Below are 217,383 nucleotides of genomic sequence, written 5' to 3'. Positions count from 1 at the left end.
AAACTTGAATTTCCCTCAGGATCAATACAGTTACTATCTATCTATCTAACTATCTATCTATCTATCTATCTATTAAAAGAACAATCTACTAATATTGAAAGGGTGTATTGTTTTCACATGTATATTCCTAGCTTTGCATATCAGATAAATGTAAATGTCCATGTTTTTCAAATCTGGCCCTTCTCAAAAAGTAATTGAACAGGCCTGCTCTACAGGGTTATTTGGATGGGAACTTCAATATTTCTAGCAAAATATCTTGGTATTTATCTCTTTTATTATCATTTAGTGGTTGAAGGGGTAGCTTGTGGCTGTGGGGTTTCATCCTTGAGATAAAGTGAGATATAATCATATATATATAAAGCATGTAGCCAGTGTAGTGTGTATGGAGCGAACACACACACACACACACACACACCAGAGTGCTGGAAAGAGCGACTCCAATCACTAGCGCTGTTCCTGGCTGAATTTCCCCTGGCTGACGTCAGCTGGCTGCCTTGGCTCTCCGCTCCTCCGGACACAGCGCCGCGTAAAAATGCTGCTCTCTGTGCCGCCAAGGACAGGATTCAACCCGTACAACAACGGCTACACCGGCAAAAACATCAAGAAGGTAAAATAACAACAACACCACAGCCTACTTCTCTACCCTCTCTCTCTCTATCTCTCTTTCTGCTCTCGATGCTTGGTGTTGTTCGAGCCCTTCAGTTCAAAAAGCTGCTCGGTTGTTTAAGCTGCAGTGTCCTTGAAAGTGGATCACAGGCGACGTTTAAACTTGCTGTTGCGACCTTTGCTGTGGGCTTGTTGATGTTGTTGCAACATTGTTATAAACTAACACATTGGGGCCCGTTACATTGTTGCCTTTAGATTACTACAACAGTTTGCTTTCGTTTTTTTCCTCCCATTACGGTCGCTGTTTCCTTTCCTATATATATGTAGCCTGCACGGTAGAGAACAGCTTAGAATAAACGCGCTGTAGATGCGCGTTTTGGCTGCGATCAAAGCTAATAAAGGCTGATTATATTCGACTTTAATGTAAATTTGTAATGTGCGTAATGTTTTCATTGAATTAAACACAAGTTAGCAAAGTTTTTTTTCCTTTTTTACGCGTACCGATATGCCCCACCCCTTCAGTCCTACTAATGATGACTGAGAGGGTTTTTTGCATGGCACTATGGAAAAGATGAAAGTTACAGAGCCCATGTAATAATGTAGATGTATATGGCTGTATGGGGATGTGCAGATCAGTTACAGAGCGATGACAGCAACATATATAAGATCTAATATCGATTAGCTTGTCTTTTCATATGAATAATTCATGAGGTGACATTGGTCAACCTCCTTTTTCTGCACAGACTATATGGATTTTTTTTTAATTCTGGGAAATTCATTGAATTAACCACAAGTTAGCAAAGTTATTTGTCCTCTTTTACGCGTATCGATATGCCCCACCCCTTCAGTCCTACTAACGATGACTGAGAGGGTTTTTTGCATGGCACTATGGAAAAGATGAAAGTTAAAGAGCCCATGTAATAATGTAGATGTGGCTGTATGTATGGGATGTGCAGATCAGTTACAGAGCAATGACAACAACATATAAGATCTAATATCGATTAGCTTGTCTTTTCATATGAATAATTCATGAGGGGACATTGGTCAACCTCCTTTTTCTGCACAGACTATATGGATTTTTTTTTTTATTCTGGGAAATTGCAGGATTACACAGGACTTGTTTTCAGCTACAGTGTAAACTAATTAGTCAATATTTGAGTGCTGATTCTTGAAGAAGTTGTTTACTACAAAAGGGAAAGGTTTCTACATCGCTGTATGATAAGCAAAAAAACAATATTCATGCTTGAGCCCGAAAACACTAAAGAAGATGGAGACTTATTGTTTTTGTTTCTTTGTTTTACTTTTTTACAAAATACAGTTTGTTAAATTCTTATTTCTTGTTACAAGCTAAAACTACAATTTTAATTTATTTTTATGGTTTGTTTTGGTTTACGTCTCTGTAAACTATTAAGATTCATGCCAAAATGTGTCTCAAGTGAAGTATGTCTGTGACTCTCAGCATTTCTCGAGGAACGTTTTGAACAAAAGCTGAAATCAAATACCTTCCCTCCTTCCCTGTGTTATTCCCTTCCCTGCCTCGGGGCTGGCAGGAATTCAGATTGCTCATTTTAATGACCTGGAATTCCTGGAATCCTGGATTCAAGACAATGTGTGCTCATTTCAAAGAGGGGGATCTACAAAAAGTCAAACCTTTTCTTTGAAAGAAGACATGCACACACTTTTTTTTTTTAAAACACATTTGGGATTGTTGGAGAGCCAAAGTCACTTTATATAGAGGGAAGACTTGTAAATCCCACGTCAAGTGGTAACCCCTGGTCTGTGTCTTTTACTACGGGAAAAAGGGCGGAGAAAAGAAAAAGGATTAAGAGATCCCCCCTCCCTTTCCTCTGCTTTCGATTAACTCCCCCCCTCCCACCAGTCTTTTTTCTTTCTCCTCTGTGTGTTCCACATACCTTGATTTCTTGTCTGTCAGTGGTTCAGTTCACATGGAGAAGAGAGCCTGAGCATTCCTCCTGATAGATGAATCCCTTGTCCCTACGTTCTGCTCTCTCCAGGGTGCATGATACCTGTTGAAAACAGACTCTTTTATGAGACTTTTCTGGCATTTTTTTAATGAAACTGGACTGAGTCAGGAGAAGGAGAGCAGAAGGAGAAGTCTCACCTTTTAGCCACAGGACGCCAAGGATTTTCATCACATTTCTTATCTGGTTCTTCCAACCTTGCAGCTGTTTTTCTTGCAGCTGCAGAAACATAATATATAGAGAGATTTTGTCAGTTACATTATGATTTTTTCCACGGTGCCTTTTCAAGTTTCTTTAGCCAAGCAGGTAGGACTCCACATTTCAGATATTTCTCTCTCATTCAAGAGATACAATATGTAATGTATTTGTAAACATATACTTGTTGCATAGCATGAATAATAACTGTTTTGGAAATATAGAGATTATCACTTTGACAGTTTACTTGTGCATTATTGAAATGCTACTGTATGGCAATGGATAGTACGATTATGTTGATAACAAGCAAAATGCATTTTATTTTGGAGCTAATTCAAATAATGTTTGACACTTTAAAAATGAATATATATTTGTTTTCTCTAGGGTTTTGTAGGCTTATCTTGGGATAAAGCTAATTAAATGAAAGAACGAAATGTGACCTTAAGAAGACTTTGTTAGATTATTCTAACATCGTCATTATCGTCTGCACTAAAGGTTTCTGTTGGCAGAGAGATGAAGCACTCAAGCGTCAGACAATCAGACTCATATCTCTGCTATTACTACAGAATTAGAGGCATACATCCTGCCTCACTCAGCGCTTATTGTTCTCTCTCTCGGATGAAAAAGTCCTTGAGTCACCTGCGCTCCCTATAGGCATCACCTCTGCTCCCTCCAACTGTAATCACCTCATCAGTCTTCAGCTGCAGCCTTGAGCTCACTCCCTAATCTCTGCATCACCCTGTTGGCCAATTTACTGTACTTATGCTTCTTGCACAACTATAATAATAATAAAACAAAGAGGTGATTTATTTTTATTGCAACTATATATGCATCCTCTGTGATAGAGGACTGTATATATGTCCAGCTTCTCTGTACAGACAGTAATAGTAGTAGAGTGGCTAGAATCAACTGAGCATCAATTGTTCATAGGCAGGCAAGGATTATTTTGTTATTATAAACTGTACAAATAATCCATTTAGCATGCCTATTCTAAATTTGTGTATGTTGTATGTACGTAAGAGGATTCCCTGTATTTAGCAGTTCCCACAGAGCTGTGATGCCTCCAGGAATGTAGTTCAATTTAACGATGACAGCTTGAACTCTAGTCTTAAACCAAAACATGTCGCCCACAACCCCTGTCCACTTCAAGGAGAGAAACACAAACATGTGTGTGTTTCAGAGGAATGTAAAGAATGCTCAGAGATGACATTGTGATGCATGTAAGGAACAGTGTAAAAAAGATTATGTGGGTGGCTGTGGACGGAAGAGTGACAAGTAGGAAGGAAATCAGAAACATGCCAAGAGGTCAGGTTTTGGGCATAGACTAACTGAGCGGAGATGCAACCTGAATACGAGCTGGAAAAAAAGAGAATTGGGATCCTGAATCATGCACATTTAAGATTCTTGTCATACTTTCCAAACTTCCCTTTCTAACTACATTTGTGTTCTTCTGAATGCATATTTGCCTGTGTTTGGCATTACCTTACATGGGTGGCAAAACACCTGGAGCTGGCGCTGGGGCAGATGGGGAGTAGGTGTGGATCTGACTCGCTGCCATCTTTTTTTCTCAGAAGGAGCCCAGCAGAGCGGTCTTAATGAGACACTACCTTCTGACTTGAGAGCACATGAGAGGGATTAGTGTTTTCCGCTAACAAGCTCAGATCCTAATTAGACAGGCCTCACTAGCCAGGCTTGGGCCCGGACTCGTACTCCCGTCAGATCATATCTCCCCTGGCCTCTGCAGGTGCATCCCTCCTGATATGCCGTGCGGGCCGCCTACAGTGAAAGGCAAGGGAAAGCACAGGAAGAGGCTGCGATTGTGGAAAAACAAACAGCGTACTATTGATGCTTAAGAAGAGAGGGAGATTAGAGAAAAGGACCGAGATGAATGGGCTCTGTGAGTCTCTGTGATTTTCTCAGCTTGACTTAAAAAGACGGAGTAATTTCTGAAGGCTGATTCCTAGACAGTTTGGAAAACATAAGGCAGCTGGGTGGCGTGGATACAATAAAGCTTGCAAAAGAATCACTAGTGTTGCTACTCATGTCAGTAGTGTCTGAAAGTATGATGCTATATTACTCAGATATATACAAGTAATAAGAGATATCAGCGTACACATTTGTCTTGTATTCAGGGTTTAGTTGTCAGGTAAAAATTGCTTTGTATTAGGGAATATTGCATTCATGTTTCACGCATACATCACATGCTTAAAGGGACTGTTTGTAAGAATCAGAATTGCTTGTTAACAGCGACACCTGTGGCCGTTAAGTCAACGAAAGTCAGCGTCGGGCTCGCGCTTGTGCTCGCTCTAAATACACATGAACGAGCATCGCTCAACACAGTGAGGCGACACACGTCAGCTAAAACCACAATATCACTCTATATTTCACCTGCTTGGCAGTAATGTTAGCTAGTTAGTTAGAAGTTACAAACAGTCCCTTTAAATACATCTATATAATATAATACATCTTTATAATTTTCATTATCAGCTGGCTATAGATCTAGGTTTGATATTCATCTTCTCCATGCATAGGGAACACAATGAAATTACCTCTACCGCTATCAGAAACACAGTAGAACAGTTTCACAAACCCTGAAACGTGATTTTTAAAACGCTTTGTTTGACTGGAGAATTTTAGCTAATTTCCTTCAACGTCTGAAATGGGCTTAAAGTTTTACTTTATGTTGAACAAAGTTTTGAAAAGTGTCAGGAATGTAAACTAACTTGGAAAAACATTTAATTTGTGCATCTGAAATAATATTAAATAACAACAGCTAACGTTATTTCAGCCGAATTTAGCGCTGTTTTGAGCTATGATTATTATCTGTGCACATATATCACTTAAATTATTCAATTTAATTATACTAAACCTCATAATTTCCAGAAAACCATAATTTGACATGCTGCTTCGTTTCCAACAGTCACTCATCTTGTCTGCTATTCGTGCACCGCACTCCTCTCTCTTTCTCTCCTCCTCTCCCTCCTGCTCTGTACCTGCGCGCCGCCCCTCCCTGCTTGATGGTATGATCCTTGTCTGTCATCACCTGATTGGTCGCATGGACGTCATTAACACAATATTCAGTCACAGTCAGTGCATGGAGTGCCCATGGCGCGGAGAAGATCATCATGTCATACTGCCTTGAATTAATTAAAGAAATAAGAAAAGGAAAAAACGTCTCTCGGACGGGAGCCGGCTCTTATCGTTCACTTAAAAGAGCCAGCTCTTTGAACCGGCTCGTTCGCGACGACACATCATTAGTAGCTGTTTGGCTAGAAAGACACAACAACTAACCATAATACCTCTATAACTAAATTTATGCTCAAATTGTCACATGCTCTATTACACAGACTCATGACGGTTATGGAAAGTTAACGTTACATCTCCTCTCGTATAATTCCCCGAGCTTCCTGCTGTGCAACTACTTCTTTTCAGAGTAGCTGTCAATTATGACGTCTCACCCTCTTTTTTATAGCATCAAATAACGAATTAAAAACAGTTTTTTGATCAGTTATCAGAAAAATTAACACTTGAACATACATAAATACCTTAAATGACATAAACCATCTTTGGGAAAAAATTATATTTGATGTGTACTTTGACTTTTTAGTTTGGCCCATCCACTAACATGGAGGGGGCGGGATTTATGACCTATACTTCCGCCAGCCACCAAGGGGCGATCAGACCAGATCTGAATCTGTGCACTCAGTTTTGTAATATTGCAGACACTGCAAACATTGTGAGTATGAAACAAATATTCATATTTAAACTTAAAGGTCCCATATTATAAAAAAGTGAAATTTTCATGTTTTTTTATTTATTATAAAGCAGGCTTAAGTCCTATATAAATACTGTGAAAGTTTTGAAACGCTCAATCCACAGAGAAATACACACAGCCCGTATTCAGAAACTGAGCGTTTGAAACAAGTCGTTAGGATTTCGGTCCATTTGTGATGTCACAAATATACAATATTTAGACCCTTTTCACAGATTTAAATGTAAACATTCTAAATGTCCCAGTTTATTCCTGGTTGCAGTGTATGTGAATGACATCAGCTGACAGGAAGTACACATGGACCCAAGCTGTTGCCTATAAACGCAATTCTGTTGCAATTTCGTCACAATTTCGTCGAAATGCACTAAAACGGAGCGTTTCAGACAGAGGGTAAATACAGGCATATTCAGGCCGACAGTATGAGGAAAATAAAGTTTTTTTCTAACATTACAGCATGTAAACATGTTCTAGTAGAAACACAAAATACAAGTATGAACCTGAAAATGAGCATAATATGGGACCTTTAAAAAAAACTTTGTTTTTAAACGTTCAAATCTTAGTTTTGTGAAATGTGATGTTCCCTCATAGTTTTGTGTTTCTTTACTAGCTGGTTAGAACAGATCCACCACAGAGAGAATATAGATGTCATAATTAGCTTGATTCTAGCAGTCTTTTGACAACTCCATCTCTGCTAATAAGCTGGTGGTCCAGTGCTGACCTTGTGGTGTCCAACAAGCCATCCCATTGTTCCCTAGGGCCGAGACTGCTGACCCTAACTAATCAAACAGTTCCTCCTTCACCAGCTCGGGGAGGGAGGCTTCACCAAGGCCACGCTGGGCTGACATTTTACTTCTATACTAATTAGATTTATTCCATGGTCCATAGTATTAATAGATTTTTTAAAAATGCGAATATTGAAAACATCCGTTGCATAAAATGATGTGTATGCGCACATCTGCACATGCATTTAAGCTTCCTTATCACTGCCTTATACTGTATATAGGTACATTTATGAACATATATCATGCCACAACCAACAAGCTCATTGCATGCATGTATTGATACGAGCTGCTCCTTTCATACCTACACATCCTTGAGCAGTGTACAGTGACATGACTGAACTGCCAGGTAGGTCATGAAAAGCCAGATGTGAAGTTTAGGTACAAGCGCATAAATCACAGCATATATTCGCTTACATTGTTGACATATAGTCATCTGAGAGATTGTGGCAAGGCTATGTGACCGTAACTTCACTCAATAAATCAGTTTATCCAAATCTCAAAAATCCATGGTATGTACAGTATAGCCAGTCAGATAGTTTAGGCTTTGAGATTTTGCCACCATCCCAAGACAATAGTGGTGAATGCAGAATTTGTGTTTTGCTTTTGTAAGCACTGAAACATTTCATTTGAAAAAGCCAATATAAAAGTTTCTTTCCAGAAACAATGTCCTGGTTACTGTTCATAATCCACTGAGACTCCCTGTGAACAGTTTTGGTTGGAGCTGTTTCAAATACTCCCAATGAAAACTGTTCGCAAAAAAAAAAACTTCCAGCTTCAACCCACAACATAAAAGCCTCTCTTGCAGCAGTGTGGAGCTCAGCCACTTTAATTCCAACCAGATTTGATGTTATATGCTTTGGTTTTCCATTTAAATGGGCTCACTTGCCATCACAAGATAGGCAAAGCATAGTTCATGCATGCTGTACATTTTTACTGTTTGTATTTCTGCCAAAATTCGCTGAAGTTTATACTATTCTAAAGTAGGTCAGTTTGACACTTAAGTATATTATAATGAAGGGAAAATGCAACATTTACAGTCAAACTAACAGGTATGCAGTTTCGTCTTCTTCCGCACTGTTTCGTAGACAACCTGTAATAGCCCTCCATGATAATCAGTGTACAATGTAATTGTTCTTGCAAACAAAGAGATATTTTCTGAAATATCTGCTATCTAAGACAAGGAAATAATTAATAACAGCTAATCTATTAGAATATTGACATTCATTTATCTCCTGCCGAAGCGGGGTGTAAACTAAATTGCTGCTGGCTGCTTGTAGACGAGTTTGATTAATTTGAACAGTAAATGTTTGAAGTATCTGTGTAACCCTGTAGCTGGTGATTTTTATGATTCCCATCTCTGCTAAACTGGGGCACAATCAGAGCATGTAGTATATTGTTTACACATCACACCCACATGCAAACTCTTTGTATGAATGATAATATATGTGCATGTTTTTGCACATTCTGCTTACAGTACATGCTGTAATCTCACATATTGTTCTTTCCCATATTTCTCTCTGGGTATATGGATTGCATAATAATATATTATTTCACTTAATTGTACTGTATGAAAATATTTGGTATATTTTCCTTCATGTCCATTTATATTTAATTACATTCATTTATATTTATATCTTCCATCTCAGCCAGCCACTATTGCTCATGTTGTTTTTAATTTTAATGAACTTTCTCCTCCTACCCTTGTGGTTTGAGCAAGTCAGTTAGTAGAACATTAACCAGCTGTTCTTGATTTTTCATTTTTTTTTTTTTTTCATTTTTGCAAAACAGTGTGCCTTTGTATTTTTTTGGTTATTGATTACAAAGATAAGAGTCTAACCTTTCTCTTTTTTTCCATGCCCCTCTATTTGTTCTGCAGCAGACGTATGTGTCCCCCTCAAACCATCAGATGGCTCCTCCAAGCCCCAACAACAACAACAATATCAACACCACCAGCAGCACCTCCATCAGCAATGGCAGCAGCAGCATTGGGGGAGAGCAGCTGAGCAAAACCAACCTGTACATCCGTGGCCTCCACCCGGGAACCACAGACCAGGATCTGGTCAAGCTCTGTCAGCCGTAAGTCACCCAAAAACCAATTGCTCCAACTTCTACATGCACACCCAATAAATCTCTCTGTGGCTGAGCACATGAGCCAGGTTAGAGTTGCAGAGTGATGGGCTCATGGATAGATGGCCGATGGCTGGCTGCTGAATGCGTCATGCAGGATTACATTACTACATTGACTTCCTTACACTTGAAATTACATTACACATTAATGCTAAAGCACACCTTAGCAGGTATTTGTGGAGCGAAGAAGAGGGCCACGTTTTCACATCATTTAGTGGCCTTGTGGAAAAAACAACAATCATTTTGGCAGCAAACTACAAGACCTTTCACTTTGGCACAGCTAAGCACAGACTTTCCAACAACTAAGTACAGAATGTTTAGTCTCCCTCTCTCACGCTAATTCTCTCTGTACGTCTCCTCTTGCTGCTCTTTCATAGACGTTTGACCTACATGAGTTATTGCTCCTCTGTGCTTTTTAGTCTTGCGAATTATCATCAAACAGTATGATGACAATGAGCTATCCTTATTCAAAGTCATGTTCTGCACTATAAATACCACACTGTGTTGCTCATCAGTGTGAGTGTGTGAGTCTTTGAAAACTCTGCTGTGGGCAGCGTGTAGTCACATCAAACAACAGCATCATCCGATCCATCTGATATGTTTGTTAGGCCTTCACTGGAAGACATCAAAACAAGTAGGGCAGAGATGAATGGTCTGGCTTCACTTAATTGAATTCTGGAGCCTGGTGATGAGGACCAGAAGAGCAGAGTGAGAGAAAAGGAGGGAAAAAAGGGGCGAGAGAGAGAGATTGAATAAGGGAGAGAGGGAGGGAGGGAGGGAGAGGCCTGCTATTTTACAGCTGTCTGGAAGATATGGCTCACATGAGGCTGCCCAACCCTACAGGAAACGGCGAGCCCAGGGGAAAGGGAAAGACAAACAAGGGCAATGGCATGAAGGGGGGGTGGATGGAGAGAATCAGAGGGGGGAGGAGTGAATGGAGTTCAGGGTTTGTGTGTCAGGTGGTGTTCTGTGGGGGTGGGTCTCATATTTCTGCTTTTACAGAGCAGATAAAATCACTGCATGAAATTTGCCTTTTAGCAGAACATATTAAGGCCAATGTAATTCTCAGTTAAACTAGACTGAGAGAGGATACTGTATCCAATAATAGTTAATAGTGGAAATGCTTGTAGATGAGGATGTAAAACAGTAGGACGACAAGTCACGGAGGGAATTTAACTTAGTTGACTCAAGTTTGAACAGCAAATGCGCACATAGTATGAGGACACAACACTCCCAAAGCTCCCCTCCCCCACACGGAGAGTTGCACGCTCTGATGTAAATGTAGCCTATACTGTGTGTAGGGAGTGAGGGATGAGAGGACGGGATGGGGGTTGGTTCTCCATCTCCGGCCCCTGCAGTGGTTTCTCCGGGTGCCTCTGGTTCTCTCCCCGGTCCGTTTCTGGTGGTTGACCATGGACGGATTCGGGCCGGCCTACGCTGTCCTCTCTCTCACACATGGCTGAGTCTCCAGCCCCCTCTTTTTTCGCTCTGCATCACAGAGTCCGAGACCTCTGAGCGCATTTCAGTAAACGGGTATCTCAACTGTGTAAGCAAGCAGGAGAGTGCAGCAAGTAGAGCTCACAGCTTAAATACTAGTCATAATAGGAAGTCATAGACTGGTGGGATTGCTGTACTTGAACTTCGATGATAAACTGTATTTTAGGATCAAACTAATGATGGTTTGGTCTTCTTACATTGCTCTGTATTGAAATTGGATAGACACAATTCAAGTAAAATCTGAACATACTGTGTATTCAACATGCAACACGTAGTATAGTGATGTGCAGACCAACTCTTTTCACAGAATCGGTTCCTTCGAGTTGATTCATGTAAATGTCTCAAACCTTTTGATACTTTTTGCAAAATATAGCGTAATTTTCTCTGTGACTCTCCGTTATAGATTGCCATCCGAAGAGCACATGAATGCACCGTTAACCTGCAGTACCGTTTGTCTTGACTCGAGTCCGATTCAATCGGTCCTCGCTCATTCATTCAGTGCCGTTGGTTCTGTGTAAACCACTTCCTATGTTTTGATGTTTTGCACCACCATAACAGGTAGCATGAGCAGTACCCTATGATAACAGCAAGTGGGAAAAGTCAGGTATTCATGATCAATGGGTCTGTTCGACTGGCTGACCCGGTACATAACAGACACTAAGAAGAGTTGTTCAAAAAGAGTTGTCAAAAAGATTTGTTTGTTCATTTTTGCACATCACCATCCATCCATCCATCTGCAACCGCTTATCCCGTTAGGGGTCGCGGGGGGGCTGGAGCCGATCCCAGCCGACATTGGGCGAAGGCAGGGTACACCCTGGACAGGTCGCCAGTCCATCGCAGGGCTGACACATAGAGACATACAACCATTCACGCTCACATTCACACCTACGGGCAATTTTTTTTTAGAGTCCACAATTAACCTAACCTGCATGTCTTTGGACTGTGGGAGGAAACCGGAGTACCCGGAGAAAACCCACGCTAACACGGGGAGAACATGCAAACTCCACACAGAAGGGTCCCAAGCCGGATTCGAACCTGCAACCCTCTAGCTGTGAGGCGCCAGTGCTAACCACTGCACCACCGTGCAGCCCTTTTGCACATCACTAATAGTGTTAATTACTGTTGTAATCCAAATCAATCATTTAGAATTGTTGTATATTCCCGTAAAAACGTAATCATCTTCAAAGGTGACCTTAAGCCACCTTGGTAAAGGAAATAGAGTTGTTCCGATACCAGTATCGGAAATGCGTCCGATACTGCCCAAAATTCGGGATCAGGTATCCATGAGTACGCCAGGCAATGCACCGATCCGATAGCATAATTTATGAACCCAGAAAAAATCAACTTGTTTAATAACAGGATCATTTTAGATTTTAGATTTTTTTTCAATATTATTTATGTTCTTTGTAACTGACAAACTGAATAATAAAAGAGCATTCTATTGCATTCATTCTCTGTAACTATATACTTTTTTATCAAGCTGGTATCAGATCGGTACTCCGTATTGGCCTTTACCCCAAGTTCAGATAGGAATCGGTATCAGGAAGGAAAAAATGGTATCAGAACATCTCTAAAAGGAAGATTTACAGATTTCTTATTATTTTCTGAAGGTAAAGTTAATCCTAAATTAATTTAAAAGAAACAATTTAATTTCCAATTTGGGATAATCCAACAGATTAATGGTCAGATTACAATTTAGCGTATAATCCTTACTAATAGAGTGTATTTTGAAAGTGGCTCTTCTAGCCTGGATGAACTGTGTCAGTGCTGCAGTGTCACTGGATGGGAGCTGGTTTGTGAGAGGCACTAGGACCCATCGGAGGGCAGAGCGCTGCCCAGAGAGAAGCTGGTTAGTAGAATGAGAGTATGGCTGGGAGCCAGCAGTGGACAGGACAGCCAAGGAGAGGCATATCAGATTACACTGCATGCACATGCCTGGAGAGATGGGAACCGATAGACACTCTGCCGCACACAAGCATTTGCCTGAGCCAAGCACTAGTATCCACTATCCTATGCATCTGCAGAGTCAATAGCCGGCCAGCTGGATAGATAAAGCAGGATTTTTGTATTGATAGTGCATTGTGAAGCAATCTAAAAATGCAGCAGGGACATTTATTTTTACCATATTGTCACGTCATGTTGGATTCCCCTTGAGTTATAATCCCTATTGACATCTGTGTGAGAGCAGGAATGAATAAGATATGGGAAATCTATAGCAGGCAGAAACCCACCGGACGTTGTGCTTATTTCATTTAATTTATGTCCCACCACCCCTCTAAAGATTTCCCCATGCACATCATTTATTATCAGATGGTGTAATTGTATTCAGTGTCATTGCACTGAATCTATCAGGTGAATTATAATTCAGTCATCATAGAGCACAATCCCTCAGGGTGCGTTAAGCTGAGAGAGAAACCACATTGCCTCAGCAATGTCGCAATGCTAATATTGAATGTAAACAAGTCATTATTTTCACAGTGCAAGGACGATCCACGAGTTTAAACCTCACTGTTTTTCAGGTACGGGAAAATCGTGTCCACCAAGGCCATCCTGGACAAGACCACCAACAAGTGCAAAGGTGAGGTGTAAAGGCATCTGCTTGTTGAAAGTGACTGAATGAGCAGAGGTCGAAAGGTCAGATCATACAGAGATGGCAAAGCAAGCTCAAACGTATTTCAGCATGTGGCCTTTATGTTGAATTTTAACATGAGCTTCAATGGGGAAAGTTCCCATTGTATGAAAACTAAAATTACAGACTGGCTGTTTGTAACTTCAGGCAGAGTGACCCCAGATTCCCTAAGGTCACTGGAAGATACATTCAAGTGTCACATTTAGTTTGACTGTAAGAGTATTTATACGTAGCAGGGAAAAGTGCTTGCCAAAGTATTATTTAAATTGTTCCTCCATGTTTAAATTAATTTTGTTAAATGAGTATTTGTAAATTAAGTGCCTTCTTGAAGAATGTTCTACGTATGTGAAAGTAATTTATTTTGTACTTCATTCGTATCAGGTGCCATTGTTCTGTTATGATTATGGATGCAACTAACGGTTAATCTGCTGATTATTTTCTTGATTAAGTGATAAATTGTTTGCTATCAAAAATGTCAGAAAACTGTGAAAAATGACAGAAGTTCAGTGGCTTTTTTTTCTGACCAACAGTCCGAAACCCAAAGACATTCAGTTTACTATCATAGAAGACTTAAGAAAAGCAGAAAATATTGACATTTAAAAAGCTGGAACTCTTGAATTTTTACAATTTTTGCTTGAAAAATGACTTAAACATTTAATCGACTATTGAAATAGTTGCACATTGAATTTTTCTGTTTACTGACAAATGGATTAATCAATTAATGTGTCTTGAGTAAATGTGAATCTAAAATATAAAATGTGAAATCCATATTATTTTTACATTACTACTGTATTTTATCCACCTGTATGGCAGCAAGTAAACAGGAACAAATCATAATTTTCCACGGTTGGAGATGCTGTCGATACACCGCTATGTTCTGTTTACTCGGATTAGGCCTGTCTACTTCACAAAGCTCTATAACTTAATGCCCTCAGTAGATAATGTATTCACTAACACATTATCTTGTCAGATGATGATATCTTCACTGCATATCAACAACAAAGAGGTGAAATAACGTCAGCACGACACTAAATAGTTTCTCATCTCTGCTGCAGTTTGAATGCGTGGAATGTTACAGATTGCAGTTACAGCACATTGCTGATGCTTTTGTGTTTACTGTGTGTTAGGATTAACACTTTACCTACATAACAGGGTTGTATTGTGTGATGATATAGGCAGTGCTGTATAACTTTACATCATGTCGTCCATGGAGGAGCACAGTCTAAACCTACTTGGCTGTCTCTTCAGACTACTATGGGAGCTTCATGAGCTCAACTTACATGCCTGTGTCCATAGAGTCCTGCGGTATGCAAAATCTCATTGTCCTAACGAGCATGTCTTGCTTTACGTCTCGGTCCCTGCAGGCTATGGCTTTGTTGACTTTGACAGTCCGTCCTCGGCTCAGAAGGCGGTGACGGCGCTGAAGGCGGGTGGCGTGCAGGCTCAGATGGCCAAGGTAAGAATCCCACTTGAGATGTCAATATCTGGTGGGTTTATTTCTTACGAAACTGGTGTCAGCTTAAATCAAAATTGTTCGTCAGAGTTAAATTTTCAGCACACGAAAACCTTTCAGGCATTTTGACAGTGACTCAGCAAAAAAGTGAATGATGAATTATTAATTACAAAATTAAATGCTGAATTATTAACCTTGCAGCAGAAAGGTTGCTCCTCTGCCTTATCTGCTTCTTAAGAATGTTTCTTTTAAAGCTGTAAAGCTCTTTCTCCATATAGCTCTCTCCTCATGTTTTTTTTGTTGTTGTTATATGAGCCACGGTTCTTGAATATAAGCCAATTAAGCCTCAGTGTGTGTGTGTGTGTGTGAGTGAGTGCGTGCATGTGTGTTTGCAGGGCGGTGCTCTGGGTGCATGCGGAAATCAGTGTATTTATGGGTATTAATGCACTGTAGAATATGTGTGTGCACAAACAAGAGTGCACGCAGGTAGATGTGTGTGCATGATGTGTGTGTGTGTGTTGTGCTTCATAGTGGTGGCGGTGTTGAGGGAGTGTGTCCCAGGGCCTGCTCTCTGAGCTCCATGTACAAAGGGCCTGTCTGTTCTCCCTGGTGGCATCTGACTCAGTGTCTGAGCAGCTCCCCAGTCAGCAGGGCCCTGTGCCCAACCACCCGCCCTGTCAACACACACACACACACACACTTGACAATCACACATGCACTTCAGCAGCCTTGCCTCAACCGGATTATGACACACACTCACAAGCCACGCACACGCACGCCACCAAGCCCCGGGAAAGCTGATCTCTCGGTAAGCTGGATCACTGACATTCATACGGCTCCTCCTCGCTCGCAGAATAACTTGATTTCACTCGCCCCGTTCACTCCGGGTTTACAACCAGGCTTATGTTTGCGTCACATTTCTCTCTGACTCATTTGCGGTTGAAATCCGCAGCAGGTCTTCTCTGCTCGCTCTCTCTTATGGGTTCGAGCTTTGACTCTGCTGTGGAGGAGGAAGAGGAGGAGGAGGGAGGTGAAGGAGAAATCACCTTCACCACAGGTCGCAGCGATTACACATACATTATTCATGGAAATGGAAATTAATTCACACTGCATTTACAGGTTTTTAATCTCATCTGCACTCTGAGATAATGAATATGCGTAATGGCTAGAGGGTGATACAGATTGGTTATCTTACAAGATGCTGTTGGTCAAATTAAATTAGTTTGAGCAGGAGGCAAAGAAAAGAAAACAAAAAGCCTACAAAATAGTTCAAAAGCATAAAATGAGACTGTGGCACTTTAGGAGTTTTTCTAATAATTCTAAATTCACATTGCGAAAAAAGCTGCATAATTTGTCTGATTTATGCGAGCCAACACAGCCGGCCTCTGTGCCTGCATTCAAGGTCGGGATTACCACATAAATATAACTGCTCGAATGCAAGCGACATGTTATTACCATGACCCAGGCAACAGGATGATAATGTTTGCCTTGTGGGGACGATGATAGCACAATGCTTTAGATCAGGGGTGCACACACTTTTTCAGCATGCGAGCTACTTATAAAATGACCAAGTCAAAATGATCTACCTACTATAAAAATGCAAAACATATATTTATTTATAAATATATTGAGTATTCTTTATATGTACAATATATGTTGGTGTACCTTGCATAACTGCATGAACCCATATTGTACAATATAACTGTACATTTTTTGTCATTACCTTACTCTGATGACTTGCACTGAATGGAATCAGCCAGGGATGCATAGTCCGGACAGTAGCTGCTGATAGCCAGCCTCAAGCACACTTCCAAATGATCATCAGTCAAGGTGGAACGGCATTTGGACTTAATAATCTTCATGTGGGAAAAGGCTGACTCGCATAAATAAGTGGAGCCGAATAATGCAGTCAAGGAGGTAGCACATTTCCTCATGTTGAGGTACTTTTCCTCTGTGAGTAAGTTCCAGAACTGTCCATGAGCCCTGGACTTAAGCTGAATGTCAGCTTGTAGTGTCAAAATCTCATCCTCCACTCCAGATGAGTTCAGGTGAAACAGTGTTGCAATTTTTGATGCAAGTGAATCAACCTCAGCATCTTCCCGAAAAGGGTAGCACATGAATGTAGCGACTGGCTCCAGTAAAACAAAGTCTTGAAAGCGTCTGTCAAACTGCTCTGATAGGCTGACGTCTATTTTTTAATTTTTAATTTTTTATTATTTTTTTTTAATGCCATGCGATCTACCCACACTACCTTTGCGATCGACCGGTAGATCGCGATCGACGTATTGGGCACCCCTGCTTTAGATGGTCTTCAGATCATTTCCAAAGGTCTTTTACCCAAAATGTCTCTGCTGTGATTCTCCACAGAGCGAGAGCACGTAATCATTTTAGATCACCCATGGATGGAGAGCCATTTGAAATGTAATTATGCTTTGATATCGCATTACCTGGATCCTGCGCTTTCATCCTCCTAAGAGGCTGGTCTCGCACAATGGGCCTGTCTTCTACCCTTTTTAAGTAACAACGTATACGGGTGATGGAGTATGAGAGAGGAGCGTGAAGAAGAAAAGGAGCGAGCTGGATGAATAAAAGTAGAGGAGACAGAAATAGAGAGTCGGAATGAGAGAGAAATTCAGCTGAAGTCCAGCCAGAATGCTATCTCACCATCTCTGAATATCTCTTTTCTCCTTAGGCCTCATCCATGCAGCTCACGCCAAAATGAAATCCGCCTTTAACTTTCAAACCCCCTAACCTCTCTCTCAGACTGTTTATTTAACTGTCTAGTGTCCTGCACCTCCACATATCTGACACCTCACACACTTCCTGTTAAAAGGTTATATAAATTCCCTCATACTTTGTGTGGCTCTTGGTTTTTGGAGGGCTCCTCCTGGCATCATGATGCAGTTGGGATTGAAGCAAACGAAGAGCTGCGTTCAATAATCCTCTGGTGGCTTCTCTCCGTTCAGCAACAGGAGCAGGACCCCACCAACTTATACATCTCCAATCTGCCAATGTCCATGGACGAGCAGGAGCTGGAGAGCATGCTGAAGCCCTTCAGCCAGGCCATTTCCACTCGCATCCTCCGTGACGCCAACGGGACCAGCCGAGGAGTGGGCTTTGCCAGGTATAAGCTTTGGTTATTTAGTCACACAGTATTATTAGGACAGCTTGTGAAAGTTGATTAGTGATGCTGTAGCCTCATGTGCTTGAAAGAAAATTTCAGTATTACAGTAATCATGGTGAGTGAGCCCTCTGGTGGCCAATTTGAAATGTTAACACAGCATGATATCTTGTAACCTGCTACTGTTAAACACAGTGATACCTTTTCCTATAGGATGGAGTCAACAGAGAAGTGCGAAGCCATCATCCAACATTTCAATGGAAAATATATCAAGACTCCACCTGGAGTTCCAGGTGAGGTTTCACATGACATCTTGTTTGAAAGTAGCATCTTTTTTTTTAAAATATATCTGTTGAAGAAAATACTCTCATCCAAAGAGTTTTACATTTATGATACTGAATACATATATTTTCATATAACATAATATTTTCGTACTGGTCCACTGAATATATATTTGGATATAACATAATATTTTCTTACTAGGCCACTTAATATATATTTGGATATAACATAATTTTTTCTTACTGGTCCATTGAACGTATATTTTCATATAACGTTGTATTTTCTTACTGGTCCACTGAATGTATATTTTTATATAACGTAATATTTTCTTACTGGTCCATTGAATATATATTTTTATATAACATAATATTTTCTTACTGGTCCACTGAATGTATATTTTTATATAACGTAATATTTTCGTACTGGTCCAGTGCCGCCAGAGCCCCTGTTGTGCAAATTTGCTGATGGAGGCCAGAAGAAGCGTCAGAGCCAAGGAAAATATCTGCAGAACGGCCGGCCCTGGATGAGAGATGGGGAGAATGTGAGTTCATTTGTGCCCTAATGACTTCTGTGAAAATGTTCTATTATGTAACATTGCTTGTTATCAGCCTCATAATGACTCAGTCCTTTGTCTCTTGGCTCCAGGGAGGAATGACCCTAACCTATGACCCCAACACAGCCTTACAGAACGGGTCAGTACTACTACTACGATAAATCTCTTGTATGCCCAGAGGGAGTGTGATCATGCTGTGGTGACTAATAACTCTGTGTGTCTCTCTCTGTAGGTTCTACTCCTCTCCATACAGCATCGCCCCAAACCGGATGATGGGGCCAGCCTCCCTCTCCCCGTACATGCATTCACCTGTGTCCACCTACCAGGTAGATTCAGACTCTCAAAGCTGGGGTGTTAGCTAGTTAAGAGGCCAAACTGTGACAGACTGGAGTTTAATCCAGCTCAGGCCTAATGGCCAAAATCCAAAAACAATACCGCTAAATATATGGGGCTTTGCTTGTGTATTTCCTATTTATGTTATGTAATCTTCTGCTGTGTTTTTCTTGTTCCTGCAGGTACACAACCCATCCTGGCTACATCATCAGTCATACATAATGCCGCCCACGGTGAGTGTCTTGAATCTGAAAGCTGTTGGCCCTCCATCCTGTTTCTGCTGCCTTCACATTCTGTCTATCTGACTCTGGCAACTGCTAACACCGCTGTATGTTTTTTTTTTTTTTAATAGGGGGCAGTCCTGACGCCAGGAATGGACCACACCATGTCCATCCAGCCGACCTCCATGATGGGGCCCCTGACGCAGCAGCTCAGCCACCTCTCCATGGGCAGCAGTGGCACAGTCAGTAGAGAGCAGCATATTCAGCATTCAGCTATCATAGAGTGTTGCATGGATGACGTATTTTTGTAGGCCAAAAAGGAAGTTAGAATCGCACGGGTTCCCTCGACAGAAAGCCAATGGGAATTTTCCATTGGGTTTTGGATTATTGCAGAAAATAAGCTCTCCGGCAAACAAACGTTTATGATACTTAAGATAATCTTCGCCAATGAACACCATTTTTAGGATTTTTTAAATGTAAATGCAATCGTCAGAAGTAAAAAGATGACATTAGGCTATAAACAAACTACACCACAGTCGCATGAGCGTGAGTATATACAACGAGGCTGTAAAGGCGGACGAGTCGGCGTGATTCAACTGCCTTTTTTGACACATGTAAAAGCTTCAAAGTGGGATATTTACTGACATTTTAGAACAAAACATTTAAAACTCTTAGGCTTGTGTTAACCACAGACCTTATTTCCGGCATCTAACTAAAAACCCATTCAAAAAACCCACTGATTTCCAGACGTGGGAACTGGAAGTGATAAAAATGCTTACTCATTTCCGGGTTTTTGGACTCATTCCTGCAGGACTCTATCGATGTTTAGCAGTTAAAGATGCACAAGGCAACTTGACCAGTCTTGTGTTATACAATACGGCACCAAGGAAATGAGAGAAGCGATGATCTCATCTTTCCCAGAGTGTTCATCCGATCTTCCGAGTCCTTATGATGGAGATCACTTGACTTTTATTTGGGCGAATTCGATAAATCAGAGTAAGAATCGGATGGGATGTACTTCTTGAGCTGCAGCTCCGCTTTGTTATTTAGGCTGATAAAGATAATCTCACATATAAATCTTGTCTAGTGCAGCTTTATTTGACAGTGTTATTGTAGCTGTCGTGTCTAATGAACGTATCATCTCCGTCCTTCTGCAGTACATGCCTGCAAACACATCTATGCAGGGGACCTACATCCCCCAGTACACCCAAGTGCCTGCTGCCAACATCTCAGTTGAGGTAATGGCCCTTTGTTTTCTCTCTCTCACTAGAACAGTTAAAATGTTATGTGAAACAATCTCTCATGGATTTAATCTTCGCTGCCTCCCTCTCAGGAAAGTGCCGTTCAACCACCCGTTGCCATAGAGACACCCACAGAACACACAACCTACACCTACCAGCATAACAAATGAAGAGGTGGCAGAGGTGGGTTTTGGTCTGCGTTTTGTGTCTCTGTATTTGCATATATTTTTTTCCTTGCTACAATGTTACTGGTGCAGCAGTAGTTCTTGTTTCTAATTTTATTTGTCACCTTGCATCAGATCTTCCTCTGGAGCCGGAGCGACTCTCAAGGGGCCCCAAGTGCTGAAACTCGGCACAGCGACTCTGCACGTAAGGCACCAGACACTCGGGAGGAACATGGACTGTTACACAGAAAGGACAAAAAAAAAAAAAAAGATATTTTCTACAAACTCATATTTTAAAACAAACTCTTGTACTCCAAAACAAACCAAGGCTGGAGGATGGCAGGCAATGGGAAACGGAAGAACGGAACAGGGAGCGTCTATTTTGATAACAGTCACACACAGACACACACTACATACGTTTAAAACGTTTTTTGGACGTTATTTTTTTTCTAATACTACTCCGGGGAGCTAGAATGAAAGCAGGAAAATAACATTTCAACACCATGTTTTATTTTGAGTTATGTTTTCACCGTTTTGTAAGAGATGCTGATTTTACTTCACTTTTTTTTGTCTGATACTTTCAGGCTTTGAACCTGCCTTTTTTTGTACATAATTCTTAGTTTTGGTGTGTTTCTAGCTTCATGTTTCCTAGTTTGATTGATTGGTGCAAATATTTGAATACAGGGCTCAAAAAGAAAAAGAAAAAAGTCATTCAAAAAGCTGTTGACTCATATTGTAGACAGATATGGTGCTGATTTGGATTAGCGTCTCTCGAAGTGGCGGCAAGTTTATCAGGTATTAAACCTACCTGATCGCTTTTTTTTGGCACTTGACTCTAATTTATAGTTCCAACAATCTCGACAAAGCTTCAGACAATCAGAAGATTACAAAGAAAATTTAGAGATGATTTCACGGAGAAGATTTCTTCAAAAGAGCAAAAATAGATTTAAAGCATTCCAGAGATTATTATCAGAACGTTCACGTTGAGCTGCTCCACTTGATGAAACCCAAAGTTGCTTAACAGAGATCACATCTCACACAGAGCTGCCTGTAAATAAGAGATTTAAATGTATTTAGGCTTTCTTTTGATTTCCTGTTATCAGTGTAGTAATGCTTCAGTTATTTTAATAACAATATTATACCAAAATGTCTGAGCATAGCAATATTGCTGTGTTTTCCTCTTGTGATTCCTTTATAGACGGGGAAGCTGAATCTCCACAACATCCCAAAAAAATGTATTTTCCGAAGCAAGAGTTAGATGTTGTTATTAGAGTATGAAGTTGTTATTACATAGACGTGGAGATCAACTGGTAAAGCGTGGCTCTGTCCTGTTATATCTTCAGAAAACACTATCATTATGGATTATTATGGCCAGTACAGAGATGCTTTAATACTGGCCATCGTTGTGTGTTTGCATCTACTTCTGCATTTCTGTTTTTCACCCTCATGTTTTTTTTACATTTCTTATTTAAAGTTTGTTTTTTTTAATTCAGTTTTTAAGATTGATCCTATTTTTCGAAGAAGTTTTGTTTTTATTTTTGATAGTGTGTTGTGTGCTTCAAATAGTGAGAAATAGATGTTTGCAACTTTTTTTGAAATTTGTTTGTATGTTTGCGTACTTTTCTCGTTCTGGTTTCAGTGTTGATGTCAAAGTGGCTTTAATGTTGTTGTGTGTTTTTTTTTACAGATATTTCAGTTCTGTCCGTGTCACAAATGTTGACACTTTGCAAACATGACTCCTGATCGTGGATGAATTATGTGTGCTAGGTTCAGATGCATTGTTACAGAGTTGTGCCCTCAAGCAGTTGGGAACAACGTAAGAGAAATATATGTTCAAAAACCTTGACTTACCTCATCCCGCCAGAGAAATGTAGATTCAGTTTGTGTACAAGGTTCACAGGCAATAACCGACTACAGTAGGTCTCATGGCTGTTCACAGCTGGTACTGTGTCCACATCCTTTAACTCTTCCGTCCAATGTTCGGAAAAAAACACGCCCAAGGTCTGACGATCTATGCAATTAATTTATTATCCTTATAAATGCAATACTACAGATATCCGAGAGACACCTCACATTATGACAATGGATCACCTCACAATATCACTTCTGGCTCACGAAGCTTTCATCTTTCATTATTCATATGTTGAGATTTTGTTTTTGTTTTCTGACTGACACATTCATCTTTGGTTCATTAATTGTTAGTAAAATTGCTGCATTAAAAGGGAACTATTTCATACCAAAATGTAGTTGTTAATTTGAAAATGTAGGAACTCTAAATAAAATATATGGCAGGTGTGCTTTATGTGAATGAAGGCAGGTGTTGCCCACTTGTCTACCCAACTTTTATTTTACATGGACGTCATGTTGATGTAATTCACCATTCCATCCAGCTGCAACTTCTATGTTCTGGTTACATTTTGTGTTTGCGTTCTTGCTGAGTAATTGATGCGGTTTTCTTCTTTTTAAACCATGAAACAGTTCATTTCCAGGAGAAAATTAAACTTCACAGAAATGCCTTAGATTTCACTGAAAGGGATAGTGAAGATTTGGTGGGCTTGTATTTTTTTTTTTTTTTCATGCACTGCTAATGTTGAAAATATTTTTTTTGTTCTATCAAACTACTCTGAAATATTTACATCTTTAAATTTGTGTTCCATCGTCATTCCATCACTTCTAATCCAAAATATTGAAGAAAAGCTGAATGGTGGGTTATTGAGTCTAAAGAACTATTGCTGCTAATGTCGGATCGAGTAGAAATCTTTTAGCTGAAGGTCATTGAATACATCACGTCACGTATGGGGTCAGTTTGTAACTCATGTTCAGAGATGTCTGTGCAGTCTTCTTCTCTAAATGTTTGTCTGTCTGTGCCATGATGCAGGTCTTTGTCTTCTTCATAGAAAAAACAACCCTACAGCTATTAAACTTTTAACTTGGTTTGATTTGGAACTTGTCATTTTTTTCAAAGTGGTTTGTGTGCTTCTTGTTACACAAGGGACCATTTGCAGGTTTGAGATAAAACAAGCCAAGACACGTCCAGGTTCTTTCATGTTTATCAAATTATCAAATGTGGCAGTTTTTTTTTTTTTTTTTATATCAAATCCAATTGATTTTGAGGTATTACACAAAGAACAGTCACAATACATGAGCATGTATTTCTAAAACAGACTTGAATCTAGATAAAAAATAGATACGAAATACGTAAAGAAAAAGTATATTACACTGTTCAAGAGGCTGTATATGTTTTAAGTATGTACAAAGTTGAAAATATATTGAATATGCCCAAAAGTTGCTGTAAAAGAAAGACTCTGAAATACATAAAATAGACTTTGAACCTTAATTTACAATCTTTTATCAAGACTAACACAAGGTTTTAATCCTGCTGTTTTACGGTGTAACTAAGACTTTCAGTACACTTGCAAATATGTGGCAAAGTAAAACTTTCTATTTTCATTTTAAATCATACTCTGAGGCAATATTTCAAGACCTTCGAGCCTTTTAATCAAACAAAATACAAAAATAGTTCTGTTTTAGGTGAAATGTTCATATTATGGAGAAAAAAAACAAGTCTCATCGTCCAAACACAAAGAGACAGATTTTTAAGACAATTCAAATTTCAGTTTTTATGGTAAAGTCCATTTTCTTTTGAACGTACCATGAGTATCAAACATTGATATCGACACCAAAATGTATGACTGTCGTTATAAAACGATGCGGCTCATCTCCCTGTAAGTAAAAAAAATGTAAACTTCGTATGTCTGCATCAGACTGAACATTGCGGCTCAGAGTATGGTTTGTAAGTCAGCACAAGGGCAATACAAAACACGCAGTGTTTCAGCTGCTTTACTCCATGGCTTCACCAAAAAACAACAAAGTGGAGTAGAGGACTGGGAGGCAGTGCGTGGTGCTCCAGCGACGTCCCATCAGCTGAGAGCTTGATTGACGGTAGAGCTGGTTCCTGATCTGATGAGCTGGTGTGCAAGTCTTTCCCAGAACAGGACTACTGGAAGTGGATCCTGCTGTTGAACGTAGCTCAGCCATCGTTACGACTCATATTTCCAACATCGCGAGCCGACTACACAAGTTCACAACCATACTGATATCACAACAGCTTATGGTTCACTATCTCCCAAACCATCCTTCTTCTGAAGTAGGGCATCTGGTTCTGTGAAGAAAAAGAGAGGTCACGTAAGACATTTTTCGGCCACCGTCATGATGCTTACCAGATAAATCTTTGCTTGTGATTACCTGTGTGAATGTGATTGGCTTGTCTTTGGTAATGTAATCTGCATATTTGCATGTGAACATTCCACAGTCGCTACCATTCATCTGCTGTGGGATTTCCTGAGAGCAAAGGAAGAATAAACACGTTATTGGACATTTCACAATGCAAAATGACTATAATTATCTGTATAAGTTGGACAGAATATTTTATAAATAACAATGATTAACTAATTACTATACCAACTGCTACGATTTTTAGAGCTGCAACGATCAATCGTTTAGTCGTCAACTATTAAATCAATCAACAAATATATTTAAATAAAATATATTAAATGTGAATATTTTCTGGTTTCTTTACTCCTCTATGAGAGTAAACTAAAAAATGTTGACTTGTGGACAAAACAAGACATTTGAGGATGTTATCTTGAGCTTTGGGAAGCAGTGATCAACATTTTTTACCATTTTCTGGCATTTCATAGACCAAACAACTCATCGATTTTCTCGAGAAAATAAACAACAGATTAATTGCCATTGAAAATAATTGTTATCTGCAGCCCTAATGATTTTGATCTGAAAATTCACTTTCTACCATGTTTTGACGTCATTTGTTTACCAAGACAAGCATCCAGCATCATGAGACATTTTGTTCTTGACAACGCAATAGCATTATTAATATAATTTACACAATGTATAGTATAGTTTATCTTCATTTGTTATTTCAGATGTATCCCTGCTCCAATGATCTAGCCTCACTTGTGAATGTGCAAAAGAAAAGTCACAGTAAGACAATGCAACACAATAATACTGTTCTTTTTAATGAGAAACAATAAATTACTGAATTCAAGATAAGCCTACAGGCTGGGCTGCTCCTTAAATACAACCAGCAACCAGTGAACTAAGACTATTTCCACAGGTGCATCGCTTTGAAGCTAGTAGACGTGCTGCTTCCCGATATTGACCACTTGATGGATGTGCCAGTGAAACAAAGTAGGCTGTATGCCAGCGGATGATTTATAGGCTTTTCCTTTCTATGTAGTGGTGGAGGGAGGCTTTCCCCTCTTCACAAGCCCCGTTATTTGTCAAACTCACTACTAGCTACCAAGAACTTAGTAACGGCTTTACACAGAACTTGGAGGGGGTTTTACATGTAGCTGATGCAATCTACTCCTGTGAATACTGCATGACTACAAAAGGTGGTGCAAATGAAATAAAGGAAGGTGTCTATTTGCACCCGGGTGTGAATAGTCACACGGCAGCTATTTGGCTATTTACATCCGGCTATAGTAGTAGTGATATAAAGAGTGACAAAGCACATGCAAGGAGTAGGTCTTGCTGGCTGAATGGGTCAAACTCAGAACTTACACCCTGAAGACCAGGATTCAAATCCCCCGAGAAGCCTACTTTTCACTTAGTTGATTTATTTTCTGTTTTTTTTTTAAGTTATTATTTTCTGGTTTAGACAACAAAACTACATGGTTAGGTTTAGGAAAAATATACATACAGTACTTATACACATACAGTATCTAATGTGTGCCGAAGTCTGGCACAAATAGCATTGTTTGCTTGTCTCAGCCATGCTATATACACCTGGGTGTAAGCCACAGTGGCTATTCCGCCCTGGGTGCGAATAGTATTGATGGCTACGGACACCTGGGTGCTAACCATGAGCATGAAATGCCATGAAATAACTGTGAAATGTAAACAAAACCATACCATGAATATTAAGACTGATTAACAATGCTGCTGCAGTCCAGCATGAACCAGAACACGTTTTACAAGGATGCAGCACTACTTGCTACAAGAACTACAACCTGGAACTTTCTGCTGATAATGGAAACCTATCCCGAAATTCCTAAACACATTCCGTTTGATGACACATCATGGCACAACAATGAAAACAGACTACTTAATGCTCTCCACCCTCCTGTGTTTAGGACTTACATGGCGCTTTTTGCTGTGCAGAGTCCAGCCTGAGGTATCCAGTTCTTTGCCCTTCTTGTCCTTACTTTCGTGTCGCAGGTAGTCACTGGGGAAACCAAAATGAATTACTTTCTTTACACTTTCATGGCTCATAAAAGTGTATTTTCAGGAGTTACATTGAGCTCTCCAAATACATATCCCATTCAACAAGCAAACATATCTGAAACTGAAACTTACTACAATATTCTGCATGCTTCATCATTGTTTCCTCCCATGGAATCAAAGTACATTATGGCCTTTTTGCGGAAATCCACCACCTGAGAGAAAGAGTTGCACAATAAGAAAAAATTGCAATATAATTCCCAAGATTGTTACTTCTGGCTTCGCAGTCGTGCTCATTGTGACTTACAGAGAGGCACCAGTGCACCCCCAAGTGGACAGGAACCAGCAGGATGTCTTTAGAAAAGATGTCCATCTTTTTGGTCCAGCGGCGGACAGCAGAGTAGCCGCTGCTTCGCAGCTTGGGGTAGAAAAACGTGTTGAACGTATTGGCTGTTGGCAGTTTGGGGTCCTTGCTGCGCTCCACCAGCAGGTTCATGTAAAAGTTAATCACCTGAGAGATTAAGGAGGGAGAGCTTCAATTAACCCCAGCACAACTGTATGGCTCAGTTGTGCAGCAATTATTGCATGCAGAATATAATCATGTATCTTTTGGAATATTACGATGTATGCATAAACAAATGAAGAGTGTGTCCATCTGGTGTGAAATGAATGCCTGCTGATCATGCACACACAAATCTGACCTTGAGGATAATGTGTACTCACCTCATCATTGAGCCAGTTGAGGTTGCTGAGGGTCTGCAGGTCTTTGCGTGTGAGGCTGAGACCAAAACCTTCACTTAAAACTTCATGGTTACCTCCTCTCAGTGCCCTGTCCACCTCAGCTTCCATTTCCTTAACAGAAAGAGACACCATGTGAAAAAACAGGAAATAAGAAATTCAGAAATACATAATCTTCTAAGTGAGAGCAAGTCTATTGCTGGTTCATCTAAGTAAATTCTAAGCATGGTAAACCCTGCATACTCATTAAGACACAATGACCACACCTTTGTGAGTTCAGGGAATTCTGGTTTCTCTTCCAAAGGCTTTGTTTCTTCTATCACAAGAGTCAAAGGAACCTCCTTCTCCAAAGGAACTCGAACGTGGACCTCCACATCTGGGCTGCGTTGCCCCTCTTCAGACAGGCGCTGGGAACCAGTAACAACATGACACAGGTTAGTGGGATAATAAAAGGTCGGGAAACAGCGGATACGATAAAACTGAATCTGAAAGAAGGCTTCAGTGTTGCACATTCACCTGTCGCAGCAGCTGGGCCGCCAGGGCCTCCTGCTCTTCAATCTGTCTCCGTCTTTCTCTCGCCCGGGAGTCGTACATACTAGTCCTACAGTGACAAAAGATACATGTTTTCCTCTGTTCAAACATAATATCAGTGAATAATGGATCAAGTATATAATTAAATACATTAGAGTGTACTTACAATTCTTTGATCCATAACTCGGCTTGGAAACATGGCACACTGTACAGACAGAGAAATCAGTTATTGTGTATACAAATAAGACACTTGAGTTGACTCGAAGCTTTGATGACACAAGTCATTGTTTTTACTCCAGCAAGTGTCACAGACTTAAAGGGTAACTTCGGTATTTTTCAGCCTGGACCCCATTTTCCCATGTTTTTGTGTTTAACAGACTAATAGGACAAAAAAGCTGTGGAGTACGCACATCCGAAAGGTTTTTTCAGGTGCCGGATCAACACAAGGCAAAAAAATCAGATAACAATCTGAGCCTGTCAGTGGCAAAAACAAGCACTTTTAGTGAACGCAACGCTGCTCACTTGCCGGCTTAGCTCATTTCGAGTCTGCCAGTTACAGCGTTATCCCTCAATACTGGACCAATTTCAAAAATTGTTTGTCTATAAGTCAGTTTGCCACAAAAACATGGGAAAATACGATCCAGGTTGAAAAATACCAAAATTACCCTTTAACCTGGTGTGTCCAAATAATAAATTCAATTTAAATTCAGAATTAAAGTAACAGCATCCAACATGAAAAGTTAAGACGTCTACATCTTTGACCATGCTTGTATTTGTAATGTTTGATCATATTACACATTGCATTACTATTAACTACAGTGAAATGTAGTTTGTGAAGAAACAATGTCAGGAACAAAATAACAACAGTGAGTGAAAACAAATACTAACCTTGAGCCGTCTTTCTTTTTACCCTTTTGCTCATTTACAATAATTACAGAGTCAGTATCATGAGCTGCAAGGAAAGACAAGGAGATTACAACCAAAGAAGAAATACAGGAGTAATTTACTTATGATATCCCATTTCATGATGCCTATATTTCCATTAAGTGCACATACACACAGAAGTGGGGGAGACTTTTTACCTGATGATTGTGTGTCCTGAGAAGAGTTATCCTGCAGAGCGGATGGGGAAGGAACTGATGTGAGAGTAGCTGCTCTGCTGGTGCTGGGGTCCGTGTCCAGGGTCCACGTCTGGATCCCTGGCCTGCTGGAGGCACCCAGTGGGCTGGGGATGTTGCTGGAGCTCTGGCTAGACATGCCCCTGGGGCTGGGGGGGCTGCTGGGTCCCTCTGAAGCCTCTACTGCTGACCCAGTAGGGGAAGAGAACTGTAGCAGTCTGCGGCTGGTGGTCAGGAAGCTGGTGCTGATGAGAAAGTGACAGGGGTAAGCAGATGAGGGAGCAGACACTATGTAGATACAGTCCAGAACAGTCAACGTGATAAAGGATAAACATAGAACTATTAAATGTATTTATTATTATATAAATGTAGGGAGAGTTTGTGACTGCGGTGAAGATGGATACTGACTGGTAGTTGTATTCCTTGCAAGCCAGTTCCAACTACAAAGCACACACGCAACTACCAGTGAGTATCCTTAAATAACTTCCAGGCTACACAGAGTGAGCAACTGACACAAAAACTAGAGTTTTGGATAAAGTACCACTGTTGATCTTATATGCTTTTGGAGCCCCCAACTGGCCTGTGACTGACAGAACTATTTCATCTGTGCTCCCCTACTCTATATTCCTTTACATATTTCTTTAACAGTTTGAATATAGCATTGTCAAAGTCTACTGTATTTGTATGGATACGTACAAATCTCTGTGTGACCTCACGATGGCGTGTGAGCTGCCGTTGTGTAGGAAAGATGACTGACCACCAGAGACCATGGTCAGAAGCTGCCTGTAGGCCTCCTTCTCCTCTTCACAGACAGACTGGACAAACACAGAGGAGAACCATGAGATCAAACGAAAAAAATGCAGCAACTGAGTTAAAAAGAATCAAATTTGTCCTGATGTCTGACCTGCTGTGCTGTGCAGCGGGGCCTGACATTGTGCATGCGCCCGGATGAGGAGCTGTGTGTTGGGCTCTGCACCACTTTGATGGGAAATGTCTTCTCATACATGCTGGTGCAGGAGCTGCTTGCCACTCCACTAAAACTGCAGACACAAAATGACGGTGTGGTAATCAAAACATCATCAACTGACAATACAGATCATACAACAAAAAGCAACTATTGAAATGGGAAAGTTTTTCTCTAGAGGTAAAAACCAAGGAATACCTTGGTGTTCCACACGGTCGGAGGTTTAGGGGCCTGCCTAGCCGTGGAGAGGGGTGCAATTTTGGGGTGATAGAGGGTGGCAAGTTGACTGAGTGCCCATTTGTTTTTGGCAGTTCACGATGTGTAGGACTCATACACACTTGTCGCCTACAGACTTTTGATCCCATAACGGTTTTCTCATTGCGCAACCATTCTAGAGTTGGGAAAAAAAACAGTACAATAATTAACTTCTCTCCAAGAGCTTAAAGCCCACACAAACCTTAGCAACCTTGATGCAAACGCTTACGTGATAATCTTACCTGTTTTGGATGTTTTCCACTCCAAAGTTGTCGAGGGAGCAGCGAACGTCTCATCCAGACAGTTCCTTTCAATAACCTTAAACCAAACACATATATGGCATGTTTGAATAAAGGAAAACAATGTTTTGACATCTCTACAATCAGGCCTCAAACATTCATTCCTTACCGGCATCCCAGCCCAGACTGCTGCTGACGTTGAGGGCTGTGGCGGGGGTTCTCCAGGTGGAGGACCAGGGGAGGCAGGAAGTATATTTCTCAAGGTAGGGGTCACATTGTTCCTCATCCATGTAGCCACACTGGAGCTGTGACTCTTAACCCCTTCAGCTGCAACTTTGACTGTGTCAATAAGATCTCCTAGAGACATTTGAAACAGACAGATAAGATTGTAAGTGACTGAGTAGCTACAGTATATCATCACATATACTTGTCACCATCAACGGCACAGCGGTGGAGAGGGTGGACACCTTTAACATCATATGTGTCAACATCCATATGACCTTGACATGGGCCACCCACACCACCGCTGTAGTCAGGAAGGCCCAGCAGAGCCTGTACTCTCTGAGGCGCTTAAGGACTTTTAGCCTGAAAGGGTGACCCAGTGGTGCCTCAGGAAGTCCCTGAGGGTCATTAAGGACAACACACACCCCCACAACAGCCTATTTTCCCTCATACCCTCTGGTAGAAGACACAGGACCCCCAGGACTCTCACCAGCAGACTGAGGAACGTTTTTTCCCCCAGGCCATCACTTTTAAATAGATAATTCATACGAAACCTTCTCACACAAAAATATATATCTTATACTGTATATACAGTATATGTTCTTAATATGTCCTTGTACAAAGTATTTCCTTTTATAATTGTAATATAACTTATTATTTTAATGGAGCTTCCCAGCAAAAAGCATTTCACACGATTGTACCTGTATAACCGGCGTGACAAACATCTTGAATCATAATATGTAACAAAGTGAGTGACTACTTACCCATTCGAGATTTCTTTATGATTGAGCCATCTTGGTGGATGTTATGTCCATCTTCCAAACTTAAAGGGGAAAAAACACATTGATGCTATACAGTTGATAACATTTCGACAAATTTACAATTTCTTCACACATTGTCTGTAATTAAGAGATGTGCGAAAATATCTGACACAACAAACAATTAAACAAGTAATTCAAGCTTTGGTTTTATCTCATCTGGATTATTGCTCAGCAGTCTGGTCCAATACTTCACTCTGTATCTTTTATATCTCTATTTATTGTTTTTATAATTTTTGTATACCTTTTACCTCTCCTGTGATTCACTCTGTTTGCTGATGTTACTGATTTGACATCTGAATTTCCCTCCAGGGATTAATAAAGGTTCATCTTATCTTATCTTAGTGTGAATGTGTATTTCCATTTTCTTTGTGTTTTTGTTATTTAAGCTTTGTCTGTTGTTTTTGTTTTATTTACAGTTGACGTGTATTACGATGTGTTATGTTAGTGTATGATGAGTAGTATGAGGACTTTAAGAACTTTAAACATGCACTTCTGCAACCATCTTGGACTCTAACCACTGGCGCACTTTACACTTACTTTACACTATACATCCTATATACCACTTTAAAGACTGCACATATGTACATATCACATTTATTTATTGTACATACTACATTTACTTATTTACGGACTGCAAACACTATGTTCACCCATTCACTCTGTATCTTTTATATCTCAATTATTGTTTTTATAATTTTTGTATACCTTTTACTTCTCCTGTGTTTCACTCTGTTTGCTGATGTTGCTGCTTTGACACCTGAATTTCCCTCCAGGGATTAATAAAGGTTCATCTTATCTTATCTTAGTGTGAATGTGTATTTTAGTATTGTCACCATGTAAACTATGTGGACCCCCAGGAAGAATAGCTGCTGCTATGCAAAAGCTAATGGGGATCTTAATAAACAAAAAAACACAAAACAATGTTATAATTATGTTAGTGTATTATGATGAGTAGTGTGAATGTGTATTATTGTATTGTCACCATGTAAACTATGTGGACCCCCAGGAAGAATAGCTGCTGGGGATCTTAATAAACAAACAAAAAAACACATGGTTGAAACGTGAAATAACCCGGTGAGGCAATGAATGAATGGCTCCTTCACAGTAGCGTTACAGACTCATAACAACAACTTCAAAGCACATTGTCTGTAATAAGAGATGTGCAAAATATCTGACACAACAAACAATTAAACAAGTAATTCAAGCTTTGGTTTTATCTCATCTGGATTATTGCTCAGCAGTCTGGTCCAATACTTCACTCTGTATCTTTTATATCTCTATTATTGTTTATATATATTTTGTATACCTTTTACTTCTCCTGTGTTTCACTCTGTTTGCTGATATTGCGGCTTTGACACCTGAATTTCCTATTTTTCCTGATAATATCTTATCTTAGTGTGAATGTGTATTTTAGTATTGTCACCATGTAAACTATGTGGACCCCCAGGAAGAATAGCTGCAGCTATGCAAAAGCTAATGGGGATCTTAATAAACAAAAAAACACAAAACAATGTTATAATTATGTTAGTGTATGATGATTAGTGTGAATGTGTATTATTGTATTGTCACCATGTAAACTATGTGGACCCCCAGGAAGAATAGCTGCAGCTATGCAAAAGCTAATGGGGATCTTAATAAACAAAAAAACACAAAACAATGTTATAATTATGTTAGTGTATGATGATTAGTGTGAATGTGTATTATTGTATTGTCACCATGTAAACTATGTGGACCCCCAGGAAGAATAGCTGCAGCTATGCAAAAGCTAATGGGGATCTTAATAAACAAAAAAACACAAAACAATGTTAGAATTATGTTAGTGTATTATGATGAGTAGTGTGAATGTGTATTATTGTATTGTCACCATGTAAACTATGTGGACCCCCAGGAAGAATAGCTGCTGGGGATCTTAATAAACAAACAAAAAAACACATGGTTGAAACGTGAAATAACCCAGTGAGGCAATGAATGAATGGCTCCTCCACAGTAGCGTTACACAGACTCATAACAACAACTTCAAAGCACATTGTGGGTCGGTCTGTAACTTCTGGTTTACACAAGGGAATAAATGCTTTTAACAGTTTCATACCATTCAATCGGTCTTTTCCTGCTGATCGGACCATCTCCCGCTGCTCGGTGTGCATCCTCCTCCTCCTCCTCCGCAGCTGCAGCAGCTGGTGGTGGTACACCGTTGCGAAGATTGGCAAAGCTTGTTTCTATCCATTCATAGATTTTATTCAACATGGCTCAAAAAGTTTGTAGAAAACAACGCTAGCTGGTTTTTAGAAGATCAAATCGCTGTAAGAAGCTACTTTCAGCTGTCACTATATAGTCAAACCAAATGAAGCGAATGTGCTTCATTCGACTATTCGGCTACTTCAAAGGCTAAACCTCCTCACCTTTATCATGTTACTCTCTCAGGAACCGAGCTAACCGCTAGCTGCTCACCTGAGAATGAGCTAGTTTGTCTTCAGCTAGCACGCTATGCTAACTCCCTTAGCTTGTTGCTAGCTAGCTAACACGAGCTAATTTATGGTTTAAGTGTGTTTAAACTCCCACAAGTCGCAACCAACGCGTTCGGATAAACCGTTATCATGTTGAGTTACACCCTGACTCATTTATATCTCCTTAACGTGACTTTAAATTGCATATAAAACTCGTTGAAGAGTATTATCTCCCGCTTCTTCCTCATTCAAAACCACAACATGGCTGCAGCAGAGGGACGTTCGAACCATCGCTCGTTGTGATTGGCTGACTGGATGCTGTACATTCCAGTGTACTCGATAGCTATTGGTTGATTGCAGACTGTGAGGAGACTATTTAATACTACGTCACACACCCGCCGGGCAGATTGACTTCTTGAACACATGTACTGTCGACCACGCGCACGCGTTTATTTAGCTTTAGTCAGGCCATCTGTCTGCCGATCTGGTCTTCTCTGATTTTATACTTTTAAATTTGAATGAAATAATCCAGTTGTATGCCAAACACATAAGTCACAAAGTGTATTCTCAGATTCATTATCATTAGGTCATTTATAATGCACACACTTTAATAACCGACTATCAAAAAGTAAGCACAACTAGATAGATAGATAGATAGATAGATAGATAGATAGATAGATAGTAACTTTTTATTATTATTATTAATATTATTATTATTATTATTTATTTTTCTTAATTTGATTTCAATTTTGAATGTTGAAGTTGTTTTCTCTAGTGTACTTAATGAGGTTGTCTATAAGCTCATCTACTTAAATTTTTTTTTATAAACTATTGTAATTACGAACTGTAAATTGCATATATGAAAACAACCTTGAAAAAAGGGAAAAAATTAAGTATATAAACAAAATAGATAGATAGATAGATAGATAGATAGTAACTTTTTATTATTATTATTAATATTATTATTATTATTATTTATTTTTCTTAATTTTATTTCAATTTTGAATGTTGAAGTTGTTTTCTCTAGTGTACTTAATAAGTTTGTCTATAAGCTCATCTACTTAAAAATTGGTTTATAAACTTGTAATTACGAACTGTAAATTGCATATATGAAAACAACCTTGAAAAAAGGGAAAAAATTAAGTATATAAACAAAATAGATAGATAGATAGATAGATAGATAGATAGATAGATAGATAGATAGTAACTTCATTGATCCCGAGGGAAATTCAACTTTCCAGCATCACAGTTCCATAGTGCAAAACATGCTAGTAAAAAGGCAGTAAAAAAGTTAGTAGTGCAAAGTACAAAGTACAAAAAAATATACCAGATATAAAAATATAAGGAGATGAAGAAAACTGTTAAAACTGAATATAGTGCAGGGTAACAGCTGTGATACACGACTATTAAAAAAGTGAATATAGTGCAGAAGAGACTGTTAAAAGTGAGTATAGTGCATTATTATCTGTCATGCAGACCATCCTCCTTTGTCCCTCCCCCCCTCCCTAGAGGTGTTGTACAGTTCGATGGCTCGGGGGACAAAGGATTTCCTGAGTCTGTCTGTGGGGCACTGGGCGACTCTATCAAAAAGTGAGCACAACTACAAGCCAAGTATACCTTTCTGTAGGCCTATAAGACAATAATACTCAATTATATGTTTCTTAAGTGTATCTCGATCAAAATATTAAGTACAAGTATACTTCAATTTTTCTGTATACTTGTCAGTATGAGCTAAGTATACTTAGACTTTTCTGTATACTTGTCAGTATAAGCCAAGTACACTTAGACGTTTCTGTATACTTGTCAGTATGAGCCAAGTATACTTAGACTTTTCTGTATACTTGTCAGTATGAGCCAAGTATACTTAGACTTTTCTGTATACTTGTCAGTATGAGCCAAGTACACTTAGACTTTTCTGTATACTTGTCAGTATGAGCCAAGTAGGCCTAACCATAGACTTTTCTGTATACTTAGACTTTTCTGTATAGGCTACTTGTCAGTATGAGCTAAGTATACTTAGACTTTTCTGTATACTTGTCAGTATGAGCCAAGTACACTTAGACTTTTCTGTATACTTGTCAGTATGAGCCAAGTAGGCCTAACCATAGACTTTTCTGTATAGGCTACTTGTCAGTATGAGCTAAGTACACTTAGACTTTTCTGTATACTTGTCAGTACAAGCCAAGTATGCTTAGACTTTTCTGTATACATGTCAGCATGAGCCAAGTAGGCCTAACCATAGACTTTTCTGTATACTTAGACTTTTCTGTATAGGCTACTTGTCAGTATAAGCCAAGTATACTTACACTCTTCTGTATATATGAATTCCTGTCACTCACTATTGACAAATGATGAAGTCGATATGACTTTATGTAGTTCACACTAAATATATCATTAGTTAAGGAATGTTAATTGACAGTTACATCATACATTAATTGATATATGAACTTATTAGATGGTTTCCTCTTTAAGTTTATTTCAAGATTTGATTCCTATATGAGAATTAAATAGTCATAAAGGTATTTTGTATTAAGTATTTGTGTTGTGGTTGAAACTAGTGGAGTGTAGCACAGTTCATGATACATCCTGCATTCATTCATGCATTAAATCATTATGAGTCATGCATTAGTTAAACATTACTTAAGTATATGATTATATGCTTATTATAAAGTGTTATCACAATGAAAGTTATAAAATACAAAACAGAGTAGTATATGGTATAGGTACACTAGGTATGACATGACTTAGTGTCATAGGCTGCATATTGGGGAATGAGTGAGGAGGCCCAGGAAGATCATCAGTTCACTTCTGTATGGGGAATTATTACGCCACCCATGCATCAAAATACAGAACAACGGCTATTACCTGCCCAAGCAGCACTACATGACCTTTACGTCCTCAAATAGGCCTTCCATTATCTACCCTGATTAATTGCGTGGACCAATCAATTGTGTGCAATTATGTGTTCACAAATCAATACACCTACCTACTGAGCTAAACATTAAAATGACCACTAGTTTCAGGGAAATACTTAAAAAATAGAACTATGGCTCCAAAATAAACATAGAGGGACACGTTTATATATAGCTGAAATAATTAGACACCAGACACCTCCACAACATTGAGATGTTTAAGCTGAAAATATAAATCTGAAATTAAGCTCCCTTCAGTCTTATGAAAAGGACTAAAATAATTTCTTGAATTGAGTTTCATGAGTAAAACAGACTAAAAATAAAGGTAATGTGAAGCATTAAAGCCTATTATTAGAGAGACCCAGTGAGTCCATTCATACACATTCACCCTTTAATAAATCAATACAGTAACACCAATGCTTCGGTGAAATGCAGGATGCTCTACAAACAATATACCGCATCAATATCATCAAATAAAGGTAGTCCAAGGCCACTTTAGACAACTTAAGGATTCATTTCAAGGTTCAAACTCACCATTTTATACCACACACTTTCTGAAATATATCACTCTGTCATAAAAAAATAAACTTCAAATGTCATGAAATATAGCATTTAAGCCCTTCCACAAATACAGGCCTTATCAAAAGTTACAGTAAATTCATGCATGTATGGCACAGTCATGTTTATATTCAATTATCATATGTAAACCACGTCACAAAAAGTTTAAATAATATTAAGACCAAAACCTATAATGCCAATAATCAAGGTTTGTCCAAACTAAATGTCTTTCATGTTGTTTTTCAAACCATTTCAGGTTCAAACACACGTTGGACAAATTACATACTAACAATAAACAATACAACAATGTGAGTGCAATGAATGACAGCCTCAGAGTTAAATGGAATAAAACCAACACATAAACCATACAGTATACACAATAAATATGAGTAACAAATCAAGTCATAGATGAGAAACAACATCCCAAATCTAATAAATAACACTTCTAGATTGTCATTCAAAAGCCCCCCCCCAAAAAACATGTCACCTACCCCCCAAAAACAGTAAAGGGGTTTCTTGTAATTCACAGTATTGAGACAACATTGAATATGCTTGAAAACACAGGGAAAGTATATTTTTTTAAGTTCAATTTGTGCTTTCTGTCAGTAAATCAACACCCACAGCAATAGCCCAATGATAGGATGTCTACACTTGGCATATGGGGCTTTTTAAGAGTCATGCATAATGGATTATAGATCACATACCTCTTAAAGAGCACTGACATCTATTGTTTGTTTGTGATATCTAGGCAGGCATGGACATAAAAACACCCATACAGCTTCAGATGAACACTCAGTATGTTTTATCTTAAATGGAGGAAGATCAATGATTGTTTTCTTGCTGGTAAACCTATAGTAAGCTAACCCCATAATGTGGTGTGGGTTCACAACATGCTGGAGAGGAGGGAAAGGTTGTAGACGTTTTGGACATACATCTATGTACATGTATAGCTGTACAATAGATTCACAAAGTGTTTGTGGCCTTATCAGTATCAGGCAAAAATAACGCTGTTACAGGTGGAAGCATTGTCATCACAATCACCAAAAATTGCTCTTATCATGTCTGCCTAAATTTCCATCCCTTGTCTGTAGGTAAGAAAGGTGAGGTGATGGTTTACTCTTGTTTTGTTCCAAAGATTTGGAGGAAGAAGGAGAAGATGTAGATAATATCCAGGTAGATGTTGAGAGTGGCGAAAACGTATTCTTCTGGACTCATGGTGTAGCGCTTGTTCCCCATGAGGAGCTGGGTGTCAAATGCCAAAAACTGCAACAGAAATTTAAACAGCAAGTAAGACATCTTTTTGTTTATTTGTGATTCTGGTAGAAATGGTCATACATGTTGACTATCAGTGATAACAGTATTCTTACCATGGTAAACAGTATGGCTCCCAAGGCAGCGTAGGTGGCATCCAACCAGGGAACCTAAATGGCCAAAATGACTTGATTAGATGCGATGCTAGTGTTTAGATGAGTGGTTCCCAACCTTTTTCCTTAAGGGACCGCTTTCCTATCATTTAGTAAACTTATAACCCCCTGACCAAGTGACATATTTTGTGGATATTTTATATTATATTCAATGCATAACAGTAAGAGTACAGAACAACTGATAATATGAATAGTGAATGCAATAACTGCAGGAAGTTTGTGTAATGCGAACAATTTTGTTGGATTTTGAGCAGATTATTTCTGGTGAATATTGCATCAGAGATGAGATTTCATGCTATTTTTTTTAACTTTTAATACAATTCTCTGTCTGTATTATGTATTTTTAAAATTTTTGACAATCATACATTCTTAATAGTCTTCTTTTTTGAAAAATGTTGTGTTTTCTTCTCCTGGATGCTTGGCTATTGTTCTATCAGCTCTTTGTTTGTTTTAACTGCGTACTTTTCTAATGCAGGACGAGGCTGTTTAACAGAGCGGGAAGGCTCTGTGAATATAACTTGTGTTCAAGTCTTCACCATGCCTTTATTCTGTTTATATCTTAAATAATAATCCAAACTTTAAAAATAATTAAATTTGCTAATTCTCTTCAAAGAAATTAATGAAATGCTGACATATCAGCCAACTGTATCTTTTAAACCACTTAAAATAAAGAGGGCCTCGTGACCCCACGTGAAGCTATGGTGACCCCTAGTGGGTGTTGGGCCCCCAGGTTGGAAACCGGTGGTTTAGATCACCACATGAAAGGTCCATTATGTAACATCTGAATGCATATGATGGTACAATTCTTAAATATGATCTCAATTTAGAGTTGAGTTTGCATTCGTCTCATGTCAAATATTTGTCAGACTTTAAATTGACATAATCCTCCACATTTCAGTCTTACATGGCACACAACTGGTGTATTGCTTATACGTACATATTGAAAAGGAAGGACGAGTGCCAGCACCAGTCCAGAGACGAACATGACCATGCAGAAGACAAAGAGCACGCCTTGGTATGACGTCACATCGAACTGGATGGAAAAAGTGCATGAAATCAAACCGTTAATCCAACTGCATGATTTTCACTCTCAATCATCCATTCAGTTTATCAGATAATATGTAAAGCACAGTAGAGGAAAATGTATTTTTTCTCACCTTAGTTTGGAAGCTGAAGATTGTGACCAGGAGACAGACTGCTGCTGTGATGCCCAGACACATCACCACTGACTTAGTATTATAGAAGCTATTCAAACATGAAACATGCAAACAAAATTTACTGAAAATGTTTCAAGAATTTCAAAACAAAATAAGCAACACAGTTTTATACATGCCTACATCAATGGCTACGCACACAACCTCACATACTGTAAAGAAAATACATTGCTGCCTAATTATATGGATGCAATCATTCTCGGTAAGGAAAGCAGAAAGACACAATCCACAAAACAGTCACATAAAACTGTGAGCAAACAAAAAAACGTGTACCTGGACAACATCCCTGTCATGTAGGAGAGTGAGAGGGTCTGTAAAGGGATATATGATAGTCATGGGAAAATGTCATGACTGCAGGAGAGCATTAACTTTTGTCAAATATATTCATACATTTGTTTTAGGTCATTTTCAACTTGCAATCATTTATGGAGTGAAAGTTACACATTGACAAATATTATTAATCTATGAATGTTACTGCTAATAAAGAACACAAAATTAAGTCTACACATTTATTACACATATATTAAAACCATACTTACAAAGATGCCAAGCAGAATCAGATTCCATGGAAACTGTCTCCTGTAGGAGTGAGTAAAAATTTGGAGTTTCAACCCTGAAGGTGATTTACACAGGTTTGTTTTTTTGATGATAATTTAATTTTGAGAACTTTTAACTTACCTTGGAGCGGAGCAGCAAGATAGGGTCAGATATGTGACAAAGAATACAGCGCTGTGAAACAACAGAAATGTTGTTAGATATGTAAAAGTGTACAGAGTATTACTGTGCATTACTGACTTGAGACCGACTCAACCTGTTACTTACTAAGAGGCCCAGTACCACCCAGGGTTGCTTTGAATGTAGTCCTTCACTGGATCACTGAAAGTAACACAGTTTCAAGTAAGATCACTACACAGAATTACTTATTCAATATTGTGGGATAAAAAAAAAAATTTTAAAAAAAGATTGTACACTCACCAGAATGTGAAAAGAGACACAATCGCGAGAGTCACCAAAAGCTGGATCATCAAGATGGCGTACACCTAAAGGAAAGCAACATAGAATGAAAACATATTGCACAGTTGCTAGTCAGGCCTTTAACAATGTTCTTTTGAGGTAAATTATAAGTGATACATAGTATTCACAACAGAGCTGATATTTATTAGCATTATTGTGCTGATGAAGCTTTTGATACCTTACGGATGAAGACCCTCCTGATGTTGCGATCATCCCAGGTGAACTCTGTGAGCATCTCAACATCGTTGTAGCAAGGAGCACTGGTGCCTATACACAACACATTTATTTAAGACTTTTTGGTGGTGAAGATGTACAATGCATAACAGCCAACATATATACCACTGCAATCCCATCACTACCACACTATCCCAAAACATGATAAACATTATTTGTTAAAAATAATGACACACTAACTTTATGATGAAATATAGGAGGATAAGGTGTGGTCATACCCGCAGTGGCTTCCTCATAGCTGGGAGGAGCTGGTGAAACTAAGGCCTCTCCACTGGTGGATCCATTGGTGGTCTTGGTAGCAAGTGCAAGCTGACACAGTAGCACAAAAGATGACACATTTTAGGTGAGTGTGAATCAATATTTGATGGGGGGGGGGGAGAAGAACTTTAAAAACTGTAAAATGTTTCAGATATTACCAGTGTTGCATTTGCTTTAGGTAGGCTAGGAGTAGGAGTAGGAGTTAGTAAACTAACTAGTGTGATACAACACATAGGCCTACACTCTCCTTGAAAAAAAAAAAGGTAAACATATGTGGTGCAAAGAATCACAATGTATAATGCATACATACTATTCAGGATAATTAGGTCTACAAGTGAGTCATATTAAAACTCTTGAATCTTGAATCTTGAATATTGCCGGAGCTTCTCTATCTTGAAAGTTCAACTTCTTTCAGTGCTTAGGCTACACTTCAACTGATATTTAAAGGTCCCATAATATGCTCATTTTCAGGTCCATACTTGTATTTTGTGTTTCTACTAGAACATGTTTACATGCTGTAATGTTCAAAAAAAACTTTATTTTCCTCACACTGTCAGTCTGAATATGCCTGTAATCACCGTCTGTCTGAAACTCTCCGTTTTAGTGCATTTTGACAGAATTGCAACAGAATTGCAACAGAATTGCGTTGCTAGGCAACAGCTTGGGTTGATGCGTACTTCCTGTCAGCTGATGACATTCACATTCACTGAAACCAGGAAATAAACTGGGACACATTTAGAATGTTTACGTTTAACATTGTGTCAAGGGTCTAAATATTGTATATTCGTGACATCACGAATGGGCAGAAATCCTGACAGCTTGTTTCAAATGCAGAGTTTCTGAATACGGGCTGTGTGTATTTCCCTGTGGATTGAGTGTTTCGATACTTTCACAGTATTTATATAGGACTTAAGCCTACTTTATAATAAATAAAAAAAATGTCACTTTTTTATAATATGGGAAATAACAAATATTGTAACAGGAAATACAAACAAAGGAACCCATTTAGAACATTTATGTTGTCAAGTTTGAAAAAGTGTATTATAGACTGTTACATAATAGTTTTGATTGATAGGTTGACACATATCCTATTGATATATAGGCTACAGTAGTCAGGCTACAGATAGCCTAGACTTGTGACTCATGTAGGTTATTAGCATACATCACAGGGTCACAGAGTTAAGGCTAAAAGATAATTAACAGACGATGTTTGAAAAATCCAGAAGGTCGTATAAAAACACTAAACATTATGTGAACATATAACATTATTATGAGAGGCACAAACTGGGACTATAGGAGACATTAGCGTTAGCCTACTAGAGCTAGAAAGAAACGGGTTGTCATGGTGACGCACGATGGTGAAACAGCCTGTGACGCATTTCATTCACATAAACTCAGGTAACACTCTAACTGCATAGAGTAGCATTAAACACCACAAAACATCTCAAATCAGCATAAAATGACAACAGGATTAAGACACCATTGATAGGTTATAGGTTACTGTAAAAGCGTATCATGCATTACATCTGGTGGTATTCACAGCTGAATAGCCTGCATTTCACAATAGAGAGACTAAAAGAGATGGAGTAGACTGTTGTGTAATAATCTAGGCCCCATACAGATGACCCAATTACAGAACTGTTATATAATATTAACTGAATGACATTAAAGCAAACTCCTACCTTGCCCTTTGTCATGATGCCCGTCTGTCGTCCTGCAGTATAGGTCGTCTTGTTATGTCTGCCAACCAGTCAATGGGGCTCTGGTGTCTCCTTTCTTGATAATGTAGTTCTTGCAGAGTGTAAATCTATAGAGGACTGACAGCTGTGAGAAAAGGACCTCAGATGGATAGTGCTCTTTTGGGCTGCTCAGACTGGATACCCTCTGACGATATAGTGATGTAATCCCCCAAAACTACGCAGTTCAGACTCGTGCAGATACCCCTCCCTCACCCACACAGAGATGTTCTAGCAGCATCCAGGTGAAGCTGCACCATAGAGAAAAGCTGGGACTGTACCACAGCAGCAGGAAAAATGGGGGAGGATGGATGCCTGCATAAGGAGAGAAGTCCAGAGAAATCTGGAAATAGGGTCTGCAGCAAAAAAACTGAGGGGGGAGATTTACAACTTGGCTCAAAAATGTTTTAAGTGAATTTAAAGAAGCCTCTTGCATTTGAAGTACCTGAAACACATTCTGTTGTTTTTTTTCGGTAAAGGTGAACAGCTGTAATTTTAAAATGAATTGCCATTATTATCCATATTTACTTACTTCCTCCAGCTGTCAGACTCCACAACTAGCACCGCTCCCAGTAGACCACTAACACTTACACACCAAAAACTGACAATAACCTGATATTTTCAGGTGGAATTTCATTTCATTCTCACTGTGAAATATCATTTTCCACTTGTGCAATTTTGTTAATAGTCTGTTTATTGTCAATGCTGTATATACTGCTCCTATTTTTATACTTCCTTCTATTTAAATGGTTCATATTTTGTTACACTTCGTTTAGCTCTTTTTTTTTTTTTTTACTGTGTTAGCTGATGCATCTTGTTTTTTGCACTATCCCCTTTGCTGCTGTACACTGCAAATTTCCCCACTGCGGGACTAATAAAGGAATATCTTATCTTATCTTATATTATTGTATTTTATTAATAATTGATGCAGAATGAGACTTAATGCTAAGAAGTTTTGTTAAATTCAAAAGTATATACAATCCACTTGGTCGGCCTTTATGGGAATACATTTCCCTTGAAAAAATGAGGTAAATTAAATATTTGATATTGCACCACTTTGGATTATTTGGAACCCAAACTGATGCAACTGAATAAATATTATAACTCATCAATATGGCACAAAATAGAACGTCCGATTATATCAAACAAATAAATATTCATTATGTACACTTTTATTTAAAAGTGTAAAGAGCACAATACAGAGAAAATATCCTGAATTATGGTGCAGAAAAAGCATTCAAAGTAAAACTGACCAACTGTAGATTTCTCATTTCAATAAAAAATACACAGATGCTGGAGAAAAACAACAACATACAGAAGTACTGCAAGAACTGACATTCAGATACTGTTCTACATGCGAGTCATGATCTTATTTCTTTGTATATTTATTGAGCTTTCTGTAAACTCTCTTCATCATGACTGTTTTTAAACCTGTGATGGAACTACTATTACTGATCCTCATGGGGATACATGGGAAATTAATTATATTCTGTCAAACACATCACCCAATCTCCCTATAGGTGGACACAATGAGGCAATAACATTTTATCTGGCATAGTTTATGGAATGATACAAGAGTTTTGGACAGTTTACTTGATATATGATTGATATGGCCATGTTCCCAAAGCATTTCTTCATAGACATGATCAGTAAAAGTCTCTCCCAAAAAAATAACAAAGAAGTAACAAGGTAACATATTTAAAAACAAAAATAAATTTCAACTGAATTTGAATCTAACAAAACACCCCCTTTGGACTTTGATTTTCTTCACTGATGCATTTGGCAAAATATAAACTATTCCAGTGGAACACACAAGCTCTCTACTTGCAGTCACACAAAACTGGCACATTACATTCGAAACCAGTCGAGCATAAATTAATATGTGGTCCATCTCCTCAGAACATCTCTCCCTCCCCTGAGGTTTCTTCCAGTCTCAGGTCTGTGTCGTTTCTGCCCAGAGTGAACAGACTGACTACAGCCATCAATGCTGCCAGCATCATAACTGCACAGCCTCCGAACATGTGTCTGGTGCCGCTGCCCTCCTCCCCTCCACCTGTTCCTGATATCTCCCCATGAAGCGCCAGCAGCCCTAGGCAGGCCAGCAGGTGCAGAGGCAGTCGGAACCAGGCCATCACACTGGCCCGCTTCTCCTCTGGGATCACCCTGCTCTGGAGAAAACTGACTGCAGGGAAGTAGAGCCCACAGGCCAACTCCAGCAGCAGGAAGGCCAAGAAGGATTCATGAGGTCTCGGTTGGCCTGGGGTAGTGGAGAAGGTCAGCATGAACAGGGAGAAGAAGGCCATCAGCACAGCCAGGCAGAGAACATGGCCAGGCTGTAGCCTGTAGCGTGTGGAGGTGGCGAGGCGGTAGAGCAAGGAGCCGGCCATGCTGGCAGCCATAAGGCAAGAGAACACTATTCCCAAAGGAGGCCCATGAGGGTCCAGTACCGGGGTCCACAGGAAAACAAAAATGTAGAGGACACTTTCAAACAGAGCCTGCACGCCACCTAAGAGCATGACTCTCTTGTCTGACAGCAGGCAGCGCAACCCATCATGGCAGCTGCGTGAGAAACGGGCCCTTGCAGACAAACGGGTCACACCTCCATTTGGGGTACCAAGAGGCAGTTTTTGTTTGTCCCCTTCAGGACCTGCTTCGGCCTCTTCCTTGCCCCAGTCTACTATCACCACCCAGGCACAGCACACCAAGCAGGGGACGGCCAGGAGAAAGGGCGCCACTGGCCCCAGGTGGAGCCACTCAGCCAGCAAGTTAGCCACTAGCCCTGCTCCCACAGCGAGCCCATGATTCCAGGTAGCAGCTTTGGTGAAGGTACTGGGGATCCACTCCTTGGGGAAATCGTGGACGTCTACATGGCGGTGCACGTACCAGGCTTCAAATGTGGTGGTGAGCAGGGATGTGGACAGACCCCCCAGGATGCGGCCCAAAATCAAAACAAAGTAGTCTCTGGACAGCTTGGTGAGACAACAAGCAGAGTAGGACAGGCAGAAGAGAAGACATGTCTGTCTGCGGCCCAAGACTTGAGGGAGCCAGCCTGAAATGGGAGCAAACAGGACACAGGAGGCCAAGCCACACACATATAAGATGGCTATTTGGGATTCCAGGAAACTGTAGTGGCGGTACAGTTTGTAGAGGTAAGGACCCTGGAGCCAGTCTGCCCACAAAGCCAATAGGTATGCTCTGAGGAATATACTCTGGAAGCGACGGAAGACTGGGTTGGCTACAGCAGAGGGAGTAGACTGAGGTGGGGTGAGGCGGCGGGCTGTGAGCTCCAGGCCAACACACAGGGCAAGCAGGACGATGATGGCAAGATATGCTGTCACCAACATAGTGGGATAAACTGCACCCAACTTGAGGTCAAACCTGAGGTCCTGGGGCGTTTTCAACTCTCTTCTTTCTTTCTATTTCTCAGCACCTGTTGGAGAGACAAAGTGAACAGGAAGTAAAGACAGACAGAAAAGCACTGATTAAGTTAGCTAGTAATTAGTAATTCGTAATTAGCTAACTTGGCTAATAAACTTTTAGTTTAAGATAAGATAAGATGAACCTTTATTAATCCCCGGAGGGAAATTCAGGTATCAAAGCAGCAACATCAGCAAACAGAGTGAAACACAGGAGAGGTAAAGGTATACAAAAATTATAAAAACAATAATAGAGATATAATAGTAGTAGTAGTACAATAATAAAGATATAATAGTAGTAGTAGTACAATAATAGAGATATAATAGTAGTAGTAGTAGTAGAATAATAGAGATTTAATAGTAGTAGTGGTACAGTAATAGAAATATAATAGTAGTAGTAGTACAATAATAGAGATATAATAGTAGTAGTAGGAGTAGTACAATAATAAAGATATAATAGTCAATAATAGAGATATAATAGTAGTAGTAGTAGAATAATAGAGATATAATAGTAGTAGTAGTAGAATAATAGATATAATAGTAATAGTAGTACAATAATAAAGATATAATAGTAGTAGTAGTAGAATAATAGATATAATAGTAATAGTAGTACAATAATAGAGCTATAATAGTAGTAGTAGTACAATAATAGATATAATAGTAGTAGTAGTACAATAATAGATATAATAGTAGTAGTAGTACAATAATAGATATAATAGTAGTAGTAGTAGAATAATAGAGATATAATAGTAGTAGTAGTAGTAGAATAATAGAGATATAATAGTAGTAGTGGTACAGTAATAGAAATATAATAGTAGTAGTAGTACAATAATAGAGATATAATAGTAGTAGTAGTAGAATAATAGATATAATAGTAATAGTAGTACAATAATAAAGATATAATAGTAGTAGTAGTACAATAATAGATATAATAGTAGTAGTAGTAGAATAATAGATATAATAGTAATAGTAGTACAATAATAAAGATATAATAGTAGTAGTAGTAGAATAATAGATATAATAGTAATAGTAGTACAATAATAGAGCTATAATAGTAGTAGTAGTACAATAATAGATATAATAGTAGTAGTAGTACAATAATAGATATAATAGTAGTAGTAGTACAATAATAGATATAATAGTAGTAGTAGTAGAATAATAGAGATATAATAGTAGTAGTAGTAGTAGAATAATAGAGATATAATAGTAGTAGTGGTACAGTAATAGAAATATAATAGTAGTAGTAGTACAATAATAGAGATATAATAGTAGTAGTAGTAGAATAATAGATATAATAGTAATAGTAGTACAATAATAAAGATATAATAGTAGTAGTAGTACAATAATAGATATAATAGTAGTAGTAGTACAATAATAGATATATAATAGTAGTAGTAGTACAATAATAGAGATATAATAGTAGTAGTAGGAGTAGTACAATAATAAAGATATAATAGTAGTAGTAGTAGTACAATAATAGATATAATAGTAGTAGTAGTACAATAATAGATATAATAGTAGTAGTAGTACAATAATAGAGATATAATAGTAGTAGTAGTACAATAATAGATATAATAGTAATAGTAGTACAATAATAAAGATATAATAGTAGTAGTAGTAGAATAATAGAGATATAATAGTAGTAATTTAGTTAACTAACTATAAAAACGACATTTGCTAGTGGCAGTAGTGTTAGGTTATCTGCATAAATGACAGTGTGTCAATTCAGTAGTTTACTTAGACAGGTATAAAGGTGAAATGTACTTACATGCTATTGTTGTCAAGCCAACGTTAGCCTACAAGCTAACCTGCTGTCGACGTCAAGATAAAGCCTGTTGTAAACATGCGTCACTATCCTACCATATGTTTCCCCACTATACTGTAAGATAACTATATGATATATCTTACCGTGGCGTTTGACAGCGGTCCCATATTAGTTACACAACGTACACAAATAATAACATTAAACATAACTAGGCTAAGTGATGGTGTATGACATGCTAGTAGTAGCAAACAAACGATTCACTTCCGGGGTCCAGAAGGCATTATTTCACCACGAGGTGGCATCATTACTCTACTCTTTGATTTCCAGGTCATAGGAGAAAGATGTGTTGCAACTTTCTCAGAGGGTCAGTATACTCTTAAGGTTGGATGGGATTCATTTACTAATCATTTTGTTATTTGAAGTAAATAGTTCCTAAAAATATTCTGTAGTTTTTCATGTTTTATGCCTTTTATGTAGGCCTACAACATGCTATAATGATAATGAACTAGGAGGAGTAGGAGAAAGATGTTTCCAGACATCCAACTTTCTCAGAGGGTATGAGTACTTCTTCCACAACTGGTTAGGACTATGGATCTCAGAAATGAGTAGCCTGAAAATGCAACTAAAAGTTGTGCATTTGCTCATCTGAATAAAGTTAGATGCACATTGTCATTATCTTTCTGCACCTCAACACCAGCTATATTAGTAAAATGCTGCTTGCACAATGATGCATCAGTATTGACATCTTATAATAACATAATATATCCGCCACAGAGGACATTTTGCTGCAGAACAAGTAGGCTACTTTTACTTTCGATATTTACTTTAGTTGAGTTTTGCATGTAGAACTTTTACTTGTAATGGATGAGTACTTCTTCCACCACTGGTTAGGACTGTATGGATCTCAGAAAATGAGTAGCCTGAAAATGCAACTAAAAGTGTGCATTTGTTCATCTGAATAAAGTTAATGGCACATTGTCCTTATCTAACACAGCTTTATATACCCTGTGTGTTAGGATGTGTGTTCACTTTAAGAGGGGTGAATGCCTTAGTAGCTAAAAAATCTAGGTCAGACAGTATACAGCAAGGTAGTTCATTATCATTATAGCATGTTGTAGGCCTACACATCTGTAGGCTGTCATAAAACATTTCCAGGGGTAGGAGAAAGATGTTTCCAGACATCCAACTTTCTCAGAGGGTCAGTATATTCTTAAGGTGGGATATGATTCATTCACTAATCATTTTTTTATTTGAAGTAAATAGTTCCTGGGAATATTCTGTAGTTTTTTATGTTTTATGATACAGATGTGTAGGCCTACAACATGCTATATTAATGATAATGAACTACCTTGCTGTATACTATCTGACCTAGATTTTTTTAGCTACGAAGGCATTCGCCCCTCTTAAAGTGAGCACACACCCTGACACACAGGGTATAAAGCTGTGTTAGATAATGACAATGTGCATCTAACTTTATTCAGATGAGCGAATGCACACTTTTAGTTGCATTTTCAGGCTACTCATTTCTGTGATCCATACAGTCCTAACCAGTGGTGGAAGAAGTACTCATCCATTACAAGTAAAAGTTCTACATTCAAAATTCAACTAAAGTAAAAGTAGCCTACTTGTTCTGCAGCAAAATGTCCTCTGTGACGGATATACTATGTTATTAATAGATCTCAATACTGATGCATCATTGTGCAAGCAGCATTTTACTGATGTAGCTGGTGTTGAGGTGCAGAAAGTATAATAACTTATTTATTTATAATACAGGTAGTTAATGCCAGGGGTTCCTAACCTAGGTGTCGCGCCACTCCAAAGGGTTACAAGATAAATCCGAGGGGTCATGAGATGATTCATGGGACAGGAAGGAAGAAAAATCAAAGCTCTGCTACACAAATTAGTAACCTATTTATTTTCTGGACCCTTTTTTCTAATCTTTGATATTTTTTTTGGTGAAATATTTAATAATTTTAAGTTTGAGGGGAAATGTCTCTTTAGTGCTTTTATGTAAGAGGTCAGTGGTTTAATTTAATCTTAACAATGTATTATATTTTATAAGATCATGTGTTTTTAATGTGAAATATTAATCTGCAAAGTAACTAGTAGAAACTATGGCTGTCAAATAAATGTAGAAGAGTAAAAAGTACAATATTTCTCTTTAAAATGTAGTGGAGTAAAGTATAAAGCAGAATAAAAGCAGTAAGTACCTCAAAATACTTATTTACTTTCTACCAGTGGTCCTAACTACATCTTCTTTAGAGCTGCAACAATAAATTGATTAATTCCTTAGTTGTCAACTATTCAATTATTCGTCAACTCTTTAATATCTATTTAATAATCTTCTTTACTGCATTTTGCCTCATTGGACACAAAAGAATGAGACACAATCAGAGTTATACATATTTCAAACTTTATATCATTATATCATTTCTATTTAGGAACAAAGATTTACAAAATGTACAAGATGTGCTCAATCAGCCATAATCAAACAAGCAAACAGTGAGAAGACCAATCAAATAAGATCTCTCACCCAAAAATATCTTTTGTGTTTGTATGACAAACATTGGGGGCATAGGAAGGTTGCATGTGGAGTGAGTGCTGGTGATTTCAGGGATTATGCTGGTTGGTTACATCAACTGATAGCAGGAAGTGCGTCTGAGAATCCCTACTACATATTCTCCTGTGCAAAGCCCCCTTGGCACAGACAAACCCCCACCTATACAGGAAGTTCAGTACATTCTTCTTTACACCGAACTCATCTGTCCGATCCATCACATCAATTCAGTCATTGATTCATGGACAATAGGGTAACATAATATTTACAGCAACGAAAATAAACAAAGGAAGTACAAAATCAAACATGCATGAGGCGTCTCCATCAGTCCAGCTGTCATATATATATAGAGAGACGCAGACATGTTTTTGTGAATATGAAATGCCATTGACTTATAAAGTTGGCATATTTAAACCCAAGGTGTGCCAATCATTTTTTTCTGGAAGATTAGTCAAAAATAGTAAGAGAAAGAATGCATCCTATTGTGTACAAGTGACACATTAAATAAGTGGTCTCATTCCAGTACTAATGCAGATGGTATGTCTGTGAAACAGTGATACACAATTACCTTAATATTTCAGATTTCTCTATGTATTATATACAGGTTCCCTTTCTCTTAAACACAGACTGACATCGTCAATCATCACTAATGGTCCCTACGTAATAACTGTCTTTGTGATGGCCTGTTTATACTGTACGGCTAAAGGAATAAACAGAAGTGAACTGGCTTTTATTCTTAAGTACACTGGATATAATGAGCAAGTGTGCAGAAATGATTCGTCCAAACGGGTAATACTAAATCTACATGATACTTATATTTTTGTTTTCACTGGAACAATGTCTCTCAAGAGGTGTTGTGTGCATACATGAGCTTGTATGTTGTCCCAAAACATAGCATGAAGATCAATAGTGAGTAAAAAATATGTTCTCTACTGCCCTAATTCATCCTTTTGAAAACCAGTCCTCAGATTGCGCAATTCTGCGCAATTCTTCGTTCTTCAGTTTTCTAGAAAGTCCTGTCTTTGGAAGATAATATCTGTGTGTGTTTGTTGTGTTCTGTATATTTTTTGTGAAACAGTCTGTCTCTGTGTGCTCCGTGAAGAAGCGGCCTGCTCAAGGGTCGATGCGAAAGGCCAAAAGTTTGTCGGAGTGCAGATTGTTGAGGGTGCGCAGGTCTGGGAGGCGCAGGAGGAGTTTGGGGAAGAGGGCGGAGTCATCTGGGCGACGGCGAGTGATCAGGGACCGCAGGGCCCGGATCAGACCCTCCTGGAGCTGCTCCACAGCCCGCATGTCCAAGATGCCGGAACGATCTGAGGAGCACAGAGAGATGCTGGTGTGAGTGGTTGACAGACACAGTTACTAGATTATTTGTTCATTAATAAAGTCACTGCTCTGCAGCTTTTGTCAATATTTTCCTTCTCATTAAGCGTCTCTCACCTGCAGAGACCAGCACCACAGCCATAAAGAGGGCCATTTCATCAGGCTCCAGCCCCAGGGAGCCCAACTTCTCACTGAAGTCAAACATTGCATCCAGCAGAGAGCCCATGCCCAAGGCCCGCAGGGTGGACAAGGGGTAAGTTTGGCCATTCAGGAAAGTTACTGTACGCTCCTCGGCATTGAACAAGGTGCAGAACCTCACCATCAGAACCTAAACACACACGAAACAGAGAAAAAAACAAGACAAGTTAGAGACAAATACTTACACCATCAATACATTTGGAATCACAAAGAACACATATTTTAAATAAATCATCTGAAATGTACCTGGAAGGTGCCTGATTTGAGCAGCATGACCTGGTCTTGTTGGCTAAGCTCTTGAAATCCTGGGATGCCCTTGGCAAACTCCACCACTTCCTTGACAGCAGGAGTGAAGCACTGCGAGAAGGATTCCCATATCTCCTGACTCGAGCGATCTGCGCCTGATACAGGCCACGCATTCAGAGGACAAGCCTTCAGGGAAAGACATAGAAAGAATCATTAGTTGTTGGATCAGACAAGATATATCACAAAAAGTCTTGATCTAATTCAGTAAGCTTCCTGCACTTACCAGCACTTTAGCTCCTGAAGCTTGCTTCCATGGGCAGGAGGACTGACTTTGGGTACTTCCTGCATTGTGAAAACTGTTATGATTGGCAGAACTGCCACTTTGAGAGGTCGTACTGTTAAACTGACCATGATTCTGATTTGTTGACACCGAGTAAGTGTAGCGATTGTTGTCCACATTGTGGAATGTAGATTGGTTGTCATTAGGGGCAACTGGGCATCGAGTGGCAGACGTAACAGGGCAAGACTGGTATCTCTGGGCGGAGGTGGGGTGAGAGGAGACTTGGGTAAAGCTGGCATCCTGAGAAAAGGTGTGGGATGTGTTGTTGTTGTTGTTGGTGGTGGTGGTAGTGACATTAGCCGTCTTAGCTGCTCTCTCGTGGTGGTTGTTGCTATTGCTGCTGGTGAAGATGTCATGGTAGGCTCTGGAGATGGCCCCGATGGCCTCTTTTGAGTCGCCATCTTCTGGGCTGCTGGGAGCTTCACTCACTGGCGGCGAGTCCATGTCCATGGCAGCCGACTCATTGAGGCTGTTCATGTAGCTCTGCATCTCATCCAGAAGTCGCTGCTTCTCTCTCTTGGGGATGCGGCCGAAACGCACAGCTAAGGGAGACACAAAAGGGGAGGACAGATGTCAGTCATTGTGACAACATGGACACTTACTCTGGGCATGTTTTGTTTTTTAGCACTCAAATGACACCCAAGACAAATGTATTTCTTATAGGTCAAGAGGCAGGTGCGTCCTACCTATACAGTGGTGCCACTTAGGAAAGACAGGACTGCTACTGTAACATATGCTGGCTATAAATTAAAGCTAAGCATGGTGAAACAGTTACCTATTACACCTCTATATGCACACACATCAAAAGCACGAAACCTCGAACGAAAGTGTTGAACGATTTCAAGGAGAATCACGATAAGTTGCGAGATGAAACTTTCCTCTCCCCCATCCCCCTTCCCACAGTAACCATCAGCTGGAGAGGCTATTTATAGACTCCTTGCTACCATCTGCCTCATCCTCTCCTCTATCCACCCCTCTGTCTCCTTCCTCTCCTGCTCCCTCCTTCCACTTGTAAGTAGGGCAGTGGGGCAACGTCAGCGTGATGTCACCGGCACTGAGATCGTGAGAGGAAGAAGGATGAGAGAGGTGGGCTTGAAATGAGTCACGAAGACAGTAATGGGAACATGAAGAGTACTGACGTGAGAGACAGTGATGCATAGAAAGTGAGAGAGTGTGCGTGCATGCAAGGTGAGTTAGATAAGGCAGAAAAGTTGAGCTTCAAAGACTTTTGCAAGTATCTGAATCTTTTTTTGAACATGTAGCAGAAAATTTGTATAGCAGCAATATTTGTACTGTTATATGTTAAACATAAGCAATTTACATAAAAACATAAAGCCGCAGTAATAGGTACAGTAGACTTCGCTATGTTTATCAAATATACAGTAATCTGTTCATTGCCAGCAGGATCCTTTGATGAGGATGAGGCCAATAATGTGGCTTGAGACTAATCCCTTTCATCATGGTTAAAAAGAGGCAAATGCGGACTTGCGAGCCATGGTGCTCTAAAAATGATGCTCTGGTTAGAAGAAGAAAAGTGTGCCATTATGCTAACGGCGTACTTACTAATGGGCCTATATTGCAGAGCCGAAGTCACACAGCTGCCTGGTGTGACATCAGGGTGTACTATTTATTGTGGGCTGCAGGCAGTTGCGTGCGGTTTTCCTGTTTTCGTAAGGATCGAGGCAGACCAAAAAGGGGTTTCTAGGTTGTGGTCCTTAACGCTTTCGAAAATCTCCTCTAAAAGGGTCGACCTAACTGTTTGATCTCATATCGAGTCGTATTTTGCCACCCCATTTTCTCTGTGCACCAGAAGTGTCAAGCACATGCAGAAATAACACCAACCTGTTTACTAGATTAGACAATGCGGGGTACTGGAGGGTGGAGATAAGCAGAAACCCTACTGAGAGGAAGAAGGCAGGCAAACTGCACCAAGTAGGTCATGAGTATGTATGAGTACACTAAAGGCCCAATTCTGTATTGTTTTTCTAGGTCAGCCCAGCTGTTTTTTTCTTCATCTGCGATGATAGGTGATCAATCAATGTTGAGCTATCAGAACTTAAACGAGGTGATGTGAGCATCACGTCTGATCAAGTGCGTCACAACGGCTGTTTTCTGCATCCCTTGCTTAATTGTTGCCGCATTAATTGCGGTAAGATGTTCTATGGGTGTACACAAGGTAATCAAGTTGACCCTGTTCCAATTTCCTAAAATAATTCCTGTGTTTGCTGCAGTTTTCCAGATGATAGATAGCTTCGGGGATTTCAAGGCTCCTCTTCTCATAAATCATTGTCTGAGAGGGAGACGCAAGAGGGAACATGGTGGGTACATGGAGGGGAGGGGCTGTGCTGAACAAGAGCATAAAGAGTATTGTGGGAGGATGCTGCAAAGGGCATGAGAAAGACACTTAAAAACTTGAGAGAGCGATACGAGGCCAGATGGTAGTCTTTGGCAGTGCAGTGACACAGAAGAAGGGCAACGCAGGTGCAGGTCTGCTGATAAAGTGAGTGACTGAGCTACTGGCACCATGACCTCAAAAGACTTTCCGCATTACATTTTTCACACAGACCTACATATCAGTACCGTGCCTCTTTTGGGGCCGCCCATTTCCCGGCTGCTTTGGCTAATCAGAACACTGTGATATGACCTGCACGAGGGCCCTCTCTCTCTCTCTTGTTAAAAAATGTGTCAGGATGTCTCACCATCTCTTGACATGCCGACAGAGAGGCATTTCTTGAAGCGGCAGTGCTGGCACCGGTTGCGGTTCATGCGCATGATCAGACAGCTCTCGTTCTTCACACACATCTTGTAGTTGATGTTCTGCTGGATGCTGCGGCGGAAGAAACCCTGAAACAATAAAAACAAAAAAATCACGTGAATTGGTGCACCAAAAGCAACGCATTGTTGCATCACTCCAGATGATTTTTTTTCTGATCTGATCAGGGGCTTACCTTGCAACCCTCACATGCATGCACTCCATAGTGGAAACCGGATGCGATGTCCCCACAGACTTTGCAGAGCAGGACCATTCCACCCGTCTCTGAGGAAGGGTAAACAGACAGTTAGATAAGCTGCAAAAAAACTTCTATCAAATCTTTATGCATTATCAACAGTGAGGAAAACACTTACTTGTGAAAGTTCCCGTGAACCCGTAGGGCCTCTTTCCTGCAATGGGATGTGCATAGGTGTTCTGTGGAGTGGCTGCCGCTGCTGGAGGGGCATTGTAGACCTCTGGGAACTGGAATATCAGTTTGGAGGATGGGGTGGTGCACCCAGCTGCCCTGTGTTTCAACGCCCCAATCTCTGTGAAGGTAACCTCCTCTGGAGACGAGGGCTGGGAGTGCATAGAAGGTGACTGTGTCTGGTAGCCACTGGAAGGGCTGCCGGGGCTGCCGGATCTGGGGCTGCAGCTGGAGCTGGAGCTGCCAGAGGAACCCGCATACAGGATAACTCCTGCAGACAAGGAAAAGAACGGAGGACGTTAGAGAATTTTTACTTTTTTATTCTTAAAAAAATAATCGATTATCAAAATAGTTGCTGATTAATTTAATAGTTGATAACTAATCGATTAATCATTGCAGCTCTACAAATATGAATTCAAACTCAGATTGACAAAAAGTAGCATTATTATTTTGTATGCCATAGGCCTATACATGTAATTGTTGGCTGTTGAATTATAAATTGCATCATGAACTAAAGTTGGCCATCCATATCTTTTCTGAATCTTTGGGTGCGATGATGTGAAGTAATGTTGCACAAGTTCTGAGCATGCAGCGAGCAGCTCTGAGAATTTGCTGCGTCGTTGCCTCATCCTGAGTGCAACAGGCGTGATGTTGCGCTCAAGCGGAAAAGTGGGCGCTAAAAATACTGCTGGTAGCACAGCAACAAAGCATACATGGCTTCCAGTAGAAGCAGCAAACGAAAAGTAATACCTTTTTTGTAAAGAATTCCTGCGTCATGCTAATGCGTCATTTATGCACTCATATTGGCACTGCGTAAATACGCAGGAATGTTTTTTTTTTGTCGTTCAGATGTGGTTGTTTCTGAAGTTTCGCTTCCATATCGCATCGCATCGCATCCCCCCCCCTCTCTCTCTCCCTCTCTCTTCCAGTCATGCGTTGTGGATGAGCTGAGACACGGCCTCCTCACGTGTCTGCAGGGTCTGCTGCCTCCTCCTCTCCAATAATAGCCTCGCTCCCCTGGCACCGTGCCCAGCGCGCACAGCAAACAGCACGACACCTGACCACCGCCTCACATGCATGGACTCCTGACACGGTTTACTGCTGCCGGAACCAAATCCGCAGTCTCGTGTTGAACTACGCAGTAATCTCAAAGTCAGATCTGTGTTTACAAACACACGTTGACTGGGAAGCTGGTGGCACCAAGTCTCTGCTGCCACTGCTGTTCATGCGCTACCCAACCAGTTGGAGAATGTGAGTCACGTTTTTGCAAAAGGAAAAGCCTTTCAACTGTATGGACATACTAACAATTCAGTGTGCAGTGGAGTCCAGCAGAAAGACGTTCAGAATGACAAACTCTATGCAAATTAAGGGAAATATATATATAAAATAACCTAAGCAATTATGGGTCCAATTTAAAAGGTTATTCATTATTGACTTGGACATGCACCTGAGACATTTCCAACATTCCTTTCATGTCCAACATTTGTGCCATGGTGCAGTGGTTTAACCAATTCATGCAGCCTTGTATATGGAAATCATGCATAAGTGCAGTATAGGTCTGACCCTGTGTTGCTGCACATGAAGGTATTTGTTTCAGCCTTCTAATATTTTGATAATCCCTCACCCAGCACGTGTTGGCCGTTTGGTGACTCATGCCAGAGACAGGGCAAGCAGACTGCAGGCCTGAGCCTCACCTCTTCCTGTGCTGTACATGCAAGACAGTCATGGCCCCACCCCCACTCCACCCACACACATTGCATGTCCACCTGGAGACTCACATGTACAGTAAGTGTTTATGAATGACCCCTACAGAGCCACTGTGTGCTGTAAACTCTGTCAATTAACAATCCAGGTTTACAGTCTGCTGCTTTCGAGTAGTGTTGGACGGATGCAATAAAACCTACACGTGTCACAGTCAAAAGGTTACCATGGTCAAATACCACATAAGATGTTATCAGTCCTCAGAGGGAAAACATAGCATGATATTGCCATTTTCTATATTTTTAATGCAAATATTGCAGAGCATTTAAGTATCTAAAATAATATGAATAAAAATAGCATTACTGTTTTTATTCTTTGCATTGGCAGCTTGTTGTTTTACATGTATTCAGTTATTTCAAACTGCATGAAATTCCTCCCTCAACGCCCATGTTAAGCTTAGCCTACTCGTGCAAACACTAATCTTTCCTGGGACTGGAGGCAGGGCAGAGAGAAACGTGAGCAGTGAGCACTGAACACAGCAGCTCCTCTCCTCCCTGTTCCGCTCGTGTCCTTTATCTCTTTACTTTCACTCGTTCACCTTATAATGCAGGACATGGAGAGACAGCCACAGGTATAGCTTACAGTGAAGGTGACCATAGTGTTTGTTTGCCCTTGTGGAGTAAAGTTTATAAATATGGCATATGGTTTGCTTCCTATAAGAGCAATGCAGAGATAATTATGCTATGTAGGCTATATGGCCAATAAAGAGTTGTGCTTCTGGCCAATCTGTTACAGCACTACTTGGGCGTTTGCAGTTCATTAACTCAGGCTTGAAATCTGTAGTCTAATAAGCTAGGTTTTATGGTTGTTGTGGCTAAAATGGCTTCATGCCTGGCACTGTTTGCGTGCTTGACTGTCTGGATATTGTAATAGCTAAAAAGTTCAAAAACATTGGCACTATTGCATTACGTCTCTTAAGTTGTGGTTGTTGTTTTTTTAGCAGCATTTTGTTCCTTTGTGGGTTTTTTTTTTGCCAAATGCAAGAAGAGAATATTTAGTTTTTAAGAAGAAGCAAACAACTGAAGGCATTTTCTATTAAGATGCCAAAATCCTACCATACCAAGCAGAGCTGGAACAGTGTTTTACAGACACGTTAAAGACATTACCTGTTATGTTTTACTATTTGTTTTGTTTTTTGTTATATGTATAAATTTATGTCTATCAGTCATGGATTGAAAAACATCTTTTTGCATTTGGATTGTGCAGAGATGCATCCTCTCTCAGTGTTTCTAATCCACTCTCTCTGTTACAGCATCGTTTTGAGAGAGGATGAGAGGAGAGATGTTGTGTTGAATGGGAGATGATGGGAGGGTGGGGGCTTTTCAATACAAGCAAAAAGGGCGCATGTGGCGGCAAAACGTGACGAGAGAAAAACGCGCATGCATGGAATCGCTGACCCACTGACCAAGCTCACCATCATAACCGCAGGCGGCGTCAGCACAGAGAGCGTCCGTGAGAGGGAGCGGAGCGACGGGGAGGCGGGAGGAGGGCGCGGGTATCTCACGCGTCGCACGCGGCTCTGCGAGGGGAGCCACGTGAGGAGGCTTTTTTGACGTAGCGTTCAGTGGGAAGACATGAAGCTGAGCTCCAGCCAGCAGCCAGAGCTTTCTACAGAACAGCCCGCCAGGGGCTTATAATTAAAGAGCCAAATTAAATAGAGCAGCATGTTATGCAGTGTGGTGGTCTGACTGTGCACCAGCAGCAGCACCAGCAGCAGCACCAGCAGCACTGTGTCAAGTATAGGCTATCACTTCATGTGAGGAAATGCACATGATAACATTCCTCTCTGATATCAAATCATTATATATTCTGGTTAATTAGTATGTTTAATATAGGTCTATATTGTTTTCTTAAAATCTCCCTTTATCATATTTATAGAATATGGTTCAGTTGTCCATTCCTTTGCAGAAAACCTCCACCAAGGTGACCATAGTGTTTGTTTGCCCTTGTGGAGTAAAGTTTATAAATATGGCATATGGCTTTGCTCCCTATAAGAGCAATGCAGAGTTTATTATGCTATGTAGGCTATATGGCCAATAAAGAGTTGTGCTCCTGGCCAATCTGTTATAGCACTACTTGGGTGTTTGCAGTTCATTAACTCAGGCTTGTGTGAGGTCAATATCAGGAACTTGATAGATTATATGTACGCGCCTCCAGTATCTCTCCAAACTGATGCTGCATCGCACACTCTGGCTCATGCAGGAACTATATATTACAGTGGATATCCTAGTTATCATTTATAAACACCAAAGTATAGCTTGAAATCAGTAGTCTTATAAGCTGGGTTTTATGGTTGTTGTGGCTAAAAATAGCTTTATGCCTGGCACTGCGCGCTCTGACAATCATGGATTGAGGAAATGAATATGATAACATTCCTCTCTAATATCAAATCACTATATATTCTGGTGAATTAGTATGTTTAATATAGGTCTACAGTTTATATTGTTTTCTTAAAATCTCCCTTTATCATATTTATAGGTGAACGGATTCAGTTTTCCATTGCTTTGCAGAAAACATCCACCAGGGGAGAGTCAGAGGAGGTATACTGTATTGAGTGGGAACATACAGTGCAGGAAGTTATGCAGACAGTGGGGAATTTCAATTTGGCCTAATTTGTATCATTTGACAGCTAAATGTAATCTAGTTATAGGCCTAATGCAACTGAGCAAGTCAATATCTGTGTCATGAAAGACTAAATAGGCTTCTTGTTGCAGCTGACTCCCACATGGAAGTACAGCTGACCCCTTTACATGAGGACAAGGATGTACAAGTTTCATAACTCCCCTATAAATTACATCTATAAGGGGAAGGAATACATAATAGACCAACCGTTATGACAGTACATGTCGGCATATGATGTATTTGGGTCTATTTTGTAGTTATATGGTATATAAGAAATGCAATTGTATGAATGAATCATGACAATGATGTTTGGATGAATTCTGCATTTGCATTGCAACCCCACAACCCAGTCATCTCTGCAGGAGAAATGAGGGCTCTGTGTCAACACACACACCACAAACACACACACACACACACACACAGACACACACACATATACACACAATCTCATTTGATCTAGACTTTATGAGCCTTACAGCTCACCACTGCAGCCATATTTTTTGCCAAGTTATGATGATGTTTATGAGCTTTGTATACGCCGTCCTCCTGAGTGAAATGAAGTCATGTGCATTCCAATAACTTATTGAAACATTAAAGGTCAGGGAAACCAGTTCAAGGCGGTCATTTAGATTTAGATCAGCGAGAGCAAGAAAAAGAAAATGCACTGCCATTTAAATAGAAAATAAGCAATTATATAAACTGTAAAATACAATCAAATAAAAGCCCCACCACGATGCCAAACATCCTTCCAAACATCAAATACTAGCAGAGCAGCCCAGCATGCAGCCTTCATCTTTATTGGCTGACTAATACTACAGCTATTATCTGTGATTACTCATTAAACAAACACTGGCCTATACTTTATCAACATGAACACTAAGTCATAATAACTAGGTGAGAGGGTTTAGTGTTGCTGCCCTCTGACTCCAGTAACTGTGCACACAGGGTGCACCCATCACCTGTGCTGGAACGTGACTGTCTCTGTTGTAAATGATTCACCTTCAATTAGGAGAGAGGAAAGCATTCGCACCTTTGGCTGACCTCGAGAAAGCACTGCCTTAATGCCACTTAATGGATGGAAGTCCTGCGGTTATCAACTTTTTATACTGCAGGCACTTCAGATGGCCTTGATAGTAGAAACAAACACACCCTTTACAACAATGTTTTTTTCCCCCAGTGAGATGATAAAGTGTTTTAGTGTGGGCAGTTAAAGTTCTGGCTCTGAAAGATTGTGATTGCATTGACAGCCAGTATAGCCTACTGTAGCTCCACGTGAGTTTGTTTTCATGGAAAGAAACAGGAAGTGGCCAGCCTCAGTCCTACAACCATTCAGCCCAGGCTCTGCGTTTGCTTAAAGTCTTACTTTGCGTTTTTTATTGAATTTAGGAACAAGCTGATGTGATGATTAAATGCCCAAAGAGTAAAAACTCGTGCATGAGCCCAGTCTTCATAAACCAATAAAATGAACACCTGCATGAAAAATTGTATTTCGTGCACCTATGTTGATGCATGTAAGAACTCAGGTTGCACATACTCGCCAATTATGCATATAAATAAAAACTGAACGTCTAAGTGTTTTGCACAGTCAGATAATATGGAAATGCCACTTTTTTACATTTAAATTAAAGTTCTATTAAAGGTTTAAGTTGAGTCAGCTATATAGTTGTCTCCTATTCCAATCCAAATTCCAAATTTATTTATAAAGCACATTTAAAAGCAAGAAAAGTTGACCAATTGACCTATTAATCATTGGCAACTGAATGAAAACGCTAAACAATGACCCGTTAATCACTCTTATATCTATAAATCAACATTGCAGTTATAATGGTTATAATGTCAAACAGTTAAACTTACCACCACCGGGGCTGTGATCCATATTTCTGCTGCTGATGTCGATCACTTTTACTTGAAGATCCGTGAATGTCACTTAAACTGGAGCAAAAGTCTTTTTTGGAGACAGGTGAGAAAGTCAAAAAACAGCTTTGCGTAAAAACACCTGCTCCATGGAGCGCAAAAAAATAGGAATGGAAGAAGTGGTGGAAATATGTTCCAGTAAAGTGTGCGTAAAAGTTGTCTCTCCCAGTAAATTGCAGAGAGATGTTCTCCTGTCGGTGTTCAGTTCTGTTCTGACAAGAGGTGAGTTCAGGCTTCTCAAAGATACCTGTGCTGGAGCGCGTGTGTGATGTGTTGCACGAGCGGAGATTAAAAGATTGTCAAGAATTCCAAGAAAGTAGAGTCAGCACATCCGTGAACGGTGTCAGCCTTGACATACTGATACAAATCACGTTTTTGCAGGTGAATAGGAAAATGTGACCGCCTTTTCCTCTTCGCCCAACTTGTGTTGTGTGTGTTTGTGTGGGATTTGGCTCTCACTCTTTGTAATCTCGCGGAGTCCCTCTCTTTCTCTCTCTCTCTCCTTCACGCTTTTGTGCGTTTTCATTGGCGGGGATGTGGAGCGGAGGGGAGTTTGATGCGCTTATTCGACCGTGGTGGATGTGTTCAGTAAAGCCACGCTAACATGTGCGCTCTGCATGTGCCGGTGGAGCGCGCGCTGCCCCACTGATACACATTTTATGCAAAACACCGAGCGCGTGTGGTGTGGTGCGCGCGGGGGATGGAGAGATTGGAGGATGGAGCACATGGACAATAGGCGTGGCTCACCGTGACTGCTTGTTCTCTGACAGGCAGGCAGGGGCTGCCAAAACGGAAGGCTCAAAAACTGAGACACACTGACATGCTAAACAACAAGCAAGTGTCAAGTTTAAAGCCTATGTGCCAAAGGAAACCGTTGATAGATGCCCCAATTAAACCCATGTCACGCCAACAACATGCTGTCGGAGCGAGCTGCATGCAAACACTCAACCTCGACCATAACTTAGATTTTTCCTATATTTTCCTATATATAGGTCAATCCTATATTTGATTATTTCAGCATGTATGAATGTTTTCGTGTTTTTTTTAAAACCATAGGCTCACTCTGTGCGTTTGAAGGTGAAATTTTTTTTTTTTCTTTTTTTTTTTTTCTTGTATAAGCTCAATTTTTGCGCAACAAGAAGTTCTATAACATTCAGTCAGCAACAAACTGCAGCCTGCTGCTGTGTGACTCTGAATATATAGGTCAGCTAGCGCCCCTCAGTGGCAATGAATGGCATTGACCTATATCTATATCTATCAATCTATCTATCTATCTATCTATCTATCTATCTATCTATCTATCTATATCTATCTATCTATCTATCTATCTATCTATCCGAAATTATATTGCAGACACACAATTTTAGCTTTTGAAATGATCAAATTTCAACTTAGTCATAAAATATGTTCGAATGATATGTATTGAGTTTTCATTCACTATATTTTTATTATTATTATCAGGTTTTGGATAAAAACCTAAATATATTAATATAACAAACCGAATATAGGCCTAATGGTTTTATTACAAAGCTGTGATAAAATAAATTGTGCTTTGTATTATTATATATTTATATATTTGATTCTTTTCCATCTAATAATTCATTGTTTTAGTGACTCGTTAACTCACCAATACTCTTTTAATTGCCTTTCTCATGCTTATGGTGTGAAGTTCTGTAAAGACATTTTTAAAGTTGAATAGCCCAAAAAGTAGATTATGCTCAAATTAGGCATGATCACAAGCAAGGAGTGGCAGATTCAGTATTTATTTACATACGTACACATCTTGATTTACTTATTTTGTTATTTTAAGTAAATTCAAATTCAAAGGGGCTTTATTGGCATGGGAAACATTATTGCAAAAGAAAGCGTGAAATAAAATAAAAAAACGTACTTAAAGTAAGTAAAGCTCTATTGGAATACAGAGCTGTGTAGCATTGCAATATTTGCGGAAAAAATTGGGATTTTGCTCTTAAAGATGTATATGTAGTAGGTTATATACAGATAAGTAAAGTTAACTGTATTGTTATTGTTGTTATTATATATAAACTGGGGAAAAAAAGTTCGGAAACTTGTGTTTGGTGGATTATTTCTCTGTTGTTACAATTCTAATTGGCATCGTATTTTACATGGTTGGAAAGCCTGTTTATTTACCTTCGCAATGATGTCCAACTTGTAAGGATCATGCATTTGTGGGATGAGCAGCACAACTGATTATGTGGGTAGCGCCCAAGAAAAATTTGCCAAAATGCTCCGTCAATGGTAAACATTATTATTATTTTATATATATATATATATATATGTATAACTTTTTATCATTTTATTTAATTTTATTTTTATTATTATTTTATTTTTATTTATTTTATTTTTTTTATTTTTATTTTTATTTTTATTTTTATTTAATTTAATTTAATTTAATTTAATTTAATTTTTAATTTAATTAATTTTTTTATTATTTAATTTAACTTTAATTTAATTTTTATTTTATTTTTTTAATATAATTTTTAGAAATTCTTTTTGAATTTTTTTAAATTTAATTTAAAAAAAATGATTTAATTTTAATTTAAATTTTATTTTATTGTATTTAATTTAATTTTTATTTTTATTTTTATTTTTATTTTTATTTTTATATAATTTAATTTAATTTTAATTTTAATTTTTATTTCTTATCTTATTTTTATTGTATTTAATTTAATTTTTATTTTAATTTTTAATTTAATTTATTTTTATTTTCTTATTATTATTTTTTTATTATTTAATTTATTTTTTTAATTTTAATTTTATTTAATTGGTATTTTAATTTTTTATTTAATTTTAATTTAATTTAAATTTGTTATTATTTGTTTTTTTGTGGGGTTTCCATCTCATCTCCTCCTCATTGCCAGGTCGTGTGTTGCTGCAGTCTTCCTGTCCTCCACGAGGTGGAGTCCCAGCGCCAGTAATCCTCCCGGAGGCCCTGCAGCTCCCATCGACGCCCCTGAGCTGAGCTGAGCTGAGTTGAGCTGCAGCCGGTCGGGACACAGTGACGGATTGGCAACAAAAACAAAGGTAATCTGACAAATGACTGAAAATGATCTCTGAAGCATGAGACCAAATGTCGTGATCCCTGTGGAGATTTTCTCTCAAGACTGACCCTGACTTTGTTTTGTCTCCTTCACAGAAAACTTGTGCGTGTGTCTCATCCATTATTTATTTATGTACCAAACTTCTTCTGGGGGAATGAGTTCGCGTTTGAAGCAGCCGAGGCACACGCTACTAAAAAGGTAGGACTGTGTACTTTACATAAATCATCTCCTATCGTGATTAATTAGATGTGTCGTAAGAATAAACGTAGCTCAAGCTGCGTCAATCCGGGTGTGTTTACTGTATAGCCTCAGACTCTCTAAGCAGCAGCAGTCATCATCACGAGAACACGTTATGGCAGGGCACGAGATAATTACAGGCTGCTGGGACTGTTTGGGGGGACTGAGCAGAACAGAAGTCGTTGCCAACATACACACCTGAAAAGCACTGCTTTGCCTGAGGCTGAGAAGACAGTCTTCATCACTGTCTGTCTGTCTTTCTGTCTGTCTGTCTGTCACCCACCCCCTCCCTCCCTTATACTCACCTTGTTGAATGTGTGCTTTATGTGAATGGTGTTTGTGCTCATGAGCAGTTTATCCCCTGAATTTCTTTTAGATGAGCTTCCAGAACTGGTTGATTAAACTCAGGAAAAAGCAAATGAGTAAAGAATGCAGCAGATTTTCCAGTAGTAAACTTTGTGGAATTAGCCTCACTCATGATCACCAGGGATTTTGTTTTTCTTCTTCTGTGCAGAAAAACAGACCCCCTTAACATACTAAATATATACGATATACATATTTATATACCAACCCCACATGCCAAAAAAGCAAAAAGCAAACGAAAACGTTTTTTTTCATGTTTCCTGCTCAGTATTTAGTGCCCAAGTTTCTCACAAGGGCAGTTTTATGTGCAGGGAAGGAGGCATGGAAAAGAAGACCTTTCCTTTTGAGCTCACAGATTTGCAGTAATTACAGAATCACTTCCATATGTGGCTCTCTGGCTGCCTTCTCGCTGCCCCCACCAACCCCTCTCTTCTCTCTCTCTTTCCCTCTCCCCCTCTTTCATTTGCATTCTCCCCCCTATTCCTCAGCTTTTTTTTTTTTTTTTTTGGCTTCCCCCTCATGCACTCAGAGCATTTTTTTTTTTAGTAAAAACCACAGCTTAAACAAAGTTTACGATAATCAGAACATCCTGGCATTTTTGGCAAACGGCTGTGCTTTTTTGGTGATTCAATTAGACCATGCTTGCCAAAAAAAAAAAAAAAAAAGTGTGTGTGTGTGTACTTCAGTGAGAAGAGAGAGAGAAAAGAGACATGGACGGGAGAGGGGAAATGTTGAAGAATACGGAAATATGAAAAAGAGGAAAAGACTGGGAGCTCAGTGAAGAATTCAAGAGGCAGGAGCGGAGCGTGAAGGAGGGAGAGGTGGAACAGAAAATGAGGCAGCGAGAGGGAGGGCCGGAGTAATGCTTTTTGACAGAGGTGGGTTCAAGATGGGTTCATGGTGACATCATGGCTGATTTTTGAGGAAAAGTATAGACAGGAGAGCCGTTCACCTTTCATTGGACACACATGTTGGGGAATAGGCAGAGCGCTCATATGCTGGCACACACGCTGGTAGCTGCGTCGACAGCCTCTGAATGCACCCCAAAATATGCACAGAAAAGCCCACACTCTCCTTCTCTTTTCTCCCTCTCCCCCTCTCGTTTTCCCTTTAGTTCCTCCTGCCGTAAAAAAAGTCTCTCTCTCTCCAACTGTTCCAAGCTTTGTGCTCATTTGTTTTTGTTAGAGGAGTACATAGTGGTGTATGCCCTTCGGTCCCTAACACATACATTTCTCCTTTTGCCATGAGTAACTCATTTTCCTGTGAGTGGTATTCCTCTGTGTATGTTTTTACTTCAAGGCGGTTGGACTCTAAATGAGCGCACTTTGCCAGGCGGGATGAATGAGCTCCTTCATTTCACAGGATGTGTGTTTAAGTCTGTAACCAAGAAAGTGCAAGCAAGTGTATATTTGTGTGTTGTGTGTGTGTGTGTGTGTGTTCGTCCTGCGTCCCCCTGCCTTGTCTCAGTGTGGCACCAAACTTCACATGACATCAATCTGAATGTGGGGAAATAGTGATCTCATTACAGGCATCTTGTTACTGATTAAAACCCGCCGCCACAGGCACCAGCCACCCCACCATCAACCCCCTCCTCTCCCTCCCTCTACGCTCCATCCCTCTCTCCATCTCACCCTCCGGTTTTCTTACTATTTCACACCCCTGTCTCTCACATTCCCTCTACCACTCGACTCTCCTCCTCCCTCTCTCCATCTCACTTTAACCCCTCTAACCTCACTTCCTCCCTCTCTTGCTCCCTCCATCATCCCCCCTTTTCCTCCTTCCTTTCCTTTGCTGCTTTTCCCTCCGCCAGTGAGCCTCGGGCCTCTCCACTACCACGGCTCCGTGAATGCAAATACGTTCGAATCTAAAGTGGAAACACACGACCGAGTACAATGTTTCCATGAATATTTCATATCTTCATAAACACACCCAGAGAAGCCGAACAATGCCTGTGTTTGCCGGATGACTTCCTGTGAGGAATTGCCTCTCTCGCGTTCGACTTTTTGTCAGAGCACACTGTGTTAGGATTGATGTCGGGGCAGTGCGTTATGATGTCACAGGCTGAAGTTAATGATACGAGAACGGACGGGGCCATAGGCCATGTTTCCAGTGGTGCCCGGAGAGAGAGATAGCACCCTGATCTATCTTCATTATCCCCCACTCTGCAGCCTCCCAGACACAATGATCATAAATCTCTGCCTGGAGCACACTTCACTGACACTGAAACACAAACACTAGTAACCTCTGACCTCCACGCTGCTACTGCCTACGCGTACTCATCCATGCACACACACACACACATATTCACAAGTGCAGGCGTGCGTGCTGCAAGAGAACACACACACATACACAAAGCCTAAACACAACCGCTGCTCAAGCTCACTGTCATAATTTAATAAGGAGCACAGCATGCCCCGCGCACTGACACACACGCGACTATCATCATGTACTTAACTGCACATTCGGACACAAACGGAGTCAATCTCAGTCAGCCTGATGGCATCACACTGACTTGAAAGTCACACTTTACAGTTGACATCACTCTAATTGCTGATTTAAGGTTATTACAGAGGCCTTTGGCCGTATTTACCTTATCGTTTCATATTGTTTTCATATTGCTGATTTAGCACCGCTATGTAAACAGTGAAGGAATTTCTATTAGCCTTAGTGGTCTCATAAGCAACACATAAATCAAATGCAAACAAGATAAGGATCAGCTGAAGTGCTTTTTGCAGTATGGCTTAGATCTGGGCTTCCTGAATATAAGGTTTCTGCAAAAAAAAGGCAACACTGCTTGGTGCTTGCTGTATGTACCAGCAAATCCACATAAAAAAATGTATGAAAGAACATTTCAGTCGGCTACTGTAGACCATATGTGGCTGTAAAGATCGGAAGCTATAACGAGAGCGAGGCCGGGCACTTGTGTTTTTTATTATGATGGCTTGACTTTATCCTGGAGACATATTGGGGTCAGTGTGTTTGGGGATAACATCCTCGCCTGTATCAGGCCAGTTACTGTGATTTACAAACACAGTGTGTTGCAGTTATATCAGGTCATAAAGCTTAGGTCTGTAATCTTGAGACACTATCAAGAGTAAACTTGATTTTAAACATTATCTAACTGAAAACCCCAGCCCAGTGTTGCCAACTCTTTTCCAATGAAAGCAGCTAGCAGCACTCCAAAGGTCTCTAAATCTAGCGAGAAAGTTGCACAAAGTGGGCAACACTGATAATCCGTCGCTTCAGGTCTCCCGCCAAAGCCACTCCCCCAAAATGATCATAATGAACGTAAACAACAAGACATAGCTATTGTCAGTACTCAGAGCTGTCAAGCTAACAGCTTGTGGAAGACTCAGGTAGACAAGCAGGTAGACCGTCCAATCATTTCATTCAATCCAAATTAAGTAATTGGACGGGTTTATTATATTAACAGTCCTGTGACAACCACAGATGCTGAATCTTTTTTCTTTTTTTTTTGTCAGGGCATTTGATTTATTGATTGCTGTTAGGATGTTATGAGAATTTCAACAAATATAACAAAAATGTTTTTGAAGATCATTACCAACCCTAGCTTTGAATGTACAGATTAGGGCTGTCAATCTAAAATATTTAATTGGGATTAATCGCATGATTGTCCATAGTTAATCACAATTAATTGCAAATTAATATTTTTTTATCTGTTCAAAATGTACTTTAAAGGGAGATTAGTCAAGTATTAAATACTCTTATCAACATGGGAGTGGACAAATATGTTTGCTTTATGCAAATGTATGTATATATTTATTATAGGAAATCACTTAGCAACACAAAACAATGACAAATAATGTCCAGAAACCCTCACAGGTACTGCATTTAGCATAGAAAATATGTTCAAATCATGACATGGCAAACTTAAGGCCAACAGGCGACAACAGCTGTCAGTGTGTCAGTGTGCTGACTTGACTATTAAACTTACTATTAAAACTGCATGTGATTATCATAAAGTGGGCATGTCTGTAAAGGGGAGACTCGTGGGTACCCATATAACCCATTTTCATTCACATATCTTGAGGTCAGAGGTCAAGGGACCCTTTTGAAAATAGCCATGCCAGTTTTTCCTCGCCATAATTTAGCGTAAATTTGGAGCGTTATTTAAACTCCTTTGCGACAAGCTAGTATGACATGGTTGACCAATGGATTCTTAGGTTTTCTGGCTTCATATGATACCAGTATCTTCTAGCTTTAAAACTGAGCCCGCTACAACCTAAAAGTCGCAAATTGCGTTATTGTGTTAAAGAAATTAGTGGCATTAAAACAAATTTGTGTTAACACGTTATTATCGCATTAACTTTGACAGCCCTAGTACAGATAGCTGGGAAGACCAAAAGAAAAGTTCCACATGCTGCATTAGTTGGCAATTCTGCTTCAGACTGTGAGATTTGGGAGACTGTGAAGCGATGCATGGCCAATATGCCCGAAGGGCATCCTTTTAGATGAAGTTTCAGAATAAGTAGTGCATGTATAAGCTGGCTATTCTGAAAATGCTTGCTGCACTTACTTGGTTTAGATATTAATTAGACTAGATTTCTTCTTATGCGAGTGTAAAAGAAGCATGTGTGTGTATTTACATTGACTTGTTTTGGTGTTTTTTCTTCATAAGGATGTAGCCTTTTGTTTATCTACGCTCTGCTGCCGAGGTAAAAGTGCCCGTTGAGTTGCCAGTTGAGGTGTGCCCTCTCCTCCCAGTTCTGAGGTTTGAGGGTGCTCCTCATAACCAAAACAACTTGAGAAACATTACATTCAGAAAAACAGGGCACACGCCCAGAACCACAAACACATAAACACAGATCTGAAACATATGATCTCATATGGAGAGAGGGGCACGTTCAGGGGCACACCCAAATCTGTCGCTGCTGCTGCTGCCGCCGCTGCACGCTCTGCCATCTCACACGGGACTTCGCTGCAGCTGACGTGCCACCGCTAGTTTCATTTTCAGAGTGATTTTAGGTACCGAAATCTGCAGGCTTTGATTTAAAAAAAAAAAAAAAAAAAAAAAATATTGCGAACTGCATAATGTCTGGCAGGATGTTGACAGATGTTGTGTATCCTAATAAAATGTTAGATTCCAGCTTTGAATGCCAAATTCTGGTTTTCATTTATCCTCATGAGGATGTTTTAGATATTCTATCAGTTTTCTTTGTTTCCAATACCTCCTTAATTAGTTACACAAGGGTTCTCATACTCGCTGTCTTCAATCTATCAGTCGTAGTAGAATCAGCAATGGTAATATGAGTAGTGATATATTATTACTGATCTGGGAAGATATCACAGAAACATTAGAATGAACAAAACACACAAAAACAACCTCTACATGTCTGTAGTGAGCACACAGGTAGGGCAAAAGTCCATCATGATTATTCCTTAAATTGATCACACTGGAAATAAATGACTAGTTAGACTTTCTTGGAAGAATAAAACCTATTGGCTTGTCATTAAAGCATCATCTGTGTCAAATCAAAACATAACCTGTGTTCAGGATACTCAAACATCCTCTCCTATTAGACTGTGAACGTATTGATTAAACATGAATGATCTAAGATCACGACATGGCCGCGCATTTTCAAAACAGTTTGTAGGTAAACCGACTCTTTTAGCCAAGAAGATGAAGGAGCGAAACAAGAATTCACCCGAGAGACAAAGAAGGGAGAGAGAATTAAAAACAGAAACTTAAGCTCTCTGGGCCTTTTTCTTCCCTCCAGGCATTTTGTGGCTTGTGAAAAAATGTGCTGTATATTTGAAGTGTTGGGTCACGTGACAAAGGAAGGCTTTATGAATCAGAGAGTATAATTATTTCTTAGTAGTGAGAGAGTGAGTGTGCGCCTGTGTTTGGGGAGTGAAAGAGTGATTTTAAGAGGTAGAGACTGCGAGAGAGGAGGAGGAGGAGGAGGAGGAGGAGGAGTGAGAGAGAGGGAGAGGGAGAGAGAGAGAGGCTCACTGCTACTCTGTCTTTGCTGTCAGAAGGACTCTGATGAACGTACACACATCTTTTCTCCTTTTTTTCCCCGGCTAGCTCCGCTCATCACACCGTTCCGGCTTCATCTGTCCATCTGCCTCGTCAACACCAGATCGGGTGAGTAATTTATACTTCAAAAGTTCACAACCTGTAACTTTAGTCATTGTTTGTCTTCCTTTTCTCCCGCTCTCCCTGTTAACAGAGAGACAGAAAGTGAGAGAGAGAGAGAGAGACTGCATTTTTTTGGGAACGGGTCGACACTTTTAATTGAAGACAGAGACAGAGTGTGCAAAACACTTGAGAGGCTCTGAAACAATTAATCATTGTTTTCCCCGAAATCCCACCAGATTTTGGAAACACTAAAACGTCCCAACACACATGTTTGTTTGCATGCTGTGTTTGTTTCTTTCTGCTTTATTAATGGTGAGACTGACACTGAGTTTATATGAAAACATGCTTGAGCATGTGTGCCTGCAATGTGTGCTTATTAGCGAGTGTTTCAAGTGTTACCCAGTGCCTGTGGAGCTCTTTATTATTAGCACATGTGTGTGTGTTAGTGTGTATACGCTCGCATGTGTTTGATGTGTATGAATGTATTCACCAGAGGACTCACCAGTCCTTGACCTGTTTTGTTTTTTTATAAGCAACATAAGGAAAAGAGAAGCATTGTTTTCCACCTTTTAAAACAGCAGAGGGTAATTCCTGTGGAGTGAGGTGTGTCTGTAACTCTGGTCCTAGTTTACATGGAAGTTTATTCATTGTGTTCCCATAGTTAGCAGCAGTCTGTGACGATTATTTATCGATGCTGGCGTAAGTGCTAGGTTAACAGGTTCAACTTGTTACAACCATGTGTAGCAGGTTTTCAAATCAAACAGCATTTAGTGCTGCTTGATTTGGATATCAGACGATCATGCAGCTGATGTCAGAGTGTAGCTCTCCACTGTGTTTTTGGTTTATTGCTCCAGCACAGCACTGACTGGTCACTAGGTAAACCGCTGCAGCTGGACTGCCTCGGCTTTGCACCTGCTGTCCACCGCTTATTTCCCCTGGTGGACTTGACATAAGTGTGAGGGACAGTTTGATTGAATTGAAAAAACACACCCACACTGGCTGAGTGAGGGATGCCTGCTCGAAGGCCAGTGATGTCTGCGGCGCCCTCCGCTGTCATCTGCTCTATCAGTTTGACTCGGAGTCGGTGACATCTGGAGTGGAAGAAATGGAGCTCATCTCTGAGGCAGAGTAATATCACTACACTCTCCTCCTCCAGAGCACCACCCGTGGGTCTTTTTTTCGAGGACAGGCTGTCCATGCAGAGCAGCTTCACCTTCATGGTGTTCAGTCACAGCAGTTTTTGCTCGTCTTCACTGACTGTTTGGAATCAATTATTGTTTGTGCTTGCTGTTATGTGCTCCAGATGGGTATGTGTCATTACTCATGATCCATGTACTTGTGATCGTGAGTGTGTCAGCTTTATCGGCGTCACCAAAACATTTTTGTTGTTGTAAATATTTACACGTTAGGCAACAGACTAGCTTTGAAATTCTTTTAGTCAATGCTCACAGACTGTCTGTCAGTACAGATCAACTCCAACAGTGGTTCACAAACTATTTCCCTTGAAAATAACAAATACTTTTCCTTTTTTTTTTTATTAAAATCAACTTTCTTTAATGAATATAACTTGTCAGTTTCGTCAGCATAAATAAAATGATTACGTCTTGATGGATTTGCCAAGCGAATGCAGATACATAATATGATCTTTTTTTGTAACTATAATAGCGTTGGAGCCAAAATAGAGTTATTATTGTTGTGGTTATTGTTTGTTAGATTGCTGTTAGACCGCCCCGTTTGTGTGCGTCATGTGGGAGAGCAAATAAAAAACACGTTTTTGAAAGGCTAAACGCCAACGAATTTGGATTGATGCAGAATATTTTGTTAGATTTTGCTACTAAGTAGCAAAAAATATATCTTTTAAAATAGTTTTATATACAGAGTTTTGTATAAACTATCCAGTAAGTGTGTTATTATGATTTTAGTTATACATGAGCAACTCTAATCTTGACAACCTCAGAGCAGACAAATCCTGGTGCACCCCCTGTGATCTTTGGCGCCCCCCTAAGGGGGGCCCACAACCCAGGTTGGGAACCACTGAGCAATAATATACTGGTTAAACATATTGTATGTCCATGGAAATAACTACTTTGGAACAAAAGCACAAAAGAGATCATTTTCTTTTATTGAAACAGTGTAATCAGGGTTAGTTTTTCAGGTATATGTGCTCCAGATTTAGACATGTCAAGGATGAAAAGGTTAAACATGTCACAAAATAATAAAAACAGGAGAAACACTGATAATAATAACAACAATAAATAATCACAATTTCATTTATTAGAATCATCCTACCAGTAAAACCATCAAGGTTTAAACATGTCACCAAACGGTAGTATATTTTTACATAGATTATTTTAAACAAAATAGCAAAACCTGGTGTGTTATGTGAGATTATTTTCCAGGTTTGGAAGCATCTGAGGTTCTGTGGGAACCATTAAAACAACAGTTGCCACATAAAAGCTTCTGTATTGCAAAATCTGCTAACAGTCTTCCTTTGTGACACGACTCTGAGCGGTAAATCTGGGAGTTGTCGATACCTGTCTTTTGCTGGAATTTCTATAGCAATTAAGGCCAAGTAGTAGGGAGGGGTTAGACAGGTGGTTTTAGGGGAATCGAGGGGCTCTCTGCTACCACACTATAATTAACAAGGAAACTATCTGCACTCCATTTCCTATGTCTATTTTTGCAGGTGTGCTGCTCCGATTGGGAGGATTTACATGCTCAGCAGTGCCTTCGAGCTCCCATTAAGAGATCTTATGGAACAAAGTTAAACTTGAATGTGTGTTGTTTTGTATGTTGCGCTTGCATGTGTGTGTTTGGGCCTGCTTCTGTTGCGTTGACTCCTGAGGCTAAAAGTAGCGATGGTGAAACTATCCATTATGCATCTCTTTATACAGAGGAAGGATTGTTTTCTCTCTGAGTTGAGGAAGGGAAACACCGTCATTTACGCCTGTGTGAATCCTCTCTTTGTAATTACAAAACAAGACGCCAACTTTACCTTTCAGATCTAGAAGAGGCGCCATCACACTGTCGCCACTCTGAACTTTCTTCTACTTGCTTTATTTCTCAAAATGTCTTGCCATCCTCTGCCTTTGCCTTTTTCCTGTTGTGGTGTGTTTTCCTGTGTTGCTGGACCCTCTGCCGACATCTCCATGTTGAGTACTCCAAAGAGCTCTACCACATCATGGAAACAGCAAGCTGTCAGGATGACTTCATCATGTCACCAAGTGTTTTATGTCTCACTGACTTCTCACTCTTTCCATACTTTCTCTCCACCACTGCAAGTCAACACAGCCTGTTTTTGTGACATTATGTTTAAACAAAGAGAAGAAAGAGCGAACGAAAAAAAGAAAGACTTGGGAATTAACTTTATTATTTAAAGATACAAAAGCAAGGATTGCATAATGACACTCCCCAGTTGCACTCGTGAAAAACAATACCTCTCTAAGTGACAAGCGATTACACAGCGGTGCTTCTTTGCATTGTTGCTGTAAGCAAATACGTGTTTGTGCCATGCCAAGAGCAGGCAGATGTCAAACAAGTCTGAGGCGAAGGAATGCCGCTCTGTTTGGAGGTGCTGGACCGTCTGTCATTATAGGTGTCTCTCCCAGAGCCATTAGAGAGCCACTTGTTGAAAGACAGGGAGCTGTCAGCTTTGCATCAGATAAAAGCGTTGAGGATATTGTTTTCACCGCCTAAATACTGCTGACGCCAACAAAAAGATCAGATAACGCTCCCATGATGTTTCGATATGAACATTTTAATTAGTCTGTGACAGTAGACAAATGGGTGTGGGCATATTTAGCAGAGATGATCACACTAATTGTTCATTTCGCCCCCAAGCAGTTGGAAAAGACAGTGTGTCAACTCAGGACAAATGGACCGTAAAATCATTGTGTAACCGCTGTAGTATGACTTCACTCACGACCCAAAACTTAAACATAACCCTCTTCACGTCAAGTCGTTTCCTTTTTACAAAGTCGCTGAAAATAAATCACTTTATGATGTTGATGATTGAAGGACAGCACCTGGAAGACATACACGGTTTTCTGTCAAAAGAAATGAGCAGGCTAGTCAGAGGTGGAAAAAGAGCGAGAGGACTCAATGGTTCTGCCAAGCTTTCCCTGCCAGGATACATGGTACAGTTCATTTGTCTCGAGGCTGTGAATTTACAATTCAATCCTTCCAGTAAAAGGTTTTGACTTGCTGCTCTGCCCGGTCTGACTGACATATAGTGTAGTTTTTTTTTATTTTACCTCGCAGGAAATTTCTTAAAATTGCATATTGTGGCCTTCTGGGGAGTTCAGGAAACCTAAAGGAAACGTGTGAACTCGCTCAAGCGCAGAAAAGTGAAACTATAAGTCTCTACAAGAGTCAGAGAGTTTGACTTCAAAGTCAAAAATCAAAACATACAATTATAACTCAATATAACATCACAGTTACTGTGATTTTGTTTTTCTCTTACTGCACTCAAGTTGGCAACCCAGGCCAGCCATGGCACCCAGAATCCTGCTCATATACGCAGAGTAATCACCTGTGGTTTCGTGTGCTGACTAAAAAAAAACACTGCCTTTCTTGGTCGTGTGGTGCAGAGCTTCCTGAGATGCCGTGATTTATTTGTTATGTTTGACTGCAGTTCTTATTGCCTGAGGGGCCTCACTCGCTCCGTCACAACGGTTAAGGCACAATTGTTGTTTTGCTCAGAGAGGATTTGATACTCTTTGTTTGACAGACATTCAATCTGTGGGAACTGTTCTCTCTCTTTCTCTGTGTCTGTTTCGCTCTTGCTCGCTCTGCTGCGTCTTTTTGTTGAAACCCAAACTCTTCAGCAAACAAGATAATCTCATTCTCTGTAAGCGTGCCTCGTCTTGCAGCGCCGTCTCCAAATTGGCGTCTTGATTGATCTCGTTTCATTTGCTACACGCCGTTTTGTCTCGATAAAATCAAACGACTTATCTAAAGTAACCAGCGAGCATGCTTTAACGTGATGGACTACTGTGAGGTCTGACACTCCACTATTTACAGAAACAACCAAAGTAAATTTAAACTGGTGAAGCACACTTCTTAGGGAATGATGGAAAGTCCCAGCAGCAGCGGCGGCGGCAGCAGCAGCAGCAAAAGCAGCCGTGAACCCACTCATAGCTGGCCCTGATGCTCCTCGCCTGCCTGGCTGCTTGCTGCCTCCTGTGTGCCCCCCAGGCTCAAGGGAAGTGGGGAGGCCCTGCATGCCCATTTGGCCCTGGCTAACAGGGGATGAGGTCACTCCAAATTCCCCTTATCCCCTTATAGCCCCAGACGGGCTGGCGAAGTGAGCCTACCACAGGACCCGACATAAAACATAAATGGCTCTGTAAAAAGCTGCTGGGCTGATGTGACTCATTAAAAAACACTGGCGCCAACTCTTTTATTAATTCATTATTGTGTTTGGGGAGAGTGAAGTTACTGGGTTCTATTTTAAAAGGCTGTGTGTCTCTCCGTACGACTCTTTAGTACTTTCTTTCTTACTCTGTTTCATTGTTTCATGACGTGCGAACGTACAGTGACACTGCGGTTTAGGTAGGATTTTCCGCCCGGGTCTGTTGGCTTGGAACTCATTTAAAGCTTAATTTTTTGATTAATATACTGTTGTTTCCCCACATGCGTGCAGTCCTACGCTCGGCTTCTTTTTCTCACACATCTTCCTTTTTCCTCTTTATTGTTCTCCCTTCTCCCAGCACTCTCAGACAGATTGAGCTCTGCCTTTATGGGGCCTGGTTTGAGTTCATGAGGCAGATACCCAAACGGGCCGAACGCTGGCCAAGTACATACTCATAACACACACGCGCACACACACACACACACACATATATACACATTACGAGCCTGTGCGTTGCTGGCAGTTTTGTTTTTCCAGTCTGTACCTCTTCTCCCATTAGGCCCACTGTGAAATCTTTAGTGATGTTTTTGTGTGTTAGCCACACAGTGGAACCGCTGCTGCACAGGGTCATGGTACAAGTTGTATAAGCAGTAGAGGGATGGAAATCGAGGGGAGGCGGGGTAGAGGGGATCGGGTATAAGGACGTGATTATAGAGAGGAGATGTGGGGTGGGTCAGAAAAGGGGGAAAAAAAAGAAATCAAAAGTAGTTTAGATGAGGGATAGACTGAATAAGGGAAAGAAAGAAAGACATACAGAGAAGGAAAGAAAAAGAAAGATGGCAGTATGGCTGTGTTGGCAGGATGGGGGTGGGTGCCTATCGGCGGCTGCTCCTTCCTGAAACGTGGCCACCCGAGCCTGCCTGGGCCCTGGATGCACATGTGGAACAGTTTACTGTAATGGAACTCTAAATTAGTGGTGGTTTGAAGCTGCCTGCAGCAGTAGGGTGTAATTAACTGGCTCTGTTGAAAGAGAAAGAGCCAGAAAGAGAGGCAGGGAGGGAGCCAGAGCCCTGGAAAAGGCAAGGGGTGAGAGGTGTGTGTATGTGTGTGTGTGTGTGTGTGTGTGTGTGTGCTCACACATGTGTAGAGTTTTTTTTCAGTGCTTGATTGCATGTGTATGTGTGGTGCATTTGTGTGCCGTCTTGGAAAGCTCCCCCTCTTTTTCCTGGGCACGGCGCCACCTCTTAGTGCCCCCCAGTGCCCAGACTCTGTCACTGTTCCTCTGTGCGTTTTTCGCTCAGTTCAGCAGTTCACCGGTTCAGCCTTAGATCTTTTTTTTTTCTCCCCCCCCACCACTCCACACCCCACTCATTTCTTTGTTTATACCGAATTCATTACCAAGATTTTTTCCCTGTCTTTTCTCCCAGATTCACAAGCCACAGCAGTTCCAAATTCCTTGGCTCTGCTCTTTTTCAAAAGCCACATTTAAAAAACAAGCTGATCACACCACCCACTCATGAAATCACGCTAGGGAAGGCAAAAAAAAGAAAACATGAAAAAGAAAATGGGAGGCTTTTTTGCTGGGAATTTTTTTTCCCCACTCTTGTATTAACAGTCAACAGTTGGGGCATAACTGCAGCCTTGTCCACACTTGAGCCGGACTTGTCTGTGCCTACTGTGTGGAGTCAAAGTGACGAGCGGGCGGCAGGAGGTTAGAGCCAAAATGACTCTGTGGGATGGGAGCCTGACCTCAAGAGAAGATAGTTGGAAGTGACAGCAGCAGTTAGCAATCAGTGGATCTCATTTTCCCTACCCTCTACCCCCCTCCTCCCTCTCTTCTTCATGCTCTGGACCCCGTGTCTGGGCCTCTGGTCCTGGGGGAAAGAGGCAGAGAGGCAGGCTGCTGTGCTAGGCTGGCAGCAGGAACAGAGGAGCTCTTTATAGTAGAGTTCTGGTGATTTAAATCATATGGCATAGCCTGGAATCACTGTAGAAGTCTGGAAGCTCTTCAAAACTGCAAGAACAAGAGCTCTCTCTCTTTTTCTCTCTCTCTTTTTTTCCCCTCCCTCCCTTCCCTCCCGCTCTTCCCTGTTATAACTTTTTCCAAACTTCTTTCTTATTTTCTTTTCCCCTCGCCCAGTCCCAGTTTTTCTGGCTTTTCCTCTCAAAGCTCACTCATTCTTTTTCTCTCACGTCTTTATCTGTTTTGGTTCTCGCCGTCCTTCCTCACTTCCTCTTTTCCTTCCCGTTTCTCTCATACCTGTTGTTGCACATCCTTCTCGCATTAAAACCCGTGGATAAACTATTCTCCTTCCCAGAGCGGAGATGGTCTCAGAGTTGATCGTGAGGTGAATAGTGTTTGTGGAATCCAGCGAGGATCTCAAGTTAACCACTGATAGTATCATCATGTTCATGCCAGTCACAAACACTTATCCTCGCGTTTTATGTGGTGGGATTTATTAGAAAGAAATAACAACTTTCTCTGCCTTCTCTTCCTCAGAAAAAGCCAATTGGATGACCCTTTGAAAGTGGATTCACTAAAACCTTTCGTCACTCACCCGTTCCCCACATCCTGAGAGTCTTCGAAAGGACACAACTTTTCCCGGGGATTTCCAGGTGTTGTGCGAGAGCCCGTTCACTTCCACCCAGCGGCCTGCTGCGGACCCCTGGGTGTGCTCCGTCGCCATGGCTACCAACAGGGAACAGCAGGTGGGTCACATGACCGGCTTCCCACCTGCTGTCTACCCCTTCGCCTTCAACTCCATGAGAAGCCACTCCCCTTTCGACCTGCTGGCCAACAGCAGCCTGTTTGGGAGGTTCGGTGCTGACCTGCCCAAAGAGATGGCCGCTCTCTGTAAGTCACTCTCGTTACTGTGTGTGCGCTTGTTTTCCTCCCTCTCACATTTCAACTCTAACTAAATATGTGGTCCATACCTTCAGTTTAGTCAAGTCTCATTATACAATTTGGATGTGCACTGGAAAGATGAAAATACGGCTATTTAAATTGCACTTCATTATGTGTAATCTTGTGGAAATGGAAAACCTTAGGGTCTGTTTGTGATATAGGACGAGTGGTATATAAAAAAAGGAAAATCCCAGAAAGAAACCATGAAGAAAAAATCCACTTTCATCAATACAATGATTACTCTGCTCCTGTGGTTTCCGTATAGATGCTAGTAGATGGTGTGGTTGTGACCACAAACTGTAGCTCTGGCTTCACTGGTGTGTGTGTGTATAAGTGTGTGTGTGTGTGTGTGTGTGTGTGTGTGTCTCCGTGTGTGTGTCTCCGTGTGTGTATCTAGACCTCTCACAGAGCTTTTGTGAGGCAGGCAACCCACAAGTCTGCAATTAGAGACAAAACAGCATTCTTTCAGTGTGAGGTGATGAGTGCTCTTGGGCATCAACAAATATTTGACAATGAGCACAATCGCAATTGAAAGACTCATCTGACTGTTTGTTCAGAGTACCACACACCGGTTTGTAGCAAGAAAGGTGAGCCGAAGGCTGAAGATTGAAACAAGCAGACGTACGCTCCAGTGGTGTCAGACTTGTAGTTTCAGACCTGACCACAGGGGGCACTGTTGTATGCTGAAGCACTTAAATGGGATGGTAGCACAGAGCACAAAGAGGAGATTGTTGGCAATCCAAAGTGTTTTTCTGCCATGGAAAAACTAGCCAGATTACACACACACACGCTGCCGACATACATTGCTCATTGTTCAAAACACCTGCTAGATTCAAAAGTCAGTTTTTTAAATCAGCATCAGGATTCTGGGTTCAGGGAGTATCCTCGTTAAAAAAAAGCATTCGGAGGATGTGAGTATGAGAGGGAGAGAGAGAACAGGAGGAGTGCTTTCGTTGGGGTTAGGGCATGAGGTAAAGGTAAAGCAGGAGTTATTTGAAATCTTATCTGGGTGTAGTGCTAAAGGGGGCGGCAGGTGGTGGTGGGTGGTAGGTGGTGGAGGGGCTATAATGGGTGTGTGGTGGCAACAGCTGAGTGCAGAGCCCCCCTGCCTGTGTGTGCAGTCCCCCTCTTTCCCCTACCACAGCATGCCTGAGCACCTCTCCAGCCTTTCAGCCGTCAATCACTACCTCACCCCCCCCACCTCCTCCCTTCCTCCTCGCCGCTGCTGCCCACCTAATCCTCAAGGTATTTTCACAGAACCAGAGCGAGAGAGAGAGAGAGAGAGAGCACCTGGGGGTAATGTCCTAGTGTGGTGGAATCCAAGAACACGCCCTGCTAGGAAAACACACAGATACACACATGCAAACACACTAACAGAGACACTCTTCCCACTCTCTCTCTCTCTGTGTCTCTCTCTCTCTCTCTCGCTCTCACACACACAGAGCACTTCTTTCATCTAAAAACTAGAAACATACCCCTGACGCAGAGTGAAATCCCACCGCACTGACAGATGGATTCCTTTTTGGTTTTCTACACTGGCATGAGTTAAAGCAAAAACAAGTATCAAAGCACAAACAGACGCAGGCAACCACATGCACTGGGGCCCTCATACATGACTGCTTGTACTGACACATCCACGCTGGCAGTCGTATCGCTCACAAGGGTTAAGGACTGCAGTTATTCAGTTTAAGCTCTGTGTCACAGCTTCAGCGAGGCCCGGGGGGTCAAAGATTAAGTCGGGATCATAGTGGCAATTAGTGTTGACTCAGCTTTATGTGTGTGGATTGACTTTTTTTTTTTTTTTTTTTAGTTCTGCCTCTTTATTAGCTGATCAAATCAGTGTCAGTATAGGTCTAATTTTATATACTGTGATTATTAGGATCAACATTATTATGATTTTTTTCCCTCAGATTCTCTAATCGGCAACAAATTAAAGGGAAAGTCCATCAGTGTTCTGTTTGTTTTGGGTGTTTTTTCAAATGGAAACGCGCACTCAGCCGTTGCAAAATGCAGTGACGTAGGTTACCAAAGTAAGCTAAACAATAAGGTTATGAATAATGTGAACGCCGGCACTAGCTGAGCCAACGTTAGCTGTGTTAAGTTTGGAAATAACTGATTCGGATCTTTTGAAGTGGGGTTGTATGTATACTCCCGCATTCTGCGAGGTAAAATGACTTACCTGCTTTGTGAATTGAGTCGGGTGATAGATTGTTTGTGTTATTGTGTGACTTTCAGATCCACACTAACATGGCGTCCACACAGCAGTACATTGCTTCGCTTCCGTGCTGGTACTCCTGTCTGCTTCTCCAAACTGGGAGCATGCCGACCGCCATCTAAGTTACTGTATGTGACGTTAATACACTGACTATAAGGCTGTATATATACTGTACATATTGTAGCGTCATCACGCAGAAACCTACGTCAGGTTACATGGGGAACATTTTTTAGAAGGGCTTGGGAAAATAGCATTTTGACAATAAAACATACATACTTCAGGCAAAATTTGAATGTTGTTGTTAAGGAAAACTACTGTGAAGCTACAGGATGATAAAACCTAAAAAAAATAAAAATAATTTCTGTCATTTTTACCCAATTCATTACCTTAAAATAGATATATCAAGAGTAGTGACTAATGAGTAGTCTTCTGTCCGTAACTGTTTACTCTATAAAATGTAAAGAAATAGTTAAACATGCACGATCCCAGAGCCCAAGTAATGTCCTTGAAGTTTTTGTTTTTTATTTGATTGACTTATCAGTTACAGACTAATTGTTTCAGCACTAGACATGCCTACTGCTTCTTTGTACTAAAGCTCATTCAATAATACTTACTCAGTATCAGTTTAGGTTTCGCCCAGTGAGTGGAAAATTATCAGCTGTTATTATCGGCTATTAAAACATCCCTTTTGGTGTATCCCTTCACAAGGAATGTTACAAGTCATTTTACTGACAGCAGTCTCTCTTAAACGTTAGCAGGGAAGACAAAAGGCCTTGGTTTGGACATTCCCCAGGCCCTGTTTTTCTTCTCCTTCTACTTCTTCTCAGGAGTTGGCTCAACAGGCCTGCTCATTGTTGTCAGGGCTGTCTGCAGGCCAGACTGAGAAAATACCTTCCACTTAAAGGGAGTAGCACCGTGGCTGTTTCTCTGTGTGTATGTGTGTGTTTGTGTGTGCAGTAAATAGCGCCGCATTCTTCAGTGCTCCGTGCGTAATTGTTGTTAGAAAAGGTAGCCCGGGTGACACCTACCTTTTTGTTGGGCGTGCGTGCGTGCTGCGCCGACAGGTCGGAGCACCTCCCACGGCGGCGCTGTGTTTTGGCACCAGAGTGTCTTTGGAAATACCTGTTTTGCACAGAGGTGGGAAGAGACAGGAGAGGGGAGGGATGGCTGTGTTTGCACATGCAGAGATAGTAGGCTTTTCTTTATTCTTAATGCATAGTGGACCCAGAAAACCCTTCTATTCAACGTTCAATTCATGTGTGGACGAGGTTCACTGACCATGTGGGTGTGCTGCAAGACTCCCATCTTTACCACCCATATCTTATAAAGGCGTTTGTTCATCCATGAGAGGGTCTGACGGCTCTCTCTGCAGTGTGTAGCAGAGGCCGTTATCAGTTGATCCCTGTCATTATGGGAGCCCTTCAAACAAACAGTTGGAAGCCCATTAAGGCCACTTACTATGTGATAACATCGCCACTGAGCCCTGAAACACCTCTATAAGCTTTCACCAATCAGGGCCGGAGCCCTGGCCCCAAAGCCAGCCACAGGGATGTTTTGAAAAGCTAGTAGGTCATTTCCTTCAGCCCACATGGCTCGGACCAAAATCTGCAAACCCTCTGCTGCTGGGCTCGGACTGGACTCCATTCAGGTCGTAATTTTGGGCTTTATGTTGAGTGTTGTAACCTCATGAGAGGCTCAGCTGTGTGAACGTTTTCAGCTGCATCACACAGTGACATTAAAAGCATTGTATTAATAGAAAGGAATGAATAGCGGGTTGGAACTTGTGTAAAAGCTGCCTGAGTCAGCTCAGTTGTGCCTCCGGTGGAAACAAAGGGGAACTGCTGTTTATGTAAAGTGTGGTGTGTTGGGCCTGGATTTATACGCCACACATGCACAAACATTAGCATACTGGCAGCCAAGCATATATGCATGCATCCGAGTGTGTGTGTGCGTGCAGACTTTAAGTCAGGCAGACTGTGAAAAGGACCAAAATGTTCCAGCAGAAAAGAATATCCTCATGCAGAGTGACATAATTAAAAACACTCATTGCATTCTTAAACACACATACACACACACACACACACCCACACACACACAAGGAGGTCATGTTGGCTTAGGGAGCTCGGGGAGTTGCGTAAAGGAGCCATTTTGGTGGGAAATGTGGTACAAGAGGGAACATTAAAGCGAACCTTTAAATGGAGGAGAGGGACAGCAGGGAAAGATGTCGACTAGCGGAGTGAAGCCGTCTCCGCTGGATGCGGAGCACAAACAGCATATTGTACCGCTTTATTTATTTTCATAAAGGTTGAAGTGCTGGGTTTCAGCCCAGCCTTGATGGAAGACATACTGTAGGTGGTGCCTCACTGTGAAGGTTCAGATTTTGCATAACGTGCATGCTTATGTGTGCATACTATATATTTGATTAAAGGGAAGGAGGAAGATGAAAATGAGCTATGTATGGATATGAAAATGATGAGCTCAGCCCTGATACCCCTCACTTCCCTATAGACGCAGACACTCCCATCTCTATTTTTTCTTTTTTGCTCTTTACAAACTGTGATGTCACCTCTCTCTTTTTTTAAAACTGTGAAAGGACCTCAGAGACACCTGAGAGTTCAATTTTCTTTTTTGCTCTTGACCTCTGTCAATTTCGGTGTCATTTACTGATCTCTGTTAGATTTGTTGAAGGGGCAGTCAAAAAAATGGCCTGAGCCTGGGGTGAAAACAATATAAATGAGGATTTCAAAGAATTTCAGAAAAACGTCAGGAATGAGAGATATATTTGACAATGATAGTAGTGTTTTATGTGGCTTATAATCATTTAAAAGACTGAAATAGAGCAGTGAAAGGGATCTGTAGTGACGTATGAGGTGTATTTAGATTTCGCATGATCACCTGCCAATATTGTATTTCTTTCTTAACAAGAATAGCATCTGTCATGTCAGCCCGTTCTCATTTCCAGAGCGTAAATTACCAACGCTATGTCACGCTTATCAGTTATGTGATACCAACACACATGTATGAGACGCACCGGGCTTTCCATTATCAGAGAAAGTCATCCGGGAGTGTGGTGATGTAGTTTAAAGAATGAAAAAACACATATAGGGTCATTCATGTCCCGTGTTCACAACATTAAGTCATATTTTCACTTCACATTCATTTTAAGCCCAATCATGTTGTTTTTCCTAAACCTAACTAATTGGTTTTGTCACCTAAATCTAAGCAAGTGTTTTTGTTTAATTCCCCAACGTTAACCTCATGTTTACTGCGACCGAAAAGTGACGCTGAGGGGTCTGACAAAGCCTCAGTGTATGATGAGTTGGGATGAGCCTTTATCCAAACCAAACAAGAAATCAACTCTGGGTCATTTCAGTATATAAGAAAATGTTTGTATATGTTAAATACAAATATAATCTCTATCCAGCAACTGTTTTGAATTCTCAAGTCATGTTTAAGATAGTACTACATCAAATTATGAAGCACCCACGATATGAATGTTAGCGGTGTTTAAATGTTTGACCCCGGCGTTCACCGTTACGACTGTCAAAACGTAATCAGAAAAAAAAAAAGCGTCATTATAGAGCCATCTGCTCGCTGGCATCTCTGCTCCTGTCACCGTGATCTACATAGCTAATTAGCAATGCTAGGACTGCACCATTTGTGTGTGCTTGTGTGTGATGACAGCACGTATAGCGCTGTTTGGCCGTGTCCTTGATCTATCAGTGAGACTTTAATAAACAGCCCTGCATCGTCTGACATCCCTGCTTTCATCTCCCCTGGCAACCGCTAGCCTCGAGATGACAGCTCTCCGAGGCGCTCCTCTTCTTTTTGGAAATCGATTCCCCTCACATTGCTCTTTTTTTATTTTTCAACCATTGCTGGCTGTGATTCAATAGATGTGGAGGGAAATGGACAGAAAGGCCCACTTTGTTTTTTCCAGTCAGTTTAAAGCACCCACTGAAGGAGTTTTTGTGAAACTGAGTGGAATATCTGCTCCTCCGATGAGATCCACCTAAAGCTTGTCGGCTTATGCACTCTTGAATTCCCTTGCTCTTTTCTCTCTTTCTCCTCAGCCTTCACCTTGGATTTCCTCTCATTATCCCTCTGCGCAAAGTTGGAGCCAATTTGCCCTAAGTGCTGGAAACTTTCTGAAACTTTGTGTATTAAGTGTGTTCGTGTGTGTGTGTGTGTGTGTGTGTGTGTGTTTGCATGTGTCTGCATGCCTGCGTGTGTGGAAAGTCAGCAAAAGTTGCTGGTAAGGGAGAGGCCACAGTACTGTACTACAGCTCTGACACGATGACAGATGAAGATAAAGAGGCTACTATTAAAAATGGGAGGGGGCTGTTTTCAGATGGGCCTTTGTGGGGCACGTGCAAGATGAAGAGCGCGCAATGGCGAGAAAAAGAGGGATGGGCCCTGAGAAGGCGTGGGAGGGCACACAGGCGCAGGGCGGGCCTATGAGAACAAGGCGGGGGGGTCTCGTATTTTTGGCCACACAACTAAAAGATCTTTTTTTCCCCCACAAAACACGGGTAGCGAAATGTCATGACAGTGCAGATACAGGGAGAGAGAAGTGAAAAAGACTTTGCTGAAAGATGGCCAAGACTGATAGCGCTCTGAAAAGTAGCTCTGTTAGGCTTTTGGTGGGACCAGCATGTGAACAGAGGCATACATGGCCGCCGCTGGGCTCCCTCATAATTGTCGTGGGGATCGACACTGAGGCGGAGAGTTGGTTTGTCTGGCTGACTTGAGTATTGATGGATTAATATAGAGTTGGGGTAGGACTAGACAAGGATGCTGCTTCTTCTACTTCCGTTTCAGACATGAAATATTAATTTATATTGCTTATTGAAAGTCTATTTTATATGTTTACCGTTATTTTTATTTATTTGTTTTAGTTTTTTACATACACATTTCTTTTTAAATATTCGAAATATAAAGTATATACAATTTGATTCATGCGTCACCTTCCCGACATCCCTCCTCAGTGACCAGCCCGTTTTCATTCCCAGGGCGTCAAATGCCGAGGCTTTGTCACGGCCGTCGGCGTGTAATACCGCCACACAAGGCACCCTTTAGCACCAGTATGAGACGCACCAGGCTTTCCATTAACTACAATGTAAACCCATCCGCGGCAACCGTAAACGCATAGAGAAAGTGCTATGGTGACTTAGTTTAAAGAGCGAAAAGAGACACACAAGGCAGGTGAGAGGGGTGGGGGTTGGGCCCAACAAACACAAGGCTTTCATCCAGGAGATGATGGGGTTTTGTGTCCCGTGTGTTGAGTTTTACTTTCACGTTACAATCAGCTGTTCGTTTGTGTCCCATGTTCACAACGATCAGTTTCATTTTCACTGTTTTGAAACCTATCTATAGTGGTTTTGATTCCTAAAATAAAGTGACGCCAAGGAGCGTGACAAAGCGGCAGTATGTGACGAGTTGGGATGAGAACATGTTGCAGTGACACATCCGGTATCTTCCAGCGATATATTGTGAGGGAGTGAAGTCGATGAGTGGATAAGATTACATGTCTTGTCAGAGCTGAACATGTGTTAAACCTGCGGCTGGTGGAGCAGTTGATGGATGTGATGAGTAAGAAGGCTAGGACTGCCCTCAACGAGTCCATAAATGACAAGAATGGAAAATATTTTTAGTTTGTTTTGTTTGTAGGTCCTTCATTAAGCTACTTTATTTGTAAAAAAAAACAACAAAAAACCTATGTTGTGATCTCAGTTTGTGTTTCTGAGTGTGTGTCTGAGTAACCTGAATCTGGCTGCAGTGGGAGGGCGCTCTGAACTGGTGTTCAGTGTCTCTATCATCACCGGCAATCTGTTTCAGCACGTCCACACACTGCACACATGTTCACATCAGCAATGAAAAAGCTCCACATTCCTTTCAAAATCACCGTGCTGCGTTTAGCACAAACACGCCGCCTTTTATTGCCTCACACACCACCGTGTTGTTGACGGCCCGGCTGGAACCTGAATGACTGTATACAGAGGAAGTGGCAACAATGTGCTGTATACGTCTTATCTGTAATCGGCATCAGAGTGTCAGACAGTAGTAAAGCCTGATTTTCTTGGGCTCAAACTGGCCCACGTGGAGCTATAAGCAGTCTGGGACCAGCTGACTGAGCACCCTCCCCGTCTAGTGTAGACATAAAGAGATGAAACATCATATCACATGAGAAACATTTAAATATTTTGATATATGTGTAGAAGTGCAATTAAACGTGATTGAACGCAGCAGTCACACAGAATCACCAGTGAGTTGGCAGCCACTGAAAATGAAACATTTCCAAAACCAGAAACAAAAGCAGAGAGCTTTGTCAACTAAAACAAATCATGCAGTCAGGAAAAAAATGGCCATAGGGAAGTTGATGAAATGGGGAGAGTATTTGCAGAAACAGAGAGAAAGAAGGGGGGGTTATTGAGGAGAGGGATGGAGAGACTTGTGAGCCAGAGAGAAGGAGGGAGGGCAGGATAAGTTTGGGGGGAAAGTTAGTGGCCCAGTGGGGGTTTCTTCTGGAGTTCAACCTCTCTGGCTGGGGAAGGAAGGGGAGGAGGGAGGGGAGGCAGGGACCGGGGCCTGGGTCAGCAGCAGTATGGAGTATGTGTAGATTAGATGTCTAAACTCACTCCGCAAACCCTCTGAAGCACTGGAAGACTCTCAGCTCACAGCGCCGTGTGTGCCAAAGAGTGGAGAACCCGGGGTTAGTGGTCTGAATTACAGTCTCAAACACAGTAAAAAAGAAATGTCAAAACCAGCGGAGTCGGATAAGGTCCATAAATCTCCTGAAAAACAAAAGGGGTTTCAAAGTGTGAGCACATGATATTATAAATCGATCGGTTTGCAGAGCAGCCCTGGCAAACAGCGCTGATGTTACAAAGAACATCAGGGGGATTCGCCCGTTTTTTAGTTTCCAGGATGCTGTTTGAAACTAGCAGTGAGAAAAAAAACAACCCACAGGAAACAGACGAAAGACGAGTGTGAGAAGAATGCTTGTGGATCATAAAAATGTGACTCGTGGCAGTGATGATTTAATCTGAAATGCATCCAGATCGGGAATGATTGTGTAAATGGGTGGAGTGGTAGAAAAAAAGACTCAGTATTAACAACAAACTGTTAGCAGGGGCATCTTTTGATAGATAACAGTTTGTCATCCAGACTCACTGTTCTGTTCCTGCTTGTCATAAAGCTTCCCCTTTATGACCCGACAGCTGTATGAAGAAACACATAAAAACTACTGATGTTGTTTACTGTTTGATGCAACAAAAGAGCTGTTAAATGTGTGACTCAGTGTGTATCGGCCCTCTGCATATGTGTGTATGTGTATGACCGCTTGCCAGCTTAACAAAATAAACAAGAGATCTCAACTGGAGGGGAAAAGCTTTAAGGTCAATAAACATTTTAATTGAAATCATTCAAAATGGCCCGAAAATGTGAAAGCATGGTTTCTTTCACGAGACAGGAAAAAGAGTGAAGTGTGAGACAGACGAGGAGGAGGGAGGGAGGGCACTGTGTGTTTATGGAGAGCGTAGCCAGCAGCACAGATTGACAGGAAATGTTGTCTTTTTTGCCTGCTGGGCCATACCACTTGTACTGGTCTGACAGGGGGGGGAGATGAATGTATAGGGTGCACAGACTAAAGTCATTGTATTATCATATATCTCCCATTGTATCAAGCTGTTTGCTTTAACCCAGCCAGAGTCTATCTGTCTGCTGAGGAGCAGTTAGGAACAGTGACAGGCTTTTTTATTGACCGCAGACCGCCTATTGATTTCCTTTGATTTACCATCACTGTGAGGCTCTGCTATGTTATAAATTGAATTATTCTACCCATACACAGAACAGCCTGTGTTAAAGAAAAGGCTAAATGTAGGCTAAATTCAGGTGTCACATTAAAATCCATTACATCTGCATCCTTGCATCTCTTCGCAACGGTTGCTCAGAGATAAATCACAAACAAGGTCAAGAGAACCTGTGAGAAGTGTGTCCAGCACATGGTGTGTTTGTATATTGGGGGGTATTTGTCTGTGTAAATGCACTGCGGGGATTGAGCAAGGCGGCCCTCATTCATCACTGTTAAAGCACTTCCAGAGAGAGGGAGAGACTGCCCATCCTCTGTTCCCTCAAACAGACCGAGAGAGAGAGAGAGAGAGAGGAGGGAGGGATTTACCCTGGCATCTGGTTTCTGGGTTCAACCACAGCACAATGTTCTTTCTCTCTCTCTCCTTCTCACACACACATACTCACCCGGCCAGTGGCTGGACTTTAATATGGTTATGATTAGAGACGGGGGCTCAGAGGAGGGAGGGGAAGGGGGCTCATATTTACTGCAAGGGGGAATTGGGGGTGGGGGGGGGAGGTGCGATGGAAGAAACGGGGACCAGATCTGAATGGGACACGATGGGGAGGGGTGTTTGTTTGCATTCTGGGCTGAAATATGAAACACAAAAGCAGCACAGACAAAAAAAGTAAAAGAAGAATGGGAATAGAGTTTTGTCCTCTAACCAGATCAGTTCTTCCTCCAGTGAAGGCTCTGCTGGCCGGCCCCCTCTACCTCCTCCTCCTCCTCCTCCTCCTCCTCCTCCTCCTGGGTCCCTCTCTCTAGCCCTCCCTCTCTGGCATTCTCTCTCTCTCTCTCCACCCCCTCTCAGAGCGTCATTCCGAGGCAGTTGGTTCGCTCCGCCGTGTCTGGGGCTCAGCGAGAGCTGTGAGAGGCTGTTATTTAGGTCTGTTACAGCAGACAGGGAGCAGCTCACCCAAGGGCAGGGGGAGAGAGGAGAGAGTCAGAGTCACGCTCACGCTCAGCTCAGCCCAGCCAGGCAGGAACCAGATCTGCATTCCAGCTGAGAGGGGAAAGAGGGGAAACTCCAGCATCGGCAGGAAAGATCAGCAGCAGTGAGAGAGAGAGAGTGACATCAGAGAGATAAGTGAAGGCAGGGAGGGGAAGGTAGCAGATCCAGCTAGCTGTTGCTGCTGTGTGTTGTTGTCACTGCCCCAGCGAGTGACGTGAGCGGTGGTGGAAGCGGGGCAGGACGCAGGCAGGCAGGACTGAGGGCTCGTAGTGATTTTTTGCCGAGGGCGGGGGGTGGGTGCCATGTTCGACTGTATGGAGGCTCTGGGAATGGGCCCCCGTCAGCTCTATGATGTCACCAGCCGCGGTGCATGCATGCTGCGGAAGGCGAGCCCCTTCTTTGCGGGGCTGGACCCCTTCGCTTGGACGGGCAGTGCCAGCATTCAGTGTAAGTGGCATCCTGTTTGGATTTCTTGTATGACACAATCATGTCTGTCTCTCTCTCTGCCTCTCTATCACACACACACAAACACACACTCTCCCTCTCTCTCTCTCTCTCTCTCTCTCTCTTATTGCTGGCTTGCTTACCCCTCAGGGCTCGACCAAAGGGGGCTGCTGTCAGGGGCTACAGAGCAGCACAGGAAAAGACTGGGACAAACAGTCTGTCTCCTCTCCCCCCCTCACAGCCCACAGCCAGTTTGAGCTGCTCAGCCATCTGAAAGAAACTCTCTGCTATGATATGATATGCAACGTGTGTGTGTGTGTGTGTGTGTGTGTGTGTGTGTTTATGTGTGTGTACTTGTGGGTTTGAGCCCATGGAGTCAAGTTTCAGTGACAATGTGTAGCCACCTGAGGTTTGACCTTGCCAGGTGCTGTACACTAAGAACAAAACTATGCCCAGATGAAAGAAAGAGGAAAAGAGTTGGTGTGTGACAGGAAGAGAAAAAACACTGACGCTTCGGAGACACAAACCGGTTTAGTTCATCTTTCTTTCTTAACACCGGGTTTGTTTCCGGCTGCATTTCTCGTGAAAGGGCTATTGACTAATATCCTGTTTAATATTACAGATGTTCAAAGTTTTGCGTAGTTTTTGCCTCATAGGTCAGAGGTTTGTTTACGCTTCTGGTTACAAGCATAAGATGGATAATGATATTCCTCTGGAGCTATGAATTAATAAGTAGATGAATTATTGAATGGATAAATGAATAAATTAGAAATGTAGAATGCAGGAGAACGGTCTGAAAAAAAAGCTGAAGGATAATCTGGCCAGCTTTCTTTTTCTTCCTCTGTCACACACTCTCATTTTTCCTCCTCTCTGCTTCCGCCTCTGACTCTAACAACAGGCCTGTCTCTGGACAGACAAAACTGGGGTCCATTTCCATACACTTCCAGGGGGCCGCTGCTGCTGTGAGAGAGAGCGTGTGAGAGTGGAAAAGGAGTGGGGGTGTGTGTGTGTGTGTGTATGCATGGTATGGTGGGAGAAGTGTGGAGGGAGCCAAGGCAGATATGACAGTGGAAAAACAATTAGGAAAACAAGAAGAGATAGAGCAGCGGGATAACTCTGGACTTGTTTTTGGGAAGCTTTTTGAATTTGGTTGTATTTTTCTGTTTGTTCATCCTCCTGCTTTTTGTTCCTTTTTACTGCCTCTTGGGGGGGGTTGGTCATCTGTCTTCATTAATCGTGAAGACACCAGCGTTTCAGTGGCTGTCATGCACACTGGCTGAGCTTTAATGAAGACAGATGCCCTGTCAGTGGAGGCCGAGGCCAGGGGGGACTCCAGCCAGCCCAGCCTGCTCTGCTTAGCTAGGGGAGCCCTGATGATAACAAGATGAGATTTGTTTATTTAATCAATCAGGCCTCTATGGCCTCTCCGTTTAAACCCATTCACACACATTTGAAAATCAGGATTCCAGAGGTACATTTTTTTTTCTTTTGGGACTCTTTGTTCCAGAAAATCAAAGAGATAAAAAAAACAGTCCTGAGAAAGCTGCCCCGAGGGTGAGGGAGCTAGCAGAGCAGAGCAAAGTGGAGGCCGGTGTGGTGTACTGTTTCAAGCCCTCTGTGCCCAATAACCTTTGTAAACAAGGCAGCCCTATCCCCACACGAGGAGCCATAATGCCTCTCTTTGCTGAAGCGGTTGCCCCTCATTGTCCTCATCAATGAGGCTGATGAATTGATGTTTGAGTCTGATATCTCATTAAGCCAGCCCAGCTGCACAACAGAGGGACCTGTCTGGCCTCTAATGCCACGCTCACACAAGCACCCACTCTCTGCACTGCAAAATAACCACCGCCGGGGGTTTGTAAAGGGAGTCACCTGACCCTGGCATGATACACAACAATGAATTACTGTGTTTTTTAAAAAGTGTGGAAAAATGTGCGCTCTGAGGTGAATTTCCTGAAAACACGTGTGTCGTTAGAAACCTTAAAATGATCCGTGTTTCTTTGAGAATCTGTGGAAAATGCAATAAAACGTGTGTCCCCCTAAATCTTACCCAAAATGAGTACATCCTATTGTCTTGGCAGTAAATCTCCTGCGGTGATAAGTGTCACCGTTGTTGGCCGTTAGACAGTCAGAGGACTTAAAAGTGTGTGGTCAGTTTTCCTGTTTTTTTGTCCACCAGTGGGAGACCTCAATGTCAGAGGTTAGTGAGAGGCTACGGCCTGGCCAATGTCAGATCTTACACCATGTGTGGCGGCCTTGTCAGCTCGCTGAAAAGGACTCCCTTTCAACCAGCTTGGCTTGTGTAATGCTCTTAAGTGCCTTATACCACTGGAGCTGGTACTACATCTGAGCTGCCCCTGCGCGTAAGGATAATGGACACTGATTTAGTCATACGTCAATGAGAACCGAATTAGTCAACTGTCAGGGAAGCCATTTCAGAGAGCCTATGCAGACCGATCCCCTCTCTGTCAATGTTCATTTGCTTAGAAGAATGGGGCAATTACGCTTAGCGGCTCTCCAGGGTCAGAAGAAGGGGAAGTGTGTTTTTCTCGCCCAAACACACTCGTCCTAGCTCGATCTTTCTGAACACTGTTTGGATATTAATTGCGATGCTTGCGAGCGATACATGCAAGAGAGTGACGTGGCAGTGACAGATTGCTCCATCGCCATGTGTGCAATCACACACGCACACACACACACACACACACATACATGGGCACACACGCCTCTTTGTTTTCCCTTAATGTGCTGTTCAAATGTGAATTGAGGAGCTAATTGAAATGGGGGTATATCTCGGCAGCAATGGCAGAGAAATAAGAGCTTCCTGTGACCGCTGGCACATTCTGGCCCCCGATCATTTTCTCCCTGATGGAAGTCCGCAGTTATTTCATTATAATTACAAAAGATTCAATTAAAAGATTAGAATGCCTGAGGGGGCAGGACTGGGAATAGATAGTGGTATCTTGGGTAGGGGGGTGGTGTGTGTGTGTGTGTGTGTGTGTGTGTGTGTGAGAGTGAGAGAGAGCGAGTGAAGGAGACTTATAGCACCACGGTTGCAGCTCTAATGAGGACTTGTCAGTGCTGTTATATATACATAAACCTTGTTGATCCTTTCACGATAATGTCAAATGAATGTGCTGAAGTTAAAAGGCTTAAGTAGTCAGCTGGTCCAAGGTCACTGAGTCGTAATTGATATGACCGAGGGAAAGGCCTTCACTTGTCTCTGAAACAATTATTCCAATGCAGCTAAATGAGCTGTTTGAAGCAGAAAATCAGTTCAAAGTGGAAAGTACAAAACACTGAAGCATGAGCGAAACCTTTTTTTCTGCTCTGTAACACCAAACTGTAATCGAAAAAGCACCTAATTTTAGTGTGCAGTTAGTAGATAAAGAGCCCATATTTCACTAAGCTGCTCTCGAGGGAAAGGCCCATTACTATGTATGTATAAGTATGTACATGTATGTGTGTGTGTGTGCATAAGCTGATATATGTGTGTGTGTGTGTGTGTGTGTGTGTGTGTACTGTGTGTATTTCTTAATAAGACTTTATTTTGAGGTAGCTGCAAAAGTCTTTTTTTGTATTGTACTCTGCAATGACAATAAATTGAATCTTAAACTATAATATCAGATATAATTTAAGTTAATTCTAATAGGACTGGGCAATATATCAATATTATATTGATATTATGATATGAAGCTAGATATTGTCTTAGATTTTGGATATCGTAAAGTGTTGTATTTTCCTTTTAAAGGCTTACAGTAAAATTACAGTTAATTGATGTAATTTTTCTGAACTAACTGTTTTAGCTGTTCGATTGTTTGCCTTCATCCACTTAATCATTATATCAACATTACTGATGATTATTTATCACAAATCTCATTGTGTAAATATTTTGTAAAAGCACCAATACTCAACCCTACAATATCGTTGCAATATCGACATTGAGGTATTTGGTCAAAGATATTGTGATATTTGATTTTCCTCTATATTTCACCCTACATTCTAACCACATAATGATATTTACTGTATAATATTACATTACAAGATGAAAATCATGTTCATAGCATGCAGCCATTTTCAGTAGAAGGCCTACGTGTGCTGCAGTATCACACCACCTTGCTAACAGATCCGTCTCAGCTCTGCAGTAATGGCCGAGCCCATTAATAGGCAGCGCCGCCTATAAATAAACAGTCCCAATCCCTGCAGTTGCTTAAAGTTATTTTCCACAAGCCCCCTTTTCATGCGTGGTTTTTGCTTATGCATAAATATGAGCATGTCGACCCGCAGTGCTTGCGTGTGTGGCGCCTATATGCGAACTCCTATATGTCAATGTATGTGGTGTTTACGTGTCTGTTGGGCTGGCGTTGGGCACCCAGACTGCTGTGTCAAATCCAGAGACGGACAATGTGCCAGGCTGGATTCCTCGAGCCTGTGCTGGAATCCGGAGCTGCTCTAATAGCAGTTTATAGCCCCTCAGCAGCGTCAGTCACACCGCTGTAAATAAAACTCATCAACCAGCGTGTGCAGGCTGAATCTGTCACCTCGGACTCTCTGTCCACCTTGGTGAAATTCTCTAGAAGGATTTCACCAGAGTGCTTAATGCTGAAACATTACAAGGAATCCTGTTGTGAGGCAACCGGGCCAACAGTTTGCCCTTTTGTATCAGCAGAGTATAAAATGTGGACTTTCGTAAGTTCTTTCACAATATGGTCACGGAGGTATTGTGGTTTCCCACCCTAACACCCGTGTCTGGCTGCTACTATTGTAGCTGTTTACTGAGAACAGCTCTTTGCCTGCCAGGCACATTTTCACTTACACAAAGGCGTGGGCAGTTGGCAGGCATGTGCGTGTGTGTATGTGCATGTGCGTGCACCTGTGAGAGTTTATTTCACTAGTGAGCACGCAATGTACTGTTTCGCATGTGTGTTTTGTGTACAGTATATATAGGAGTGTGTGTGCATGTCAGCTCGGAGCCATGTGAGTGTGAAGATAGCAGTTCTGTTACCAGCGTGTTATTGACTGACGGCTTGGCTCGAGCGTTGCTAGGGGCTCACTGTTATGAGAAGCGGAGGGCTCGGACAGCCGAGCTGGGACTAGAAACCCAGACGAGCCCCGACTGTCCTCCCTCTCTGTGTGTGTGTGTGTGTGTGAATGGGCTGTGTTTACGCAGCCGACAGTGTTTGGCAGGGAGTGGTGGGCGGCTGGTGTAGTACAGCTATTATCTGGGCTCAGGGGTGGAGAGTGATGGAAGAGAAGTTGGCCGACGGACGGAGGGGAGGGGAGAGGAGGGAGGCCCGCTGGCGTTGTGTTCGTTCGGACATTAGTCAAATTCTGCCAATGTGCATGTGTGCAACTGCCGTGGCCACTTTTGTGGAAATGGGGCATGAGTTAATTTGAATATACTTGAATAAGTTCATTTGTTTGTGTGTGTATTATTTTGCCTGTGTGATCACTGAGAGGGAGCAGGTGTGTGTGTGTGTGTGCGCTAACATGCCTGTAATTGTGTGCTTTGCCGACTGTTTGGGAGTTTTTACTGGGAAAACATGAATGTCAATGGACTTCAAAGATACTTCTGCATGCATGTGTGTGTTTCTGCGTTTACCCACCGACTATGTTTACACGTGCACATGAAACCAGGTTATTTGGAGAAATCAGGTTATGGCAGGAAACAGAAGAATGTGTTCACGTCTTGAAAACTTTACTGGTCAGTAGTCAGATTTGTCTCCAACCTACGGTCATATTTTTGAACCAAGACTCTCTGAGGGCTCCTCGACTCAAGAAATTCTTAGTCGACTAGCACCTCGTGATTTTGTCGGCTAATTGATTAGTTGATTTAATCGACAGATCTGTAAAACTGAGTTTCTCCACAAAGAATCAGACAAAAGCACCACTTTAAATCTTGTGCTTACCAGATATGTTTCTTGGAAATAAGTCATTCCGCATGAAAAAGCATAAAAAATGACTAATTTACTAAAGAAATCTAATTCGACTCAAACCCAAATGACAGATTAGTCTACTAGGAAGGGGGAGCCCCTACAGACCACAACGTTTTTTCTCTTACCATGCGCAATTCCGCACATGTCTGAATTTTATATAGTAAATAGTCTACTCTACAACTGTGGAAACTGACTTATTAATTCTACTTTCTGTTTCTGTCTTAGTCAGATTTTAGATGTATTTATTTTGGTCATAGTAATGACCTTTCCTTTCATTCCACTGCACTGCGTTTACAGTGATACATTCCCTGTGCCGTCTCTTTGTCATGCAAACATGTAAAATCCCTGTTGTAAACCTGTGTAAACATGGCTGTGAAATCAGGTTTCTCCTGTAGACATTTAGCTATCTAAATCTATCTATCTATATAATCTACATATCTAAATCTAAAAAGAAATTAGGTTACTGCAGAAAAACCTGACAATTACCAGGTGACTGAACTGTGTATAAACACACTCACTGTTTCAGTGGTTGCCTGCAGTTCAGATGTCTTGCTCTGAATCTGACACAAGAAGTGCATTCACACTTACACACATGACACACACTCACGAGCTGCCCTGCATGGACACAAAGGGGGGAAAAAAGCACATGCTCTTCAGTGGCTGCAACCTAGCAGATAATATGTCCATGTCTTCACTGTGTTTTGATTAAATGAGAGCCGGCTGTAGTCGTCCTGTCAGTCGGCCAGGATTTATCAGCTCCATGCTCTTCTGCTGGAGCACCTCACATTTGCCAGAAAGCGCAGAGAGAAAACCAGCCAGCCAGACAGACAGCCAGTTAGACAGGAAGCGATCCAGCAAAGGAGTTAGGGGCTGCTCGGGATGATTTATGACTCGTTCAGGAATGCTGAATGAGTTCAGGGTGCACTACTGTTATGGGAACTGACTGAATGGGCATTGCTTCGTTTTTCTCAGTGACGTATTTGTATATCCTTTGAGTGGTATAGTACAAATGTCAAAATGTGACGTTCTTGCCCCATATTAATGTCACATGGAACTTCCAACACATCGACAGATAGACAGAGAAGGAAATGAATCACTGTCGCGACCCAATCTGCATTTCTTGTCAGTGCTTTGACAGCCTCCGCCCCGACGCAGAGGAAGTTGGGCAACCTGTTGGCGGTTGGTTGCCAAGCAAAAGTGAAAAACTTTGATATGCATCATTGCTCCACTGAACCACTCAAAGCAGAAGTTTCACAGAGTGACTCCTACATCTGGTATGACTGATGAGTGTTTGTGCCAGTGGAAGGGGACTTTGTGCCAGCGTTTCAAAAAATCACCGCAAATCAGGAAGCCCACAGGAAGTCTTTTTTTGGCTGCTCTCTCACTGTTGATCTGTCCATCTTACTCTGTCTTTTGTCTCTCTCATAGTGCTGCCTTTTAAAGTCCTTCCAAGTGAAAAAATGGAGGAAAACTGTAAATGCAAATTGTTAGATGGAGACGTTGGCTCGCCCTATGAAAAAAAGCAAGAGGAAACGCTTAGTGTAGTGTGTGCCGACGCCTGGGCACACACATTTACATGTTAAACTGTGTGCTACTACTTGTGGGTGTGCTTGTTCCTTCCAATAAGAGGTTTGTGTTTGCATGCTTTGGTCTGCGGTGCTTCCCCAATGAGCTGGAGTGAATACTACTGTTGTTGTTTACGTTATCCTCCTTTCCCCTCACTTCCTCTGACAGCGCGAGGCTGCAGCCAGGGCCGGACTACTTCTACTTTTGTAGGTTTCTATTGTTGTGGAGAGGAAGCAATAGCAATTGAACGAGCGCTATAGTGGCCTTGCCAGAGACAGACAGGTGAGAGCCAGGGCTACAGATGGTGAGAGGAAGTCTGGGAGGACGAGAAACAACCTGAGGATCAAAGGGTTTGCCTCGATGACTCCTCTCTCCTCTCTTCTCTCCTCACCTCGCCCGGCTGTCGGCCTCCGCTCGCTGTCTGCTTCCTCGCCTGCCCGCGAGTTGTCCTGTCTTCTTGACATGATCAATGGCCCAGGCCTGCGCCGCATTGCCAGGTTTGGGTTCACTCCGCAGTCACCGGAGGAGAGCTGCGCTCCTCTCGGTCTTCTGGTGGGCAGATGAAGAGTCAGCTGGAGCTCACCACGGGGATGAGGGGGCACATTTTTTCCGCAGATCTGCACTTGACTGTCTGCTTTTTTCCCTGCGCTCGCCATAAAAGGCCACTGACTAAAATGCTTTCATTGAAAGTACGTTTCCTTTAATTTCCCCGCTCGTTTTAATACCTCCTTCCTCAGGTTTTGTTCAAGGACATTTGAAGGAAACTTTTTTTTTAGCTGGGTTCATGGGGGACGGGCGGCTCGGTGGGCAAGTTTGTCCGTTTGAAGCCAACTTGTGTGTTTCTTGACAGGGTTGTGTGGTGCAGGAAAAGGGGGTGGGTGTGGGGGGCGCTTGCTGCCAAATGTTGGCTTGGCCGACTCCATCAAGAAAATATCAAAAGGCCCTTTATGAGGTGCTGTAAAGAAGAAAGGGTGTTTTGAGAGCGCCACCAGACTGCAAGGGTAATTCCACTTTTTAAAATGTGCCCTGAGGATACAGGCTTATCCCACCTGCTGCCTTTCCTGCTCTGCTTGTACGCTTTCTTCGGGGGAGTTAAAGAAGTGTGAAGTGTGTGTGTGTGTGTTGGCAGGAGTTTGTGCGCCATGTCACGTTGTGTCGCTCTCAAAAATCCCAGAGGTTTGTCATTAGAGCTCACGGAGGCAACTACGAACATATGCCAAACTCCTTATATCCGTCTGGTCTCACAGATCATATGTGTGCATCATGTGCGTTCACACATGTGTCCGTCTCTCTCGGTGTTTCATGACTTTCTGCTGGTTCTGACAGAAGGGTGTAAATTCCTGGAGGGCTGTGTGTGTGTGTGTGTGTGTGTGTGTGTGTGTGTGTGTGTGTTAATGTCTGGTTTCTCACTATTCCTTCCAGCCAGCTTGGTGTGTTTTCACTACTCAAACCTGAGCAATCTCCTGGTCGACAGCCCGGTTTTATCATAGCATCTTGTTTTAAAAGACAGCTTAGCGGGACCTCTTTACGGGCGTGTGAGTGAGTGTGTGTGTGTGTGTGTCTGTAGGAGCCCAGGTAATGAGCTTTCTGACAGCTGTTGAAAGGCGTTGCTACTGCTCAGCACCTTTAATGAAAGCATCCCCCGCCCCCTTCTTGTCAACACATTCCTCCCTCCCTCCCTCCACCCTTCGACTTCCCCACCATGTAAACCATTTCTTTCTAGGCAGGTTACATTGTGAGGGCTTGTGTAACTTCACACAATAGAGACTTGATAGACCTCCCACCTCAAAAAGCTCGCAGATGACTCAACTGTGTGCAACAGAGCTCGAACAGTATTATTCAACTGAGAGCGCATGTAAGAGAGGTGTAGCAGCGAGGGACACAGAGAGAAGTGGCCGCAAAAAAGCGGTGACGGAGATCCTCCGGAAAGACTGGTACTGACAAGAGGAAGGAAACAAGCCTGTTGTGTGTGTGTGTGTGGGACCTTGTAGCAGAAGCCTCAGCGGGATGGCAGGAAGACGTGGGTAGAGAAGGAGAGTGAAACATGCTGGCACCGCAGACAAGGGTGTGGTACTTTCTTTTCCTCTTTCACGAAGCTCAGTTCTTCATAGAAACCTTTCGGGTGTGTTCGCTGGTCACTCGGTAGAGCACCCTGTGGTGCTGTAGCCTCTGCCACGGGGTAGAGGGCCAAGGGCACCCTCGAAGGCCCCACCTAGTGTGCCAGCAAGTCTTCCAGCTCACTGTTCACCATCCTCTCTCAATCTGCTCCCCTTCTGCCACTGCTGTCTGCCCAGTGCCCACCCCTCTTCTCCACAGCGAGCCCTACTGTGTGCCCCCTCTCTCTCTCTCTCTCTCTCTCTCTCTCTCTCTCTCTCTCTCTCTCTCTCTCTCTCTCTCTCTCTCTCTCTCTCTCTCTCTCTCTCTCTCTCTCTCTCTCTCTCTCTCTCTCTCTCTCTCTCTCTCGCACACTGCCTCCAAGTCTCACACACTCTTTTACTGCCCAGTGCATTTGACAAGAACACGCAAGCTTTACAGGCTGTTTAATGAAGGTAGAGATGGAGACAAAAGGCCCCACATGCCCGTGCTTGCAGTTTAACCGAAAACAGGAAAAAAAAACACACAATGAGCTGCACACACACACACACACACACACACACACACACACACACACACACAGGAGGTTATTTTAATGGGAGCTCACTATAAGGCACTGTTACGAACAGTCCTGCATTTGCAAATCAAATAGAGGCTACAGAGCGCCGCCGGCTGGAGTCTGTGCCACTCACTCGCGTACTGTACGTACACTTTCCCTCACATCGCCTGTGCATTCGCCGTCACATGCCAAGCTTAGACTCACTGAAGATTCAATCACACTAACAAGTCACGTAGGCAAAATCTGCAGGCCTATTGTGAAAGAATACTTGTTACACTGCCAGAATGTCATATGCTGCTCAGTTAAAAAAGGAGGGTGTTGCAACACACAAAAACACGAGCCGCACAGTCACGGCCTTTGCTCACATACATTAGAAACACTCCCCTTTCCAGTCGAGTGAACAACAGGCAGCTTTCAGTGTTACCAGAGAGTCTCCTGTTATTTCTTTATAATCTCTTTCCTATTCACTCTTTTTCCTCCTCTCCTATTGTATCTAAAGGGACGTCAATTGGCCCAGTTGACTTGACCTAGAATTTAATGTAATTGACCTAGTTGAGGTCACCTTCAGCTAAACAGCTATTTCTGTCGTGTGCAGTTACATTTCACATCTAATGAGGTTGTGGAGAATGATGTACTGCATGTCCCACTCACGCTGAAGCACTTTAGAGTAATGTAGGGGAGGGAGCGGATTGTCGTGTGTGTTTGCCAGTTTGTAGCCAGTGAATATTATCCTCCTGTGTGTGTGTGTAGTTTGTAGCTATTGAATGGTATCTGTGTGTGTATATGACCGGGGGATTAGGCCTGGTCAGTGCAGCTGGGCCACTTGTGCACAGAGAGCATTGAGAGAAGGGATTAGGGAGTAAACTGATACTTAGCAGGAAACGAACAGTGGCTACTGGTAACTCAACTATCCCTCCTTCTTGCCCCTCTTATCCTCTTCTCCTCCCCCAACAACAGCAGCCACCCACCTATCCCACTCCTCTCATCTCATCCGTCCGTCATCGGCTCACAGGCCTCGGCCGGCGGATTGTCATGCAAATGGTGCCCCAGGCCTCGGAGCGCTGATAAGGAGGGCCTCTCATTTCACAGGGCTTTGTTTTCTAAACAGTGATGAGCTGAGTTGAGGAGACTGGGGGAAAAGGGGCTGCCTGAATGGGCCCTCTCACTGTGGCGCCCTGGGGTAAGTGGTGCGGGGGATTCGGACGAAGCGGGCTGAATGAGGCGAAGTCTGGGAGGCGGGCACAGGAGTCATGTTCTCTGGCAGGAACCAGGTTCAACGTGTTGACGGAGCCTGATGTATTTTCTCTCTCATCGCCGCCCGAGTTTTCTCCAGGATGGCCTTTCTCTCTCTGGCTCGCTTTTCTTTCCTCCATTTAGACGGTGTCAGTCAGTGTTCGTTACTTGACGCCACATATGGTTTGTCCTTTTTCTGAGGGGTTGTCAGCGCTCGGTCTGGAGCCTCATTTGCTGCTGTTATTATTGCATAAACACAGAGGTTCATGGCACGTTCAGAGGGTTTCTGCTCTCCCACTGACCCTGCTGCTTTGTTACATTCTGGCCGGGCAGATATGAGAACTGCTGCAGAAACATTCAGCGGGTGTAAACTTCAGGTTTTAGATTGATTTGCACATTTGGCTTCGGGATCGCTCTTTAAACTAATGGAAAACATCTTTGCCTCCAGCAAAGTAAAAGGCTTTCAAAGCAGGAATTTGAATGTGGATTCGAATATGAAAATGCATATGAAAAACAGATGTTTGAGCAGCAGGCAACAAATGAAAAAAAATGTCTGACATATTTCTGTTACTATCATTAATGAGGTAGTAGCCGGGCAGTTGCAGCAGCTGTAGCAGGAGTGGTAGTAATGGTCATCTTGGTCTTGAACAAGACTTGCCCTCAGGAGAAACTCTCCTCCCTCCTTTCTCCCCCTCTCTGCCCCTTTCTCTGTTTTTTATCAAATTCCTCTTTTTATGCCCCCTTTTTTTCTTCTTTTTGAAGTCTCCCCTCTCTTGTAAAAAGCCAAGCTGGTGGTTTTTGCTTCAGCCTTGGGTGTGAGAGAGGGGAGGAGGGGGGGTTGTAGGTTAAGTTTAGGCTAGCCCTCTGTGCTTTCCATTGAAGGTGCTGGGGGGAGGTGGGGGCAGTAAAAGTTAGAATTTTAGAGCCTCCCTGTTTTTTATTTTATGATTGGCTTTTTTTACGGGCTGGGAGCTACAGCTGGTGGTGTGAATAGCTGCCCAAGGTGACCGAGTCCCAATAAAGTGTAGGCCAGCCGGGCTGGGGCCTCCAGTCCAGCCATGGGACCGCCTTTATAGGCCGCCTTACGAGCCTGGGCCTCTATTAAAACCTGGCAGGGCTGCACTGAGGAATTTAGGGCCAGGAAACAAGAGAAAAATAGGGTTTGTGTGTCAGGGGGTGGTGGGATGCAGAGCTGGGGGGGGTTGAAGTTTGAGGGTAACTACGGGTGAAAGTTGAAAGAGGTGCTGCTGTTGGGTAAGTGGATGTTCAAGTGTGCGGCGTATGGATTCCATACTCCCCCCCCCCGAGCAACATGTGTGTCTGTGAGTTTGTGCAGGCGAGCATGTGTGACGAGGGTCTGGTCCGGTGTGTGTGCTTCAGCTTATGTTTCTCGGGGGAAGTATGGAATCCATACGCCGCACACTTGAACGTCCAAAAGAGCCTGTATGTATGCGCTCCCTCTTTGGAATAAAGTGAAGTTTAATGTACCATAGCAAGTATGCGACTCGAGTTTGCGCTGACGTCACAGTTGTGTTGAAGTTTTCAAAAGGTGGAAGGAGAGCTTTGCACGCATGTGTGTTTGACGTGTGTGTCTGTGCGTGCAAGATGTCATCGTGAGCTGTTGTCAGTCTGTGGAATGAGGAAGAGCCAGCTTTGAGTCTCGGCTGCAGCAGCTCACTCTGTTACCTGGTCTTATCAGACAAGCTGTCGATCAACTGCACTCAAGCTTACTGCTGTAAAAAACAGTTTGTGTCTGCTGTCGTCCATCCTTTGTTTCTTTGTATACACACGAAACAATAATCTCCCCAAACATGCACCTGAGTGCTGCCCCTTAGGGTGGTAACTGGTGCCTCTAGTTCACACTATTCATCTTTATCTCTCTTGTCAATTCTGTCCCATTGATAGGCAAGCTAAAAAGGAATATGTGATAATGTATCTCAATCCACCCCCAGGCCAACTGAATGTAACCGTTACTCACCATCTCCTGCTTGCTGGCCTCACAAATCAAATGGCAGCGGAAACGCTGTCAGCTGTCATATCATGTTTGAACACTGTCCATTATCCACATCTGCTACATGTATTGACAAGTGCAAGTTTGACATTTCTGACTAGCCGTAGGACAACGATATGTGACATATCATGTGCTCATGTGCTGTCTCTTTTTTTTTTTTTTCTTCTCCATAGCGGTGGAGACCCAGAGCACCAGCTCAGAGGAGATGGTACCCAGTTCTCCGTCTCCACCTCCCCCACCTCGTGTCTACAAGCCCTGCTTTGTGTGCCAGGACAAGTCCTCAGGGTACCACTACGGGGTCAGCTCCTGTGAGGGCTGCAAGGTGAGAAGAACCTGCCGGAGCCTTTTGAGCACTGCTTTGTCTGGATTTATTATATGCATTTAGAAAAATGCTGGGTTGCAAGAATTATTAGTTACCTGCCTTTTCATCACAGTAAGAAGGAATAAGAAGGAAAGAGTCTGAAGCCACCTCTATAGAGTGCTACAGAAATGAGTCCTAAAACCTGCAAATTAGTTATAATTTAACACTTCCGGTTCCCTCGTCTGGAAGTCAATGGGTTTTTTGAATGGGTTTTTAGTTAGATGCCGAAAATAAGGTCTGTGGTTAACACAAGCTTAAGAGATTTTAAAGTTTTGTTCTACAACATAAAATACATCAGTAAATATCCCACTCGTGAATTTTTAAGCTTTTACATGTCTTAAAAAAGGCAGTTGTTAACAAGTGGCGAAATGAGACTGCTAAACATCATGTGTGAAAAATGGAATCACTAAGAAGAAAGAAGTGAGAAAGAAAGTGCAAAGGCCAAATCAGGATACTGCAAAAAGTGCTTAAAAAGCTGGATTCAAGTTATAAAAAAAGAGTGGAAAGAAGAGCGATTATGAAAGAGAAACTGTTGAATGTCACATACTAAATTTGATGACTTGACTATAACACACAATCTCTCTCTCTCTCTGTCTCTCTTGCCCTGTCCCCTTTTGTCTCTTGCTTCCTGGTGCTCCAGGGTTTCTTCCGCCGCAGTATCCAGAAGAACATGGTGTACACCTGCCATCGAGACAAGAACTGTCAGATTAACAAGGTCACACGCAACCGCTGCCAGTACTGCAGGCTGCAGAAGTGCTTCGAGGTCGGCATGTCCAAGGAAGGTGAGCCCTCCCGAACCGGAGTCCCAAGAGATAGAGAGACCCACTTCCAAAAAACATGGATATTCACTCACATCACATATGAATGTCCACACACACACACACACACACACACACACACACACACACATACAAACACACAAGGCTGCAGACTCTGCCTTCAAATGTCTCTGACATAATTCAAGACACAGTATGACACACCCATGTACCTTTAGAGACATTGTCACGCAGTGGATTTTTAATTACCACCGTGTGAACTTATTGATTTATTAATGTTCAGTAAGAGACTCTCTGGGAAACTATGCAGCAGATGATGAGCCTACCAGGGGTGGTGATCGGGGCGAGGCTGGGCACTATACCAATCATATGACTAATCCCTTTACGAAATGATTTCTGACTTCCTGTTTCACCGCAAGAACCTCGCCCCGCTGGCCGGCACAGACACTGCTTTCATTCATAAAGACAACAGAGCAGAAAACAAGATTTTGAGTTTTGACGAAGCTTAATGGCGACAGGATTCATGCCCGCATTAAACACACAGTTTCGTGTGACCTCTTTAGTTTGACCTTGTGCGTGTAAGTGGCAGTTTGTTGCCCTTCACGCAGCCCGTGGGACATGTATGTGGGTGTAATGTTTGTGTGGGATGTGTGTTAAGACCGGGATCACATTGTGCCTCTGCTATTACTGGATATCCTGAGAGGAAGGAAAGTATGGGAGGAGGAGGGAGAGGAGGCAGAGAGTGGAGGACTGGCTTATGTGCACCGGTCAAGTGGATAGAGAGATGGACAAGGAAGAGAGCGGGGTGATAAGAAAGAGATAGCCAATGTCCGTCCAGTGCTAAAGGAAATATGTTAATACTGTTAAGAGCAAACCTCCGTTGCTTCTGAGTTCTTTTTTTTTCCACTAGCGAGCCCAAAGTCCTTGACAGTGGTGAAAGACACAGAGCATGTGGATGTTTTTACATGTGATCGCAGATAAAGAAGAGGAACATTCTGTAGCTGATCTGTGTTGCATCTTGTTTTTTTCTCTTTACAAAGCGGTGCGTAATGACAGAAACAAAAAGAAGAAGGATGTGAAGGAGGAGCTGGTGCTTCCAGAGAGCTATGAGCTGAGTGGAGAGCTAGAGGAGTTGGTCAATAAAGTCAGCAAAGCTCACAAAGAAACCTTCCCGTCACTTACCCAGTTGGGCAAATACACCACCGTAAGTTGCAAACCCCTACACCGCTGTTCACTCGTACTGTGTGTGGCGACATTCTTCGAGCTATGCCGTCACTGAGGGCTCCCAGATTGCATGCAAAGATGTAAATTCACCGTAGCTTTCCCAACATAGTGGTGGTTTAACTAATTCAGTTCCCCATTAAGCCATCTGTGTGGCCTCTGAATGATTGATGCAACATGTAAATGGATTTTTTTTTTTCCCCCTTTGATTGATGTAAAATGTAAATGTGTTGTGAGGCTCGGACACGCTCGCCCTTGATGCAAACAGGGTTACACACAGCACCTCTGCGACAACATACTGATCTGTGTGTGCATGTGTGTGTGTGTGTGTGTTCAGAACTCCAGCTCAGACCACCGGGTCCAGCTGGATCTGGGTTTATGGGACAAGTTCAGCGAGCTCTCCACCAAATGCATCATCAAGATTGTGGAATTCGCCAAGCGGCTGCCAGGTTTCACCACCCTCACCATCGCTGACCAGATCACTCTGCTGAAGTCGGCCTGCCTGGACATACTGGTGAGGAACCAGTGTCTTTGTTTTTCCCCTTTTGTCCTCTTCTCTTGCTCTTTTTCTTACAAATAAATGTACTTGACAGATGAGGGAATACTGGCATCTGGTGGTGAAACGTGGTAGTGCAGGAAGGTTTGCCCAATTAAAACTGAGCCTACAGTGTGAGAATAGTTACACACACGACACTTTGAGCTGATATCTATGTGTTTAGCTACTCCAGATATTCTGTGCCGTTGTTAAATTACCGTTACATCATATTTTGCTCAATGCTTACAAAGTTTTCCGCCTTCTTTTGCTCACAGATGCTGAGGATCTGCACACGCTACACACCAGAACAGGACACTATGACCTTCTCAGACGGCCTGACTCTGAACCGGACTCAGATGCACAACGCCGGCTTCGGACCTCTCACAGACCTGGTGTTTGCCTTCGCTGGCCAGCTTCTACCCCTGGAGATGGACGACACAGAGACCGGCCTCCTCAGCGCCATCTGCCTCATCTGTGGAGGTACTGCAGCGTACACATACACAGTGACACTATCAGCTGTAAAGAGGAAGTGGCTTTAGTAAATCTGTGTTTCAGCATTCATGTCACTACTTTGACAGGATTAATATTGCGAAGTAAAAGCGTGCGAGAGAGAATTGATTATGAAAATGTCCAATTGTGATGAATAATAGAGAATACTATGTGTTGTCTTTACTCTTCATCAGACCGTATGGATCTAGAGGAGCCCCAGAAAGTGGATAAGCTGCAAGAGCCTCTACTTGAGGCTCTGAAGATCTACGCCCGCCGCCGTCGCCCCAACAAACCTCACATGTTCCCTCGCATGCTGATGAAGATCACCGACCTCAGGGGCATCAGCACTAAGGGTGAGTGTGAAGAGAGTGATTTGTAGGAACAAATTCTGATTTTGAAAAAGGCCTCGTCGCTGTCATAACTAATTTGTAACAGTGTCTGAGAGAGGGCTTTGTCAGTACGACACTACTACTCAGTCTTTTGCTGTTTCATTTGTAGCAGAGGAGCAGTGTTTTTAAAATATGATTACTAATTATCTGCCATGTTCTCTGCTTCCAGGTGCAGAGAGAGCCATCACTCTAAAGATGGAGATCCCCGGGCCTATGCCTCCTTTGATCAGGGAGATGCTCGAGAACCCAGAGGCCTTCGAAGACCAAACAGAGGACAACGAGAGTCCGCCGCCTCCGCCACCGCCGCCACCTCCACCGCCGCCCGCCCAGGTCAAGCAGGAGGCAGAGGACGAGGACGACAGCTGGGCCACAGAGAACGGCAGCGAGCCGTCGCCGGAGGAGGAGGACGAAGACGACGACGACGACGTGGGGGATGAAGATCGAGACAGGGGCTCGGACAGTGACGGGGAGCCTTGGGGCGTTCTGGACGCCATAGACGGGCCGAGGAAAGGCCTGGTTGGGAGGGCGCAGTGAACAGAGCATTTCATACATACACACACAGGTTCAAACACACACATACAAAAAGACAACACAACCTCCTTCTCCCACCTCATCAAAATGCTGGCCTTCCCTCCCCCCTCCTCTCTCCGTGCTGCACATCACTGTGTCCTCCACAGCGGAGCACAGCAGAGCCTTATGTGTACAGACACCTCTAACTCAGGCCACATGGTCCATGACAAGTGAACTACAGAAAAATAAAGTAAAGGAGGAGATGACAATAAACCATATGAACTCCTGGCGTAGCCAAGAGGGAAATTAAACGTGACAAAAAGAACAGAACCTCTTTGAGAAAGCGAAATGTCTCTTTTTTTCCCACTATTGTTGTTTATATCGAAATAGGGGAACGGCCAAAACCAGACACCAGAACTGAGCAGTTGATTCCGATGGATTACAACAAGCACATTTCTCAAACAAGAGTACAGGGCAAAACCAAATCGAGTATGCTAATCTTTTGTTTTTGTGGTTATGAATATTGTTTTTCAGTTTTACTTTTTTTTTCAATTTATGAATAAGTCCATACATATCTATATACCATTATATTTTTTGTCTTTATTTGTTATTCTGGTTTTATATATGAATCCTTGTAGTTTTTTCTTGCTTTCCTGAGAAGATATTCCGAGGGAAAGAAGGGTAATCACAACTGGCTGGGTCTTCCTTATCAGCTACTTAGCTGGGGCTTTTATTGGGCACTTTGGCTCACTGTGGATGTCAATGATAATCAACCCAGAGGACTATTGTTATGTTGCAGTGACTTAATCAGTTTCTGTTATCAGGGAATTGGCATTATTCTATTTTTGCTCTTGTTGCAGCCGACTAATGCTGTCAATGCGGAAAGTAAGTATCTTTTGTGCCAAAGTTAGGAAATGTCATCTTTGGAGCATGAGGCAGGGACTCTCCAGCCGCGATCTGGTGACCCTCACAGTAGCACGCTCACTCTCACATGCACTAACACACCCTCGATCTCACGCACACACACACACACACACACACACACACTCCGTTCGCTCTAACCTCGGCTGTAGCAGATGTGCCGACATGGCATCGAGTGCCCAGACAGATTTACACTTGACCGTATATGTAGCACTTTTGTGATCCTCTATTCACGTAAGGCACATCTCATCTGCTGAGCGTATAGAGTTACTGTCTGTTAGGGCTGACCCAAATGCTTCGAAGCTTCGACCGTTGCCATGGTAATTGACCTCCAAATTAGTATTCGAATGCTTAATTTTTTTGTTTTTCTTTACACGAATATCTAATAAGTAAGGGATAATGTACAGCGAGCCGGTCATTGTTGTGAAATAAACCCAGACAGGGCGATGCGGCATCCCGACACCCTGAAGGGGTTTATTTCACAACAATGACCCATTAGCTGTACATTATCCTGCTTATTACACGGCTACTTACTTAAGAAATCAAGAATTTGTCACAAAAACAATCCGCCAGAGTCCGACATCAGAGCTGTGCCCATAGCAACAGTCTGTTATACATAGCAACGGTCTGCTATAAAGAAATAACAGACCGTAGAACTCTGTGATTGACCAATCAGAATCGAGTACTCAACAAAGCCGTGTAATAATAAAGTATAAATCCCCAAATTAGCCCTTGAAATAAGGAATAATCTCACAATATTATTCATTATTCATACTATACTAATTATTATTAGTTATTGTCAGACAGATATCCCTGTTATATGTGGCAGTGTGTGGCAGTGGCGCTGTCTCGGGCACTGAAACGGGGAGATGGAGACAGACAGAAGAACATGTCAGCCTGCTGCTGCGCCGCGAAGCTTCGAACACCTTCGAATATTTCTCACCGAAGCTTCGAAGCCCAAAAAAAAAATGGTATTCGGGACAGCCCTACTGTCTGTGAGCTTATATTTCCGTTAGCAACTGATGACAACATCAACATATAGAATACAATCAACCTTAGAGCACTCCCCGATGATGTCAGTAGACGAATGCACACTTTCAGCAAAAAACATCCACACGTATAGTAGCAGCATCATCATGCGTCAACACAAACGATCAAAGACATATGCAAGTCGAAAGCAGGAATCTTTAAGGAAGACGTTTTGGAATCAGACTCAGGGCTTTTCAGTAAAGGACCAAACCCTAGCTGCTCTCAGGCACGCTAGAAACAGGCAATATTTATGTGTGTGTTCTTGACTCCGTTTCGATCAGCTCAACCCCTCTGCGTGTAGCCTACATAGAAGTGTGAGAAAAACAGCATGGATGCCAGTCGGACTCTCCCAGAGGGGGGGACAAATCATCACCCGTCATCATCGTGTGCTCACGCTGGCATCCATGCAGCAAACTGCCTTCTCATCCCAAAAGCCATTATATCATCTTGTCTTCTTGTGTACATCCTCACCTCTCTTTTAAAGGAGCTGTGGGGGATTATGTGTTCTCATGTATCATTTCTTTATTGCCAAAATGTCTCAGTAGGCGATCAGCTGGGAGAGCACAGCTGATATACAGAACAGAGGTGTTTTTTTTTCTGTCTCTCTTTCGAAGCAATACGGACATTCTTTCTGAGAGGTCCCATCTCCTGAATATGGGCAGGTCTCCTCAGTATGTGTGTGAGCGTGCATGTGTGTGTGAATGCTTTTAACGTGTTTTTGAGTCATTGAGTGAATGACCTCATCTTCTCTCCCTCTCTCTCTCTGCTGGGCTGTCATGATGTTAATGACGGTAATGCAGGCAGATCATTGAGATTATGTTGTTTCATGTTTTTTTTTTGTTTTTCCAACATGGCCAAGGTGTTGTCCACCCTCTGTTTATGTCAACTCTTGTCATACAAAGAAAAGCCATATAAACAGTAAGAGGCACAATAAACTACTTTTGTGAGATTATTGGACTTTTTTATTCAATTTTCCCTGCAAAAAAAAAAATGTCTTATATGACCAGAAATGTCTATCATACAAGGAAAACAGTCACTGTGAAGTAGTAGCTTTGAGTGACTATAACCATGCATTACCAGATGTATCAGTAGAGGGAGCTCTTGCACTGTGACTGCAGGGTGCACAGCATGCAGCAGTGTTCCAGGATGAGAGCAGGGTCTGTTAGGTCATGGAGAGCTGTCGGTGCAGAGGCCAATAAATCACAGCCTCCTGCTGAACAAGGACATCAGATAAAGGTCTGCTCCTAAGATTTGTTCACTGTGCAGTTGGAGGTATAGCATAAAGTCGTAGTAGAGTTTTGTCTCAGAGATAGAGCGGTTTAGAAGTTAAGAAGTAAATCTGTCTGTTAGGATTTATTTATTGGATTTTAGAAAAGGTGGACAGAAAAAAGACTTTGCACTTTAGAAAGATGTACACCACAGCACGACAAATGAAAATGATAGATGGATCAGATATAATTAATGATAGATGATAGATAGATGAAACATATCAGATATTAGTATTCGATTAATTGGTTCAGTCATCAAAATAGCAAAAATAGAGAAAAGATGCCAAACATGCTCTGATGCCACCTTCTCAAATAAGACATGCTGCTTTTTATATCATTGTAAATTGAAAACATTGGACCAGTGTTGGAAATTAAATCTTTTGTCCGCCTGCCACTGTGTCTGGTGGATATCAAAATCTACCGGCCACTCAACAGATTACCATTGTTTTTTTGGCTGGTGAGTGATGAAAATCTAGCAGCCACTAGTATATTTTAGCAGCACTTGGCTGGTGGCTGGTGCTAATTTCCAACCCTGCATTGGACATTTGAATACATCACTTTCTGCTCTGCAAAGTTGTGCACTTTTCTCCTGTTTTTTATGTTTCATAGACTAAACCGTTAATCAAAGAAATATCTGTCAGATTAATTGATAATGAAAATAATCTTTATTTGCAGATATCAGTCATGTCCATATTGGAGTTCTGCCAAGGGAAATGAAAGTGATGCTTCCAGCTAAACAGTCAGTACATGGCCCAACATGGGCTCAGATTTTATTGGACTTTATGCGACATTTGATCTTGTAGAAAGAGAGGATCCAAAACTGAATGTGGTTTGGTAATGACCTGTGAAATGTGAAAGGACATCGGGGGCCTTAAACTCAACTCAAAGTCAACAGAATACATTTGACACAAGCAAATGAATAAAACCAGAAAACCCTTTTTCAGATTTCTTGTAAATGTCACCAAAAATCCCGAGTTTTACATCTGTCACAACTTTATTACCTTGAGTACATCACTGTCACAGATAAGACCAGCTCTCTTGACATCCTGATAAAGAACAGGAACCGTCTTCGTAAAGGGCCACCGATAGTAAACATCTTTTTTTCTCCTGCGTACCAGTGTGGGATACTAATGCCTCACCTTGATTTTATTAATAGAGAGAGAGGAGGGTGATAAACAGAGATGAGATTCTATCAATTATATGATTGCTTTAATTAACTATCATTAAAGACAGATCAATAACGCCAGACTGGAATTAAAATAAGGTCCATACATTATACACTATTTTACAAGGAACAATCAAATGGCCTCATATACTGACTGAGCCCCTGCAAGGTGTTGCCATGGGAACCCATGGGAGGGTTTGGGTGTGCTTGGGGGAATTTAAAGGAGCCGGGCAAAGATTTCTATATACTCATCCTTCCACATCATTGATGCTAGATTAACTAATTACTCGAGTTAAGAAGGCTTATTCACTTGGAAATGAAACAAAAAGGATGAAAATGTGTATAGAAAAGCCCCCTGGGGGGAAAAAAGGTATAACTGTACAATGAATTAATAAAGGGGAAAAATCCCTTGTAATATTCTTGCAGCCTCAGGACATCAATTATTCATAAAAAATAGTAAAGAATCCATAAAAGTAGGTCATGAGTGCGGCATACCAAAGAAATTAATTTGAATATTTAAACACACAGAGAGAGCAGCTGAGTTTGCTCTGAACGTGAGCAAACTGCAGGGATAATGGAGCAGGGGAGGCTGGCTCCTCGGAGAGTGATCGGGAGGATAAAGCTCACTGAACCCAGCAGCAGTTAGGGAGGAAGGGCCCGGGCTCAGGGTGTGATAAAGGTTGGGCGTGGAGGTGCATGTGACCTGGGTTTGATGTGGATCTATATATAAGACAGAGAGGCGTATATATATATATGTGCTGGATGTCTGCACTGTTAAGAATTTCCCAGTAAAATAACAGTAAAGAACTGGCAGCAGGGTTGCCTTTATGTTACTGTAAAATTAACATTATTATACTGTCGCTGAAATTTACAGCTTTGTACTGTTAATGAAAAATACAGTTTGAACTGTTTTTTGTTTATTAATTTCACAGTATTTTACAGTTAATTTACTGTTTAAAGATACATTATATAGCTGTTTTTCACCTTTCTTTTACATCATCTTACTGATTTGTTTTAATGCACTATTTAGGTTGTATTTTTTACATACATTTTAATAAACATTATTTTTTGCCTATAGATGAATAGACGTAGCAGGTTACAGACATAGGAATAGTCACACTAAATACAATTAAAGGCACTTGTTAGGAAAAAGGCTATAATAGACTTGTTGACACTTTTCCCAAAAGTGTCTGTCTATAGCTGGCAACAAGCACAGAATGCAAACCAGAACAACATGTGAGTGAAGAACAATAAAGCTAATTCACTGATTCCAATCATGTACAATGTACAAGCCTCACATGTGCAGATCTACTATATACTGCATGAAACTGTTACTGACGATACTTTAGACAGTTGATCAGCAGTAAAGTGCTGTTTTTTTAAGAATGCATTATATGAGCGTAATTTAACAGGTTTTCTTTTGTATTAACAGTAAAGCACTGATTTTTTAGCAATAACAAGTTAATACTGTTGAAATCCTGCTGTAAATTAACAGCAATTGTTTACAGTGTGGAGTTGCCTCACAATGTGAAACAGCACATCAGTTACAGAGCACCCTCCTGCTTGGGTCAAAACAGACAAAAAGGACATTTGTTACATATGCAGCGAAATCCATGGAGGGTTGGGAATCAGTCAAGGGAAGAGAGGAGAGGTGAGGGGAAGGTGAGAAACGCTTTCAAGTGCAGCGACCATAAATTTAACACCTTCCCCTGTGCGAGCAGAGGGGTAGGCGGGCCATCTTAAAGGAAAGGGTAATGGAGAAAGTGATGAAGAAACGGGTAAAGGTATCTGTGACCAGAGTGAGAATGGAGGGTGTGCCAGCCAGCAGGGAGGAAGAGGGAATAAACAAGGCCAGGTAGAGGAAGGGGTGATTTGGGGAAGGGGGAGCGAGAGCTGGGGGTCATAAAAACTAGGAGATGTGTTCTGGCCTCTGGGTCTTCATATCTTTTACATTTCTAATTAAAAGAGATAAAGAGTGAGGGAGTCATCAATCCCACAGTGATTTCCCAGTTAAGGTTTTAGAGGGGGCTGTAAACTAGGCAGCCCGGCATCATTGATTTTATAATTAGCTATCGTCACCCCAGACTTAAGATGGAGGGAGTGTGGTATAGAGGGAGCTTAAAAGAGGGAGCAGCAGACTGCCGGAGGAGTGGCGAGGCACAAGGATGGAGATGATGATGAGGAGGTCAGGCCTGAGGGAAGAGCGCTGGAGAGCCAAAAGGTGAGCGGAGAGAGAAAATCCAGAATGAGATCTGAGACAGGCAATGAGCCAAAAGGGAATATAGGTTATAGGGCTGTGTGAAAAGAAATGGCATAGTTAATTACCAGTGAAATGTCATGCGAGGATCAAAATATTGCTATGATCTTTGGCCAGAAAAAGACACATTAGATCCAATAATGGATACATAAACCATTTTATTATGCAGAACCCCGCCCAAACCCTGTTACATGACTGATGAGAAAATACACGGCGGCGTACATGTGGGATAACCTTCACACACAAAACTTCAAAACAAACCATAACCACTGGAGCTTTATTGCAACCGGAGACGGTGTTCCCAACGAGGAGCACTCGTACTGGAGCTCTCAGTGGAACAACAAAAAAAAACACAACTTCCCGAAGACATAAAGTCAGATTACAACCACAAACAAGGACTATGGAGAATACATGTAGTGTACTGGAAAAAAGAATAGCTCCTCAAAAACATTCCCACTTCTATACAAGGAGACTCAACGTGAACTGCAACACCAGAAGACCCAGTGACACAAGGTTTCATGACCCTGTTCCTTCTGTTTAAACACTTAAATCAATCATCTTTCACCTTAAACTCAACATACTGCTATCATTCCCTTTCATTAGCACCGATATCTTGCAACAATATAACTCTTATATCAAATCTTAATAGAGTCGAAGTATCTGAAAGCAGAAGGTAAAAACAAAAAAAAAAGTGTAGATAAAATATATACGTAAACACAGCACACCATGGTAATGATTAAGATAATGATAAAAGGACATATTATTAAGTATCCATATATCAACTTTTCATCTAAAAACTCTTCTATAGTAAAAATAGGGTGCAAATACAGCAGATAAAATCAAGCATCAAAGTGTCTATAGCAAATCTTCTTTGCCAAGCATGTCACACATTGCACAGACAGCTCTGTGAGGAAAAACATCTATTTCAAACTAAACCTGAATATAGTTTCATTGCAGCGTAACTCAAGTTAATTATAAATAGAAAATCATGAAAAATGCATACGGTATTGATTAAAAGGTAGGCAGCGACTTTTTATTAGGCAGTATATATTGCCATATAGGACTAGGTGTGGAAATACCAACACCAGGTCATGGTGTCAGTAGATCTATAAAGATGATTTTTCTTTGACTCTTTTTTTAAAAATTATTTTAGGCAGAAATTTAGAACTGCATGAATGTGAGATTTCTGTACAATACAAACTGTAACAAACACTAAATATCCAAATGGCCGGCTAGTAAATTTCATTTATGAAATCCGGGATCATTAAAAAGTAAAAACTGCTTCTGATCTATAGTGAGAAGCATTCATTTTATAATAATGATGATATGAAGGTACTGAAGTAGAAAGTTGCATCTGGCATCTATTTAATAGACTTTAAACACAATCTGTTCAATAAGCTTTCTATTTCAGACGCTTGTCCGTCTCAGAGCGCCTCTGCATCACTAAATCTCCTTAACTGCATCCGCGTGACAACAATCAACTGCTAATGCGTACAAGAAAGTGCATATCAAATCTTACTTCTGAGTAAATGGAGGAGAAATATGATGTCATAGACCTACATTACTGCAATATAATTCTAGCATGATGCTGTATCATTATTACTTTATGCTGCCGTGAATATAGCGTTCAAAGCTGCTGTGGAGAATTTAATGCTGGAGGAGAGTTTTGCCATGATTTCCAGTGGAGCCGGGGCCTGCACAAAACATCATAATTACAGTGCCTGTCATGACTCCTAATCACAAATGTCATAAAAACGACATAACATCCGTCGTAAAGCTCTCGACGTTGCAATGATTCAACGGAAATCATTCTGCTACAGCCTGCAAAACTCTCCAAACGCCAGAGCGCCATGTCCAAACGAGTGAGAGAGAGTTTCAAACAGTCTTATGTCAGTCATAAACACGGTGCTGACCTGTCACCACAAGCATTATGTCATTCCTAACAACGAAACAGCAACGATAACACAACAGTCAAAGAGGGGGGAAAACAAAGTTCACTGGAAATATTAATGTAAATTGCATATTACCATTTTTGTCTGTGTAGTGAGTGAGCTGTATATGTGCTTGTTAGTGGAAGTAATGTGGAGCCACATTGACTCCAAGAAAGTCCCCCTTCTTCTCTTTTTTTTTTGATCGGCTGGATGTCCACCGGTTACCATAGCGAGGTGTCGGCCAGATCACTGCAGGAGGACACAAAGCAGAGTGTGCGTGTGTGAAAAAAGTGAAAGAAACACACATTTCTGGTTGAAAGGGGAGGTTAGACTGAAGGAGCGGCTGAGCGGGAGAGAGAGGGCTTTAATGATGCTGAAAATTGGCCCGTGACTGCGGTACACCCCTCAGGTAAATCATTGCTACAGCTTGCTGTCAACTTATCTGTCCCCTTGTCCTCCCATCTCGCCCCTCCCACGCCCCGGCTCTGTCTCACACAGTCTCCCCCCCACCTCACCCCGACTCAACTTCTTTTACGACCACATATTCAAAACTTCCATCTTCCAGCCATACTCACCCTGTCACCATAAATAATCGGTCGCATGTGTCTGTGTGCATTAGCAAGCTTTGAATTCATTGTGTACGCCTCAAACCATTTCTGTGTGAGGTGGAAAACCCAGTACTCAGCTACTATGCTTGAGTACAACTACTTCATTTTTTCCTTTTTTACTTCTCTACATTTAAGAAAGAAATACGACACTTTTTTTTACTCCACTGAATTTGTCTGGCTGCTGTGTTCACTAATTACTTTGCCAAGTAAGGTTGTACACACAAATCAAGTCGTGGGCTCATAAAATATGACGCATTGCTGGAGTTTAAAACCAGCCCGGCGTGACAGGAAGAAATTTGTTGGCTTGTTTGGCCTCAAAGAAATTTTCATTTTAATATGCAGCCAGTAAAGCAAAGCTCCATTTTTGAGCATTAAATCTTCAACTGGTGCTCGATTTGTTGTGATTGTCTTATCGCCGCTTGCCTTGCCCTTCATTAATCTAACCTAAATCCTACGATATATTTCAAAGGGAAGGCAAGTAGCATGTCCATGTGTCCGGTCACATTATTTTCACCTTTTAGAAGCTATAACCGCAGCAGTATATGACATGGCTATATCAGAAGCAACATTAAATACTTCCATGTGTAACAGTGTGACATGCTGTGGTGGAGGAAGTACTCAGATCCTTTACTTAAGTAAAAATACCACTTCAGCAATATAAAAACACTCTACTATACAGCTCATAGACAACTACAGACATCTATAACATGACAAGACACTGCTTGTTTGTAAGAAGGCACAAGCCAATAGGGTTGGCAACCACTAGTTGAATAACATTGCATTATATTTTATAAGAAGTAAAAAGTACAATTAAGGCTAATATGGCCAAAATCTTCTATCACTATATAGGTCATTTCATATCTTGATAATGATATATGTGATGATATAGCATGCTTTCTGGTAATTCAATAAATAAATAGTCTATATGAAATAACCACATGGTAAAGCCTGTTGTTGTATAATGTAATACTTGATGAATGAAAAGTACTGGGTATTTTCTCATTTTAAGAACTTGAGTGCAAAATGAACATTAACAGTTTTAAGGGAAATTATAGAGAAAAAGGAAATACATATAGCCCTAGTATATATAACAATAGAAATGATATAGAAATTGTACACAATAGACAGTTTTATATTGTTTTGATGATATACAGTATATCGTCACATTGCCAAGTACAATATTTCCCTCTGAAATGTAGCCGAGTAGTGGAGTAGAGGTCTAAAGTTGCATAAAATGCAAACACTCAAGTACCTCAAAACTGTACCCTGATACTTGAGAGTAATGGAGAAAAGTACTTTCCTCCACACCACCTGTGTGTGTGCGTGTGTGTGTATATATAGTTAGGTTTAAGAAAGAACTACATGGTTGGGCTTAAAATTACTACGTTTGTCCAGTGAAAATGACATTGAATGTTGTGAACATGGGAAACGAACAAACAGCTGATTGTAACGTGACGCACGAGACACACACAGTGATCTCTTGGATGAAAGCCTTGTGTTTGATGGACCCATCCATCTCCCCTCCGCCAGGTGTGTGCCTTTTCGCTCTTTGAACTACGTCACCAGACTCCCGGCGCACTTTCTCAGAGCATTTACTGTTGCCACGGATGGGTTTCCAGTGCGTTTCAGACGCTCTGGGATTAAGAACAGGCTGATATATTCTATGTATGAATATGTGTGTTTAAGGGGGGGGGGTGGGGGGGGGGTTTACCTGAGAACAGCGTCCGCGTGCTCAGGCAGCAAAAGTGCTGTTTCCTCTCCAGAGCTGTGCCTTCCACACTGAAGTGTATCAGATTCCTCCTCCTAAACACCAGAGAGTAACACACACACACACACACACACACACACACACACACACACACACACACACACACAGCAGCCATTACACTCTAATAACTTGAAGACTAGCGGCCTAATTGCTTCTAGGAGATAATGTCGGTATCAAACGATCCACTGCCCATGTTTAACTGGTGTGTGCGCGGCTATCAGCATGAAGGCATAGCTCATTTTCAGTATCACATGCAATTAGACTGTGGTGACGCTGAAAGGTTCAGATAGCGCGTCTCACCGAATCAGAGCTGTGTGCCAGAGTGTCAGGGTCGGCCTGGTGTGGCGAGGAGAGCGGGGCCGGCTGGTTGATGACCACCGCGCTCCTCTCCACCTCCCTGGGGGAGGGAGGAGGGGTGGCAAGGAGCAAGGAGTCGGGCTGGCCCTGCTCACACAGGCTGTAGTGTCCCAGAGGTCTTGGTGGACGGAGGGGCTGCAAAGCCTCTGGGTTCTCGTCCTCTGAGTCAGATAACGCGCTGCCAGGCCGCCCTGCCAGGTAGAAAACAGAAAAAAAGAAAAGTGGTCACTTTTCCTCAGGGCGCTGCTCCTGTCACCCCCCCACGACATACAGTAGGCCATTCGGAGCAATATTTAGTGCTGCTGTTGAATGATAGTTAACACTTTTATTGTTCACATCTGCAGGGCGTACAGCAGATTAATGTGCGGCTCCATTCACCTGTAGAGGCAATCGGGGCAGCGCTCCACTTGGCACTGGCCACTGTTCCCATCTTCTGCTCCAGCTGACAGATGTACTCCATCAACTCCTGTAGTAGAAAAATACAGCCATCATATCACACACCAGGGCCAGATTTTCATCATGGCTTCAACAGCCGACACCCTCTTGATGTCTTCTTCTACTTCTTCTTCTTCCACATAAAAATGGTTACACAGTAAATACACAAACACTTGCGGTTATATAAATATCATTATTACTGTTCAATAAGCATTTAAACATTTGATTTATGATGTGTCACAGATTGGCTGCTACGCTCCCTTGCATATAGGCGGATGTTAAATTTAAGCTGGACACTGATTTTAAAAACATTGACCATCTACTCAGCCGGTAGCGGGTGAATGTGATGGTGGTTAGCCAACAAAAACTCTGCAGGCACTTTAACAGCGGCGGCACGGACTGCCCTGAAATCCTCTGATTTATATTGCACTATAAACAATTTATACTGCACAATAACAACTAAGAAGACAACAACAGACAGAAGATTCCCAACACCTGGGACACTCACAATCCCTGTATATTGTGTGTATATGTTCAGTAAGCTTTAGGATAGGAATACATTATTAATACAGAAAAACAAATATTATTCAGAAGTGCACTAAAGCTGGAAAGTGGTACAAACTGTAACTAAACTTATATTCAATTTGAATCTGATAATGACTGAAGCACTGCAGTTGTGAGCTGATTAGGATAAAACTGTTACGATTTACTTGTTAATCCATACAAGCCATTCATTAGCTCTGAGATCAGCTGATAATACTAATAATACCTGTGACACCATACATGCGGTGTTTTCACATGAATGTACCATCTCACAACAGTATATTTCCCCCCTTTTTGGACAAACTTTCTGTCAGCATAGATTCAAGTTGTCCCCTGTGACTAATCAAACTGTTTTTCTGACCTGTTTCTCTGCGAGTAGCTGCTCCTTCTCTTTCTGGCCAACCCTCAGCATGGCCTTCAGCTCCTGGAGCTCCCTGCGGGTTTCACTCAGCTGGACCTGCAGGATGACAGCACAACAGGATGTATCAGAACCTAGATGGGTCACATACTGTGACTTCAGAATGACAACTGTGTAGTATACAGAGTAAATCTCAATAAAGTTAAAGGGATAGCTCTAGATTTTGGGACATTTGCTTAGATAAAGATCAATACTACTCTCATTTCTGTGTGGTAAATGTAGTTTTATCTACTGCAAACACTCTGAGGTGAATTCACAAAAACGAACTTATAACAAGAAACACTAAATACAATAAGTTCTCAGTAGTCTTTCTCACCCGGTTGCAATCCTGTTCTCTCCCAAGCTCAACCTCAAGCTTCACTCTCTCCATCGTCTCCTCCTGCAGCCTCTCCTCCATCCTCTGTATCTCTGCGTTGACTCTCTCCAGACGCTCGTGGTCCTTCTGTCAGGATGACACACACATGTTTACTCATTATATAACATGTTCACCTCATGTGTAAAAACTCAACTTCACAGCTGCAGTGCACAATAAGATAAACAATGAAAGCCACTTAGGAGAGTTATGGGAACATTTAATCTCGAATCCATCACAAGTTGTTTTGAAACATCAGGACATCTATACAAAATATATTCAAAACTTTAACTCTACCACAGTGCAAATGTATAAAAGTTTCGAAATCCTCCACTTCTGATCATATGTTCTGCAGAGATAGAGTACCTCAGCGGTGCGCTGCAGATTCTGCCTCTCCTGGGCCCAGCGGGCTCGTCCCTCTCTCATGGCCAGACTGGAATCTGCGAGCTGAAGGGTGAGTTGGGCTGCCTGCAGACGAGCCTGATGCAGTTCGGCCTGCCCGTGATCCCTCTGGGCCACCATGCCACTTAGGTCACTTTTCAAGCCCTCTGCGGCACGCTCACTCATGTTCAGACGCTCCCGCAGGCTCCGCATCTCCTTCAGCGTAGCCTCGTTCTCCGCCTGGCCATAAAGGGACAAGAAAGTGCACGTTGGCTACATATTGTATCTGTAACTGTAGGTGATTTGCTACATACTGCCAGCCCATGTTTTAAGTCAATTCTATCAAAGTTTTAGAATGTGCTGACATATAACTCTTATTTATAGCAAAGCATATTTATGAAGGAAAGAGCCTAAATCACAAAGTAAAGGTATAATAGGAAACAGCATCCCATCTCCAGCAATTGAGACCATGTGTTTGCCTCGAATAAATTCTGGTGTAAGGTGCAAATACGTCTCCACTTATAGGAGGCGCTGAATTAAAAGCAAGTATCCTTTGGTAAACAAGAATGTGCTGATGGTCACAGCGCATCACACAATTCAAGTCTCTAGCATGCATATTTGCCTATAGTCCATCTTTAACTATCAATCCATACATTCATTTCAACCCTCCTTTCAATCCCCGTCCACTCTGATTTCCAAAGAAATGACCTCAGACCTCTTTCCTGTGGGCAGTGGTGAGTTTCTGGGTGAGGGTGGTGATGCTGTTTTGGAGCTGCAGGACGCTCGTGTCTCTCTGGGCCAGCGAATTCCTCAGGCCCTGGAACTCCTTAGACAGACTTCGCAGTTCACCTTCTGTCTGTTCTAGCTTGGTCTGAAAGAAAGACATGACACAGATGGGAAAAGAGAGCTAGATGTGGAAGAAAAGAACAACGGGGGACACAGGTTTTATTATGATATACAGCATGTTCTGAATTATAATTACCTGCAGGCTCTTTCTCTCGCTGTCCTCGTCTTTTCTCTGAGCTCCTGCCCTCTTTGCTCTTTCCTTCATCCTGCACACACAGATTTGGCTACTGATGATCAAAAGTATTCATGACACCCACATAAAAAACTAAAAGAAAGAAAATGTCTTACCTTTCCAACTCGGTCTCTCTTTCCACAGTCCTCTGAGTCAGGGTTTTGATGTCCTCCTCCAGCTCTTTGATTCGCACTTTGCTCGCCTCCCTCGCATCCAATAAAGCACTTTTCTCCTGGGCTAGTGATTCTCCGAAAGCCTGCTCCTCCTAACAGACCAGAGGCATTTTTAAGTTTTTATGAGGAATTTTAATTTATCATGACATAGCCTAGGCTACCCATATGAAAATATATTACATCTAACATTTTAATATAACAACCCAGACATTTTATTGAATTACTGTAGATTTTTATATTGAAAAAGAGTGGATATTGTTCGAGCAGACGTGCTTTTCATCAGAGAATAAGGGCACAGATACAGAGAAAAGTATGGAAATGGTAGCAGGCAAATTGGTCCTATAATCAAATGATCTTGCCCGTCATTTGCCTATAGCTCTATACACCACCTTCTGATCCATCTCCATCTCCTCCATCTTCTCTTGACTCTGCTTCAGCTCTTCCTGCAGCCTGGCGATATCACTCTCCAGCCCTCTGCGTCGTCGGTCCCAGGCCTCCCTCGCCCTCTTGTACTCCTCCTTCTCTTTCTCCCTGTACCTGTTCGCCGCCTCCTGCGTCTGCAGCAACTCGGCACGCTCTCGCAGACATTCCTGCAGTCGACTCTGACAAGAGACAGGAGGAAGCAGACGGCGGATGGGGAATCATAATTGTGCTCTATAGTCTTTGTGTGCCATGCAATAAACAGTATTGATTCCCAAGCATATGTGTTTTATCAGCACTCATTAATTTTGCAAAACTGAAAACTCTCCTTCACTACCTCATCTCGTAAATCTATGTATTTGTTATGCTCACCTGCAGCAGTTCAGCCCTGGGCACTACCAGCAACATGTCTGTGGCTCCTTCCTCTCCATGGGGCTCCTCCTCAAGGGTCACCAGTTCCTCAAGTGGCTTCGGAGCGCAGAAAGTGAATATGGAGCTGCGGGAGAACACTTCCCCCTTAGCATCGATATATACAAACTCATAGTCATAGGAGCTGGGCTTCGGCAGGTAGGAGGCTGGAAAGTGGTAGAAAAAAAGATGAGATAATTAATTTTCAGTGAAGAATAATTGTGTTTCAAAGTAATCAATTTTTTGTTTGTTTTTGAGTTGGCTTCCCAATATACAAAAACAGTTTTTTCCCCATGGCAGTGGGGCTCTCCAACAGCCCATCCGCCCCCCTGTGACTGTCTCTCCCTCACACACACACACTACTGCCCCCCCCCTCCTGCCGACACTGACTCTCCCCCTCTCTCAATATTTGCACTATCTTTATATCATGTTTATAGCTTATTTGTAAATTGTACATTTTTATTATTTTATTCTAACGATTTTATCTATTCTTTTGTTATTATACTGTTTGTCTTGCACCAACAAAGCCAAAGAAAATTCCTAGTGTATACCTCTTACACCTGGCAATAAACACCTTTCTGATTCTGATACTATATATATAGTATTGAACAAAGAACAAGGTGGGAGCTAAGTGCACTTTAGATAATTAGATAATTTACCTCTAATTTTGGATCATCTTTTAAGATTACTATAAATCTTTTCCATTCATACAATACGACCCTTTAATGAGTTTACACATTTATTTGACATTTATATGGCTTTGATATTGTAATGCATAAAACATTACATTTACAAAATTAAATTGTATTTCCAATAGATTTTTGGTTGTATTGCAGCAACATTGATTTATGAGCACAGTGTTGCAATACATCTTCCAACCACAAGAGGCAGCACTCAGGTGTTTAAGCGCAGGTGGGTCTGGAGGCTGGACGTAATAGGTGAGCGAGAAAAGAACAATGGCGTCACGCGCCATCTTTGATTAGACGGCGGTCGCAAACATTTAACGCTAGAGGGAATTACGAGTGATTTAGCTACTTTACACCTGCCTGGAGTAGCTTTTCCTCAACCTGATACATCGTGGAGAAGTCCAGCTTGTCTCAAGTGAGTTCCTGTTTTCATTATTAATCCGTAGAGGTATTTATAATAAGACAGAAATAGTACTCCAACGGTCCTGTATCAGGAGACCTAACGTTACCTAGCAACCAAACGTTTGGTCCTGTATCAGGATAGCTAACGTTACCTAGCAACCAAACTTTGGTCCTGTATCAGGATAGCTAACGTTAGTCTTTTATCAGGACTAACGGCTAAGCTACCAAACTTGTAACAAGTGTTGTGGTAATTATAAATTATATATTACATATTGAATATTATGTGGTCTTACTAGGGTTAGCATTGGATGTGAATATTGAGTTTTAGTTAACTAGCTCTGTCTGTTCAGTAGAGTGTCTGGTCCACAGGTGTTATGTTGAAGTCGGTTTCCCCGTCGAATAGTGTTTCCCTCCTGTTGAAATGGGTTCAGGTTTCGGTAGAGGGATACCCATATCGACGGGAAACGGTACCAGACACAACACCGGGACATGTTTAGCATGACGTCGCAGTAATTAAAGCAGGTGGAAACGGTTAACTTCAGGAGAAAAATGGTCGGTGTATCTTTTGGTCATTTGATTTTCCTTTCACAAACGGATATAAAAAAAAACAAATTAGTGGTTATTTAAATTTTCATTTTAAAATACACAAATTAAAATTTAAATACAAGGTGTTTTCTTTATCAGGGTCAAAAAGGGATGAACTAAACTTAAAAAAACGGGTTGATTTTCTTTTTCCGTTTCTAAAAACTGCTGTGTAAGAGAAAAAAAAGTACCTGAAGGTGATGGACACGGAGCAGTACGTAGTTTTTTTTAAACAATAAAATAGTGTGTCTCAGGGAAGGAGACATGAATCCAGTTTTTCTGCAGTCATGTCTTTTCCCCCTCTCGCATAGCACCGTCCTCATACGCGCTCTTATTTTGTAAATGGCAACTTCCGGTCGTAGAATATGAAAAAAACATTCTTCTGTCTTTTAGTGATTTTATTTTTTGTTTTTAGAAATAGAAAAAGAAAATGAACCCGTTTAAGTTTAGTTCATCCCTTTTTGACCCCGATACAAAAAAACACCTTGTTTTTCAATATTAAGTTTTGTATTTTAAAACGAAAATCAAATAACCACTTATTTTGTTTTTTAATATCCGTTTGTAAAAGGAAAATCAAATGACCAAAAGATATACTGACCAAAAATACATCTTCCAGTGGCTCAACATTTGTCCTACTCATATGGTGTATTAGTTAGATAGCAAGCTCGCTACCAATACATAAAAAAACAAACTAAACTGGATTTTGTTCAGAGTTCAGAAAGTTAGTTAAACCAGTGACTTCACTCTGAGGATAACGTTAGGTGCTGTGAGGAGCAGCTTAACAGGGCCCTCACTGTTCGGCTATCTCCATTAGACACAGCCAGCTTCCATTTAAGTGAGCCTAATTAATGTTATTAGTGACACCTGTGTTTTCCCTTCAATGCCATGTCAAAATGGCTGCTGTGAAAAGGGCCTATATACTGTAGTTAGTATGCTCCAACAAGCTAACTGCTCTTTAAACAACAATGTTTCCCCAATTTAATTATATGTCTACACATGTTAAATATATATATATATAGATATATATAGTTGTGCTCTTAGCATAAACTTGCAACTGACTTCAAGTTTATTTGCTAGTTGTTTAACAAGATTTGTCCATATCTCCACATTCTTAAAGGGACTGTTTGTAAGACACAGAAATTGCTTGTTAGCAGCGACACCTGTGGCCGTTACATAGACATGAACGAGCATCGCTCAAACAGTGAGGCGACACACGTCAGCTAAAACCACAATATCACTCTATATTTCACCTGCTTGGCAGTAATGTTAGCTGACCAGACGAAGGTCTCTCCATGAATCGATGCTGATTCTAGTGTTAACTTTTCCTGCCTCAGCCTCCCGACCGCGGAACAGGGGAGACTACGGAGTTTTGGTTGGAGACGATAACGTTATTCGCTGCGGAGCCCCGTCACTTCACAAGACACGGGAAACCTCTGCTGGTCTGGAGGAGCTGCAGCATTTATTTCTGCACAAACGTCCACTGTACATATACTAGATATTCTCAGAGCTAAATTAACTTCTGCAGTGTGTAGTGTGCGCGCATACACGTAAGAGTGGAGCGAAAGAGCGAGAACGAGCGCGGTGTGTGTGAGTGAAGGCAAGCAGGCAGAGTAGCAGAGTTCAGCAGAGACTTCGGCCCTGGAGACCAAAGCTACGGTCTCCCCCGCGGCCTCTGACTGCGGCCAACACTGTTTACAAGATGGGCTTCACTAGATATAACTTTGCGGTTTTGGTGCTTCTGTGTAGTTTGTGTTGGAGTCTTGTCTGAACAGCGTAGCCACACGTGGGCACGCATGGGACACTGACCCGTAATGATTTATATGTGTAAGAAGTTACAAACAGTCCCATTAATTCTCTTTCTTTTTTATCCCTCAACTAAACAGGCAACAACTGATGAAGTTATGCCGTCGGCTTCCCACCACATCCATACTTCTCAGGAGCAGCCAGCCACAGCCCATGACTTCATCCAGCCTATAAAGTAAGCTAACCTAATACTATCCTTATCTCGCACAGGCTATAGCTTCATGTTTAGAATGATTTACTTTTCTGTTTCACTACACATGTACAGTAGAGGGGCCAGATGGAAAACGGACAGGAAGAATACAGCAAAGTTTATGACCTGTATTGTAACTTAAAGCACCAGCTTAGGTCACGGTGCAGGCAACCTTCTTTTTAAATCACTGCATCGCTGATGATAAGGAAGCATCAGCACTTTCTTTAGACTTTCCCTCCTCTGCTCTACAACAAATGAAGAATGACACTGTCAGTATGCTTAAGTTAGTGATAAATCAACTAGAGGTCAATGCCACACCTGCTGCACACGTGCCCCTCACACTGAATCAGGCTTATCAGTTGCTACTGATAGACAGGACAGAGTGAGCACTGTATACTTGACTAGTAGTAGTCAGAGCAGGCTTTGACAAAGGCATTGTCTTTGTCATGCCCATTACTCAACCTCCTGCAGCCTAAAGATATTCATTCAAACCATGACAGAGACTGTGCCTGTGTTAGAGACCAAGCTGAGGGGGATATTTGTCTTCTGTACAGGATATTTTCCCCTTTTACATCTGTGGAAATACTCTTTTAAGATAGAAATAATTAACATTTTCCTCCATTCAATACACCAGTCGCTAGCCTTTAGTGTACAAGAGAGCAATTCAATTTACAGAAACATCAATCTCCCGCTGAAGGTTTTATGTGCACATCTAAGCACCGTACCAGTATAGATTCTGGCTAACTATGGGAAATAAAATACAATTAGAAAACAAGGGCATGAGTACCCTGGAAGTGCACACAGCAGTTGACATCGGTGCCCTCTTGATAGTCAGGCGGGGCCTTTGCCCAAACAAATGTGTGGTAGTCCTTCACTGACGTCCATCCAACCTTAGGAAGAAAACATGCTGTTATTTTGCAGTTGAATACATCTACTCTTTATTCACTTAATTTTTGTGACAGTCGTCAGGTTAACAATACCTTAAAGAGCCCTATCCAGTCATTGCTGGCCCAGTTGTGCTCTGGGCTCAGTGTGTAGTGGCAATCGACTCTGCTCTGAGGGAAGTAACTGCAGCCCACGTTTCTGAACTCCACACTGCAAGCCTTTTCCATGGCAACACAAAAGAAAGGCAGGCTATTGTGCACCTACAGGAAAAAACACAATTCAAACTTCAGTGTTTTTTTTTAGTTTTTTTTAGGTTATTCAGTACAATTTCAGGGTATAAACAGGCATGCATGATTTAGATACGCTAATTGTGCAATAGGTAAGATGTGACCACTGGAGAACAAACAAGACAGTCGTTGGCCTGTGAATATTTATTTAGTGTAAGATGATATCCTGACTGAGCGCACACTTGAGGAGAGGACACCTCAGCGACCGCATGGCCTTTGAGCAACATGACATATTGCATGTTTGTCACTAGGGCTATTTCAGTAGTTGTCAACATCACTTGCTTTTGTACACCATCACGTGTAAGCATGCAGTACAAGATGTATTGGGCCTTCCTCCTTCATGTATAGGGCTCAAATTCTACACTTTTTTTTTAGAAATTCCTTCCTGCAGTTAACCACATCTCATGGAGACATATGTGTCTCCACTGAGGGCATTATTTATTCATTTAGCATTGTGTTGGGTTTTGACTCCACCATAGGTCATATGTGTGTAACTGTTGGTACTGGATGTACCCTGTCATGCCAGAAATTAGACTATGCCAACATGTGCAAGGACAAACATTTAAAGGGAACTCTAAAAGCTCCTATTTGGGTTTACAGTGTACATATACTGCAAACTGTGGATTAACTGTGACTTTCCCATACTTTATATTTATCTCATGTGGTACAGTCATAATCCAATAGGGTAATTACAGAGTTTTCTGTCAGTAATGCATCCTTCTAAATTTAGGAATAAGGGACGAAACTTTTACTGTGTAAATATTGCAGATGCTGTCAAAAAACCACAGATCAGTGACTAAAATATAGAGTAGCTTCCAGGAGGGTTCACATTACACAGCACGAGGCTTGAGGCCCAACAGTGGCACATGTCGAGAAAACAGTGTTCCATGCACGTCGATTGCAAGCTTAGGAAGACAAAACGTGTAAAGAAAGCTACTAAAGGTAGATCTGAACCAGTACTCGTTAATTATCATTATCCAATTAGTCAATGTCCTGCGCGTGCAAGTCAGACGAGACAATAACGGGCTTTGTTAACTACAAAAGACATCTGCGCACATTATCTGTCGACCGTCTCGGGTATCTTCGCTTACCTTTTTATCGCCCTCACTTCTCTGTTAACAGTTTAGAACGAGCCGTCTTTCTATCACGATACAAGGAGTCACAATGCGTGAGAAAAAACAACAAAAACATGAGCGACACAGACGCGCGTTGCTCCTCGGTTGCTCAGTTGCTCCACTAACACGAAACAATAACACAAAAAAAAAACACAAAGCAAAACACAAGCATGACAGCTTCACTTCCACTGCGGGGAATTATGGGAGCTGTTGTTCACCACGTCGAGGAAATTACGCTGTTACACCGCACTCTGAACTACAATCCCCAGTGCTCAGAGCAGAATAGCAAGGGGGACGCGCTGGACGTAATATGATGCTTCTCATCGGCAGCTGTTGTTTTTCTCATCGCATGTCAAAGCACAGAGAGCCACTGGTTGTCCGACAGCGATGTGCTGACTGACCAATGGGAATTAGTATGTCTTGTGTGCGATGAGGAAAACAACCTTACAGAGATGTGCAGAGTGGGAAAGAGCAATTTGACCCTTGTTCAATTTCTGTTGTGATTTCTTTTGCATTTGCAACCATCTCATAAGTTACAAATTGTATATGTTGCTGTCAATATTATTATTATTACACATTATTTCCCATGCAGCTGGATATGGACAATGTAGCCTATACACTGAAGGATATTTAATTTGAATGGCAGTAAAATACTACCTGTAGAGCTGCAACGTTTAACCAATTAGTTATTAAATTAATTGCCAACTATTTTGATAATTGATTCATCTGTTTGAGTCTAAATTCTCTGATTCCAGCTTCTTAAATGTGAATATTTTCTGGTTTCTTTACTCCTCTATGACAGTAAACTGAATATCTTTGAGTTGTGGACAAAACAAGACATTTTAGGATATAGTCTTGGGCTTTGGGAAACACGGATCGACGTTTTTCACCATTTTCTGACATACAAACAACTCGAATCGACAGATTAATTGAGAATGAAAAATAATCATTAATTGCAGCACAAGTCATCTTCGTCCTGCACATGATAACCTATCTAATTTGATAGTTCTATGTTTGAGTTTTTACTAATCAGTTGAATTGATGTCCTGCAGTTGCCTGATCCAATTAATAAGAATCAGTTTTTATTTGCCAAGTACATACATACAAGGTTGACTCCAGCTTTTATGCATCTTTGTAAACGTACTTACACAGAATAGAAAAAACAGCTAGGGACTAAGACAATAAAGCTGGAAATATAAAGTTAAAGAATAGACAGGACTGTTATGTACACAAGTAGTGAAAGAAATAGGTGTATATATAAATCTCACCAATGACCAAAAATAAAATAAAAAATAAAATAAAAACGTCTCTTTAAGTGTAAACAATACAAATAGTGCAAAGAATAACTACTGAATGGATAGATATGGGCTGGATTAAGCAGGTTTACTGAGTTACCTGTATAACCAGAACAGATCTTTTTGACATAAATCCATGTTCCTGATTTGATGGGGATTTCAGGTTTTATTCAAACACGGTAATCCTACTTTTTGAAACACTCAGCAGTTTGCCAATTGGTTTGAGAGACGCCTCACATCTCAAAGCATGATGATGTTATGGCGCCGGACAGCAGATGGCAGTATACCATCTTGAAAACTCATTGCTTTCCATTCAGGCTGTCACATGCAGAGCATATTCCTAAACCATCTATAACACACAGTGCATGTTTTTAGCCTCCCGAGACTGTCCCATAGCCTTCTGATGTCATCTTGGCACACATTTTTCTGTATTTTTCCTTAATGTAGGATACATTACATAGAAGGAATAGTAATTAATTAGGCTGAAGCACGAGATCCAAAATAGAAAAAAGAAGACACTGAAGGCCGACATCTCTTCAACTTGGCATTAATTAAGCCTGGTGCAATTAAGGTTTTGCAGATAATATAACAGAACAGCAAAGTATATGACTGGCCGAGTGAGTAAATGACGACACCCCTGGATGACGAAAATATCACTGTAAAGTCGTTGAGTGGGAGCATATTACAGTAATTTGATAAGTTATTTGTCCTTGACGAAAATTCCCAATTGTGAGTTTTTAAATTAAATGCATCTTTAAATTCTGGCTTTGTAATTAAATGTGAACTTGATTTGAATAGATTTAAATCACTATTAAAAATGATAATTAAGGGAGTTAAAACATTGCAGTACACTCAGTACAAGGCAGTTGGCTGCCTGTGACCACTAAAAAAAAAAAAAAAGCAGAAACCCAGATCATAGAAGTGGAAATTTAAATTAGTATTTAAGGTCATCATGCCTCAGTAACCGCAGCTTAAATAATGCTCATGCTACATTATTATAGTTATTGATGTTCCTCCCGTAGCCTACTTATTTATCTCTGCTCATTGACGAGTCAATCCAGTCACACAGTACTTTACTCTCCTCAATTAGTAAGTCCAGTTTGGCTAATTTAGTCTGTTGAAGACACTATAAGGACGCTTCATGTAATTTTATGCCGACGGACAGTCGATGTTGAGACCCTATAAATTGTGTTTAAGTGGATTAATAGTGTGCTGTGCCTGTGTGAGCAAAGTGGTGCTGGAGGTAGTGGCTCTCTATGCAGTAGGATAATTAAATAGGTTGTACTGCAATGACTGGCTTATACAGTAGCCATTCTTTACATGTGTGTTTTAGGCTAGGATGTTAGGAAATTAAAAAAATACTCTTTAATTTGATTTTGTTGCAATTGTAGGTTGTAGGTTTTAAATGGGTGTCTTGCTTCTGCTTTATCATTTCAATTAACCCATATGAAAAGCCATATGCTTTTGCTAATTGTCTGGTGTTTTTTTTGTCACTGTTTTTTCAGAAAACAGTATGGCAGACATCAGTTAGCCTTGACTTTGAAGCGTCCCTGTTAGAAGTTAGAAGATGGCTGTGCAGTAGGAATGTGAGGCTTCACCCTAATAGAGACTAGACTGAAAGTGGATTGTCCATGAAACTGCTTGATCTTGACCTGGCGGCCTGCTGTTATGGCTCCTCTGTCTGTCATAACCTCCCACCCCCAACACATGTACATATACACACGCACACATAATATGAATGTATAGCTTACTTTTCTTCTTTGGGAAGTGTGAGCTGGACTAATATAAACACTTTTAAGCATTAAGTAGGAAAACACCCCACTATCAAGTGTTCTGGCACAAAAGACTCTGCATGCTGTTTATTTATCTGTTGCAGAACTATTCCACACAAATTTAATCCCTCGTCGTCTGCTGATTTCTAGCAGCCTGGCTTGGAATTCCTCCCAATATAAGAAAATGGTACAGCCCCTGAGTGCTACTGCAGTTTTATTACCTGAGGTGGTCTGTCTGAATATAGCTTACCACATGTCTCATTCAAAGGGAATGGCAGGTATGTGTCACTAGTCATAAATTGTAACTTGCCTTCAGCAGTAATCAGTTGCCAAGGAAACCTCAAATGGGATTATGACCTTCTGTTGTGTATAGGAGAGTAAACTGTTAAATGTTGTCAACATCCAAGAGACGAGCATTAAAGATTTATGTCGGTAAACAATTTATTTTCTCATCATACTAAATTAAAGTGACGTGTCTTGTGTGTGAATAGAGCTTTTAGAAATATTTTTTTTTCTATCAAGGATATTGTTTAATGTAATCTGAGCATTTTTGCGTTAAAGGATGCCTATCACTGTGGGGTGAGTGATGTTATCAGTGAGGGCTGTGTGACCATGTAGTCAAGGAAAGGCATTAGAAGGGTGGAAAACAAAGAAAGAGGGAGCAGGAGCAGAGTGCCTGGAAGGAGGGCAGAGTGTTGGGAGGGCGGAGATGGAGAAATGGGGGACGGTGGTATTTAGTATGCACGGCCAAGCTGCCCCATCTGCTTAGCGCAGCAGTCCCTGTCGTATAACTGTCTACAGGCCGTGGGCCACATAAAGAATGTCTCAGATTTGATGTAATTCCGCAAAATTAATGACAGCTTTACTCGGTATGGGCCGTGAGGGAATGATTAGTGTTTGATCGTCCATCTGATCAGATCCCTTGGCTGGCTGCAGGAGAGATGCTCCACTATATGACTGCTGCCTATGGCAAGCACACACAGATATACCTATCCCAAAATCATCCCTGGGCCCCCACGCTCTAGTTTAGGTTTGAGTTCTGGTTCCCGTTTCCCTCAACGCAGACAACCAATATCCCGTTAAACTCTCCGTGCTGTGACACTTCACATCAAAATGAACACCTACTGATGGGCTGGATGCAGGTCCCACTGGTGGTGTGATTGTGTACACAGGACAGTTTTTATTTCAGGCTGTGCAGTATTTCAAAGGAAAGTGGGCCAACCAGCATCCAATTTAGAGAACTCAGAGGTCACACTATGACCTTTTACAAGATGTGCTTTACTGCAGCTGTGATTGGAATTGGGTATTAGTTTTTAAAAGAGATGGGGAATGGATTGGGAATTTGAGAGAAGAAATTGATCCACTGGATGGATTGCAGGAGTTGGACAAGTGGAATTCCTCTCCTCCTTTTTAATTCAGCCCCACCTTAGCCGGCCCAACCCCCATCTCTTTCCTCCTCCTGGGCTGCTGCGTTTACAAGCGAAGGGGGCATTCTGTTTTACAAGTGAGCCTGGTGCGTCTCGGTGTGCTAGCAACATTAAAATTGAACCCGTCTTATCTGTGCAAAGCGTGAGGCTTTACATCAGAGGCTGTCGTACTGCTGCCATGAGGCTCCTGTGTGCTTTTATGTAATGTGGTGCAGTCAAAAACCCAGTGGACAATTAAAGTGAGCTGATAGATAAACAAGTGATTGAAGGCAGGGATGTTAGTTTGTGGAATGTAAGGTAGAGTTGGGGGAGGGCAACTTCATTGCCGAACGGTTTACTATTGTTAACAAGGCCAAGTCCAACACACGACATGCTTTTCTCCGCCAAATCAAGTGTCATCATTACTTTATAAACAGCCTGATCTGAGGAGATATGTTGTTGTTTTCAAAGTCGTACCTATTTTGTGCTGAGTTGCATATGGCAAAGCTAATTTCCCATCTGACCATTAGTACTCTGGTCCAGTACCAAGCACAGGGAGCCTAATTCAGCAAAGGCTTGGGGAGGGTTGTGTTTCTGCCAACACAGATTGTCGGACAGATTGGCAATCCTTCACTGTGTATGGATGCAGTGTTTTTTCCCTGAAATTGTTGGCCATTATAACAAATTACTTGCAAAAACACCATTAAAGTAAACAAAAAACCTCTTGCATCTGTTTTGATGCTAGGCCTGTTCCAGTTCAATTGCAACTCACTTCATTATCCTTTCTCAGTTTTCCTCTTTCCTCAGTATTTTTCCATTTTTCTACTCTCTTCCATAACACTGTCTTTCCAAATTACTTGAACGTATTTCCTCCCGCCTGGGTCCCCCCTTCCCAATCGGCATCCTCTGATCTCCTTTCATTCTGCTTCTTTCTTGGCCCACTCCTCCTCCCCCACTGCTTTCTCTTTCTCCTCCACATTTTATATTTTTGGCTGAGCTGAGGACCTTTCTTAGCGCAGTGACCTTTCTGGTTTTAAATTAAGCCCCACTGCGGCATGTCTCTCTTCATAGACCGCCGGTTACGAGCCTTCAGAGAACCGCAAAAAAATAACGATTCTGATGAAATGGCCCCTTTAAAAAGCTCTTCCAAATTCCTTTTACATTTTTCTTCCCCTCTTCCCTCTTTTTCTGGTCGCATTAATATTCACACTAATGAGGAACATCCTAAAGACCAGACCATGGAAAATATGAGATGAGACACAGGCACATGCCTCCCCACATGCACATCATACACACACTGTTGCTCATTGCTAATGGGTTCTAATCAAATGCCATGTATGTTTGAAGTGATTTATGAAAACTGGGCAGCGTATGCTTGCAATGTGATTGCTTAATCAGAAAGAGACCATTTTTCAATGGATAACCCAGTTTGTGGCCTTTTAGAAGAGCCCATGCTTTACATTATGTGATTAATAGGCTTCTAATAAATAGTATTTAGATGATGAAGAGTTTTTTTTACTACACTGAGGTCATGCTGTTACCTGGTAGTTTGGAATTTGTTTCAATACTTCATATACAGTACGTCCAGAATTTCCCAGTATGTCAACAGGTCTGTGGTGTGTTAAGAAACAAGGTGATGATAAACCTCAGTGCAGCATACAGGACCTCCCGGGTGCGGAGTAAGGTTGTAATGGCCTTGTTCACTATCATCATCCTCTGGTCTCCTGTGCATAATCCCGCCTTGCTTTCGGTAAATGAAAATGAGGAATCTGACTCAGTCAACCAAAGCGTGATCCATAAATTCCCCAAATTTAATTGAAACAACATGAGCCGTGTTCGCTTTCCAAATTAATTTAAACCATACCTGCTCATTGCACCCCTATAAAGATCAAGACGGAGAAAGCAACAGCAATCAGGGCTCGGAATAATCAGAGCAATTAAGCTCTCCAGTCAGGGCATTGTTTCGGGCCTCATGGGAAAAGGCTTCCAGTGGGTGTTGTGGAAAACAACAACGTTTTACTTATGACTAAACACTGTAAAGGAGACATGAACTTGGGTGCGATGCAGACATATAACCTTTATTTAATCAGGTAATCTTGAGATCAAGATTTCTTTTGCAAGAAAGACCAGAGTACAGCTGAAGAAATAAGCAAAGATAGAAGACATCCCACTGTGGAATTTGTATGTTGTATGAGATGTTTAAGTTAAGTAAATCCTTTGTATGCCTAATTTATTAGATTTTATAGGGAGCATAGTATTTGAAGGCAGTCTTTTCCAGTTCAATATTTATCCGAGCAGTAGCTAGTCTTGAGATGTGGTCTGGTAGCTTAAACTTTGAGAAGAGATGTGATATACAAAGGCAGCTTTATTCATAAACAAAGATAATGGTGTGTAATTCACTTCTTGTTGCTAATGAGGACCAGCCTGCTTTTTCATATAGTGCACTGTGATTACTGTATAATGAAGCATAAGGAAACAATAGTGCTTCCAACATTTAAGACTTTTTTTTTTAATTCTGGAAGAGGTTAGCATCATACTGGGTTTATTGCACTGGGAGGATGGCTGTATTTAAGCACATTAGAGCTGCACTTTTTCCAGTTACATATTTTACGTCATAAAATTTCCACTGACACCCTCAGATGCAGACACCGTACAGAGAAAAAAAAAAAAAGAGTGTGGAAAAATTCTGAGCAACACGAAGTGGAAATCTGCAGACATTAATGTGCTGGGTTTCTCTACTCAACAGATTGGTCTTCTCCACTAAGGGATGAGCACACGATAGCCTTGAATATTAATCCCCTCCTCCCCTATATGGGCTGCATCTAACAACATGCAGAGATGATTTCTGGGGCCCTCTCTCCTAAGGTGCTTCTTGTAGCCTTGGTAACCCTAATGAGTTATGGGCCAGCCCAGTTAAAACATGTGTGGTATTACCCCATTCCAGGGTGTGTCCTCCCGTGTGTCTATGAATCACTGATCTCATCAGACTGGTTCTCTCTCTCCTCTTCACATCCCTCCCTTTCTCTCCCTCTCTCACCCTCCCTTCGCTCCCCTCCCCCATTCCCTGTCACACTCCAGTCCCCTGGGGCGTCTGTCTGGGATCTGCCAGGCTCATCAGTGTAGGAGAGGAGAAGGCTAACTGGGAGCCTGTACTGGCTGTAAATCTGACCATGGGAGGGAGGGGAACCTGCAGTGGCCACACTTCCACTGCAGCCCAGTAAGTCCAGCAGCCCCCCCAGTACACTGGTAGTAAACCTCTTACTTGCATCAACATGTGCAGACACACACAAACCCAAATACTCAACAAGGCAGTTTTTACTCAGGTGTTCAGGTGTTCACAGAGTTCAAAGCTCAACTAACTTTGTGTCACTGCAATTAGCTAGACTTGTCTTAACCTGAGAGTGATAATGAGCTCTCATGCTATATCTTTACCATTTTTTCCCACAATGTACCAGCATGCATATACATGCTAACAGGGCACGTGCCTTTCTATAAAGGAAAAACACGTTGTAGAGCTTGTGGGACATATTCAGCGTGTTTTATTGTCGACCCCTTATACTAGTATTTCTGTTTTTCTTCATGGTAAAAACTAAAAATCCAATCATGCCTTGATATGCCAATGTCTGGGAGAGAAGAGTCTCCAAATGAATACACATATTGTGTTTTAAGTTTTTACTATTTCCTAGAAATAGGATGACGGCAAATGTTTGCTGCTGAGGAGGTGATGAGAGTTGGGTGGCATGCTATCCAAGGAATGAAAAGTATTATTTAATCCATGGTGCTATGCAGAGGTAATTTCAGTCTCCGAGTCGCTATAAAGCCCTGGAAGCCTAGCACTGATCTGGACTGCAATGCAGTGAGGTGGGCTCTTCTCTCTCATACATACATTTAGCTGGGTGTGATACCATTCCATACACATAGACACACACCCTCCCTCTCCTTATCTGAGAAATAAGCATTTTTACAGAGTTTGAGCTGTAAAAGGAGAGGAGCAGATAGCCCATAAATCTAACCATAAAAACGTTAAGTTGTCAGAGGTGCCATCAGCTATCAATCGTGTGCGGCAAGCTGATGAAGGGGAAATAGGTGATAAAAAACAGCATTTTAGGGAAATTATGTCCAGTCTTCCATTTGCGAAGTGCTGCAGTCGCATCACGGCAGAATCTTAATCACTGGCTGGTGTGGCCAGGGACTGTTCCTTGGTGTGACAGTGAGGAGGAGCACACCCTGGTGGGAGGGTTGGATATTGAGGAGGAAAGGGGAGCCGTAGGGGAAAAGAGAGGGGGGGGGAGCAGCGTTGTAGAAAATTATACAACTAGCATAAATCACTTCTACACTACCGTTTTTCTCTCTCCCTCATTTTCTCGCTTCCCCCATCTCCCTCACACGCTCTCTCCCTCTTTCTCTGTTCCTTTCTATCCTTCATGGCCATGCATGTCCCTCTCCTCATTTGCACTCCCTCCGCTCCTCACCCCAGCACAGTCCCCCTGGCTTTTCTGCCCTTTTATTCTTCTTTCAGTCCCTGGCCATGTGCTTCATTTGAAGCACTGCTGGTCATCCTCACTACCCCACTCTCCATCCATCTCCAACTTCATTTCCACTGTGGTTTGTTTACATGCTTTCTTTATTGATCTGCTTTTTGTTGCCTACCAGGGATTTATCCCCTGTCCATGGGACTGTATTAGCGAACCTTAGATTGACTTGTCTCTCTGAGATGGTTCAGATATAGTCTGTACTTGAAATAAAAGAAAATACCATCTGGGCTGACGCTTATTTCACACTTTATCAGACAGCGCTGCGACGTGATTCCCGGTTGCTTCTTTATTGTGGAATTTTCCTCCCAAACAGAAAAACAACCGGTGATGCTTTTATATCCAACAGCATTTTTAATACAAGGCGGATTCATTGAAACGGCCTGCGAGGCGAAAGTAAATTTTGCTATAACCCATAGCTGTTTTTCTGTTTTTACTTGTGTATAATTCAGTGTGCGTCTTATTCATGTCACTGTATGGGATTGTGGGCTTGTAGCACAGAGAAATGATATACAGGCATCATGTGAGAGTACCCTTGCCTATTGAGGTGATGAATGCCTTCATTGTCTGATCTGTGACTCCCCCTTTAATCTAAGGTCATTTGTTAATTAATTTGAATAGCCTTACAGGCTCTGGTTCTGCTCCAGTGGTCTTGGTTGAGTGATGTCATCCTGCACTGAGCAGACTTTAAGCACTGCGAAATGGATGCAGTGATGCATGTTCATCTGCAGTGGCCCCTCTAGTATTTTCTGCCCTGTGTCCATTTATCAGGGGAAGGTGTTACTGAGCACAAAGCAGTCCTTAAGGAGTGAAATGTGGCAACGTTGTATTTCACACTTAAAAATGGTGACAAAGATAGAGTGGGCTATTGATTGAGTATATACAGCTAATAGCTCTGATGAGTTTTTGAAGTTATAATGTTCATGTAGGACTGGCACAACGCCGCTGGCTTCATTCACCAAAGTTACTGGTCACCGACCAAGTGGTTCTCTGTGGTCCTGGTGGTTTATGTTGAGACATTAAAGATGTTCTCTGGCAGTGATCACAGTTAGCCAAGTCTTGTGTCAGGGGCTGTGCTGCCACCCTTAGTTAGACTGAGGTACTGTAATGCAGTATCCATTCCCACGTCAGTTTTTGGTGGGCTACTCTGCAGTTCAGTCACACGGCATGTGTTTGTGACAGAGGGTAGTTTAACAACACATCCAACCTTACTGCATTACAGCTAGTGTACCAGGGAACATGCAGGCTTTATGTAAAATGAACTGCCACAAAGATATACTGTCCAACTGTGTTAAGCTTTTCTACACTCTCAGTGCCATTAATGTTTAAAAACTAGGCATAGACTTTGTGAGCAGTGCTGTATTCCCGTGCTTTTTAGGTTTTGTTATACATTTAGTCCGTCGTGTGTCCCTTACCATGCTCGTACGTTGCTATTATTTGTTGATCATTTGATTGAAATCTTTTTTACACATGAAATTAGGGCTGTCGACCAAAAACAATCGTATTCACTCATAATATTTTGTCGACTAATCGATTAGTTGGTTTAATGGACAGATCTGTAAAACTGAGTTTCTCTACAAAGACTCACACGGAAGCACCGCTTTAAATCTTGTGTTTACCAGAGATCTGCTCATAAGTTTCTTTGAAATAAGTCAGTTAGCATGAAATACATAAAAAATGACTTATTGACAAAAGAAATCTTAGTCGACTAAGAAGATTATAGTCAACTAAGAGGATCAGTAGATGTCATAGAAGTAACATGTCATGTTACTTCTATATCTATTGGTGTGTTGCTGCATTAAGACTGAAGTCGTATGTTTTTCCCCACCATGTAAAGTCGATGCACAGTGGTCCCTGGCTCGGATTGAAACAGTTCTCCATGCATATATAAACTGTGAAACTGCTCACCAGCTCTCAATTCTAAGTTTTTTTTTTTTTTTTTATGCATCGCCAGAAAATCTGAATGAAAAGGAAAGACTCTGATCTCAGTGGTGGATTACCTTAATATGTTAATGTGCAAGACCAAAGACCAGGAAATTTGCCATTAATTGTGTCATTTGTCAAGGTTGCAGTTAGTTTTAATGTGTTGTTTTTGAAAGATGAAGGTGCCAAAATCTAGCCATCACTTAAGGGTGTGCACTTTTGCAAAGCTCTGAATACCATTATGTATCTTATGTTTGTATTCAGAAGCTCATTGTTGTTGTTTTTTAAAGTTGTAAAGATTTTAAAGAAGTGATAAATCTCTTCGAGTTTCTGATGGTGTGCTTCCTTGTGGATCCTCAGACAATTGCGGTCCTTCTTATTATCCCCTAACAATGCAGATGGCATAAATGAGAGGGAGAATATGACACATTTGTAAGACGCAGGACCATTTTTCTGAGGTTTTCTGTTGTAGGGAGTGGTTTTCCGCTCTGGTGATATGTTAGTGCAGTGACAGCTGCATCTGCCAGGGGGCAGTCGAGCACACACATCAAGGCAGCACAGAGTCACAGATAGTCCTGCCTCTGCAGATCTCTGTTTCTCCCTTTGTGGCAATATTGCTGTTTCTGTCCTTCTATCAGGAGACATTTAAAGCAAGTCGCTAATCAAGCATATCTGTGTAATGTTACATGAATCATTGTTGAGATTAGCACTACTATTTGAATTATTTTGAGTCGTGGCTATAGTTCTGTGAATCTCTGCTATAATTATAAGCACTCACTGGTTTATATCCTCTATTAATGTTCTCTTCATTAGCATTAAATCATTTTCCATTTGGAGGTCAGAGGAGGCAAAATGAGGGATGGAGGTCTTAATGGTCTTATCTATAGGACAATGTCAGGAAAAAAAGCAATGTTAAGACTATAACACATTAATGTTAAAGCATTCAAAAAGTTTAAACGGCATACATAAAAAGAACATTTATTCACTCTCCAAAGTAAGCTTGCCAGTTACAGTTCAATGAATTCAAAATGTGGAGTTGTAATTTTGTACCCATAAAACTGTTAAAAGAATTTCATTCATTTCACTACTACTCATTTCGCTTCTCGGCTCATTTATGAGCAATAAGAAATAGATACATTAATGTTATTGCACATTTGAATAATGGTGCTGCACTAAACTTCTTACTGAAAATTCACAGAATGGTTTTGTTTTTTTCCTTTATTCTAAACCAAAGAAAGTAAAACCAACCAAGTAATGCTTCCAGGCCACTAATGATAAAGTTTTGGAAGCAGCCTCCATTTTTTTTATTATTATTTATATTCGTTGTAATGCTTCTTTATGTGTTTATAATAGAACATAATAAAATTAAATATTGCTGTTTGTTTTCATTCACAAGAGTAATTTGTTTCCTGCCTCTCGGCACTTTAGCTCAGCGGGTGTTTGCAGAAAATATGTTGATTGCTGAATTATGGTTGCAAAGCACGCTGTGTAGGTCTATCGGTTATTGTGCTATAAAGGTGATTATATCCTAGGTAAGTAAACTTGTTTTCTAAGCCCAATGTCACTTCTGTTTCCTCAGCCCTCCGTGGAAGAAAAGCCATAAACCTTTTTTTTTTTGAGCAACCGTGTTAAAAAGAACACCTGTAACTCGACACACAGACTTCTCCACTCAAATGCCAGAGGCAACTTTATGACTCACGAGAATGGGGACACACGGCTAAATAGATAGTTTGTGTACAGGCCTGTCTTCTGGTCGAGCATTCCCTTGGTTTCAAACAAAACGTTCATTTGGACAACATCTGAATGGAGGCCATTTTGGTTTGGCCTTATATTTGCACAGCCCTGGGATTGTGCAGGCGCTAGTGGGGGATGGGTGAGCTGCTGCAGCTACCCCTACCCTGAAGACTCCTGTTAATGTTTTAGTCATTCTGGAGCCGCTGGGCTGGGAGACAGATTCAGTCAAAAAGCATTTGAGCACCCTCAGGTCCTCAGAGTGATTTACTGCGTATTTGGACATCTGCAAAGAGCTTTTGCACCTTGAAATTCTCTCTCTCTCTCCCTGACTATCCCTCTTTGCAGTAGTAAACCCTTGGGAATGTTCTGTCATACTGAATCACCTTGAAGGTATCCAAGGTAGAGTCACTTCCTGTCACCTTCTCGCTCAATAATCCACCCCTCCCTCTCTTCCACCCTTCCATCTTACCTCATTTTTCTATCACCTTCAAACCTTCTGCTCGAGCCCCAACCACACCCCTATCGTCTCGGCCATCACATTTAATGTGTGCTGCTCCTGTGTCTCTTAGCCCACCTCTTGCTCACCAGCTGGACACATCAATCCATGTGACAGGTGCTTGTCAGTCTGCTCCTTACTGGGCAGCATCCCAAAAAGGAAACGCAAAATCTTAGGCGGCACAACTCTACCAGGGGTTGACAAAATGTGTCAATATATGAACACATCTTCATAGGATATCTATCTCACTAACAAGACAAGGGTAGGTAACTGATAAGCAGTTATGAGTAAGTTATGTTACCTTGACAAGTTGTATTTACTGCTTTGTTGCCTATGGCGGCCACCCTGAGTCAAGTGAAGAGGAGAGCCGTCAGTGGTCATCAATAACAGGTCTGTGTGGTGTGGGTGGTGCAGGCTGTGTGGCATGTGTTTTGGAAGTGATGGCCAGAGGCCCTCTGTCTGTGCAGTTCTGAAAATATGGTGTCATTAGCATCTGTGTCTCCATAACTGGGACTGTTGCTGAAGAGGCCCAAACATATCTGGTATGCAGTGTTTAGGAGGCACGCAGACAGGATAATTGCTGGGCAGAAACTGGCCGTAGCTCCAGACTTTCAAGTGCTCGTTGCCTTTTGAGCGTTTTACACCCCAAGTGGCTGAATAGCCCAGGGGAAACAAGGTCTGCGTTGATTTATTGCTCACCCTTAAGTCTTTTGTTTCTTAAGACCAAGGACGACTCAATCAGACACCTCAAGTCTCAAAATTAGAGTTTGTAATATCATTAATGTTTGACTGGTGAGTTGCTGCACATAGGAATCCAAATGCCATAGAAGTAAACATATAAAGAGCCAGTGTGCTGAGCCTTTATCCCTTAGTAGTGCATTACCTCAAATGTTTGGCTGCATTTCATAACCACCGCCATCTCTCTCTCTCTCTGCCAGTAACCAGTGATTAAACACAAGAACAAAGTGTTCTCATTGAGGTGGAGCAACATATGGAACGTTGTCAGGGTAAATCAGAAACAGTATCCGCGTGTAAAATAATTTGTCGGTTAGCTTTTAAGCAAGTCAAGGGCTACATTGTTCTCCATTCGGTTTCTTTACTTTATATTTTCTTTTTTTTGTGTATGAATGCACAAGTGAGACAGCTAAGTAAAATTACATAAAAAGATTAACTGTCGTGTCTCCCTCTTTATCTCTCCTCTCCTCCCTCACTTTCTTGTTAAAGCACACAAAAAAGAGTTCATAATTAGCTGCATATGGTGCTCAACTGGCATACCCATTTATTTGTGTGTTGGCCAAGACATATTTACAGTAAAATGTTATGTCTGGCTATAAACAAATTTATTGTTATATTATACACTTGTGGGGATGACACAGTGATTGACACCACAATGAGGAAAAGAGTAGAGAGGCTGTGTAGGACTTTTCATTCCATTAAGAGCAATTTTATACCCGACAAACAGCGAACATAAAGTAACGGCATCTTTGTTACAATTATGGTTGTGTCTGTGTTGTCAAAAATAAAGTTTTATTTAACATTTAGCATTTATTTCCTCAATGGGATGAAATACAGAAGCTGGACGCAATAAAAGCAACACTCGTACAATGTAACGCAAATGGGTTGTAAGAAATCTGCCTTTGTGTAAGTTATAGTTTTTCTTCTGTCAGAAGTGTTGATTCTACCCCCACCCCCAAATAATTTGTTTTTGAATTATTTTTCTTCAATACAATGCCAGCCAGCCGCCATAAATTAGTTAAATCAACAGTTCTGACTTAGTCTTAGAAAGAGCTGAGATAGTTAATATTCATTGCAGGTATACTCAATTGCACTATATTATACAGGGTTTCTTTTATTGTATCCACCAAGTTTGAATTTGTCACTCAAAGTGACAAACTGTGCTCTTTCACCATGTCAGGAGACAAAGTGACACATGTCTGATATGTATATTTCTGAATCCACACAGTCTTTTGATGACTACAAGGATATTGCTCACTTTGGCAGTCTGACAGTGAAAGAAATCTGTTAAATTTATCTGTGCACAATAAATGTATTGTTTTTGCCTCAGCCAGTTCAGTCCAAACTGGGAAACGTTTGGCTTGTCTCAGGATTTAGCTAACATTAGAGCTGGAGTATCCGTGCGTTTGAACAAACCCCTGCTTAGCCCTCTAAGGTATGACTTGAAGTATGCTAAACCTCAGCCAGCAGCCATTACTTGCCAGCACTATAAATGCCCAGATGTCAGTACCTAAGCTAGGCTTGACATGAGGAAAAATGATTAAGACGAGCAGAATCTCCGATACACACAAAGCACAGCTGCTGAGAGATAAATACTTCCTCGAGGTTATCGTATCAATTAAATCCATCAGAACTGACAGAACAACTAATATATTTTCAAACAGTAGCTTTAAATTATGTATATGTTCATGGGATCCACAATGCTCTACTATTCCCGTAGAGATTAATGACTCATTTCAAATGTACTAAAAAGTTTTGATGGAAACTTGTACGTGCCGTGACAGATTGCAATATACATTGACGTATGACTTATTCAATCTCCAGCCAGAAATAAATAGTGACACAAGCTTTCTGGCTATTTGATTAGAGGCTTCCTAATGGCTTCCATGTTGCTCTGAAATGGTTTGTAGTGGTGGCGGAGACATAGAGTTGGACAGCGGTAGTGAAAAAGAGTGACGTCAGCATATGTAACTGGAAACACATGAAGTCGAATTAATCCTTCATTGGCGTCATGGAACGTGAGGTTGAACTCCTTCACAGGTGTCAAAAAAAGACAGGAAACATTTCTGAATAATTGATATGGAAAAATCGTTGAAGGCAGGAAAGGCCTCGGTGGAACCATGTTGTGCAGAGGCATATTTCCTTCATTGGGTCAGACGTAGAAGAGAGAAGGTGGAGCCTTTTCCGTTGGGCAGTTTGAACTCCACCCACATGACCAAATAAGTCCCCAAAGCCGCACTATACTCCACCTTTCTTTGATGCACAGCAACGGGTTTTTGTGGTCTGATTAAAAATAATACTTTTTTTTTCCTTTTGCAAGGATTTTACGACAATGGTATATGCAATGTACTCGTGTAATTATTCACAGGGACACGTTAAGGCTCCAGACATGGGTGTGTGTGCTCATACAGACATGGAAAACAGTGAAGTAGAGGGAAAACTGCTTAGATGAAGGGAATTAAAGACCTTGTCAAATGACCGTTAGTGGTTAACTCCCTAGAGGTACAGCAGTGGCAGTCAAGAGTGATACACCACAGAAAGTGAGTCAGATTCACAGCTTTTGCAGTTTTAGACGACTTTAAGGACCCGTGCCAAATCCAATCATAAATAAACAGACAACCTCCCACCGAAAGTTAAAACAAGCGATCGGAGTAAATTTCATTCCTAAATTTATAGCCTGAGTTCTTTATACAAAAACTGACAGTAAGTGACTGTTAAACAAGATTAAAAAAACAGTTTATTGATTGTAAAAGGTCTAGTAAAGAAGAGCTTTATTTTTTGAGTTACGATGTGATGAAAAAACTGTGAAAAGCTATGGCTCATGAAATATCTATAAATACTTATAATATAGCCAAAAACCAGAGCCTAGGTTTTGTATAATAGTTTTTGTTACACCTAATTTGAAACGAGAACACATACTAAAACACATATTCCATGTTATACTCTATGCATGTGTCAGTCAAAGAGTATGCTACTAAGAGATTTTTCCAGGTACAAATCCGTCTCTTCGCATTTGCCCAATCACTGTACTAAAAGAGAAGATATCCTGCACCTTAGTAGACATTTAACTACCCTATACAGAACTCAAGTGAAAAGCATCCAGTAGGTAACGCCACATGCTCAAAAGTATGTATGCAGGGTTCCCGCTAGAAAAGTGTTTAGGCCCGGTGGCAAGTATTTTGAAGGTGGCGTGTAACGTTACTACCAGCCGGCGTCTGTGATGGTAAAGTGTATTTTTTAAGACAAGGTGATAGTCGCATTTGATTTTTTTATAATTTAATGACTTAATCTTAAATTCTAAAATCATGAACCATCCCCAATCGGAATCGTTACTTTTTAGCTGCTAGCCGATAAAATAAATTAATTGAAAAATGCGCTACTGCAGCCGCATGTCTCCGTCTGTAGCCATACTCAATGTCCCGCCCACAACACTATCTGATTGGTTACGAGTAATAGCTAATCAACACTGAAGGCCACTGTACCAGAGATGGGCAAAGACGAATGCAGACGTAGCTGCTCCAGTGAGCGAGCGGAGCTTGTGTCGTGGCAGGAGATATTACTGAAGTTGTAAACATCACAATCCAATACGATGAAGTATGGTAACGTTCTGCCGTTAGTAGACCTAATAGTAGTTCAACTTCAGTTGTATGATGACTGCATGGAAAGGAAAGGAAAAGAAAGTGAGACGGCATATTAGTTTATGAAAATGCAACACAGTCATGATACAGACATTTCATACACCAGATATAACGCAGACCTGTTGATGCACATTCAACCCATGCTGGACCCGTCCAGATGAGTCTGCTGTCACTCTGTTTGTCAGTCAGTAGAGAATCCACTCTGCAGTGTAGTTCACACACTTCACTGATAAACCAGATAATTGTACAGTAATACTGGGCTTCATGATCTTAATAAAGTTTTTTTATCATATCAAAACTTCAGTCCGTACACTCACTTGTGTTATTTTAAATTTTGACACTAAGATTAAAAATGTTACTGCAAATGTATATTGGTTATCTGTCTCCTTGATTACTAATAATTGGAATCGGCCCTAAGAAAAAAACATTGGTCGATCCCTAGTACACTTAAACTGATAGCGATATTTTTTTTTAGGTGGGCCTTTCTTTTAGGAGGCTACTTGTGGTACAAGTCTGTCTCTTTGCATTTGCCCAATCACTGTAGTAAAGGAGAAGATATCCTGCACCTCAGTAGATATTTAACTATACAGAACTCAAGTGAAAAGTATCCAATGTTATGCTCAAAAGTGTGAGATATTTAGAGGTGTTGTGTTTCTGTTGCACGAATGGCCACCAGTTGCTCTGTTCATTTGAAAAGATTTAAAACAAGGACTAATAATGTACAAAGGAAAAACCTAAGTATGATCAGAGTACATATATTTGTTTTAGTATAGGAGGCTTGATTTTATCTGAATAAACAAAACAAAATAGCAAAATAGTCTTTCCAAAACATTTAACCGTCCATTGACTAATAAATTCACCTGAAATTTTTTTTTTTTTTTTATCCATTTAGTCGTGTTATCAAATCATTACCAGTTTTTTTTTTGGTTAGATAGTAAAACACCTTAAAGTAGAGAAGAAATCTGGAATATTTTGGATCTAAACTGCATTAAAGCTGAATTATTACTGTTTTTAGGATTGTCCACCTCCGCAACTCCATCACTTCTCAAAACTGAGAGAAAGTTGGCATTTTCATAAATTCAGTATTAAAATTGCAAAGTCAGCCAATGTACATTTAGCACACTACTCTTAAAATAGGAAGTTTAATCAATCCTTCTATTCCTCTCCATTTTTTATCTCTATATGTCTGTTTATCTGTACTGTAAACCAATCAAACCATTGAAATCATTCTTCTTGATTTATGGTTTTCACTGCAGCTGGGTTGAGTCCTCTTCTGTGCATTTATAGCCATCTTGCTTTGTGTGTGCGTGCAGGCTGGTGTGTGGTTCCTACAGCCTGGCTTTGTTGGGAAAACCTGTCACGTCTTGATTTGTTTCTATGTAATTTAGTCTTGCTTGGATGGATAGATGCATTTGATAGAATGACATGACTGTTATCTGGCCCCCTATGGGGATATGATGGTCTGTTGGTACATTTGTGTGTTTGAGCTTATAACGGTCTATTGCTGTCCGTGCAATACTCTACAGCTAGGGGTTGGCGATATGGCCCTAAAATAATATCACAATATTTTAGGGTATTTATGTGATAATGATGAGATGACAAGATAGATACAGAAACAAATATTTTATTATTAATTACAAGAACATACAATTGCAACAATATAAGTTTAACTTTAACAGTTTGACTTCAAATATTCAGTAAAAACTAAACAAATTTTAGTTTGTAAACAACAATAACCCAGACTGAGATTCAGATTCTGTGTAAAATATAAATAGTACAACAACATAAAATCAACCACAAATCTAAAGTGCAAACAGTTGCCAATTACAAATGGGAAAGTTTGTGACCCAGTCGCCATGTTGAAAACAGTCGAGCCAAAAACTTTCTCATTTTACAGATATAAACAGTACACTACAAGATGTTTCTGAAAACATTTGAGGAAAGTAATAGGCTTAAAGTAAGTTTCTTGATTCATATTTGATGGCCGCTGTCTAATTTGACCGTTTGATCGGAGTTCATGAGCTTCACGAGCAGTGATTGACAGCTGCTCTAGAGACAGCTCGACTCTGATTAGTTGTTTTCCTTTGGCGCTGTAAAGTGTTGCAAATGCCATTAGCAACACAGGAGGACACAGAGAAACATGATTTCTGTCTCATGCACTACTGTCAAGATATAGTGACCGTTTTATAAAAACATATTTGAGCAAATTTACCAACTTCATTTTGTATCCTCTGCCATTTCTCCTTTACTCTTCTTGCTGTATCTTGTGTCACTCAGCGCTGACCATCAGACCCCCCTCCCTAACACACGCATGCACGCACGCGCATGCACGCACATGCACGCACGCACATGCACACGCACGCACAGACCTGCATTTGTTTTGACAGGCTGTTGTGTATCATACATTCACACATATTTCGTTTTTAGTCATGCTTCACATAGGCTTTCATGCGACAACATGACCTGGCGATGCCGATTTCCGTTACCATAGTAACTCAATCCTGCTGGCATGCATATGGCGAGAGGAAAGGGATTGATGCTGTGCTGCTGCCAGAGCAGCTGCTGACTGAGATTACTCTGAGCAGCAAGTCGCTAAAAGGGTCTGAGAAGTCAAGGACTATTCATAAAACATTCTGGGCTGGATCCTTGGAGGCCCAGGCATAACAACGCTACTGCTCCTCACTACTGAAATCGCTCCCCTTTTTGGAACTAACTTCTCCACCTTGGAGCCGGTAGCAATTTCGCTTTCAGCCATACTTGTTGTTGCTGCGCTTAACAGTATGACATCATTACGTAAACAAAACGGAATATTGCCATTATCACGTTATGATTATTTTTATCATATTAAAAATTATGCTGGTATTACTGTGAACAATGTGATATGGCACACCCCTAGTATACACCTCAGTAAGATAGGATCGGCATTTCTTTCACAATAAGAATAAATGGCTTCAGATTCAGTAGTTATAGCAGTGATGTGGCGGACACCTCCTTATGATATTAGATTCAATTGTCATAGCAAAATAGCCGGCTAACCGGCTACTGGGTCCAGCTACATATTAACCATACAGAAATGAGAATGGCATTGAGTTTTCATCTAACTCTCGGCAAGTAATTGAATAACTCTTCAGGTCTTGAGCTCTAGATTTTTAGCCACGCTAATGTCATGGTTGCAGGGAGGGCTCTGTCTGTTAATTGGTCCAGACTGAAGTATCTCAACCACTATCCAATGGATTGTGAAATTCAATGTCCCCAGAGGATGGTGCCTCCTGAATTTTTGGTGATATCCTGGTTTTACGTCTGGCATCACCAGCAGGTTGACATTATTGGCTTTTAGTGAAATGGATTGACAACTGTTGATGGATTGTCATGCAATGTGGTACAGATATCCAGGGAGTCCAGGGGGCAAATCCTAATGACTTTGGTGATTCCCTTTTAATCCAATGCCACAATGAGGTTCACTTGGGTTTATTTATGTTTTTTACTTAAATGTTTTTATGTGATTATTAGATGGGATGCCATGACATTTTTACAGACATGTATGTCTCCTTCAGGGTGAATTGTAATCACTTTGATGATCCCTTAACTTTTCTTCTAGCACATCATCAGGTATTTAGTCATCACTTTGGTTTCTGACTAAATACCTGCAACACTAATGACATTCCCATTAGCCTCAGCTGCACTTTGCTTAGTGCTGGTTAGCAAATGTTAGCATGCTGACACATGGTAAACTAAGATGGTGAACATGGTTGGGATTATACCTGCTAAACATCAGCATGCTAGCTTTATCATTGTGAGCATATTGGCATGCTGACATTAGCATTTAGCTCAATGCACCACTTTAAGTGCAGAACCACAACCATGGCTGTAGACCCATAGTCTTGTTTAAATATGACTATAACATTGTCTCGGGTAATGTCCCAAAAAATATAAGAATATATTGTGAGAATGAGATTTTCTGTTTAAAATCACCATTGCAGAGTTTTCACTAGAAAAGTTGTTAAGCCTGGTGGCAAGTATCTTTTGACGTGGGTCGGTGGCCAGAAACAGACAGAAATAATGACACAGGAGCAAAGCAATGACGGGAGCAGTAGCGAAACCTATTTTAGTCACCTAAAAATAAAGACCCACCTAAAAAAATCAATATCAGTTTACGTGTATGCTATATTTTGAATATTTTCACTGCTTTACCTTGCCGTCAGACGGCCTTTTCCGACTATGAACTGAAGCTGTTATCTATGCTCTCTTCAAAGCCAGACTCCATTGTCAAAATCAGTCATTTTACCTTGCAGAACCCAGAAGTTGCTGGTCTACCTCTGCCTTGATCGGTTAGTGTTATTGTATGACTTTGGTGAATCCAAACTAATCCTTTAAAACACCAAGGTCACACAATAAGACAAACTAAAAATCAAGGAAGCGGTAGACCAGCAACTGCCATATTTTGCAAGGTAAAATAACTGTTTCTTTTTTTTTTAAAACTGGCGGCTTTGAAGAGAGCATAGATAACGGCTTCAGTTCCCTGTTGGAAAGGGCTGTCTGATGGCAAGGTAAAGCGGTGAAAATATCTAAATATAGTGTACACTTTTTTTTAGGCGGGTCACTCTTTTTTAGGTGGCCTGCTCCCATCCACAGCAGCACATTGCTTTATTCCTGTGCCTATACTCCTGTTCATTTCTCCAAACTGGGGGGCGTGCCAACCGCCATCTACTATAGGTAATACACTGACTATAAGTAAGTACCTCATAAAACCACACTTCAAAAAATCCGAACTATCCCTTTAAGCTTGCTCACGGGCCATCTGTCTGTCATCATCTGTTCATGATTTAGATGATGCATTCAGATTTATATCACTCATCAAAAGAGTGACCAAAACACTATAGTTTTTCTGTTAATCTTTTTTCTTTTTAATCTACTTATGAATATTTCAATGTTACAGCCATTGCTTAGCCACCAATATGCTGGAAATCTGAATCAGGCTTTCATCTCTGTTACGTCAATACTGAACTACATATATACTGTTCCCTGTATTAAGACTTGATTTTGAAGTCATTTTGTGTGTAAATAAAGCTCTTGTTGGCCTAGCCTGTACGGTATTGCAGAGTCCTTGCTGTTTATGTGCCTTCATGTTCACTCAGATCTTCCACTGTCGGTTTGGTAGATGGTCAGAACCACCGCCATAAGAACATTTGAGATGCAGCTTTTTTTCAACTCTACTCCCAAACTAGAACTGGAACTATTATGGTCTTACAGTTAAAAGAGGTATTATACTACTCAAATAAAACTAATGCAGCTGAATGTCTAATCAGTCCTGGAGATGTGTTCCAGCGACATATAAAAAATGATTGCCTATCAAAAATAATCTTATTTCTCTTTTTATCTTTTCAAGGCAACGTTTTGATCGTTTGACTGAGGAAGATCTTGTAGATTGAAATGTTACCTTGAAAAGAGAAAAAAAATATTTATTTAGTATTCATTTGGTACACTTGAATTTCTCTTAAACTTGTACCTGAAAAGCAACAGATATGATTACACACAAGCAAGATATATTTCAAAAGCAACTGAGGGAGCAGAACTGAACAAAGCTGTTAGAAAGCAGCTCTCAGGGACCATTGGACATCGCACCAGTGATCTTTATTGCATTTCACTTTACTGATCCAACATTTAACATCTTTAAAAAAGAGTGGATGGCCCACCAATCCCACACCCCTTTATATTATTGAATTAGTTTTTCAGTCAGCGGGCAGTGGTGACATAAAGGAAATATACTATAGGAGAGTGACACGGAGTTGTTAGAATTTCATACCTCCTAGCTAGTTTTACAGTTTTTCAAACTGTGCAACTGTCTTGCCCAATCACCTGTTTTGGGATATATTAATGTTTTGGGTGGTCTGAGGACTTTCAAGAAATGGCTTGTCTGCCATACATTCTGTCTGCCATACATTCTCTGAAACTGAGTCAGCCAGCCCTACCTCTGCAACACTGAGTCAGAGGAGCAGGGAGCACACAAATCATTTACACAACTGGAGGTAGCACCACCGCCACAATAGTAAAGTGCTTCTGCTCAGAATCCTAGTATCTCCTTTGCCCCATAAACTGGTTGTATGTTGCCTCATTCATTAACAAGAGTCTACAGCCATGCTAGCAGATCTGTGAGGCTGTGCTGAGGGACTGCAGTGCTTTGAGCTGATCACAAAGCTCACACAAATGCTCACAACAGCATGCGGACTTGCTCACAATGACAATGGTAACATTGTCATTGTCTTAACATTGATGTTAAGCAGGTATAGTGTTTACCATGTTCACCATTTTAGTTTAGCATTGTAGCCTGCTAACATTTGCTAATTAGCACTAAACACAAAGTACAGCTGAGACTGATGGGAATGTCATTAGTGTTGCTGGTAATTGGTAATAAACCAAAGTGTTAGACAAAAAAAAAAAGACCTGATGATGGTGCTAAATGAACATAAAGAAAAGCTACCATTACTGGAGGTGTCCTGGTGGCCTAATAAGCATACTATATACTGTCTGATCGCAAAGTCACGGTTTGAATATTGCATGCCATTCCCATCTCTATGTCCCCTTCACTTCTCAACTGTCCACTGCAGTTTGAATATTGTTATACTGTAGGGCTGGGCGATATGGGCAAAATCTTCTATAGGTCATTTTACATCTCTAACGATATATATCACGATATAGCATGTTTTTTGGTACTCAATAAAAAAAATAATCTATGAAATTACCACATGGTAAAGCCCATTTTTGTATACTCCTTGTGTGAATTAGATACTTGACAAATGAAAAGCACTAAGTATTTTCTCATTTCAAAAACTTGAGTGCAAAATTAACATACAAGTTTTAGGTGAAGTTATAGAGAAAAAATAAATAAATATACATCTAGTCTACAACGCAATAGAAACGATATAGAAAAATATATATGATACATATTTTTGTATCATTTTGACAATATATCGTCATATTGCCCTTTCCATCATTTTTATGTTTCATAAATACAGGGCGGAAATACAAGACAATTCTAGATGATGCATTCTGATTTCCATACCAATATTTTGTAGTTTTATCCTTTTTTCTGGTTGACTAGTTGTGTACACAGATGATTGTGGCTTTATGGAAAAAGCACTTTTAAGTATTACTGTTCAGTAATACCAAACAAAGTAGACCTATCACATTATGTCAATTGCCCAGCAGTTTTTTCAGACTTCATATACATTACCTAGTGATTGATGCCTGCAAAAACAGACCATGGCTCACTCTCTGATTGCCTGTTTACAGGGCTCTGACACTTTTATAGCCCTCCTAATACCATTACAAAGTATTACTCCAACAGCAGGGCTCTCGCCTTTCCTGTAGAATTAGATACAATAGGGTGGTTGCTGTGATCTCTTGAGGCAGCACAGTTGTGAAAATGAGCTTTTGTTGAGGCTGCATGAGGACTTATCGACATTTTAACTACCACAATGTCAGTGGTGGTCTGGCCGATTTCATTTAACAACCAAAAACACACTTACATGCCTGAACACAAAAGGTTATAAGTATCTCATAGTTGAAATGTAAAAATATGCACAATAATATCTTAAAAAAACCCTACTGCCCTCACTGTATAGGGGTTATAAAAATGCTAATCATGTAATTGTTTTAATGTAATTAATTGTAAAGTAAAATGGTAAAAAGCTCACAATACTGGAATTGTCATAGCTTGGAAGATTTGCTCTATACATGTAAGGTTCAAATTGATATATCGGCAGTAGAGTACTGTAATCGAACAAATGGGTCTGCAACTAATTTATTATTGATAAATTCTATTATTTTTCTATAAAATGTTAGAACGTTTAGAGTGCTATATTTAATTTGTATGCCTCCGAACTGGCGACAGCCGTGGCCAGAGGCATTATGTTTTTGGGTTGTCCGTCTGTACGTCTGTTTGTACGTCCATCTTTATGTACGTACGTACGGTCCATTCTTGTGGAGGCAATATCTCAGGAAGGTCTGGAGGGAATTTCTTTTAAATTTGGCACAAACGTCCACTTGGACTCAAGGATGAACTAATTAGATTTTGGTGGTCAAAGGTCAAGGCCACTGTGCCTCACAAAACAAGTTTTTGGCCATAAATCAAGAATTCATATCCTAATTATGACAATTTCACACAAATTTCTATCAGGATAAAATGATAACATTTTGGACAGACATGGATGTAAATTGCAATTTCACCGGTTGGTGGAGGCATACAACTGCAAGGCGGTAATTCTAGTTTTTTGTCTGACCAACAGTCTCAAAACCCAAAGTATTTTGTATAATATATTTAAGAGTGAAAAGCAACAAATCCCCACATTTGAGAAATTGGAACCAGCAAATGTTTAGCATTTTCCCTTTTAAAAATGACTCCAATAATTAATGGATTACTGACGATTATTTTTTTTGTCGAAAGACTAATAGATCAAAGTTGATCTTTACGAGTCCTTAGTAAAATCCTAGAGTGCGGAGGAAAAGGTTGAAATTAATGATGATATTCTCTGGATTTAATGCTTGATTATTGTTATGAGACAGATGTAACCAAAGTGGAGCAAAGTCTTTTGAGCACTTCTGAAACAAATTAATAAGATTATCACAGAATGCAACCGCTAGCAGCACACAAAAATGAAAGGAAAATGGGTAATGATAGAGGTAGCAGTGTGGAAAACATGTATGACAAGCTGAGGAGGATATCCTCTTGGTTTGTGGGAATCCTAGTGGAGATCTTTTGACCAGAATAACAGAAAAATATAGACTACTGCCACATAAATGAATTTATTAGTGGGAATGCTCTTAAATCATTTTTTGCACTTGTATGTGCAGAATGGTTTTAAGCAAACTTGAGCATGACATTTATTAGGATTCACCGTCTGGGAACCATTAATGTTTGTACAAAATGTTGTCAATCCATCCAGTAGATGTGGGGATGTTTCACTGGATAAATAAAATCTTTGACTGGCTGGTGGTGCTAGATGAAGAGTCAGAGGATCATCAAAGTCATTAGAATTCATCCTCTAGATACCCCGGATATCTGTATCAAATGTCATAGCACTCCATCTAATAGTTGATGGGATATTTCAGTCTGGACCAAAGTGGTGGACCGACCAACAGACTGTTATCCCTAGAGCCACGGCGGCAGTGTGACTGAAAAAATAAGTTGCAGTCGGTTGCCAAGACAACACTTCCTTTAGCTGCCACACAGTAAAAGCGTTCCAGTTTGTGTTATCAATAGCTTGACGAGGCAAGGGTCGTTACTGCAGCTCTGACAGCACAGCAAAAAGGAGGGATCAGAAAACAGCGAGGTTCCTATTTGTGAGATATACTGTATGTCTGCACAACAACCCAGGAATGAAACAAAAATCCAAATCACAGAAACTCAAACACAAAACTACTGAAACCAAATGTAGCAAACCATTGAAAAATGTTGAGTCAGTCATTTTGCTGTGACGGCTCAGTTGCAGGCCGGTACCTTGGGGGCTCAGTTCTGCCGTCTAGCAGAATATACTTGGGTCACCGTGGTTACTCCCTGCTGTGAGGGCACAGTGGAAATGCCCAGGAGCTAATGCCACACCACAGTGCTTTAGTATGCTATACTGAGCGACTAAAAAAGATTGTGCCATATTCCCACTATTAAGACGCTGCAGATAGGGTTGTAACGGTATACTGGTATCAAGGTATACAGTGGTATGAAAGTTGACATACTGTGCACATTTGAATATACAGAATTGAAAAAACTGACATAAGTGTGTGAGTTAAAGGTACAGAAGGGAGCAGTCTGGTTGCACACCTACAGTATATGTTGATTGTTAATAATCGTAGGAAATTATTTTAAAAACACAGCTGAGGTTATTTTTTCATTTTGTAGTTAATTACATGCTATAGTGCTGCCAACATGTTAACTAACATGCTTCAGTTTTATGCAATTTTTTTATTAGGTTAATAATAATTGTTTATTATACTTCTGTTCTCATTCCTTGGGTCATTGTAAATAATAATAATAGTAGTACAATACTGTGATATTTTCTGAGATGGTTATCGTATTGTGAAAATCTCACACCGTTACAACCCTAGCTGCAGATTTACTGTAATCTATTTGGAATTTTTGTGAATAAAGCGATTTTGCGGGTTTGAAACCATGTACTGTATGTACTGCACCGCATTAAGTTATTTGCTGTATATTTTACATGAATTGTTGGTATTGAAATCCTTAAATGTGATTGTTTGTTTGGTCGTTGTTATGTTGCCCCTCTTCTTTGCATTACTGCCAGTGATGTCTGTAAAGCCGAACCAGCCTGACATCCTGAATTTTACATTGTGCCCCATGTCTTCATGTTTTCACTTTCCACTTCAGTCTCAGCTAGTGCTGACGATTTATTACACAGCTTTGTTGAATACTCTATTCTGATTGGTCAATCACGGCGTTCTACGGTCTGTCATTTCTTTATAGCAGATTGTTGCTATATATAACAGACCGTTGCGATGGCCGCAGTTCTGATGTTGGATTCTGACGGACCGTTTTTGTGTCAAATTATTGATTTATGTAATAAGTGGGATAATGTACAGCTAGCAGGTCATTGTTATGAAATAAACCCCTTCAGAGCGATATGCATGACTACGCTTCGCGTCTGGGTTTATTTCACAACAATGACCGGCTCGCTGTACATTATCCCTTACATATGTCGTCAAAACGATATAAAAATGTCTATCATATATATTTTTCTATATAGTTTCTATCGTGGTATAGGCTTGGCCTATATTTTTTTTACTCTATTATTTCACTTAAAACTGTTGATGTTCATTTTGCACTCAAGATCTTAAAATGAGAAAATACTCAGTACTTTTCATTTGTCAAGTATTTAATTCACACAGGAGTATATAATATAAAAATAGGCTTTGCCATTATTGAATTACCAGAAAATGTGCTATATCGTGATATATATTGTTATTGAGATATGAAATTACCTAAACCGTGATAGAAGATTTTGGCCATATCGCCCAGCTCTAGTCTCAGCAGTGACATTTAGAAACTAATCCTGTAAATCTGTACATTCTCTTAAAATGTTTTCTTGATTTTGTGTTTTAGCTGCTGCTGTGATTGCTGAAGGCCCAGACCAGTAACGGGCAGCTGGGACGCCATGTGTTTGAACAGCCCCCAGACCTTTTACATAATATCTCCGAGCAGCTCCCAGCAGGTAACCGCATCTCAACTGTCTTTAATCCCATTTTCAGGACTTTTGTTAACCTCTAATTTGCAGATTTTGGCATTTCGATTATTTTTCAATCCAGTACCAGTACTTTCAGATTAATGCAGATTTCACCAGTCATTTTGATTTGCCTTTTCCTCTGTTCTATGACCAGAACCACAGCCTTGCTGCTTCTAGTGTAACTAAATGGAAAGTCTCAGAGAGGCAGATACAAGAAAAAATACTTTTCTAATCATTCCTATTGAGTGGCTTTTTTTCTTTAACTATGGGTTTTATTTAGAAGCCATTCTACAGTTTGTATTTAATTCTACATGTTCACATCTCTCCCGAGGTATAATATACTGTTGATTTGCTTCATTCAGGATACAGATTCAGGAGTTTCTCCTCTCTCTGTTAAAAATCAGAGACCGACAACAAGCATTAAGGAGTGAATTTGAACGTTTTATGGAGTTTTTGCCTACTTTAATATATACAGTATGCTCACTGTTTTATCTGTAGGTCCAAAACTAAAGTCAGAGTCCTAAATTCAGAAACACTTTCTCACTAGAATTCTAGTTTTAAGGCTTTAGTAGAAGAATATTAAAGTTGACTTTTTGTAAAACTGCTATTAATTAAAGTTTTCCCTCTCAAACTCACAGCCCAGAAAATCAGCGGTGAAGAAGGCATCTATTAGAGAGAAGAACCCAAAGCCCCGAAGTAAGGATTAAGAGGTAAGTTGAAAAGGGGGAGAAAAACCAGTCAGGATTTATTTGCCTTCTAGCCATAAAATGGATGTAAAACCTGCTGTAGCCACTTGGAAGTTGTTGTCAGCGAGGCTGACTCAGCTTGACTCGAAGTGCCTAAAAGTTTGATGTCTAGTGAAGTAGAACTTTCATAAAATAGAAGAACATTTATCTCCAAATACTACTATTATTTAAAGTTGATTAAAATAACAAGAGATAGAACATGAATGATCTTGATATAAGGTGGTCATTATAGCAGTGATTTTTACATGGATATAGAAAATAAAAATATATTACCAGCATACAGGAACAACTTAAGCAAATCAGAATGAAAGCAGGATGTGTATAAATCATGGGCAACATAAGGGCAGTACAGTATAATGCGACACGTTTGGAAAGCAGAGACAGATGCTAGTTTAACTCACCAGAAGTCGGCATATAAAGAAATGATTTAATAATATACAAAACATGTTTTCTGTAAGGTATAAAATATTTTCTTCTTTCATTGTACTCACAGTACAATGAAAGAAAACAAGATTTTACAGATTGTATTTATTTGGATTACCAGGTCAACAGAAGGCAATGCATATGTAGCTTTTGCAGTGTGTTTACAGGTTTAAAGATGCACACCATACACATAATCACTGTATCAGTAAATATATTAACATGTTCAATGTAGGCCATGTACAGGACACAAAGATACTGTATGGTGTAGTTGTGTTACTCCCCTAAAAACACAAAATGGAGGCAAAAGTAAAAGAAATACTGGGCAAAAAATTGTTTTGAGAACAGCAGACTGAAAAGCACAGGTAAAATTGAAAACCTTAATGATGGCTCAGTTCCATTAAGCGTCACAGTAAGTTATTCCAGTGAGCCATCATGCTCCATACCAGGGCCTCCCCTAAGTGGAACGCAGCTCTCATTAATGTTATTAAATACACCTGTGCTTTTCCTATTATGACATGACGTGAAAAAGGTCTATCGTTTGGTTCTAAGATGTAAAAGCTTCTTAAACTTACTCTAGAAAATTGCACAAACGTAGAGAGTGGCAAAATGTCACTGAATGTCCACAAAAATGTGACTTTTATATTTTTATTAAAAATGTTCCATCGGGGGTTTCCCTTTCGTGCCATCAACAATCATGTGGATGGACTTTCTTTTTTTCCCCCCGAAATGTTGGATATCCGGTTTTGGAAAAGCTCCTCTCGTGGTTATTATACCCACACACAGTATGGGAACATTTTCCTCGCTTGGTTGACTGAGTGTGCATAAATAAACACAAACAGAATCTTTCTGCCCAGAGTATCCATCACTCTCCTTCAAACTGCTCCGAGTCAAATAGATGTTTGCGTGCGGGCGTAGTGTAGAGAATCTATGCAGATCTCATATGTTGTTGTTCTTACTTATGCACTCATGATGTGCTTTATGTAATGCTTATGCAACACATTACAAGATGGACACATTCATCAAATTAATGAAGTCAAAAGAAATGTCCTCATATTATTAATATAATAATAATATAACCAAACTGTATAACGGTCAAATATCTGATAATTATTATTCTGTATTTTAGTAATACAAGTTCTGAATGGCGTACGGTATTTGATTAAAACATGGGTCATTGGGTAAAATAATAAAGCCATAGTTTTTTTTTTTTTTCTAGCAACCAACTCAGATGTTCCTTTGAACACTTGACCTACATTCACAACTCTGTTCTCTTTTACTGAATGGATTCATACACAATCCATTTTTAGGTTTTTAGCTGCAGAAACAACAGGAAACGTTACAAATACTGCTCTGTCTGTGTACTGTTTGCATGTGTGATGTTATAATTGCTGCTCCAACCATATGAAGACCCTTTTAAAGGTCAATTTCACCATTTATACATCCTGATTATGGTGCTGATGAGATGCAGCTGCCGACACGTAGACGTTGCAGAGTCATTGCGCTCCAGTATCTAAAAAAATATTTTTAACACTTTTCAGAAAATTCCCAGATATTTGTTTGACTTTTATAGGTTGCCCCATTCCAGTTTCTTATTACCCTACTAACACGATGCATGAACAAAGAAAGTACAGACGTTAGATCTGCAACACAAAACTGTGTTTTTCTTCTATGGAAGCAATATCAAAATGAATGAAATATGAACAACTGAACTGAATCCTGGGTCATTTTATTTATGATTTTCTCATCTTGCATTACTGACAGACATAAAATAAAGGCTATAAATGATTACTTTAATGAGAAACATATTCAGGTGACTATACTGTACATATTATATTAGAGTATATTTTAGATCACATTTTTAGATGACTCGGCCTACATTTTAATGAAAAAGAGAGATAAAATGTAATGATTATTGTTAATGTTTACTACTATGGCTACTTTAACTACTAAATAATGATATTTGATTTGTAAAAATTTAATTATGCAGTAATAAAGAATTGCATGAATGAAAAAACTGTATTATAGTATTATTGCCAGTCTTGTCAGTATACAGAACATTTGGTGAAAGACTTACCACAAAATAAGGAGGACAGTGAGTCACGGCTGCAGCAAAGAGGTTCTTCGTGTGCACTCTAAATTCTCAACTTCAACCAAATAATGTTTGTAGTAAATGTTTCGACATCAGTGCGGTAAAGAACGGCACTGAGAGCGACTGTGTTGTACTGCAGCATAATTGATTTAAAACAGTGATGCTCATTTAGCAGCTTGCAGGTCACATCTGGCTGCAGCTTAAAACTGCCCACCCGATCAATTTCTCAGCTTTAAGAGCCAGTGCTTGGTTGTCGATTCAATCTGTAGTTTTGGTAATGTCATATAATTGCAGTTTATACGGTAAGGTTTGGTGACTAAACATTGAAATGTTTTTAATATACTGTATATCTCTACCAGCTCCTGGAACGCACCTCCACAGATTCATAGCCAAATTCAGCCAACCTAAATGGTCTTTTTGTGTTTACTTTGACCTTCAAGCAAGATCATGAACAAATATTTCTACTTCAGGATGTTTTCAGGATCCAACAACAGTCAAAGCAGGCTTAAGAGAAGTGTTTTTGTTCTGCCAGGGATGTGTTCTGTGGACCACAAGTATTCAGCAGGAAAGATTAGATGATTTTATTTGAACATTTGGTCTTCTTCCCGTCTTAAGGTTCTTTATTGACTCTCCATTTACAACGTGTGACTGTGTTCACATTGTCAGCTGAATGTTTAAATGTTAAATACTTGGATTAAATCTCGGAGTAGAAATTGCATGTCCCACTGAGCAATTTGACACTGAAAATACGTTTAATAGATGTATATACGTCTATTTGTCCGTAGATGTTTAGTTTAAGATTATTCAAGGTTGAAAAGTGAAAGTTTAGTAGATGTCTAGTCTTTGCCTATAGGCGTTGTTTCAATCTGTGAATCTGTGTATATGACTTAAAATAAAGTTAGACTGTAAATGTGAGTGTGTGTAGTGCTTACAGTATGTTAGATATTTACAGATTTTTATGCATTTTTTAAATAATGTTTTTAAAATATGGTCTAAAAACTGGCTTCCCTACTGTAGCCAATAAATCCTGTGGTCTATATCAGATCTAAAGCATAGAGGCTATGTTGAAATGAGGTCTATCGCTTAGTGGGGTCCTTTGCATCAAAATTGTGCAGCTGCTCTGAGTTAGATGTTTTGTTTGCTGCAGAAATACTAAAATATTAGATTACAGTTTGATCTGACAATGCACACACTGAGTCATTTTGCAGTTTTTGCTCATACAGTGAGGTCTATAACAAAGAACTGCCTGAATTAATAAAGGCTGTGAGTCAGATGAAACATTGCTTGTATTGTTATAGAAAAAAAAGGTTACAAACATTGAAAATTGTTAGATTTCCTTCAAAAAAGACCCTTGTTTTAGCTTCTCAAAACGGTTACATTGCTATAATTCGTTAATGAATAATGCCAGCACGTTTCCTGGAATATGGCATCTAATGTTGAGTGTATATAGTGTGGAGATTCAATGATGAATATTAATCTTTCATGTGTTTATTATTTTAATTTGCATTATGCCACTAGAAATAAAGTTTTTTTTCAAACATCAGACCAATCATTAATTTTTTCTTGACATTCTTGCTCTCATTGACCAGATTATATCTGACTTTATTTGACATTAGAAACGGATTTTAGTTGTTTTGTGTTATTCTCTGCATTATTAGTCAACAGGTTAAACCCAGTCAGGATGACTCGATACTGCATATTAATTTGTACCCTGTATCTTTGTCTTGAAATTATTGCCATATAACTACATGTAAAACCCTCTCACGCATTTAATATCTTACCGATGCGGATTATTTTACAGCCCCTTCAATCGTTAATTGTGCAATTAAATAGAAAATTAATTAAAGCTCTAAAGCGCCGATACACTTTTTTCTGGTGATACAGTAGCACAAGTCAGGGTCCGAAGTTTTTGGAGTTTTGTTGGCCTCTCCATAAAAACCCACGCAGGAAGAGAAAAGTGAGAGAATGTGGTTTTTCATCGGCCTATTACTCCTCTGAATATGTTAATAAAAAGTGCTGGTTTGTATTTAAGTGTACTTTATAGAATAATTCACAGAGAAAAAAAGCACGCACAGCTTTTTAAAAATCACCACTTTAAACAACAAAATATAGAAATTGGAAATCTGATCTTTTATTTATTGTTTTATGTTTATGCTGCGAATATTTGAAGTTTGACTGTATTGGTGTCTTTTTTTAATGAGTTCAGAATCATATGGATATTAATAATGAATGAATATTAATAATTCAGAGGATAACATGCTCAGACGCGGTTTCACATCCTTTTTCTGCGGGTGAACAAAGCATGACAAAGACATGTTTGGGTTAGCCTATTAGACCAACACTTAGAAATATAAAATAATCAAATTAGAATCAGAACCGATGCTTAAGTAAGGGGAAATTGCAAAATCCAACCAGATTTTCTGATGTCATTCAGACTCGAAACAACATAAGATCGATAAGATACGCAGCTTAGCACAGAATTGATAAAGAGAATTAGACTTATCTGTCTCCAGCCTATACTGCTTTAAAACTGGCTGCTATTATTTACAGATAAAACAGGTCCATGATGAGTCTGCTTAAAATAAATTAATGCATAATCCGAATCCGAATCAGAATCGTGTTTATTGCCAGGTGTAAGAGGTATACACTAGGAATTTGGTTTTGCTTTGGGTTGTCAATAACTGCAATCCGTTGTGCAGAGGTTGATAAGATTATTTGCAGTTTTATGTTTCGTTTCGTTGTTGGCTCACAGGTGGGATGAAGGTCTCGACTGTTCGTTCAGTAGGATCGGATTTGGACCCAGTTTATGCAAACGGCTACTGTTTTTAGTTTACGAGCGAGGTGAGGGGTGTCCTCTTCTCTCTTCTCCTCTCCTGTCCTCTCCTCTCCTTTCCTCTCCTCTCCTCTCCTCTTCTGTCCTCTCCTTTCCTCTCATGTCCTCTCCTCTCCTCTCCTCTGCACACCCAGCTCCGTCTGAGCACACTGTGACTTTGAACTTGAACTCCGTCTTTGCTCATCTTCATAATGTGTGCAATACACCACTACAAGTGAACCTGCACTAATGTTATTCCATGATGGATAAATGTGCCATCTCGGTTCATTTAGGCCATGCGTAAAAAAAAAAAAGGGAAAAGAAATCAGGAGCATCTGTGATTCACCAGACAGCAGGCGACAAACTTCACCATAATCCCACTTTGTTTTTTTCAATCTGTCTTTAATTTAACTTGAGCTTTGGTTACTTTGTTTTTGTGGTACAGTAAACTTTTGTGACCTGGAAGAAGCTTTTTTAATATGACATATAGGCTTTCAAAATATGGACGAATTGATGTTCTCTCTCGCTTTTTAAGCCCAAAAGTCTTCAGGACAACCGGTCATGTACATGTTCTTTATTTTTTATTTATTTAACCTTTATTTAACCAGGAGTAAAAACTCATTGAGACTAAAAATCTCTTTTCCAAGAGTGTCCCATGGCCAAGATAGGTAGCACCACAGTTACATAGTTGCAGACATAAAACAAACATAACAATTGAAAACGAAGACAAAGAGCAAATTTCAAAATCATAAGGTATCAAAAAAACATTCATCAACATTCAAAACATCTACAGCCAGATGTGCCCTGTTTCCAAATCCTTTAGAAGCACTCTAAAGATGTTCAGTGAGACCTGTTATATAGGCCTAGTCAATGTCCAATACACTTAGACATGTAAAGAGTCAGTCATTTGTTCGACTTTTAAGTCCACATACAAGAAAAGATCAGAGTATTTGTGCACATTTGAATGAATGTTCTCGTTTTGTCATGAGGAATCTGTTAAATGTGTTTATTCAAATACGATTTTTTGCTATTCCCTCCTGATTAACTGTCATATTTAATATTACGCACGTGTTTCTTTGCTATCTAGCCACGTAAGTTCACATTCTTGTGGTGAATAACATCGCGTGAAAACAGCATCAATGGGACGATCTGTGGACAGCAGTTGGCAAATGTTTGTTCATGCATGAATGCAAAATATTACAGTTTAAAAACACTTAATTTTTTATCTCATGGCGTGTAAGCTGAATGGTATGAGCCAATATTTGCGTAACAATCACATATGTTTGACTAGTTGCCCTGAGAAAAGATCACGTTGCGCACAAACACACTTCTGGAGCTATTTCCAGCGGTTTATTATTATGCATAATAATAACCACCACATTTTCATTTAGGCTTAGACGGTATCAATCAACCACGCATGTTTATTCTAGCAGCCTTCTCTAATCTTCTTCACAAACTCACCTTCACAAAGAGAGCAAAAACACACTAACTGATGTTATTGGTCGACTTTTCCTGTTTGTGAAGTCAATTTGAAACTGACTGAATTCAGATTTGCGTCAGTTTTCAAAATTAGTATATAGCAACTTCACGTATAACCGCATGCATTAGGACTATTGATGTATTTTGCAAGAAGTGAATCTCAATCAATACATCAATAATCCTAATATGGCTACTTTGCCAAATGCTTTGAGCATTTTTTGTGTGTGATGAATACGTTTTGTTGCAGCGTGGCCTCAGTGCTACTCTCTGTGTCCTGGAGAGGCTTCTCATATAAGCTCTTATTAAACGATTTGGATCAATATATTAAGTGCCTTTTACTTTTTGCTCTTGTTGATATGATTCAGAGTATGACTTCCTGTGCACCATTTCCTCACATCACGGCGAGTTCACCAACAACAAGCAGGTGCAGACATCCTTTTTCCAGTCTCTTCCAAACCAACAGTCTGTTGACTTGAGGCTCTTCTGCACACTGAATGAGGAAGTTGTTCTCCTTAAAATCGCTTTCTGCAAATTTCTCGCATTTTTTTACTTGATATCTTCAGGCAGGCAAAGTGGGCTTCACAGCATGGACTATATAAATAATCCATTTGCCTATCTATCAAATATACAAATATAGTTGGCTTCATGTTTTACATGCTGTACAGCAAAACAGAATTTGTACTATTAATGAAGAAAGTAAAATAGCTTATATTCTATTTTATTCCATAAATTCTGTCTTTGCGTAAATGTAATGTCGCCTACATGCTCCAATGGGAAATATATGAGAAATTGTAAAGAACATTAAGGGACGTTTAAGTATGAATAGATAATGTAAGGGAAGATGTGCATCTCATAGATGTACAAGGTGATTTGAGGAATGAACGTTTTTTTTAGTTTTAATGATTATAAAGAAATAATTGAATAGGACAGATGTGCATGTGCTGGAATTGAATGCAAATTCGCATTTGCACACTATCAGGCAAGATTACAAACTGATATAATTAGCTTTTTTTTTTATATACTCGGACTATTGTTTGCGTTCAGAAACAGTCTTTATTTAACTGTTTTGGCAAAATAGTTTCTCATTTGACGATAAAGCTGCGCGTGAAAGGTCACAAACATCCACAGCGCGTGTCCTCTGCGTTTTGGACACATTTTCTATTCGTGAACATTTGGAAAGCTGCACGGTGTTAAAGGCTGTAATGTACATTAAGTAGCGTGGAAATATTGCCCTATAACGCAAGCCTCGAGATTTAGGGAAGATACCCTTGAAGAAGATTATTCTGATACATATTTTCCTTTTCCAGAGGATTTAGTTTCATTCAGCACAGTTTGCCTTAAAGCTGACAATGAGGTGACCTTCAAAAATCACAACATTGTCTAAATGTCCCGGTTTAATCAATTCATAATGACTGAAAATCACAATTAAAATATACATGTTCAGCCTTTTTTTTTTTTTTTCACTAAATGTTTATTGGGTTTTCTTATTTTCACAAACACAATAAAAAAACAAAACATCAACAAACACTAGTACAGCTCAGATAAAACAACTGTATATAGGAGGTCATAGGAAATAGTCCATAGTGCAGGGAAGTCACAGGATATATGAATTCATGTTCAAGAGACTCCTTGTGAGATAATGGAAGAGAGTTCAGGTCCAATATAATTCAGATAGGGCTGCCAAATATTGTGGAACTGATCTACTTTGGCATGTAGAGTATTTGTGAGATATTCCAAAGGGACCATCTCAAATATCACTTTTTGCCAGCCTTGAACAGAGGGTTTCTTATCACTGATCCACTGTAGTAACATATTTTTTCTAGCAGCAAATGTAAGAATGTTATATTACCTTTTGTTGGCTGCAGTATCATATTTGTACTTTAGATTCCTAAAATCAAAGATTCCTTTCTAAATCCTTATCAAATATCTTTTCCATTTCACATAATATTTCAGACCAGTACTTCTGTAATTTATGACACGACCAAAGACAATGGGTTAAGGTACCTATTTCGGTTTTACATTTGAGACACAGAGGAGAAAGTGAGGGGTCAAAAAAATACATGCGATTAGGGGATGTTCAGCCATAAAGATATTTCTATTTTCAAACCCATTTCTAAAAAATAAATCCTCATCAATAATAGTTCCACAAAGATCTCTGTTTCGGACAACACATCGAGGCATAAACTCTTTTAAAATGCACCTGTGCGCATGTTTGCTAGCTTGCATATTAGTCTGAAATATGCCTAGAAAGTTTAAAGCGCTTTATTCTGAGAGAGGGAAGAAGTGAGATGATTAATGATGAACGTGTGTGTCTTTTGTTTTGCTGTCTGGACGGATGGAGCGACCGCCTCTCTTAACTTGAACTTGGACTTCCGACTAGACGGATTTATTTTGTCTGCTTTCTCTCCTGGTTTACCAACCAGACTACAGCAGGAACATTTAAGAATTAACTCATGCAGGACTAATTGTAAACAACGATGAACTAAAGTGTTGATAACACTAATACAATTAAAAAAAAGCAATTTGTTTATAAATCATATTCAGATATAAGACAGGACAGGCTTATAGGCCCACAATACTGACGATACATGACTTGATAACGTGTTGGTATAATAGTATTAAAAGTATCTTAATAAAGTAACTTCTATCAAAAAAGTTGAAATAAAAACATTGAATCTATATTACTCATTTTGGTGACTGCGTAACATATGCGTATTATCTCATGGCGTCGCGCATTTCCAACTTTATCCATATTAGGATTCTTAATGCACTTAATTTAAAATATACTCTAAAGTTGTAGACTATTGTTGTGTAGAAATATATAATGTGTAATTGCCTCCCTATGAAAACTCATGTATGTTTATATATTATTTATATCGCCATGTTAATGTAGTCTGTCCTGTAAATTATAGGACATTCTGCAAATGTTTGAGGCTTAAATGCTCGACTATACACCGGCGTTGTTTTTCTAGTCCTTTTCCTAAATTAATAACACTTCACGGGCTTTTTTCTCGTGATTGTGAAACTACACTTAGTTGTAGTAATTGTTGCATAAATGGTGCGCAATATCTTCCTCTCAAATTTGGTAAAAATGTTGGTCAGCATCGAGTAATGAACAATAACAATATGATAAGTAGACCGAATAAAGCCAGTGTTGTATTTAGTAAATGCACTGTGGCCTGGCTCTCTAGCGGTGGTCTGCCAGCCTGCCCTCCGTCCTCCCTGCTTTATTTTGCGGTTAACCCACAGAACATCCTCTCCTTCTACCTGCTCTGGATGAGGTTAAACGAGTCAAATGCGAGGTAAAGTAGCCCTAAACTGTAGTGTAGGTCGCCTTTTCTCATGCATTGCTTTCCAACAGTATAGACTACTCTCTAATATTAGTGGTAAATAAAAAGATGGATTTACCTCGTAGTGATTATCATACAGAAACCATCCACCAACATGAACAGAAATGCCATAATCTCTGATTTTAAAGCCTCTACTTTGATAGCTTTGCTGTTCTGATACATGTGAGTCTGTGTCACTTATCACATATATAACAAGGTGTTGGGGGGTAAAGTGACTGTAAGGAGGGTTACTCCCTCCACTTCTCTCTATGGCCTAAACTCAACACTCTAATGTCTTCTATTCACTGTATGTCGAATATTTACGCTAATTTCTATTTAACTTGGCAAATTACACCGTCTTACAGTGTTGTAATAGATTTATTTTTTGAAAATGAACTTGAAGGCTATACCGCTCGTGCTCGATAGAAGTCATGCTGCAGCAAGTGTCGGACCTGCATTTAAAGTGTGCTCATGCATACTATGCAGCAAAGATCCTGTGAGCCCGAAACTGCAGTGTAGGTAGTCTATTTCATGCATTGCTTTCCAACAGTATAGACTACTCAATAATATCAGTGGTAAATAAAAAGATGGATTTACCTCGTAGTGATTATCATACAGAAACCATCCACCAACATGAACAGAAATGCCCTAACCTCTGATTTTAAAGTCTCTACTCACATGCGAGTCTGTGTCACATTATCTGCAGTGAGACTGTGTTGACATATCACATATATAACAAGGTGTTGCTGGGTAAAGTGACTGTAAGGAGGGTTACTCCCTCCACATCTCTCTCTATGGCCTAAACTCAACACTCTAATGTCTTATGTCTTCTCTATATTTACTCTAATTTCTATTTACTTGGCAAATTACACTGTCTAACAATGTTGTAATATATTTATTTTTTGAAAACTTGAAGGCTATACCGCTCGTGCTCGATAGAAGTCATGCTGCAGCAAGTGTCGGACCTGCATTTAAAATGTGCTCATGCATACTATGCAGCAAAGATCCTATGAGAAATGCGACAAGGAATGTGAGAGCGAGCTGAAATAGGAAAACAAAATACAATCTATTTACGCATGTTTACGCACGGTTGTGTTTAAATGTCTCTGTTATTGTGTTTCATTCTACTTTGTCACGCACCAATACACTACTCTAGTTACACATTTTTGCATTTTTCTTGACAAAAATCACATGCCTTCGTGTGCCCTTGCTGCTGGCATAGAAGTGCAGTGGTCTTGGCTCATACGATTATGAACATTTTTGATCGTAAATTAAAGCCAGGCTGAAATGGAAAACACCAGATTGAGATGCTGTTTTAGTTTTGTAGGAATGTTTTCATGACAGTGGACTGCCCTGCTCTGCTCTCCCTCCTGCTTTGCTGAACAACAGCCCACTTTCTTTTACGCACACACACAGTCGCGTCTGTGGAGATGCACACTGGCAAGTAAAGCAATATGTAAAGCGAACATTCACTATTCTGCAGAGGCAATGTTGCATTAAACCTTAATGCAAAATACATGTAACGAGTCCTGAGCTCGTGAGTCACACGCTCAACTCCCAAATGAGCCCCAGTCTTGATTTACTATGAGATTTATACATGCACTACAGTCAGATTTTTGTCCATTTAATTAGTTCAGACACTTGATGGGTCCAAAGTTTATTCCACTGAGTCAGACATGTTCATTCACTAAAAATCTTCGATTCCTCATTTTGAAAATGCAATTGGACTATTGGCCTTTTTATTTATACTGCTATAGTGTGCGAATCTATTTGGTCAGTTTGGTTGACGTGGTCCACTGTTCAGTGAATGTACCACTTGGTTAACTTTGATTATAAAAGATTTTTTTTTTATCTCGAGGCTAAAGCCTGAAGCTGGCTGGATTCTCGTAAACATAAACGCATCGTGATTTCAGCATGCATGGCGCAGACTCTTACCTGCAAGCTGTCAACACATTCTTGGATCGCTACATCTCCTCTTCAAAGACGTTGTATGCCCAGTGGATTTGCATCATTCTCAAGACCGGTGAGATCATGTTTGACTAGTAATAGTATTGCTTTTTACTGGCATTTTATCGGCGTTTGATACATATATGAAAAGAGACATGGAGTCATTTTGATGGAGGGACTGCACTGCATTGCAGAAACGTAACTAATATGGTTTCATTTAAATCAATGCAAATGAAAACTGACTATATTGTGATAATTTTTCCATTGGAAGTTTTTGGAGTTATTATGTGAATGGGATGATGGAGTACTTTGTAGTAGGCCTACTGCAGGCTCAAAATAACATATGCTACATGCATAAACTGTATGTATTTAAAGGCATATCTTGCGTGCATAAGATCTATTGGCTCAGTCATGCCAATAGGTTTCCTTTAAATCAAAGCAACTGAAAACTGACTATATTGTGATAATTTCACTTGTTTCCATTGGAAGTTTTTTTGAGTTATAATGTGAATGGGATGATGGAGTACTTTGTGGTAGGCCTACTGCAGGCTCAAAATAACATATGCTGCACATTATGCATAAACTGTATGTATTTAAAGGCATATCTTGCGTGCATAAGATCCATTGGCTCAGTCATGTGCACATGCAGTCAGTTCCTGAGAGAGGAAGCTGCAGGTACAGGCAGTATTTGTATGGTTGTATGGAGATGGATGCTCTCCCCTCCCCCACAAACCTCCGCATCAGACGGGCTCTCCCTCCGTCTGACAAGGCCTGTCTGCAAGGACATGAAGTCTGCTTGTCAAGATATTTACAGCAGTACATCATGGCTGCTTGTCAAGATATTGATAGTCGCCGTTTCAATTAACAGTTCCTGAAATAAGTGAAACTGCAGCTCATGAAGAAATATTTTGTGTGTGTGTTTAAAGAGAGTTTAACGCTTTTTTAAGAAACATATTTTTAAAATAAGTGGCATATATTTGTATTAAAAAAAAAGAATATTTGCTCTGAAGTTCCAACAACAAACTGTACAGAGTATAACCAGCCACACACTTTGAAGTTTTAATTACTTCAAATGCACTAAAATTGAATTGTAACTTTTTTTTAATATAACATTAATGTAAAACTATTTAGTCTGATGGCGTACTCTGTGTTGTTTCAATGACGCATAGTTAGTTACAGTTTCAGCATTTGACCTATAGCAGTATTGGAATTTGGTTAAATAATACTGACAGCCACACGACTATTTGCCTATTATTTGTCCTTGCGCTCATAGCTACTGATTGCTGGTCGATTTGTAGGAATTGTTATTCAATCTCTGGTGACTGAATTTTAAATGTAAACCCAGCTAATTAATTCTATATCTTTGCTCTTCGTAATTTAAGATTTGCAAATGCAGTATCCAATAACCAATAGCATCTCCGCCGCAAAAAGTAAAAGTTTAGGGTGGATTATCGCTGAGAAAATATCAACTTTCATCCCAATTGGCTGCCTGAAATAGTGCATATTCAATAAATGATTAATACTGTATTAAATATCCCATTAGTAGGTAGTAACGTTAGATATAAACAGCCCTGTAATGGGAGACTTGAACATGCATAAACTTGGAAAAAAAGTCATTTTCATCCTTCAAGAATCCACCTGTGTAACAACCTGCTCACAGCTGATGAAACATAAGAAAAACAAAAGTTAGCAGCAGTTAAAGTTTGATATCTTATAGAATTCATAGTGATTTTTTTTTTTTTTGCAGGACGTGTATTAGACATTCGCTAAAATACCGTCGATGGCAAGTGTGTGGTGGAAGATTGGGCCGCATTTTCTGTAGTGGAAATGCGCCAGACGCTTAAATATTTAATATTAGGCTAATCATTTAATTGCTGGCGTAATAATTGTATTAGTTCTTGCAAACGTTAAAACAATAATGTATTCGTGAATTCTCTAGTTGTCCCTATATTTAAGATTTTTTTTTTTTTTCCTAAAACATTAATTATGACAATATTAAAAAAAAATCCACCTCTTTAATCGCATTTTTGGGGAAAACCAGATCCACGCTTGACGTGTGATTTATGGTTATAGCAACATAAAGTGTAACTTAATCAAATCCCAGTATTTTTTATTTTTTATTTAACAACTTCCAACTATTCTGTTTGACCAACGCTACATCATCCGTGCATCCCACAGGGCGAAACTATTTACCACACAAACATGTTGGCATAATGCGGAAGTTATAGGCTGAGTGAGAATAAAATGCACCGAACTAAAAAAATAAATAACATACTATCATTCATAAAGTGAAAAAAAGACTAGATGTTCTGAAGTCTGCAGAGCTTTCATGTGAATTGTTAGTTTGGAAAGAGTCGGTTTCCTGCAGCGCAAAAGCTGTCAAATTCCTGATCCTTGGAAGAAAAGAAAACACACACACACACACACACACACACTCACAGACACACAGAGAGAGACAGACACAGAAGGGATTATTTGGAGTTGTCTGCCTCTTCACACACAGCAGATATTTTAGAGTAAGGGTCTCTAAATAACAGCTATAGTTTGCATGCATACTCTAGTGTGAAGTTCATTCTTGTCTGTCTAGACTCTGATTACGACCCTGTTTGTCTGCGGTTTTTTTACCTTGACCTTGGACTTCCGTGCAGCTGCCGTTTGGATGAGCCCTCCAGTAGTTGTAATTTCCTTGAGACAAAAGAACTATAGTCTCTGTCCGAGGAAAGGACAGGAGGGTCTAGCTTCCTTTTAGTATACAAGATACTCAACGGTGGCCTGATTATTCCCAAGGCAACTCAGCAGTGCAAGAATGTTGATAAACTAAGGCACCCTTCGTATGGGCAGCTTGCAGCCTGCTTTATGAGTGACTCATTGGATAGGCATTGCCATTGCAAAAAGTCTTATTTTATGGACACTTTGCAGGCCTATCTTGTTGGTAATATGTGAAACTCAAATACTCAAATATACAGTCAAGTTTTAAATATTAACCCAGAAGTATATTTTTAAAGAAAAAGAGAGGAATAGGGGATTTCTGCAATTGTTGTGATTGCATGGGCCTGGTGATGAGATGAACTAAAAATACATTTTGGGGATTTAAAGGACAGCTTTATCCAGTAACCAGTTACTCAAATCTGAAGGAGGATGCGTGTAAATTATAGTGGCGGATGATTTCCATGAGGGAAAATAGGTCCGCATTTTCTATGGTGTCGCTTAAGGTCTGTACACAAAGTCCAGCTGAAAGCGGACCATTGTGCGTATATTTTGGTCTGATACGTCAGCATCCACTTGTAGTTATGAATGAATAGCTTAGTGAAACAGAAACATCACATGAAGTCTTTTTAATGGTCATTTTTAGACGTCACGTTATTGCTTTAGGTCTAATCTAGATCATCCAAACACATTGCGGATCTAAATTGTACCTACATAAACTAAACAAGGCTATCATTCATTGCAGGTGATTACTGTAATTATGTCTTCATATGAAAGATGCACTATTACTGAAAGGTAATTTTGCAATGACGGTATCTTACCTGGAGCAGCTTTTCACTTCGTCCTGTGGCTTTAATGCTGAGATGCAACGACCCTCATTCAACTTTTACCAAAACTCCTGCTTCTACCACACAAAACACACCCTGTAGATGCCAAATAGATTTTTTTTTTTACCATACTTAATACAAATTAAACACATGCAAAAAGGTATAATCTGCTATATTTAGGCTCCATAATATCAACCTCTAAAATGCATCATTAATAGTAAACATAATTATAATGCACTGCTAGATCAGTGATAGTCCACAACTAGTCAGAGAATCTCATGTCAGCATGTTAATAGGTGACCCAGTGGCAGTTGTTTACGGGTTTAAAGGAAATCCGTCCTTCACAAAAGGAGTCTTGATAAGACTGGACCGGAGACATATTTGCAGCTCTGTACTTCTTAATGCGTAATACTTTGAATCCATGATAGACATTAAATTGACTACAGACCAGGGGATTCCTGATTAAATCATTTTTTCTTATTACATTAAATAATAAAAAGTAAATCTCAGCCGGATCATAGGCTATATCGCTTTCATCAAGTGAAAAACACAAGGTGTGCGCACCAATGCAACACCACAATACAGTTCACATACTGCACGAAAAGAAGTAGAAATGTCAGGCTCCGTAAAAGGCGTGTGATCAGCTGCAATGCTACACTATAATAACACAGAGACAAAAAATAAAATAAAACGATTGTGCATTTATGTGTAATACTCGCTGACTTTTTAATGGTTTACAATCATTCCAGTTGCATGACAGAATCCTTCACTGACAAAGGAAAACATACAGGTCTTGGATGCAAGTTGAAAGATTAGATTCAAAGATTTAATCAATAATATGTATTTTTTTTTTAATATTTTCCATGCACCAAAGTGTGACACGTATCATATGCTGTTATATTATCATGCAGTTTCTCTGCAGTCGGCCAAATTTCACAGGTTATTTTCATTTGCCCCAAAGATTAGATCCAAAGATTTAATCAATAATATGCATTTCTTATTTTTATTTTCTATGTACCAAAGTGGGACATGTATCATATGATGTTATATTCTCATGCAGTTCTCTAAATCGGCCAAATTTCACAGGTTATTTTCATTTGCCCCAATCTTTGAAAGTATATCCAAACTCCCCTTTAAGGGTGTGGGTCTCAGTGATTTAAACCAATGATAGGAGTCGATGTTCTGCAGGAAAAAAAACCTGTGACATGTGAGAGGCAGTGGGTCTTTAAAGGGCTGCTCTGCAAGCCCCAATCTCGTAGGACTTGTTAGCGTATCACGTGCCAGATTCTTAATGAAGTGGACGCACGAGGGGTCTCGCGTGTGCGCATGCGCTCGGTGTAAAAATGTAGTTGGAAATGAGGTGTCCGTCTTGGAGTAGTCGACTTTTTAAAAAGCATCGGCAGCCCCTGATATGACGACTTCGCTGGTTCTGCATCCACGCTGGGCGGACACCTTGATGTACGTTTATGAAAAAAGCCCGAATGAAAACAGCCAGAATAAAAGCCAAACAATGGAGGGACTGAGCGGTAATTGCCCTGCGACCCACTGCAGGGACCTGATGTCGCACCCGGCTCTGGGACGACACTCTGGCACTATCTCGACCCACCAGGGCTCCGTCTACTCGGATATTTCCTCTCCGGACACCGGCCGACAGTGCCCAGCTCCTCAGACATCCTCCAGTGCATCTTTGAGCTACGGTTATCCCTTTGGAAACCCATATTACGGCTGCAGATTATCCCATTCGCACAACGTGAACTTGCAGCAGAAGCCCTGCTCGTACCATCCCGCAGAGAAATACGCCGAGCCCAGCACAGCGCTGCCCACGGAGGAACTGTCCTCCAGGGCCAAAGAGTTTGCCTTCTACCCGAGTTTCGCCAGCTCATATCAGGGTGTCCCTGGATACCTCGACGTGTCGGTGGTTCCCAGTATCAGTGCCCATCCAGAACCGAGGCACGATGCCTTGATCCCCATGGAGGGCTACCAGCACTGGGCTCTCTCCAATGGCTGGGATGGGCAGGTGTACTGCTCCAAAGAGCAAACGCAGTCATCTCATCTTTGGAAATCACCTTTTCCAGGTATGTAAACAAATTTTGATATTTTTTTTTTTCAAAGCTTGTCTCCCTCCAGGCTGTAATTCATAGGTTAGTTCAGCACGCTAATAATATACGTGTCATCACATTAAGAAAGCTATTTTAAAATGTAGATATTTTTACTGTGCTTGAGATGTTATTGCTTAGTGTACTAATTTTATTGTGTTAAAGTGCCAAATATCAACTTACAAAGAAAGTCCAGGGAAAGTCTAAAATGTGCTGAATAAACATATAACTTGTCAAGCCTTATGTCAGTTATCATGTCCTTTATGGACTTTGTTAGTATAGATATTCTTCAGTTTGACATACAAAAAATCAGAATTGTTAGATGAAGGAGATTTTCAGTTGAATGGCCATTTTTTAATGGTTAATATAAATTCAGAATTGGAGTTTGCAGTTTTTTTCCGTATATGAAGTCATATGATGGATGTAGTTTCAGTCACGTAGAATAGGGAGGAACACCATAGTGCATACCTTTGCCCCTGTTTGACAATATAGTGACTAAGCTACTGTGTTTGGATGGTGCCAATAAATCTCAGCGCCCACATCCTGCATTTATCAGGATTCATTTAATCCAACATTTACATTACATATACAGCATTTCAACAAATGCTTCACAGCCACTGACCAGTTCACATTATCTAACCTCGCCTTTTGCTTTATACTCACTATCATACATGCAAGATATCTGATAATGGACGTATGCAGGGGCCCGGCCAGTATGCAGTTTACAGAGTGTTTACTACTGCTGCCTCTTTTACCACAAGGGTTTATTATCGATGTTGAAAAGGTATTTTAATTTCACATAGGAAAGTTCTCAGATTCTCGACTGGGTCACTCACACGATATTTGCCCCCCACTCCCCATTTTATATCGAAAATACACCAAGAGCAAAAGCCACGCAAGCACGGGCACGCAGTCAAATGCGCGCGCACACATGCACAAAAACACAAGAGCGCGCTGTCCATGACATACCAAATACACACACATACACACGAACTGACTCACACTGCCATGCGAAACTATTTTGCTTTAAAATAAAAAAAAAAAAACAGTGAACTCCACTCACATATCCTTAATTTACTTATAACAAAATATTTAAGAATAATCATGAAGATAATGTTTGAAAATCTATTTTCCTAAATTAAAGAACTACTGAAATCTTATATCCACACGAACTGCGGATACATATCCATAACCCCTGCCTGTAAAATGACATGGGGGGGTAAAAAAGCTCCATGTCTCACAGCTTGCCACTATTTCTCAAGGTATTGCTATACTTGTCCTGTCATGTTTCTCATTGGCTGTTTACACTCCAGCTCCAGTCTGGGCGAAAAGGTGTGTAATCCCAGAACTTTACTTACCTGAACAAATAAGATACCCAGTGCCAAAAAGAGTTTGGGGGAATTTAAGAAGAACATAGTGGGGGAAGAAATTATGTCTAATTTTTAGGAAAATTCAGAGAAGTGTTTATAAAGTGTGAACCTTTACTTAAATTGCGTGTAACACATGTGATTATTATTCCAAACTTAAAGTTTTCAATTGTTATTACTTTAGTAACCAGGTTGGGATTTCTATTTTCTAACCAAGCACACACATTGAGACTTATTCCAGTTTATAGGCCTACTTACACACTCCGCAGTTCAATTAAACATATACGAGAGATTTATCCAAGATAGCGTTAACAAGGTTTGCTGTGTAGTTCAGTATATATAGCCAAGCAGAAGATTAAGTATCGACATGCAGCCTATATAAGGACAAACATTGATCACTGTCCATTGGAAACAATGCACAATTGTTGTGGCTGTAACTTGATAGGGATTGTTCATTTATATACAGAAAACAAAGGATGGACCAACACTGTGTAACACAAAAACACTGGTGAACTCTGTTGGGACGGTTTTTATTATTGCGTTCCTATGTCAGGTGCAGGCTACACCTGAGATCCTGACTGCAACAAAAAAAAAACACCACCCTCACACACACCACACACACACACACACACACATGCACACACACATCATCAGAGACAGAGCAGAGGTTCGACCTTGACAATGGAATTATTTTGAAGCTACTTACTCATTTTCTGTCAGTTTAAATCAGTAATTACATCTGAACATTGCCCAGTTTTGCTCCAGAAATAGACTAGATTTTTGTGAAGTGAAACATTGCGGTGTTTTTGTGTTTTTGCGCATAGAGTCTAATATTTTCCTGGCCATTTTTCCTCCTTTTTTCCTATACAGACGTTGTGCCATTGCAGCCTGAGGTCAACAGCTACCGCCGTGGGCGTAAAAAACGTGTACCTTACACCAAGCTCCAGCTGAAGGAGCTGGAGAAAGAGTACGCAGCCAGCAAGTTCATCACCAAAGACAAGAGAAGGCGCATCTCGGCCGGCACCAACCTCTCAGAGCGTCAAGTCACCATCTGGTTCCAAAACCGGCGAGTCAAGGAGAAGAAATTTGTCAGTAAAACCAAGAGCAATCACATGCACACCACTTGATGTAGATCTGCGACCTCCTTGAAAACTGCAACTTATACCTTCCAAAACACACCATGCCATATATTTACCTCTTGCATCGAAAATCGTGGCTGAAGAACATTTTTGGCAGTATTTTTTTTTTTAATTATTATTTAACCTCCATCATCTCCATCTCCATCTCCATCGACCATGCCACCACGTCCCCTCTGTTTTCAAGTTAGAGATAACGCTCTAAAAACTGTGAAAATATTGAAAAATTCACTTCACATTTGTTTTATATGAATGTACATATATAAATATATAATATTTAAAACGATATCTGTATTTCAAAGACAAGTATTACGTGTTTTTCTTTTTTCTTTTTTTTTTTGTTCCAAGCCAAATCTCAAAAAGGACTGATGACATTTCTATGACTTATACACAACAGAAGAAAAACTTGTTTGGTGCCATTTTTAGAAAGATCATCGCCACATGGACATAATTTGTGGCGTAATGACACGTTGACCTTGAGACTTCTTCAACAAAAAAAAGCTCACAAAGAGGACTTTCGAGAGAAAGAAAATGACGATTTCCTGTTTTTAAATATTCCTTATGAATTTCAAAAGCTATGTTCCTCTGTGTGGGAAATGTTCTCTTAAGCCTGGGGTAAAAACAAAGGCTCCTATGTTGTTAATCTGTATAGTGCAATGCCTTTTTATTTAATTCATATTATCTAGTATGGCGGAACTGTAAGCTGGAATATCCCAAGACCTGTATGTTTTCCTTTGTCAGTGAAGGATTCTGTCATGCAACTGGAATGATTGTAAACCATTAAAAAGTCAGCGAGTATTACACATAAATGCACAATCGTTTTATTTTATTTTTTGTCTCTATGTTATTATAGTGTAGCATTGCAGCTGATCACACGCCTTGTACGGAGCCTGTCATTTCTACTTTTTTTCGTGCAGTATGTGAACTGTATTGTGGTGTTGAATTGCGTACTGGTAACGTGTTTCATAAATAAATGATGATTATGAAAATGCTTAAATATTCAAGTCAATCAACCATCCTCTGCTTGCAGTATTTCCTTTTCGTTTCAAGTTACACATGGTGTCATGAAGCAGCAGAAGCTCTAACCGCTGTCGTCTTTCCTCTCCATAACATCAGGAGGAGGATTTAATGTTGCAGAGTGCTTGATTAAGACTTATTGGGCATCCTGTTGTTGTTAATGGCGATGGGAGATGATACAGTGACTATACGCACGGTTGGTGAGCAGCAAGGCGCGTTTTCTCACACTGGAAAATACAAAATGAATCATGATGTTTAGACTCATTTCTATACCAGCTAGAAATATTATATTAAGACTTCACTGTTAAGAATTTCCCGTAAAATTACAGTAAAGAACTGGCAGCAGGGTTGCCTTTATGTTACTGTAAAATTAACATTATTATACTGTCGCTGAAATTTACAGCTTTGTACTGTTAATGAAAAAAACAGTTTTTTTTTTTTATTAATTTCACAGTATTTTACAGTTAATTTACTGTTTAAAGATATAATATATAGCTGTTTTTCCATCTTTCTTTTACATTATCTTACTGATTTGTTTTAATGCACTATTTAGGTTGTAGTTTTTACATACATTTTAATAAACATAATTTTTTTGCCTAGATGAATAGACTTAGCAGGTTACAGACATGGGAATAGTCACATTAAATACAATTAAATGCACTTGTTAGTGGAAAAAGGCTATAATAGACTTGTTGACACTTTTCCCAAAAATGTGTGTCTATAGCTGGCTACAAGCACAGAATGCAAACCAAAACAAAATGTGAGTTAAGAACAGAGCTAATTCACTGATTTTACAATCATGTACAATGTACAAGCCTCACATGTGCAGATCAGGTCCCAGAATTAAAAAAATACTGCATGAAACTGTTACTGATGATACTTTAGACAGTTGATCAGCAGTAAAGTGCTGTTTTTTAAGAATGCATTATAGTTCAGTTAACAAACGGCCTATGAGCATAATTTAACAGGTTTTCTTTTGTATTAACAGTAAAGCACTGTTTTAAGCAATAACAGGTTAATACTGTTGAAATCCTGCTGTAAATTAACAGTAGTTGTTTACAGTGTTGATCTTTCAAATGGATCCGTTTAGAGAAACCCAGTCGGTGCGTAAGAGAAACTCACGCACTGTATGTCCAAATCCTCTCCAACTCCAACCGCATCTTTAATCAAAGTGAATGCCAAAGATGTTTTACCTGTTACTTGGCACAAGTTTATTTCCAGAATCATCGCAAACGGGCCGAAAGCCAATTAAGAGCAATTAATTCCTCAGCTCTCACAGAAACATTCACTGGATGACATCCTATTGTTATTGTCAGACATTTTCATTTTCACAGGTACAAATTAGTCATTGTTGTTGAACATTATTATTATCTGCACCCTGTAAGAGTTCCAACGAGTACTTTTCCGTCACCGTCTAGTGTATTTAAGGCCACACTAGCTATATTTTGCTCATTATGCTTTCTATATAAGATAATAAATATACATGCGTAAATGCGTAAAATGGCAAAGCATATGCGTAAATGTACTTTTTCCCAGCACATCGTTTATTGCATAGTGTTGCAGCCTCACACGTATTTTGATTTAAGTTATAGACCTGCTGTAACACTCTGTTTTAGTATGTAAAAACAGGTGAGTTTCGCATTGAACTTGAAGATGCATTTGATTCTGTCACCTCTATGAACTCCTTATTGTATTAATCTAAACACATATTAATGGTTATAATACACGTGCGCTCTGCGCGTACAGTGGGCGCGAAAATCTGTCCGCATTGCAGTCAGTCTCTATAGTTTTGTTTAAAGATTAGCCTATATATATATATATATATATATATTTATTTAAAGATTACATATGTATCGATGCGTAAAGTTTTTACATGCGGCCAGTGTTATCAAGCATAAAGCGTCTTAATGTCTCATAGCATAGAGATAGTTAGACTTCTTCAGTTATAGTTATGAAAGTGGAATTTAATAATGATTGTTCTGAAAATAATCAAAGTTCAAGGTAGTTTACTTTAACATACTCAAGACTATCTCAAGTTTGTAATTTTAGTTTTTATTCAGAATAAACATAAACGCAGACCTTTATATGTTAGAATAAACGAAAATAAATAAATACAGCCTCTGTCTTTTTTCTTTAATCTAAATAATTCACGTGAGGCCTGAATATTTTTGCATAATACGTCTAATGTTGTAGCTATTCCCGAAAACATCACATCCACAATGTAGTCAGTGTGCTGGTGTTTTAGTACTTTAATGTCTCTATATAGGCGACTCTTTGGCTGGACTCATGGTCACTTTTTCCAGCTCTTCTTCAGATCTTTTTGAGGTTGTTGATTACAATCCAAGCCGTCACACTTGAGAAGTTTTGTTGTTTGTCTGCTTTCCGGATTTTCAATCCTTGTGGAAAGTTCTGTGTCTCCAGCTTTTTTACCCTTGACCATGACTATGCCGTCACTTTGACCTTGACATCACAGCAGATTGTGAATAATAAATAAGGGGGCTGGACACCAATGCTGGCGGTTTGTTTGTAGGCAAACAAGGTGTTATTTCCCTGTCTAGACAGTTAATGACATGCCATAAATGCATAAAAAACGGGAAGTGTAGCGATATCCTCTGACCTGCATTTCGGACCATCTCTGCAGAGCTTTTGCACTAACATTTGGGCTTCTTTTGTGTTTTGCAGAAGTCCAGTAAAAGTAGCTGCTGTTGCCCATGAACTCTGGACCCACCAATGGTTTCATGCAATCACCATGAGGTGTGTGTGTTATTGACCACGACAGACAGGTAGGACTTTTTGACGTCTCACACCAACACCAGTAATCCGCAGCAAGCAGCCATACTGTCTACACAGCGAGAGGAAGTGATAATACGACGTCGCCCACAATATAACGATTAAAGGTATGGCCGTTTTCTTCCTACTATGGCAGCAGGACCTACGTGCACTTTGTTTTATGACTGTTTAGCTCACAACAAACGCTGAAATACAAAACTAACTTAAAGAAATATGATGGATAATATTTCTACTTCATTTTTTTCAAATTATTAAGTAAAGGACAGCGGCGATGAAGTTGAGAGAAAAATAGGCCTGCTTTAAATATAGTTTATATATTTAAACATTTAATATTTAAGAACATTATAGCAGAAATTATAATTTTGTCAAAGTTGTCTAGCAGTATATTACATTTCTCAAACAACATAATGTAATCAAACTATAGCAGAATATGCAATACATTTTTTTTTCAATGACAATTTTTCTTTAAAATGTACATGAATATTTAATTGTAATTTAAAGTTTATTTCTAAATAATACATTTCAACAATGGATAACTACAGAAATGTCCATATACGCATATTTAAAATAGTTTTAATTGTAGAAGAAAGTTTATTTTTTTAAAGTTTTTATAGTTGTAAATCTGGAATTATGTTCACTGCAATATACACAAGTTTATTTATTTTTTTGTTTAAATTGTAACCTAAAATAATGAAGTAGCAAACACGCCCGGGATTAACACTTACTATGCCTAACAAAGGACGACTCAGAATAAACTCACTAAAGCAGACAGCATCTTCTCAAATAATTGAAATTAACAAATAGATACACATAACTTAATGTTTGTAAACGCTGTGCACCCTCACCAGTTGCTGATTTTATCTTAAAAATGTATAAAAAGTTGCATTGCATTTGGTTGTGTGTGTGTGTGTGTGTGTGAGTGAGAGACTGTGTGAGTGGAGGCTGCAGGCTGCAGGCCGCTGTCAGCAGACACATGAGACAGGGGGCTGATAACCTCTGGTGGTGACCAGAGGAAAATATCAGGAAGTGCTGCAACTGTCTCTAATTTGGGGATATTTGTTAATACAATTAATTTGCTGTTTCATTGTTATGACTCATTTGGCTTAGTGTTGGTGCTTTTTTTCCACTGCTTTTGACAGTATTTATGAAATATGAAAGTTGACAATTCGTGTCACTTTGATGCAAAAGTTTTTCTAACTGTTAAAGATCTGCTATATAGTGAATGGTGCAACAAATACAGAAAGTTACATCTGAATCCTCGCTGGTCCTAATCGTTGTCATGTGTTTTTGTTATGTGATTGCTTAATTTAATATTAATAGAATCCAGTCATTTCTTTGTGATTTGATTCGGTCAGATGTTGGATTATATACGATTATGTGGAAATCACATGTCTGAGCATAAAACAACAAAGATAACACGAATTTCAACTTTCAGTTTTTGATTTATTTATGTATTTATTCTTCTTTTGATGCCTCATATGATATACGGCTATAACAATATATATTCCACACGTTTGACAGCGGTGTTGTTTGAAGAGACAAATTGTGTTAAAGCGTTTTAATTTTTTTTTATCCCATCTGACTGACAACATGAGCCAAGTTTGTTTTGAAAATTCACAATTTATTGATCATAAACACACACTCCTAGTGGATGAGCAGACTACATTTAATATCTTCCTGATCACGCACACACACACGCGCGCTCACACACTCACACACACACACACACACACACACACACACGCACACACACACACACACACACACACACACACACGCACACACACACATGAAAGTTGGTCTAAAATTGCAAATGAAAATAATTTAAAAAAAACTCTATATAGTAAATTAAATAGTTCATATTTGAGCAAACACCTTGTGGCAAATTATAGCGTTATGACATTATACAAAATTACCGTCAAGTTCAAATATATCAGATGACGCAATAGCTTTACTATAATGTTTAATTTGCATATATGTACATAGGAATTATTCATACTTGATGACTAATAATGTGTGTTATATTTTTATGGAGACTTTTGTAATTTGATTTAATTTCCAGATGGATATCCTTAAACATTTTGAACTAATAGAATATATATATTTTTAAGCTTTAGTCAGAGAGTTTGATGTAGTGAAGCTGCATGAAATATATATTATAATATTGTAAACAAATGAAAAACATCAGCCAAAGCTTTCAACTAAACATTCCCACTTTTTGTAGCTTCTTTAAGCTTCCCTTGGTGGTTTGTTTCCCCTTGAGGGAAGCTTTAAAAGGGTTGCATATGGCTTTACTATAATGTTTAATTTGCATATATGTACATTGGAATTATTCATACTTGAGGACTAATATTGTGTGTTATATTTTTATGGAGACTTTGGTAATTTGATTTAATTTCCAGATGGATACCTTTAAACATTTTGAACTAATAGAATACATATTTTTTAAGCTTTAGTCAGAGAGTTTGATGTAGTGAAGCTGCATGAAATATTGTATATTGTAATCAAATGGAAAAACATCAGCCAAAGCTTTCAAACTTAACATTCCCACTTTTGGTGGCTTCTTTAGGCGTCCCTTTGTTTCCCCTTGAGGGAAGCTTTAAAAGGGTTGCATATGGCTTTACTATAATGTTTAATTTGCATAATTATTCATACTTGATGACTAATATTGTGTGTTATATTTTTATGGAGACTTTGTTAATTTGATTTAATTTCCAGATGGATATCCTTTCCAACATTTTGAACTAATAGAATACATAATATTTAAGCTTGAGTAAGAGAGTTTGAGGTAGTGAAGCTGCATGGAAATTATTGTAAACAAATGAAAAACATCAGCCAAAGCTTTCATCTAAACATTCCCACTTTTTGTGGCTTCTCTAGGCTTCCCTTGGTGGTTTGTTTCCCCTTGAAGGAAGCTTTAAAAAGGGTTGCACAAGGCTATAACTGTGGCAACCTGCCTGCAGAGAATCAAAGAGAGAAAAGAGGAAGAAAGGCCCTTTGTTGAGGCTATTGCCCTGTCTGGACAGGACCCGTGGATTCCAGGAGGGTAATTTCAATATCGAGCAGACAGTGTACTAGACAGTGACCTTGACAGTGCTATATGCTCGGTTTCTTTTCTTTAAACAGCTGATTTTGCTAAAAGAGAGCACACAAGACCTGTATCACGGATCACACACATGACATCATCGCTATAGCTGAGCTACAGATGCACTGAGCAGACTGTTTTGAAATGCGGATCTGTTGTGGAGCACTGGATCGGAGGCGTGGAGAGAGAGAGACGAGGTTCAAGGAGGCGCAACACATGGCCTCTTTTCTCCGAGGTAAAGTGGCGATTTAAGACGGCACTGTCTGGATGAGCATTTGGGCCATTTTTGTTGTCAACATCACACTGTTTTGCGTTTTGGTTTGCTGCGCAGTGATACCAAGACGCCCCATTACTCCTCCATAAGACTATCATATTGGATTGGTGTTGTGTGTTGCATTGCGAGACGCACTAACTAGATGCAAGAATGTGCAATGATGGGAGATGCAGTGAGACAGGGATCTCTGCGAGCTTCTCCAGTTTAAACATTTGATATTTGTCTTTCTATTTAAGGCTAGAGCCATGCAGGCCCTGTCTGTGCCTTTGGGTTAGATAGGATATATGGTCCCAAGTGACGCATGGCTATCAAATATCGGCTGAGTTGCAAATCGTTCCCAAACCAAATGTTTAAATGAATGTTCTCACATAACACTTCCTTGCAGTATTTGTAGCACGCAACCAGCAAGCCAGTTTTGCACGCATGTGCAAAAAACAGTTTGCAACTAACTCGTAATATGAATTATTAATTCATGAAATCTTAATTTTTTATTATTTGGACTGTTATTAATTATTTTATGTTCAAGGGGGTTTTAAGGAAAGATGATATGTTGCTTTTTAAATCAGCTGCGCATCTCTTGTGAATATATTCACATTATTTTTATGACTCGAGCTGTTAGCCTTCACTTTAAGCTGCCACATGTTAAAAGGCTGTTTATTTCTATTTTATTGATTCTAAATTTCTATTTCTTTTATTTCATTTTAAATGGTAGTATTTGAGTTCAATATCAAGTTCAACCCACCGTGACTGTGCGTCGTGAACTTGAGTGGATTGACGGCGACGTACTTGTGTGTGTGCGTGTTTATATTTAGGCATTGATGAGTCAAACTTTTTCTCCTTGTAGTCAGACTGTTTTTTTTTTTTTGAATTGCCATAATTGAGACATAAGCAGCTCCCCATACTGCTGAGTTATGAAAACTTTTGAGATCCATAAATTGATTTCCTTATATGTGGTGGTGGAGAGGAGGAGCGGTGGTAAATTATGAATTTATAAAGGGAAAGAGGGATTAGCAAAATAGTTGCTGGACTTATATAACATAATATAGAAAGCTATAAACGATTGGGAGGTGTTCCTAGATTTATTTTTCAATAAATGAGTCTGTATACCCGAGGGAGGAATGCAAAAGGCACAGTTATAAGTATATGTCTGAGGATTGACCACATTATAAATTCTTACGCCAGCTGTTTGCAGTGAATCCTTTTTTGCACATCATGGCGAAGTTTTCTGCAGAAAAAAAGTGCCCTGTGGTGAATCCCTAAAAAGTTTTTTTTTGGTTAAAACACCCCTTTTTTATTTTATCAGAGCAGAGGCATGACTACAGTATCACATATTTGTTCAGTGTCTTCATCGCTGCATCTACAAATCAACTAATTAGCGAAGATATAAAGCAGAGAGACCGTCGACTTGATTGAATCAGTTAAGTGCCCTCTGATATCTTGTAAAATTCATATAAAAGAATTGTGAGAGGTATAACAATCCCACCAGAGTTTGGCTGTGAACGTTTATTGGAAGGTATCTGTTAAAGTTGTTCATGTGAGGTGTACTAGGGAATATTATGTGAAATATACCCTCTTAAAGTAACCTTGTAGAATATCGTTCTCCTTTTTTACTGAGCCAGTGGCTTCAACCTGCTGACCCTGTTACTGTAAATATGAGTAGAGTGCGGCAATGAGCATCAGTCTTTTCTTAAAACAAGCTTGTAAAATTGGGACATCACAGCTTTTATATGACATGGAATTCAACTATAATTTTGCTAGAAAACAAGATGTCATACTGCACCCCTTCTCCTTTCAAAGAAAAATAGTTTTCATAAGAAATTGCATTTTAAAAACTTTTGCCAGCTTATAAAAGATATTAAACGAGGCCATGGACAGTTCTCCCTGGGTGTAAAAGGAGAGGTCCTTTTGGACTGACTCAAGTGAAGGAAAAACAAGATTCTACATTTTTAATAAAAAGCTTTATAGTATTTTTAAAGCGCATATAAACCTCTAATACAGAAGTTAATGTTTTGTTTTGTCTGAGAATGGACCAGAGTGGGTGGTACCATGTGTATAGCAAGAAGTTGAGCCATGTGCCACGTGGTTTGGGTGCTGACCAATCAGGAGCCCCTCCAGGTTTAACTATGTTAAATGTCAGATTGCAATAAACTAGAAGCTGTTGGTCGGGCCCGCGGAAATGGGCGAGCATAATCTCCTTAATCCAGGGTTTGTGGGACCTTTGGTAAACATCCACACTGGAGACACATTTTACTTTCCGAATTTCCGAGCCTCAGGGGGACAACTGGCGGGGCTACCGTCGCTCTCCTACCCGAGAAGGGACAATGTTTGCTCCCTCCCGTGGAACCCATCGGAGCCGTGCAATGGATACTCTCAATCCTACTTTAGCAGCCCCGTGTCTATTAACCCTTCTTCTTTCAATCGCTCGTGTGAAATCAGCAGACCAGAAGAGGGCAAATGTTATTATAACAACAACAACAACGGGAATAATAGGGAGACCTGCTCAGGTGGTGGTGGTGGAAGCAGTGGAAGCAGCAGCAGCCTCAAACGTGAGGACAGGGGGGTGAGAGACACATCATCATTAATAGCATCTGACCACGGGATGCACAGTGGACTTGGCAGCACAGCAGCCTTCCCCAAATACGATTATGGAACCGAGCAGCTCACGCAACAAGACCCGCCATCCTGTCAATCGATGGAGTCCGACTCCAGCTCCTCTCTGCTCAACGAGAACAGCAGCAAGCCTCCATCCAGCGACGCACAGACTCTGGTGTCACCGGGAAGCCATGCAAGCAACATAGCCATAGGAGGAGGTGGGTGCATGTTCTTCTTTTTCTTCTATCTTCTTCTTCACATTATTAATTATAAGAGACTTGCACATAGCGTGCACTTGCGGTATTACACTGTCGTTAGAAGCTCGTTATCTTGATGCACAATTTGCAGACCTGCGTGGATTATAGCCTGCAGGGTTACTTGCGTGGTGCGCAAACGCCCGCTAGGGGTTGCCCTAAAATGCCTCACCATGTGGTTGTGTACAGTTACAGATAAACCTCACCAAAAACCATAATGCCCACACCACCAGCTTCTGAATAAATGATCATCAACATCTTAAAAAGCTGTGATCCGGTGCACTGTTTGGTTGTATTGTTACACTTTTGTGTACAAATTAGCGCAGTGATTTAAAGATGAGGCTCGCTTTGGTTGACTGCATTGAATAGAGAGAGTTTTTTCTCTTTTAATGACTCGTAAAACCGAATTAATATCTGTCGCTGTGTACTCAAGAGTCATTTAATATGCTCCGAAACTCGCAAATAAGTAGGGGTATTTTGCAAGCACTGCTTAATTATCGCGTTAATGCTACTTTAACTGCAACAATAAAACTTCCCTGTGACACAAGCCGCTGTATACTGGTGGTCTCTAGACTATAGAGATGAGGGTTGGGAGAAAAATACAATGTAAACACGTGTGATCAGAAAAATGCACACAATTATGCAGGTTTCTGGTGATCCTGATATTAGGATTTGAGATGAGCTATGTGCCCCATAGCAGAGACCAAAACAAATCTGGCTCTGTGTGTGTGTGTGTGTGTGTGTGTGTGTGTGTGTGTGTGTGTGTGTGGAGGAAGTGAAAGCTTCCAGGGGCGCCAGTTCTCTGAATCCTAATATCATCTGGGATCTTTTACACAACACAGACATCTTCTCCAGATAGGACTGTCTTTATTTGCAGACATTTTTAGGAATTGCTTTATCATTATAATGTAATTTGACTGTCTCTGATCGCTCTCCAGCTTTACTGTTCAAACGAATGTTAAATTCACTTATAGCCCCACAATAAAGCTATTAACCCAAGCTCCTCTTTGGACAACTGGGCTCCTCATAACCTTGGATGTGACCGTGATTTTGCAACTGTGGTGACTAATCCCCCTCCTCTTCCTCCTCCTCCTCCTCCTCCTCCTCCTCTTCCTCCCCTCCTCTCCTCCAGGTGCCCCGTGGTACCCGATGCACACCCGGACCAGAAAGAAGCGCAAACCCTACTCCAAACTCCAGCTGGCTGAGCTAGAAGGTGAATTCATGCTGAACGAGTTCATCACCAGACAGCGGCGGAGGGAGCTCTCCGACCGGCTGAACCTCAGCGACCAACAAGTGAAGATCTGGTTCCAGAACCGCAGGATGAAGAAGAAGAGACTCATGCTGAGGGAGCAAGCCTTGGCCTACTTTTAGAGATGCGGCAGAAGGTGAATCGATAGGCAGTAAAAGAAAAAAAAAAAAAAAAAGCCCAAGCCTTCTACGCTCCCTTAGGTCTTATTTCAATGCATGCACTCATCTAATCCATCTTTTACATTGCAGGCATTATTATTACAACATTTTCTCATTATTATTTTTTTTCTCCAAAAGGTGCGGGCAAAAACACGCCCAAAAACAAGACACTCCTGATCTCAATAGTCTACATGTCAGTGAGAGACTGCCTTCATGTTTGTGGTATAATCGCACAAAAAGCTGTGAGTGTGTTTTTTTTCTGTGTAGAGTGTGGGTTTTTACTGATTTCTCAAGAGAGAACAGCCACATTGTAAGCCACTGCGAAATATGCCCTCGTGGCAATGGCTCAGTTTTGGGGATGACACATAATGACAACATCCCATTTTGTGCCATTTTTTTTTTGTCAGAGAAAATGAGGATGGAGTGGGGCCCACTTGGTGAAAATTATAAAAAAAAAAAATAGGCCTAAAAATAGCAGTGAAGACAGACAGACAGACAGACAGACAGACAGACAGACAGACAGACAGACAGACAGACAGACAGACAGACAAACAGACAGACAGACAGACAGACAAGAGAAGAAGACTGACTTGGAACCGCATCCGCGCAATAATTTCTCTGGGGTTATGAACGGTTAAAGAAGAATCTCCCTCCCGGTTGCTCCATACATCCACAGCTATAGTTTGTTGTGTAAGAGGAGCGTCATTCTTATCTCCTTTCCATAGTTTTACGCCATGCTTTATGGTGGGCACGTTCACGGTCACGGACAGGAAGTCTGGGGAGTCTGGGAGTCTGCATGAGGAGAAGGAGGAATCTGCAATCCTTATCGATATCTTTATGACTGCGCATTGGAAGAAAAAAAAAAAAATTGCCATGACTTCTTTGTTCATGTGCTAACAAGTTCCTCAAGGTATTTTTTTTTTTTTACTTGTATTACCTTTCGACTTGTCTTAACAACAACAACAACAACCACAGAATCCTGCATGGGGTTGCATTTTCTTTTAGTTGAGTGAGATCACCGTTTGAATACGGGTTTTGAGCTGCTATTACGTCCAGATTGTTCCCGTTAATTATAGTGTTATTAAACAATAAACTCGCCAGGATCTGTAATGGAAAAATATTCACTAAGTACATTTTTTAAGGCCAACTTGGTTAAACAAGAGGGCCGCCTTAAGTTGCAACTTTGGAGAGGGAGGAGAGATACAGATGCGTTTATAGGCCTGAAAGAGCATTTTCTGAAACTTGGTGCTCATAATAAATAAAAATAAATATTGTAGTAATTTAGAAAAAGTTAATCATAGGCCTACGTGTGTCCCTTAATTCAGGGGAGAATGCAGTGCATCATCTGTCATGTATAACGAGTAAGCTATAGCAGTGAAATGTATTTGCAGCATGTTATTGATGTGAAATAGCTATAAGTCATGTTCTGCGGGCCACTTTTTTCTGTAGGGTGACTTTTTTAATACTTAGTTTTTTTCTGAACAAAAGCGAAACCACAACCTTAAACATTTTGACACAAACGTCTACAAAGAATGTATTATTATTATTATTATTATTATTATTAGTCTATTATTATTCGGATGGGAGGACGTTGGAGGGCCTATTTTAGGCCCACTAAATGTACTTGCTCTTTGCAACGTGCTCAGTGTTGTCCCTTCCCATCCCTTGTACTCGTGTATAACTTGAATTGAAATTACATATGTTACTTTTTTTGCATCCTGTTTGAGGATCCCTCGTCGCTATGTAATAGTGCGTTATGTTATTGATCGTCTTGTACAATATCGCATTCCATATATAGCCTATTTGTGGTTGTAAGGAGTGGAAATGTAGGCCTATTATATCATACTGCCAAGAGTGGATATAAAGAATTGGTATGCAACAAGTTTTTACCATCCATGCCATTTAAATAAAACCCTGTTTCAGTGTAATAGTTGTTTGTTATCGTTCTTTTTATTTCGTCCCTCATTGCATTCCCTTTCTTTTGCGCTTGTAAGGATTGCTAACGTTGTCTTGTAAAAGTAATACTGATATGAATGTATATGCGTAAGGTCTTCAATAAACAGAATATTGAAACGTTTATTGGTGTTACCTCAGTCTGTCATTAGGGTTGCCTCTCTGAATGCTTCTGCTTTTCTGAGTGCTGACTGGTGGGATTATTTTATTAGACGTGACCTGTAACACAGTTTAAAAATACATACATGTGTCCAGCGCAGTGAAATGAACATTAATGGGACATTTGGAAGTATTTGAGAGGGTGTTTTGTTGGCACATAATTGAACATGCTGTGAACTATAATCAATAGGAGCCCACACAGGTTGGCATTGTTTTATTGAGATGCAAAGGTGGGCTATAGGTAGATATCTTTCCATGCAAAATGGCGGCCAGATGCATATATATATGCTAAACCCCATCTTGCATTGAATATTATTTCTATTTTATTTACACAACACCTACATTAGCTTTAGGAAAAAAAAAATTGTCACTTTTTTTCTTGTGGATTCCCTTGAAGTTGAACCTAATCAATGTTACTGGTGTGCTACAAGCCTATAAGGACGCAGCTAAACACGCAATAGCTGTGTAAAGCAGTAATAGGGTTACACCCCAGTGCTCCATATAGTGGAGCCTCTTGGACTGTCTGTGCATCCAGTCTCTTCTGCTTTGCATTATAGGGATTCAAACACGTTATAATTACATAACAGGTTTTGAATCACTGCAGATCAGATAGAATGGCATACATCTTTTACAAAACGACACAGATTGTTGTATAATAAATGTTTTATCTAAAATCCACAAAGCTGGACAGGCTGTGCATCCAGTCTCTTCTGCTTTGCATTAGGGATTCAAACACGTTATAATTACATAACAGTTTTTTTGGATACATGCACTTGCAGATCAGATAGAATGGCATACATCTTTTACAAAACCACACAGATTGTTGTATAATAAATGTTTTATCTAAAAATCCACAAAGCTCTCCCTACTGGCAAAGGACGCGTAAAGCAATGCATGGAGGTTGTGCAGTGTTTTCCTATCAGCTAACTAAGCAAAGCATTAATGCGTTTGTTGTCCCATGTCTCTCAGTGAGGTGTCTGAGGAACTGTTGTGTTGTCTCAGTGTTTGAGATCAGATGTTGCTTTTTCAGTGAACTGTGAACGGGCTGCTCCTGCAAACCGGCCTGTCCATGAGGAAAAAAACACAAATACACACATGTAAGACAATCCTCTTGGTTGTGTATTAACTAATGGCTTGAACGTTTATCAATTAAGATATATTTTAAGATTCAGTGCGACATATATGGCTTGCAACTCTTCTATATCTCATAGTAGCTCTACTGTAGCGTTGCTGCCAGAAGCATATTTGTGCCTGTTTACCTTACTCCAAAACTCCACCTTCCCTACAAATACACTTCTTATATATTCATTAACATAATGCATATAATAGCTCTTTGTGTACTGTATATGCAGTGCATGTAAAGAATGAATATAGGCCTATTAATTTCCTCCATGAGAGGAAAAGGGCCGTCTGGACGCGCTGCTTGATCGTGCACAATGCGTCTGTTTGCGGATATATCAAAAATACTAATTATAAAAATGCTGCTTGCATTTGTAACTATTATGAACAAGTCATGGGATTAACTCAAATTGTTTGTGAATATACAATATCTTCTAGTTAAAATGAGACTAGATGTATAAATATATGGCACCTTGGTGGTTTTATGTTTAGGTAAAATGTCCTCAATGTACATTTTACGCATGTGATTAAAGGTGGTTTGAAGAATCATATTAGCTGAATGACCATCTAGAATTTAATTATGGATATCAGAGGAAGTAGTGGCATATTATTTTGAATAGTTTCCTCCATATAATAAGAGAAATACAGGCGTAATGTTTTGATATGCAGCCTTTTTACGCACCGACGACAACTTCATATGTCCGTGTATGTTTTAATCCAAGGAATACACAGTGCATTAGTTTGATGCATAGCATAACCAGCAAGTGTACCAAGTATTTGCTGCGACCAGATAATAACCGAGACTATGAAATAATACTGAGGGGATCTTAAATTGCGTGTATTGAATTTGATCATCCACAGGACATCATTCATAACAACTCCAATCTTTTTTTAGCCTATCAAACGCGCTGTTGACCATGAAAGGAGATAAAAACTAGTGTCTTATGTTTGTGTGTTGCCTTGTTAAATGGGTTAGATAGAGAATAATAGATGCAAAATGCACCATGACGCTCCTGACTGTCCTGCAGTACCTCAGCTATTATTTGTAAAAAAAAAAAAAAAAATCCTCAAGGTCAGTTATGTTGCAAATATTGTTTAAAAACATCAAAAGGCTTCAAGAAACCTTGTCTGTATGTATACGCGCTCTTGACATTTAAACATCAACAATTGTAATAACTTAATTAGGTTCAATTATTTATATTTGTAGTTTTATACGCCTTTGTGCTTGTAAAAAAACGCGCAGGACAATCTGGCGAAATGGAAAAGAGAGCGAGAGAGAATTGATATTTACCAGGATCCCCTAATTTGTGTGTATATATATACATTATAGTATATATATTATAGTAATTTAGCGTCCAGTTAACTGATTATTTGCACAATTTGTTAAAACAAATGTATTTTAACAAGGAGAAAATTAGTGTAAGCATCTAAGACATCGAGTAACATCGTGTTTGCTACACAGATGAAATGATGCAAACAGCAGTTTGTGCTTTTTACAGGCCAGTTATAGAGGAATCCTGTGTAAAACGGTGGAATTATTTGGCCTGTATAACATGGCAGGCTGCTCTTTGAACGGTGCCAAACGGATATCGAAACATGTAGTTTTAACTTGAACTTCAAACCAGACTTATCTGCTGATCTTTTCTCACGACTATTTCTGTGTATCCTATTCCTTCAGGTATTTTTTTCTTGTGACACACAATAAGCTCTCATTGTGCTGGAAATGTTTTTTTAAGAGCTTCCACGTCTAACAAACCACTAAACATTGGGGCTGCGTCTTTACCTGCCTTTTCCTTCTCACCAAAAGCTTAAAATGATCACTGCAGAACAGCTAATATTAGTTTTAACTTGTTTGCTTTTGTCGGCCTCTATTTACATCTAGTATAATTTGCAGGATATAGAAGGGAATTAAAAAGAAAACCTGAGAATAAAACCACTGCGGAGAACCTCAAGATGTTTTGGATTGTAAAACAGGGATGAAATCCTTGCAGGTCTTTTACAATAGGTCTTTCACTGCTCTTGAGCACTTTTGACTTTGAGACTGGCTAAATCTGTTTATGGCAGCCCGTCTCCTCATGTCCCTAAAGGTCAGTGAGCTTCACAGTGCCCTTCGCAGAGAACTTGTGTGGCATGTGGTCTGCCGTTTATGGTACGAAGACTGGCTAGAGAAATAGAAAGCAATGTTATTCCTAAAGTGTGTGTGTGTGTGTGTGTGTGTGTGTGGACGTGCGTGAGAGAGCGTGTGTGAGCGTCTCTGTGTGTTAATGTGATATAGAGAAAGAGAGGATAGCCTGAAATGCTTAACATGAAAGAGATCCATATCGTTTCACTCCTTTCAGAACTGCCATATATTGATTTTGACATGATTTGAAATGAGTTCTCTATGAGCTCCATTTTTCTGAAATGTACTGTCTTATCAATTTGTTTTTCCAATAGCATCGCACGTCAAACAGCCCCTTAATACACGAGGTGTGAAGGTTTCATTGCCTGCGTTTGGAATTGCCGGATTCCTCTCAGACCAGTTGTCCCTGCATGATGGAAAAGAAACAGCTTAGAATTGATTAAAAATTGATTGAGGGGGCGATTGCAAATCAGTGCGTTTTCATTTTTGTTGTTCCTGCTTTAGCCTGTTGTAGAATCATTGCCATTTTTCATTTTTGTATTTTTGAAATTGTGTGACAACAAAAAAATATGTATGGCATCAGCACCTGAATCGATATTTTTGCTCCATAATATTTACGCAGGTTATTTTAATCTCAGTTTTTCAATCGCATTTTCAACGTTTTTCAGCGAATAGGTTGTTTTCTCTCTCTTTCTCTCTTTTTTTTTTTTGCTGCCTTTAGGGTATTCTTCTTATAGTATTTTGGAGGTGGGCTCTCCTCTCTTCTACCAGGCCGACGCTGAAGGTCAAGTATGCAGCACAGAGCTGCACAACAGGCGGTGGCTGCTCACAGCTCTCACGATTTCATCATACAAGATGGAAAATTCAATGTCACCTGTTCATATTTGCCCCTGTATCAGTTCAGTGCACCTCCAGTGTAGCCTGTTCTGTCTACAAGAATATCAACTCGGTTTAATGTCGAGAAAAGCTTGAAAAACCTGCAGCTCAGACGGCAAAAGCAAACAGTATACCAAGTAATAGAGCAGGCATTTCAACGTTATCTGAGTGTGTAGCCTAAAGCTCCGAGCTTCTATTTTGGGTCGTCATACTGAACCATTCAAGGCTACTGCAGACTAAAATAATGCATTTTGACCCCAGGTGCATTTTCTAAATTCAGGTTGCATTCGCACTATTTGGAGATACAATAACAAATAAATGTTGTGCAATTTAAGGCACTTATTCCATTTGTTACCTGATTATCCCCCTGCATAAGCATTAAACATTTCTTATGACAAAAAAATTGGGTTACAACAGACAAGATTTGATCAAATTATGAAAACAATGCAATCAAGCGCGTCTAATGTCTGACAAAATGTGTATATAATTGCTGCACATACGCAAGTTATGTCAAAAATATGATCACATTTTTGTTTTTGTTATCATTTTGTAATAGTCACCAAACTAAGCATACCTGTAAGTCAACAAATTCCAAAACAAACCATTGCGTAATGGCTTGCAAGTCGTGCGTAATGTTGTGCCGTCTTGTGCGTAATTTCCGAAACCCTTGCAAAAACAGTTTAATTAGGATAGTTAGTCAACCTTGAATTGTTCTCAAACACTGGGCTTATTATCCCTGCTGCTTTTAAAAGGTAATTCAGATATTTTAGAAGATTAACTGTGCAGATAATAGAGGTCTAAAAATATCTTTTTGAATGTATCGGCATGTGACAGAGAGGCCATATAGCCTCAAGTACATTCTGCACATAAATGGTCTCTATTTTGATTTTTGTAGAGTGGTATTAACCGCGAAACTAAGAGAACCCTGTAGCAAAAATATCGGGCACTATTTTATTTTTATCTTATTTGTTGAAAGATAGATCCTTGTTTACTTGTCCCTCTGCTCAAAGAACTTCCAGGTTCATCTAAATAACACACAAGGAGCTGCAGCCACAGCAGTCACTATTGGGCGATTTCTTGCGATGTGAAATCATTTAATACTTCTAATAAAAAAAGTTAACACATTGTTGTGAAAGCTTTATGTCCTAGTGGTTGAAAGAGAAATGCACTCTGGAGATTGCTCTAAATGTAGGAGAGCAACACACACATCCTTATCTTGTAAGCTATTGTTGCCACCACAAACGCTTCACGCTAAGGTGCATTCACTGAGACCTCAGTAAAAAAAAACAAGGCTCTTTAGTGTTGCTTGAAACTGTTCGCAGCTCATACAGCCAAGTTTAACTGCCCGACTTACATCCAATTAAACTTATCTAGGCCATGAGGGGACAGTAATATGATTACACAGGCTTTCCCACATTTAGCCTTGACTTGAGCTAACAGCAGTTGTGCAGCAGTGTCTTTGGTGAACTGCGCCCATTGTGCGTGTGTCTGTGTTTGTGTGTGTGGTGTGAGAGGTTGTATCGTTTGGCACAGGATTTATCGACGCAGAGCCAAAACACACTGCAATATTTAGGAGCGCCATTTTTGAACTGAGAGTTCCTTAACAAGAGGGTGACACCTCGGTTAACCATTGTAATTATGGTGCTAGGTAGCAATGGCTTAAATTCCTCAGACACTAGTCGTAAAGTTAGAGGTCCAACAGTGATATTTAAGCAAAAGAATGGACAACTGTTTACAACACCTTTTTTTTGGAGCTCTCAGGAGAACATTTTTGACTATTTCTTAAGAGTAGTTTTGGACATATTTACAATATCGTTGCTCATAGTATGAGTCCTTATAAGATAGAATAAGTACACTGTTAAGAATTTCCCAGTAAAATAACTGCCTTTATGTTACTGTAAAATTAACATTATTATACTGTCGCTGAAACGTACAGCTTTTAACTCTTAATGAAAAATAAAGTTTGAACTTGATTAATTTCACAGTATTTCACAGTTAATTTACTGTTTAAAGATACATTATATAGTTGTTTTTCCACCTTTCTTTTACATTATCTTACTGATAATGCACTATTTAGGTTGTACTTTTTACATACATTTGAATAAAGATTATTTTTTGCCTAGATGAATAGACTTAGCAGGTTACAGACATAGGAATAGTCACACTAAATACAATTAAAGGCACTTGTTAGGAAAAAGGCTATAATAGACTTGTTGACACTTTTCCCAAAATGTGTGTCTATAGCTGGCTACAAGCACAGAATGCAAACCAGAACAACATGTGAGTGAAGAACAATAAAGCTAATTCACTGATTTTACAATCATGTACAATGTACAAGCCTCACATGTGCAGATCAGGTCCCAGAATTAAAAAAAAACTGCATGAAACTGTTACTGATGATACTTTAGACAGTTGATCAGCAGTAAAGTGTTGTTTTTTAAGAATGCATTATAGTTCAGTTAAAAAACGGCCTATGAGCGTCATTTAACAGGTTTTCTTTTGTATTAACAGTAAAACACTGTTTTTAGCAATAACAGGTTAATACTGTTGAAATCCTGCTGTAAAATAACAGAAATTGTTTACAGTGCAGGGGACTTATAAGTCAGATGCAGACCCTTTTTGCGTGCAAACTCTGCACACTTGGCCTGCTCATTTGGTGCAACCAAATCAAACTTTCCTGGGTCCTACTGCTAGCAGAATATGCGCTGCTGTGTGAGTCCATCCAGGGAAATTAACACATGGTAAACCTTATTTTTTTGACTGATGGTCTGAGCGCACCAAGGCGAGAATAACTAGTGTTTACACCCTCGGAAAGGCGGATATTGCCAAGTGATGGACGTTGACGGGTCATATTTTGTCACATTATGACAAACACTGCGACTTAAAACGCAGCCAGGAGCACTATTTCCCTTCCGTTTAAAACTCCTTAATTCCTCCTGTGTGTGCTGTGCAGTCTTTTTAAACTACTCCTTTTGCATTTTTTCAGTTTGTCTGGATTAGCTAGCCTTAACTTTTGAATTTTATTAGTGCATCACTTATTCATACGCTCACATTACTTATTTATACCGCGCTAATACGCATCAATGAAAATGATTATGATGAGGAAATGATTTGACAAAATTGTTTTGGACTGTCTGCCATGCTGAAAGAAAAGTTTGTAGTTTGCATTTATTGTTATGAGTCTTTTTTTTTATTTTTTATTCTACACATGATATTATGATTAAACTAATGTTGACATGTGGATACATTTTAAATGTCATAATTCAGAATCTTTATTATAGGCCAATTAGTATGCCGGCTTTTCATTTTTTAGGAAATCAACTTCAGATTGGACCCCTTCGTTTTATCCTTTTTAATTGCACAGTGTACTATCTTTCAAAGTGTTAGAATAGGCAATGACATTTTGATGTGCGAATTATCATTATTGTTATGCAACTACACAGCACTAATACCGCAGCATGTGTCGAGCATGTGTCCATACAGGCCACGGGCCAAAATGTTTGTACAAATATTTCCATTGCTGCGGTTGCTCATCTACCAAAAAATCACACCAGTAGCTGCTCATCACAGGGCACAAATAAACTCATATATTCTTCATTTCTTTTGCGTTGTTTGTTACATTCACAATTTCTTTTATTTTGAATAATTTGACTGAAATGTTAATGTTCAAAAAAGCAGAATGAGGTATTTATTAAGCTATTATCAGTGGTCTAAACGACACATTTCTTAAATGGACACCCGAAACCAAGTTGTAGAAAACGCGTTATGCTGTTCGGTGTGAAAATTCAGCTCACTTGGTGTTTTTTTTTTTAAGTTGCAGAATATCTAGTTGCTGAAATCCAAATTCCTCTCATTCTCAAGTTTTATGGTTTTCTATAGAACAAAGGGATTTAGCGTTACTACAGCCATTCGGAGTTTTTATGGTGGACGTAGAGAGGATTTTAGTGGTCAAATTCAAGTGCTGTGTCTGGACAGCTGTCTGCTTTCTTTGTACTTGGATGCAGGATGCATCATGTGAGACAACCTTTTGTCTGTAGAGGTAGTAAACAAGCTAATGCCAATGCCACCTTTTTCCACAAATACGCCTGCAATGGACTCTCATTTCCAATGCTGAATGTCTGACGATGTTGCTGCTGGAAAATCCACCAGACACCAACTTTGTTTTCCATTATTTTTAAACAACACAGGTGTCCTATAAGTGATTGTAATAGAACGATATTGTTATTGGACTATTGGATAATAATTCAAAAGCCTATTGCAACATTTAGGAAGTAGCCTATAATCATAAACAATGGGGCCATCATATTAATTTCACCTTGTGATAGTATCAGTTAGTCTATAAAGATTCGAAGACTGCCCTCAATAGTATAATTAAAAGTCTACAATGACGCAGGAAAGAACACGCAGGCGCATCTTTTTCTACAAACCATTCGTTTATTACATTTTATTGAGAAAAAAAAAAAAGTCCGGAGGACATGTCTCTCTTTTTTTAACAGTTACCCACAGATAAATGTCGAAAATAAAATTATCACAGCAGCTTGGAGCATCAGCTGGGACTAATTTAATTTTGGAGGGATACATTCATACTGCTTGGTCAGTCAGAATAGGCCCAGTGTTACTAACCATTTTACAAGAAGACTACTTTAAAAACGTATAGACAAAAGCTGCAACCCAAAACATTTAATTTGATCGAGTAGTGAGTCCAATGAGATCCCAAAATGTCCATTTGAATATTCTCAGAGTAAGAGGCACACACACTGCGGTGATTTTCTCTTGTCAGTATAACCACTCCAAAGTGAATAATGCTGAATCCAGCAATTAGATGGGGTGTAATTATGTTTTTCACAGTTTGTGTTTATGTCATCAGGGCACATTTTCCCACAGCTAGAGATGCAAAGGTCCCAGTGCTTCACTGGTATATAGCCTACTACTCCTGCAGAGACTCCAGGAACTTGGCTCTTGAATTGCGCAGTTCGTCCTCCATGGACTCATGTCATGATCCAAAGTCAAAGGGAATAATGAGAGTGAGGCCGATTATACTTCAGCTTGCACAGTCAACATGCATGCTGTGTCTCCTACATTGCCTAACCGTCGGTAACAGTGTTATAGTCGCACACCACCAGTCTAGTGTAGCAATGTTTTTCATTCAGTGAATAAAATGTATGACGAATTAATATGTTGCATCATTTTAGACCAACTCATCCACACTGCTGTTTAATAATCGTGTGTGCAGCAGACTCATGTATGAAAGAATAAAAGGAAATTACATATATATATATATATATATATGTATTCATGCATATTCACACACTACAGTGTAAAATGTCCTGGTGATGTCTCAGAGATTTGTGAAGCACAAGTCATTCATTGTGATATGTTAAACTTTTTTGGAAATAGTGAAACGATGATTAGACTCGTGGGGTTGCTTTATACCTCATGTGGGCTCCATTCACAAGCGTCTATGCAGATGTTGTACTGTGTTTAACAGTGTCAGTGATAATAATTCCTCATTCTATGATAAAAAAATATATATTAAAATCACCAGTGTAGTTAAATAGTTTGTGATATGGATAGTAACTCTCATTTAATAATAGTAATAATTTTAAATAATAATAAGTTAATAATAATAATAATAATAATAATAATAATAATGTGACCTGTAACATAACACTATGAAATGTTAGTGAGAGCAGTGTGCAGTTTGTGCTGTGCCTGTTTAAGGAGCTGTAGCTGTTTAGCCATAGCCTATACCAGCAGCCAGCCCATAAACATAAACGCACACAGCACATATCTCTCTAATTGTCATAAGCCAGCGAGCAGGAATCTGTTACTGGTTTTACTTAGTGCTGCCTGTGGTGTGTTTTGAAAATTATTCGTTACTTTGAACCCTCCTCGATCTTACCTAAAGCCCAACCACTCCTACACATCCAACTCTTTCCAAATTGATATATGACAATATCTACTTTCGATCACGTGTCTCTTGCGAGGGCGACTTAGACGGATTGCGCGTCATCTCGCCTTCCCAAATTTCCCCCTTCTGCTGCAGCTCGTATCCCAAAACATCTATCTATAGTACGAGAGAAGGAGAGAAGGAGAGAGAGAGAGGAAAAAGATGTTTAACTCGGTGAATCTGGGCAACTTCTGCTCCCAGACGCGCAAAGACCGGACATCCGAGTTTGGCGACAGGACTGGCTGCGCGTCCAACATCTACCTCCCCAGCTGCACCTACTACATGCCCGAGTTTTCCGCCGTCTCCTCGTTTCTTCCACAGGCCCCAGGGTCCAGGCAAATCAGCTACCCTTATTCCACAAATCTGTCCCAAGTACCGCCGCCGGTACGGGAAGTTTCATACGGCTTGGACGCTGCTAGTAAATGGCACCACAGCAGGAGCAATTATGCATCGTGCTACTCTGGAGAGGATCTGGTGCATAGGGACTGTCTTCCACCATCCACCATGACAGAAATGCTTATGAAGAACGAGAGCGTGTACAGCCACCACCATCACCATCACACCCATCCGGGCTCCAATCACCACCACCACCCCTCCACAGCAGGTTTTTACTCCGCCGGCGTGGGGAAAAACAGCGTCCTCCCGCAAGGTTTCGACCGCTTTTTTGAGACGGCATACTGCAGCAGCAGCACGGACAATCAGTCAGACAGTTGTTTACAAAAGGGCGAGGGTGAAAAGCTGGAAAGCGACTCCCAGCAGCAGCAGCAGCAACAGCAGCAGCAGCAGCCCATAGCCTCTGGAGCAGGAGAAAAAGACCCAGAAGATGAGGGGGAACATACAAATTCAGGCTCATGCACTTCTTCCTCTGCAGCTACAACCACCAACAAGGACGGCACCACAGCCAGCAAGAGCAGCAGCCACTCGAGTAGGTATACACACCGAGAAAAAGCTGTAATAAAAATGTGGGGGAAGAAGGTTAAGGGGGACTAGCCCTAGTGTTTTGTCGGTCAGATTTTATGTGGAGTTTTATAAGCATTCAAAGGATTTTTATTATAACCCTACAAAGCTCTTTCTTGCAACGAGAAGAATTTTTACGATGGGAAAAGCGCTTTGAAAAAAAAAAAAAAGAGGGGATGTTATACACAGACTGCTTGTATATATGGTGAGAGTCTGTGAAATTTTTTAAGAGAGAGCTATTGTGACAAATGTTAACTTTGATCGTGAACTTGCGTTGGGCATTTTTTAAAGGGGATTTTTTTCCTCGTTGGGTGCTGTCGTGTGTAAAAACCAATTGGGCAGAACATTGCTTTTGGCGTCTTGTGAAATTTTCTTTTTTTTTAGCACTGCTGAGTTTTTGCCCGCAAAAAGACATGCTGCACAGAGTATTACACACTTTACGGTTAAATGCGTTCCTCTCTATCTCTATCTATCCATATCCTGTATCCACCTAGATAGATATCATTCTATCTAGTGACAGATTACAGCCGGTTCCTCCATTTACAAGCAGATAGTAGATTAATCAGTAATAGAGGATTTAGTGTTTTGCATCGCCCATATAGGAGGAGAATGCATATGTCTTGCAATTTATGCTATTTCCTCAGTGGCCGCTGAGAAAAAAAAATCCATTTCCTTTTTTACATTCCACCTCTCTACTACTAATCTGGATGCAAGCTGGCATTTCTGTTAACTTGCATGACTTGCATGACCAGCATGAAGTAAAAACTTGATTTAAAAGTGTAAAAAGGCTCTTATTGCAGCACACATTTAGTGTTTATCCTCCTGTATACATGGCATTGGCCCAACCAGGCTGCAGATACAAGCTAACTGAGTCTAGCCCACCTCTTCCTTTTGAAAACAATAAAAAAAAAAATCTATTTCCCCAGTCACCTGTTTGATAAGACATTATAGGGCCACAGAGGTCTGCAATAGGGCCATTGCAAACATGAGCGATGCATTGCAACTCGTTGCCAAAAGATTGTGTAAATTGTTAGTTTAGCTCCAGAGGAATGTGGCGCACCATAATGCGGTGAAATACTTTTGTTGTTGTATATTTATAACAGATAAACACGTACTTAAGAGGCTGTAAGTTGATATTATTTCCTCCCAAGCGATTCGGATATTTAACACTCTTTATGGCCGGTTTATCTGATAGCCTCAGCCACTTTACTTGATGAATGCTGACTGAAATGTTGTCATTAGTAATGCCACTGAAGCTGAGTTCTCAGCATCTAGTCTTATAGTCACCTCAGCATTAAAGCTTCTTTTTGCATATATCATTGTTCATTAATATGATGTTGTTGCTATTTCCCCCTGATTTTTATTTTAAATATTATAATTTTTTTTCTTCCAGGTACTCCTCGCACAAGGAAGAAGAGGTGTCCATATTCCAAGTTTCAGATTCGTGAGCTGGAGAGGGAATTCTTCTTTAACGTTTACATCAACAAAGAGAAAAGGCTTCAGCTCTCCAGAATGTTAAACCTCACCGACCGTCAGGTTAAAATCTGGTTTCAGAATAGAAGAATGAAAGAGAAGAAGCTGAGCAGAGATCGCCTGCAGTACTTCTCTGGAAACCCTCTCTTGTGAGCAGAAAAGTGTCACACTCTTTTGGTCAGTGACATTAAGGCCTACTCTTTATCTCATTGAATTGTAACCGTGGTGGGCATAACCGTTTTTCTAAAAAGGAGCCCATATCACCAACAGTGCAATGTTAAAAGTGGACAGTGGGAATAAATAGGCCTGCATGGGATAAAAAAGTCGCCATTTTCTTATTGCCCCACGGGCGGCGGTGCATTTCTAGCAGAAAAAGGCCTAGAATAATCATTTATACCTATGCTGTTCTTTAAATATGTCTCTCTATTTATCACGATTCTCCATTGTGTTTTATTCTATTGTTCATATAGACATATTTGTTGTTAAAAATATGAAATGTAACAATGAATCCTTATTGCGCAGACAACTTTGAGCTCTTTCCCCACATCCCTCTGGTCTATGTATATAGTATATCATGATCTAATTATTTCTCGACCAGAGTATAGGGACAACTTCTATAGCAAAATCTCCCATGGCTAAATTTTTTTTTTTCGCCATTGAGAACTGTGACGTCCAATCTGTGAAAGTATATATCCCCCCCTCCAAAATGTACAGAGCAGCCTATGCTATGTGCATTCGTGACTGTAAATAGAAGTATATGTTGAATTTCCTTTCCCCTTATACCCCTGCTGCTATTTTTTCAGTACACTTGCCCCATACAAACTTTTAACAGCTTTAACGCCAAACACTCGTTAAATTATTTGCTTCAAACATTTGGATTCCAAGAGAGGAGGAACAGATTTGTTGGCCTGTGTATCATTAATATAATACCTATGGAATAAACAGAAACGTATAGGCAAAAAAACTCCACGACTTTGTGCTTTTTGTGCCCATCATTATCACAATTACCATTACTGCACATCCATTTCTGGACAGTTTGCTGTTTTTTGTGCTCGGTGAGTCAGAGCAATTTTTTTTGCAAATAAGCAACCAACTCATAAATGTGCGTATATACTGCTCATAAACGTGTGTATAACCTAAAAACTGTTGGCCTGTACCAACACGAGCACACTTTTTTGCACACTTGTGTTAATGGCCAGTTCATGTTGATACACACATTTGTGCTATGTGGTATAGATTTGGTGGCGCTTGTGAATGAGGAATAGTGTCTGCGGGCCTATACACTTGTCTGATTTTTTGGCTTTTTTTAAGGTTACACCAGTCTGAAAGATTAAATTTGAGAACAACGAACATATAGAGGCCAGAATTGTAGAAATGTATAGAAAGAAGAGTGGAATGATAACCTCTTTTTAGTGCCCACTAAATGGAATCGCCACTCTTGGAGTCTAGACACTGCCATAAAGACAGAGGCACTAAATGGCTATTTTTTTCTCTTAATTGCACCGTCTGTTCGAGGGGGGAATGGCGTTCACTTCCGCAGTAAATAGTAAACAAGTAAGCCTGGATGTCCGAAGGGGGTTAGAACAAAACTTGCCAAGAGGTTTCGACCTGAACTCTGGGTCTGTGTGTAGTCTGTAACGTCAAAAAACCAAAACCCCCTCTCTGCAGCACAACCCCAATGTCCACCATTCTTCTAATCTGGATGTTTGGAAAAAAAACTCAGCAAATCCAGTTTTTACCACAGTGGAGAGATTTTTCCCCTTGAGTAAGTTTAATTTTTAATTATTTCTTGTTAAAGATCTGGCCTCGTGGAATGTTTTGCTGCACATTCAATTTGAAATAACAATCTTGTTTGTGTGAGCTGACCCCAAACATCAGCCTTTTTCCAACAATTATGAATAAATGATTGTTGACTAATTGGACCACGTGTTAGGTGTTATAATGAGATATAGCTAGGGGAAAGGAAATCATAATTGGCATGTTATTTTTTTTTTTCCAACCCAAATGTGTGTGTGTGTGCAACTTTTTGCTGAGTGTATTTCGTACGTGTGTTCCTCCAACATATGTGCATGATGATTGCACGTGTGCATTAACTACAATTTATAATTAAATGTAGTCTTTGAACTTCAATAATGTCAAGGCCTTCACCTTTAACCCGCCGCAATAAAGTGGAATCAAGGAGACACTTTAGCCCGGAAATGTGCGCAGCGGCTGAATGGGCCAATGAGAGTGAGTGGGAACAGAAAATGTGGAATGTGTCCAGAGTGCAACTTTGACCTCCTCGCATTAAACTACAGCAGGTAACTTTGCCAGCTTTAGCACGCCCAGTAAATACACTTTATTGTCCTTGTAAAATGTATACATTTTCACGCATGAGGAGTTTTAAAAACATGTTGGTATAAACTGTAAGACCTATATTTGTATTCTCTAAAGAAGAAAAAACATGTTGGTGTGTGGCTGTCCTCGTAATGGGTGGTTCTGTTAAGTGCAAACATGACGGTTTGTTGCTTTGCGTGGGTGTGTGTGTGTCTGTGACTTTTTTGAGATGGGACTCTCTGGCTGCTCAGGCTGCTGTGCATGGATGAAAGAGATTTTACAGTGCAGACTATAGTGCATGGTTCTGTATTTACTCCTTATGGTTGCAGGGTCGTTTTGGATAAGGTTTTTGGTCAGGGTTATATTATTTTAATATATAAGGAAAGGAAAAACTCTCCCAGGTTGTATCCACGTGATACATTTTTTTTCCTCTGCACATACTAATCAAGGGGTTATAGGCTATTGAATGGTTTTATACTACAGTGTACCACTCACATCTCAGAGATTTTACAGTGCAGACTATAGTGCATGGTTCTGTATTTACTCCTTATGGTTAGGGACGTTTTTGGATAACCATTAAGGTTTTTGGTCAGGGTTATATTATTCTAATACAGTGTATCACTCACATCTCAGAGATTTTACAGTACAGACTATAGTGCATGGTTCTGTATTTACTCCTTATGGTTAGGGACGTTTTTGGATAACCATTAAGGTTTTTGGTCAGGGTTATATTATTCTAATACAGTGTACCACTCACATCTCAGAGATTTTACAGTGCAGACTATAGTGCATGGTTCTGTATTTACTTCTTATGGTTAGGGTCGTTTTTGGATAACCATTAAGGTTTTTGATCAGGGTTATATTATTTTAATACAGTGTACCACTCACATCTCAGAGATTTTACAGTGCAGACTATAGTGCATGGTTCTGTATTTACTCCTTATGGCTGCAGGGTCGTTTTGGATAACCATTAAGGTTTTTGGTCAGGAAAAACAGGAAAAACTCGCCCAGGTTGTATCCACGTGATACACACTTATCTTTTTATTAGAATTAACAAATATACCTGGCATATATTTTCTCTTCATGCTCAATCAGAATCAGAATCGTGTTTATTGCCAGGTGTAAGAGGTATACACTAGGAATTTGCTTTGGATGTGTTGGTGCAAGTTAAACAGTATAATAACAAAAGAATAGATAAAACGTTAGAATAATCTCAATCTGCATATGTCAGTGTAATAATATGTGCATGGATGAAAGAGATTTTACAGTGCAGACTATAGTGCATGGTTCTGTATTTACTCCTTATGGTTAGGGTCGTTTTGGATAAGGTTTTGGTCAGGGTTATATTATTTGAATATATAAGGAAAGGAAGGAAAAACTCTCCCAGGTTGTATCCACGTGATACACACTTCTCTTTTTAGTATTAACCAATATACTTGGCAGATATTTTCTCTTCATGCTCAATCAGAATCAGAATCAGAATCGTGTTTATTGCCAGGTCTAAGAGGCATACACTAGAATTTGCTTTGTATTTGTTGGTGCAAGTCAAACAGTATAATAACAAAAGAATAGATAAAAACGTTAGAATAATCTCAATCTGCATATGTCAGTGTAATAATATCAGGAAGGACATGTGGGGGCCGTTCTGACAAAAGAAAGATCAAGGCTATAGGAGCCTCTCTCCCTCTCTCTCTCGCTCGCCACACCCACCAACCTTGGCCCTGGGACGGTGACGGTGACGTGCGTAATTTGTAGGTTTCTCCAACGTCACTAACGCAGAAGGAGCCGCGCTGCAGAGGCTTCTGCAAATGTTGTCTATCAACCACACGGGGGCCAGGAGCCTCCTGGCCTCCACACCACTGTTTTTGTTTCCTCAACGGGATCTTTGAAAACGTTTCATGAGATGGATGCCTCGGTGACATCAGAGTAGTATTATTAGTCCTATAGCATCCTCTTCGTGATGTGACAGAAGTCCACTCTGCTGGTATGCAGCTCCTTGTGCCATGTCTCAGCCCGGTTGTGGTTGTGGTGAAGGAAAATGGCGGTGGGGTTTTATGTAGATGAGGTTGAGCCAGGAGGGAGAGCCTGGTGCCATTACAGTGTAGAAAGGAAAAATTGATTAGTTCAGCTCTATAAAAATCTGAGGAATTGTTTTCAAGAATCTCATCTTTTTTCGATCTGCTGCTGTAAACTATCAATAAGACTTAATTTTATTTTATTTTTGGAATATAACTGTAGGCTATAAACAAATAATATTTGCTTCTGAGTCCATGGAAGAGTGTGTATGTTGTAGTGTGTGATTGTGTGTTATCAACTGGTATTATACTGTATATTGAAAGTTGTAAGATTATTTCCATAGGCCCCTTAAACCTATATAACTTAAATACTGTGGCAATACAGTATAAGTAATTACATCGTACGTGTACTTGAAAATGAAAAAAAAAAAATCTTGGCAATAAAATGAACAGCTTCGAAAAATAATAATAATAAATAAATAAAAATGAAGCTCGAAAAAATACCAAACGCAGTATATATTGAAATATATAGCAAAATGTTTAATTGTAAAAAATAATTAAATGTAAATAATAAATGTTTAATTGTAAAAAAATAGTATATTTTATAATTATACTGTGTGTATATATATATATATATATATATATATAAAGCTAGAAAAAAAAGAAAAAAAACACAGTATATATACGAAAAGAAATCCGCCAAATGTTTAATTGTTTGAATACTATTTTTATAACATTTCCAAATATAAAAAATAATTAAATGTAAATAATAAATGTTTAATTGTAAAAAATAGTATATTTTATAATTATACTGTGTGTGTATATATATATATATATATATATATATATATATATAAAGCTAGAAAAAATACAAAATACAGTATATATTTATATATATGAAAAGAATGTTTAATTGTTTCAATACTATTTTGTAACATTTCCAAATATTTTTTGTTTCTGTTTTTGCTGCGGCTTTAAGGAAACAATTTATAATTGGTAAATTGCTATTGTGTTTTTAATAGTGATGAAAATGTGGAGGTATTCCTGTTTTGTTTTTTTCTTTCTCTGCACATACTAATCAAGAGGTTATAGGCTATTGAATGGTTTTATACTACAGTGTACCACTCACATCTCAGCACCTATCCTGTTCTATAGGGCCATAAAACAGTTCGACGCTGTAAAAACCAACTCCTGCTATTGCTGCAACTCTCCAAAACGCATGAATTGAATTGACATTTGTTTGTATGTGTTATTTATTTATTGTTGCCATGCACCAAGTTTTAGTGTGACTGTAATTTATAGAAAGTTTTCAGTCAGATATGGCGGCTGGTGTGTGTGCGTATATTTGGTGTGGTCGTCTTCGTCAGTGACAATAATGTAATGGGCCTTATACTGCTGTACTTTGATGGTGGTTACAATTCTGGTTTTTAATTAAGAACTTACATGATTCCGACACCATAAATTTGCAGTTGCGCACGGAGTGGACAGCAGCATGAAAGAGGACACAAAGCAGAAACCTCCTCACGTCCAAACTGGAAAGATATTTCAAAGTGGCTGCCAGGAGCAAATTAGTTGTGTCGCCCCAGTGGCTCCTGATTAGTACAATAAGGAAAAACCCCTTTAGCGTGCCTTCTGTCCTGCAGCATTCAACACCCATACCTGTTCGCAATAGAATAGAAACAGCCCTCCAGGTCTCGCAATCAATTCGACGACAATTTAGTGGCGAAAAGTGCTGGCTGTAGTTTAGACAAGTGTAAAGACCTGTGCTAAAATACAGTCACAGTCAACGCCATGTGTGTGTGTGTGTGTGTGTGTGTGTGTGTGTGTGTGTGTGTGTGTGTGTGTGTGTGTGTGCAGCTCTTGGTACGTTTTGGCGAGCAGTGTGTGTGTACAAGTGTGTGTGACAGGAAATAATTGAAGGTTTAATGCATTCAAACAAGGCCTAAAGCATGTAGCCTAGACATGATTAAAAGCCTCAAATTTTGCATGTTAAACTGTCCTCACTGCAAACTGAGATACTTTACACGAGAGACACAGCGGAGGCTGCAAACATCTGCAGAAAAGAAATTCACGAATTTTGTAGGTATATGTTCTTTTTTGGAAAACAAGGTTGCGTTGGTGTTTCCATGAGTGAAATAGATTTGGATAAACAACAACAGAGTGCGCAGAAATGTGCATGCTCCGTGACAGCTTTTCTCCATTTTTTAATAGCCATTTTATTCTTAATACTCATTGCAATATATACAAATGTATGTCTTATAAGCCCAGTCAGCTTTATTATATATTCTTTGGGTCTGTAGCATCCAAGTAGTTTGTTTTCAGCAGTAGTTTCGGTCACATCTGTTTCATAATACGGTGTCTATACCACACAATTGCGTGTGATCGTGTTCCAGACTCTGTCATTAAGTGCAATGATAATGTCTATTCTGTCACTGGCAGTACTGTCAAATCACATGTTAGTCTGTGACATCATGCACATTTGTACACACTGTTCTCTGCGTTTCTTTTTGAAATTTAATTATTATTTAGAGCTCCTTGAAAAGTTTAGTTTGTATTTATGTGCTTGACTCTATTTCTTTTTGTGCTGCATGGGCTGAGTCGGACGGAGGTATAGCCTGCAGGCTAGGTGGGAATGTGCCATAAAGCAGTTTTTGGGTGTGGGTTTGTGAGGTGGGCAACATTAGGTGTGGTTATTATTATTAATGTGTCCCTACATGAGGCAGAACAGTGTGCGGATTAAAGAAAGATGGAGTGTGAAAAGAATATCCGTAATCCTTTTCCAGGATTTTCCTCTTCTTGGGGTGGAAAAACTCCCATTCTTCAAAATGTATTTTTTTTTTTCATTGCTACATAAAAGTTTTTACTTAGGGGCGCACGCCAGTTTATAGTTTATATTAGGAGTTTTATAAGGTTTTCACGAGCCTAAGATGTTCTCCACACTCATAAGTCCACGTTATCCGCCCGTGTATCCTCAATTAATATAAAAAAAATCACAAAAGAGGCAAGCTTTTCATCCTGTAGCTATATTTCTTTCATAAATGTGAGGAATGTTGGGAATGACCACAAAGACACTGTTTAATCGGTTATTTTGAACATTTATTTCATTCATATACTCAGTGTATCACATGCAAAATAAATGTTCTATCTTGAAACATCACTGCGCACATGCAAATAAAAAATAGCAGATCGATATACAAAGACATACCATTCAAATAGATCCTATGTTGCCCTTGCCTTTGAGAATGATTCTGAACTGAACACACAGACATCACAAATCAAACCAGAGGACACAAACACACCCGCATAGCTTTGGTGGACGATTTCAACGAACGGATTTTTAAACAGGGTAAACTACACATGCCATCATTATTTACTTTAGGAGTCTTGAAATGTTTGCTAGAGATCTGTTAGTAATACAATCCCAAAGTGCTGAGGAGACATATAGCCTCGTGTTTGTGGCAGTGTCCTAAAACCTTATAGCCTCTGCGTATTTGGCATGTTGCATTACTGCAGCTTCACTGGACATGTTGTGGCCATTTTCAAATAGTATATTGGTAGAATTTAAATTTTTGTATTCTTATTTTATTCTAACGTTTTTATCTATTCTTTTGTTATTATGCTGTTTACTTGCACCGACAAAACCAAAGCAAATTCGTCGTGTATACCTCTTACACCTGGCAATAAACACGATTGTGATTCTGATAGGAAATTATAGAAATTACACATCTAGAAAACGTGCAGTTTTATAAGCTTTGTGTGTGTTTATAATAAAAACAACAACAGTGTTTTCAGTCTATAGCGAGAATCAGAAGGTTTCAGCTGCAGTGCATTTGTAGTCTTTCGAGCAAACTGCGGGTTTTGTTTGGACCGGATGTCCTAAAGCGAAGTCTACTGACTGCAGCACAGAAAAGCAGTGACACCAAACAACACATGACACAAGAAATGGAGACAACGGAGCTTTTTCACTGAAGACGGAGTGAGAAAATAAATGTAGGCCTATCATGTTGTTTTTATTTTGCAAAATCCACACTCAGATTATCAATTTATCCTGGTTGCAATGAACATTATGTCTCAGTTGGTATGAGATATCACAATGACGTTAGTGGTCTCATGTGTTTTAATTGAGATGTTTTAATTCCCTGTCAGTTTGAGTAACTATTTTGAGTCTTATTTTGTCGTATTGACTGTATTCATGTTTCGCAATAGTACCTTTAATATTAAATACATTGCTGGTTTCGGCTGCAGCACAGTAGGCCTATATTTGCTGCACAGCTGTTGTCACTGATTTATAAAGGCTATAGCCTATTTTTTATTTTTTTTTTTACCTGAACTGGACAAATTTAAACAAATTTTGATATCTGAATAGTTTTGAGGAGAGAAGTAGTATTTAGACTTATCAACGTTTTTTTTGTTTTTTTGTTTTTTTTTGTGCAAGTCTCTGTGCGTAAATACGCATAATGAGAGAGCCAGACTTAATTCACATACCAGGTCTTCTGGTCCACGCCTAGTCTGAGAATGAAAACAAAACAAAGCGCCAAGTAAGACTGTTAATTTCAGATCTATAACACATTGAAAGCAGGTGTGGAGCAACAAGAAATATCCTGTAAATAATACAGGATTATGTATAACAATAGCTCAGGTATGCAATGAATTATTTATTAGGCTGTAAGATGTTTTGTGCCAACAGTAAAAAATAAAAGAAAATACGGAAGAAAAGACATTACGCTTGACATAATTCTGCATGGGTTTCCTTTTTATACCACAATAATAAATATTCTCATAGGCCCACCATCCACTATAGCGTACAAATCCCACCGTCTAGTTAATATTTTGTTGCTCATTTCAACCAGTTTAACAGCCAAGTGCGGCTTCACGACTTAGCCCAATCTAGTTAAAGTTAACTGGGCTAATTGGTCCTAATAAGATTTAATATGGTTGCTTTTTAACGAATCCTGGTGTTATTCTGTTGGAGTAGTAAGTTATTTCAAGAAAAATGTAAATTAATAATCTGAGGGTCAAAATAAAAGATAAAGAGAAAAGGTTTTCGTAAATAATGCATGAAATGTGTTACTGTAAATCTACAAAAGGATGTCATTTCAGAAGACATCACAATGTTAAATTTAGCAGGTCAAATGCAAAAGCGAACCTTTTAATTTGTATGCTACTCCACAACATCAAGGGTTAAACCCTCGTCTGCAATTTGACGATTTTTTTCCTGTTTCAAATTCATAAAGAAGTTTTTTTAAGCATTTCTTTTCAGATTTTCTTTTTGGATAACGCACCTGCGTACAGCTTACCTTACTATAAATCTGTGGCACCGACAAATCGATGAAAACAAACAAAAAGAACAGACACTAAAATGCACTCTTATGTCTCATGGCAGCTCGTCGATTCGCTTCACTTCCACGTCGCTTGTTCTCCACAACGAAACGAAAATCACACATTGCCTGCATTAATAATCATTTAAACACAAAAGTTCTGAACTTAAACCGAATTAAAACACCCCAAAAAGCCACGTATAGTAAGTGCCTTTTAAAAA

The 217,383-nt window shown here is 40.3% G+C and overlaps 10 protein-coding genes across 22 annotated transcripts; 5 read left to right on the top strand and 5 right to left on the bottom strand.

Moving 5' to 3' along the window:
• Window positions 1-434: 434 nt before the first annotated feature.
• rbms2b (RNA binding motif, single stranded interacting protein 2b) lies at window positions 435-213,400 on the top strand. Of its 4 annotated transcripts, XR_012594972.1 has the most exons (15): window positions 435-607; window positions 9,214-9,413; window positions 13,481-13,539; window positions 14,955-15,046; window positions 18,010-18,167; window positions 18,378-18,457; window positions 18,878-18,987; window positions 19,071-19,138; window positions 19,232-19,325; window positions 19,515-19,565; window positions 19,685-19,795; window positions 20,711-20,791; window positions 20,887-20,977; window positions 21,094-22,559; window positions 213,385-213,400. XR_012594972.1 is itself a non-coding variant. In XM_074644329.1 (14 exons), the coding sequence occupies exons 1-13, from the start codon at window positions 533-535 to the stop codon at window positions 20,962-20,964; spliced, it is 1,257 nt and encodes a 418-aa protein (XP_074500430.1). In that variant the 5' UTR covers window positions 435-532; the 3' UTR covers window positions 20,965-20,977; window positions 21,094-23,892. The 4 variants fall into 4 exon arrangements, 3 of the variants coding, with proteins under 3 accessions (XP_074500430.1, XP_074500431.1, XP_074500432.1); XM_074644329.1 differs by lacking the exon at window positions 213,385-213,400 and having other exon boundaries at window positions 21,094-23,892; XM_074644330.1 differs by lacking the exon at window positions 213,385-213,400 and having other exon boundaries at window positions 438-607; window positions 19,092-19,138; window positions 21,094-23,892.
• On the bottom strand, window positions 23,994-34,872 carry senp1 (SUMO specific peptidase 1). Its single transcript, XM_074644318.1, has 18 exons — window positions 34,179-34,872; window positions 32,033-32,091; window positions 31,216-31,403; window positions 31,050-31,125; window positions 30,751-30,943; window positions 30,493-30,628; window positions 30,285-30,403; window positions 29,553-29,833; window positions 29,359-29,422; window positions 28,637-28,675; window positions 28,456-28,540; window positions 28,206-28,346; window positions 27,925-28,053; window positions 27,509-27,712; window positions 27,337-27,416; window positions 27,121-27,205; window positions 25,204-25,299; window positions 23,994-25,120 (listed from the first exon to the last, which is right to left on the bottom strand). Exons 1-18 carry the CDS (start codon window positions 34,331-34,333, stop codon window positions 25,058-25,060), a joined length of 2,193 nt encoding a protein of 730 aa, XP_074500419.1. The 5' UTR covers window positions 34,334-34,872; the 3' UTR covers window positions 23,994-25,057.
• LOC141772858 (protein lifeguard 2-like) lies at window positions 37,819-44,022 on the bottom strand. Its single transcript, XM_074644306.1, has 12 exons — window positions 43,830-44,022; window positions 42,108-42,198; window positions 41,834-41,922; window positions 41,617-41,681; window positions 41,464-41,517; window positions 41,320-41,370; window positions 41,181-41,220; window positions 40,915-40,952; window positions 40,585-40,672; window positions 40,365-40,460; window positions 39,371-39,424; window positions 37,819-39,266 (listed from the first exon to the last, which is right to left on the bottom strand). Exons 1-12 carry the CDS (start codon window positions 43,842-43,844, stop codon window positions 39,117-39,119), a joined length of 831 nt encoding a protein of 276 aa, XP_074500407.1. The 5' UTR covers window positions 43,845-44,022; the 3' UTR covers window positions 37,819-39,116.
• On the bottom strand, window positions 45,037-49,331 carry mfsd5 (major facilitator superfamily domain containing 5). Of its 2 annotated transcripts, none has more exons than XM_074644305.1 (2): window positions 49,208-49,331; window positions 45,037-47,313 (listed from the first exon to the last, which is right to left on the bottom strand). In XM_074644305.1, exon 2 carries the CDS (start codon window positions 47,225-47,227, stop codon window positions 45,779-45,781), a length of 1,449 nt encoding a protein of 482 aa, XP_074500406.1. In that variant the 5' UTR covers window positions 47,228-47,313; window positions 49,208-49,331; the 3' UTR covers window positions 45,037-45,778. The 2 variants fall into 2 exon arrangements, with proteins under 2 accessions (XP_074500406.1, XP_074500405.1); XM_074644304.1 differs by having other exon boundaries at window positions 49,068-49,329.
• On the bottom strand, window positions 51,458-63,839 carry nr1d4a (nuclear receptor subfamily 1, group D, member 4a). Of its 4 annotated transcripts, none has more exons than XR_012594971.1 (9): window positions 63,142-63,839; window positions 56,852-57,175; window positions 56,674-56,762; window positions 56,425-56,569; window positions 53,669-54,267; window positions 53,386-53,571; window positions 53,059-53,269; window positions 52,628-52,931; window positions 51,458-52,591 (listed from the first exon to the last, which is right to left on the bottom strand). XR_012594971.1 is itself a non-coding variant. In XM_074644324.1 (9 exons), exons 2-9 carry the CDS (start codon window positions 63,161-63,163, stop codon window positions 52,735-52,737), a joined length of 1,773 nt encoding a protein of 590 aa, XP_074500425.1. In that variant the 5' UTR covers window positions 63,164-63,219; window positions 63,661-63,839; the 3' UTR covers window positions 51,458-52,734. The 4 variants fall into 4 exon arrangements, 3 of the variants coding, with proteins under 3 accessions (XP_074500425.1, XP_074500424.1, XP_074500426.1); XM_074644324.1 differs by having other exon boundaries at window positions 51,458-52,931; window positions 63,142-63,219; window positions 63,661-63,839; XM_074644323.1 differs by having other exon boundaries at window positions 51,458-52,931.
• Window positions 66,095-113,266, top strand: rarga (retinoic acid receptor gamma a). Of its 3 annotated transcripts, XM_074644327.1 has the most exons (11): window positions 66,095-66,246; window positions 66,359-66,461; window positions 72,913-72,972; window positions 80,820-81,173; window positions 106,257-106,405; window positions 107,085-107,226; window positions 108,261-108,424; window positions 108,779-108,955; window positions 109,252-109,456; window positions 109,660-109,818; window positions 110,024-113,266. In XM_074644327.1, the coding sequence occupies exons 4-11, from the start codon at window positions 81,005-81,007 to the stop codon at window positions 110,386-110,388; spliced, it is 1,530 nt and encodes a 509-aa protein (XP_074500428.1). In that variant the 5' UTR covers window positions 66,095-66,246; window positions 66,359-66,461; window positions 72,913-72,972; window positions 80,820-81,004; the 3' UTR covers window positions 110,389-113,266. The 3 variants fall into 3 exon arrangements, with proteins under 3 accessions (XP_074500428.1, XP_074500427.1, XP_074500429.1); XM_074644326.1 differs by lacking the exons at window positions 66,095-66,246; window positions 66,359-66,461 and having other exon boundaries at window positions 72,815-72,972; XM_074644328.1 differs by lacking the exons at window positions 66,095-66,246; window positions 66,359-66,461; window positions 72,913-72,972; window positions 80,820-81,173 and adding an exon at window positions 91,883-92,687.
• On the bottom strand, window positions 117,145-131,979 carry calcoco1a (calcium binding and coiled-coil domain 1a). 3 transcript variants are annotated; one of them, XM_074644319.1, is made up of 15 exons: window positions 131,743-131,978; window positions 130,460-130,624; window positions 130,267-130,369; window positions 125,781-125,983; window positions 125,378-125,590; window positions 124,932-125,080; window positions 124,780-124,867; window positions 124,513-124,668; window positions 123,783-124,037; window positions 123,381-123,506; window positions 123,008-123,103; window positions 122,047-122,134; window positions 121,612-121,859; window positions 121,255-121,346; window positions 117,145-119,184 (listed from the first exon to the last, which is right to left on the bottom strand). In XM_074644319.1, the coding sequence occupies exons 2-15, from the start codon at window positions 130,589-130,591 to the stop codon at window positions 119,157-119,159; spliced, it is 1,977 nt and encodes a 658-aa protein (XP_074500420.1). In that variant the 5' UTR covers window positions 130,592-130,624; window positions 131,743-131,978; the 3' UTR covers window positions 117,145-119,156. The 3 variants fall into 3 exon arrangements, with proteins under 3 accessions (XP_074500420.1, XP_074500421.1, XP_074500422.1); XM_074644320.1 differs by having other exon boundaries at window positions 124,780-124,849; window positions 131,743-131,975; XM_074644321.1 differs by lacking the exon at window positions 121,255-121,346 and having other exon boundaries at window positions 131,743-131,979.
• On the top strand, window positions 178,147-182,503 carry hoxc13a (homeobox C13a). The gene is made up of 2 exons (XM_074644335.1): window positions 178,147-178,961; window positions 181,220-182,503. The coding sequence occupies exons 1-2, from the start codon at window positions 178,298-178,300 to the stop codon at window positions 181,474-181,476; spliced, it is 921 nt and encodes a 306-aa protein (XP_074500436.1). The 5' UTR covers window positions 178,147-178,297; the 3' UTR covers window positions 181,477-182,503.
• hoxc12a (homeobox C12a) lies at window positions 187,092-194,981 on the top strand. Of its 2 annotated transcripts, XM_074644343.1 has the most exons (3): window positions 187,092-191,461; window positions 192,630-192,882; window positions 193,043-194,981. In XM_074644343.1, the coding sequence occupies exons 1-2, from the start codon at window positions 190,828-190,830 to the stop codon at window positions 192,866-192,868; spliced, it is 873 nt and encodes a 290-aa protein (XP_074500444.1). In that variant the 5' UTR covers window positions 187,092-190,827; the 3' UTR covers window positions 192,869-192,882; window positions 193,043-194,981. The 2 variants fall into 2 exon arrangements, with proteins under 2 accessions (XP_074500444.1, XP_074500443.1); XM_074644342.1 differs by having other exon boundaries at window positions 187,105-191,461; window positions 192,630-194,981.
• hoxc11a (homeobox C11a) lies at window positions 204,815-210,157 on the top strand. The gene is made up of 2 exons (XM_074644303.1): window positions 204,815-206,008; window positions 207,434-210,157. Exons 1-2 carry the CDS (start codon window positions 205,246-205,248, stop codon window positions 207,664-207,666), a joined length of 996 nt encoding a protein of 331 aa, XP_074500404.1. The 5' UTR covers window positions 204,815-205,245; the 3' UTR covers window positions 207,667-210,157.
• Window positions 213,401-217,383: the final 3,983 nt, after the last annotated feature.

The sequence above is a fragment of the Sebastes fasciatus genome, chromosome 8 (genome assembly GCF_043250625.1).
Source record: "Sebastes fasciatus isolate fSebFas1 chromosome 8, fSebFas1.pri, whole genome shotgun sequence".
NCBI lineage: Eukaryota > Metazoa > Chordata > Actinopteri > Perciformes > Sebastidae > Sebastes > Sebastes fasciatus.
Note: the sequence above shows the minus strand (reverse complement) of the source record. Positions and strands in the feature narration are given on the sequence as shown.

Bases quoted from the DNA above. Each gene is read 5' to 3' on its own strand.
- calcoco1a (XM_074644319.1), bottom strand. From the start codon at position 130,591: ATGGAAAAGGCTTGCAGTGTGGAGTTCAGAAACGTGGGCTGCAGTTAC. The intron at 124,669-124,779 runs GTAATTATAATT...TCTTTCTTTCAG, and splicing joins GCGAGAGAAAGAGCCTGCAG to ACCAAGCTAGAACAGACAGA. The intron at 123,104-123,380 runs GTGAGAAAGACT...GTCATCCTGCAG, and splicing joins GAGAACAGGATTGCAACCGG to GTCCAGCTGAGTGAAACCCG.
- rarga (XM_074644327.1), top strand. From the start codon at position 81,005: ATGGCTACCAACAGGGAACAGCAGGTGGGTCACATGACCGGCTTCCCA. The intron at 108,425-108,778 runs GTAAGTTGCAAA...GTGTGTGTTCAG, and splicing joins AGTTGGGCAAATACACCACC to AACTCCAGCTCAGACCACCG. The intron at 109,457-109,659 runs GTACTGCAGCGT...ACTCTTCATCAG, and splicing joins CATCTGCCTCATCTGTGGAG to ACCGTATGGATCTAGAGGAG.
- senp1 (XM_074644318.1), bottom strand. From the start codon at position 34,333: ATGTTGAATAAAATCTATGAATGGATAGAAACAAGCTTTGCCAATCTT. The intron at 28,347-28,455 runs GTGAATGTGCAA...ACTGGTTCCCAG, and splicing joins CGGCCCAGCTGCTGCGACAG to CGCCTGTCTGAAGAGGGGCA. The intron at 27,713-27,924 runs GTGAGTACACAT...TTAATCTCTCAG, and splicing joins TCAACTGGCTCAATGATGAG to GTGATTAACTTTTACATGAA.
- hoxc12a (XM_074644343.1), top strand. From the start codon at position 190,828: ATGGGCGAGCATAATCTCCTTAATCCAGGGTTTGTGGGACCTTTGGTA. The intron at 191,462-192,629 runs GTGGGTGCATGT...CCTCTCCTCCAG, and splicing joins CAACATAGCCATAGGAGGAG to GTGCCCCGTGGTACCCGATG.
- hoxc11a (XM_074644303.1), top strand. From the start codon at position 205,246: ATGTTTAACTCGGTGAATCTGGGCAACTTCTGCTCCCAGACGCGCAAA. The intron at 206,009-207,433 runs GTAGGTATACAC...TTTTTCTTCCAG, and splicing joins CAAGAGCAGCAGCCACTCGA to GTACTCCTCGCACAAGGAAG.
- rbms2b (XM_074644329.1), top strand. From the start codon at position 533: ATGCTGCTCTCTGTGCCGCCAAGGACAGGATTCAACCCGTACAACAAC. The intron at 13,540-14,954 runs GTGAGGTGTAAA...CGGTCCCTGCAG, and splicing joins GACCACCAACAAGTGCAAAG to GCTATGGCTTTGTTGACTTT. The intron at 18,988-19,070 runs GTGAGTTCATTT...ATAATGACTCAG, and splicing joins GGATGAGAGATGGGGAGAAT to TCCTTTGTCTCTTGGCTCCA.
- hoxc13a (XM_074644335.1), top strand. From the start codon at position 178,298: ATGACGACTTCGCTGGTTCTGCATCCACGCTGGGCGGACACCTTGATG. The intron at 178,962-181,219 runs GTATGTAAACAA...TTTCCTATACAG, and splicing joins TTGGAAATCACCTTTTCCAG to ACGTTGTGCCATTGCAGCCT.
- nr1d4a (XM_074644323.1), bottom strand. From the start codon at position 63,163: ATGGATCACAGCCCCGGTGGTG. The intron at 57,176-63,141 runs GTAAGTTTAACT...CCTTGTCTGCAG, and splicing joins GGATCACAGCCCCGGTGGTG to GAGTTATCCTGTATGCGGGT. The intron at 54,268-56,424 runs GTGAGACATCCT...TGTCTCCCTTAG, and splicing joins TGTCGGCATGTCAAGAGATG to CTGTGCGTTTCGGCCGCATC.
- mfsd5 (XM_074644305.1), bottom strand. From the start codon at position 47,227: ATGTTGGTGACAGCATATCTTGCCATCATCGTCCTGCTTGCCCTGTGT.
- LOC141772858 (XM_074644306.1), bottom strand. The intron at 41,221-41,319 runs GTAAGTTAAAAG...TCACTCCTACAG, and splicing joins TCTTGCTGCTCCGCTCCAAG to GAGACAGTTTCCATGGAATC. The intron at 39,425-40,364 runs GTACGTATAAGC...TTGGCCATTTAG, and splicing joins TCGTCCTTCCTTTTCAATAT to GTTCCCTGGTTGGATGCCAC.